The 230,262-nt window shown below is 41.5% G+C and overlaps 8 protein-coding genes across 31 annotated transcripts; 4 read left to right on the top strand and 4 right to left on the bottom strand.

Annotated features, from left to right (window-relative positions):
- Positions 1-2,880: 2,880 nt before the first annotated feature.
- On the top strand, positions 2,881-9,356 carry LOC124218685 (contactin). Its single transcript, XM_046625354.1, has 8 exons — positions 2,881-3,002; positions 3,385-4,246; positions 4,326-4,704; positions 4,789-4,891; positions 4,969-5,441; positions 5,523-5,801; positions 5,885-6,334; positions 6,684-9,356. The coding sequence occupies exons 2-8, from the start codon at positions 3,440-3,442 to the stop codon at positions 7,868-7,870; spliced, it is 3,678 nt and encodes a 1,225-aa protein (XP_046481310.1). The 5' UTR covers positions 2,881-3,002; positions 3,385-3,439; the 3' UTR covers positions 7,871-9,356.
- A 1,551-nt stretch (positions 9,357-10,907) lies between these two features.
- LOC124218686 (GABA neurotransmitter transporter-1A) lies at positions 10,908-17,941 on the bottom strand. Of its 5 annotated transcripts, none has more exons than XM_046625358.1 (10): positions 17,588-17,941; positions 16,580-16,632; positions 15,974-16,322; positions 15,599-15,899; positions 15,286-15,466; positions 14,929-15,196; positions 14,465-14,839; positions 14,059-14,361; positions 13,779-13,946; positions 10,908-12,417 (listed from the first exon to the last, which is right to left on the bottom strand). In XM_046625358.1, exons 3-10 carry the CDS (start codon positions 16,130-16,132, stop codon positions 12,328-12,330), a joined length of 1,845 nt encoding a protein of 614 aa, XP_046481314.1. In that variant the 5' UTR covers positions 16,133-16,322; positions 16,580-16,632; positions 17,588-17,941; the 3' UTR covers positions 10,908-12,327. The 5 variants fall into 5 exon arrangements, with proteins under 5 accessions (XP_046481314.1, XP_046481313.1, XP_046481312.1 ...); XM_046625357.1 differs by having other exon boundaries at positions 17,594-17,941; XM_046625356.1 differs by lacking the exon at positions 16,580-16,632.
- A 2,598-nt stretch (positions 17,942-20,539) lies between these two features.
- Positions 20,540-23,438, top strand: LOC124219310 (uncharacterized protein KIAA2013 homolog). The gene is made up of 7 exons (XM_046626683.1): positions 20,540-21,041; positions 21,125-21,587; positions 21,744-21,993; positions 22,102-22,340; positions 22,418-22,645; positions 22,793-23,067; positions 23,156-23,438. Exons 1-7 carry the CDS (start codon positions 20,861-20,863, stop codon positions 23,341-23,343), a joined length of 1,824 nt encoding a protein of 607 aa, XP_046482639.1. The 5' UTR covers positions 20,540-20,860; the 3' UTR covers positions 23,344-23,438.
- Positions 23,439-23,578: 140 nt separating this feature from the next.
- On the bottom strand, positions 23,579-107,236 carry LOC124218891 (metabotropic glutamate receptor 7). Its single transcript, XM_046625790.2, has 17 exons — positions 106,645-107,236; positions 78,958-79,186; positions 77,625-77,840; positions 67,729-67,860; positions 63,605-63,784; positions 56,773-56,942; positions 48,948-49,102; positions 43,459-43,710; positions 38,254-38,409; positions 36,257-36,383; positions 35,846-35,957; positions 34,752-34,975; positions 34,363-34,643; positions 33,316-33,620; positions 33,055-33,183; positions 32,550-32,957; positions 23,579-32,359 (listed from the first exon to the last, which is right to left on the bottom strand). The coding sequence occupies exons 2-16, from the start codon at positions 79,117-79,119 to the stop codon at positions 32,763-32,765; spliced, it is 2,796 nt and encodes a 931-aa protein (XP_046481746.1). The 5' UTR covers positions 79,120-79,186; positions 106,645-107,236; the 3' UTR covers positions 23,579-32,359; positions 32,550-32,762.
- LOC124218894 (uncharacterized) lies at positions 102,990-106,612 on the top strand. Its single transcript, XM_046625801.2, has 3 exons — positions 102,990-103,371; positions 103,508-103,654; positions 104,452-106,612. The coding sequence occupies exons 1-3, from the start codon at positions 103,240-103,242 to the stop codon at positions 106,198-106,200; spliced, it is 2,028 nt and encodes a 675-aa protein (XP_046481757.1). The 5' UTR covers positions 102,990-103,239; the 3' UTR covers positions 106,201-106,612.
- Positions 107,050-188,833, top strand: LOC124218892 (E3 ubiquitin-protein ligase Rnf220). 9 transcript variants are annotated; one of them, XM_046625793.2, is made up of 9 exons: positions 107,050-107,323; positions 108,104-108,217; positions 109,931-110,456; positions 131,091-131,228; positions 184,658-184,929; positions 185,054-185,321; positions 186,256-186,710; positions 186,819-186,893; positions 187,239-188,833. In XM_046625793.2, exons 1-9 carry the CDS (start codon positions 107,216-107,218, stop codon positions 187,308-187,310), a joined length of 2,028 nt encoding a protein of 675 aa, XP_046481749.1. In that variant the 5' UTR covers positions 107,050-107,215; the 3' UTR covers positions 187,311-188,833. The 9 variants fall into 9 exon arrangements, with proteins under 9 accessions (XP_046481749.1, XP_046481751.1, XP_046481750.1 ...); XM_046625795.2 differs by lacking the exon at positions 187,239-188,833 and adding an exon at positions 187,063-187,232 and having other exon boundaries at positions 107,052-107,323; positions 186,250-186,710; XM_046625794.2 differs by having other exon boundaries at positions 107,055-107,323; positions 109,955-110,456; positions 186,250-186,710.
- Positions 188,834-191,401: 2,568 nt separating this feature from the next.
- On the bottom strand, positions 191,402-224,346 carry cher (filamin protein cher). 12 transcript variants are annotated; one of them, XM_046629437.2, is made up of 24 exons: positions 224,116-224,346; positions 221,917-222,018; positions 221,203-221,816; positions 214,773-215,122; positions 214,560-214,687; positions 214,262-214,276; positions 213,689-213,827; positions 213,181-213,465; positions 212,778-213,094; positions 212,271-212,697; positions 211,947-212,162; positions 211,458-211,845; positions 210,332-210,898; positions 208,569-209,524; positions 208,187-208,485; positions 204,379-204,517; positions 200,910-201,129; positions 196,480-196,620; positions 196,091-196,393; positions 194,809-195,864; positions 193,754-193,947; positions 192,743-193,184; positions 192,305-192,508; positions 191,402-192,198 (listed from the first exon to the last, which is right to left on the bottom strand). In XM_046629437.2, exons 3-24 carry the CDS (start codon positions 221,546-221,548, stop codon positions 192,014-192,016), a joined length of 7,317 nt encoding a protein of 2,438 aa, XP_046485393.1. In that variant the 5' UTR covers positions 221,549-221,816; positions 221,917-222,018; positions 224,116-224,346; the 3' UTR covers positions 191,402-192,013. The 12 variants fall into 12 exon arrangements, with proteins under 12 accessions (XP_046485393.1, XP_046485394.1, XP_046485392.1 ...); XM_046629438.2 differs by having other exon boundaries at positions 221,203-221,780; XM_046629436.2 differs by having other exon boundaries at positions 221,203-222,018.
- A 1,847-nt stretch (positions 224,347-226,193) lies between these two features.
- LOC124218857 (Succinyl-coenzyme A synthetase beta subunit, GDP-forming) lies at positions 226,194-229,412 on the bottom strand. The gene is made up of 6 exons (XM_046625727.2): positions 228,499-229,412; positions 228,278-228,377; positions 227,217-227,812; positions 226,963-227,097; positions 226,738-226,866; positions 226,194-226,649 (listed from the first exon to the last, which is right to left on the bottom strand). Exons 1-6 carry the CDS (start codon positions 228,698-228,700, stop codon positions 226,537-226,539), a joined length of 1,275 nt encoding a protein of 424 aa, XP_046481683.1. The 5' UTR covers positions 228,701-229,412; the 3' UTR covers positions 226,194-226,536.
- Positions 229,413-230,262: the final 850 nt, after the last annotated feature.

The following is a 230,262-nucleotide window of genomic DNA, read 5'->3' as shown; positions in this document are numbered from 1 at the left end:
GAGAGATTACATCTGTGCAGTTTATCAACTTGCTGGAAAGTACCCCTCGTTCGGTTTCATTATGTGCAATCCGATTATACGCGACAAAAATGCTTTCCAGCGGGCTTTGAAGATGTTAATAAAAGGTCTGCATCTGCTATAAAATATAGATGATGCTAATTTTCGCCAGTTCCGTAGTACAATGATCGATTATTTTTCTTTATTCTCACATTAGTCCAGCAGATTTATTTATCGACCCACGTCCGGTATCCAGCATCTCGAGTTATGGTTTATTTAACATTTAATTATGACGAGGTGACTGAATATGTAATGAGGAGGGCCAACACTTAGTGATGGTCAAGGATATTGAGGAAACTTTTGCGTGTGGGAGGCTGCGCGGAAGAGGAGGGGAGGCTGCAGAGAAACTGCAGTTCTCGGCAACTATAACTGACCCAACTGACGCTAAGATCTCATGTATGCGAACCAGAGAGTGCTGAAAATTGGAATTATCTTATAAAGATACTGTATCTGTTGAGAAGATTTGCCGAGGGATGATGGCATTCGAGTTTTTATCGTTAACGCAATGAAATGTTGACACGACATTCAGTTCAGTGGTTGGTGAGAAACGAAGTGAATGATAAATCAGATTAAAAAAACATCATGCCCTTCTTGCCACCTTGTAAGTCCTCCATGGATGACGTGGCGAGTAAACTTTTTTTCCACTATACAATATTTGTTACATGACCGTTACCCACTTAAACTTCACCAGGGTTGGCCATTTTACATATCTTTAGTCGACGCGTGGGGGATCAAAGTTTAACGCGTGGGTATAACAGGGACTCAGAGTTATATTCCACGTTGAACTGGGATTGGAATTCTCGTGCATGCGTCTAATATGTTTTTGTATTTGATTGATTTGTTACGGGAATGGACAAAGCTTAATGATGTTGTCTCTTAGTGTGGGATAGAGAGTAAAGATGGAGGAAGCTTGGTACTCAAGATGAGGCAAAATTTGCAATTTTGATAAAATTGAGCTGTATCGCAGATTCGAAACTGAACATAAAAGTGAGACCAGGAAATTGATATTATCTTTGGAACAGAGCAGGCGAGAAGGCAAATGCGATGCATCTGCATAGGCTAAGGGCACGGGTCCCGTAGGCAGCACTTGCGATTCGCTAAGATTTTTGTATATTTGACAAAACGGTCTATAATAGATGATAAGTTGATACAAACAAGGCGACTGAGATTATTAGTTAATGAATACTGTTTACATAATTAATAAGTTTAATAAACAAATAGCCGAGGAGGGTGCATCTGTGCAGAAACTGTGTTAAAAATACGCTGGCTATATTATTATACATATGATAATTAAAACGGAAAACAATGACATAAGAAAGAAGGAGCGAAGAAGGGAAATACACCGTGATGTGTCATATTGCGTGTGATGATATAATATATTATAAATATGAATTTTATTATTGAATAGACTTACTGATGGAAATTAAATATTGCAAGTTAATTTTATAGTTACGTTATTACATGATATATAATATTACTACTATTATTGTGTTATTATTTCCATCACGAGTGATCTATCACCGTACCGTATATAATAAAATATTTACTGCAACCATCCAAGGCCTATGTATCTACATGCATTGTTTAATACCATGAAGATGTTGAAACGAATAGCAAGAGAATATAAATTAATTATTTGTATCCTCGACTGATTCTGTACATTATGCAGTTACTATCCATAGAGTTATGCATGTATGTATGTATGTATGTATGTATGTACGTATGTGATCAATTTTTTTTGTCCGACGATATCTGGAGCATGACTTATCAGATGTCAATGATTTTGGTCTCGATCGACGCGACTTTTCCAAACTTAGAACCAATTAAATTCTGGCTCTGACCGGTTTAGTACTTTTTGAGTTATTTATGTAAGAACATTCGAAAAAATAAAACAAAAATAACGACATCTTTAGAATGATCGGATTCGAATAAAAATTGGTACCGCGAGGTTTTTTAGATCGCTGATCATGGATCTCAAATCAGATTTGCCAAATTTAAATTTATCGTATTCAATATGCTTGAAAAAAAATTAAAACATCTGGATTTTGATAAAAATTTGTACAGAAGATAAGTTAGGTCGCTGATCACGAATCTGAGGTCAGATTTGCGAAGTTCCAACTAGCGAATCCAATATGGTGGGAAAAGCAATATGGAAATACTCCGATTTTCGCAGAAATCAGTATGCGGAGGTCTTGTGGGTCACCGATGACGAACCAAGGTCCGACTGCCAAAATTTGTAACGATGGATCCATTATATTGGTTTAAAATAAAAAAAAAATCATCATATTTTCATGTGATATAGTACTCGAAGCTCTTTGCTTGAAGGTTCTTGTCTCGGTAATCAGGAATTTGAATATGTAGTTTGAAATTTGAAATGGATATTAATATTTTGTTTTTTCTGTGAACTTGGAATCTGCAGCGACGAACACGGGAAGTTCGAGGGCTGGCTTACGGTCAGCCTAAAGCTGCTTGTGATATCTAGTTTTTTCGCAGAGTTAGAGGCTCCAAATGAAGTTTGTCAATTAGTTATTTATGGTGCAGTAATACTTATCGTATGTTAATATTCGCAAATTGTTCAGTTTCGATCACTACAGTGGCAGTTTGCGATGGTAAGTGAATGCTCTGCATTATCTACTGCTTTCGTCATGCCAAGTACGGCAGAGTCGGCAGAGTATTACTGGGTTACCGACGCGCACTTACCGTCCGGGTACTTTGAAAATTGGTTTCAAATACATGTTTCGTGTCAGAAACCGCTACTCACTAATCTTTAATGAGCATTCCACAAGGGGGCAGCACCATCTAACATTTTTTTCAAGGCGTGTCGTGTTAACCGTTGACTAATGTGACGAGTGCCAAGAAGTGGTCGCGTGTGACTGTCGCGCGATAATCGTGTCGATGTCTCGTGTCCCGGATATTGTGATAAGATAACATTGATAAGAACCAAGGTAAGCGGAACAGCGATATGATAATCTTTCCTGATTTCATTGACGAGTCGTATCACTGCGTTTAGCTTGAACCCCGGAGCGACGCAACGCCTCACTCACTATTGTTTACGGTGCGCCCGTCGTGCACTGTGCCACTCCCTAGGTATTAAATTTTATCACGAGAAACCACGGAAAATAAATTTTTTACACGATCAAACAATCCGATTCTCGGAAGAGCGTGCATTGATTATTTTACTTGTTATTTCAACATTTTGATTTCTGATGTAATTACTTGTAATTTTATCTTATTTGACGGTTCTTCATATGGTAATTATCCTCGATTAGCTTACAAACCGTAAACTGTGACCCGTACAGTTGCGTAATGCTATTTTTTTCTGATTAGAATATCATAATAAAAGTAGCTGCGAACTTTGGCCGTACACCAATCCTGTTCTGCCATGGTTGGCCTTTGGTTGCAAGTCGCTTTGGTCACTACTTGGGTCATCCTTGTCGCTGCACAAGATCTAGGCGACGGAGAGTTGATATATCGATGTCCCCAGTACTGGATCAGGCACCAAGAGTCATGCTATAGATTCATAAAGAGTCCCTTGAGGGCTCGGGCAGAAGCTCGCAAGAACTGTCAGGCCTATCAGAGTGACCTGGTTAGCGTTGATTCTCTTGAGGAGCATGGGTTCCTCATGTATCAGTTGCAATGGCAGGATCCGCAGCATCGACGCTGGTACACAGGAATCAGACAGCAGGGTGGCTACTGGTCTAACGAACCAGATGGAAGCCAGCTTGTGAACATGGATAATGCGTTCCTGCCCGAGCCCCTGGATAATGTGCAAGGGAAGGACTACTTGGTTTATACATTCAGTAATAGCCTGAAAAGATGGGGATTCGAGAAGGTTACCGGGAATGAGGAGCTTTTGTACATATGCGAAGCTTCTGTTGTCAGCATGCACAATTTAGTCCAGGACGACCGTACCTACCAGTACGGCATTGAGATTAACAATCCCCTGAGAGTGCCACGCGGTCCTTACTTCATTAAGCAACCGGTCGACACCGTATTTGACTTGTCCAAAAGGAAGTTAACCAACGACGTCACTCTAAGCTGCTTGGCTGGTGGATTTCCAACACCTACTTACGAGTGGTTTAAAGAGATCTATGAGAATGATAGATTGGTTGCTAATAGGATCAACCCTTTGGAAAACAGTCGATACACTGTCAGCGGAGGAACTCTTATTATTTACGAACCTGAGCAGGTAATTATCCCTAAGGTACATCGGGCGATTAAGTAGGGAATACCCATCGTTGTCCATTCTCTCTTTAACCATGTTTCAGAAAGGAGATCCTGGATCCTATCATTGCAAGGCGAGCAATGAATTTGGCACAATTGTGTCAGAAAGTGTAGTGCTTTCTTTTGGATACATATTAGTGTTCAATCTGCAACGTTCCCAAGAGAAGGGTGATCAAAATTGGGGAAAAGCAATCTATTGCGATCCTCCTCAACATTTTCCTGGTGTCAAATATTATTGGACTCGTGATTACTTCCCCAACTTTGTTGAGGAGGATAAGCGTGTATTTGTTTCCAACGACGGTGCCCTTTACTTTTCTGCCTTGGAATCGATAGATCAAGGAAATTATTCATGTAATGTACAAAGTGTCGCATCAGATACTGGGAGAAATGGCCCTTTTTTCCCGCTCCGAGTCAATCCTCACTGTAAGTCTTGTCTCTTAATAATTCTACCACCTATGGTTTCACTAAGATGTTGATTCTCCTCTAACATGGTAACATTGATTTCAGCTACATTTCAGCAGCTTACTTTCACCAACAACTTTCCCAAAGTCTTTCCTGAAGCTCCCGTAGCCGGGGAAGAAGTTCAGCTTGAATGCATCGCCTTTGGATAGTATGCATTGTTTGTCGAAAAATTTGCACCCCTGATATTTGTCACACATTTCTGGTAACATTTGATCATTTTTTCAGTCCAGTTCCATCTTACAATTGGACACGCAGAGGTGCTGATCTACCACGTGGTGCAGTTTATTCCAACTATAACCGTGTCCTAATCATTCCACGAGTCCAAGTAGAAGACCAAGGAGAGTATGTTTGCAGAGCATCAAACAACAGAGCCTCAATAGAAAATTCAGTTTTTTTAACCATACAAGCTGCTCCAAACTTTACAATTCCGCTGGTAGACAAACACATGGATAACAGGGGTGATTTAACGTGGACCTGCGAAGCATTTGGCATTCCTGATGTTGATTACAAGTGGTTTAGGAATGGTGAAATACTAGATATGTATACACTGCCACTTGAGGATAGAGATCGATACACCATACAAGACAATGTACTTTCAATAAGAAATCTCAATCCTGAGAGAGACCAGGCGATGTATCAATGTCGAGCAAGAAATCAGCTTCGAACAAAGTATTCTTCAGGTCAATTACGAGTCTTGTGTGAGTTGCTTCTTCTGAATTTTGAATACTCAAATACCATATATTGACACAAGAATTGTTCGATCTTTCGTATACTTGCAGCACTGAAGCCATCTTTCAAAAAGAGGCCCATGGAGTCAGAAACATACGCGGCAGACGGTGGGAATGTTACGATAGTGTGCAACCCTGAAGCTGCGCCACGACCAAAGTTTGTATGGAAAAAAGATGGGAATGTTATTGGTTCTGGGGGAAGGAGGCGTATGCTTGAAAATGGAAACCTGATAATAAGTCCAGTTTCACGCGATGACGAGGGTATGTACACCTGCATAGCCTCGAATGAGTATGGAACAGACGAAACCCGGGGAAGAGTTATTGTACTTCGTAAGTAGCCGATGTATTTTTCGATAAAGCTTCAAGTCAAAACTCTGCGACTTAGGAAGTAACGTGTTATGTGGAAATTGTAGGTGGCCCGAGATTTATTGAGAGTCTGTATCGCCGTACAATTACTGCAGTGATGCGGAACTTGACATTATACTGTCGCGCCGAGACTGAGGAAATCTTAGATGTTGCTTACATATGGACACACAACGGGCTACGAATAAGAGACAAAGATCTGATAAATAATCCACGGCTACAGATCGATGCTGGGCTTCTTAATTTAGTAAACGTGACTTTTGCCGATGCCGGCGACTATGAATGTATAATCAAAAGTGCAGTTGGTAGGATATCGAGTAGGGCAAGCGTTATTGTTGAAGGCCCACCAGGTCCGCCAGGAGGTGTACAGGTCATAAGTGTCGTCAAAACTTCGGTGACCCTTCAGTGGACTGACGGAGCATTTAATGGCAGACCTATCACTATGTATAGTGTTGGCGCAAGAACGAATTGGAATGAAACATGGTTTCTACTATCTGAAAGTAAGTTTCCAGTTCGTTAATTGTACTACACTATCGTGGGTTAAATGTCTGATGAAATATGCATTCAGGCGATGTCACACTTGTTTACAGAAACGGTTTTTTGACACTTCATGGTATAAAAATCTTTTTAATTACTAATTGCCATCACATCAAATTTCGCTTAGGTCAAAACTGAATCATTACAAGTGAGCAATAGTAGTCAGATTCCAGCAATACTTACCAATCTTTACAATATACTATCGGTTCCAGAGACTCAATTCTGGTAGCGCTGTAATTTACTTTGACCTTTCACAATATTGAGTATTATTGCATTGCAATTTTCACTATCTTTATCAATTTTATTTTACAGACATAACGGCTATAGAAATCGATAGGTACAACGGGCGTAAAGAAGCATATCTTGAAAATGTTCTCAACCCGCACACAACCTATGAATTTCGCGTTTCAGCGATAAATGACCTAGGTATTGGCGATCCGTCAAGTCCGTCACCTCAGTACAGCACACCGTCCGCCAAGCCGGGAATGGCGCCGATTAACATAGGTGGCGGTGGCGGTAAAATCGGGGATCTGACAATAACCTGGACGCCATTGAAATCTTCGGAGCAAAACGGACCCGGGATATATTACAAGATTTATTGGCGTCGAAAGTCCGAGGAAATAGAATTCCAGTCTCTTGCGCTCAAGGAATACGGGAACACGAATATGGCGGTTGTGCACATTCCTTCGGAATATTACTACACAGAGTATGAGGTGCAAGTTCAAGCTGCCAACGATGTTGGTTTTGGACCGCTTTCCGAAATCGTGACAATATTCAGTGCTGAAAAGATGCCGCTGGTCGCTCCGCAACAGGTTTACGCGAGAAGTTACAACAGCACAAGTCTGAACGTCACCTGGTTGCCAATCGAAGAAACGCGAGAACGAGTCCATGGTAAATTGATAGGTCACAGGCTGAAGTACTGGAAAAAAGACAATGCGGAGGAGGATGCTGTGTATTATTTGTCGCGTTCGAAGCGTCCTTGGGCCCTTGTTGTTGGCTTGCAGCCTGACACCTACTATTTCGTCAAAGTAATGGTGTATAACTCCGCTGGTGAAGGGCCAGAGAGCGAACGTTACCTAGAAAGAACTTACCGCAAAGCGCCGCAAAATCCTCCCTCATCTGTCAACGTTTATGGCATCAATCCGTCCACTGTTAAAGTAGTTTGGCGTTACGTTCAGCCAAGTTTGGCGGAAGAACCGTTAATCGGATACAAAATCCGTGTGTGGGAAGTCGACCAAGATATGAGCACGGCCAATGATACAATAGTTCCAGTTGGTTCGGCACTCGAGGGATATATAACAAATCTTAGTCCTGGGAAAGCTTACCACATGAGAGTGTTGGCGTTCAGCAATGGAGGAGATGGACGGATGTCCAGTCCTGAGCATACTTTTCAAATGGGAGACCCAGATACGTTTAGGAGCTCGGCAAGCAAAAAGATTCTTAATACTGGTCTTGGTGTGGCATTGTTGCTCTTATTAAGATTAATCAATTACATATAGTAACTTTTTTTCTAAGATCGCTCGAAACAGACTTGAACTTTGAGGCGTTACCAATTTTTTACTTTCATAAAATATAATTGATAATTTAGAGGTTTCTCTGTAACCGTCCATAGACATCGTTAATTGGCTATCAAATGTTGACGGTAGCTATTGAATGTAGACAATATCAAAATGAAAAAGGTGAACAAATGTTGAGAACGTCATTGAAGTCAGAAGCTTTAAACTATTATTAGGTATCATACGTGCATCTAAACAATAATTGTCACTTTTCAATCTGTTACAAAAGTGTGACGAGGTGATTCTCCATTGATGCTTCGACTACAACTTACAGATCTGACTCTTGATTGTTGAAAAGTATACCGTAGAGATATCTTGAATCGAGCCTTCCAAGACATCCCAAGATTGGTCTAATTTTCACGATACGTTTTACGAGTATATCGAGAAGGTCTCGTGTTAACATCCGAAGAGACTTGATGCCTTGCATTAACGTGCATGAACCGGTGTCAGTGGTCTCCGCTCGAGTGTGAGGGGTCCGTTTCACGGCCTCTTCTTGGTACACATTCACATATATAATACCCATGTACAATAAATACGTATATATATATATATGTATATATATAAGCAGTGTTGAACGCTTACAACATAGTTTTATCCAACACAATTATCTTGTATGCATTATCAATCTCATACATTTTGTAGAGATCGTGTAAGAACAGTTAGCTGTGGTCCTCCCGAAAGTTACAATTATCTCTTTTTTCAGTAAATTATACAGATATCATCATGTGTCCATTATAATTGTAGGTAATATATAGATTTTCATTTAAATTCTTATTCGTGACTTTCAGCACATTCCTCAAGTTTTATTGGGAGTTGTTCCAACACTGCTTACAAGTATATGTAGCAGCGATCACTGGCCTACCGATATTTGGCAGTGATTCGCTACTGCGAATCTCGATTAATTATAAGGATTTCAAAATATTTCAAGATATTTTAATAGTTTCATTTTGATATTATATTATGACAGCTAAATTATTTTGAGAAAGAAACAGTGATTTGTTGCTAACATCTCTCTATTTTCCAATCGATTATCTTGTAAATATATATTCAAACGACTGTACTTGGCCGCTGCTAAGCCCCTCTCCCTCCCTCTCCCTCCATCGCCCCACCCGCCCCTCCGCCCTTTACTTGTAGTTATTATTTTCATCAACAATTCAGTTTATGCTGAGCGGTAACAATTTCCGTCCATACGAGTTTATACAACTATAAATATACGTACCTAATTATACATATTGAAATATAGAATGCGACAAGATATTTTTAACTAACTTAATACATATTAATTATCTAATTATTTTGGGTTTACCCTTGAATTGAAATTTATTTAAAGTAAATTACTACAATTTATTAGCATGTAGAATTTAGTTTGTAACATTTTTGTACTGCTGGGAAAATTGATCCAGGCAAATAAATTTTTAATATCACGGCATTGTCTTCTTATATCGAATAATTTCTAGTTCGAAGAACCTTACGATGTTGAAACCTATCGCATCTTATGAAACATTTACGATTTTAAAACTTGTTCAAAATTAGTCTCCGCGCATAATAATGGAACCAGAGAATATGATGTAATATGCTTAAACCGAACTTTAGAGAGACAGACAGAGCAACATACCATTTGATTTGTCGTTATCATGTCACTAATTTCCTTAGTAAAAATTTTGGATAAATGAATCGGTCCGGTCTTTATAGGGACCTATTCGGACCCTATTCATTTCGTCCAATCTGCATCTGGACTTGTTCGTAACTTATTATGCATATAAGGGCTCTAATAGATCCCTGCATAGATCGGAAATAAATACCGTACCGAATATCTGATAGATGTGTCCGTGCTTAGCGAGATTTTCCGGTTTCGGAATTAATTCTAGCGTTTTACAAACACCCCACCAAGATTGAATTTTCACGGGCATGAATTTGACGCGGCGCGGCGGCGGCAAAAAGATGTTCATGAAAATGGGTACCGACGCAACAGCAAAATACCGCGAGTCTGAACTACGTGGTTCAGTCAGTAGTTCTCAGTTGCGTTTTTATCCAAAGAATTGAAAAATCTAGGATCGTTAATTGAAAGTGTGAACAAACGGAGAAACTGAAGAAGTAAGAATGGAATCGAATAAAACGATGGCAGTTTGTCGAGGTAAGAAGATAATCTGATTCATTCTCATTATTCCAGAGTCGAATTCCAACTTCTTCAAAAAGCGAAACCAACTTCAAACAGAAGAAAAATTAGTCCGTTCAGAATCTAATTTGTAGAGTCGTTTGCTACCGGTTTGGGGAACTGGCAGTGAGAATGACGATCAAATTATCTTTGTTTGTCGAACCGTTACTACGTGATGATGACGTTTATGTTTTCCAAAATGAATCGGGAGAAACGAACTCGTAGAATCGCCACTAGTAGAAACGGGATTGTCGAACCGCTATTATACTAATTGTAAAAGCGGACCTTTCGAAGTGAATTTGTAGAACTGTTCACTTGTAGGACTGATCCGTGTAGATCCGGTCCGCTCCCGGAAACGATCATGTATTTGCTATGTATGTAGATATATAGATGTGTGCCGTCCGGTAATCCCTCACGGACAAAAACCTCCAACTTGGGTGTCAATTCGTACCTTCAACTTTTTTCTTCATGGGAATTTAACGTTATTTGTAAATTGGGGATACGAATTTTTTAAATCGAAGGTTTTTTCCGTGAGGAATGGCATGCCAGAATCGTAGATAATCATATCAATGGCATGGGTTGTGAGATTAAGTATCATACACGATTTATTGATGCATGAAACGCCAATGGGATAATACATTCCGGTGTTGTAAACTTATATACTTATGATTATCCATTTTCATTAGTTTCTTTCCATCCCATGTCTAATACAACGTTTGTCATTTCTCACGATATCCACTACCACTTACGTCCAACCAAATGATGTTCAAATCGGTCTTTCTCTTAGGTCAATTTCAATTATGCTAATACAAGAACAACGACAACAATAATGTAACTGATATATTTTCCTTTAAAAAAACAATGGAAATGTGTGGCAATTTCAAATTCTACTTCAACGTAATCCTGAAGTGACAACTGATAATATATATATATTACATCGAAATAACTTATACGTAAGAATAAATCTATGCTGTTATAACACAGTCTCCTCTATGCTCTGTACCACGAGAGAACGACTTCGAGCTACGGGTAAGCTGTGAAAAATCGGGGTTACCTGACATGCTACGCCCTGCTTGGCATTAATAAGGGAGCATTCCGTGGGTGGAGATCTGATCAATGCGAACACGGAGCCTAGATATAATCAATACGATCGACACGGGCGCTTTGCCTTTATTTGCGGTCAGGAAATAGGAGAAAGATCATTCTCTCACAATGTCCACCATGGTAGCGCTGGTGACGTAATGTTAGGCTCATGGCTTCCGTTTGTTATTGTTTGTATCGCGTGATCACGATATTTCCCGTCTTAAATTTAAAAATCCTGACATTAGCAATGCCAGCGCCTCTAGTGTAGAAAGATCTTGCTGCAAATTTTCGGCCGTTTTTTATACATCACGATCGTTCTCCTTATACCTAGGCTCCGTGAATGCGAGGGAAATACTCGTCCATCACGATGTTGTTTTCTCGTGGGGTAGAGTACCTAGCGGTATCGAGCAATAACAATTTCTCAATGTTTCACTTATCTTGTCTACTTATAATTTCTACGACCTTGACAGTTAACTTAATGCTATTAATTATTGATTAACTGTGTATAGTCTAATTCTGAGCCCGATTATCTCGATTGTACGCTATCGCTTTTGGACTTTTATACCTTGACTAATTAATTAGGGGAAGAGGTCTGTGTATATATATATATATATATATATATATATATATATATATATATATATATATATACACATACACACATACACATATATATATATCGTACAAATTTGAGATTTTATCCAATGATATATATATATATAGACATATACATATATACTATTGGATATTATATATATTAATATAGGTGAACAGTTAATTACCGAACACTTTCACATCTAAGATATAGTATACTAGGCTACTGATGGTTATAGTAAGTATTTGCAAGCGGGCTGTTACCAAGTCATAGACGAGGGATGATACATTTATACGGATTGAAAACTTTCAACGTACTCTCAGGCAGCTTCGCTAATTGGCACGTATTAACGGCCTCGAAACTGGCGAGAAGCTGGACGAATGTTGATTTGAAGTTAGATGTGGGTGAATTGATTGAGTGCGTAGCTGAATCCAAACGAAAATCTGCGTACCGTCAATGATTTGACGTGCATCCTGCGTCTAGATTCGATGCGTGCGGCAAACGAGGTAAGGCGTGCGATTTACCTCCATCAGTTTTGTCACGAAGGGTATGTAAATTGTTACATCGTTACAATGTGCTCAGCTCCACCCCTGGCTGGCCCATTTTGACGCGCAAGCTCCCAACATCGTCTTCTATTCGAACGAGAAGCTTGAATTTCTGAAAGATACAATAAAGAACGTAGAATTGTCAGTAACGCTGACTGATTCATATCATAAAATTGAAACATTCATGGAAATCTGACAGTACAATCTAGTGAAATACAATATAATACACCAATTACAATGAGCGAGCACAAGAGTTGCACGATGTCCATTTTATTTTACAGAAGGCGGTAAAAGCTTATTCTGCGTTAAAGCTAATCTGAGACGTTGAAAGTTTTCAAGTTACATTCTCAAGCTAAAAAGTGGATCCCCTATTTCCCTTAAAGTGCCCATCTTTTTTTCTTTCACAAGCAGTCAATTTTCCTCTAAATCCCCCCTATTTTTGCCAGTCGGTTACTTTTTGTTCATAAACTAAAATAGAATGTAGAAATCTATTTGATACTTGTCAGAATCATGTTTGTACTTCCAATTTAACATACGAAAAAAAATACATTAAATCTCAAAAATCTCTTATGTTTCAGTAAACCATAATTTTTACGGATTAATTGAGTGTCGTTATCCACGGAATACGTGCGCTCATTCTGAATTATTTTGTTCTTTTGAAATATCGAAAATTTCAATTGTCCCCCGGCACGCGTCAATATTATCGGAAAATTTTTATGTTCACAGGGGATTTAATTAATGGAAAAAATTTCAAAACGACCACATTAACGGTCACTCTAGACACTGCGTATCTAATTTTCATTCATTTGGTTTGTACTATAAAAATGATGAAACCCTAATACGCCCCTATTTCCACAAAGCTTTTCTCTATTTGCCCTAAAATTGCCTGGCTTGAACGCTGGGACGCCTGCATTCATAGTCATCTAAAAATCTGAGGAATGTCCAATTCGCCTCGTTTCAATGCGCCTCAGGCCACTTTGCATATAAACATATCGCACACGATTATTTGCCTCAGCTACTATTCTACAAAGGTGTTATTTGACACAGCGTTCTTGTACTGGGACGTCCTAGTAGACGCCGTTGCACGTAAGTATATTTTCATTGCCAATATTCCGCAGTAGGATGTCCTAATGGAAGAACGCTGTTTCAAACAACGCCCGTATTATAAAAGAAGTCTGTGTCGAATAATACTGGTACACAATAAGTCCGTGTTGAATGAATTCCGTGTAAAATAATTTCCGAGGCGAATAATGTCGTGTACAATATGTTTGTGTGGAAAGTCGACTAACAATAAGTCAAATCGGGATGAAACAAAAAGACATCGTTGCTATAAAATCCGTAATATTTCAAAAAAAGTGAATATCCAAAGTCAGAAGGGTGATCGTTCGAAAGTGATGCGTGAATTAGAAGTGCGGAAAACCTGAGGATAGTATAGGTAGTGTAGGACGGATAAATCGCATTCGAGTAACTTACCGTGTTGTAATCTCCAGGTGTCGTCACCCACGCGTAAATCATGTACCCGGGTATACACAGCATTGATGACAAGGCCGTTATCCAGCCGAGGACGTGAGACCACCATGGATATTCGTATTCCAGATACTTTACCGGTGTCCATTGCACGAGATTGAAGATGAATACACCCTAGTGATGAAACGAGAAAAAGTTGCGTATACACATCCAAATTGTATCTAAACAAATTCGTTACAGCGTTGACCCGTCGAAAAGTCTTTCCCAAGTTGGTTATATTACTCACGATGCAGATCATTGGCGTTGTGACAGTCCAGCATAGCTTCCACCAGGCAAGTGGGTAGTAGCCGATCATGTCACGCAATCCATCGTAAAAGCGGTTTACACCAAATGCCCAGCTGATTGAGATGCACTCGAAGAATATCAGAAAAAGCAGACAAAAACCGGATACGGCATAAGAGTCGAGGATTTGGAAAACGTACATGCCACCTTGCGAGATGCATGACAAACCAACCAAATATGACAACCCGCATACAACAGCAATGAAGATTTCCTTGCGTCGCCTTAACAGCTGTGGCCACTCATCAACCTGCAATATTTTAACGGTGTAGCAGTTCATAAGCCCTAAAATTTTCGTTCCTGGACATAAAGACAATTGATTAACGTGAGTCGTGTAAACATGTTCGAATTACCATCGCCGTTATGAAACCTTCCATTGTACAAAACTGCGAGTCGAGGCCAATGAGAAGAAGCATGAAGAAGAAGAGGCAAGACCACAGTGGGGCTCCTGGCAGCTGAAGAACTGCCGAGGGATATGCTAAAAAGGCGAGTCCGGGTCCGGATGCTGCAACTTCGGCAACTGGTTTCTGCTGTTCGTGTGCCATGAATCCAACTACAGAGAAGATTACGAAGCCGGCAAACATGCTCGTTGAAGAATTCACCGAGCAGACTATCAAAGCATCCTTATACACATCGTTCGTAAACTTATTGTAGCTGCCCAAGGCAACCAGGGTACCCAGGCCGAGACCGTAAGAGAAGAATATTTGTGTTACAGCGTCGATCCATACCTGCGGATAGAGATATAGTATTCGTGAAGGATTAATTGAACAATCGATAGCAGTCGTGAGTAATCAACTGCATGTTTTCTTTCATTTACTTCGGATTCCCGGAGCTTGGAAAGATTTGGGCTGATGTAGAACCGGATTCCTTCCATGGCACCGGGCAGAGTGATCCCACGAATTAGTAGAATAGTTAAAAGAACATAAGGGAACAAGGAGGTGAAGTATACAACTTTTCCAGTCCACTTTACACCCTTCCAAATGCAAAAGTAACAGAGAATCCAAACCAATAGAAGAGTTCCCGCCAATTCCCAGCGTATGCTTCCCATGTGTTCTACTCCGTCACTGATCTGAAGTGCCCGTCGCCTGAAAAGAACAGTTTATATAATTGATCTCGGTGATTTTTCGCCTGCAATGACTTTTGTTTTGTGTTACGCAAAAAATCCTCTACTAACTCCCAAAATTCTTTCACGGGGTCGGTGAGATCTGTCGCGCTGACGTTGAACTGGTTCAGAGAGCAGACCTTGATAACACCTTTGCTGGTGTGTTGATTCCAGCAAAGAATCCCACTTCTATCGTAAGGGTTAACGCAGTTTTTCGTGTTCCAGTAATTGTTGCAGGTTCGCCATGGAACATCTAGAACAGATCATTTGCAGATCATCGTTAAATTTGCAAACCTTATTTACCTATATCTGTACCTATGTGTAATGCCCTGGGAGGCATTGAAAGGAGTTTGATGTTATATTCAAAGTAGTATAAGATGCTAACCGCTTCTCATTGACATGAAGAAGTAGAAGATGGCCCATGCCAGAATGACAATGTAGTAGACGTTCATCCAGCAGGACATTACCGCCGCAGCGTAGCCGATTCCCTTGAAGAGGGGAGCGATTTTAAAGACCCCAAGACCACCTATGGTCAACATCTGCCCAAGGGCCAGCTCCATAAAGAACATCGGGATACCAGCAAGAATCAGCGTCAAAAAGTACGGTATGAGGAAGGCACCACCCCCATTTTTGTAACACAAGTACGGAAATCTCCACACATTACCGAGTCCAATGGCAAGTCCGACCTTGAGGGGAAAAAAGATTTTACAGCCCGCTGGTGGCCTTCAGGGCGGTAGATTGGAAAAGCAAAAATGGATACCACGCTCAGGATGAAGTCCAGTTTCGTACTCCAGGTACCTCTCTCGGGGAGTGCTTTGTCTTTCGATTTTGATTGACAAGCCACGTTCAGTGATGCTCTGGCATCCTCGGCGCTCACCGAGTCTGCAGCCAACTCTGGATCTCTCAAGGCATCAGTCATTTTGACAACGCCGTTGAACGGCGTTTTCAATTTCCACGTTCTTGGTCGCTACACGTCCCCGTTTTCCGTCTTCTTGCGTTGCTTGAATTTTGCGACCGTCAGCCAGCCTCTTTGTTCTCCCAGGGCACCTGCAACGACTAGATGACCCCTACCCAGGAAGCGGCTGCCAGCGCATAACACGTCAATACCTCTGCAAAGTACAAAGGACGCGCTCTCGAAGTGTTATAATTTTTTGAGATCTTTTCAAATTAAGGCATATCGAGAAAGTCGATGATATGAAAAATGTGTTCGTATGTCGAAGGATATATATATATATATATATATATATATATATATATATATAAAATTATCGAATTGCCACTAATCATGCGTACCTAATACTTGATCGTAAAATCGCTAACTCTATAGATATCGCGAGGTGACTTTCATACACGTTATGGAACTCACAATTTTATCACGGTGGGTGCTTTCCTCTCAAACACGGAGTACACGATTCTGAACTGAAAGGACATGTCATTTTGTAATCGGAAATCTTTAGAGAACGATTAGTGTGAAAACAATAGGTTGCGCTTTAGTGACGAATCATTTACTGCCACCGTTCCCTTAACATCCCTGCTACAGGGTGGACTTACGAGAGAAGCAAAAGCATGGAAGAACTGAGACAGTGGAAAAAATGGACTCAAAGTTTCTGATAAAGCTAATCGAAAGTCCACAATTAAATTATTCCATCATTCATCACTGTAGTTTGTCCATCAATCAATCCTAACAGCAAATGTTACTCATCGTTGATTACCCTGCGACGGTGTCAGGATTTCATTGTAATCTGAAGACCTTGGCAACCAACACAAAATGGACTCATGTCCACAAGATGTCGAAAATATTGACCAATGTAACGAAATCGGATAACTTTTACGCCTAAGAGAACTCGAAATAATCATTTTCCAGCACAGTGTAGTTCAAATACGTTGCCTTTGTCTTTTTCTTTGGCATCCTTCTGACGTGCTTGGAATGTGGTCTTACAAAGGTTGCATACATCGGAGAATAAAAAGAAGTCGAAGATTCAGAGGACAAAGCGAAAAAGAAAAAATGATCCATGACGAGAATATCACGACTTTGCCAAGTTGTGCGAATCCGGGGCAGTGATCGTTCCTGGGGTGCCAGCAAACCTAACACTGTGAGCGTTAATTGTACGTGTCCGGTCTGGGGGAGAACCGCGTGTAATAAATATCACGATATTTTCCCCTCTCCCGATTACAATATCGCTAAAAACTTGTTCCCACTTCCCATTCATCAGTTTCACCATCCTCAGCTCCTACCACGATAACAAAAACTAGTTATATCCGAATTGGTAACAAACTGTAACACAGAGGAAAACGAGATGTAGAATACGGTACAAAACTGACACTATTATCCAACATGATCGATCAAAGTATCGGCAATGTGATGATGTTATACCTATACCTGTGTGCCTTGAAAACTCCCAAGCTCCACTGTTACATTAAGTGGACGTCACACACTCACTTGATCTTGGTACAATAGGTATATCGCTTTGCGACTTCAATGAGATTTGATTTTTAGGTTTTATTTTCAAAATTGGGCATGACTCGACACTGTAGAAGCGGTGTGCGGTATAAATGGTAAATGGAAAAAGGCAAGAACCAAGTCGACCCTCGATGTGCTGTGGAGCGGAAAGGCCGAAGTGTGACACGCACGTTGACGTGCGCTTTTCGAAAAGCGTGTAACTGACCCCCGAAGATGCAACTTAAATCCAACAAGCTGTTCGCCAGCTCACAGAAGACTGACATCTACTTCGGGTGCCTTCAAATATTCCGATGACGTTCGTTATAGCGTGGTAACCAGCAACGAGCCCCCACTCCATCATTTTCGAACCCTTTCGTTCCTTTGCAGCGCCGCGTAATCGCATGGCTGCGATTGTAGGCTGCAGAGGGAGAGACAGGAGAAGTGGCGAAATATATGATGGCCGCGAATGATTCTGGTTGGACTCCCCTCAAGATCACATCAGTATATCATCATCAACTTGACATCACTGCGAAGCCCGATACCTCCTAATTCCCAATAGCAAGCGATATCAGCGTATCACAGAGAGCTATCATGCCATCAGCATCACTGCAGACTCCATCAACAGCCATAACCGGACGTCGTACCTACTTTTTCGTGCCTCTTATGCACTATCTGGACCAGCTATTTTTACCGGTAGACACATTTCCGCAGAGCGTGCGCGGGGAAATCTATGCCACCATCGTTGTGCCTAACTGTTACGCGGCTTCCGCCAGCGGAAGGAATTGCTTCGTATTGGTATAATGTATCGATGTGTACTGAGACCTCACCCTCCTCACCCCCCTACCCCCCTTCCTTCGCCATCCTCGAATGTACATAACATGCATGTCAAGCAGATGTTGATTTGAATGTTTATATGGATAGAAATTATGCAGTTTGTACGTACAGGTACCCCTTATGATACCGTCTAATTTCTCATCCCTTTACGAACATTCCATTCCAGCAAGGTTTGGGAAAAAGCTCGTTACCATGTAATAATATGGATCGCATCCTTGTGGAAGTTTGAAAAAAAAATTTCTGATTGATAGAAGAAATAATATGTTCCGATAGTTATTGAATCGGGATTTTCTCCACAGTTTTGATATGACCGAGATCCAAACGTACGCACGAGCAAATATAAATGTAAAAATGTAGAAGAAGAAGACGGAGTAGATCTGCTGTTCAACCTATTAAGAATTGTTTCGAATTAAGAGTATAATGAGCTTGTTTATATTTTCTCATCAAATTTGCGAACATCTGTCAGAATCCGGCCACGGACGCGGCACGTAATTAGAATAGGTGAGCAAAACTAGGAAGCTGGTATTTCCGGAGGGTCCCACGTGACATCGATCTATCCCCAGCATCCGCTCTGTGGTGAGTCTCGGGCAGGGGCTGGACTAGCGGACCTGACCACACAGCGTGTACACCGATACGCGTTGAGGTACATCTATTTGTTTATGATTACACGCACAAGTCGTTACTGCTTCACGATGCACTGCGAGAGCTCTATTTTGAGCAAATTTGATTCACAATCCATCCAAGAAAAAAACAAAAATGTCGAGTATAATAGTTTATAGAAGCTGGTAGGTACCTTATAGTTACAAACGTAAACGAACTGTTCTTGGCAATATTCGAATAAAAATAATAGACAGCAATCCATTTTACGATGCGGCTGAATTCTCCGCAAAATGTTTAAATTCCAAAAAGAACTATTTTCTCTTCCATTCGATTGGCAATCTCAATTACCAATTGATTTTCGTTCACTCGGACAGCTTCTAGTGCTTCTGTCGCGGGCGTATATTATTCCATCCAGTCTCGCTGGAGTTAGCGATGTTGAATACGTCTTTTCTTTTTAATTGTTTTTTTCATTATTCAACGATTCAAGTACAATACTATCATCTCACTAGCATAGTTCAAACTACTTTGTTATATATATAATGAATCCATGGAGGCGAATTCGATTCTGTACAACCATACGTATGTACAATGTACATACATAGGACGTGCAAATATGTACATATAGATGTATGCGTATGACTGTGCTTGGCACTCACTTTGTGAGCTGATGCGACGTTCCGCGGCGAAGGGACAGAGAGGTGGCCCAAATGACAAGAGGATGTTGCTGGAATAGGCGCGGGAACCATGCGTGAACACCGCCTTGCCCCGGTCAGCCAGCTGAGGCTTAAGTCTGACAATGAATCGGTAAGAAATTATCTTCTAGTTTTATAGAATTCGGAATATAATTACCGGTATTTCCTGCGAATCTACAATTAGTAAATTAATTATATTTACCAATATCACGTCATTAATACGGTATAACAATCGAGGTGTAGGTACAATAAAACGATAGAACGAATACAAAAAGTATTAGCTATTTTTTCAATACCGCGCAGTACAACCATAAGTAAAAAAGAGCTAATGGCTTTTGGTGCTGTATGGAAACAATTAGGTCCATTCAAATAGTTGTATGCGGACTATGACGGAGCGTAGCCCTGATTAAAGACGAAGACTAATCGCACCGGCTTCAAAGGCCGTTACGGAGCGCGCAGTCCGCCTCCTTTACGTTTATGCATAATTCTAATTGTAAGTAGAATCAGGCCAGCCGTGGCTGCTATTAGTCATTCATCTGTTGAATACGACTTGCTGACTAAAGTGGGTGATGTGCAATTCCGACGATTAGAGTACAGGTATCTGTCGTCCCTCGCTACCAGACATGCATTTTTGTATTAAAAGTTGCCTGTGTTGCAGGCGTTGTGTAATTCTGATTGGTCACCAGACGTACACCTGCGTATTGCGAACTGCCTGTTGAGCAGACAGGTTGTAACTGTCTCGCTCTACCCAATTGTCCCGACGCCTTTACGTCACAATCAGCAGTCGTGGAGTCTTGTAATTGTCGCGTGGTTAACCATTGCGTATTGGAACCAAGGCTTAGCTTCGAGATCTCCGAACGAACAAGTCTGCTGATAGCTAAGCCACTAATTTTTACAGAATACAAACCAACTACCGGATAATACGTAGATAGAATCTCTGTGTCTTTATTGCGTACAAATAGGGAGGTATGTTTGGCCGTCCCGGTTATGTAGGTGACAGCTCGCGTTGAAGGTTAAGAAACGCCCATCTTGGTTAATACATCTCCAGTTCCCATTGTGGTGGTTGAGTAGATTTTCTAGAATGAGGGGTGGAGGAATGTTCGATACCCACGACTTTGCCAAACGTATAAGGCGATTCATTGATGGCAATCACTCATATCGCAAGCTCCTCATATTGTTGGTCATTTGCGGAGCGCTGCTGCTCTACCTTGGACCTTCCGTTGCTCAGTGGTTGTTTGCCAGTAGCCAAAGACCGATCGAAGGTGATTCTTTGGAGTGGAAACAAATAATTGTCCAATCAGCTGTCAATGTCCGAAAATGACTCTTGGTTTTTATTATTCCATAGCATTTGAAGATCAATGCATCAACGAAAGACTCGCTAGTGCATTTTTTGATGCCGCTGAATACAATGCTATCATCTCACCTTCTTCCGACGATCATTCTTATTTGCCTTACGTTGGAAATGGAGTTTTCGGTATTCCCGTGACTCCTGAAGCTTGGCTCTATATAAAACATGGAAGAACGCTATCTCTGAGGGTTCCTTGGCAGCCGATATTAACACATCCAAATTCCGACAACACTCCTTCTCGGGAAGCCACTGTTACGCATTTAACCACCGGGATAGTTCATAGATATCAATGTTTTCGTGAAGGGTATCACGTTGAATTTCAGTATTATGCTCACAGAAGCCTCGATAGGATTTTTGTTCAAGAAATCAAGATAGCCAATCCCCTCGCAGTTTCTCAAGAAGTTCCGCTCAAGCCTCAAACATCAATGCATTGGAGGGACTCAGGCACCGAGGCAGTACAGTAGGTACTTTGCAAGTTTTTCCTCCAAGCTTACTTTATTTCGATCAGGCTGGAAAATTGTATGGCTTTCTGTAAATTTCTTCAAAGTTTCCAATGTAAGATATGCTCCTGCGGGACGCATATTTGCTTCATTAAATTTGAAATTTTATTTAACAGAGTTCAAGTTGAAGGACTCCCCAACTACGAGTACACTTCAACCTCAGGATTCGTTTCTTTGCCAGGTTCTGACAAGATTGTGGCCGTCGCTGTGGTGTATCGTTCACCGCCAAAAACATTCCATGTTACAGCGCGGAGTTTTATGAAGCTGCAATTTCTTACTAGCGTCCATTACAGTGAACCTGTATCATCAGATTCATATATCGCAAGGAAACAATTGTTGCAAGTGTCACAAAAAAAGGCATTGGAGGTATGACTTATTGTTTTAGTAACGAAATTTTTAAGAGAAAGCTACATTAGATTGTTCGTTTTCTAATTATTTTAATCTCAATGAATGAACCTTAGCGCATTGTTGCAGGGTATGAAAAGAGCTCTTGTGCAACAACAACAAGGATTGAAGGAGGAACATGCGTTAGTTTGGCAGAGTTACTGGCATGCAGGCATCAGAATCAGCAATTCGAAAGCTAAAGGTGCGATAAACGGGCACAAAATCAACTCCACAATGTACTACGTATTGTCTCAAGTTCCCGCGGGTATACCAGATGTCGAAAAAGATGTCGCGAACAACGAGGGTTGCTACCGAGGTCATCACACTCTGTAGGGCCTACATCCCTCACTGGCTTACTGTTCAATCCTAATCATTAACCATTGTAATGTGAATATACGCATTTTAGAGACGCCCCACGACTCTGGCAAGACACATCAACAATTGAGGGTGTTAACGACATTGTTGGAGCATGGCTGGTTACCTTGGAAAAGCAGGGATGTCACCATCTGATGGTTGGTGGACCGGCAGCTGTTCAACAAGCGATTGTTCTCAGTTTAGGATCCTTGAGGTTCAGCAACCAGCACTTGGAGTTTAATATAGACCCACAGTACTTACATCGCGACTACTTCTTCAGGTCAATTAAGTTTGAAATATGTTATTATCTAATCAAAGCATCATCTAAAGCGGTTGGCTTGCCATCGTCGAATGCTATACGTAGTATCCTTTTGATGAATTTGCTGGTAAATAAAAAAAACCAACAACGTTCAACTTTCTCTTTCAGGCGCATAAGTTATGGCAACGTAACTCACTTAAACATCTCAGTAATGGTGGGCGAAGATAATCGCGCGGTTCTGGGTGTTGCGCTTGATCGCAGCGATACTGTTTATTATGGATGCGATGCTGGCTGCTTAGACTCTCCAGTACCACTGAGTCAATCCTGGACTAACTTCCCAGTGAAGCTAACGAAACCGTTGACAGCAATATTGTACATAACGTCCGATCAACAGCACATGCAAGACTTGCGTAAAGCTCTGCACGTCCACGAGGTTGATGAGGGTAAGGAACATTGTACTATAATTGCTTTTATGCATTTCATTATTCATACCTCCTACGATGTTTTTGGTAATTTTTCGTCTCGTATCAGCACCGGCGCACGATCATCACGTGATGGCGTTGCACAAGCACGGCCATCGTTTGGGGGGTCTGCCAACTTTATTTTGGATCAGTATTTGCTTCCTGATTGTCGTGTTCCACTTATTTTTGTGCAAACTTATCATCAGCGAGTACTGCGACCATCAGGACCGTCAAAGAACACGTTACGGCAAACCCTGATAGTTCTTCGAGTCATAGTTATACTCTGTATAAAATACGTGTATATACCATATGTATTTTTTTACTACCTTCGAATAAACTGCGCTTAAGCTTCATACAGTTTTGAATATTTTGGAGTCTATTTCTCTTCCACCCATATCGATAGTTCCATGGCTGAAGGGGTAATGAAGCAAACATGGAACAGTTAATTTTATTGACAACATTTATTATAGAATATATTAAACACGTAATAAATTCAACGTTGAATGAGTACGAAAATTTTCATTCCTAGATAATCGACATAGTCAATTTCAAGTGTATGTATGTAATACGTACACGGAGGCCCATTTCAAAAGTTGGTTTTTCTTTTTTTTCTCCCGAATGATAAGCTCTATCGCGCTTGTCATCGGGCCCGTTGGATACGTATCCGCAAATGTCAGTATATTCCCTGGCTATTCACAGGGTCGCTTCCCAATCAAACTGTCAAAATATTGTCAGCAAGCCACAATACGATGTACATGCTTAACGAGCCCGGCAGAGATTGTCACTTGGGAGAAAACACAGGAAAACTTTTAACCTGAACCTTGTATTTTCAATCTTAGACCATATGTATACCCCTGACTGGACAGCGCATTGCCACCTTGATCAGCACTCGAGTACAGCGACAAGAATTTTATTGGTCGCACACTAATCTGGCAAAGTTGGAACCCTTAAGGGTTCCTTATTCTACTTTACTCCAAGGCCTCGTGCCACCTGTCTTTATATGACCACACGACTTCAATCTTCACAATGTTAACAGATAGGTAGTGCGCTGGCCAGTAGTATATGGTCTAAGTTATCGATTTGCAAGAATGAGATGTAAGGTTTCAATAAAATTATTGTTAATTAAGGATGTTCACATCGCGGTTCAGGATTCGGTGTCTCAGTTTAGTGTAGCTGGCAATGGCAGAATTTTGTATGAATCCCGTTATTTCAACTGTTTCATGAAAAATTTGCATTTCAATACTAGTGGTGTATAACATTATGTATAATTTACATCTATAAGTATGCACCCGAGAACCTGACTTTGGAAAAAATATTGACATTTTAAAATTAGCTAGTGATTGAGATCTTTTTGTTCATGACGCCTTAACGTTTCATAGATTTGCATACTTTACATACTAAATTTTCAGTGTGTGTATGCGTATTTACGTCTACTATCATTTTTAGCAATAATACTATCACATATTGTTACTCCTACGTCAATTGTTATTTCAATATTATACGCACTGATCTCTATACTAGCTAGATATCAGTGATTATATGATTACGATTGTTGCAACAAAAGTCTTCTGTCAAGTGATCGTCAAAATTGATAGATAATGTTTGCGTGAGACTTCAATTGTGTTTTATCAGTTCTTTGTCACATATCAAAAAATAGAAAAATGACATGCGCTTAAGTTTGATTATGAGACGAATTATTCAGAATTCTAATCGGGTTCATAATGTCCACAATTACTGCGATATTCAAAATTGAAAAACACTCCACTGATAAATGTGGATGAGATCTTTTGGATTACGCAAAAAAAAGTATCCACCATAAATATTGTTTTTATCACTTTTTATCGACAATAATACTGTTCAGATGTATATACCTATCGCGGTAAAAATACATTGTTTCAATATTACGTACGATTAAATCTATCACTTTTGAATGTATAGAAGATAGAGAGACGTAGGACGAACTCAGCCTTCGCGCGTGGTGTTAAAATCTCGAAATATAGCAACTACCTAGAACTCCGATAAGTAGCGCATCGGATGAACTTTCCCGAAGTAGATATAATGTGTATACATTATAGCCATGGCGTGTCCTTTACACCGCAATCACAATTCGCAAAGATTGGAAAACAACTACACCTAATCGAAGTTGGTAGTTGTCAAAATCAGAACTGCGAAGCATCAAATTTCGCCCGCAGCCGTTATCATGTATCTAGAAAGAGAGTTCGCCCTCCTTCTCTTCAACCCTTCATAATTGTAGAATTGCCCCGGTGATAATTTACGATATCGATATACGACGAATTTCTAGTGAAATCGGAACCTTTCGTACATAATCGTTCATGTGCACCTAGTTTCTCATAAAGTTATGCGTATATACATTTGTGTACGAAATATACGTGGTGTTCCGATTTCGGTAACAATTTGTAGTATAAGCGGCGATTAATTTTCACCAAGGGTGGTGTACATATGTGGACAGTGATTCTGGCGCGACTAATTGGTCGGCCGAGTCGATAACGTTGGCAATGAAGAATCCGCCCGCAGCGGCACGGCCAACTTGTCGCGAAACGGCTCAATCTTCGTAAATATAACAGCAGAACCCAACAACACAAAATTTAAATGGGTTTGCGGTTGGCCGATAATGGTGTTGCGAGCTGACTCCATTTCCCAACGTAATCGACTCTACAGATAAATTAGCTGTGCCAGAATGACTGTCTACGTGTGTACAATGTCGTGTGCTATTCGTTGGTGTCTTTCCATTAGTGATTCAGAAAATTGTACCGTAAGGCGCACTAACCTATAGAACTTTGGAATTCTAATCTCAATTTTAATATCTAGTTACATCGCCTGCTAATTAAAATGCAGGCAATTTATTTTCACGAATCATCCCACCAGCACTGAGCGTCTCACCGCGGTTATCCCTCAAGACTCTGGGATGTCACGATATTCATATGGAACAGTAACGTCCATTGGATATTTTCCAGGCATTTATACATTTACAATTAGCTGGGATTTTAGGATACGCGTGGGACATTATAGGCGGTATATTGCGCTATACATACACTAAATTTTGTGTATGCATATACATACACAAGTTGTACATTAATATTTATCATTTTTCTATATTTAATTACATCCCTAGGTGATCGCATCTTTGGCTTTGTTTATCTAATTTGTTCACACTGCATTAATGGAAAGGAAGTAAAGAATTATTCTCAAAACTCTCCATGTACCACCATTTTAACCGGTTCACATCGATGCGGTGTACACATGGCCAATATATGGTATATTTACATTTGGTGTATCTATCATTTATACTTAACGTATATTCTTAGTATGCAATACTGTTTGTCTGTTCGGTTTGGGCTACATCACAGAAAGTGACATCGCACCAAAAATAATTCAGGAGCAAAACATGAACGGCCAGAATGATGGTAGCCGATTAACAGGGGCGACGAGATCAGTTTTTTATATCCATATTTCGAATAAATAATTTTTCGCACTCGTATCGTAATGTACTGTATCCGTGACATTTCGCAATTCTAACGTCCACCCCGTACATAAACAGAATAGGAAAACTGTAAAAATGAAGAGCAGTTCTGCCATTCAGAGGCGGGATTCGATAACTCAGTGGAACGGAATTAGCATACTAGTTATAGATCTGCATACAAACGGCATTTTTATAAACATGGCGCAAACTATGCCATGATTTGAGTGTATGCGCATCAAAAACCTGCTATAATTCATTTTCAAAACAAAACTCGTCAAGTATCATATACGTATATATAGTGCACCTATTAAAGATATTTATCTTTTCAATGAATGTTTTTCACTCTGAATTGTCTCTGTACAAACGGGCCATCGTGTATATACAATGTTTAAATTATTCAGGCTACGATACTATAGTATACATATCATTATAAGGATAGATATTATATTTCTTCGGCGATAGCGATCTGCGGTTCAAAAATGGCTAAAACTAAAATTATGGCTAAACGTATAACTATTAATCCCAGTTTGAAACACATCGTTGCCACTATACATGAAAGGTATGTAAGATAATGTAAGTTTGCTATAATTGTCTCGATTTGACACTTCGTATTTACTTCCACATATACCTATACCTATATATTATAACATTCTTACGGCTGTTTCCAAGACGTCAAATTAAGTATATAGTTACGTATTAATAACTAATATATATGTATATATATATAGATATATATATACATGTGTGTATGTATAATTACTTATAAATATACTATATATAAGTCAACAGTGATTAGTTCGACTCGAAGTTTCTTTTTACGTTTATCTAATAATAGATCTCTGATGCCGAACTTTATAGCTGCATGCTATAATCAACTCTTACCTAACAATTCTTATCGTGCCGCAAGTTCAATTTTTTCAGCTACTTTTCTTTTTATCTAGTGCGCAAACCTCTGAATAACGAATTTTTTTGCCATCAGTCGAACGCTACAGGTGTTGACTAAGGATATGTAAACACTGCTAACCCTGCGGGGAAACTCCGCGATGTAACTATGAGTTCATAAGTACCGCACCGATTCTGATTTATCTTACATCTATGAATATTAACCGTTTCGATAAATATTGCCATTTGTTCCTCGTCAAAAGTTGGCAACTATAGCGGATCCGATTTCGCACACTAACGGTAGTATTAGCAGTAGAGTATTAGTATTGGTATTCCCTGTACACGGAAAAAGATTGAATTGCATTGAAATAAATTTATTTTGATTCTTGATGGGAAACGAATCTGAACTAACCCGCAAAAATATTTGGATTATTTCGTCCCGCGTTGAACTAATTTCAAAACGAAAGAAACCAATGGAAAACGATGAGAGCGTTAATGTTCGAGACGTAGTAAACTTGATCCAAGGTAAATTCGAATTTGTATAACAGTATCGAATAAAAATGGACGAAAGAAAATGGTGTATTACAGATTTGATCGAGTTGAAATTGCGTTACGATTCAAACAACCAAAAGGGAATGCAACCGAATTCTTAGATACACATGCAAAGTAATAGAACGATTAATTGGGAGTGATTCTCGCATCATGCAGTACATTTCCTTGAGAAATTCGGATTTGTTGTCATCATAATTAATCTGTTTGAATGCAATTCAATATTTTTTATCCTTTACTGGATTAGTAGACGTAGTATTGTATAAATACTGATAGGGGTTGTAATACGTGTAATACGTATTAGTGGTAACAGTAGCCGTGACAGCAGTAGTTTAAATAGTAGTAGTGTTGTACGAGATATCTATTGATCAAGGAATGTGGATCGGTGTATTGGAAAACTGATTTATACGTAAGATTTGAGACTACCATATAAACCTAAATTGATGTGGATCCAAGACTAGGCATGTATGTGTGTATGTACATTTATATTACAAATCAACTGTACAAAATTTCGACAAGTATCGAACCCGCATAACTTTATACCCTAACTATTTATAGTACATACCTATAACTACAACGTGACTAGTCTGATTTCATGAAAATATTTCGTATATTATCGCGGTTCAGTATTGGCTAACGTCATTTACCGAATAAGATGAAATACTTTTCCTCATTACATCTATTAGCTAAACGTCTAGTAACAGTAACAAATAGAACGTCCAAATATAAATGATGAGCTTGAACATTCGAATCACCTAATTGAAAGAGACTCGCACATTCTAGGCCATATTTACACATTTTCTGAAATCTGCTCATACACATAATACTGGTATGTACTATTATATACATATGATTTTGTAATATTAGTTCAGTCTTAATCCTAAGTATCTACTCTAGTTCGTCTCACCGTTAAAAATATTACCGCAGATTTAGGGTCAAAATGAGATATTTTTTATAGTGACAGCCGTACTCTTACTGCTACGACGTATAACCAGTTCTTACTAACTATACATCACAGCATTTGGATACGGTTTCTACCAGGAGAAAGAAAAATCACTAATTCGGTATATCCAAGTTGTTGAAATATACAAAAGTACTTGACGCAAGAGTAGCTCATCCACTGCAGAGTTTCCCACTCGTGGTGCCGTATAAGAGAGCATGAATCTCGAGAAAAGGATGCGAGCCTCAAGCGGCCCGGAAAATTGTGAAGTCTATCTCTAGAACAGTATATGGAATCATACAAACGGGGACAGTGATTCTGAATTTTCAGGCCATGTCGGTTATGTCGGCGATGCGGATTCAGTCTGCAGTGTCACTGTCGACCGGCCGCTACTGGCTGAATTTGCAATTACCAATGTAAGCGACTTATGTCAAAAAGATTAGCCGTACCGGAATCACTGTCTCTGTCTGTACAGTATCGACGATAGTATCTGATTTTATGCATCGAAGTACGCCTGCTCTGCCGGTTATTCAGATCTATCGAGTGATGATCACTTTAAGATGACTCCGGAACGCAATCACTGAATACTACGGCGTTTACTGGAAAACACCCTGTATTATATTGATGCATGGCTGTTATCCATGGTATAAAGGTACCATGGATATACGGAATATGGTTAAATTGGCGGTGGTTAAACAGAGAATTATTCTGTCAGAGAATCTATCTTCGTTTAATCAGCTAAATGGTAGGGAGAAATTTATCAGTACGGGCGGTCAGATGCGCACGCGCACTAGGTAATACATCTAAGCCCTAACAGTTATTAAGCCCTCACCCTTTACGCTGTTCTCCTTTCCACCGTATCCTCAAAGGGCGTCGTTGAACTTCGAAACTGTGTTACTTATTGTGAAACTATTGTACGGTTGTGACGTGTTCATTGTTATCGCATCTTTTGTATATTTCATTCTCGGTTGCATGCCGGATTCAGATTCATTGCTCCAGATAAGTAAGCTACTCTTTCGTCACGACTTCTCTGCCGAGAGTTTTCCCACCACTGCATTTTAGTGTATTACCGTAAAATTCGGTATATAACTTATACGAGTTGACCCACAGGCTATTCACTCCCGAGTATACTAAAAATAAGAATGGTTTTTCAATAAAAACTATCGGCTGAACAGGGCAAAGGAGGCTTGTCGCCTTTGCGACGGGAAGCATACAAGTTGCGGAATAATCCCTCTGATACCCGAGGATTATTCAGCGATTCGTCTCGAACCTTACCTTAGCGCAGTGGAGCTGTTCTACATATTTTTATAAAGCGTTCGCACATACAGAGCCTACTGCAGTATAAAAATGAATTTAATGGTCGAAAAAACTTAAGATTCGGCCAGATTGAACGACGGTATCGAAAAGAGAGTTTGTACGATTATATACATTATCGAACCTTGCGTTCAATCGTCTGACTCACAGCTCTGATCAGAGGAATGTGCAGAAAGCAGGGCCAGCGACTTAAGGAATCTTAGGGTGTAGAGTTCTTTCAGAAGATTGTAGGGGAGGGGGGACTTGACAAACACCGAGTTTTTGTCTTGACTATAAGAGGGTGAAATAAAAAGGTATGTTTAAAATTTTTCAGATTACGTGTATCACGAAAAAAATGTAAACCTTTTGCGATGAAAATGTACGCACAAGAAACTTTTCGCAGGGACTTCAATCTTCCGCAGAAGGTCCGTTGAACGTTCACATTTTACTCAGTACATGCACTACCAGAATCTCAAAACCTGCGGAAACATTTTTTTTACTTGATTTTTTGTCAGTCATTACAAAAGTTTGATTTACTTTAAAATTTTACCGCTCTCCTGTTGAAATTTTATGCTGTAAGAGCGAAATTAGAATGACAAGTATATTATCAGTCAGTATAGGGTTATTCAACAATTGATGTAAATCTAGCTTCAAAATTCTGAATTTGAAACAAACCTTTCACGATGTGAAATTTCCACACCCTTCACGCAAAAGTCGCTAGCGCTGGTGGAAAGTATAGAGCTTATAGAAATGGAGAGAACAAGCCTATCTCCGTACAATGGACGAGCATTCAGACATGTGAGAGAAAGAGAGAGAGAGAGAGAGAGAGAGAGAGAGAGAAAGAGAGAGAGAGAGAGAGAGAGAGGAACATGGATTGTCTATCGCTCTGGAGGTAAGCATGCGCAGTCGAGACAATCTACCACCGCAGTCCGTGAGGACTGATCGTAATTTAGGCTAGTTTAAAAAGATATGGTTCGAAATGGATCATTACTTAAATAGTAAAACTAAATCGTAATGATAAATAAGTGTATTGTTTGTAAAAGGCACGAGATCAAAGGACAACAACTATCGTTTCACAGATAAGTCAAATAAAATAATTTTCTGCACAAGCACGTCATGGCAACTGATTATAAATAAATAGAATATGTACTTCTCCTTCGCACTTAGGATTCCGAAAGTTCCGGTTCTTAGAGGTAGTATATTTGCCAATGTGTAGAACGTGTAGTTCGGCAATACGATAGAAGTATCTTTCTAAAAAATCTTGAACAACTCATCCATAACAAAGTTTAAGAAATTGTCTACAACAGAGTATTTCTGAATTTACGAAATCATGATAATGATATTAACTTGCAAAAGCCTCATCGTGATCAAATGATGAATTTCACTACACATTGTTGCATTAACATACGTTTTTATCACATCGGCCGCATTGTGGTAGTTGCAGATAAAAAATTGTGAAACAAACATATTAAACTTCTTATTTTTGCCAACCAGTAGCCACGTCGCTATATGTACACGCGGTGTATGTATAATTAAACGTCACATCATCGATCGTTATAAAGATTATTTTTCATCTTCTACCTTATTATGCAAAGGATTAATATTTTTTAATACGATTACTGTATAAAGATTTACTACGATTGTCGTTTTTTCTATTTGTATAGAATTACATTCTAGCCGAAAAAATGAAGAGTTATTAATACTATGTGAAAAAAATTAAGCTATGTCACCTTGAATTTTGTGTCAGAAGTTTTGTTAAAAATTCCAAAATTACTTTGTATTCTCCAGTCAACGTTTCTGTGTTCGAATGACGTTCATAAATTGTTAATCTTAATTCCGCCGTAATGCGCGTGCGCTACCTCCAAGGAAACAGATGATTTTGCTGTCACGGTCACTTTCACGGATGAGCAGCAACGCGAAGCATGTCCTCTCCATTTCTATAAGCTTTATGTTGTTAAGAATTCGACTGGAGACGATTCCTGCAACGTCCATGTAGGATATCCCTATGCGGTTGAATTGTCGATCTCGTCCAATTTCTTGACTTCGTACTCCAGATTAGATTGCATAGAAACCATCGCGGAGATGCTCGGCACGTTTGTCGATTTTTCATTTTCCACGGAATCGTTTGACTTGCATAGAGAAAAAAAACAAACAAATTATTCAGCCACCTGTACTCGCAGCGTTTCGACAGTCACGGATTTTTGAGGCGCAACGACCTTTACAGACTGCACATATTGTTATCGTACTATGTAATATGAATTGCTTGAATTTTAAGTATCTGGCAATGGACGATGAAGGCTAATTGTATGTAATGGTCACCTGCACAGAGCCAGATGCGGATTCATCGCGACATCTGTTCGACCTGTTGTGGGTGGGTGGCGTTGGAGTATCCGTTAGCTCGGACAACTCAGCCACAGTTGATAATATGTTGTCATCTTGTTCATACACCTCCTCATTCATCTGCAACATCGCCAGATCATCTTCGCTTGATGAGCGATGTTCCCGACTCTGATGAAGGTGTATTAGAGCTACCTAGCTGACGGACGATTCTTCCACCGACGGGCTTGCCAAGGCTTGCGATTCGCCGTTCTCGTGTTTCAACTCACCGCGAGCCTGTCTGGTCGGGCTACTTCTAGAACCGGATGTTACACTTTGCATCGTTTGACTTCTCGCGCCAGAAAATCTCATGCTGTAGGCAGGCCTGTTCGCTCCTTGAGGCTGAGCAGCCTGTAAAATAATTAGAAATATTTGCTTGACTTCAAGCGACATTCAGGCATGTGAGACAAGTACATGCACTACGAAGAAGTCTGGATAACTGACTTACGTTCGTCTGCCCAGGTCTGACATTCTTGTATGGCTGGAACAGGACTATATACACCTTTGGCGTGAACAGACAGCCCAGAGCAACCGTTGCTGAGATGTTGATGCACATGCACATACTAGCGATCTGGATCTGTTGGATAAAGTTTGATTTGTCTTTTCACAGCGGGATAATTTTATACCTGAACGCGTTTGATCCGCCTATAACGTAAAATACTACTTTTCATCGAGTACAAGTGAGATATGTTTACCTTACAGGTCTTACCTTGTAATCGTTGTTGGTGCCGAAGTAAATCGGAATGAAGGCAAGCCATACTATACATGTGGAGTACATGGTGAATCCAATGTATTTGGCCTCGTTGAAGTTTTCAGGTATCTTGCGTGTTTTGAACGCGTACAACGTACACATGAGGATCAGTATCATGTTGTACACGAGAGACATCATGAGGGAGAAGGTTGAAACGCGGCAAGTTAGAACAGCGGTCAACGGGTACGGATAGATTTCCTTGGTGTCTGGAGGCTCGATGATTAACCATACTATCGCTCCGATTAGCTGGACTGCCGTAATCCCTAGGGATATACAGAGGGAGATTCATAATGTAGGTTTTCACAGAATATAATTCATTGCGACTCAACCGCATTAGGTGTCGCATCGTAATAATGCCGCCGGGATAGCGCATAGACTGCGGTTCACTGCAAAGTGGACGGTTACGGATACATTTGTATATCGCTTGGACCGAGGGGTTAATCACTCGTGTAATCTGGTGTATATTTTTTCGGAAAACTTGTGAAATCTCCTGAAATCTTTTGAAATCTTTTGAAATCACTGTAAAAATGTTTTGAAATCTTTGAAAAAATTCTGTGAAATCCCATGAAGTCTTATTTAATCTTTTGAAATCTCTGAATTCTTTTGAAGTATTCTGAAAACATCTGAAATCTTCTGAAATCTTTGTAATTTTCAAATCAGGTGTACATCAAATCGGTCAGTGATTAACCGCTCAGCCTGGACTAGCTATAGGGCCCGTTTCCGATTTCGGATAAATTACGTCGATACTGGCGGTCTGAGCTACTTGTTTCCCGGTGACTAACCACAGTTCAGGTTCGAGGATCCGGATTTTTTCTTAACATTGATAAGATGATGATAGAATGAAGAAGAAAAAATACAAAAAGGAACGTGTTACAATATTTAGTAATTATGGTAAAATCTGAAATGGAGCTAGGCAAACTTATTGTTATTCCAGGTCCACATTTCCATAAATCATTGCGTCAATCGGCATAACTTTGAAAGCCGAGTGCTTGCTTCGGAACTCACCAATAGCAATGGCAACTTGGCTTTTCGGCGATGTGTACGATGGTCGTTTAATGCTTTTAATCCCCTGATTAAAAATCCGGGAAATCCGATTGGTTTTGGTGAGTATGGCGCTGTAGCAAATACTCAGACACAGGCCTAGTCCTATCCGAAGGTAGGTGCAATTCCAAGTGGTCGGTCTGCTCAGTATGATGAAACTCATTCCGTAACAAGAGAGAATACCAACGAGAAGAACGTAGCAGAGCTCTCGCCCGGAGGCCATGATCACCGGGGTGCGATTGAATCTGTCGTTGAAAGGATTTCGCTCTTTAGATTTAGATGAAAGTAGTGCAGAACACTATAATCACAATGCCGTGGTCGTTGCTGTATTGGATAGTTTCAATGAAACCGACCTGATGAAGACAGCTGTAGTGAAGAGGGTGCTGAGAATCCCCACCGCAGCAAATGCTAGAGGAACGACTGCCCAGGGGCTCGTCCAAGGTATAACTTCAGCCGCTAACTTTATGCACCGGGTTTTCGTCTTGTCAGGAGCGTATCCCGGATCACAGCTGCGGCAAGTGTCGTTAAACACGTAGGCATCTTCCCGACAAGCAACGCAACTCCAGCAACAAGCTTCCTGAAATGATTTTACTCACTGATTCGAACGACTGTAATAACCGTGGTGGATAAACAACTCGTGCGGACGAGTTGAGTCGCCCGAAGCGACGTGCACTTTTGCTTTGGTATTTTTTGATCTACTTAAAAGAACCTCACGGTAAGAACTGCGTAGGTAGACGTGATTCACTTGAGTTCATAAAATCGAGCACCTTGGCAGGGCAACGTGTGATTATATCCGAAAATTTTTTCAATAATTTGCACCTCATTTTATTTGGAAAAGTCACAAGTACACGGAACAGGGTCAGACCGCGGAGGAATGAGATGTGAAAAAAATGTAGAAGATTCGGTTGAAATTCCGCGTTGGGCTTTTCTTATATTCCCATCTGGAAATTCCCCACGTGACGTGAAATGCCTACGCAAGAGCCCTTTAAAGTATGTCTGCATTACACATACGTAATATTTTGCTTACATAGGTAGGTATATACCTATGTATAAATACATAATGTACATTCGTTGGTATAGATTTTTGCGGCACCTCTATGCGAGAGAACATCAATTTCCTCCGTGTCAATGAAGATATATAGATGTACTCTCGATATTACTTCGATTCGCGGTGATAACTTTGTATCTCCACTCTCACATGTTGCATACGATAGCATTCAGTGGCATTTTATTCCTGGATCTTTACTAGTTACTCAAGATCTTTTTCCTTGCGACAAACCATGTTTATCTTACGTTTACCATGTTAAACTAACTGGGGAACATTTCTCTAGGTAGTAGCTATATTGCTCTTTCATCCTTCCGTATACCATTGCGATAATTGAAACGTTTCTGTAGTACAATATAATGGAAAGAGATTGACGTGCGATCTAGAAAATGACGCAATCACCTGAAAATTTCTGACGTGACCAAGAGGACAGTTTTCGCTACACGTACTCCGTGGGATGTTTTCTTCGCCGGGACCCGTCGCCCATCGTGTCATGTTGACGTCAAGCTCGAGGCTAGAATAATGCATGGCTACCTTAAAGAAGTTCACCAGTTTCATCTATTACATTGGAAATAATTGAAAATTAAACGGGATGTTTGTACAGTACATTATCATCTTACCCTTAAATTCTAAAGAATTTACCTACTTGGTTCGTGAGAACCCAAGTTCCCTGATATATGGGCTCTTGCAGGAGGCACAGGTTTATAAAGTCAATAGCAATAGTAAAAATCATTGGAATGTTCTCCTACTTTGGTCTCACACGCTTGCTATTAATGTGTCACCTATGGAACTATCCAGGGAATCGAAACTTACATTTCTTTCCAAGTGCCGATTGGAGTGTAATCGAATCGTCCTTCTTCGCTATGTTGGTACTGATAAATATTGTAGAAGCCAAAAGCATCTCCGTCAGAATTGAACTTTATCTCAGTTCCTTGGCGCCCTGAAAGTGAAAAATCTATCGAAACTAGATTCAGACAAGTAATTGTAATAACTTTGGAAAGTGGTCCAACACTTAGCCATTATACCGATAAAGGTGGTATACCTTGGTGTTACAAGTTGCCTTAAGACGAACAATAAGTGTGCTGAATTGATGTAACGTTGCAATAATAGAATAGCAGAACCATGCTAAAAGGTGACCCCAAACTCGAGAATCTGAGTGAGTGCTTGATCAAAATTGAAGATGGTCCTTAATCATTCCCTGACAATTGGTGGGAATTGCACCAATTTTAGTTGAAGGAAAACGGAAAAAGTGGAGATGTTTTCATAAAAATATGTATAATCATGTATGTACAATTTTTCGTATAATTTTTTCATCGCAGACCTGTGTTATCATCGGTGTGGATTCAAATACTTTCATACCAATAGCTAGGTGTACCTTTACCCAATCGACGCAAAGAGCAGTCCACGCCACCTCGATTTTCGTCAAGTTTTTTAGTATTGGGGCATGCAATGATTCTCTGCCGCATTCGGAAAGAGCTTGAAAATATATTTTTTTCCAAAGCTACTATAGAATCGCTATTTATAAGCATGTGTGTTTGTGTGTAAGGTGACTTATACGACGTCACCTATTCGTCCAATTGGTGTTGACGCAGGTTTGTGGATATCGATATGAGTTTCCAGCTGCCACTCTCACGTTAATCTATCGTCGATTGCATGTATCCTACCCCCGTAATGCCGAGGCATATTTCCTGCATATCATGCATGAACTGCGTTGAATATTGCGGCAAGGCTACCCATATCGATTATGGTAACTGCAGCTACTTGCCACTCATGATTTGGATGTTGAGAGAGTGCCAAATTGCTAGTGAATCCTTAGGCGAGGTCTTGCTAAACATGGACAACGACTTTGTTGTTTATTGAAAGTATCTATCTTAAAAGTCAGTTAGTTCAAAGCGTCGAATCTGAGTAGTTTCGTTACGGCGCGTATAATACAATTTAGGTATATTCGCGTTCTTCAGTAACGTCACATGAATCGGGAAAGTGGCGTGAGAGCGAGTAATATTTTTTGCACCGTTCACAAATTGAACAACCCAAGATTTTTACTTTTGCGAGATTCGAAATTACGTTCGCGTAATGATACGCTTGAGAAATGAAATATAAACTCTTTGACATGCAACGCATTTAGACAAAGAAATGAGACAGTATTATATCTTTCTGGGGAAAATTTGGAACAATAACCAGAAGAAAGAAAATAGAAAAGAAATATATAACATTACAAAAGGTAGGAGGAAGAAAAAATTCCTAAATGAGCGAATTGAGCTTGTCTGCTGTAGGTGACAAGGGTTTACAATATTGAAAAGAACTACCCTTTTCTTACAATGAAAAGTATGAATAACTGCAAAACAGATGCCCGATGTAACCGACACAACGACAGGCTGGGCCGTATATTCTTTTGCTACACCGTGGAGGGACGTGTTTACTTCTTACTTATTTTTCGGCGCTCTTCCGTTACAAGATCAGACGTTTGTTACTGTTGCATCAGAAATTCACGAGATAGCTCACGAAAAAATGGCCGAACACCATACTCATGAAAATAAACTTGACCAAATATATCGCAGCTCAGATAAACTTATTTAAGTTCGGGAAGCTTAACCGTTTGTGCTACGACTTTTGGACTGTTTTGGAGCCCGTGTTGGTTTTCTTCTATTTACTGTTTCCATGCACAAGCACCACCGCCCACATTTGTCCTAGTCACTGATCTCTGTACTATAATAGATATCAGTGGTCCTGCTCCTCGTACGCTACCGTTGTGGATTGTGAAGATCTGGAGGCGTGATGAATTCCTGCCGAAATTGTATAATTATACTCACCGACGAAAGTCACGTTGTGGATATAGTGCAGAAGGTGTTGTCCTTGCGGAGCCGGCCTAAGGACGTCGCAGAGATAGTGAGCCGTACCGCGACCGCGGACGCACTCGTCCTCGATGATGTTATGAACTGCGTAGGCCATGGCGTAGACAGCGTCAACTGTAAGCATAAAATGTATATATGAAAATTTATATTGCCGATCCAACTGATAATGGTCATACTCTTGTAGTCGTCGTTCAGGAGGAAACTACAGTTCAAGGAGTTACGTAATTGAAGTAAATTATCTTGGTGTGATTTGCATATAATCAATTAAAACCGAATGCAAAACACCCGGTTTCATAAATATCGTTATTGACCCAAATATCATATTTTTTTAAAGAATCGCTAGTTCCAAAGTTCCAGTGAGCGTGGAACTTAGTTTGCTGTAGTCATAAAAGTGATTTGTGACCGTTGTCGGATGTATGGCGTCTTTGGTCGAATAACGAGAAAAGTTTCAAATCTTTTCGTTCGACTGATTGATTGACGAACTGCTCTCGATACGAAGAGTTGGTCACCTCCGTGGTCAGTACGACATTGGTGGATTTGGACATAACGGATTCCGCAACCAAGAATCTCGGGAATCTTGATTGCTCTGCAGGAGAATGAGAAATACAACTTTCGGGAAAAGTTATTGGAAGGAGAGGTTCCGAGAATAAGGAATCGTTCCGCAGTACCAATACGGAGAACTAACCATCCAGATTCCCGTCAGCGTTGATATAACTAACCGATGATCAGCCAAATTTTGCCCACCCTGCACGAATTAGGTACTCGTCAAAAGGCTGACTAATCGAGGTTTGTCTACCAGTGGATTCATGGGACAATAGATGCGACTAAGCAATCATTATTCACGCTCATGACCATTATTATATTGAATTAGGAATAAAAAATTAAAAATGTATTTTTAATACCTAAAGTATTTATATTATATTTTAACAGGGCATTAAATTTTTGCTATAACCTGATGTTGATCATTTTTTTAGGGTGCTAGGTTCGATAAGGCACTACACGTGTACTTGAATAGTTGGAGTATTAGGTAAATGGGACTGTTGTTTTGAAGCAAGAACAATTTTTTCCAACAGATCTTTGCAAGGTTAGATTTTCGAAGTCTGTGGGGCGTGCGTAAAGTGCGCCATTTCTGAAGAGTTCAGTAAAATGACACTGGTGCATGCGTTCAATTGAAATCATCAATTTTAAACGTCATGGCTTTCTTGGCGGACGCGCCAACTAAATGTTGCGCACTGACTACGCACCGCCAGAGATATCATTGCGTTGTGCTTCACCTGAAGTTTGCGCGTTAAGGGTATGTTTCGTGTAGCCGAACCCATGCCTCTGAACCTACGACTGCCCTTGATCTACTTCTTTTGAATTATTATGTTACATTCGTTCGCTTCTCAAATCAAACTTTCCTTTAAGGTTGTTGAAAAAAATATCTATGTGAGACACACGTCTCACGTGCTATATCTGACTTCACACGTCAGGCTGCGGGCTCGTTAGAAATCATCCACGTTCCGCACTTGTAACACAATATAAGTTCCAAGCTCTACGAAGTTGCGATAATGGATATTGTAGATCGTTTTCAGACGCGAACCACATGTTGAAACAAAGCCAAAGCTACGAGTTGAAACACCATTCGTAGATCGGGCGAATCGAGGCAATTCTCTTAGCAGTAAAAAAGCAATTTACGAAACTTTCTGTGGAATTTCCGTGACTCGAACCTTGTCATATGCGTCAAATATTCAGTAGAGCCACGTTCGCTTCTGGCACGCTGGCGTTGCGTCTATTATAACTACGTGTATAAAGAAAATTCGAATCGTCCGAAACACACGTTGGTTATATTAAGTGTATCAAGTGATTCATTTTTATTTGCTAAAAGTTCACGATCTCTCGACATTTATAATTGAGGGTAACGACCTGTTGTGAGCTCATCACCAAAATGACTTCAAACAATTCGCGACGCCTCCTCTGTGATTTCGTTTTGTCGGCTTCTCTCGCTACCTCCTTGTCAGCTGAGATTTTAAATTACGTAAACCAGGATTTATTCGATGCCAGGTGGGTTGGTGGATGGGGTTCGGTCCGTCGTAATTACAGAGGGGGACGACTGTGTTTTATGATTATAATAACTAAAGTAATAACGGCAGTAGGATTTTTCTAAAACAGGTGCCGCGTTTTCTCTTTTCGTGGAATTCACCCCGTAGTAAAAGCTCTCGGCGTAATAATAATAAAACCTCGACTTCTTTGCACGAAATTGGGTTGGTAGTGATGGGAAGAGGGGGGGGGGGGGGTGGATATCACCCGGAAGGGAACTCACGGCTAAAAGAATGACAAAAAGACAGAACGTAAAGGGAGGAGAAAGAGAGAAAAAGTGACAGGAAGCATTGAAAAACCAGGAGTGAAACGGTAAGCCGAAAAAGCTTCATGTAAATATTATGTCTGGTACTTCTTACAATTAACTGAAATCAGAGTGACTTGAGGTGCGCAGCTAGCTTCATACTCCGTTTAATGCCTATTTTGTCTTATTTCTTTTCTCTTGTGTGTATAAATGTAATTGCGCCGAGATAGCTCTATTATTGGGGAATCTTGTTTACTAGTGGGTTTGTATAAATAAATAAATTGATAAGGCGATTTTTCGAGTCCAGTGATGTTCGTTCGACTCATTGTCATATAAATTTGCCGAAACAGAAAAAAACGGAGTCGGGATAATCACTTGCACAGTCGGCAAGGTCGGTATTAGTCTGATTCAATTGAAAAACATTTTATCCAGGTGAATGATTTCTTTCTTATCAAGATTAAATGGTACGTTGGATAAAACTGTTCCCTGCATATCCGGTTGTTTTTACTCGATGGAATGTGAAGGAATACCTACACTTTATTATAGCATCTTACGAAAAAAAATTTAACGGTTCAGCCGTAACTGTGAGTCTCATACATTTTCAATAGTTAGGGTGATCGACTTGAATTAAGATTAGATCAGAATGGACCATTACTTTTACCCCTGTGCAATGCAACCAATGGAAGAAAATTAACAACCAAAGAAAGAAAATAGAAAATAGAAAAAAAGATTATCTCTTAAAATTGATTACTGTGCCCTCAATTGGACTGATTCCATACCTATACTCTTAGAGTTGTTAAATCAGCCAGCGAACGCTGCTGGGCTATAATAAATATACCTAAGTATCTGAGTAAAGTACAATGAAAAAAATTATTATCATTCATAGACAAAGACGTGAAAAGAGAACAATCTTTTCCTGACCGTTCAGGTGATTATCGAGAGCATTACCGTTCCTTAATTCATTTGCTGTATTGTTCGATAAATTTGTTCTGCTCCCTAAATATTTTATTCCCATTATTCAACTCCACAGCCTATTTATTCTCATTATTTTTTCGCCTCCAGTTAGTCTTGGGGGAAATCGAATCGGGGTACACCACGGTCGTATACACAGGTCCGGAAACTCTCGTGGCGTGGGTGGGTCTCTTATTGAAGCTCAAGTTTCAAAAATTCGCCGCTAAAGTTAGAGCGCTGCAATCTCGTAGTAGTCGAACGTAAATAAACCCTGGTAACCTAAGAGCACGCTCATCTGATTGCTAGTCATTATAATTTATTGTCTTGAACATCACAGCGGTCAAAGATGCCGTGGAGTTGCTTTGTGCAAAATTGCACAGTAAATCGACCTGCCTTTGTTGAAATATGTTTCGCAATTTTGTTTGTTTTGCACGTTTCGATAGTAAAATGTGAAACTGATTTCAGAGACAAGTACTGAACCTCGATCGATAACATGTGTTTTGAATTTCAAGGTTATATTTAATTTATACTTATTCAAGGTTAGAACTTCAAGGTTAGATTTAATTTTTACTTATTTTATTCTATCCAAGTAACATATTCACTTACTGAATTTATTAATGGACAAAATTGGGGCACTGGTATACATTGAACAAATCTAAAAGAAGTAGGTTAGGTGCCACCTTCTATGAGATTGCAGCGCCTCGGCGGTAACGGTAGGCTTCCGAAATACACCCCGCCTCACTAAGAGACCCACCCCCACCACGGGAGTTTCCGGACCTGTGTATACGACTAATGCGACCGAGGGGTACACATGCGATGATTGATTTTGAAACGAAAGCGATGTCTAGGGTACTGATCTAGGTTGGTGTATTGCAGTACAAGCCAATAGTGCATCTACTTACCGGCTGTTACCGGGGCGTACGGCGATATCAATCTGAATTAGTGGCTACCCTGAAAACCACTTCAGCTTCAGATTCAACCTCCGTATGTGTACATCAACCTTTCAGTCAAATGAATTTTCCATAGAGCGCATACGAATACGATTAATTAATCCCCCGAGGACAGAAATTCTCTTGCGCGATATGGTCGCGTGCGAATACGGAAAGGAGAGCACAATCGAGCTATCAAGTGTCGTATTGTACGAATGGAGGTGTAGGTTCCAATTATTTATTCCAATTAAGTGAGAGCTAATTCAGCGAAGAGAAAATTCTCTGTACCGCTTTCACAAAAATGTTTGCCTAGAAAATTGTCCAGTACATAGGAAGCGATTCGTAAGTTAATTGTAAGAACGTCGCCGGAAATGACGCATCACTTTATGGACCAAAACTCGCAATTGCCGCCACCCGCGTTACAGTCGAGGAATCATTCTTGACTTTCATGACGGAGGTTTCACCGTATCACGTTTTATTTCGCACGACCTCGCATATGCCTACAAGGTAACATATGTATGTAGGAATCTTCCCGGCGGTGTATGACATTTTTATAACAATAACAAACTCTGTTGAAGCAAGAGTCACAAGAGGTTCGCTTCCATCTTAGCTGGGGAATGTAAACCGTGTATAATATTGTCGCGTGACTTTGCCGAATCCCAGCAGGATTCACCTCGGGAGCCTCGAGCATCGAAAAATTCATTTTAAATCCGGTCTGCAGGAGCGTTCCCAAATATTACATTATCAACCGATACAAGATTGATCGAATTCCCCTTGCAGTCTGAGATGATTGGCCCTACGATTTTCGCGAGCGACGTTGTTATCGGACCCGGCACGATACCTGAAGGGGAAGTGAGAAAAATAAATCTTAAACATTTCTTTCGACGAATTCAAAACAAGGGAGAATTGCTTCTGTACACAGATGTTGAGATAATTGTTATAGCGATGCTTCCGACTTACCGACGAAAGGTACGAGCCCTTCTTGCTCGTAGTCGATCAGCTCCTCGTCGCCTGTGCACCTCTTAGATCCGGGGGGAATCGTGGGTCCGAAGCTACACTTGTGATGCTGGGACCAGAATTCTCGGTACCAAACATTACGGCAGTTGATCACTCTCCCCGGTAAGACTGGATGTGGTAGGTTTCTCTCCGATTGCTTGGAACAATCATCCTCGCCTATTCGCGGCCTCAGGCTTCTGTAGTATCTGTCAAAACCTGTGACAAGAGACGTCAAGTAATACACTTATACTGATTCCCATCCACCCCCCAGCGATCGTTAGGCAGGGCGTATACTGGTTGGTTTGTATGGAACCGATAATGAATAGCCAGTGAATTAAGTTTTCAACCAGACCGACGCTACGTCAGGTTCGGGAACATCTTGTTTTGGTTCACCCGACGTTTCCAACTTTCAAAATTCTTGTATTCAGCGATCTTGAGCAACTGCAGTGCACGAAATATGTGTATATGCGGAGAGGTTTTCTCCAAAGAAGCCGCTTGAACTAGCTTAATTTTGATTCGCCGACGTCCATGCTCGCAGTCCGGTTGACAAGTACACTGAGAAAAATTTCATTTGTCATAGTAACTAGAAAAATTCAGTGAAACAGGTATCGTTAAAAGAACTGTTGAAATTACGAAAAACCAGTTACATGTAACCATTTTGCGCTATTGTCGATCCTTTTTTGGTAATTGCAACGAAAAATCAGTTTGTTCGGTTTACTCTACTTTTTTTTAGTTAAATAAGGCTTTAACGTTAATTTATTGTTGCACGAGCATGAAATTTTCGTATCAGTTATAAGAAAATATAGTAAGAACGATCGTAATGAGAAAGAACAGTAACGGATACTAGACTTTGTGGTAAAGGCTAAAAAACTAATTTTCATTTCGTACCTAGAACTATATTTTGCGATTGTGGTGAAAAATGACAATAGTTATGGACTGAGCGTAACCGGAACTAAAAATTTCTCTCAGTGTGACAGTTAACCATAACCTCTTGCCTATCAAAAAGGGTCGGCTCACGCTGCAGTCACGATCATCTACATACGCATTCCCCCACAAAATCCATGATATCTCCAATGAAGATCTATGTGGGTATCTAGTAGAACTCTAAATATAATAGATTTCTAATATTTGTAAGATCTCATAAGATTGAAGTGCAGATGAATAATAGATAGACAGGACGACCATTGGAGGTTCAAATTCCTTCTCCACAAAATCCATAAGACCTTTAATGGAGATGTGTGTGGATATCTAGTAGAGTTCTACTAGATGTATAACAAGTGGATATTTGAATCTCTTATGAAGCTCTAATGTACGTCATTTCGGTTGAAACGGACGTCTTACAGAAGCATTGTATATCCATTATGGATGTCCGTGGTACGTCCATAACAGGTAAATGTTCGGTGCGGGTATTACGTATATTCCGTTGACACTGCTTGACGAAATAAGTTGGATGAATAACCAGCGTGCAGACGAACAATTTTTTACCGGTCCATGAAAATGATCTACCACATAAAACTCTGACGAATTATATCGACACCAACAGCTAAATTCCACGGCTATCAACGTTGAAATTATCCCGAGCGTGATGGTCAATGTAGCGCAAAGATGTAGGAACCAGTTTGTCCCTTGGAGCTTAATATTAACAACGTTACAGCGGGCTCTGAGAGAGTGCTCTAGAAGCGTACGAAGTAAGCTGTAATTTGTGTCATATTATCAGTAAGGAGAATTTATTTTAAAACATTCGAGTGAAGAGGCGCTTTGGGTCCTGATCCCTCTCCCTGGATTCCGAGCTAAGGCAAATGAAATCGGACTAGCGGCTGGCAATTCATTGCGTAAAAGCCAAAGCACGGTTTTCCGCTCCTCTTCTGCCAGCTAAAAGGGGCATGTGGTGTGTACGGGGGTCACGTCAGGTGGCCACCTTGCTTAAGTGGTAAGCTCCCTCATTCCCTCGCATCTCTGCATCGCGAAGTAGCCAACGTCGTTTTTTCCAACTACAGTCATCCCCTGACGTAGGTAAAAAAAGACCCCCGTACCTGTTGTTGTATAAAATATTTGGCAAGCCAGGGTCTAACAAGGAAGGTATCCCAGTTCGATCTCTCCGATTTTATTTCTTTTGTGATCTGATTTCAAATATGGTCTAACAAGGCGGGTATCCCGGGTCCATCTCGCCGATTTCATTTCTTTTGGTTTAATGGCGGATGAAAAAAAAAAAAATTAAAAAAAATAAATAAACAATATACGTATCGCTTAGTTTTTAGTCTACTATAACATAATGCAAAAGAAATCAAATTGGAGAGTTCGATTTGGGATACCTTGTGAGAATTACTCCAAGTGACTGAGCTTATTATTTATACAATGCACGGATAAATCCAGTTGACGGATCGCGTCAAGTTTGCCGAAATACCGCCTCCGTGCATCTTATAACCAACCACCATAGCTCCATTTTCAACAATGAGCGAGATATTATTAGACTATTTCTCACGGCGAAGATAAAATCTGGCGCCAACTCCCACGTCCTGCACGGTTGCGTCCGAAGGCCGGATGAAATTTATTATCTCTGTATAGAGTTGCAACGGGGCTCGTAAATTTCTAACTTTTCATGCAAAAAACACCTCGAACACTTCACATCCGCGTAAACGCGTCGAGTGCAAACGAACAACTGATGCGTGTTCGTTGAATATCAAGGAATGTTCGGGTTCGTTGAGCTTCTTTTACGGTTTTACTTTTCCCCGAGGGCTGAAAGGAGCCTAGGTTTGTAGGTCGCCATCTCTCCGCGTGGTTGAATAAATCACTCGCCCTCCCTCCCTGCTATCGGCTCCGCTATTGTCGTTCCTAGATTTATGAACTTTCCAGCGTGAAAGGAAAATTGAGCTTTCACTGACACCTTATGAAATTAGCTCACCGTCCACCAGCTACTTCTCGATCTCGCACCTTCACCCTTCGGTTTACCTGCCCTAATTCCCTTCTGTTTACCCAATCAACATTTCTATTTCACGCTCGCCAAGATGTTTTCTTTTGTAATTTTTCTTTTCACGAATCACGAATGCTGAAACTCAACTTCTGCTCGTTTTGTTTCATTACTTCAATAAAGGTTATATTTAAGAGTCGTGCCATCGTATATAGTTTCATTTGATTTCTCGATAGGCGTATGTATCAGATCCGATCAACGTATTCCCGTTATGGGACCGATAATTGAGTACAACGATACTGTTGAGCGTATACATTTTTTCTTCAGCATCTTAGTCGTACTTCGAGAAACTGTACAATAAACGAATACATTTGATGTTATATGAAACCCCGAAGGCTCTCTGCGTTAATTCTGCACCCCAAGTCCTCCACGTTGTTCGGTTACGCCAATCCGTCTAGAACTCGAGGTTCGTATTTCCGTATGTGTACATCGGATTTGAGTTGGATTTACCGCGCGTGAATCTAGAACCACCGGCTTAGAATAACCGCAAATAACGCTTCCGTTCTCGGCATGAGTATCCATAATACCTACACGGCGTATCCATAATACCCGTAAAGGGCAGGCACCTACCCGGCTTTTGTGGACCGCACATCGACTCCCATCTCCGCATGAGTTCATCCTTTTTCTACCATCCCCTGATCCCGATAGTGTGTGAGGAGGATATTATCCTCTCTGTATCCGTGAGGACTTGTGCATCCAGAGGCACACGTGCGGGTTTTCGCAGACTCGCCTCGCTCCGATAAATTATACTCAGATGCTTTATATATTATACACTTATGTATATATGTATGTGGAAGGACGGCGGAGTGAAGTGAATTTTTTCAAAACATTTCCCTAATCACCGCGTGCGAGAGTAAAATTTTTCTCCCCAATTTTCCAGTTCACTTTAGCCTATAGAGCCGAGCGATAGCAGATATAAACAAAGTTTCTTCGGGTCGATGTTTTTGTAACGAACCAGTTATGCATGCATGTATCACAGTTGTAATGTCGATGAAAATAGCAACCATAATAAATAATAACAAGAGATTCGAGTTAATTGTAAAATGGATAGAATCGGTAGAGTTTAAGGTGTTATGGGACTTTTTTTCAACCAAAAGTGAGTCTTGGTGAGAATATTGAACAGTTAGCGATGAGATAAAATCTGAAAAGGAATGAATCATAACCAAGTTGATAGGATAGTTCGTTTTGAATAATAATAATGCCAAAAAGTTGTTAGTAAATTGTTTAAACAAAAATTTGTATAATAAATCTCTAGTGAAATGTTTTGTATTTCATTAAAATGGATTCAAACTGAAAGCAGATCCCAATCAGTTTGAATTATGTTTTTTGCAACTAAAGCACGGAGTTGTGGCTAATAGATGCTGGGAAACAATTGCAATTGAAAACAATAATGGCTATAATATTTTAATAATACCGAAAGATCCCAAGTGCAGCTTGATAAAACGATCGGAATATAAACATACGATACCTATGCGACAAGTTGTACCCAAGGCAGGTATTCTGGGAGCATATTATAGCAGTAAATCTATCGCGAATCAGTTGGCATCGTATCAATGCAAATGGGCTTTTGTGCGTTATCGACGAGTTTCCAATGAAGTGCACCGCAGCCACCAGGCGACGATCTTTTTTTTAACGTTTATGCACGATTCAACCATTTCTACGTTCGCCCCCTTCCGAATATTAATTTTTATCAACCGCATGATTATACACTTGGACGAAATTCTGGATTTGCTTCAAACAAAATGAAATAATTTGAATATGAACCTATTGAATAATTTACTTGATGTGAGCGAGAATATTTCAATTCATTCGATCGAAATCTGTTTCAACCCAATAAATTTTCATTTCAAGTAATCAAATTTTCTAATCGGTTCGCATCGACAGAGATTTTATTTCTGGGTGTCGAGCATAATTGAGTTCCTGAAGTTAATTATCTGAGAGACGCTCTTATAAGCAAACACATACTTGATGTAACTATTGTCGTGATGAATGCAGCGCAGCATTATTAGGGTCATGTAGTACTCCTACTCTTACCGACCGAGAAATCTCACCCTTTTCCTTCCTATATTGAATAAACAAACTAACGAAAAGGGTTTCAATTTCAACGGTGCATCGCTCTTTCTTCGGGGAGTTCGGGAAAGTTACTCATATCTCGAAAATCGTCAAAAAAAAAGTGTCGTTCTTTGACATGTGTTATTATTACCACATTTCCCGCATTTCTGCAGGGACCAAAAAGTGTATAGCTGAGATACTTTCCGCCATTCCGAAAATAATGAGGAGCAAAATGAGCGATCGTGAGAGTGTTCTCCTATTATAATATTCAGGTCGCCAGACGAGAACTAGGAATTACAATAATTTCGTAAATAAAAGATGCTCTCACGGGCGCACGGCCGAGCGTTTGAACGGTTTGCTCGGTTGGTAATGGTAGGAGTACTACATGACCTTAAGATATCGGTTCTAGCATACAGCATCGTTTATTGAATACCTTCCAGGGAGTTTCGGCGGGGTAGAATAGTGATGGCTCCTTCAGCTGCGAATTCTTGATCCCTGACGGGGTAAACCTTGGCTCCCCAGGAGTCACTGCCGATCCAGAGGAAGTGACCAGTGCGGTTGGCCCTGACCGTTGCTTGGAGAAGTTTCCTGGAATAAGTAGACCATTTGGCGTGAATGCATTGATTGTGACAGAAAAACATGACGTTGTTTCCTTTGTTGTTCGCGAATCGGTGTCCGCGGAAATTCTATGCTTCTTCCAAAGAACTAATGGACTGTATACACGTGCAGTTGGAACGTTGTAATAGCAAACGGAACGCTCAAATCTGACGCATCACGACCCAATTCCGACGATCCTGACTTTTGGAATGCTTCTTGACTTGCTTTGAATAAAATCAACGTCAACGTCTGACGCTGTATTGGAAATGGAGTGACGGTATTTCGTGGGTATAGAGGGTTACGAAAATTCACCGGGGCGTGACTAATAGCAAGAGTTCAAAAGGCCCGAAAGTGTATTTCCGAACACAAAATTGACTCCGGCGTTGCTACTTTCCTCTCACGTTTGCTCTCAAGGTATATAACTCAAAACACGAAGAATATACAAAATTACCCATAACGCTGTTGAAATCACTCAATTACGAAATTTCTTATAACAGTATAACATATCCATGGTATTTCCTTTCACCGATCGAGAATAAGTGAAAACACGATGTCAAGTTGTAACAGCCAATGTTTGCAGAGCATCGATCATTTTACCTCGTCTTTTGATCGCATCGAGTTTGAAAAGAGATTGAAAAAAGTTGAGCATCTTTCTACAAGCGCGAAGGAACGCTATCAGTTTCTCGCTGCCTGTGCTGACTTCGCAGTAAAATTTTCGGATGCGAGGGAGGCGGAAGAATTGATCCAAAGCTAGCGGGGCGAAGAAAAATTCTGGCCAAGTCTCATATTTTTCTCCTTTTTTTTCTCTTCTCTTATCCCATCCCGCGGACTCTTGCGAATAACAGCATCAAATGAAGAGCTTCGATTTCATTTGCATAACGTCCCGGATTACGGTCAGTCCGCGTATCATCATCGGAGAAAAAACTGGTAAGAGAATTTCACATAGCGTGTAATATCTGCTCCAATGAAAACATGTCAGAATACATTCCGATAGACGTCTCTTCGTTTCTGTCACGGGTTCCAGCCATCGATTATCAGTTCAATTTTATAGGGTTCAGGCTGAATTCACTAAATTATAGTTTCAAAACTGAGGTCAAAGTTTGTGTGTCAACTCCGATATCGGACGTCAAATTCCAATTTAATTTTACATCAAAAGAATTACGAGTCAGAACGTCGAGGTTCAAGCTCATCGTTTTTCACTCTATTGTGAGAACTTTCACGAGACCGAAGCACTTTACCTTGACTATCGGTGGTAATATTGTTGTTGGAGTACCTAAAGAAAAGTCCAATTACTTTATTTCGAAAGCTATATGTTCCACTAGGTTGAAAAAAATACAATGAAACACTTGTAAAATCTGCAATTTCATATCGCGAATCACGTTGTAATTATGGTATGCCCGTACCGACTGTACTGCTAACGAAATCCCCCTATCGATAAGAAAAGCGTGGTAATTTCAAGTTTCGCAAGGCCATGTCAGTTATCGATCGATACGAATCGAGAATGTGGGAGGAGGGATGCGGCTCTGGTGTAGGTAGGTACTTTACCTTTGTGTACCCTGAGAATCCTGTCGAGGCTGTACGTTGTCTGAAATTACCTGGATATAGACGCGTGGTTCCGCGTTAAACGACGGCTTTGGCAAGAAGGACAGAGACCCTTCCTTCATCGCCTCGATCCTTGCCCCATTCCTTCCGAACGATTCGGTATTATTTCGCTTGCAACCAAGTCTTCATCGAACAAAATTAGGTGATGGTGGCAAGCTGAGTTTGTCTAATAAACGAGATTGGTTAAGCTTATTGATACCGGAAGAATGGTGGCGGTCAATTTTTCTCTTCGGTCACGCAATCGATAGATTGCTTGACGATCTCTAGTTTTCGATGCAACAACAACAGTAGGTCTCCGACCAAAAAACTGCACAGGTTTTTTATACTGTTTATTACAGATTTTCACTCACTGAAACCGGGAAAAATACTCAAAAAGTTCCATCACGTCAGGTGTTTTCCTGAACTCGTGTTTTTAGTTTCGTTTAAAGTGAAGCTCCCGTTTCATTCGGAATCTGGTGTGCTATTCTTGATTCTAAAAATCCTATGGAAAACTGATGTCTTACTTTCTTTTAATATGTATTAGAGTGAGGCTCAAGAAAGCTGAAGCGTCTTCGGAGGTGTATCAAAGAGAAGAAGAAAGGGTTCCATTGGTGAAAAGAATGAACACGGAATATTAAGTAAATTTCACGAAGAAATTGGTTGTTCAATTCTAAAAGAAATATTTTTTAGTTCATTGTAATAAAATGGTGGTTTTTTCATTATTGTTACGCGTTTGTTATACAAACATCTTGTATTTTGCAAGAATACTGTATGTGATGGAGGGAAATGGAAGTCATTTTTGGATTCGGCACGATATTTACCAAAAATATCTCATGCAGTTGAAATAAAATATTTTTTTGCAGACCCGTGCGATCGGTACTACACGACTCTTCTCTGACAAGAAGACTTTACATGTATTCGATTCACCTTTTACGATATTTCAATTACTGAACGCTTATTTGCGAAGGGCAAAGTTTGTGTAGAATTAACGTCCACTAAATTGCAGTTACTGTAAATTAGTTGTCATTGCAGTTATTGGTGACGTTGTGGTTGAAATACCACTAATTTTTCATAGCTTCTGTCCTCCTTCTCTCTTCCTTACCATGCAAACATCCTTCGAACGGACGTACGTTGTACATTCTGAGCGGCGATCACAACGAGCGAGAATAACAACAAGAAAGAATCTCTTTAATGTGAAATGGGTTATCGTGTTTCGATAGCGGGTTGATAATGGAAAATTGGCTTGGTTTGCACAAGAAAGACAAAAAGTGCAGTAAGGCAGACAAGGCTAAGTCTTCTGTAATATAAAAGAAGAAATCCAATATCACTTTCGCGCTAAATTGCGTAATAGGTTTCGCCCGAGATATTTCAACGAATATTGTAGGTACATACTCACATTTATATTATAGTTGCTGTAGGTACTTGACACGTTATATAACATGGGGAAACGGGAGACGTACCCGTACATATGTACATACTCGCGTCTGATCTACTGTCGTCTACAATTTATTAACGGTATGTTTCGTCGGGCAAAAAAAAATATCTACCACGCGGCCACGATGCAGTTCGGCCCTGAGAATTTCCCTGATTAATTAACTGCCAGCTAATGACCAGCCTTGGTCATACAGCTCCGACCATCTGGAGCGCCATGGGCGTCCGACCATAGTTCACCCCTCGTACAATGCGCGGCCGTCGGCTAAGCTAAGATAGTTTATTGTTCCCCTTGACGCTAGACATCCGCAAGGTTTTGCCATAGGAAAATGAATCATTGCGATGCAATGATCCGACGTTTCAATCTTTGATGTCTGGCAGACGTGCCGTACTCTTTGACCTTTTGAGTTACAGATTATTGTGCTAACTCAACTTTTATAAAGATCACGAATCTGAAATCAGATTTCAAAAATTCAAGGTGGCAGATTCGATATGGCGGACAAAGATTTCGTATTTAATCAAATCCGATCAAAAAACTCTATGCAGGGGTTTTCAAGGCCGCTGATTAGATCTGCTGTATTGAATTTTTAAATCCGATTTCAGATTTGTAATCTGCGACCAAAAAAAACTTGTGACTCATGTAAAACATGTATACATGTGGAAAGGTAACTTTCTTGGAAATGAATTATTCCTTCAATTTTCACGACTTGTTTCAATCAATTTGTTTCTAACGATAATAATTTACATCATAACGCAGCAGTTACTTTCGAGTATTGAAAACCTATCAGTATACTATGAGAAATAGCAACAACCGCAAAGAAATACGTAGAAAAGTTCTTTAAATACACAGAAAATGGATATCAAATAGGTGGTAAGAATATTTACCACCATGACTCAAAGGATTAAATCCACCGTGTATAACGGATGGGACGGTTCGGAGTATATCAGCCACCGCTCACCCGCGAACGGTGAGCTGAAGGATGTGAGAGAAGTTTCGATCTCCGACGAATAAATTAAAGCGCCTAGACAAGGAGTTGTCGCTTTGTATGATGCTTAAACGAATGCAAAGGGAAAGACAAGTCAATCCATAAACAAGAATTTAATATTAGCAGTGCAAAAGCAACTATTACGCTGTTGCCGAGTGTCGACTGCATGGTGGTGAAATAGGTCAAGAGGATAGTCAGTCGCAAGATTGAAGTGATGCCGTAAGAAAGCGTAGGTAATGTGACTCTCTGTCAACCGGAGCGAGTCAACTATCATCCAAGCTCATCTTTCGGCCTCTTATCCTCTTAAATCTTCCGTACCCGGTTTATCAGTGTTTCGCACTTGGGTCTGTAGAGGGTCCAGGTATGCGTGATATATGGAACGTGAAACGAAAATATACTGCTTAACCCTTTCAGTCACGCAATTCGGTTTTTTTTTTGGCACGGTAGTGCAATTACATATTTCCTTGGTATTTTTCGACGCCGAATGCGAAACAGATGTCAAAAATCTATTAAACCTAAAAACAAATCCTAAGATGGGGTGAAAACGGGGTCAAATATCAACATTGATTTAGACTGTGTTCTTGAATGAAATTTATATGAGTATTTATTTTGACACGGTACGATCTTAGGCCGGGAATATGTGCAACCCCCAATTACTATCTTTATGCACCCCTAAGAAGGGTGCCCCTATGCATTGAATTTTGTAAATCTAATGGCCATTTTGAGATCTCTGTCAACCAATGAATTCCAAGTGTTTTCAGTAGACGTTTATTATCAAATTCCTCTGTTAACGCATTACATTCGCGAAAAGTCCCTTCTTTGCCATGTGTTTGTTTATAACAATTGTCAACAATTATGGATTCACAGTAAATCATAATCATTCCAATGCTTAAGTATTGTTTTTACCTGTAAATGAGAAAAAAAATCAGGATTTCGCGTGGAATATAAAAAAAAATGAGAAAAATAAGAAAAAGATAATGGGTGCCACTATAGCGGCTTCTGTGACTGAAAGGGTTAAATTCGTAATATTCCGGCACTAGCTAATTGTAAACTTAACGCTACTGCCTGTGGGGAATATCGGTGAGCGTAGGTATTCTACATGTTCCTTGTCGAGGCAATAAAATTAACCGGTTCGCTCCGCGTTTGCGAAGCCCGTTCGTGACAAGTCGAACGGGGGAGGTCCTTTGCATTATTAAGCAACACGGAAAGGGAAGGGAACTGAAATCAAGTTTCGCTGCACGCAGGCTAAATATCATTTTACCCAATTTACTGGAGCCTCTCATCCCTTGTAACTACTTGTTTATCTTCCATTTAGTTACTCTACTTTTAGTTCAAGGCTTACACGGGATATTTTCCTATTCTAAACTTGAACGTGAGTTGGCTCATTAATGCATGCTGCTGAATTGACTGGAAATAAATTTTTCATCGGAAAATGAAAAATTCAGAAACGGCCAACGATGTAACTGAAATTCCTTTGTTCTTTTTTTCGACACGAAGCCGTTTAAACGTAGTTACGGCATTATTAAAAATTCCACAGGTACAGCGATTTTAATTCAAGAGCTATTCTGCTATAAGGCTGACCTGCCTCCGAGTACAAAACAGCAGACAGTAGACACATCAAAGAAGCCATTATAAGGTGCGTTCGCGCACGTTGTATTTTTGCTAACTTCTGCCAGACCCGTGATGGTAAAAATTCGCGCTTTCAGCGAATCCTCTTTAACAACGACAAACGTATATGAAACATTGCATGGAAAGAGCAGAGAAATCCAGCCAAGCATAGCTCACCTCGCTGATGGGACTCATTACATGCAGTTCGAGCAACTTACTTTCCAGTGTGATCCGTATGTATCAGTGATGTAATGAATATAAATTTTTAAGTATTCGCGAATGCGAATGCGAATATACATTTTCAAATCTAGCGCCATTTCTCTATGGCTAAAAGTTGACAATTGATTGACTGACAGGTAGACGTTAGCGCCGTTTGCACCTTATTCCGGAAATTGCCGGGCTGATCAGAACGAAGCCGATTGTTTTATTTCATTTCTTAACGAAAAATTGATAACAAAAACAAATTAATTTCGAGGTTAGAGTATGATTTCAACGTGAAGAGAAAGTTGATTATTAAAAGTTTATTATCGAACTAATGTTTTTTATCTTAAGCGAAATATGAAATATTTGTGATAATCACATTCGCAAAATATACGCACAATTCTTGCAAATGCGGATACGAATGCGAATGTAAAAAAATATTCGAATATTCGCGAATGCGAATGCGAATTTTTGTTATAAATTACTAGTAGGTATAGAAAAATGAAGCCTTTGTCCGCATACAAGAAAACAGAGCTGACTCATTGTCAACCCATTTCCATTCGACGTGTGGCGGTGACAAGAAATAGACAGAATTACACATTCGGAGCGTAGAAATTTAAGTCGTTAGCTGGAAATGACGAAGCAGAAAGCTCGACTGATCCAATGTTCTACGAAGATTTGCGCGGCGTAAGGCCAACCACCGCTCAATACTCGACTGTAAGAGTAGAACTCGTTCTTTCGATATTAAGGTTTAAGTGGTGCGCCTAATGGATGTGGAATCCAATTTCATTCACAGACACCGAATGAAGAATGTAGGTACGCAAACGGAATGAGAACGTATCTACGTAACGGAAGCAGCAGCAGTAGCGGCAATTTTATCCCGCTGTGACGCATGAATTTTTATTCCTCCTTCTTTTGCCTTATCCATTAACGTACCCACCCGTTTTTTTCCTTTCCTCTTTTCTCGGGGAAACTTGATTTATCGACTACTGCTGAATTCGTTTAGCACAATTCAGTAATACACCTAGGCTGCTAATGAATTTGACCGTCAACGTGATTGGAATGGACCGACGAGGCCGCTTGGATTGAGAAAACGCAGAGCTCGCTAGTTCTTCACGCACGAGAGCCCGTGAACCCGGACCGAGTTTGTAGGTACCATTTATTAGGTGGGATAGGTTGATGATGTAGCCTCAGCTGTTCGAGTAAAAACGGCTCTTGCTTGTAGGGCATCTCCATCTATCGTAATGGAGGGTCCGTAAAGCGCGAACACTTCCTAAAAGCTTGACTGTGGTTTTTACGGGCGGAAAATCTGGCGTCTGGTTGCCTGCAGGATGAAGTTTCGCCGTTACCTTCTAAGCTTAAGTTTTCACCAGTCTATACACTTCTGCCGTTAAGAAGTAACTCGGAACTGCCAGCGTGCATTTTGTATACAGGAGACTGCATAATCAAGTAATAATTATTAGGTACCTTGGAGAATTTCCACTCTCTGCAGTCTTTCTTTCTCTTCTCTCCCCCCTGCATTTGTTCATTAAGGGAGGGGGGATGCAGCTTGGAGGGGCAAGATCATACCTATTTTTAGGAGTTTTTTTTTTTTTATGAAAACACATAGACCATATTGAGTTTGAGGACTTGCCGTCATTTTGTTATTAATTTCAATGAAAAATTCTAAACGTTCTTGAAACTGTAAATAATAAAGCCCTAAAACTGAAATTGCTCTATGTGTTTTCATTTAAAAAAAAAAAAAACTCGTGAAAACAGGTATGATCTTAGTCCCTCCAAGCTGTATCCCCCCCCCCCCCCCCCCCTTAATTTACGAATAAGGGACTATAGTCTTTATACTAAATTTCATCTTACCGCGTGTTGTCTTCGTCGACGAAGAGCACAACACCGCGAGCGTTGTGCTTCCCCACCAGACGCTCGATAATCCGGTCAAAATCTTCGGGTTTGGAATTTCTCAAGATTTTTTCGCTCACTGCTATGCAGATGTTGTACTCTACCGAGAGTGATATGAAGCTGGCGATACCCTGAAAAAAGTTGAAATGTATTTTGTGTTTAATAATTTAAAATTCAGCCTTCTTTTTAATGTATTCATACTTTGCGCCGGCGAAAAAATGGCTAAATGAAAAATGTATACCGACGATTCTGTCCCTTCTAGTTTTACCAGGTCAGAAGGGACAGAATCGACCGCACTCAGGTGTACAGCGAACTCAGAAATATTTAATGGTGCATGATGCTAAAATTTCAAAATGTATGGTTAAACTTATGGTTCGCTCTCGCATTAGTAGATATATAAGGCGGGTTCTGAGGTCATCTGCTTTACCGTCCGAATACGGCCTCGACAATCCTTACTTCATTGGGCCGTACTCGCTCGGTAAAGCAGATTGATTCGGAACCGCCCCCTGATATGTGTACTCGCGTTCAAGCAAACGTTTTGTTATGGTTTGTTGTTATTCTGTGATTACGTATTATGATACGAGTTCGGAGTTGCGAATAGCTCGATTTTCTGTTTCATTATCTAACAAGGATAGTGAACCTTACAAAAAAAAAAAAAACGTACAGTTTGTGTTGCTTCTTATTACTAGGTGACCGGAAATGTTTACTCTAGAAATCCTTTTCAATTCGGCATTCCCTCGGTGGGTGCGTAAAAGTAGTTATTGCCGTTTGCTAACTTCAACACACGTCCTCCTGTATTCTTCGTATCAAAGGATATCACGGGATAACCGAACGTCCCATAGGCACATGCGAGTAGGAAAATAAAGGTATACTGGATTACAGAAAACCGCTCCTATTTATTCACCTTAGATATCTCCCGGGATAAAACCGTCACAGTGGAACTCCATTTTACCCGGGGGACCACCGACGATCCCGTCGGAAGCTGGTCCCAATTTACATGCAACGAAAATTGAATCTCTCTCTTAACTTACTCCACCAGCTCGTGCCTCTCAGCTCTCGGCTCACGACTTTTCAGGCTCTGGTCTTGTGGAAATCAAACAACTTCTTCGTATCCGCAATTTCTAACGTCACTCATTTTCGCATTTCCCTGGGCATAATCGAATACTTCGATTTATCAGTGCGCATTGTAATATGATTTTTATAAATTTTTGGAATAGTGAATCTTCCATACGTTCTCGGGAAGATTTAACCTCGTGAAACTCGTACAAAGCGACATTTATCGCATGAGTCAGTAAGGGCAAAATCTCGATACAAGTTCAAGAATATAGAACGGATTACCTACTTTGTCAGAACGCAAGTAAATACCGCATCAACGTTGCTCCGGTGGACGAGCTGAGAATACGAGATGTTTTGACGGTTTGTCGAATTAGGCCTCTTCGCACGAATCGTATTTTTCCGCTGCATTTCTTTTGTCAAAGCTGCTAACGGTAGTAGTAGAGGGTGTACAGTAGGTATAGTGTTGATAATTTGACTGTGATCTCGGGCTCATCAAATCGAGAAAGTGCAGAATCGCTCAGTCTTCCTTTATAGCTAACTAGCAGCCCGTTGCGGCTTCTCCCGCATCTAAATTTAATGTGGTCAAATAAAAATTCTACTCAGATAAAAAAAATTTGTTAACAGCTCAGAATATTTCGATCAAGACTGATAATATCTGACCTTATTTAGAATCGAACCTAACCTAACTTCTATCTATAAGAGTTTATTCTGCGTTCGCATAATTGTGTGATTCCGTTCTGACTTGGCTTAGAAATACTGTTACTTTTTCCAAACTATCGATTTTGTGGTAACAAAATATAACGTAAAACCTGGTCAGACGTTGTAAATATTCACTGAAAAAAATAATATCAAAATCGGAAATACGCTCATCTGTTGCAACGACTCGCGCGCCAACTATTGTAAATAGGTTGTACTGATTCAATAGAAAAAAAAATTCCAAGAACCTTATGAGTCGGCTGCAACATCAGACTAAAGAATTATCAAAATCGAAAGGAGTGAGGTACATGAGTTGCAAATTTAACGTGGAACGCCCCATATATAGATAAGTCGAGGGAATTGATTCCAAATTCCGTCGCCTACCTTACTGCAGTGCCAGGAGGCAACGGTGGGAAAATTTTCGAGGTGGCAATATATAGGCTCATATTCGGGTGTTTTTGTCCAGGTTATTGATCGCTGTTTTCTCTAAACAGTAACGATTCAGAGCTATAACCCTCGATGAGTACTTGGATCTTATCCTAGTCTGACGGAGTAGTTACAGTAACCAACAGGTACGGATAATTTCAACGAAGTAGGGTTTTCGCAATCAAAAACGGAAATACCGACTTTGTCATACGGAGGCTTGGGATTGAGCACGCCACGCTAATTTGAACAAATCAGATAGTGAAAACTGTATCTGTATACGCATTCGTTGTTCTTTTCAAGGACGTATCTGCAATGTGCCAACAGATCTATGCGTTAGAATTAATTAGGGTTATCGTACGAAAGGAGGTGCAACTATCGAACAACGAAATGAATGAAGAGACGAGATAACTCTGATTCCTATTCGGTTTCTTGGACCGTAAACAATCGTCCAGTCATCCTTGTCCGAACCGTTTATCTTCCTAGTGGAAACTCTTAATCAGCATTTTACGACGATATAAACTTGTTGAGATTTACGATCGTTCACGCATCTAATCGCATCAAGCAGCTTCTCCGGCCTCCCTAATTACCAAATCCAAGTGCGTAAATTAACTCTGGCTGTCTGCAGGGTCAATTGGGCAGCCAGCCTGAGAAGGATGACCAACACTCGCCTGTAATTATACCTACGTGGGTGAAGACGGTAGAACCTTGACGGGCCTCGGGTGCGGCCTTTTGAATAGGTTGAAGAAGGTAGAGGGCACCGGAAAAGTGCAGTTTTATAAATTATCCGCAAGGTTCATTGAAAACCTTCGGATCCGTCGCGAAGATTTGCCCAGGACGGTCCGTTATTATCCTGCATGTATCTTCAGTCAACGTAGTAGTTAAACTCGGCCTCTATCCCAAAGTCTCCGGGGACTGCGAGGGATTCTGATTTCATTAAAGTTTCGCAATATCTTGGGGATTTGTTTCGATCGTCAGCTAGTCCTTGGGGGCTGCTTGGTCATAGTTAGAGTCACTGCAGCTACGGTGGTTATACGTAATGTATGCATATCACATATGCATACTTATTATTGGGATCGTCATTTTGCAATATGTTATCTGGTGGAGAAAAATCAAACTAATGTAACCCGGCATGACAGCTGACCGTCGACCGTATTTTTTCACACGTGGTTGGATAGAACAGGTACATTATTGATTATGTTTAATTAATTTATGTGACATGAGTAATTTGAAATCCCAATAATTACGATTTGCCTTCATCAGAATTAAAAACTTAGGTTATGTGGTGGTAAATGGCACCGACAACCAGGGTTTGACGTATGGTCTTATATATATATATTTATATATATATACATAGGTGTGGGCACATGTGGGTAAAAGACATGCCGTTACAGGGGCTAGTTAATACGAGAGTTTGCCGCATAAGCGTTAGTATCCGGCAAGCCTAGTATTACGCGTGCGTAATGTTATCACGCTATATCCCACATTTCGGCTTTTGACATAACCTCCTTCAGTTGAAAATTGCTTCTTTTCACTGTCATACCGAACATTATATAATACAAATCAAGACCAGTGGTCGTGTCCTTGTCGCACCCGGCTTTCCCGATGTCGGCGCTTGCGGACAAAAATGGCATCAACCGGCCACGCAAATGGTTATAGACTCTAAGGGAAGTGCCAAGACTTGTATATGTATAAGACCGTACACTTACGTCATGAGAACATTTTCCAATACCAATGCCACTTGCTTACGTGCATACGTATGGACCAAGTTATGAGAAAATAGGGATCGACTCGCTCCAAAATGCCGTCAAGACAAACAGCTCTATCCCTTTATCGGTACATACGTCTAGGGTGTCAGACTCTAAGCGGCCAAGTTTTCCCGACTGTTACTGTACGGCTGAAGGAGATACAACGCGTGCGACAAGTTACAAGTTCAAGTCACGTCCGCAGGTATCTGGGAAGTTACCGAATTATTTGGACTTTTTACGATTCACTCGCTGGCTAAAGAAATGCACCGGCTGCTGGAGGGATACCTAAATATTTGACTGTTGGGCCGACAGTTGACCGATATCCCAAATTAGGCATAACTTGAGGATACACGCGTTGCGTCTACATCCGGGGAATTTATTCAATCGTGGATACGTACTAGCTTAGCAATCGAATCGTATGCATACCTTATGCTGGCTACCGGGCTGTACCCACGACGACAGACGGAGGGGCGGATTTCTACGGAGAGTGAGCTACGCTTCATTGTATGCATAATGGAATTTTTCTACCACAACCGAGTGACGAGCGCTTGAAATAATACTTCCACTTCCGTATATGTGGGGCCAACACGAATACATATATGCATTATCTCTTCCTCGTGTCGGGCTCCGAAAGCGAAATTTTTCATATTTTTAAAACCCGCGCGCATTTGACAATGGTGGAAAGTGTCGATCCATTTTACGTCACTGTTGGGAATGTAGTAGATGCACATAAACATCTATCCGACACATGGATACTTACTACATAGGGAACAACAGGGATTGATGGAGTGATATCGGATTCAAGTCTATTTTCACGTACTCGTTTTACGTTTCAGAACTGAATAGTCTTGGCATGTCATCGCGAAGCAATCGTAATCTTTACGCGTTGGTGAATAGGGTAGAAAACGCGTTTATTTTTGCCGTATCTTCGCAAGCACGATTGTGCTCTATTAACCCTTTGAGTCACGCAATTTAATTTTTGAAATGCAAAAAAATGTAGGATTTTGCATGGAATTAAAAAAAATTACAAGAAAAGGGTACTATTACACCGGCTCTGTGACTGAAAGGATCGATGATTTGTAACGACACTGACTTCCGGGTGTCGCGGAATAATCCCAGAACGTCAGGGTTGATCACCGACAAGGTCAAACAGCAGCTTGCGTTGATGCTGGGCTATCTGGCGGTGTGGCCGAGGCGAACGCTAATTACGGCCACTCTTGCCAACGGAGCATATCCCTGAGTTTTCCGCCTCTTACGCCTCAAGACTACTTTCTCAGACAGAGTTCACTTTATGAATTCGGTGTAGCTGCTTTGTTACGGCATTGGGATGTGAAAAGCATGCTACGATCTGTAGATTCTCTTTGGTAAAGTTACAAATTCCAGGATCCTGGAGTGCCTGCTTTGTTACGATATAAACAGTGAAAGCAAGTTAGCGAGTGGTCGAGTGTCCAGCAGTGGCATAAAGAGGTGCAGGAGAAAAGAATTGTAAGTATCCTTCAGTAAGAAGTAGATATCTGTGCAAAGTTTCAAAATCTTATATGCAATACACGGCAATCACTGGCATAGCATAGCTATCTACAAAATACATTTCGTTTTGAATCTTCTTCCGGACGGAATAATATCTCGTATTGCCACATGCAGAAGTTGGTGATACAAGTTTTCCTCTGTACACCAAGATCAGAGGAAATAGCGGAGCTTCTATGCGACGACGGATCAATGAATCGAATCTCCTTCTCTTTGGACTAGACTTCTTCACAAAAAATAGCTCCGTGTCGGGATTAGTTGTAGATCACGGTTCAAGGTCTTTCAACTCGGATTCAATTCTATCTGCATCCACGTTATAATAAAAATTAATCTGTATACGGTTTTGAATCGGAACCAATCGAATTTGAACGTTGATCGATTGAATGCTGAAAAAAAACTACTATTGGATTCATGATATACGCGATGAAGATAAAATACTGATCTCGATGGTAAGGCTACGGTGAGCGAACGCCGTGTTAGACTTGGCGTGGAATACACTTTGTGCAGTTTTTCGGTTTCGGTATACGTAGACTGTGTAAATCATTAACCTCGATGTACACCAACACAAACCTTTCGTTATTTTTTGTCCACTTTCTTATTGAAGAACAATAGCGGCATATAACGATACCGCTTGAAACGTTTCTATAAAGAAATCGTAATAACTAGCAGACGGAGATGGGAAAAGCTTCAATGCTTGTAACGATTCTCAGCAATCGACATCAATTTCCATTGGTTTTTCTCTCGGATTGTCATATATACTGATCCTCGAACGGTACGTCATTATTTCGCGGGTGAAGACATCTAAGATTTCCCTATCCACCCTCATCGTTGGTAAAAGCCTGACAGACGACGGCATAATTCGCCAGTTTGTGTCGAGGGATTCCCATTTTTATATTATTCGTCATTGAATCGAATCTGCAATCGGTGGAACAGAAGAGGAAAATAACTGCATGGTAGCTTATTCCCAAAATTCTTGTACGATCTGCGAATTCATGGTTTTAAACTGACTTGTGGAACAGCTCAGCAAATGTGACAAGTACCTACCTACGCGGAAGGTGAAAATGTATTCTTGACTGTAGCTTCAAGGTGAAAAAATTACTGCTATAAAAATGTAGTGGACGGTAGATTGCCGTAAGGAATTCGGCAATACTCGAAGCAGAATTCATGCGTCTTTGGATGGCGCTGTTTATAGTCTGGAGAGTAAAATGAGCCAATGAAATTGTATGAGATACAAATGTAAACGTTCTTGGTGTTGGAGTGGGAAATGGCATGATCATTGCATGATCGTATCGAGACGTGGGTTCAGGATTGAGACACGTTAAAGGTAAGTGCGGTGCATATCTTACCTTTTCCCCGTAATCACCCTCAACGGCGACGGTGGATACGTATTTCCAGCCCAGTCGACGCACGACTTCGACCATCGCTTGAGCCTGGAAATTGTCGGGCGGGACGACTCGACTAAAGTATTCGAATCGACTCTTATCGGAAAGTTCGGTACTCGTAGAGGCGTAGCTCAGCTGAGGGATCTAGAAACAATTACGGATGATAAACAAGTAAAACAGAGTGCAGCGCGTCATGAGCGGTCGACAACCAATTGGGGCGGGGCTGGATTTGCGAATTTGAAAAGTTTCGAGAGCGCTAAATTTCGAATTTGTTCCTGGCGAAACTTACAGTAGAGAAATCAAATTTTGACGAAACATCAAAGTATCGAATGATCCGAAACCCGACGCTCAAAGTTCCGTAAGTGCACAGTTCTGAAAGGGGAAAATTCCAAAAGGAATAAATGCCGAAAGGGCATAATTTCGAAAAGCCAAAGTTCCGAAAGTGCGAAAATGAGAAAATTTTTACATCCGAAACATCGAAATTCCGAATGATCGAAGAATTTCAGTTCTGCTAATTTTTGGGTCGGTTAAATTTCACCGCTTTGATCTTTCTTTGTTTTGGATTTTCGATATTTTAACGTTCGGAATTCTGGTTATTGTGATTTCCGGTTTTCGAATTTCTTACATCCACTCGTCGAGTGAACTACGCTGCGTGAGTATATTTAAATTTTCGGAATTATACCCTATCGAAGCTTTATTTTTCGGAACTTTGCTCTATCGGATCTTTACTTTTCGGAACCTTGCTCTATCGCAACTTGAATTTTTGGAATCTTACATTTTGGGACTTTGAGCCGGCGGGTTTCTGACCATATGAAATTTTGTTGTTTCAATAAAAGTTTTATTTCTTTACATCAAGTTTCGCCATCAAATAATTTGAATTTAGGCGGAATTTCGGAATTTCAACCCTGGCCCAACCAATGCGAGAGCCGGTTTTTCAAAGAGCTTAAAGAAAGCAGCTTTTGATCATTAGTCATCGCACGCTCGGGTTGATCAGATAATGGTTGATTGTAGTTTTGGGGTAGCAATGATTAGCGTTGGTTTCGCACGGTCGGTTCCGAACCTATTCATATTTTGTTAACATGGTTAAGCTGCAATCTCAGAAGAGGCTTGTGCGTTTGTGAATGTCGACACACATCTGTGACCGAGGATTCAATGCGTTACCTATAACTTATCAGTGACCGATCGACCGCGCCTCGCGCTACCATTTGTGCGAGATCTCCCCGATATCCTAATTCTTTGTGAAAAGAAAAAACGAAAAACTTGCGGGATCAGCATCCTGATAGATTTATTCTTGGCTCAACCCCGTTTGATGCGTACGTGATAAGCAATCGACTTTGTGTATAATTGGGCCGAACCGTAGAGCCTCAAGTGATGGCCTCAAGGTTCTCTTAGCTCTTTCATCCAGACATTTTCCGTGCATGCGGTTCACGAGAAATTTTGCATACACGGACATTTGAGGCCGCTGATTACAATTCTGAACTCGAAATTTGAAAATTCACAATGGCGCAGCCAATATGGCAAATAAACAACAATTGCTAGGAAAAAAAAGTTCAAAAAATTCTGTAAAATTCTGAGCGTCCCAGCGTGAATTAAAGTGTTAATAGGCATATGATCTTGGTATCGAAAGTGATGAACGATTTTCTTTTATATCGATTTAGTTCCAGCGCTTCACCAATCTTATTGTAAGCACTCAGTAGCCTTGTGAATCACCTTATTTCCAGCTTTCTCGACATCACTTATACGAGGTTGTAGAAATAGCGCGCGTTTCTTGCATTGTACATTTAACGGAATTCAAGCATTGCACTATTCCGACGGAAATCCTCTGTATTCACATTTACTCGAGACTGTTGGAGATGCTCTTAGAAGCTCGAGTTCAGCTCTAATTGCGATTAAATATTAATAATTCTTTTTCATACACTCGGTGAACTGTTGCACTAGAGTCTCGACTTGAAAAGCACATTATGAGAATCTTAATGCAAATGATCTCTTGTCTCGGAATGTTGGAAGATGACCATTCCGCAGCTTGAAACATTTCGCGTACGTAATGCCGTCCTACTTCCGATTCAATAAATTTTTCATTTTTAAGTTAGCAGTGGGACAGAGCAGCTGCTCCATATTAACAAAAAACCTGTCAGTTCACCCGAAAAATCTTTGCATTATTCAGTATTTACGGGTAGGTATGTATTCATACATGATAAATAAATCTCTCAAAGGAAAATCGAAGTATTTACGGTTTCGGCAGCGGCAGCGGCTGCAACAAATCCAATTCATCCAAACTTGTTTTCCCGACAAGATCCTCACCGCTTGTAATATTTTCCTCTCCATCCCGACAACCGAGCTATGACAATAAAAAGCGCCACTCGGCCGTGGCGTCTCCGAGCTTTGTTTGACGCAGCCTTTCGTGAATGGGATGATATCATCAACGTCCAACCTCTGCTTCACCATTCTCTTGAAACCTGGTCATCGCTGCTCCTAACAATAAGTATGGGCACTACGCGCTCTCCGCCAGCGTTGCCAACTCAGAGACTTTCGCACTAGATTTAATAACTTTCAACACTCTTCCGGTGATATTTTTTCTCATTTGTGACCAGTACCCAATCAGGTGACTATATGAACCCGTTGCATTAATTTTTAGTCACGTTATTAAAATTTTTTATTTTTGTTATTTTTGTTGATTACTGGTTTTTTCGAGCGCATTCGGCATTCGGTCGTTCTAGGGATTCTAGGGATTATCGACCTATTCTTCAAATCTTCAGTCTACATTTTAAATTGCAAAAACATGTGCCGACGCCGAAATAATTGGAAAAACGTGCTCCAAAACATAATCAAACTCAGTATGTGCAATTGTCATTGCTCAATAAAAACACATAATGTAAATATGTAATAAAAATATAACAATCAAGCATGCTGAATGCCTGAAATATATTCTTATGAACTTTGTTTTTGTAGAAAATATGGTACGACTCATCGTCATGAATACTCTATATATATTTATTGCGATGAATATAAAATATATGTAAATTCAGAAGTGTGAACGTGCAAATATTAAAAACACTTGTAATACCGTTCTAATAAATAAAAAGGCACTATAAAAAAATCTGGTGACCTTTCGTCCCAAAGCATGAATCTTTCAACTCGAGCTAGTGAAACGCCTAGATTTTGAGTTGGCAACGCTGAGACTCTCCGCTTTCAGGGTGACCAAGGGTGGACCGTGGTTCAGGGGACGAGGCTTTGCCCTTCTTTCGGAATAAAAACCTCCGTTGATTTGTCTCACAACTAATTCCAGCGCCTCGAAGCCCTCATCCGGCATCAAATTTGCATCTTTTGGATCCAGCCGCTATCCTCCGCGTTGCAAAGTTGAATCCCACATCACCCTAAGCCCCTCGGAGCAACTGATTCGTGAAAGGCTGCACGGGCGGACGCGTTTTCATTCAGCCGAGGGATGATTCGGGACAAATATGCGAGCTAATACGCCTTTCAGTCGAGGCCAAGTGCTGCCGGGACACGTGAGGAAAGTTATGGGTATAACTTTTTTCACCAGAAAGAGGGGAAATTTTTGTCACCCGACGGCAGCGACGTCGTAATTAGATCTAAATAAAAATTTGCCCCCAGCGTTGTCACTCGATTTATTCTGCAAGAGCGGAATAACCCTGATCACTGTCTTAGCGTCGAGGAAAAATTACAAGTTGTAGCAATAACCGTTCAGCCGAGTCGAGGGAATTTTCTTTTTTTCTTTTATTTTTTTGTTTTTATTATTCATTAGTACTTGCGACAGTTTGGCGACAGTAATCGATTTCCAAACTTTTACGCACCGCTCCACTTTTCAAGAACTTGCCTAACTCCGCCTAGTAGTTCGGGAGGTCGGGGAGTTGGATGCTGAGAATTGACAAACTCGAGGGTGTTTTGAAAGTTTGAAGTCAGGTAGGTACGTAAAAAGCAAACAAAGGTTGGCCAAGTTTTAAATACCCCATCAACCAGCTGAAACGTGTTAAGCAAATGTCGGCGCATATTTTACAAAATTCGCCCCTATCGAGGAAGCGGATAACACTGGAACGTCCCAGAACTTATCTTAAAAACAAATTACTCACCTTGAACAGCCGGAGAATGTTGGCTACCATGATGGAAACTACGCTGAAAGAGGCTCCGATGACTCCGGTTACTGGCTTGTGCGGAACGTATACCGGTGGTTTTCCGCTCTCGCACTTGTACTCGGACATATCCTGAAACAAAAGAAGCCAGATAGTCGCTAGATGACAGTCCTCAGTCTTTTGATGCCCATATAGAGGGCGATAAAAGCAATTTTTCAAGGATTTTTCATCAAGAGTCGTTACAATTTATTAATGCATATTCATAAAGTTTGTATAAAAATTTGAGACTGATCGGTTCAGCAGTTTCCGAGAAATCTTGCTCACCGACTTTGAAAGCATAGTTTTGAGAAAAATGCGTTGAAAGTTTGAAAAGCACTTTATACGCTTCGGGGGGCGACTTTGCAAACGTGCCCGTAACTTCGAGAATATTTGTCGGGTCGACATGAGATTTGCAGTGTATATACTTCAATGTATGTACATTACGAAAATGAAATTTAAGAAAAGAATCGATTTTTGAAAAATTCTAACTAGGTATAACCTCTTAAGAAGATTCATGTACAAATCTCTTGGGTCACATAGTCACTGTTAGAAATATAACGTTTGGATTTAACCCGTTCGCTTTAAACTGAAAATATTTTCTTGAAATGTCTTTATTTGAGCGAAGAAACATTTTTTGGAAGGTTTTAAGATGTTTGGCATTTGCTTCAGAAATTAAGTTTTTTTTTTTTAAATTGCGATTTTCTTGTAATGCGAGACTAATTGTATAAAATAAATAGAAAATTTTACCCCTACTTCATATACTTGACAATTATTTTATATGCAGTATATCTCGAGAAAATCGTAAGAAATACGAAAATCAAGATTGTACGCTATAGTGTACAAAAATCGAATGGTTTAACCCCATTGATGAATGTTATTTGTTCTCTATTTTGTTCATTTTACTTTACCTATCTTACGTCCAAATTACATATTATTTTAATACTTATATAGCACTATCTTTCGTTTAAATTTACCTTGACTTGTTATAAGACCTAGTTTTACGATTATTCACATTTTATTAAAATATAATGACGTTATAATTTAATAATATACTTCCTTGTTTTATGACACCAGAATTAAAATGTGTAAAAAAAATAAAAAATTGGCAGAGCCTCACATCCTCGATACCTGGACATCGTATACGTTTTCAATTTACGTAATTTTAACTCAGAGTAAGTTAATTACGACAGGCGTATAATGAAATAAAGGATAATACTGCATTGTTGTCACAGTTCCTTTAGGTGTCAAACGAACGTTAGTCGAAGTTAATTTGTTCTGGGCATGATTTGACCTTTGGATAAAGCCATGAAAAAACGGAGACTGGACTGGAATGTATCATTTTTCGAGGCCTGTACTAGACGAAAGTTGAACAATTTTTCGAAACTAAACAAAACTGAGTCGCGATTGAAATTGTTGCGGCAACCACAATACGGGAATGAAAATGTATATTACGGATGTGAAGAGTTGGAAATGCGAGAAATGGTGCTGAGGTAACTTGACTCGTATTTTAAAAATCAGTGAAGGTATGACAGTCTACTCAAAAACAGCAACATAGAATTATTTGATACGAGGCGGAGACTCGGTTTGTACATTGTATACTTGAGAGTATTAATTTAGAGTATTCAGGATATTGAACAAAGTGTTTCGCGATGCTGCTCGTAATTGGAATGTAGACGGCAGCCATGCGAGGCCTCCAGAGTTTCGTCTAAATATGACGCGATAGCAAACATCGCCGACTACTACTCCGTGGGGCTGGTTAATGTACCTAACTCGATATTGACATTCACCAAAATGCACCACTGCAGCATAATACCGAGAAGCCGACGTGATACAGGGCGCCCCATGCCTAGAATTAATGGACTCACGACAGTCACGACGCCTACCTTCCAAACGACATGGTTTTCGTCGATGTATTCACGAGGTGTCCACGCGGTGAGTAAAGAGCTTTTGACGGGCGCGTGTCTTACTAGGAGGATATCCCAGGTCGATCTCTCCGATTGCATTTCTTTTGTAATATTTTATAGCAGCCTAAAAACTAAGTGACGCGTATTTTTTTCTTATCTGCCATTAAACACTTTAGGGGGGTGAAACCACCCTGCGAAGTAAGAAATGTCAAGGGACGATTCGACAATGTTTTATTTTTTTTTTTTCTTAATTGATAAAATTGCATTTTTCATTTCTCGTTATGAGAAATCGTTTTCAGTTGGATTGGTCAAGAAATATTACGTTCTTGTGGGTCAAACTGCCATTTCGCCGTTCACAAGCATTATTTTGGCGGGTGGTTTTACCCCCTTAAAGTATTTAGTGGCAGATAAAAAAAAAAATAAAAAATACGTGTCGCTTAGGTTTTACTCTACTATAACAAAGTAGAAAAGAAATCAAATCGGAAAGATAGACTTGGGACACCTTCTTTGTTAGCGAATAAACCGGATGTTAAGGGTCGTCTCTCCACGATAAATTTTTCATGGATCTTACACTGGAGTATAAGGGTTATCCTCGATAGGGCAAATTAGTTTTTCATCGTCGTTGTAACAAGGTTTGATCGATTAAGTGATTAGCGATTCAACAATATGCATGGAAAAATGAGAAATTTACCGTTCAATCTAAATGATCTTTTAATCGTCTCTCCTCATCTACATAGTTGTAGAGAAAAATGTAGAAACTTCTTCTAACCGCATAGTGTACATTCTGCAATTTTCACCTTGAGGAAATTCTGTGAAAAGGTTGAAACGAATTCCAACTAAATGAAGCAGGCAGTAAAAAGAATAAGCGAGTTGTTAGGTAATACTCGAGGTATTTTGGTGTGTTGATAGGTAATTGAGATTCATTATTTGCCGTCTCGTGTCTCAAGTTTTCACTTATACACGTGTAGAGCAATAGTAGACGCAAAATATTATGTCAATTGGTTGGCAGTCTGATTTGCCCAGGAAAACACAGCTTCGCTTACGGTAACGCGTATCTTCAAGTTTTTCGAAATTAGTCATTTTTGCGACAGTGCAAAAAAGCGCGTAAAATATTCTAGTCCTTTAAAGTGCTCAAATTCATACTCCGTGCACGCGCATTCGTTTTTGGAACGCAGGACTGTGAAACAAGAAACTGTAAGCCTTAGTTTTGTCAGCCAAATAGCATCGTGTGCCCGATAAAATTAAAGTTTTTTACGTCTTACGCATTTGCAATATTCGGCTCCGGCTGACATATGTTGCAAACTCTACACTGTCGACGCGAAAATACTTACCTACTTTGCATCCCTGATACGTAATCTACTACGTCTTTTAAATTATAATTGAAAGTGACAGGGTAAGGGTGAGGGTAAGGGTCAGGGCCTTTATTTTCTAATTTTCCGAGGGTGAAGAAGGTTGCGCCGTTCTACCGCGTCCACAGAAGCAGAAGGTACTCGCACCCTGGAATCCCTTAGACCTATAATGGTCGAGGGATTTCGACTCAAACCTATCGTCGTGATCCCACTTGACACGCTCCCTCCGGTGTTTATGTGTAAGTGGAAGTTGCCCCAGTCAAGAGTCAAAAGCCAATACCCGGGGTTTGTGTGCTATGTAATACATGTAAGTAGGCAGATAGGCCTATAATGTGGGTGCATGTTGTGAGATCCTTTGGCGAAGAAGCTAATTGTAAGCTGAGCCCGTTGATACAGTTCCACCGGCACGAGGCAGACGAGTCTTGATCGCTGCTTAATTTCTCTCAACGTAATTTACATTCGCGATGTTGACGTTAGTTAGCATTGGATGAGCTGCTCGTTTTACACCGTCTGCTTGAATTCCGACGCGTTTTCAGAACGACCGATACACAGACTGTGAGAACCCCGGATGAAATCTGACTCCGTTCCTGTAGCTTCGAAAATAGCCCACCTCGTTTGGTGCTAAATCCGGCGACGCTGAACGTGATGTTTATGAAAAAGAATTAATAAGAGATCCCGCGTAGTAATTGACGGTGGCTTGGTCACCCGCTTGTGTGAAATCGGACCCCGAGTGGAATCAAATTTGACACTGGATTTCCGACGATGTAGGCGTGTACGAGTTACATGTTATACACAGTCAGGGTGCTTTGTAGAAAAATTTATTAACGTATTATCAATGTGTGCGGGGAGAGAAGTGTTGTATCGAATTTCGGTCACCTTTTTAAATCTGTATGCGTAGAATATGTGAACACATACTTCGTGAGAAATTACGGTCGAACTATGCGAGTTCTAAGGCATGATCCTACGTTCAGAGAAAAAACATTACCCTAACCGCGGAATCATATATTGGAGGTATTGCGATGTTTGTACCTTTAAATGTCAAGAAAATTTCCACCGCTCGTTGGTCACTTCAACCTTCTAATATCGCGGAAAATAGCCTTTCGAAAGCTGAAATCACACAAGCTGTATGTATGCTTTTATTTCGTTTAAGAAATTAAGTGGCCATCCCAAGTTTTGCAATCACAGTTTGGAGACCTTGCCCCAATGTGGCTATGTATTTGCCACTTTCATTTCGGTTCACGTGTTTTACATTACACTACACGTTAACACATACAGAAATTAAACAGGTACGAAGCGATAGATTTTCAAGCTCGTGGAGTAAGCCTGTCATTAAGAATAGAAGAGGATTGATTAATTAGCTCAGAAAATTTCGAGGCCGGGTTGCAGGTAATTGAATTTTCCGAACTTGACTTAGGGCCGGGGTTACGCTGGGGTTTTCAAAATGAAATGATTAATTTCCTGTGTTTATTCGCTCTGCGGAACACAACGGGGTTGTGTCTCTAAATTCAAACAACCGATCTGAAACAAACAAATCGTGCCAATTGAAGGCTTATGGGGAGCCATTCCTTTCGCTTGGTTTCCGCATCAGTCAGCGAAAGCGACAGGTGAATAGGCACGTATTTCATCAAAGTCGCCGAATGAATGACAAGACCTCAAGTCCCCCGTCATTCCGTTTCTAGCTCAGCTACATTCTGCCGATGGCAAACCGAAAATTATGAAACGTGCCAGCATCAATACGCGAAATAAAGGTTTGAATCAGTGATCGAGAGGTACGAACATAACCTTCGCATTCTGTCGGATAATCAATTGATGTAAGAGAATTCATAATTCTAGAAAAAAATGCCGATGATCTAGAGCAGATTCCCCCGTCAAAAACCGTTTTCGAATCCTTACAGTCTGCGCCTTTTTACTTTTCATCATAAATACCATTTCTCATGGTATGGATGACATAATATTTGCACGTGTAACACTACCTTCCATGCAGCTTAACGCCATCCTTAGACCTCGACAGCTCTTTTTTCTTTGACAAGTAACGCGTCTGTGAGAGTAAAAATTTCTGAAGCGTGGAAATCAATTGAATTTCTATAAACTGTGGGAAGCTACAAGCAGGTGCGATGGAAAGTTTCTCCGAGGGTGAAATTTGTAGCTGCCCGACAGCTGAAGGAGAGGTATGGTACAATTAGTTGAAATCCGCAGGCAAGTTAAATATGTACCACGCAAATGCGATGTGGTAAACCGTCAAGTAGGTATAGCTGGTCAAACATCGACTGGAAAACAAAAACTAATTAACAGGTAAATAAAAAAGTTGAAGCAAAGTTGTTGCGCAAAAAATTCATATAACGTCGTGAACTTTTCATGAATCAGAACGAATTACCAAATGGATTCGTTCCGTCGAAATTTCTTCCAGCCATTGGGATATATTGAAAAATAGATTTACTCTACTTTTACTTGGCACAGCTACTCGATCGTGGCGAACCTCTTCGTCGTTAGAGCGTCGGGCCAACCGTCGATGGGTTGATAATAACTGTAATCTAATACAGCAAGCTGAGGTATAGAACGGAGGGAAAACTCGTGGATCTCGCGTGTGAAAATTTCGCTCTCCATATTTGTGAATTTTCAGTGAATAGTACAGCCATTGCTCTGAAAATTGCCTCGAGCAGTAATTATGGCTCCGGAAGAGTGTTAATTGTCCACAGTAAATTGCTTGCGCGACGCACAGCGAGTCAAGTTGCACCCAGAAGCGCATTGGTAAATAAACATTGTAAACGGCAAATTCCAATCGAGTACCGTACACGAAAAGTGAACTAATCTGAATAATACATGGTATTGGCTTTGTTTTCGATTGTTCACGTTCTTACCTGATTGGAAAAATACAAGGGCTAGCAAAATAAAAGAAAAAATAAATATAGCCTAGAAGTTCTGCCGCGAGAAGCAGCCCCGTGTTGACCGTTGCAATTTCAAAACGAACAGAATGAGTTGCCACAGTGAAACGCGATCATAAGGAAGAATTAACCTTTTGAGTCATAGTCATACATGTCTTACATAAATTATACATTTTGGCGTTCCTGACTCTGAATCTGAAAACGGATTTATAAAATTTAAGTTGGCGGATCCAATCACCACCTAATCCCTGAAAATCCCTGCATAGAGTTTTTTTGACCGTATTCGATGATAATTTGAAATTTTCGTCCGCCATATTGGATTTGTGAAATCTGATCTCATGTTTGTAATCAGTGACCCCAAAACCAAAAGAATAGTGTCTTGTTATAAAAGTCGGCTCAGTACAATAATGTGTAATTCAAAGGGTTAAATCATGAATTTCACCACCCGTAGCTTTAATTTGATAAAGTTGTCTAGTCATTACAACAGCTGACCAGAAGTTATTTTCGCGCTAATTTTAATTGGCTCGCCGCAAGCCACCAGAATCAATCAGACTGCCTTAGATTCACGTCAGACAATTCTTCCAGTTCTGATCAAATAAAGCCCGGCAATGATTTGGTGGAGTTGAGGCCACAGTCGTTTGACCGAAAATGAAACATTATACCGGAACGATTGTACGTACGAAGTTAGCCAGGTCGGAAGGAATACTATCTAATTAACGGTGTTAAAATCGTGAAAATCTTTACGATGATGGGACAAGCTTGGAGAGTCTCTGTTATTAACGCTTATTGCATTACCAGGAACTTCGTAATTATCGTCAGTCGGTATTTCTAAGATAAGATGGTAAATGCAATCAGGGCACAGATAGGTCTTGTACTTCCACCATCATCAGATAGTTATTTCAGCGATGGTTGATACCTTTATTGATATTTCACTGATAAACTATAATTTAACCCTTAACACAGTTACTGTAAGAGAACACGGTTTTCCATATAGAGTTGGTCATTAGTAAATTTCGTTAAGACTAAAACTGGCGGTTCAGTGACGGCGAGAATTGCGACATGGAAATTCCCTACTGGACAAAATATTCGAAGTCCAGCCGATTGAGGATCAGTCTGAATCTCATGTTTTCACGCTCTGGTGATTCGGATTCTATGCCCGTTTCTTTGCGGCTCTTTTGCTGGGTCGAGGGTTTGAAGGTATCCCAACGTTTTAGGGTCCGGGAACTGGTCCTGAGGGTAACATTAGGGCAATGGTGAATTGAATATCATTACTCGGACGGAAGATTTGTCAACTTCAAAACCTCTACGGAATTTCAAAGGATTTGCATTATAATCAGCGTGGGGTAGCCGCAATTATCATGTTCAAATTGTATAAAATTGTTTCACAATTTACGTAACTGAGTTAGGAAAAGGGTAGCCAACACTCGTACGTATACGTCGCAGCGAGCGGAAGTGAAAACATGATCCTATATAGTTAGTGGAAAGAGCTAGAAGCCTCGTTTCTGGTAAGCTCATTGTTTTGCCGACTCACTCTCACCCTTTCAAGGGCCATAGATTGATGCCGCACGCTTTCGTCGAGAGTAGGCACTTGTAATCGCCGGGCCCTTCTTCAACCGCCAGCAGAGTACCTAACATACGTCCGCCGTTGCAGCCACTTTTCAGATTTAATTCTGAAATATCTGCTTACAGTGTGAATACGCGCGGCGGAATCTCAGGCCAAAGCTGCAGGCGATACGTGATGCGCAGGGCGCAGGTCATTCAGGGATTATGGAGGGGGGAGCCGAGAAAGCTCGGTGCATCTGGCCCGGCGTTTTGCCTGTATTTGTGTATCCATTTTCTGGGTAGCAGGTGTGGAGGAGGATATTCAAGTGGGTAGAAGATGCCGGGTCAATAGGAAGGAGTACAGGGCGGGAAGAATGACCGCCTCACGTCCGTCGTAACGGTTCGCAGGCTAAATAAACAGCCGTAGGAGGGTGTTTGTTTGGTAATAAAATTCGTGTTCTACGAGGGTTCGGTCTGCAGCGGTATATCAGTACACGAGCGAAACAAGAGGCGTGCAAGAGAGCTAGATGATCAATGCTGTATGTCCGAACTAGAGTGTTTAACCCTTTGATTCACGCTTGGACTTTCAGCGTTCCAACTTTTTTTTTTATCGATTTTTGCTTGTCAAACTACTTTTTTGGTAACAGCTGCTGAGTTTTTGGTTTCACATGTTGATGAAATATTTCCAAACCTAAAAAAATATAAAATTAATTTATTTATTTATTGTGAAGATATCCCGTGTAAATAAATGATCGAAATTCGTATTTTTCCACGAAAAAAAAACACTATCTGCTAATCTACCATAAAAATCCGAATTCCAATTTTAACACAAACTTGATGCATACCAAAAAGTTTTATAGAATATTTTCAAAACTATTCGTCTTATTGTTTTTTGTGCGCCATATTGGATCCACCATTATGAATTTTCGAATTTCAAGTTTAGATCCGTAATCAGCTACCCCTTAAACCCATATATGGAAAATTTCAAGTGAATCGCGTGTAAAAAAAAAAGTATACAATTATGTATGAAAAGGTTAAAAGTAATCGGAGGTTAGGTTAGGTTAGGTTAGGTTAGGTTAGGACTCGCCTTTTGCAACTGGAGACACTACTTCCCTTTCTCTTCAAGCGCAGCAGGCATGAAAATATACCGATGAGTATTGGTTGGAGTCAAGAGATTCGGCAACTGTAGAACTTCTACATACATACGTCTTACCTTTCGGAAATATATAGATGAGGTTCTGTGCTCGAGGGTCGACCCGTATGCTACATGTGCCACGAGAAATGTCTGTAAAGCGTTGAATTCATGGCTACCGTTGCAAGATATACAGGGAGAATATTTTACTCTTCATCCTTAGCTAGATCTCGGCTAAAAGTGACGTTGAGTTATGGCGAGGCTCACTTTGCCGCGATGTAACCTGGCAGCCAATGTTATTTTAAAAAATGATGATGAGAAAGTTTAGCTATCGAGCCTAACTCAGTGTTGTTCAACGTTGAACCGCCGCGATCGTGCTACATTCAGATCGATTAAAAACAATTAATGGGGTACGAAGTTCGGGCGATTGTGAGTTTAAGGTTTGGTGGTGACAACTACGCATCATCCGCTTGGGATTTCTGTTTTTCATTCAGAATAATCCTCTTCAGAGGGATAAAGGAGCATAACGTCTTCCTTCAATGCTCACTTAAACACATCCCCGACTGTATGTTGTAGGGATGAGCAAAACAAAAGATAAGATCAATATTAATTTATTGCTTCAAAGGTATTTCCGCAAGGCTCCCTGTCAGCTACAAGCTCGTCTCATTTTTCTTCTTGTTTCGAGCATGTATCCCCGAGCTTTATTTTCTTGAAAATACGAGGAAATCAATCCTGCGCCTCGTCCCCCGAGAACGTGAAGAAGTTTCTGCCTAAAAGCCAATATTAAGCGAGGCATAAACATCCTATAATATTAGCTCAAAGGCCCATTACTCGTCAAGGGTTGTGCTAAATTGAGAAATCTTCATTAGCGAATCCTCAGGAATGAGACGGAAAACACGGTCTTTCACTCAAAGTTCTTCCACCCCGCGGGAATGAATTCTGTTCGTAGAATTAAGGACATGGCGTGCAGGCGGATTTGCTCCTACGAGCAAAGATGGTTAGAAAAAGCTGCCAAGGTTCGGAAGAGAAAATAAACTCGTCAACTAACCTGGTTCATGTAGGATCGGACAAACTCCATGCTCTGGTCGAGGGCATACGTGTCGCTGCTGCAGGAGTCGAGAATCAACCCGCCCAGGGTGGTATTGGGCAGAATGCTCGAGTCGGTGTTCAGCTCGTCCAAGGCGTAGAGCATCGCCTCGAGCCGTTGAACACCTTTCTCTTCCTTGACTGCTCCGCAGGGAGATTGGCCCATGGTTCCCGGCACCTGAAGTCGAATAAAGTCAACCTTGACTAGTGGCTCGGAAGGTATACTCCAAGACTTTGACGGGGAATATTCACTTCCCCGAATATGTATCCCGTTGTAAAAGGGAATGTACGAAAAAGGGCGAATACATCGGCCGCGTGGTGGAATCTCGGATCTGTTCGCTTAAAAAGTTTCCCAACCACCAGCGAAATCGCTAGAGTGAAAAGGCGGATAACAAACACGTCCATAAAATCTGACGGGGTAAAGCTTGCTCAAGTTTTCTAAAGGTAAAAAAAAGGGCTGCGTAAGAATTTCATCTGCAGAAATTAACGACCGCGTAAGACGCGGCCTATTCGCCCCCTAAATCTGCGTTCGCCCATCGATTATTTCATGAGCTTGTGCGTGAAAAACACATCCGCTCAACTCGCCAACTTTCTCTATACATGTATGTACACCAGGGTGGTCCTTGAAAAGGTCATTTTTTAATTTCAACCGGTCACCTATGGCACCAAATCAGTTCCAAATAATTCAAAAATATTGCCTTAATTTTTTCAAATTTCTATCTCAACTCTAACCCGTGTCCTTAAGAGGGTGGCTTTTCCCATTTGACCCTTTCAGGATCACGTTAAATTTACCGAACGATTTTGATGAAATTTTAGTATACGGTGGTTTCTTGGGTCGCTGATTACGAATCTGAATTCGAAATCACAAAATTCAAAGTGGTGGGTCCAATATGGCAACATCAAGTGACTTTTGGGATTTTGGTCCACCATATTGGATCCGCTATTTTTAGATCATCCTAATGTACACCTATGCGTTTCGATAGCTATTTGATTTTACAGACAAGCAATATCCTATTAGAGCAGCGTTTGACACGAACAAAGCCCGTCGCTGCTCTGTCTGCAGCTTATCTCGTGAAAGTTGAGCTTTTACGGAGTTCCTAACGAGAGGAAAGGTATACGAGCCGTGAGATTCTCTTTGAGATAAGCCTTCGGCTGGATCAGATTTGAATGGAGTTAATACCGACCCTTTCAGCGCAAGCACATGGCTATCAGCCCTGTGGGACGTGATCCACTTTCGTTTCTGAACTTGAACTGCAATGCGATCTGAATTCGATAAATAGCAAGAATCGCCTCACCTGTTCGTGCATAGGAAATATCCCCCCCAGGATTATGTCTCCGGTGATGCGAATCAACTTCGAGCTCTCGTCGTCCTCGTCGTTGTTTTTCGGCTCGTCGTAACACTCGATAAGAACGAGGAACCAGCACATCCATAGCAGCACTCGGTAGAGGCTCGTCATATTGATGAATCGCTTGGACTTTGAATCAGCCGACGTCCCAGACCAACGACGAGGCACCGCGCCACCACTGAAACACCGAACAAACATCCCGTTGTTTTTATCGGATAAGAAAGTAAACATTATTTTTCACTGGCAAAGGACAGCGGTAGATATTTAATACCGAGGGAGAGAATAGTCATACATTAACTCGTTGTACAATTGCCCGAGTTTGGGGCGGAGAAATTAAGTTTAGAGTTTTATATCCCAAGCTTGCCAACTGGTTAAAGCTTTCTCGCTCCTCGCATTTCTCAGGATATTTTTATATCTTTGGGGATAGACGTAGTATATTACCAAAGAGATTTTCGAAGGGATAAATGTCTGCGCTGGAAAAGGTACAATGGCCTAGCGGAACGTAATTCAATGTTTAGATCTGAAGTCGAGGACCAATTAAGGAGACTTTTCTTTTTTCGGCTGGGAATGGTTATGGAGTTTTCTGGGGTTAAATTTCTTGCCAATCGGTAACGTTAGTCGTACGTCGATGTACCTCGGACGTACGAATACATATCAATATTTTATTTCTGTCGGTATTATAATATCGGATTTTTCAAGTTACAGAATAGATTTATTCAATTTACCTTCCGACCTGTTTTACGTCTGTGAAGCTTTTCGTCACGTTGATTGGAAATAAATTGGTAAACGTGCGTCAAAGAATTCATCTATCTTGCCTCCCTGATGCCTTTCAATGCCGCAATTTAAATTCCCACAAAAATCAAAAGGGATCGAAGGGTAATTTTGTTGTTTTCTTTTTCTGATGTTTGAAAATGACTCTTATGCCATTGAGGTTCATTGAACAAGTTCATAAGGTTTAATAGATTTTTCGCAAGGTACCACAGCGACAGGAGGCAACAGACGGTATAAAAAGAGTTTCTGCCGCCCTAACGAAAACGTCCACAGATATATGTACAAGACTGGGCCGGTTTTTTGACTCTTGTTAAGCTTGTTTGAGTAGAGCTTGTTAAATTAGTTACACAGTCAACGGTCGAAATTGTACTGCGCAGAAAAGTGCGCCAATCTCAAGGATATTAGGCGAAAGCTGCTTACAAGTGGTATTGAAAGATAAATTTAACAATAAAGCGCACAATACGATGTGACCTCATCGCGAGACATCGTATAACATCGGGGACTCCATAAATGATACGTTACAAAAAAGGGACATTGTTCTGATACAAAAAGTTTCCTTCCCGAGAACTGAGTCGTGACTTTTAGGGTCGAGAATCGCGTCGTAACCAACCTTCCACGTCCGCGAAGGTTTAGTAATTAGTTCTTGAGGGCAGTATTGCCACTCTGGTAATTGAGAATGTAGCAGCTCTATGAAAAAATAAAAATGTACTAGATAGGTGGTAGAATGTACTGAGTGGAATTCAACTATTGTGAGGTTATGTCTTTTGCCGCCAGGTAGTGCTTTCATTGTTTTCGCACTTGTCAGTGAGGCAACACACGGAAAGGTCTCTTTCAGCGTACCAATGCGCATGCGTAGCCTACAAAAAGTGCACGAAATTTTCGAAGTTTTAAATTTTAACGCAAAAACTGTACAAAGTAACCATTTTTACGGAATTCGTCTTCGCATAAATACATTTTCAAAACTTCAATCTCTTCCATACTGGATATTCTTGATCATGGAGTAGTATTTCTGATCGTTGTTCGGGTAAAATTCGCAATCCACATTAACAAATGCTAATTCACTAGAATATCTCTAATACCCGTATTCATAGTCCTTCCTTGAGGAACAAGGGTTCCTTGTTCATGAAACGTGAAATGAGAACAAGGAATCCTTGTTCCTCAAGGAAGGACTATGAATACGGGTGTAAATGTACTAAAAAATTATAAAGTATGCCGGCCTACTAAAAATGGTGGAAAAGTACAATTGTACTAGAAACGGCAACACCGCTTGAGGGTCGAATGGTCGCTGATTCTTCTCTCTCGGTAAGATCACGATCGATTGCCGCTGATATCTATGGCTAAGTCGGTAATAATTCGTAATGACTAATAATGCGCATCGAAATAAGGTTAGCCTTGAAACTAAAGTTCGTAGTTGAATCTTTTGCAGAAGATGAAGGTGATAATATATCCAACACAACTGACATGGTGTAATTCACCGAAAATTCGAATGGTTGAAACAAAAGCTGGGCTGCAAGATCTTCAACAGTCTTTACACCCGTAATACTCACTGCCCACATGGGTACATTCAAAAAACATTTTTTTTTTTGTTCATATTCAATTGAACGAAATATATTATCGCTTGCAAGGATTTGTTATTTGAAGATAACAATTGTTTCCGTAGCGAACTTTACACACGCTACAAAGTTTCAAAACCATTAAACATTTGAATGCTCGCGTCGCTTGTTAAATAACTTATTTCTGCCACGTAAGTTCACCAGCGGGAACATTTCAACTCGAAATTGTACGTGAAGGTGAAAGTCAATGTCCATAATCCATGAATAAATTTTATGAATCAAAGGTAAGCTCGATCAGAAAGAAGAAGCAGTTTGAAATTGACTTGCCGTTAGCCAACATCGAGATTTGCTGAGCCTTGAACTGATTTTCTAGAAGTTTCTCTTTTACGACGTATTCTAGGTGTATCTATCGAACTCGAAGTTAACTTCTGACTCCCTGGTGGGCGGAATGACTTCACATACGTGTGTTGACACAGGATTGAGCCTTCACCATAGACGCTTATCCCTACGATTTATGGCGAATTTATAGTTTTCCGCATGAGTTCTAGAAACTGCAATTAACGTCACCTCCGTATTTCGCGCTTCACGATCCGAGAATTAATGATTACCAGTACGGTTATGAAACACCTTCCCCTTCTCCTCCGACAAGCTCGTGATTTCATATTTTTTCAATTCTTTCCACATGCTTTCTTTACACTACCTGAGAAAAAATCAATCCAAATCTTGTGTTTATCTAATCTTATCCAACTGTACGTATAATTATTTATAGACCGAAATAATAGATCTAGTTCAATTGTATGCATTCAAATCAAATCAAATTTATTTGCATCTCTGAGTTATAATTTACACACGATCAAAATTTTGATCTAATCAGATCTATTCATTTATTTCTGGGTACACCGGCGCTACACCCGCCGCGTATGGAGCAGGCGATAAACAGACCTTGTTATGACCTAAAGCAAGACCTAGAGGTGCGAAGTTAACTGCTTTGCGAACTAATTATCTGCTCTAGAACCACCTGCGCGGAATGAGCGCTGAGAAATTGTACTGCTTTGACTTTGACCTGACCTATTGTGACGCCAGAATTTTTTTAAACCTTCGTTATCCTTCTCCTATGATCTTCTACATCTGCAATGTACACTAGGGTGATCCATAAAAAGGTCATAATTGAATTTCGACCGTCCAGTCCCACAAATCAGCTTCAAATAATTCAAAAATAATTCCTCAGTTTTTCAGATCTTTACCTTAAATCTAACCCCTCCCGCCAGCAGGATTTATTTCCCCATTTAAAATGGACGCGTTTCGAACACATTCTCAGTATATATTTTATTGTAAGAGTAATATGGCTCACAGAAATCTGTAACCGGGAGGTTTTGGTGAGCATTAGTGCTAATATCTGCGGAAAAAATTTACATCATCATACCGGGCAATCAAGACGAATTATTTTTGAACTATTTGGAGCCGATTTGGGGGTTATGACAGTCGAAATTCAAAAATGACCTTGTCATGGACCACCCTAATGTACAAAGATAATATATCGCACACATTTTTCTACTACAATCAATTTCGATAGTTGAAGCTTGCGACTAAAGAACGATTCCCTCAAGACCAAGGCAGTCTGTTTAAGGTGCAATGGCATTTGGCAAACGCAGAAACAATGGATAAGCATATAATAACAATTCTATTATCACTCCGCAAAATTAGCCACAGGTATATGCGTGTGATCCGCTTTACACAAAAGCTATATACCGCATAGATCAACTGCTTCGGAGCTGATTCCAGCTTTCTGATCGGTCGTAAATATTAATCTTGATTCACTCAAGTTCAAGATAACCGGCAAATCGATTTTACCATTCTACTGGAGAACTTCATTATGTTTGGTTGTATGGATCTGGTGTATCACCGCTGATGATGAGTCGAGGTTCCAGTCTGGAGGATTCTCGCTTTTTTCTCCCCCCTTCTTTGCGCGGTCCATTAGTTTTAACGTTGAAACAATTGCTTTGTTTCATTTTCACGAGATACGGTTCAGTCACACCTATGAAAAAACTTATTGAAGCTTTGCCTTGATATTATCGATACTTACTCTCTGCAGTACCTCTGAATGTTGGAAGCGTGGATATTATTTTTTCTCGTTCAACTAAAAGTGAACGCATTCAACCGTGGTGGCAGAATATTTACCCCAGCTGCGTTAATTTCCTGCCTTTGGAGTGGAATAAATTGAAGCAATGTTTACCGGTGATAATAAAATTTCGAATCTCTGTATGCTCGAAGAAAATTTACAGCTGCAAACAAAAACTTTTCCATTCACGTCTCTGTCAATCAGATTGAATACATTATTTCAGCATTATATGAAATGACGTGGCGGTCTGTGGATGATGCAGAGGTTTGCTGTGACGGTTGTTATTTCCAATTTGAATCATCCGGATGCTCATTTCTATTCAGTGTAATGCATGAGAGAGAAAGTTGTCTTCCGCAAAGATCTTTAGCTTCAAGGTACCTCGCTAATCACCGAAAACTGTCAAAATCAAGAAAACTGTTCATTTTTATGAACGAAAGATATAAGAATTTGTAATTGAATTTAACTACGGTTGGAGGAATCTCTTACAATAAGAAAACTTTAAAATCGGTCCATTCTCCGTTAAGGCATTTGAACAATGCAGGTACGTCGATTACTGTACGGTACGTGCCATCGTCTCTGCGAGGAGAGGATAGGTCTTTGAAACATTTTCCTGTGCCATTGAAAGACTCCCTTGAATAACGTTACGCGATGTTGGATACTTGAACTCCATACCATCGAGGGTGTCAAATTTATTCCGTAGACAAATATACAGAATTACAGATACGGTGTATTTTTTTCCCCACAAGGAAGGTATCCCAGGTCGATCTCTTCGACTTAATTTCTTTTCTAATATGTCATAGTAGACGAAAAACTAAGTTACACGTATTTTTTTCTTATCAGCCACTAAAGACGTTAAGGAGTTGAAGCCACCCTCCAAAGTAAGGCACCTCAAGGGGCGATTTAGCGGCTTTTTTTTTTTTTTTTCAATGATAAAATAACATTTTTTATTTCTTGTTATGAGAAAACTTTTCCAGTAAGATTGGTTAAAAAATATCATGTTCTTGTGAGTGAAACTGCCAAATCGCCCCTCGACATGCCTTACTTTGGAGGGTGGTTTTACCCTCTTAAGGTGGTGATGGTAGATAAAAAAAAATACGTGTCACTTAGTTTTTCGCCTACTATGACATATTAGAAAAGAAATCAAATTGGCGAGATCGACCTGGGATACCTTTCTTGTCAGTTGCAATCGCAGGATAAGACCGACACTGAAAGCTGGAGTGCGACCACGCAAAAACGAGATCTGAAAAGTTTCGTCTCAGTTTCTTCTTACCGCGGTGTTCTGTCCCAGTCGTAGAATGTTCGCAGCAAATTGCGCTAGCCGCCGCTAGGCAGCTTACAGTGTGTATTATAGGCACGTGTGCCGCCGCGTTGAACGTATTAATCGATACAGCTCGAAGCTATCTCGCTTCGAATAATATTTGGTTAAATGTCGGACGTCCCTTGACGTAAGAGGATGCTTGTCACTTCATTCCACGAGTAAATTGATTCGAGTGTGTATTTTCATTTCTCAGAGCACTCGACAGAGCGATACTTCTCGCTTCGCACGTTCGTATAACCAGTTCCTATCCTGCCACCGTGAAACTGCCCCATTTTGTAGTCCATGCTGCTGGAGCATGCACGACAAAGGTCATACCGTCCCTGCTAGTCCGAAGTTTAATCTTTGTTAAGCTCGTCGGTGGCTAATGCTGGTTTGAAATGGGTGTGTGGAAAAGTTTGTTTATCCAAAGTTTGACTAACAATAAGTAGATGTCAGCCAGTTACCATCCGGGTTTTCACTGCCCCGTCTGCACCTTTTGAATCTCGTTAATACTCACACGATGTGTGTGACAACCCCAGTTGTCATGAACCTCCAGGAATTATCTTCTCCTCGTTAGTTATCAAGAAATCGGAACTATGCGTTGGGTATTAAGGGGCAGGGGGTGGGGGGTACAGCATGGAGGGTGTAAGATCATACCTATTTGTACGATTTTTTTTTATTTTGAAGAACGTGAAAGCACTTGGAGCAATTGTAGTTTGTGGGATTTATTACTTATAGTTTCAAGACCATGTTAGAATTTTTTCATTGAAATTAAAAACAAAATGGCGGCATGGCGCATGTAAGCAGCGGACGAGAGGTAGGTGCATATATAACAAACTTGGTTACCTCTGCAACGGTGAAGCAGCTACCGCTTTTAACTATAAAAGAGAGATAAATGAGAAATAAAGTACGTCATCCAATGCGTAAACGATGGCTGCTCGTGCGTTTCACGCTGCTTTCCTAGACTGCAACCTTGCAAGGAAGGATTGATAAAGCATCAGCGCGAACGGACAGGTGGACTATTAGGTCGCAAGGACGAGTACCTGACGTTATAAATAACAACCCTGACGAGCTGCGGGTCAGAGACTCGTATTTCTGATCGTAAGCGAGGATCGAAATACGACGAAAGCGCGATGCTCGACAAAATCGGAAGGCACATTTCGCGAACGAGTCTATGGCCCGAAATTCTTGGTAGAGCTTAAACAGACGCTACACGGCATACGTATACGTATATACGGACCGGTGAACAGCACACCTTGGGCGAATCCGCTAATTGGTTTTCGCTGTAGTACTAGAACGCTGCGTCCTCCACCGTTTGCCGTGGCACTCGACGAAGCGACGACCTTACAGGTCAACGTAGTGGTGGGCCCGTCGATAACTCAGTCAACACTTATTAGCAGACAGGTGATAGTAGGTACGTAGGTGCAAGTCTACGCCAACCCCGTACGTAGGGCCTGGGTAAATATGTATTCAAAATTCAGAGAGGCGTAAAAAATGGGCCCGCTTAAGGGATGAATAACGTTAGACCGACTTCGACAACGCCATGTTTTTCGTCTATGGCATAAAAATACATTTGAAGCGTTATTGAAATTTGTTGAAATTCCATTTCATTGTACAGGGGGCCCATTTTGACCGCTTCTTCCCTACATATGATATAGAGTTGAAAAACTAAAGCATGGAAACAAAAATAACGGAAAATAGAAACTGCATTTACTGGCTTCAAACATCATACTTTATTCAGAGAACCAAATAAGGAATGAAAATGATTTAAATAAAAAATATACATTTACAAATCAATCCGGGCTCTATAGCCCGGGCTCTATGATAGAGCAGATTCATCCATATAAATTCATCGATGGTCCATATGAGTCATTTAGTGTACAATAGATGAATTTGTTCTATCCTGCAGTTACGCAATAAACACGCACGTCGTGATAGAACACAAACGGATCCGCAAAATATTTCCCTCTGCTATTCATCGCCGGCGTAACTAACGGCAAGCGTCTAACTAGATTACAACAAAGGGCGATTCCTGCAAACGAGGGTACGAATACTCCCTCTATCTCTCTTTCTCTCCCTCACACACACACACTCTCTTTTTCTCTCTCCCTCTTTCGGTGGTTAACGTTAAAGCGGTGCAACGATTACCAGCAGGATGTCCGTGGGAAACAAACTGGTGAACGAGGGCCGTACCAAAGACGCGTTAAGATAATTCTACGAAATATTGAGTATATCGTCCTTAATCATCTTCTTCAGTTTTTCATCACATAACTTTTGTCTCATTTCTCCTACGAACTGATTAACGAATCCGGGATGCGACCTCAACGGAAACAGATTTAAGTACACGAAGTATCTCCTAGCTATCATTTCTCACGGTGAAAGATTGTTCCAACTGAAATGATATTTTTTTTTCGTGATGGAGAAAAAAAGATGTTTTCACGATGCAAGAATATTATTTATTTAACACAGTGAGGTTTACGTGTATTTTTTTGACGGGGTTCTAGACGTAAAGGTGATTGTTTTAGCGACAATACAAAAAAAAGAGCCACGGAGTACGTAAAAGTGCACTTTTACATCCTGATATTAATTGCTCTTTTTCGTACTCCGCTATAAAAAAGAAACTAGTATACCACAGTTTTGTTGCATAAAGCCGGTATCGCGTGCAACATGAAGGCAAAGTCTTTTTCACCTCGCGTACTTGCAATATCCGACGTAATAAGACCTACTCTGCCTCCTTGGTACACAATCTAATATTTTTTTCAGTCCACAAAGCGTGTGGAGTCAGTTTTAGAAAAATCAATTTCATTACAAGAACCGATAAGTTAAGATATCTTCAATGGGAACAGAGTTGGATGAATTCACCAGTTCCCATTTGTACATTACGGTAGTCCTTATATGAGGTTGAAAGAAAATTCGTGGTGGAACCTGTCAAATCAGTTCCAAATGGTAAAATTAAAAAATCCTCCAATTTTTTCAGATTTTTATTTCATTTTATAACCTTAAAACAAAACAAAGTACAAGATATAGCGAATGAGAATATTTTTGCATAATTCGTAACTTCCCGCTGAAATAGGGAGAGTGGGAATGAAATGAGAATCTGGAAAAGTAGCGAATTTTTTTTGTTCTCCATCTGGAAGCGATTTGACAGGCTTCGTCATGAAATTTTTTTCTAACTCTATGCGAGGACCATACTAGTGTACACACTTTAGTTCACAGATTACTATCGATTTTCACGAATTTGATGTAGTCTTTTTCGAATCAGCAACGGCACGGAGACGGAAGAAAGACGACAGTAGTGTGCCTGAGCAATACGCATCATCGTAAAAACGTTTTTTACCCCACAGTGCAGTGATAGAGCAGCCCCATTGCAACGACGCTCTATCTCACGTGGTGAAGGTTGAATAAAGAAAAATAGCAAAAAGAAGGAATGGAGTATATAAATTCAGACAAGTTAGCGCCGTAGTTCCCAGGACACTTCGAGGAGGAGATAGTTTGTCCTTTTTTCCGCACTAAACCATCACGGGACGTGGAGTCTCTTTCGACTGCATGCCATACTTTATCGATGTCACGGCTTGACCCGGAGAGTCAGGTCCGAACCTCAAGGAATCTTGCACAAATATTTGGAAAACTTCGGATTCAAATCCAGCCTCAAAACCATAATAAATATACGTGCTGTAACATGTATATTTCCGAGAAAACATGCCTTCGCATGGTGTCCAGTAAAAAATCCCTAACAAATTCAAGGACATTTTCATGTTATTCAAGGACATTAAAAATAGAATATTGACAGGACGCAATAAAAATTCAAGGATAGTTTCTAGGACTTTTGATGGACAAGCAAGATTCAAGGACATTTCCAGGACGACTGGACACCATGCTACAGCGACGCTGCAACAACTAAAGGACCTACCATGAGTCACGCTGTGGATTTGACCTTTGAACTTCGCGCTTGTCAATGGAAGAATGGTTCTGATTGGCTAAACGATAGAGATAATTTGAAAACTTTAGTTTTGTTGTAGACCTCCTGAGGGTTTGTAACAGGAAGTGAATACTCCTCTAGTCCCCTGAACTAGATGCAGCTGAAAATTGGAATTTCATTCAGCAGCTACCACGATTGATGTGAAAAATTACTTTTAGCTGCGATCCATTTTTTTCCAGGGTAAAAACCGATTCACTCAATTCTGTCACGGCATGGCAGCGTGTATTTCGATATTTTTCCGAGTGCTTTTCCACCTTCTATTCGAAGGATTAATTACTTGCTTGATTGACATACAATTCCAATTCATGTACAGACTTTCAGTGTAAAAGTGACGTAACACTGTTTCAATTTTGTTTACCACGTTTGAGCAATTTATGCTCACTCCCCGGCGATCTATTTTCTTTTTTTGTCCGCAAGTTATTGATTTAATCCAGTACAGCTGGTCATTGAGATATAGGAAATTGTTTTTCCGCATATTTCCCGGTTGTTTTGGTTAGGTAAAATGGATACTAAAATAGAATATTGTTTATCACAGTAGTACTATAAATTTCAGACTACTGGTCTATCTTAAGGTTACTAATTAATGTACGCCACTACTGAATAATACCAAACTAGCCAATTGATTTGACAACGCGGTGTTCCAGATCTGTTTTCAGCGAGCCTTAGCCAATCATCGTGTTTCTCAATATCGAAACGTTTTCATTGCACTCTTGGGGCTTTCGGGTACTGGATTCCATTTCGCGGCTACAGATTCGAGTCATATCAGGATCGACCAGACCGTTGGCAATCTTCGTAAAGTGACGTGAAGGAGACGGTTTCATTCGTTTCTAACATTGACTGGCTAGATTGCATCAGCTAAACACATTTCGCACTTATTGTAGAAGCACTATCGTATCGGCAGTTTGGCAGCATGTCTTGACGTTTTTTGCAATTCAGCGTATATTACAGCCTAATAGGAGAAAAAAATTTCAAAACCCACTTGAAAACAAATTCTTCTTAACCCTTAAGAGATTTTCGTGAGGAGGAATAATTAGTTGGATTTTGGCTGGAGGTATGAATTGTACGGGGTCCTTTGCACAAGTTTCTGGTGGATCGATAAACCGATTCTCTTCGTACTTGTACTAAGATAAAGAAGAATACGATTAGAATCAGACGATCTGCTCACGGGCAAACTTGCAGCAAAGATAATACAATGACGATAAGACTGGAAATGTTGGTATCGATAAACGTCCGTAAAGCTGACTATGGCATAACTTTTCACAGTTCTGTGAACACGTGAACATCCAAGAAATTCTTATAGCCACGAAGCTCATCCTTCCAGAATCATTTTCTTTCCCCATATTTTCTGTTGCTAGCTGATGTGGAAATCGAAATGGACCAATGATTAAGGGTTGATAAAAAGAGCTAACCAAAGGCATACCGTTTGTTCAATTGTACCACTATCTTGTACAACATCCAGCATCATCTCAATATATCCATTCACGTACCTTATTGTATCACAACGAAACCGTTAGTCAATGGAAACACCTATATTCTTCGAGAATAAACAGAGTATACTTTGTTTTAAAATTTTTTAAACTTCTAGTGAAATCAAATGTAGCCCTCGAGGGATCGTGGATTCAATTTTAAACGCTGACAAACGTTAAATGTATTTTACAGTGAACGATTAATGCAAGCGAAAATTTTTACAAACAAAAGTGAAACAACATGTCCAGCGAACGGATAGGCATAATGAATGATTGGCAAAAAGTGTGTGTTTGTACTTTGGTAGAAAACCAGTTGCAGTTGTAGAAGGATCAATATTGAAACACATTTGTTCGGTGCCTTTATACCCGGGTGTGTAAACTAAACTTATTTGCTACCGAATTTCACATTCAGCTCCAGCTTGACCGAACTCCAGAGCGAAATCGATAGACAACCCTTGGCTAGCCTAGCGATGTGTAAAAAGGGTTCTCTTTGGTCAACGATATAGAAAGCGGGAAAGACAATCTGTACAGAATATCCACATTCCGCCTACAGCTGGTTCCTGATTGGTTCATGCGCGATGGGTCATAAGAGTTACAGAATAAGGGCCTCAGCGTGAATTGCGATTTAAACGCACCGGAATGGACGGAACAGGGTGAAACGGTTACAGCGTTACGAAGACTTTTCACTAGGTCACACTACGTTATCATAGACGGGAGACGTTTCATGCTAGAACGGTGAGCTTTGGGACCAGTCAGTTTCTCTTTCCTCTCCTCTTCTCTCCTTTTGGCTCTCCTCACCTCGCCCTTCTCTTGAGTCTGCACTAATGAATCGATTATTGAACATCAAGCTATTGCGAACGTGTCGCCAAATTGACGAGATGGATTCAGCCCCCCAAACCCGCCACCCTCAATTTCAACCTTCTGCAAAAAGTGAATCATCCCCAAGGAGCAATTAATCCCTTCTCCGATCCTGCTGTACAGCAGAAAGCAGCTGTCTCCGGAAGATGATGGTTGCCGCAAGACAAGCGAGATGAAAAGTTTTCTCATTAAATTGACGTCTTCCGAAGCTGGCCGACAAGGAAATTGTATTACCTAAAGCATGAAATATTTCTGATTATGACAGAATCTTGATTTTATTGCCAACGGACGGACGCAGTTTCGTTCCCCGAATGTTTAAATTTATGTTGTAAATGGTCGCACATGCATATGATCGTTTTTCGATAGACAGACCAGCTGAACTTCTGTTTAGAAATTTTGACATTTTTTGGTTATAGGTACTCAAAAAATTTGAGTACACATTTTTTTTAGTAATATCTCTGGAAGAAACCTCAACTGTGCTGCCACGCCTTGTTGAAAAGCATGGCCTCTTTAGCATCGCGCAAGAAAGCAAAGATGAAAGAGGCTTGGCATTAGACAAACCGACGGAAGAGAAGCGGGGATCTCGCGAAAAAAATTCCCCTGCTCATGGAATCCAGGGAGACGTAATAAACAGCTAATGGTATTTTTCTGTACAAGAACCCCTAGTGACGATTCGCGCAGAACGAGTGTAACTGCCGCATGAGCCAAAGGGCGAGTGCAGCTCCGTCACACGAGTTACACCCATTTCAACATTTGACAGGCATGTAATTTTTTGTCACACTCGTATAATGGAGGGGCTTCTCTGGTGTGCTATCGAAAAATATCCTCGCACGGTGTTAACGAAGGGCTATATTTTCGCCTGCCTGTATGGCTTAAGGATGGAGCGCTAAAGAGGTTTTTCGTTGCGAGTGTTACGAAAAATATATTTTATACAACGCGAGCATAATTCACTCGTTTTTCCATGCGTGTTTTCCGTACACAAAGTACCCGTTTCTATGACGGTCGAGTGAGTCTGCGGATGCGTATGCGCGAAATACCGAAAAGACCACTTTTAAGTCCTAGGAGTTAAAAAGGGTCTTTTCTGCACCACGCCCATGCGCTGTTGCGAACAAATCTGATATTACGTTACACTAACCTCAATTTTGTGCTTGGTGAAAGAACGTGTAACACATTTTTGTTATGCAATGAATTGTGTGCAAAAAGAAGGTAACGGTTTTTTCGCCTCGCGTATTTGCAATACCTGTCTTCGGCTCACCTACAACTCATATTGCAAGCTTACATTCGGCCCGAAAAGACCGAGTTATACAATATACCGTTAGTACTCTCTGAAAGTGCTGATATATTTTTTCGTACGTTTCGTTCATCCATTTTAAAATGGGCTATATTCAGCAGAGTGGGACAAACAGAGATCCCGATTCCCGGGATGATGGGAATTGGGTGGAATTATGAAATCCATCAATTTTGAGGGTAATAAAGCAAATGGCTCATAACGGTTAACCCGGGATGACGTCGTAGTGGAATGTGATGGCATCGCTATATTATAGAGTTATGATCCCTTTCGAAAATGAACGGTTATTTAATTTCCCATGTCTCTGTTTTCAGAGAAAAAAGGAAGTTATTGTGATCACTCAGAAAATAAAAAGTTGAGTTTTCACTAGATTTTGAAGTTTCGAGATCTAGAAAATCACTTTCGACCATTTTCGGATAGACGTCTATGTGTACGTATGTACGTATGTATGAGAAATTGTAATACATTGAGCACGGATGAATGGATTCGAATGAAAATTGGTACTGATGTAAGATGTTTTGGGTCGTCGATCATGAATCTGAGGTTAGATTTGCAAAATCCAAAATGGCAAATCCAATATGGTGGAATTTTTTTTTTATATATACGGTTTTTAGTAGAAATCAGCATTCGGAGGTTTTTGGGTCAACAATAACGAACCCAAGATTAGAATTCCAAAATTTGTAATGGCGGGAAAATATAAATAATGGTCATATTTTCATATAATATGGTACCTGAGGGCTTTTAAATCGTTAAACACGATTCTGAATTTGCAGTTTGAAATTCGAATTGGATATTAATATTTACTTTTTCTGTGAAATTGGAACCTACAGTGTGAAAACGGGCAGTTCGAGGGCTGGCTCACGGCCAAACTAAAGCCGCTTTTTTTATTTCTATGCGGCTATAATTTGCGATTTCAGGGCCTCATGATTGTCGTTGATCAAGTGAAGTTAGGACTCTGTAGAAGATTGGGAAAAATTGATCAGAACAATGTCTGGAATGAAATCAGCTGCATCTCTTCGCTGACGACATGCCTGCAGGAATTGGGTACACTTGAGTGGATTAACGCCAAAGCTAATTTAATTTATATCGTCGAAAGTTTTGACCGCAAGATAATTCAACGTCGACCTTCGGTAAGCATTTGATCGCAATGATGACGCTGCTACGACAAACTCCAAGCCTTGAGGAGACCGACGAACCTTACGATTGGATTACGGTGCTGTACGGGAATGTGAAAATACGAGTGTATAGAGTGACCACCGAATTTTAGTCGTACCTATTTTTGGAATTTAAGGTATAACGTAGATTTATTAAGGCAGCATGGAAATATGTTCCCAGTCACCTCATAATCGTTAAACTTTTTCATTGCGTAATGTTGTAAGATTCTTCGAGCAGAAGTAACATGTTGACATTCCGTCGATGTATTACGTATCGAGGGCTAAGAGTTGCAGATATCGTGTACCTCTGAGCAAATGTGAAGGCAAGGACACCTGAATATTGCGAAAATTTTACTTATACAAGACTCCAGGAACGAGATTGTATCGGCAACTTTGGTGGGACGAGGTTAGTTCGGTTGGATATCATCAACTCCGAGTAACCAATCAAAGTTTCATCCATTCGTCCTTGTCAGGGTGGTACATCAGTGAGGATGCCCCACTTTGGTCTTTATCCAGATCTTCACAGCTGCGACAGGAACAGGGGACGGCTGGTCTAATGGAATTTTTTCATCGATTTTGGGAGGTTAGGCAATGTGCGACTCACTTCAAGGTCCCCCTGGAGAAACGGGTCTGCGAAATTAGTCAGGTGGGGGGATCTTGACAACCCAGGTGAAAAAACTGCCCAGATTTATAGCTTCGATCATGCGCAATTTAGAACTGGATTTTCGCTTCTAGTTTTTCAGAATCTTCAAACTCTGCGATCGATTTCGCGTCCACTATTCAGGGCCGGCTTCAGACAATAGGCAAGTGTGGCGATCGCCTCAGGGCGCAATATCTTCGGGGCGGCCCCTGGCCTATCGTTATTTTTTCGATTCACTAAACTGCCAACCAGTTGATTTGTACAGTCGATGAAAGAACAAAGGTGAAGGTTGATAAAAAAACTATCGGGTTCCCTGGAAAATTGTTTGAAGCCCTGCAATCCCAATCAAATAGAAATTGATTACGAGACGTCTATGGATGACATAGAATTCTCAAAGTTATTAAAAGTACACGGAACAAGTGACGTAGGTTCAGCAGAACCAGTTGAAAATAAACAAAAAACTAGGTTAAATCAAAGCCTTGAAGAGTTTGCTGCTGCCAGTGATATTGAACTGAATTATGTAGGAGAAGAAGGCGATGTTAATGAGAGTGATCAACAACAAAATGTGGATCTCAAGTTAATTAATGACGACTCTGCCGTTTGGCCTAATATTATTACGCACGACATTCGTCAGCGCATCATTGAGAAAGGTCCAGTTCAAGTCAGAGATTTCGTATTTCCGAAAAAATGAGTTTTCGTACGGGTTTCACGGTGTCAAATTACAAGCGGCCTCTACCAAACGATGAGCAACTCAATCGCAATTGGCTGGTTTAGTCTAAAAAAGATCACTCGATAATTTCTTTTTGTTGTAAATTATTTAGCAATTCGGATAGTAGTCTAGTTTTTGGATTGGAAAAATTTATCAAGGGTTCTTTTTCAGCACAATACTAGCAGGAAACATTTGATAAAGCATCAAGAATGGGTGGAACTCGGTCAACAGTTGGATAAAAACGTTACAATTGATACGACACTGGATTAAGGCTTTGGACCAACCATATCTATTTACTAATTACTTCGGCTTCCTATATGATTTTCAAAAAATGAAAGAAATTGGTAGAGAAATAGCGTTGAAGTATTGTAAAGACTTACGAATCATACTGAGTTACCAAGGCGACTGCGACATCGATGGTATCAACATGAGTGACGAGCCTAGTTTGTCTTGCTACAAAATTTAGACTTAGGATCGATCGTTTCACCATTCGACGTGCTAAATTACATACACAAAAATGGTATGGCTACCGGTTATTCAAATGTTTTCATAGCTCTGCGCATATTTCTTACTTTACCAGTCACAATAGCAGCGGCAGGAAGATCTTTTTCCAAATTAAAATTAATAAAAAACTACCTGCGGTCATCGATGGGTAATAATTGTCTCTTTGGACTTTCAGTAATGTCGAGAAGACGACGAAATAATGGGCTCACTGTCATAAAACGATTTGATCAATAATTTTGCTTCATCAAAGTGTCGATAGTGGAAGACGTAAGCCTTAGGGGTTAAGAGAAAGAAAAATCCTCTTTTATTTCACCATATTTGATGTTTTATGTTAAGTTATCAAACCCAATACATGTCGTATTGATTAAAGGATGTAAATTATTATCATTTTCCACATCCTTTGAAAAACTCAACTGTTTGACTTTCGTGTTAAGATCTTAGAGACTGATTGTGACCAGTAGGGGCGGCTACAGCGGACTTTGCGTAGGACAGCGAAATGTCTGAAGTCGGCACTGTCATTCAACGATTGATTCCATGTCGTGGGGTTATGGAAGTGAATTCACGGTGCACAATACAGTGCAGTCTCGCAATCATGTGCTACGAAATCAGATTTTCTCACATCGTGAGCATGATGAAAAAGACCAGTATTCACTATCCTGTGTCCTCGAAGTTGTTTACAGTCTAACCAACCTTATAAATACCGATGTCGGAGTAGTGTTTTGCGCTGACCTACCCACTTGAACCCCTGCGGCGCGATGATGTCTGTATTCACTCAGCGAAAGTGACACGTAAATTTGTCTTCCGTGTCTCATACTTCTGACACATCTTTAATTCACAATTTTGCATCGACTGAGCGCGGGGTGGTTCCCTTCACAGCGGCGGTATTTTGGTGGAACATGAAAAAGCCTAATATTCAAATGAACCGTAACTTGTCAAGTTGAGAAGGATGCTCTTATCACGCTGAGTTTTTTCAGTAACGTCTTGCGTTACAGGTGAATTATCAAAATAAACTTTTCTCTCCTTTTTATTACTATGTGTAATTATAATAGACTTGATGCTCTTGAATCGAAATATAGTAATAAATAATATGTACCACGTATACTTTTCATTTACTTTTTTTTTTTAATAAAACGCCACTTTTGCTTAGAAATTATAATCAAACATGATAGCAACAATATTTATAAAAAAAATAGTTATCAAGTTAAAAAGTTGAAACATTGAAATCGTTATAACATCTCTCTGCTAGTATAGTTCGTTATTCTTTAGTTTTCTTTCGTTTCACATCTTGGATTAGAGTTTCACGGCGATTCACATCTCCTTTTAATTTCTTCCTTCTAATTTCTCCTTTAAATTCTCTTCCTATGAATTCGAACTGGTTTTGTATGTACGGATACTGTTTAAATAGATTAAAGTAGTGTAAACGTAAAAATAAAACACAACAAATTCTGAAATTCGAAAAAAAAACGAAACAAATTATCTATCTATGTCTATCTATACTAATATTATAAAGAGGAAAGATTTGATTTTTTGTTTGTTTGTTTGTTTGAAATGAATAGGCTCCGAAACTACTGGACCGATTTATAAAATTCTTTCACCGTTGGCAAGCTACACTATTCCCGAGTGACATAGGCTGTGTTTCATTTTCAAAAAAATTAGGGATGCTTACTAAAACTTGAATAATCTAACCCAAGTTGTAAAAAAATAAACAAAAAACTTCCTTCAATCGCGTGCGCTGCGAAAACTATTAATGATAGAACAAAATGATATATCACAATTTTTCAGGACACATCACTATCTATAAAAATTGTCGCGACAGCATGTCTCTATCTTTTATAGTTACGTCACAATAAGCGTCCTTTTATTAAAAACTAGCAGCCCATCCCGGCTTCGCACGGGCATATAATAATATTATGTAATAATATAAATGTTATTTTTTTTGAAACTCACTGCAAACATTGTGTATTTTCTTTTATTATATTATTATATGCCCGTGCGAAGCCGGGATGGGCTGCTAGTGTAATATATACGTGATAGCAAAAAATGAAAAGCAGATATAGATTCGGCACGTTAAAAGATTCATATCTATAATATTTTATTTTTTGAAAGCGGATCTCGTTGTAGATCTGTGTTCTTTATACTTCCTTTGATCCCTAATCCAATCGACTGTCGATGTTGATCCGACAGGAAACGACAAATACATACCTACATGAGATCTAATGGCCAGCTTGCGACCGGTCGTCCGTGTTACATAAGTAAAACAAAAGAATTCATCAAAGCTTAACCAACCATTGAGATAGGTGAAATAAGAGTTTCTGCCACAGGCCGAGTCTGACCGGATTTTGGTATGTGCACGACGATTCTTCGATGTATACATATACAAGTATGCCAGTGGAGTGTGCGGGAAACCGAAGTCACGTATTTGGATGGAAGCACATGGGGGTTTCGGATCGCAGCAGAATATCTTCTGGGTGTTAAGTCGGACGTGACTGGAACAATATTTACGAGAAAGTACAACAGCTGTATTTATGGGCTTGTTTGCCACCGAAGAAATCCGCTCGAAACTCGACTGATTGTGCCTTTGCGTTGGTATTGTCGCTTCGCAGTGATGTTAAGCGGATGGTCGATAACTTCCATTCCATAAAAGTACAGAATGAGAGAGGTTCTGTACTCGCTGAAATTTTTCCGTCAAGTTTTCGCAATTGCGTTTTGACGATGTGACGGCCTATCAATGCATGCAGCTATTTTCAACGCCTCATACATGTGCGGGAATCGTTTTATCGATCAGCTGGGCTGATTTTGCGAGCTTAACTTGCCTCGTAGTTCGCGACGAGTGACGACTCATTGACAACTAATTACCTCGAATGCCCTATTTCGTCAATGGCGAGAGGCTAACGTGCGGATATTTTACAGCACGGATTCCAACAAACTGCCAAAGCAATCGAGTGTTCAAAATGAGGAGCTGCACATCACAGCCTCGGCCTTCCATTGACAGTTCAATGTTTCACCAATTTGGTTTATGCAAATGCGAAATGTTAGAAATTTGAAGCTTCGGGCCACCGGCGAACGTTGAATCTATATGTCGTCAGCCTGTGATCAAGATTGATGAGTATCCATTTTCCGAGAAAAACGGTATTGATTATTCAGATGAAACCGAGTCTCATGAGTGTAAAAAGTTGAAAAGGATCTTTCCAGGTGTTGGAGGTCGACGAGAAATGAATTTTCGATGCCTACAACGCAGGCAGGTAATCCTTCACTTATACGTGACAGGCGCGGCTTCGCATGAATCGGAATATGGTACTTTCCTAGGTACGGCTTATAGATTCATGCCGGATAGAGCTAAAGTTCCGAAGTAAGGTCATCGTAATGCCGTTATAAAACCTGTTGACAGTATCGTTACTAATTGAACTTTACGAATAGCATCCCTTATCTACTACATACTTCGAGCCCAAGACATTCGACCTTGTTCACCGTAAATAATCACCTGGCTGTCTTAAAAACCTGTCAACTTGTACAGTATCAAGCTACAACTTTAAATGTAAAATGTAGTTTCATGTAACATATATGTTTACGCTAGTTAACTTTGATGAGTAAGGAACCCTCCTTCAACAGCACAAAATTGGACAACGAAGAACTATCCAAGCCATGCAAGGTTCTCTGCTGCGTTATAGTAACTGTTTTATCATGTGAAACAATTTGTATCGGCTGAGAACTTTGGGATTGAATCAATTTTATCAAATCTACATCACATGAGCCACTAACATCTCTACTTAAGGGTATGGGGTCGGGGAAAAGATGGAAAAGATCAGGAAAGTTCGAATGAAAGTTTTTCGATCGGCGCATGAACGCAGCCGCTGCAGGGATCGGGGGTGGTAGGTATGATTTCGAAGATGTATAATTAAACTCCACGAAGAGCTTGGGGTTATGGGAAATTGTAGGAAATATCGCAAATATTGATATAAGGGTCTTAAAGCGTGCCACCTGCTGAACTGTTCCTTATATTTCAGCAATGATAATATATGCGAATAGTCAGTACAGGTATACGAACTCGTGGCGAATTAATACCGAATCAATGGGATATCACGCTTAATGCTCAAAACTCGGGCGGTGCAATCATTCAAGGCATAAATGGTAATTAATCAAATTATGAAATCCAACGTGTAACCGAAGCACCCAAAGCACTGTCGATAATAATAACCGACCAGTTGGGTGGCCAATGCCGACGCGAAATTTGTATTCAGGCAGTTGCGACGAATGACATCGGAGTTATAAACGACCACAATTTTCAATTCACTTTGTCCGAGAGTCTAATTGAAAGTGCAAATAGAATCACCTTTCTACGAAGCCCATTGCAACCAACAGGACCACTTTTACGTGTGTGGTTCTCGAGTCACGAGAATGTTCGCTTGCTCAAATTATGACATTGCAACGCCGCGTTACAATTACATGGGTCTGCTACCGTAATTCTTCACTTCTATTGTGTTGCCGGGTATCCTTTGTTTTGTGTCGCAAAAGAATTCAAATCCTCAGTTGCAGTCCATAGAATTACGCGAATATAAGCCAGCCGAAAATTTCTCTCATGAGCCACGACTGCTTTTCAACAGCTTATGAGGATGCGAGCTATTGTATTGTACAAGATCTATGTGACACAGTCACGAAACAGAATTTGAACTTTCATTAATGCATCACTCTAGATATTGCTTCACAAACAGACTGTAATCCGATCATTTTCTTTCCCGTGCGCCACTTTAAGGCTGTCGTTTTATCTTTTTTTTTTTTTCATCCACACTTCTCTTTCTTTCAAATCGTTTTATTTGCGATAATAATCCTCGTGAGATGCAAGTCAATAAGTCAAAGAGATTTGATTCAGGTCCCTTTTTTCCTGTCAACATGAGTTTCTTGTAATTGACGACGAGTGGAAACTTTTCAACCGGAGAGTAGATTACTTTTTTAATAATGCCAAAACGGAAAAGTTGCTGCAGAGCTCCTCAGCGGAAAACAATTGGACTTTGCGAGAACTCGGCATGGGGGGTGAGGACTTGTGTCGGAGTGCGGCGCGGGAGGGTAGAAAACGAAACGAACATCATGCACGAACGAGAGTATGTATCTTAAAATGCGGGGATGGCGAGACTACGTAGCGAAACTGAAATACATATAGTACACAATCTAAAAGGTTCAACGAATGAACTTGTTAATAAAAATCGACCGTGCAACGGGGAACGTACAGAAGTTTGGTGGGCCCGGGGGGCCGAGAACTAGCTGATGGCGTTCTTCAGGAGGGGCGAGCCTTTTAAATTTAGGAACCAGAAAGCATCGTTATCACGACGCGCTGGAGGAGGGATGTCCGCGTGTTGGCGATATCGCGGTACCGGTACCGCGGTTTGACTGGCGCGACCCGCGAGCCCTCCGACCTTTTATACCTCGTCAGGCGCTTGCGCTTCCTGGGTCTCTTCGCTTCCTTGCCTCATCGCCATTGCGCCTTCACCCGCCGCTTGAGTGCCAGACAGTCGCCACCCAGATTCTCCCATAGCTCATTCAGCATAGCATTTTTGAGCGAAGTGGACGAACGCTTAGCAATCAATGCCCTCGCTAGGTTCATTCAAGTTTTTGCAGTCTCGACCGTTGTGAATTACAAGCCGTCTTCCAACTTCGAATTAACCTTTCATCGACAAAGAGCCTGAAGGGCGGTACGTCTCCTTATCGTAAGAAGGCGTCTCATAGTCTCCCACTGAGTACACAGTGCGGAAACCGTGGCGGCTCGTGCGGCAAAAGACAATGACGTCACAAGAATCGGACGTCCACGGCCGTTCCAACGCGCGTGACGTCAATATGTAACGTACCCTCATTGCCACGTTCTGACTTATCGGTCTGAGCGAGGGAACTTTCCTTGACTATGTAACAACACCGTTCGCATTACGGTTCTTTTTACAAATAAACAATACTGTTTAAATCGATCGTTATTGCGGATTTTGCTCTTTAGATACGTACTACAGCATTTTTTCATTCGTTGTTTCAATCAAACTTTAGACGACGTACCCTCGTACCACAAAAACCGTAATGTTTCAGTTAGCATGTCAACACAAAAACATCAGACAATAAAGGGTTAGAAGAGGATTGGTTTCTTGTGAGACTTCTGTTCGGAGTGACAACCCCAATCTTTTTGCTACTTTCACTGTTAATTAAGGGCGCATCCACGCTGTGCATTATTTGCCTATCTTTCCCTAATTTTTAGTTTCGCATAAGTTCAATTTCTGATCTCGACGTATATATATGTAATACTACTGTTTCAAATTATCAGTTAATTTTTCGTCAAGTTCAGAAGTTTTGACACTATTCGCAGTTTTAATGCCCCTAATTCTTTCGTGAGTAATCGATGAACGACGAAAACGAGCAGTAATACTATCGGAACACGACTTTCAACGAATAGTTACCACAGGATACTGAAACTTGTACCATTTTTACGAAATCCACCCTCAATCTTTGTATATTATCAAAATCAGCTTCAAGTATTACCAGTTAGGCAACTTATGAAAATACCACCTTATATATTAGTTTTATACACAAATATTCGTGTGCCGTGCCAACTGGCTTAAATTAGGTTTAAATTCGTACCCCCAGCGCATAAATAATGATAAATTCCCATTGGAAGAAAATTGGAGGGACGAAGTGACACCCAAGTTGAAGGTTTTTTCCGTGAGGGATATACCTTATTAAAATAGATTAATTCGATCACACAAATCGATGCATTGATTTTATGCACGTATGACACATATGCATCTGAGTCGAACAACGCTGTCATATGTTTAAAAATATCCAGAAAGATTCATTGAAATATGCTGTCTCGAACTGCGTGTTCCAAATAATTATGTCCCTCTTTTCTTTCTTAGACTTCGAAGAAATATAGTAACTCAACATTACCGACTGAAACTCCACCGTCATTGCTTTTACCAGCCAACACTTGCAAATCGCCAGAGTTACAAACTACGTACGTTTCACCCACTTCGACGTTTTTCCACAGGTGGTGCTACCGCCTGTGCTCTGTATTAGAATCCGCCGCACTAGTACGTGCTCAGCTAATCACGACGTAGAGCGAGAAAAATACTAAATTTGACTCTAGTGCACGGAATCTGGTTACTTTGAGAATTTCGTTCCGTACACTATTTTACCTTATGTCTCACGTGGCGAATTTCGAACAAAATGACCGAATACAATGATCGCAAACTTGCACTATTCCACTTCATTCCTCAAATAATTTACATGTTTTCACATAGAAAATCTCTATTTTGTAATAACCTTACGTATGAAATTGTCATGAAATATTGTAGATCAACAATTTTTTTATCTTTTTTACGCTGCCGAGTTTGTGAGCAGTTGTGAGTAGCTCTGCTTCTGTCCTAGGGAGTTCTTAGCGCCGCCAACCAATATCGGAATGCACCTTCGGTGTCGATTGTTGTTAGAAAGTCGATGTAAAGCAAAGTGCCTAGTCGGTTACCCCTACTTCAACTTTCGTGAAGATTACTCGACGGGTAAATGGGGCTAGGGTCATAAGAAGCCGTGTTAGGGATCCGGTAGCTTCTTTATCGGCGGGAGTCGTACACATACAACACGCAGTCCCGTAAGCACACAAAATGGCATTAGAGTGACCGTCTTTAAAAATCTACAGTCAAGGACCGTGATAATACTGATAACAGGCTTACACTAGGCGTGCCAGCGAAATGTGCCACCATCGCTAGGTTTTGCTGGGTTCACAGGGAGGTTGGAAGCTTGACAGTGCTTGAGAGGGGCTTGCAATCGTCGTGCTTATGTAGTCGTGTTTTGTTTACATTGATCTGTACGTGAAAACTAATGGTGGATGAAAAGTTTCGAGCGTAAAACCTGGATCAGAGGAAGGAAATAATGAGTTTGGTGACGAGTCTCGATATGTGTCGCGCTTGTATGCGAGCCGATGTAGCCTTGATGCCCATGTATGACGGGCAGTTGGGGAGTAAAAATTTGCCCGTCAAACTAGCTGAGTTAGCCTCGATTCAGGTTAGGATTTGTTTCGTCAGACTGCTCCTTCTTCCTTTCAATCACTACTGCTAACTTATCATCGATTCTGTTTCTCATACCTCCCAGTCTCTTTTTCTCTCCATATACCACTTCATAATGATATGGTTGTTTTTAGGTAGACAAATCTGATGGACTTCCTGCCAAACTATGCGCCAAGTGTGCATACCGAACGGATGCTTTTTACGATTTCAAAATGCAAGTTCAAGCTACGGATAAAAAACTACGCAATATCTTTCAAGTGGAAGATTATTCTGCGAACAAGGTATCGCTCAAGTTGACTATTCATGGCTTAATATAAATATTAGGTGCCATTCACCTTGGCGATAAACAATCTCTAAAAGTCAAGTACAGTAGAGCGTTGATTATCCAAACGTCAATTATCTAAAAGATTATTTAGTTCCTGATTTTTCGAATAACAGGCTGAGCTTCCGTTGTAAAACAGAAAAATTGTGGACTTTTTTCCGAAGAAGTACACCAAATATGTATATACACCTGTCACTTATAAAATATCAATATTAGTACAGACACTTGTTTTTCAATACATATATTTTATACACTATATATTGTTAACCAAAAGTACTATGTTTTGAATAAGAAGATAGTTCATCTGTTTCAAATACATACGTATGTATGTACATTGAACGAATCAACATTTTTTTTCACACTGTTCGGTTAACGGAATTTTCGATTATGCGAATGGTTCTCGGCCCCAATTAGTTCGGATAATTGACACTCTACTGCAAAATGATAATGAAACACAATATGTTCCTTCTTTGATTTCACCTTGCAAAATTGAACATTTAAATGTTGACCTTCTGTAACATGAGATTAGTAAGTAAACAATCTGCCAGTTCATTGAAGTGTATTTTATTCCAAAAAACTAGTTGATCAAAATCTTAGAATTATCCAATAGTCATATACAACATGAACTGCAGTAATTTTGGTTGAATTCATAGATAGATGAACCAGTAATGCGTGACAATGGCTCGTATGTTGACATTGAGTCCCAATACCGGCAGCTTTGTTTTTTGTGCCTTCAAGAATATTTTCTTCGTTCAGGTTCAGGCACCTTGGACAGACGAAGTCGAATTCATCAAGGTTGAACAAGTCGATATCACACGGAATACGGCAGATGAAGCGGAATTCATTGATGTTGGTTATGTGCAGGAATTGAGAGGGCACAATGAATTAACAGAGAATGAAAAACTTTTGGTAAAGGTTGAACCACATGGGATCTTTCAACCAGAGGTACAAACAGATGGATTAATCGAAGAAGCAGCTGATTGTGAGGAGGGAATGAGGAACGATATAGAAAGTACTTCTAAATCGGAGATTTCTGAATATGCTTTAGTTCATATGTCCGATGAGGGGGTAATTCCATCACCCTCTGCGTCCCTGAGTTACATGCTGTTTAATCCTGACGACGCCGGAGAAAACACAAGCTCGTCTGATTCTTGGGGGTTTGAAAACAAGTTCAATGGCGATAAGAATTCAACAATCTATCGAACAACATCAACGCCAATGACGTTTTACACTGGAGAAATTATTGAGGGAGAAGATTCGGAGACTGATGACAGGTGCAAATCTGGCGAGGCAACGACGCATGTTGTAGTAGGAAGTGACGGTGAAGATTCCGACTACTTTATCGATCCGAAAGACCATGTTTTGGGTAGTTTGAATGATACAATAGTTAAAATCAAAGAAATTAGGAATGCAGAGAATGGGATGAATTATCAGTGTAGTCTATGCATGCAAAATTATAGCGAATTGACCGGTGCCTTAGCCCATATTGTGGATAATCACGTACCAGCGGGCGGCCCATATTTTTGTACAGTTTGTGAAAAGGACTGTGACAATCTGAGGGAACTTCGGTCTCATATCAAGTTGCACACAGGCGCGTTGCCTTATGTTTGTTTCATATGTCATAAAGCGTATGCATTGAGAAGATATCTGAAGAGGCACATGATTAGTCATGCAGAGTTTTATCGACATCGTTGCCCAAAGTGCGGACAAAGGTTTAAAATGAAGAATGAACTGGAAACTCATATCACAAGTCATATTCATGGATCTCCTTATGCCTGCAGTCAATGCTCCAGAGTTTTTAATCACAAAGGCAATTACAAACGGCATTTGATCAGTCACCTTGATCCTCAAGGTCTTCATTTACCCAAATTTCCTTGCAAGATCTGCAACAAGAGATTCTTGAATAATCGCACACTGGAAGTACATATGCGGGTCCACACAGGCGAGAAACCATTCAGATGTGAGATTTGCATGAAAACTTTCTCTCAGCAAGGGAACTTGCTCAACCATATTAGAATTCACTCCAACCCTAGAAGTTACACGTGCGAAGTGTGCGGAAAACAATTTAATCAGAGATCTACGCTAAAAGATCACAGTCTTCTTCATACGGGTGAAAAGCCATACGTTTGTACCGTGTGCGGAGTTGCATTCACATTCAGTGCAGCACTAAGGAGACACATGTGGATTCATACTGGCGGTAAACCATACGGTTGTGAAATTTGCAATGCCCGTTTTGTCGGAAAATATGACTTGAGGAGACACATGGCTATTCACAGCGATCGACCAAGGACGAGAAGAAGACGTAATCAAACTAAAGTGGAAATTCCGGATTCTCATGAACCTAGAGAAGACATTAGCGCGAGTGATGAAGCTGTGGCGAATACCGAAACTATACTAATTGAGCAAGTCCTGCTGAATCAAGATGTGACTCATGTGGTCACTCAAGAAGAATCAGAGAAAGAAAATGTGGATGCTTTGTTTACACTGATTCAATATGGAGAATAGAACAATGGAATTTTAGACTCATTCCATTCACGGTCTTAGTCAGTTTCCGAAACATATTCTGTTCAATCATTGCAGGTTCTTTTGCGCACATCCAGCAATTTGTAGATTAATCAACGAATCCCATGAATTTTGTAAGATTTTTACAAACTGCGCATCGTGTCTGTTCAAACGATTGGCCGGTAAAATCTTCGAAAAGACTTCAAAGGTTATGAGGTGATACAGTTTGACTGTATCGCGCGGCAGTAATAGTTTGAGTAAAAGCTTAGAAACACCGATCCCTGATTTAATGTAATAGCACAGTTTCGATTCTGATGTTATCAAATTAGGATAAAATATCTAACGATGCACTTTTTTCTAATAAATTCGGCTATTATTGTACATACATGTCATGACAAATAAAATTAAAATAAATAATTTAAAATAAGAAACCAAAAAATATCTTACCGATGGTAACTTGCCTAGCTCTTGGTGGAGTTCGAGGATCAGAACAGAAACCCGCAGAGATGAATAAGCTGCTGGCGCATTCCGCAAGATGGTGCCACCTATCCCCGTTCATTTACCGTTGAACTGCACTTCCTTCAAGTCGCACATATTTTGTCTTAATTTTTGTTTTCTTCAATAATAGGTGTCTAGAATTCGTACTCTGATGTTCTTTCAAGTCGTAACTTCGTAAGTCAAACTTTACAAATGTGACGCAATTCCAAAAACCATGCAGTTTCGAATTGTTCGTCCGTAACAATGATCTGACAACCAAAGGTGCGTTACAATTTACGGCTTTCGAGTATGACAGGGTTGAACGAAGCGCGTTTCTGTGACTAATTAGTCGATAACTGGCAGTTGATCGAAGATGAAGATGGCGATCATCAATCATCGAGGGATGGCGAAGATAACGCATCGTGAGGAAAGTAAAAGAGAGCACACCGCGGAGTGAGGATTTCGGGCGATTTGTGAATCGGACGTCTCCGTGCGCGAAAAGGTTGCAGGCCAATGGTTGTCGCGTGTGCGTCGGTCGCGCATGCGTGTCGAGGTCGGTGGGGGCACCCGCCATGTCGTGCCCACGCACGCAGCCCGCACGCGAAAGGCCGTAGGAGGCAGGAGGGAGCCGCCGTTTCGTTTCTCCTGGGTAAGTTCGTTTACTTGAATCAGTCTGCACTGGCATGGCCACGAGGTAGCTCATCGTAGCTGCAACCACCTCCACCACCGGCACTTTCTCACACGCACACATACACATAACCCTACATTCCCATCCCATACCTGGCTCGCAACCCGCGGAGGGCTCATGATACAGCCGATAACAACGTAGCCAAGGTAGCCGGACAGCGCGTCTCAATTTCGAGGTTATGTACGCTGAAGCGCGCGCGGTTCTAAAGCGGCGCCACTGCGACTCGACACGTTATTCGCCGGTTCCCGCGTGTGCTTTGTTTATTCACCTTGTGACAACTGTGTTATACTCTTGTGACATCTTCGATTTATTTATTGCTAAGCTATTTCAAATTGAGCGCGTCATAATTTACCATATTTTTACGATCGTTCGCTCCTGTCGGCCAGTATTTTGAACAACGTAGTTTTCCGCCCTTTCGAACGTTACATCCTTTCACTTGGTTTAATATTTAATTCTATACCATTTATACCTACGTCGTAGATTTCAATTCAATTGCTTCGATTCTTCTACTTATAGTTGGATGTCGAACGTCGTCGATCAGGTAACCGACAGTTTTGCGTCACGCGTAGGAAACGATCAGTAACGTTCGAAATTTGAATTAAATTTCACCGCGGCTCGGAGCGCGGGAATCGTTTGTACGGATTCTCCGTACATCTAGGCGTTTTATTCACGTTCGCGGTATCTACTTTCTCGAAAACTTTTCTCGGGCTGAGACAATAAGCGGGGAATCCTATTTTTTAGATGGACAACTCTGCTTACGTGCCGAATCATCTCACACCACCTTCTCTGGTCGTTTTTTCACAAGGCGGGGGCCTCCCAGAGGCTCCGAGAATGCAAAGACCCTTCAACCCACAAGTTAGTGGTTTTTTCCGTAAAGCTTACCTTGCCTAACTTAGCCTAGTGCTTAGCTTAGTCTCACAGATATACTAAAAAGAATACCAAACAATCCAACTACTCACTGGTCCTGCTATCATTATTTACTTAAATCCTGCACGATGTTTCTTACCCTAATTTCTGTGTATGATTTTATCCAAACTAAGCCCATTTTCTGGTGTTAGTTCGTTTTGGCTGAGTTTCTGATCGTGTGTTTGTATCGTTTTATACAACGTAGTCGAGATTTTTCTCTTTACAATAAGTGAAAAACGAAACTATTGACAAAGCTTACACATTTGCACGGTTCTTTCCGTACTTGTTGCGACGGTCCAGCAACACGTATTGAATATAAACGAAAGTCTTTCATTTCAATCGGATGACAACATATTTGTTCGGATTTTTTGTTAAACGCCATTGCTGATGACAAAATAGCTGGTTTTCACATCGAGAGGGCTCGATTCACGTAGTTAATAACTAACCAAATCGGTGAAATTATTTGATAAAACCGCATAGTTTTCCAAGCTGCAAAAACGCATGTGAAAAAGAGTGCCATGACTATTACGTTAGTGTTGCCTTTGGTGAAACTTAAATACGTTTATTGGTCGACGTATTGAAAAGTCATATAACAAAATTGAAAATCAAGAGTAGAATAAAATCTAATAGATAGAGACAAAGTCAAAGTCAGAGCAGAGAAGGCAAGAAATGTTCGTTGATAATATCTTACGGCTCAAATCGTCGAAGGAAAATATCAATACATAAACTATTGTATTACAGAGGAACCAGTAGAAAAGAACATTTTGCACTTGATCAAAATTTTTTTCTCTCATATGTACTTTTGATTCTTTCAAAATCATTTACAACCGTGCAGTAGGGTTGATCAACTAGTATGATGTAGAGGTTACACGCAAATGGAAAAAAGTGTTGTGAAACTCAGTGTTTGCAGAAATGCTGCAGAGTGTCGGTACATAGTCAGTGACGAAGTCTAGTGGGTTCGAAAAAAGAAATGGAAAAATTAACTTCACTCTTGTGTGATGATGAGTTTCGTTTTGGTCGTAGGAATGTTTTTTCATTCAAGTTTTCATCAATTCTCCACCAGTTGTTAAGTAACAGTTCATCAATCTGTAGGCACCACGTGGAGATTGAAAGACAAAAATGTTTGATCCTGTGCATTCACGGATTCCCGCAATATTTCAAAACCTTATAATTATTATTTAAATACGATCTTTGTCAAGTGCCTGACAGACGGCTCGAGGGCACCAGTACGGTTAAACCAGATTTTGCTACGAACACGAGACACAATCAGTGAAGTAGATCAAGGTTCGCAAGATTCAAGATGGTAATACCATGGATTGTTTTTCGGATGACTAAGTTTTCTAAACAAGAATAAACCTAACGTGACCGAAGTTTTATGCCGTTGAAGAAATAACTTCTCCAGCTCGATTGGTGGCCTCGAGTCAAACGAAATTCGAAACGATAAATTTCTTCGTTCGAATACGCGGTAGCATAAATAAAATGAAATACCATTGAAAGAAAAACGCAAGCCAATCAAATAACCTAGAGTAACGACGCGCGGACAGATAAGCAAACGAAACAAAGGAATGGTATCGTTTCGAAAATTCAAATACATAGTGTAATAATCAACGATTTCGGAGAGAAAATAATATACTGAGAGAGGTTGTGGGTGGCAATGAACAGTGGGGTTCGTTTTTCGAATCTAAGGTTTCAGATTCCAAAGATCTTCAAGTGCCGTTCAGCACCGCGGCGTCCTTGGGTTACGGTCTGCATCACATGCTTCACTTCCCGGCGCAGTTTCTCCACCCTTTGGACCCAAGGTCACCTTTCGGGGCCTTCCGGCCCCTCGGCCCGTCGGCATTCGCGCCCCCCAGCAAATGTCTGAAAGTTGAAACTGGGAACACGACCGTGTCATCGGGATTGGCGTCGATAGGCTCGCTCTCCAGTATGTCGAACATGTTCTCACCGACGCTGCCGTCGAGCGGCGTCGCCGGCGGTGCCGGCGGAGTCTCGACGGCCGGGGTCGGCGAAGTCGCCCCCCAAAGTCCAGCCGGGTCTGCGAGCCGATCCCCGCCTGGAAGCGGAATCGGAGTCGGGCAGGGTCAAAACCGGGGCGCGACGCCCGACGACGAGGACAGGGACGCCAACGCGACACCCGGCTCCGAGAACACCGAGAGGTCGACCCCGGAGGAAGGCAGACCCTACAGACGTGAGTGCAGCACACCTTTATCTTGTTTCTCCGTACGTAGTTCGCGATGTGGAAGGGTGAATGGCGCCGGATATCGGTGAGGGCTTATTTGGGAATTACCTCTGATTGTATAAGGTCGCGATGTGGAGGAACTACTGGGGAATGCGCAGAGAGCGTGGGCTTGACGCGGTCGCGCTTGCAGGAAATGGGCTTTGAACGGATTTCTCCCAAGCAAAAAGATCCCGCAAATTCATTATGGCAATTGGCTAGCGATCGAATTGGCTGGATTTTCAGTATGTGGTAGTACATATCCACCCAATCAAAAGTTGCCACGGTCACAAATCGGAAAAATCAGTAGTTTCCGAGATACAGGCTTCGGAATAGAGGTGTACAGATTGTGTGATATCTATGGATTTCCTGATTTTCATGAATTATAAAAGCCTCAAGGGGACTTGAAATCAAACAAGTCACTCCGAGAAACTGCACGGTTGATTCTCAAAGATTGGCAGGAAGCTGTGATTGATTCCATCGATGCATTGATTCCATCCATGAACTCGCTGGTTTACCGGAAGTATGTGCAACGGCACAGTTCTCACGAAGAACGAGACCCTGCGACTCTTGCAATAATCGACTTGTCCTGTGTTTCTGCGGAGTCTGTGCGAATCGGCTGTGCAGTTTTTGAGTGATATATTTGATTTCAAGTCCCTCTTGAAGCTTTGTAATTCGTAAAAATCGCTTAACTCATAGATATCAAAAAATCCGTACACCCCCTTTCGAAGCCTATATCTCGGAAACCACCTATTTGTGGGACCTGTGTCCGTGAGAACTTTTTATCGGAAGGATAGTACTTGAACATACTGAAAATCCAGCCAATTCGCCTAGGAGTCAATGTCCATAAAGATTTTGCGGGATACTTTGCGATCCAAATTTTTTTCTGTTATTTCAGGGTTCGCACGCACAAGGAAAACCTGTAACACGGGTAAAATTCAGTGAATTTCTCACAGCAAAAATAAAATTGAAATTTTTAGTTTGTTGAAGAAATAAACTCATCCTTATGCGTACAAAGTACTATCGATCTTAAGAAAAAAAAAGATTGCACCCGAAATTTTGTTGCGTCGCTCAACTTCATACATTCTATGTACATATTACCTAATACCAAACCTTCTTCCATTTTTTTCTGACGCAAAATCCCAGACTATTGTTTGTAAATTGATAGGCAGACAGTAAGACAGTTACTAGATAATATTAAAAGTATTAGTAATAACGTGTAAAAAAAATTGTCATCAATCAGGGTCATATTTCTTGAAAGATTATTGGAAAAATCCTATTTTCAGGTTGAAATACTTGGAAAAGTCAGTGAATTTTAGATTCGAAAAAGCGTACGAACCCTGTATTAGTTTCTTGTCATGTAATATAAACGAATCTCGGTACTTGTATCGGTTATATTTGATTTTTTTCACTCGATGAGAATTCAAAATTGAAGGGAAGACTTTGATTGGCCGAACCGAAAACGACCTACCAGAAATGCTCGACAAAAAATGTCTTTTTTTTCCAAATCGCAATAAAAATTTGAAGGAACATTTCTAACTTGGAGAATCGTCACAAATAAGCCCTTGAATATTGTTGTGTAATTGTTCGTTAGCAAATGGATAAACATCCGCAGGTTATATTATGTCTGAAATTCAGGAACACTTTCAGAGTAGGCAATTTATTGTAAGGCGTTGATTTAAAATCCGTAAAAAACTTATCTGCGGTACGGATCGGTACGGATTGACGAAAGAAAAGGAGACTAGGACTTTGGTCGGAAGCAAAGATGAAAAATGAAAGGTCGGTTGAGCAGCCTGCACAATTACATTTTTCCTGTTACTCAGTCAATAAGGATAGTGTCACGGGTGGTAACTCAGATGTTTGCTTGACTTTCAAACAATGTAACCACGTCGTGTGATAATAAACAATCAAACTAGACAGCGAGAGACGTAGATATGTATATATATATATATATACACAATATATACAATATCATGTACACGATATATATATATATATATATATATATATATATATATATATATATATATATATATATGCTCAGAGTGTTGTGTGCTTTTAAATCTATCCAGTCGTTTATTTGGCCGTCCCGACGACCCGCAGCTGTGTCAGTAAGTAGGGAAGTGATAGCGAATGGGATAAAACGGCCTGTTTATTTTTCGGCTCATCTTAATTACCGAAAGATCAAGCCCCATTTATCTCGGACGCGCGCGTTCCAGAATTTCCCTTTTTAATTCAACACAAAAAAGGAAGTAAAATAAATTCACACATTTGTGAAAAGAAAGCAAGAAACATTTTAGCATTAACTAGCTGCTGTGTTGGCCATTCGAAACCGTTTATTAACGTTTCTTACTAAAAAATTCGTCTGCGGTATTTTTTGTCTTTCGCTAGACTGATTTTCGTTTAATTGTCCGCGGGAAGAAAAAATAATTCGTTCAGGTCTGCATGAGCTGACGAAAAATAGGACAAAAGCGAGTAACATACAGGGAATGAAATAGAACATAGGGGGATAAGTAGTGTAAAAATGGCTTTTGCGAACATCGTAGATATTTTATGAATAAGCAGGTATTATTAAAATATTAATATCCTGAAACTGTCTGAATTGTTTTTCGAAAAAAATAAAGAAAACTAAAAAATATGATATCATTTTCACCCTAGATCTGACTTCATTGATTTTTCTAAAAATTCAATATGTTACTAAGGGAGTCAACAGCTTTTACAAATGCAATGGATTGATTTTATGCTCGATAAATTCGTGATACAAAAATTATTGTTTCTCAAATTTTTGTTTATCGCTAAGGTACTCTTCGAGCAAAATTATGAAACTATTATTTTCACATTCCTTATAGATTCCACAACATGTCGTCTTTTTTAATACTATCTGCTTATTCATAAAATATCATAAAGATGTTCGTAAAAGGCATTTTACCCTCCTTATCCCCGATGTCCTTTTTGAAAGAAATATTCACGTACGAATACCGTTGCACTGTAATAAATAGTCCCGAATGTTTCCTCACGCTATTTTCGTCCACGTCAAATTTTTGACGTGCTTGGGGCATTCGATACATGCAGGTATATCGTAGTTTGTAATTATGTGCTGTTTGTCAAACACGCGTGTATGTACGTTCGTTTGAAATCCGGCATGGTAGCAATATTTAAATGCATTCGATACCTCGACAAACCGGATACAGGGACGCTCGAATACGACATAGAGTAGTGGAAGTGTTTGCGATATTTGTGAGGAAATTGGTAACTCGAATAACCTCGTTCCAAAATATTCAAAAGAGCTCTGAAACGTTCCCTGTCATACAACAGCTGCCGCAGCAAATATTTCAATTCTAGTTTTCTTTGTTGCGATATTTGTGTCGTATCCGTTATACGATACGGATGGATGTACCATTGTATGTGCGATGCGCGGCGTATTTCGTATTTACGTTCTATTCATTTGTCCATTAAAAGAAAAGGATTTCTATCATTTTTATTTGTACGGAAAAAGTTGGTGGGGGGGAATGAAGGAAAATTTAACGCTCGGAAAAATGGTGCTTCGGGGACGCAGACAACAGGGTGGCTAAACGGTTTCTCACGCCGCTGTCGTAAAATAGAGAAATCATCGTAAAAGTGGTTGTTACTCGCTGCCCTCCTTTCCCAGCTCTGCCCGGAGGTTTGGATGGGGCGAAGAGGCGGACGAGGATGGGGGAAAAGGAGGGGGAGGATGACGATGATGGGGAGGATGGATGGGGGGAAAAAAAGAGGAAGAGAATCAAAGGGAACGGGAGAGAGAGAAAGAGGTGTCTGTAGGGGTGGAAAATTTGATTACTAAATAATTTGTACGACGTGCTAGTAAATCCAGGCCGCAGTTGGCGTGCTCTAAGAATATCAATGAGGACTAAGCGATTTTCCGCTCGCTCGGCTTCGGCCCGGTCGCCGAGGGCTGCGCGGACGGCCGTCATACGTGCTTATTGTAAACCCCGTTGTATTTACGTCGATTTTATAACGAATACTACCTTTTCTTTTTTTTTCACACCCGCATGACGTGCACTCTACGGATAGATCATCTATGTCATATTTTTTGGTCATATTATTCGGAGAAATCACGCCTCCTAATGTCGCATCCTTGTGTGGATCATTCAGGAGTCTTGCAAAACGATGCCTCCTGGAATCGTGGTAAAAAAACCTACGTGGTTGCGAATGGGTGATGAATTCGAGCATAATTGCAGAGGATTCGTGAGAAATTAACCTTTAGCCGGTATCTTGGAGTCGTTAGTGATCTAAGAATTTTTAAACTTTAGCTAGCACCTTGGGATCCATTAAAATCGTTGTTGTGGCCTTTTTTATATATTGTAAAATACACTTGAGTGAATACCCGGAAAAAAAAAGCAATTTTCGGTCGGGGTATTTAACGACCCCGAGGTGCCAGCATCGTTATACCAGGTAAAGGTGCCAGCTGAAAGTTAAAATTGGATAATATAAGATATATAGAGAAGCGAGTGTACCTACCGCTAGTCGTAGATCGAAGTGCGGATCGTTTAAACTAACTTGGGATGTCAATACGTCCGTCGTCACAATTTGTCCGGTACAATTTATTTAGAGAGTGGCAGACGTCGGACACGCGTGAATGTCGATCACCCTGTGGTTGGGTGCATCGCACACCGGCTGTATCAGGTGAAAACATACCTACATACGTATACCTCCATGGTATCTCGGCAGGACGCAGGTACAGTCGGCGTATAATGTTTGATGTTTTAACGAGTATTTTTCAACAATTCTGTTCCACTGTCATACGTCAGTGCTGCCGGCGGTTCTGCCGTTTCGCGTCAAACGGTCATCGTACCCATATACGTATGTACATAACTTCAGATCCTTTTCCGGAAGATCGCGTTGCGATGGGTATAATGACGGGCGAATAGACATCACACGATTGCGAATATATAGAAACCATGGAAGGTAGTGGTAACGAGAAGCATCTCATAATACGGATTTTCGACTAGAAAAGTGTTCACCAAAAAGCGACAAATAGTGCATGGAGACTACTCAAGGCGCAGGAACTCAAATGGGCGAATTGACAAAAGTTGTTACAGTAATCGTACACATTAGGCTTATTTTTAGTACCTACTACTAGCGTTGCTAGTGTTCGTTTTGCACCGGAGAGTCATTGGTTGCAGGAATGCCCAAGATCGACTAATCGATGACCTTGCAATGTGATTCGTAGAAAGTTTTCACTGCCACCTTATATTTCCTCCACTGTTTTCGGTGCATACGGAACACCAGTGCCATCTTATTTCAGGCAGCTATTCGTATAGGTACATGGAATTCCTGCTCCTTACGTAGTCTCCGTGAAATAGTGGTTCAATAAGTCACCAGAATGGCGTTAATAAGCAACAAGGCTTCAGTATGATTGGCGCTTTGTGGAACTTTTGCTACAGCAACCTCATCTCAATTGTACTCTATTTTATGGACACGTTCTGTACACGGAGACAGTCCTCCTTACCTCTATCCTCTATAATATACGGAAATAAAAATATTGTAGATGTTAAATCTCCTGTGGTGAACATGTGGATAGCACTTTTTTGGAGTTCAATCTACAGCAATTGTGGCAAGATTTACAAATCCGATTACGAGAGTTACAGCACGCTTAGGTAGGTCTACCACAATCGATGCAGATTTGACACCAAAAAAGTGCTGTCCATATATTCACCACAGGAGATGTAAAAGCTACATAAAATTTTTTTCGGTGTAGGAACCCAATTACAACTCCGCCGTCTCTCTTCGCGTATCCCTGCAAAGGCTGGATACTCATCCAGCATACTTATACTAATGACCGACCGAGATTCGGTTTCGGTTTCAGTTTCGGCCAGTTTCGGCCAAAAAATCTAGTTTCGGTCTTAGTTTCGGTTTCGGCCAAAATATAGCCGAAACTCGAGTGTTCGTGAATTTTCGTGCGTTGTTCGCTAAACTTCGCAGCTAACTCGTGCTTGCTCGCCACTGTCCATTTAATCGTGAGTTGAGGTTATGTTTTGCGATTGAGTGATTTGGTAAGTATTTATTTTGTTTTTATTAGTACTTCGTTTTATTTTCATCAAATTATCTAAACTTCTTGTTATTGAACATTATTTTGTTGAGTTTTATTTCTAAACGACATATGAAAGTGGTTATATTGGATTTCGTTTTACTTGGATTCGCAGGTTTATTTAATATATGTAACTGTTGGTGAATTACGTGCTATATCCTTATCTTAACAATGTTTCCCAAACAAACGATTAAGTAAATGCTATGATTAATTTATTATATTGTGTGATCTTTATTTACTTAATAATTTTGGTTGGCTATGAGGGAATAGGAGAATATAGCTCGCAAGAATTATCTAGTCAATCATCTCGACTCATTCTTTTCCTTTTACCGCTCGTTTTTTTCTTTTATATGAAAATACCGTACGATTTAATCAGACTTGGGAGAACCAATAATAGTAAAAAAAAAAAAACAATTTTCCCATTTTCATCAAATGGGAAAACTTCAATGCCGTTGAGCTACCTCTAAATATTTTTTGACAGCGCTTCCCTTGCGCGAGGATTTGTTGTTAGATGCGAACTAAAGACTTTACGGGTGATGAGCAAAAAAAAAAAAATGTCGCCCTAAAATGACACACCCTAATTTATATATATATATATAAAACACTTTTTCTTATGTGTTAATAAATGTTAAAAAAACAGTAAATTTCAGTAAATAATCGTAATTTTAAATGTTTTAATATGTTTCGTCTTCGGTTTCGGTTTCAGCCGAAACATAGAGCAAGACCGAAAGTTCGGTTTCGGTTTCGGTTTCGGTTTCGGCTGAAAAATCAGTTTCGGTCGGACATGAACTTATACATCCTCCGAGTGTGAACCGAATTGAACCGCACCAAAACGCCTGCGCAGTATAGTCATAGTATGGTAAGCAATACAACTCCACCCGTGTACGTCAACCTGCCACACGGTATACAGTAACCGAAAGACTGGGAACATTTTTATCGCAACTTGGTAAAGGTCGAGAAAAGCTGAGACCAACTCGGGCTGCAAAGGCGGAGTCTCCGTGCTGAGCAATCTCGCGGTTACGTACCTACCTCTCCGTCGAGACTTGAGAGGCGCCGCGACGCCCGAATACAACAGACTAGAAATAGATCCACCGAAGCTCCGCCTCCGACTAGACGCGTCTTCTCCTCTGAGGAACTTGGAGGAACCTCGGAGGAGGGCGTGGTGCTGTTTCCACCTCGAAGGGAGGAGTCCTTCTCGGCAATCCTCTGAACTCGTCGAACTCTCGGATATTTAGCCGAAAAAAAAGACGCGATTGCACCGCTCCTAGATTCTGTCATTACAGTTGCCAGCTATTTCTGCAATTCAAGCTGCACGAGCTATGCGGAAACTTATTTTTCTTGCCACGATCGACTGGCATACCGTTTAGCCGTGCATCGTTCAACCATATTACATTTATCGATTCATTTGGGGTTGCGTTGACGTTAGATTCAAAAGTTTCACTCACTTTGGCCAGTTGACGAAGAACACTGTAGGTATGTATGCACTTTTAACCCTACCACAGGTAGACGCGTATGGCAATAGGTATGTGAACGCGTTACCGCCATGTGAGACGGCGCTGCCAGAGCTTCTGATTCGTGACAGAAATCACTAAATGGTCGTTCGGATGACGGGCTTCGAGGGATGTAGAGGCTGCGGTGTTGTCCAGCTCGCATATTAATATCCGCCGAATCAAACGTCAGGCAAGCATTGTCCCTCGCCTGTCACTGTATCGTGCAGTCCCAGCAACGCTTCAAACCCGTTCATCAAAGTCCTTCCTTACAAAGTTGCAGTTTTTCCGAATCTTCGTCTATTCGTTCTCTCCTTTGGAACGTTGACTCGTGAGTTCAACAGCCGCTGCATGGCGTGTCTTCTCTAACGCAGGGAAGTGCTCTAAGCTCTCCCTGATTTCCTGCTACTAATGAAGAGGTGTCCACCATGGTCTGATCGTTTCGCAAGGGTTGCTCTTTGGTCGGTTTAACTCGTGAAAGGACCCCGCAGAATCCTTATGGCAATTGGGCTTCCGGTCGAATCGGATGGATCTTCAGTATGTGTAGTACATATCCTCCCGATCAAAAGTTCTCATGGACACAAGTCCCAATAATCAGTAGTTTCCGAGATTAGAGGCTTCGGAAGGGGGGTGGATGGATTTTTTTATATCTATGGATTACGCGATTTTTACGAATTACAAAACTTCAAGGGGGGCTAAAATCAAATATATCACTCAAAAACTGCGCAGCCGATTCGCAGAGACTCTGCAGACGCGTGAAAAACAAGACACATCGATTATTGCAAGAGCCGGAGGGTCTCGTTCTTCGCCCGAAATCTGACGTTGCACATACTTCCGGTATACCAGCGAGTTCATAGATGGAATCAATGCATCGATGGAATCAATCACAGCCTTCTGCCTATCTTTGAGAATCCACCGTGCAATTTTTTGGAGTGACTCGTTTGATTTCAAGTCCCCTTGAAGCTTTATAATTCATGAAAATCAGGAAATCCATAGATATCAAACAATCTGTACACCTCTATTCCGAAGCCTGTATCTCGGAAACTACTGATTTTTCCGATTTGTGACCGTGGCAACTTTTGATCGGGAGGATATGCACTGTAACATACTGAAAATCCAGCCAATTCGACCGGGAGCCTATTTCCATAAGCATTCCATCTGGTTCTTCGTAAAATCTGTCGCCGTTGTCACTTTCCGATGGCATGAAATGATCTATAAATTTCGACAACACTGAACACACGTTGCGCGAAGCTCAAATGTTCGGGGATGATGAGGGATCGCAGATGGTCAGCGAGTTTATTATATAAAATTGTCACTCGCCGATCGTAGAGCATGGGTACCGTAGCCCTGTGGTTAGGTGGCTAATATTTCTGACCGCAAAATGGCAAAGTTTGAATTGAACTGTCAACATCAGAGAGGTCCAAACCGGGATTCTCGACGGCCAAGCAGCGTTTCGCGGTCACGAATTTGTAGGTACTTCAGCTGGCTACATCAGTTCTGTATATGTATACGCTGTGGTTCGTGGTTTATTGGCGCGAAAGGAAACACGCGCTCGTCGCCCATGACACGCGTGTACGGCAAGTAGGCACCTTCAACGCACGCGGCAATTTTGTCAGACTCTTCCTGCTGTTTTCTTTCTTCCAATTTTGACGTTGAAAAAACCTTGCCAATGTCAAATCCTGAACGTATACGGATTCGCGCCCGTGGTGACCGATTCTCCGAACTTCCTCGTCCTCGGCTCCTCGACATCTCATTTCACCCTTGACCCGTTATTACGCCAAATGCATTTCTCGCCCGGGTCGTAAGCGTCGGCAGAAAGATTGTAAATCAACCCGGAGCTTAAGCTTTATCATTACCGTGAGTTACGCGATATTGTCCCGCAGGACTTAAAGGACATCTTTGACACTCAACGTGAAGTAAGTCTCTGACGTTGAAGCTAAGGAGACGTCGTTCATCTCAACCATCCCTCTTGCCCACCACACGTACCGCCGTTTATACGTTAATAATAAAAAAAACTGACCATGCAGTGCTTGAGTTCAAACATTGAGATACATCTTTCTCCTATACCAATTCTCATCCTTCGTGACAATTGGTTTCCATGAACTGCGCAAATACGATACTCCGGTATTAGGTCAAACTACGCAAGACGTAGAATATACATAACGTTGGGGGCGTGTTCGCTTTAACGACGTAGATATTTGACAATATTCCGTGAGTCGTTCCGTGGCTCCCGTTCGTTTGCCTACGTTTCTTCCCCATGGAAATGTATGTACATACGTATACCGGGACATGTAGCGCGCATATTCGTACGTCCATTCGGTGTGTAATATGTTATATACATGTATACCAAGGTATAAACATACAGAGCGATTTGCCGTAAAAACATCGCTGAGCCTATGGCCCTGCGAAGGTATTATTAGAGGCTCAAAATAAGATTGCTCGGTTGACTCCCCTCGGACCCTACGCGGTTTTATCAGACTCTCGCGCTTACGACTCTGCAGTGCGACGTTGAATGAGACTACGAGAGACGAGTAGATAGGTGGATAGGTGGATGGAGAGTAAGAGGGCGAGGAAAGACCCTCATCCTGTGCAGAGTTATGCCGGACAAACCACGACATCTTTGAAAAGATTCCTCTGCTTCAAGTATCATCCGAGGTTCACTGCAGATGCCTTTAGTGGAAGAATTTCGCCGTTTAATGCACCATCGAAAAACCATTCTACACGTGTCATTACACCGATCAACACGAATTTTGACTCTGGGTTCTCGATGTCTAATTTTGATTTCTTCTACGTAATTGATAGATGAAAAATATTTTTGTCAGATAAAGTTTGTTTTTGTAGAAACCAGAACGATATTTCGGATTTAAGGAAAACTGACTTATTTTCTCAAACGTTCATTGTAAATAGAAACAAAACAAACTTCAGTTTTGCATTCAAATGACTTTTATTCGAAAATAGTAATTAATAATAAACGACAAATGTAAAATAATTGATAAAGAAAGTTTAAAAATGAATATTTTTCGTACTTCTTCTATTTTCGTAAGGGCTTTCTTGTATCAAACCCCAAACGTAATCTCCCATCACGCTCTCATTGCACTGCCCCTGATAGCGTTAATAACTGCAAAGTCCATCACATCTTGGTGAAAACGTGTTCCTTTTCCTTACGAATAGGCATCCATATTAGCTATGAATCAAAAAACTTCAAGACTTATTCATCAACGTAAGAAAGACAAAAATAAACTTTATAACTAATAAAGAAAAGTTTTGTTTATTACTCGATGTAGGGAATCGAAATTCATTCATGTCAATCGAAACTCGGAAAAAAACACCATTTTTTTGTTCAATTGTGTTATCAAGGAATGAAATATTTTTTCCGGATTTTTAATTCCATCGGTCGAATCAGTTATTGCGTCAACGATCAATTCTGTCGCAGCAATAATTTTATTTTCGTCATTACTCGGGGTGAAATATTCCGCACCGTTGGTTAAACTACGCACCTATAATCGAGACGTGAAATGACGGACGAGCGTCGCTTTCTCCCTTCGCGTTAGGTACCCACTCCGAACGAAAAGCTAAAAACAAAATACACTCGAGTAAATTCCGTTGGCCCTATGACACGACGTCGTAACAGGCGCCCATAGAGATATTTACAACACCGCAACGTCGACTGACTACGATTCCCCAGTTCGAGGAGTGAGAAATGGCTCTGACGACAATTAACTGAAATCACAGCCAGCCGAAGGTGTTTGTCACTGTCTAACCTTTTATCTCTTTCTATCAGCCTCGGCTTCGGCTTCGCGCTTCGTGGAATACTCCGCGATTTGCGTTGTAGTCGCAACTCGACTACCGTCCCTTCTCTTCGAGATACTTTGCCAGAAGTTCAAATACGCCAAGCTTCGGTTTAATTCTAATCGGTTTAAATCAGCGCCGAATGACGCGATCCTCGTCCTCCAGGGCGATCGTGTGATGCCAGTGGCATTTTGAAATCAAAGCGAAAGAGTTCATCGGTTCTCTCAACCTTGTCGGCACGTCCCTCGGCAGCACTCCACCTTCCCGGCTATTCCCCCCTGCCGAGTTAACCCGATTAAGTAATTAGAGGATTTTTAATCTTGTCGCCCTGACCGTTTTCGCGCCGGTCACGATTCCGTTTCGGGGGTTGGGGGGGGAGAAAAAAGCATACACTTGTATTACGCTGTGTGAAATTCAATTGCTGATTAAAGAGTTTAGTGCTTTCGGTGCGAGGCCGGCTATGTTAAAGGCGGCAAAAAGAAAGAAAAAAGTTTCGCCTCCCTACCGCCGTCACCGAGCCTGCAGCCGCCTGTCTGGATCAATTAGTTGGGCGAACGTTTCTATCTAAAAATTCCTCGTGCTTCTCGCACCTTTTGACTGCCAACACCGTCGTCTCATCGTCCATTTCCTTTTCTCTTCCGCCTCTACACCTATCCTTTTCTAATTCTAAGCGGGCTTTTCAGGAATTTATCGTCGCTTATCACGGCTCATCGCTTTCTGACAAGAATCTCCCCGCGTTTCACCGTCGGATTCATTCGTTGCTCGCTTACAAAAAACTGCTACCGCTGCTAAATTAAAAGGTTAAATAGTTTCCTCGTGTCACGAGATTTTGTTGACTTTCCATACGGTTTTCCCCCATATATTGTGTGTCTCGTATCCTCTGGTCTCGATTAGTCTAGGGTTTCGAATGTAACTTGATAGCCTCGATCAGGCTCGCGTAATCTAGCCAAGCGACAAATTAAATTCAGATTTGTCACGAGCGAACAAGTTGCGTTGAGTGACTCGTGCGAATGGAAGATTTTCACAATAAGCCAGTTGACGTTGTCCGCACACCGGTGCCGCAGAGATCAACCTGTAATTGGGCTTGACAAAACTGAATATGGACTTTGCACGTAGGTAAAGTTATATCCATGAAAGAGATATATTACTGCTCAAGTATCTCGATTTGTGTAACCCAACCCACTCTCTCTGGTGAGTTCCATCTGGTTTCCCGCTTCTTAAGCGGTAACCCAACAGTCCCAGTGGCGTAAACCACTTCCAAAAGGGCTCAAAGAGCATCGGGTAACATTCGTACGATGGGAGGCTGCTCCTGTAGACTAAGCGATGCTACGCGGATGACGATGACGATGACGATGACGAGGGTTGTAAGCGCGGCGGTGATTCGAATTGTTGTGACGGCAATTAACTCCTTCCACGGACAATTTTGTACCCACCTTCGTTATACAAACGGGATCCCCTCCCTCTCGGTCTAACTGTAGTTTTCGTCACCGGGTGTTTTTGTTTCATCGTATTTGACAATTATTCGATAATTTATCAATGCGGTCCCGCACAATGGACCGGCTCGAGCCGGGACCTGCGGAGAGAGAGCAAGAAGCTGCAGGATGGCTGCAATTTCAAAGTCGTTTTGCCTTGAATCCGCGCGCCTGGTAAACGTTGTTTTAAATCTCAAGATCAGATCTCGCCGTTCCTAAACGCCCTTTGCTATCTTTGAATTCAATCACATCGGCGTACTACGTAACCTCCCTTGGGGGGGGGGTCCCAAATCATACCTATTTTTAGGACGTTTTTTTTAAAAAACACTATCACATTTGGAGCAATTTGAATTTGAGGGCTTTATTATTTGTAATTTTAAGAGTACGTTAGAATTTATTCATTGAATTCAATAACAAAATGGCGGCATAGCGTATATAAGTATCGAACGACTCCGACCTTGAGGGCTTCTGCGGTGGCGCATCTCCTGACATCAGTGTCCAACTTGTACCAGATAGAAACCTTTTTTCGAGTTGAAAATACCTTTTCGGGTTCGAGCACGTAGTTCATATGTTGAAAACATTTTTTTTCAAATATGTACGATTTCGACCAAAAAATTTTGGGATTGCAATTCAAAAATCTAGCCACGGGTTCGAATCGATAGACAAGTTTTACAGATTGTGTCAAAATTTCAAGTCAATCGGATAAAAATTGACCGAGGAATCTGCGCCACCGGATTGAAAACGTGGTCGTTTGCTATTTATACGTGCCATGAAAAATCTAAAATGTGCTTGAAACAATAGATAATAAAGCCCTCAAACTCTAATTGCTCCAAGTGTTTTTATTTTCTTTAAGAAAAAACTTCTCAAAATAGGTACGATCTTAGACCATTCAAGCTGTACCCCCCACCCCCCTTAGCTCATTATCGCGAAACTGTTGACAAGGATTCCTGTTTATTGATCATCATCGGTATCGCCAATGTTTATTAATCGGACAAGGATTAATAGTTTTCTGTGCCACAATATCAGAATTCCCCGAACACCCAGTGTCGGAGCTTCGCATAATACTGGATGTGTTTGCGGTGTGAAAGTGTGGTTATTTCGTAGCACGGAGAGTCGTCGGTGTTTGGCGGGGTAGCATAGCTTCCAGGAGTTGAAACTGATTCAGCGAATAACCAAGCGATTGTACGAACAAAACTATCTCATTGTGTGTTAATTCCTTCGACTGGTCGTCGGCTGTTGGGCCTTCTAGAACCTTGCACGATGGGACTCACTATCTGTCTCGCGAAGACTCTCGGGGGAAGAAGAAGCCTCTCATGCTATACTCTCGTTTGAAAGTCTGCACACAGCGCACCTCCTCTTATGGGAAGTTAGTCTTATACCCCCCCCCCATCCCCACACACACACACACACACACACACACACACACACACACACACGCACGCGCACACACACACACACACACACACACACATGCACACGTGCGCGCACTTTTATTCCGCCCGCAGCGGCGGCATCATAATATATTACTTACCCGAGTTACATTGTGTTCCACACTCCACAAAGACGCGAATCTGTCTTGAAATGTAAATTCAAGATCACTCGATTGTACCTGTCCTGCAATAGGCGCTCTGAAATTGTAGATGGGGTATTCTTTATTCGCTCGTTCACCGCGATTAAACGTCCTGGAGCAATTCTAGACAAAATGCATGTCAAGTAGAACACGTGTAAGCATCTGCGAATATACCTGGATTCAGCAAACTCCCGTTAATACGCCGAGCCGTAGTTGCGACGTATGGTTTACGAGGAATCGCGATGATAATGATGGGTTATGAAAATTGTTCGAAATTACAAAAAAATTTGAGACGCAATTTTCAGCAGCTTAGCGCTAGAAAAAGTATCCCGAGTTTCCCCCGTGCCAATTCCCTGGCAGGCGAGGCGAGGTGGAAGAGGGCACATATTGGATCATATCGTATCTTCTCACACCCCATGAATTATGCATCTCAGATCCCGAATACCCTCTTTACTCCCCCTTACCGCGATTTGCTCTCGCCGACAACGAGCATCGGAACGAACACCGTGCTATATAGACACTGAGTAATACTCTGGCCAGTCTCGTTCAAAATCTCTTCGTAATTAAAGGTGCCATATATTTTACTTTAAGCAAGGTTGTCGGCTGTGCAGGGTTCCTATCAAGACCTGATCGTTTATCACGTCGCTAAGGATTATAAAATACACGTTTAAATTACTTTGGCTATAACCGAAGAGCGACTTTTGAACGTATAAGCGTAAACCGAACGTCTCAGTTGATGGTATAAATAAAAGAAAACATGAATAGGATTGAATAATCTTTGCATTGCTAGCGACTGGGATTATTTTTTAAATTTCAACCGCCATTTCATCGTCAACGATGATTTTGTACTCGTGCTGCGTGCCGTGAGAAAATAAAAACAATCCGAAAATCCGATAGGGTCCGAAACGTTTGCTGCAGCGTAAGTGAGAAAAGTAAATATACGCGAGTACTTTTTCATCCCATACCTACCCAACGCTTCGGGGGACCAGGCTTCAAGCCGACGAGATAAATCTTGGATTACCCGAGCAGGGTTCGCTCCTTCTTAGCAACACGCGCTTAGCACCGTCTTACAATACCTACTATAATACTACGACACTTTCGAACTTCCCTCTGTCCGCTCTCGAATACCGACTGTGCAAACTCACCCGGATAGTCTTGTGCAGCTTGTCGCCGAAAGCTGCTCATCGGTAGAAACCCCCACCCCCCAACACAGGCGGACTAAAACTGTCAGAGATTCTTAATTTCGAAAGTCGATGGGTCAATTGATCCCGCAGGTGAGAATGACGAGAATAACGGCGTAGAATTTGAAAAAAGGAATAAACGTCGTCGCGAGACGGTTGGCAGGTAGGGGGATCCGACGTAGCGGAGCGGAACCATGGAAGGGCCCTCTTAAATTAATTACAGGGAAAATATCCTGGTATCAAGGATCCCTCCTCGCAGCGAAGGTCCTTGAGGAGGCGGCTACACCGGGCTCAGCGAAGTGTTTAACAGGCGGGATTCCTCGTTAGGTAAAAATTCGCTGAGAAAAATTCCTTCGCGTATCCAGCTGAGGGTTAGATTTAAGCAGTCTGGATCCTCGAATTCGTGGTCCACGGGTAGCAGCTAGGAGGCGTAATCTCGGCCTGTCTCGTTCCGGCATCATTCCTCCTCCGCAATATACCCCGGACCACTTCCAGTCACCCTAAATCTCCCCGACGACCTGGAATAAAAATCTGTTTCTTTATAAATGATTTCCCCGAGCGTCAAGCGGATACGGTGTTCCAACTTTGGTCCGGTTCGACAAACCGACAGGAACGATACTCGTGGCTTATCGTAGATACACCGAAGGAACCAACGTCCCTACACGTCACCTGCACCAACGAGCCGGGCTTTGAACCTAATGCCCATTGTAATCCCATAAGTAGCATAAGTCCCAATGACTCGATGGAATAATTCTGATAGCTTTTACCTTTCTCGGTTTACTCACTCTTCTCGCGTATTATAACCTAGAACTGTAAGTCCTACTACGTAGGTAGATATGGTAATAGCTAAGGTACCTTTCGTTTCGCAAGGAATGTTAATATCCTCACCGTGGTATCTACCAGGGAAACTCATTTGACTAGGGTGTATGAACAATCTATCCGACAATCCTCCTTCGATTTTCGTTGCTGCGTCTGTGTGAGATGAACATGATTTCAGGACACGCGGTTTACCCTGAACACTGATTAAATGTAGAGTACAGATGGTATCGCTTACTTAATTGCATCGAATTTACGCCAAGGCACGCGACTCTGATGTTCTCACGATGGAACAATGAAGACATTCATTCTTGAATCCACATCGAATCTGGAACGTTGTAGTCTCAGATATTTCGCCCCGTTCCCGCGACCAATGGTCAAGGAATGTACATTTTATGCAAAGAGGGAAACAGAAATTGCCTCATTTCTACTCTGGAATTGGCTTTGAGAACTCTTGAAACATTCGAATTAACTGGATCTAATATAATCGAGCAAACTTTCACCCATGCGCCCGAAATCGGTTGCAGCTTTCCAACGCGTTTTGTCATCGAACTTGTCATTCTGTGTATAGTTCACATCGAAATACCAGTCAGCAGATTGGGTTGCAGTCAAACTGCGCGCGTCGTAGTGGGAAGCCTTGTAAAATCTTTGCAAATTCAGGATGCCCGGGCCGCTAAACCACACGTGATGTTCAAGGGCACCCCGACCAATAATGCACGAACAATACCTGGAGGCGATATTTGGTGTAGATGGCTACTCTGTATGAAATATCAACCACCGTGAAACATGAACGGCCTGAGAAACTTCAACTTCTTCGTACCATCATGTTGTATCCTATATTGCTAATAGCGTCGTTTCTTCTTTTTTTTTCTTCATTGTCATTGTTTCCTTCGTATGCCATGACGATTCTGTTTTTGATAGCTGTTTCTTCATTATTCATATCCCGTGTTATATTTGTTTGTAACATTTCTGTAGCGACACTAGAGCTTCTATCAATTAAGGATGTATTGGCGGCTATGCATTCTGAATCAAGAGTGAGTCTCGTCGACGATATTGAATACATAGTTCACGATAAGATAAATATCTGAAATACATAGCCACTACATTAAGCGACGGTTACTACCAAGTTGGTGGAGATTTTACTTTGGTGTCTGCAGATTTTTTTTTTTTCACCCCGCCCAGGATTCTTCTGTTTCACAAAGCGTAACATGCAAATGATACATAAAATACAGGTAACGCGTAGACTGACTTTTATAGATTGAAAAATTAAAGTCAGTCTTCTGGCGAAATTTAACTTACGTTTCTACTTCAAATATTTGAGTGGCAGTAATGCAGCTGGTCAAATTTCACCGCAATCTTCTACACGAATTCTTCCGTACGATTATTATACCTCGTACACACAAGAAAGTTTGACCCGTAAATTCTCATGTAGGTGTAGGATGGCAGAATCTCACGCTGAGTATCGATGCGGCTAACTCGATGCAATCCAACCCAGTCGCCCGAAGATCTCCCTCCCTCCCTCCCTCCCTCGCCATCTCTTCAAGCCTTTCTTTACTTCCCTCCTGCCGCACTTCAAGTATGCCCACAAGATTCTCTCACGAGGGACACAAGTGGCCTGCCCGCCGCGCCGTGTCCTTATACCTCGGATTACTTACGAACGTTATAAGGTGTAAACAAAACCGCGGAGCGATATTGGGAATTTAATTTCGTACCGGCATCGTACAAATCCCAAAGTTTTTGTCAAAATACCGCGAAGAATATCATCGCAGACCGAAATCCAAAGGGGAAAAGATCATGCGGAAGGGCCGGGGAAGGGGAAAGGGGGGGGGGGGGGGGGGAGCTAAGAGGCTCGCCAGTAGCAGCGGAACTTCCATCATGAATTATTCAGAGTGTCGCGATCTGGTCGGCTTGGTTGACTGTGGATCGTTTCCATGGACGGATGGTCTGACGGTTTTCTCTTTCCACTCAATCGATGGAGTTGGATTTTTATATTATTTCTATTTTTTGTTACCCTTCTATACCCGCTGTTCTTATTCGCTCGCCTCGACGGAGAACTGAACTTCAGATTAAGATCACAGCGGCAACTGTCAAGCAACGCGGACGCTGCCTTTTAGGGGTGCCTACCGGTTCTTTTTTCCTTTATTTTCTTCTTCAAATTCTTATCTCGTTCATTCATGCATTGATGCGACGTATTGCGAGAATGCGATTAAATTCTTTGACGCTTGGTGAATCGGACGGGGGTTAGGAGAGAAAAGGCGAATGTTCTCAACGAGAAATTTGTCAGAATGAAAGAATATTTGCAGTTTTCTGCAGTGCCATTTTTTTTTTTCGCAACTATCGGGCAGTTTGGCCGATATCCCGATTGAATAATCTCGAAGAAGAGCGAAAGCGCGTAACGCATGTAAGAAATATGCCGGAAAATATTTTGGCGAGAGTTTTAAAATTCCACTTTGACGACGGTGGCGTATTTGCAGCTCCCTTATAACTCGGCAATGAAACGCCTTCCCATCTTCCTCAGCACCTTTTGAGGTTCTTTTCTTCTCCCCAAAGACCTAATTGTATCGGACGTCTTAATCAGCGTGTAAGCTTAAGCTAGTAAACGAAAGCGCCTTATGCTCTGCATTTCAAAGGGCACAATTTAAAAGTATGTTAAGCCTCCGTGCCTCTGGCATCCTCCGACATCCTCCGCTGCATCCACCTACCGTAATATCCGCATCCTGGAACTAGGATCTATACGAAGTTATACGTATATTTATTCGTTTCATCTCTACACGCCGCGTTTTTGAATTCGAATATTGTAGCAGCGTGGCCATTTTGTTTTTTCGTAAAGCGATATTGAAGACAAGTCGATTCCCATATTGGAATAAACCGGTGCATAAGGCACGTGCGCTTATTCGATGAAAAGTAATATTCAACAAGCGATTACAGGCCAGGAAAATCAAGGGCCACGGTAAGGGCGAACTTCTGTAGTTACCCAGCGAATATGAGTCGTGATATGTGAGCGAGATTAGAATCTAACCCGGCAGGGTGGAACGTTGGAACGCGTGTGGGGTGAGTAGCTCAGTCTAGGCCCATTAAACCGTCGATTATTCCTGGATAAAGGTTTATCTTTGTACCTACTGCTGTTCAAAATTGAGGGGTGGGGGGTACGGCTTGGACGATCTAAAATCGTACGTATTTTTACGAGTTTTTTCTTTTAAAGAAAATGAAAACACTTGGAGCAATTTGAGTTTGAGGGCTTTATTATCTATAGTTTCAAGCACATTTTAGATTTTTCTCATCGAAAGTAATAATAAAATGGCGGCATGGCGCGTATAAGTAGCGAACGACCACGTTTTCGATCCGGTGGCGCAGATTCCACGATCAATTTTTATCCGATCGACTTGAAATTTTGTCACAATCTTTGAAACTTGTTGATAGTTTCGAGCTCGTGGCCATATTTTTGAATTTAAATTCCAAAATTTTTTGTTTACAAGCGTGTATATTTGTAAACAAATTTATTTCAACATTCGAGCCACGAGCTCGAACTCGAAAAGATGTTTTTAATTCAACAAATTTTATCTATCTATTATATACAAGTTGGACAGTGATGTCGGGAGATACGCCACCGCAGAAGCCCTCGACTTCGGAGCCGTTCGTTACTTATGTGCGCCATGCCGCCATTTTGTTGTTAATTTAAATGAAAAAATTCTAAAAAGTTCTTGAAACTATAAATAACGAAGCCCTCAGACTCGAGTTGCTCCAAGTGTTTTCATTTTCTTCAAAAAAAGGTCCCAAAAATAAGTATGATTTTACACCATCCGAGCTATACCCCCCCTTAAATGAAAGAGTTTTTGAATTTCGAGTCTGAAAACGCGTCCCGTACTCGGTACGCCTACCAGTGAACACAACGCGCAACAATATCTAAGAAAACAGGACAGCTACCCGTACCTGGCCCTGTTTATATATTTGTTTTTCTTTCATTTCGGTTTGTGGACGTCGCTGCTCGTCCGATCAGTCGAGTTATTCGGCCGCTCCGGCGTGCATCGGCGTCTTCTGGCTTCCGTTGCTCAACTGACGAATGCAAAGCTAGAAAGAAAAGAATACCGTTTCCGAGCTTGGCGATCGTGGTGTGTGATCGAGTGAGGTATCAGAAATGAAGCTCGTTCCCGTTATTAGTGTTACCTACTGCTTGTTTGAAAATTAGTCAAGAATGATGTTGTGTCATGGGGTGATGTGTTTTTAGTGGGGCCCGTGTTCGGGGGTCGCTGCGGTGCGGAGGCCCTTGGATTAGGTTTTGGATTATCACTCGGCCCAACCTACAGGTTCGCTCTTCCTCCGGGACTTGCTGCCAAGACCACTAGATGCCTTGTTTTCGATCAAGGTAGGCTTTAACACGGCATATTACAACACCCAGCATAACGTGTTCCAATTACTTGTTCCCACATTTCTATTGTCAATCACCCCAAACCCGAATCTCAGTCGGTTTTAAAACTTGTCAAAATAAAAAGCCCAACGATCGTTGATTGTTCTATCCACCCTGCATCCCATTTCGCGACAATCCGGTACAATGCCAACAAAAGAGGATCACCGTCGTCTTCGGAAGCTCAAATCAGCTATAATTTCATTTTGCTGTTTTTTTTTTCTTCTCATCATTCCTTCCTCATCCTTCTGCATGCGTGCCGCGCTATTGTACAGTATGTTGAATAACGTCTAGTAGAAGAGAGGACCAGAGTCCCGGGTTAGCGGCTCGGTCTGCGTCAATGGCTGATGAAATAATTGAGGCAAAAGTGACAGAGCGTATACACGTAGGGTGGAACTTCCCAGGACGACGTGTACGTGTCCTGGTTGCGACGAGTATCCCGGGGAGCGCGACCCTCCCGGTTACACAGCTTACCAATTAATTCCTATATCACTTGGCGAGGCCCGGTTTGACGGTAAGCGAAACCGACGTCTCGGACAGCCAGTCGCGTTCTTAGCTGAAGTGCTTTCAGGAGGTGGAGGGGAAAGGCGGGAGCGAAATCGTCGAAACGCTCGCAGCAAAGGATTCTACGGCGATGTCTCGTATGCGCCACGACTTAACGTCATCGCCTTATAAGAGGCGAAGGGGGAACGAAATCGTAGGGTTGTAAGTTGTAACGCGCCGCGTGGAAACTTTTTAACGGTTAAATTAGCGTTTTAGGTTCCAATAAAAATCAGTCTCTCTCTGCCGTTACCTCGAAACCTCGAAGCCCTGAAACCGCGGTATGGCTCAATTTAACGAGGATTTTATCACTCGTCCATAAATATATTTTCACAACGCTGCAGGACTGCACTGCACTGCACTGCACTGCACTGCACTGCACTGCAGTTACTACTCTATTCCCCCATTTGTTGTCTCTTTGCGTTGTATATACCGCGTCCACACCACGAGTCCCGATGCGTGCCTCTTTCCGCCCCGACTACGTGCAGCTTATTATTGTTGCCGCTCTACCTTTTTCAGCTGCAAATTATCTGAACATTAATACGCCGGCAATAAGCCACCTTGAGTGCTTCTCATCATTTCAATATAACTCGATCTTTTCAACTATACTACGCTGCTGTAAATCCTCTACTCGGGGCTTGTTTTACTTTCTTATTTATGCTCGAGAGAAATCTTCGGCTAACAATAAGCTTGGGGATTTTTATTCGTGCCGTTTAACCACGGGACGGGTTCATAATTTACTATCTTAGAGTGCCGGGTGCAGGTTATAAGGCACACGTGAATTCGTCTCTCAAATTTTCAAACTAATCGCCGCGGAGATAACACTTGTTGTGATCAGCGTTACCAACCATTCAAAAACTTTTCTCCCAAAGCTATTTGAAAACCTTTTAAATTTCTACTAAAATCCTCTAACATGGAATGTAATAACATTTTCAATCAATTAACACAGTTGAATTTTTGCTTATTCGATGCACAGTATAATTAATGGTGATAAGCAATGTAAGCGAATAACTTCAATTATTTTCTACAATTTATTAAATTAACTTACCTGGATAAGTTGTTACTGTTTTTACGAATATAAAAGTTCTATTAACAAAATGTTTTAAAAAATAGACTGATTTGTTCTTATTTATTGAAATAAATAGACTTGTATAGGTAAAATTAAAAAAAAAAAAAAATACTGAAAAGAAAAATTTCAATCATCTCCCTAAGAATTATCCTAGAAAAAAGTTTTTTCGCCTAAGTTTGGGAGAAAAACCACCAAGTTGACGACATTGCTTGTGACTGTTGTTTTGAAACCGGTCGTTGCAGTCTTTGATTCGTATTACGTAACCTCCGATTGATTGGTTTTTCTTTAACATTTCACTGGATTAATCGGACTTTAATAATATTTCAATGATATAGACGGGTGGGTAAGGCTGGAAGCTTGGGGGAAAAACGGAAGAGAAAAAAAGACGAGCTCTCCGATATTTTAATAAAGAATATTGTTAAGCTGTGCTCACTTACTTAGCCACACTCAATGATCACGATAAATTTTATTAGCAGTTCACCAAAGGAGAATCCCTTCTTCTTGTCCTTTTTCTTCTTCTTCTTCTTCTTCTTCTTCTTCTTCTTCTTCTTCTTCTTCATTCCAAACTCCGTATGTCCCGTCGCCGTCTTCGCCTCAGTTGCCTGATCTGAGAATTGCTTAGCTGTTAAATATCAAGGAAATCCGCCACTCTCATCCCCTGATCTCCGTATTTTTAATTACTATTTTAATTAGCCAAGCGGCGCACTCACAAGCAGTAATATTGTTCCCTCGTTCCCGGTTAACGAAGATGCACCCAAGTAGTATTCGTTCGGAATCAAAGATGAAGAAAATTATTTGAAACACGATTCATGCGCAGCAGAGAGACTTGTATCAATGAAACTATTATAACCAGCGTTGCTCCTCCGTCGTTTGATAGACACACAACGTTCACCTCAAAGGAATCTTACAGTCATAATCCGTTTAAACTCGTAATCAGAAGCATAATCACCAGTGGCAATTTAGGATGATAAAAACCGGGCGCTTCGACCCTCGGATATTTCAGGAGAGAATTGCGATGCCTTGGGAATCGCTAAGGTTTCCTTACCTAGGGGCGGGAGGGAGGGAGGGATGCTCGGGTGGTCGCCTCTGGCTTTCTCTTATTACCACTTCATTTACAATTAACATTTATAGCTCGGCAGAGCACCTTGGAAAAACTAATTAAATATTCGCCCCATCCCCCGTATATAAGACGGAGGATCGTTCCTCCATCTGTTAAATGATTTTCAATTAATTTTGTCATATCTTCACGCAAGGAGCACGATATACGCTGGATTATTGGATGAAATCGCGGTACCTGAAACTATTTTTCCTGTCATTTTATTTGGCGTGAAATAACGCCTCGTGTGTCATTCGCTCTTGAGTGTAAAATGAAATTTTACTGTACCGGTTTCTCCACAGTGCAGGTGACCGTTAGGCTGTTAGTCAGCGGTTTTCTCCGTAGCCATTATAGAGCATTCCAGGTGCAAATCACCGCGGTTTTTAGGACTTAAATTTTACTCACCAGTCAATAAAACTGACGCTGATTCGAACCTAAAATTGTGCTATAAAATAACGTGGCTGAGGTTATCGCCGTTTCTTAAGAAAGAAAAAAAGAAAATAGATAGTCGTGGGAGGGGAAGGTGTGAGGGGGAGGGGGGAGACATTAGGCACACCGATAATGCTATAAAAATGACATCGCGTTACTATGGCGGTCAATTTTTATTTCGTCATTTCTTCTCTCCGGTGGTAATTACGACTAGTTACTCTCTTTTCATTTTCCAAAAATATTTTCCTTGCTTCTGCTCTTCTCCTTGTCTTCTCCGGAGGGGGGTAAAAAAGTTGTTTGATGCTTGAAGTGCATTACACTTGGATGATCGTCGTAAACGCGGCGGATAAAAATCAGGAAAGTTCCCGGCTGTTTTCCGCGAGAACCAGCAGCAAGAGGCACTTGGCCCCGGTGGTGCAACGGGGGCGAGATTCAGAGGCAGAAAGAACGGAATTTAATTAAGTAAAATTACTGTCAAGCGACGGGAAAGAACTGGCTGCCGGTGGCCGGGGCATGCGACACTGTCTCTTTTCGTGGTGGGAGTCGTATCTCTCTCGCCCCCTCGGGATGCAGGCGCCGATGAAAATCGAGAAGGGATGAACGCGAGGAGAAGAGCAAGAGTAAGAAGAAGTAAGAAGCCGGTATAACAACGCGAATTCCGCACGGCGTTGCAGCGAAAAAGTCGGCGATACCGTTTACCATGTAACGCCGTCTAACCTCGCCGGCCTTAATGATCTTGGCTCCCTGATAACGCTAAGTAATAGAACCTAAGCGGATCCGCGACTCACCCTCGCGACGACGTTTGTTTTTCATTCTTCCTTTAGTTCTTTCAATCTATTCATTTACTCCACTGATCTCCGTACCAACTGGATGGTTGACTTCCATGCTTCCGGCACACGACGGATCGGCGTTGCCAACCTATCGGACGAATGTTTGTTTAAACGGCGGTGCCAAAACGATTCTTTAGATTTCTTATTTAGATGACACCACGGTAATTCTTCAGATGTCTTAATGGTGCACCAGTGTACACATCCATTTAGTACAGAGATGTAGAGATCCGTGACTTACTTTCTCTACTCGAAGATGACGAGAGAGTGTTTTTATAACACGTGTATGAGAATTGGGGCTTTGCGTATCAGCTTAGCGGGACGAAAGTAACCAATTTCATCTCAGTATTGTAAAGGTATATTCACGCGTGCGCAGTCCGCAGTTGCCTCACTTTCATCCCTAGGGAGAAGAAAATGACCAATCGCGTCCCCAAAAACTGCCTCGCAAAGCCCCGCCACTTTTCATTCGCTTGTTATAAAAACTATCGCGTGTGTGACTCGGGCCAAAAGTTGGCGATTGCGACGAGTGTGAAGTTTGCTTCGCTTCGCTCAGGCGCAAACTTCACACTCGTCGAAATCACCAACCTTCGTCTCTTGTCACACGAAATATTGTTACAGAGGGTGAAATCACAATTTTTCAGAAAATACAACGAACTAGGCGTTACGGAATAAGTAGAACAGGTTCGTAAGCTTATATTAAGTGAACAAACAGGCAACAAAATTAAAAGATGAAGAAAAATGTTTTGATGGCAACGCGTGTTTACAGTATAAAGTCTGCAACAGGACGGTTTTTACAAGAATGTTGGTTGACGCAGTAACCTTATTCATTTTATGACATGTGAAAACTATTATACGTATTTTATCTATCACGACTACTAGATCAAAAAAGCAGACGTAACGGGTGATTTCATCCTTTGTAACAGTATTGTAAGTATATTGTATTCTTACGTTTTTCATTTTTTCCATCGATTATTGAGATTATGGTATTTGAACCCTGTTCAGACCCCTGGTGTCGAAGACGAGATCCATGCAATCGTGTGAAACCGTCGTTTCAGTAACACCTGCGCGACATGACCGCGGATAAACGATGCGTTCAGATCAGAAACATGGCCGTTGACAAAACTCACGCTCGAGAAACTTGCAGAATGATGCTGACTTTGTTTTTCACACACGCGAAGAAAAAAAAAAAAAAAAAATGAAACGTCAAGTAGTTGCAACGTATCGCGATCGTTGGGTTCGTAAATTTAGCTTTGATTCGCTGTGACCAATATCGAGTTTGGCTACGGACGCATCGGTAATTCGTATTGGAACAATAATAACCGGGCGGTTTATTCGTTATATATATATTGCCTAAAATTGGAGAACAAAGACACGTGGTCGATTGTTAAAAAACAAAAATTAAAAAAAAAAAAAAACACAATACCGAAACAACGCAGTTATTGCTATTTTCGTTGATGCGGTGACGAGATGATGAATATTTTGGCTATCTCGCTGTCGCTACTTTCAACCATGCACTCGCGGGGAGCAAAAAAAATTAGATACAGAGAGCGAAAAGGGATAGGCGGGCGGCTGAAAAGGTGGTTAGGCACGGTGCAAAAGTGTCATCGTGTTAAAGCGGCGTGTTTCGAAGTTTGCGTGAGCCGTTCGCCCGCCACAATCCACATAAGCCCCACGCCACGTACGATAAGCATACCGATAACAAGCTTTTCCCTCCCGTTTCGCGACTCTGCTCGCCATGCAGCCCGTTTCGCTCTCTGCACCCCTTCCCTACCCCCCTCCCCCCTCCTGCAGTATAGCCGGTTTAAATTTTCACTGATTTTCTTTAAAATCCCACCGCAATATAACACGAAAGATACAGATAACGTTGACAGATCGGCCCGAAGGGAAACACGCCTCTGTTTCGGAGATTTTTCGAATTGATAAGGTCTGCCTTTTAACACACGGGCAAACGCCATGACGCCTTTATGGGGATTCCCCAGTGATTTAGTTTTCTAAATCCGGCATGCTTCGCCCTATTAAGTGCTAGATCTTTTTATTTGCTTACATTATCCTCCTGCATGCTCATCTCGCTCTTCGCAGCTCGTGCAGCTTACGTGTGAACGATGCGCGGTAGAATCTCGATTATCGGGATTAATTGGGACCGAGCCTAGTTTGGATAGTCAAAAATACGGAAAACCGAAGAGCCATTTTTATCGTAAGGTATAATAATATGTACAAGACAAATTTAAATCGACAAACGGTCCGTGTTAAACATCTAAATACACACAATTGAACTTCTTTCAAACACCGCACGATTATTTTATTACTCTGGTCTTGTATGGTCGTCTATTGTCAATTAACGAACGGTTGATCCAAATTTTTTAGCGAATAACAACGTATGTTTCGTACCAAAAATGTATTTTTGAGCCGACATTGGGATAAATCAAGTCATGTTTCGGATAACCGAGAGTTCGGATAATCGAGGTTTACTCATCGATATGAAGTTTCCTTCATCGTCAAATATCACTTGGTTTTAACATGCGTGATAACCAAAATTACGGCGTAACTCGAATTTCTCGCTTCTCCACATGAATCCTTGGTCGTTGGTTTGCTTGTTGTTTTCATTCTCTTTAAGCTCGTAAATAGGTTTCGTTAATAGTTGCGAACCGGAGGGTGGTGGAGGCCTAGCGTATAGGTAGTCGAATAAAGGGGGTCAATATATCTTGGTGAATTTTTTTTATTAAACGAACATTGTCGTCGTAAGGTAACGTTTCAGTTATTTGTTGGCTGCGCGTGGTAAACCCTGAGATATTATGTAGTTATATAAATGTAGTGACAAAGGTACGGCCGCGGTGGCGGAGTTGTGTGCCTTTTTCCGCTTGTGGCTCTAGCGTGCAGGCAATATAAGAGATCATATGTCATGCAAGGGCGTCGCCCGGCCAAACCGCCGAACGTTTACGCACACGAGGAAAGACACGTTCTCCTGCCCTGCACCCACTGCCTGCGGGAGCCTCCCGCCAACTTTTTCGTCCACATTGAATCCCTCCCCCGCCCCCCCCCCCCCCTTCCTACCTCGCGATATATATGACACGCGAAACAAATATACGCGCGAAATAAAATAAATACCTTATACTCTGCTGGCTTCCCACCCGGCTAAGTGTCTAAACCTCTATTAATCACGTGAGAAAACAATGGAATTGCGCCCCCCCCCCCCCGGCCTCATTCACCAGCCATTATTTTCTCCTCAATCGTAAGATCGATACTTTTACACCCTTTTGCGTTTTTGAGATGATCGCAATCGAAAACAATGAATGATATTGGAACGATAAACTGTAGTAAATGAGACACAGGTGAAAATAATAATTTTTTTTTAGTTACTTATAAAGTTGGTTTTTGTCTTTTTTACCTTGGTAAAACAGTCTTGAAGTTTTCGGTCGATAGCTAATATGGATGCCTATTCGGTAGAAAAATGAAAACTATTTTACCAAGATGTAAGTAATAGACGAAAGATAAGTAATTTTTCCTCAAATCCGAAATATCGTTCTGGTTTCTACAAAAACAAACTTCAGCTGGTAAAAATATTTTTGCATCTATCAGTTGCGTAGAAGAAATCAAAATTCGTGTTGACCGGTGTAACAGGAATATCGTTTATTTTTCCAAAAACATTTTTTTCGCAAAACAAACAAGCGCGTAGCGAATAGCGAATTGATCTTGTTGCGAGTAATGTGGGGAGGGAGATGTTGCGCTGGATTATAACAAAACGCATGGTCAGAGTTAGCGGTTGTAGGATCTTTTGTCCGTGTGCACAATAAGCCGGGAATTGGTGGGCAAGGGATGAGGTTGATACAGGGATTTATCACGGGCGCATTCCAACCTGATAATTCTCTGAACAAACCTCGTAACAGCGTTGATTGTTGTTCCCCGTCGTCGTTTTACCGAGTACTTCAGTTTTAGTCGGTGCCGCTTTCGGCTGTAGCGTCGTGGTATAACCGTACCTACGGTGGTCTTGATGTGCGTTCAACATCGTCGCCTCGACTCGCCCTTTTACCCTTTCAGCTTCCGTCTCTTATTACAGACGCCATGAGACAGAAGTTACATGTTAATTGCCACCTCGCCGTTGCGCGTATGAAGAATTAAACTAAACTAAACTCCAAAGCCGGAAGAGATGAGTATCGAGAGTTTTTCCTTTCTTTCTTTCCGTCTCTCACTCTCTCTCTCTCTTTCCCTCTCTCTTTCTTTGTTAAACTTTTGAGTAAAATCGTGATCATCTCTTTTCCTGCAGTATACGCGGGAGATAAATGAAAGAAGTTACAAAGAGTCGTCGTAATGGGAACAAGGAGGAAAGCATTCGCAAAGGTTTGCTAATCGGATAAAGGCGAAGGAACGACCTGCCATGAAAATTGGCGGGAGGGGCACCGTTAGGTAAACAGTCGGAGAATCCTTTGCCGGGGTGAGACAAGTTCGTTGGGTGTATCTGATATTAACACCGAGGGTTAAAAATTGGATGTATGAAAATCTTTATATTCCGACTAGATGCCGCGGAAATTCCGAGTCCGAAACGAATGCTGCACGTCGGACTCGCGACCGGTTCATCGCATGACAGCCATGTTTATCTCGTGTTTTGTAATCCCTGCATCCTGCATTTTACGAACACCCCTTCGGGCCCGAATATTGGCCACGTGAAACCGATATGAATCCTTTCACCGACGCTGTTTACTTGAACGACATCTCGTCTAGCAATTAATCGCAAATTGACATGCGAACACGGAATTGATTTTAATCCCGGATATGTGTAGCATCGTGGCTGTACTACACCTACGATATAGAACCTGCAGGCACTTAAAAGTGACAGGTGCGTAAATACTTCTATTCCTTCCTCGCTACCGCGTCGGCGGAAAATTTTGCGGACATTAATACAGTTGTCAGAGTTTCTGACATCGGCCTAAGGGTGGAAAAATGAAAAATTCTGAAACGCGTAAGTGAGATTTTTTTTTAAATCTAATTTTGTAGAAATGGTGAACTCATGAAAGAATGAACTCGATTTTCGTTAAAAAAAAAATAAGCAGTAAATTGTTTATTAAAAAAGAAGTTTACATTAAATAGCAAAAACGGCTACGAACTTCCGTAGAGAACGTAACTGTGAGGCTATTGTCAAAATTTCAAACAGATTCATGCAACGGTGTTCAAGTAATCTGTCCTCCCAGTTTGAAAAAAGTGGTTTCGGGAAAAATGCATTTAAAGTTTTACGAGCACGCGGCGCGGGCTCCGAGGCGTTAAGGAAAAATCGAAAATTGAACCTTTTAAAAAAATATTTTCTCCACAGGACCAAGCGGATGTTGTTTTTATAGCCGTAAAATATTGTTCAAGCCAAACACCGAAAGAAAAAAAATCGAATTTTCCAAAATCCTAGAGCGATGTTATCACTCAAACCAACACGTCTCACCGCTTCCTGTCACAGGGGAAGAAACGGAATTTCTATGTTGTCGAGAAATATCGAAGAATAGATCGATGATTTATTCGGATATAAATACAAATTCCAATAGCCCGACTCACCGGGAGGGGGGGTCGTTCTGCAAAGATGCAATATCGGCAGTGTTATGACAGCCGCGTATTTTAGTAAGGAGAGCCGCGTTCGTGTTCCGTTCGCTATCGTTATACGCGGAAATGTGTGCGTACGGGTCTATGCAAGGTTATGATACAGGCGAGGAAACAGGGAATGTCCCCGCAACCACGACAACCACGACGGCCACACTGTTGCATGGAACTATCATCAATCATCAGCATTTTAATATCAGGCAGCTAACAATGCCACCAGCCAATTCCTCCCCCTGTGATGCTCCTCGCCTGTTTCATTTTTATGGCGAATTCTTCTAATTCATTCCATGTTCTTTCATTATATTCTCGATGTCACCGCCGTCCGCCTCGCCGAGGGGTGCTGCAAGGTTGAAATACTTCTCTCGCAGCCACGAAGCAGCCTTCTCGACAAAGTCGAGGGTGATATTCAAAATCTCTTAAAGTCTTTGGGAGCAATTTATGTTAGATTTTACAAATTGGTTTTTTTTCTCTACTCTGCGGAAATAATTTCCACCTTTTTTGCACATCGTCGTTTCGATCGTCTCGTGCATATACTAGGGTGGTTCTTAAAAAGGTCATTTTTGAATTTCGACTGTCCGACCACCCAAATCGGCTGCAAATAATTCAAATATAATTCCCAGTTTTTGCAGATTTTTATCTCAACTCTAACCCCTCCCACCAACAGGGTGGATTCCCCCGTTTAAAACACACCTGTTTCGGACACATTCTCAGTATACATTTTATTGCAAGAGTTATAATGTTGCAAAAAATCTGTAAGTGGGAGGTTTTAGCGAGCATTAGTGCTACTATCAGAGAAAAAATTCACATCATCATAGCGGCAATCGAGACGAATTGCACTTCCTCTAAATAGAAAAAAAAGTCACATGCTGTAAATTTTTCCTCAGATAGTAGCACCAATGCCCGCTAAAACTTCGCAGTTACAGATATTTTTGAACATCATCGCTCTTACAGTAAAATATGTACTGAGAATCTGTCCGAAACACGTATATTTTAAATGGGGAAATCTATCCTGTTGGTGGATGGGGTTAGAATTGAGGTAAATATCTGAAAAAATTAGGGAACTAGTTTTGAACTATTTGGCACTGATTTGGGGGGTAGTAAAGTCGAAATTAAAAAATAACCTTTTTAAGGGACACCCTGGCGTATACGTTTGTTATTCGAGAGCCTTTCGACCGTTGCGCAACAGTCGTTGAATCGAATACCTACTAGAGGATTATATCTCGTTGAAAAATTTATACCTAGTGGTCTGTACCGCATAAATTCGAGTAGGACGCAAAGCTATCGTGTTCATAATTAGTGCGTGAGTGTGCCAAAATGTACGAATATTACCTACCAGTGAACACTGGCCATAGATTATACATGTTACACTCTCTGTTTGTTATGATCCTTTGTCGCGTGAATAGAGGCAATGCAATTTTCGGAAATTGCAACTAAACACCTACAGATCTCGACGGCAATCGCGTGAAACCATCCAGGGGCTTGTTTTGACACCGTGATACGAGGGGTTTCAGAATCGGAGAGATGGATTCAAGGGGTGAATCAAGAGACAAACAAATGGGGTGGCCGCGTGTTTCCATCCCTTGGCGAATTTAAATTTACGCGTCCTTTTTCCGGGGGATAGTTGCTCGTGTCTTTGGCGCGTTACGAACGAATCCGCAAATCGTAGACCCCCACCCCTCCCGCCTTCTCGTTCTCCTTCAACCTCCTTAGACATTTTTGATTTTCCTTCGGTTAAATGCCCGCATCCCGTCTGGCAATGGGATCGAAACATACAACGTCTCCCGCAGTGCAGGCTGGATTCGAGTCACGGTTATATTTTTTCTAAATTGTAGTATAGTTGGATTGTTGCCCGTGGAGATCGGCGCCTTCCGAAAATAGAAAGAATGGGGTAAAGAGTGTGAACAACGAAGAAATAAAAATCCTCGGTTTATTGCAGGCTAGGCCCTGCGGCGAGGCGCCACACCGTGGTAGAGATCCATTAGTAACGAGTATATAGTCTCTCCATTCTACTGAGTGTCAAACGACCATCTCCCATACGCAACGAACGATCCAACTGGTACGGAAAACTCCTCGGTCTAGCCGAGCTGCAGGCCGGTGATTTACGCTTTGCGGTATACTTGGCGCCGTTGAACCGATCAACAAGCCTATTTTACTCGAGGCAATACCGAGACGAGATTCGTTTGTTTGACAACCTGTTGGGAGTATTTTAAGCAACTTGGTGGGTCCGATTCTATGCATCCTGATCATTGTTCGCACCGCGTCGTTCCGTCTGCTCCAGGTTCGTTGGAGAGAGTCTTCGTCTAGCTGGAGGAGGACCACACATGCCTTTAACCCCGTCTCCGGCCTACGTCGTGTTCTAAAAGTAAAGTCAAATTAAGACGGTGAGCAAATGTGATGACAGTTGGCTCGCGATAGGTATGCTGCAGTGCTGCTTTTCCTGACTTTCGGAAGCTTTTTATAACAGCTGAAACACTTCTTTATCATCCCCAGCCTGTCGATTTTTCATGGACGCGAATAATTTTTACAACTTTCCACGGAACAGCTCCGGTACTGTGACTGTGCAAGTCGGTACACGAGCTGGATGAAGTTAGTAACGTTACGAACGAAACATACTCATACATATTTTGAAAAGACAACTTTTTGAAGGTCATTCGGAAATTGTAGAATAATGACATTCTCCCCGTGACGTTTCGCTACGTTAACGTTAATAACTTCAGCCTCGTAAGTCAGTTGAATCTTGTTCTCGGGGCCTAGAATCGTTGCATATGTAACGAAAGCGTCATCCGATCGGGTCTTCTTCACTCGCCTTTCCCTGCGGAACGCAGAATCATGAAACTTTTTTACCGGTATATTTTTCGCAAGCTCTATACGGAAAAAAATATTGTAGATATTTTTATACCTCCTCTAGTGAATATATGGACAGCAATTTTTTGGAACTGAGGTATTATTGGACGGATATTCCCAACTAAAAGTGGGTCTTGGTAAGAATATTGACACACTTTGGGATGAGATAAAAATCTGAAAGAAATCAAGCATAACCAAGTTGATGAGATAATTTGTTTTGAATGATGATAATGCCAACAAGTGGTTATTAAATTATTTGGTGAAATTTTTTAATTTCGTTTAATGAATTCATTGACTTTCTGAATAGCTATGAATTTTTTTGGAATTTTCAGTGACTTTGAATAATTCCGTTTTCCAAAATTTTCCAACGCTCTATTTATGAAACTATTCGTTCCATGCCTTCAAAACTTCCTCGGTGTAATGTTTAACCATTTACGAAAACTTATCCAAAAATTGAGGACTGTTGATCCATTTTAAAAAAATTTTAAAAGTTCTCGAAAATGGGTATTTCAAAATCGCCGATAATTCCAAAAAATTTCAGTCCAAGAGAAGTGCTGTACATATATTCACCACACAGATGTAAAATCTACATTAAATTTTTTGCCGTGTATATCGTAGCTAAATCAATACGTAGAGAGCATAAAGGGATAAAATCGAGTTGCTTGATGCGGAAAATCGCACCGCCAAATATCATGTAATATTACAGCGGAGAGTTGAACGATGAAAATAATATTTCAATTCACACCGGTGCTTCTGGTCTCTGCATTGTACTAACATTTGGTCAAGTACACAGTTTTGATACTCACTTCGGGCTGTTGCAGTTTTGATGTTTGTACGTAGGTACATGCAGGGATTAACCGACAGAGATTTCGTTTCATTCGACGTTAAATCAATTTCAAAAACATTTGTTATTAATTGTACTAGATACTCCGCACGTCGAATAGACGTACTCATCCAACGTATACAGATTTAATTTGATTTGTGCCTCGTTACCGAGCACATGCTTTTTGCGAAATAGTCGCATATCGACCAAATATATTATAATACACTCGTCGATGTCGTCAAAAGAGAAAAAGAGAGAGAGGGAGAGAGCGAGAGGGGTGGGGAGGGGGGGGGGGGGGGGGGGGGGAGAAAACCGGAGTGGATAGCAATATTTGAATGAAATTTGAATAGTAACTGATACCGGAAACGTTGCACCTGCAAGAATGGGTTAATACGTATAAAGTGAGCTGTGAAATTCATTAGCCAACTTGTCAATGCTAATTGGGTTACCGATGCAAAGCTCAGACGAAGTCTTTCCACGGATGGTGAATTCTTTTTGTTAATCAACTAATAATATTCAGACATACCGCGCCGATGCTGCCGGTACCCAAGCTGAGGGGTGAAAAATATACACGGCTCGTATTACCATACGCAAACAGTTGGAGGAGCCGTCAGCAGCAGCAGCAGCGATGTTGGGGCATCTAGCGCGGTTGGCGTTAAGAAAAATGAATAAAATTATAAAAAGGAGGGAATTTTAAACGCGGGTGGGTGAGCAGCGGTGGGATTATATCGGAACTCCACTGTCAGTTTGTCGCTTGAAAGACGCGTATAAGGTATGCCTGACTTCGTCCCACGTCTCATCTCTCTTCCAGATGCACGAACAAATTCGTTGCTCCCCGATGATTCTGCATAATTCATATACACGTCGCACGCCGTATATCTACATGCTTTCGGAGGAGTGAAACGTCCTCCTCTCAAATTATCGCACAACAAAAATACCAAAGAATATTCATAATCTGAAAACTCAGAATCTCTTGAGACGTCGTCGCTGATTCAACGGAGGCTTGCCATCCTTATCCTTGGGGGTGGTCTCGCATCTCAATGACTTTTATAACGATATATATAAAGTAACGAGGAAAATATTTTTTTGTACGTTTCTGATGGTAAATCTCGCTGGTGTGGCTGCCTAAAGTTATCCCTATTTAAATCTGGCTGACACGATATCTCAACTTTTATGCATCTGAAAAAAAAAAAAAAGCAAAGAGATTATTGAAATGTGCACTTGTCGCTATCGCCTGAAGCACTATCAAACTTATTTATCAATATCTAATCGATTGTTTCAAGAATTTAAGTTAAACAAACGAGGTCGAAAATTTCTAAAGTCTGTCGTTTCGTTTTTTTTTTTTTTGTTACCGGACTTACATAGTTCTACTTGAGGCTATAACGACAAGTGTACTTTTTGATAATCTGTGACGTTATTCATTCGCGTATGCGGGCTTCGTTCAAAGTCCCTTTCGCAAGAGGAAAAAAAAACCGTCAGCTACCGAGTCGTGAAATGTTCGCGAAGTGCAGAGTAGTGTTTTCCTGTTTGAGAAAAGGCAATCACTGCACCTGCTGATGTTCAACCATCAAAATTTATCCGTATGTCGACCAGTGCATGGATGGTTGGTCGGGTTGGCCGTTCATGGTTCGTTAGTTGTAATTGATCGAGAAACGAACGGCGTACGGTACGAGCTACCCTAAAAGGGTCGTTAAATCCATCCGTAGCAGTAAAAAGTTGATGACACATGTGACACATGTTGAAAATAACCATTTTTGTGGGCACAAAATGTACTTTTGATTATTCCGTTCCTTCGAGACACTAAAATTCATATATTGTTAAATCCCTTTTTTTTTTTTTTGTACCACTTTACGATTGGTCTGCATTAATCAGGAACTTAAAAGGCAGACCGAGTATCAGGAGGAATTTTACAACTTGGTCGTGATCGAGTGAGCGACAGTCGTCGACGACTACGCTCGTGACGCAGGCATGGAGGGTTGTGAAACGGGGTGACCGATGCGGGGTATAAGTCAGAATGCGGACAGGCTGGTGGTTCAGGGTATGAGAAGTTTAAATGACGCGTCCGTATGGTGCCTATCCCCCGTTATTCGGCATACCTCCTCCTGCAATCATGCCGATACACCAACCGCTTGATTTCGTTGAATTCTTTCGCCGTTCCTGTGATTACAATAGTACAAAGAATAAACGCATAATTGCAATTAATCTTGGCAAGAAAGCGCGAGAATACGCCGGGAACATCCATATACTCATGATGTAGGGAAATAAGGTGTGTCAGAACTGAAGAACGATTTTCACTCGGTCTACGCATGTCCAAGATGACGTCACAGAAATCACGTGAATAGGTTACCTGAGGTTACACTTATTTATTTCCGTATATTCCGTTTGCCGAAAATGCCAGTTTGTGCGTTCAACAGTTGGAAAAAACATAATGTAAACTCTAAACGACAAAATATCAAGCCTATTATATGACATCACCTTGGATGTGTTTTCTGATTAGTTCAACTAAGGCGTATGCGCATTGTTTCACCTTATTTCCTTACATCATCCATATACCAAACCTTGCGGAATTCCTGCCTGACTTACCGTGAAGGATTGAAGGGTTTGTCGAAGGTACGTTTAGTGCCGGACACGGTGGTGAGCCAAGGTTATAATCACGGGGCGGAAGGTTGTCGGTTTACCGACGCGTGGTCAATTATTTACGAAAACTATCCACCCTTGTACAGTTCGAACCTGGAAAAGAAAAATGAACCATTGCTGAAAGGGTTGAACCACAATTATTAGCACTGAAAGAAGCAAAGCCGATTCGATCCCGTGTAGAACATGGAATATTGGCATCAGATGTGCAAGCCATTGGAGTTATATTAATCCCAGTTATACCAATTATATCCGGTTAACTCGATGCCGTAAGGTTTGGCAATGGTACGGGGGAGTTTGAAAAGGGGCTCCCCTGGTTTAAGACCACCTTTCGAATTGCACGTGCTGTTACCAAAACTTTACCGACTAATTCCGCGAGGAGAGAGATTCCAACATTGGTATTATTTCGTTACCTGGAGATAAAGTTATCGGCTTTTCAGATTTTCAACGACATTCTTCCTCGAATAAATTCTTACTTATTGTACAGAGTAGATGGATAGTTGTCCGGATACAAGAAAGTTTGACGAGACGTGAGGAGAGAAAACAGGGTTGTGAGCAGAAAGACAAATGACAGCTTCTCCGTAGCAAATGTCCTGCCCATGGCGAAACGACGCCCGTCCGCGGGAAGTTGAACTTGTGTCGATTTGCCGCATCTGTGCGTTGACGAAGTTACTATGTTACGTCGCTACTTAAATCACTCCAGAACGTGCGGTCTGGGAGGGTTCCTAGTATCGCTGGGCTAGGTAGACAACCCCGTGACGCCCTTCAACCTACCTCGCAACTCTTTATTGAACCCAAAAAGTTGTCAGCTTACTCACGTCTACGTCATCCTTTATTAAAATAGAGGAGGAAGTACTCCCGGAAATAATGCTAGTGGGTATAAGAGTAACAGTGTCACATATCATAACCATGAATTGCTCAGAGTTTACAATTTCATCCAGATAAAATGCAGCGCGCAATTTACATCGAGTATATGATAACGATCGATAATAATTTCGTCAAACCCTTACACACCATGAAGCTGCAGGTGTTCGTATATTAGGGTAGCCGCATGGTGTCCAGTGGTCCTGGAAGTCCGTGACATCCTGGAAAGGTTCTTGAATGTTGCTTGTTCTTAAAAAGTACAGTGTCCTTTGCCCTCTGCATTCGTGTATTTTTATTTGTCCTAAATGTTATTGAGTAACCTGGAAATGTCCTTCAATTTGTTACGTATTTTTTACTGGACACAATGGCAGGGTAAATAAATTCCATAACACATGACGTTCCGATTACTACTGTGCGTGTACGTCTTATATTTAAACAAGCTTGCATTTTTGGGCAGTGTCGTAGCCTGACGGAACGTGAAATCGCTTCAAAAACTCATCTGTAAACAATTTGTCATAATTTTGGGAACTGATCTCATTACTTCCATGAACACTAGTATCGTAACTTGACCGCTTATGAATGACCGTGCAAAAAATGACCCCTTCGCAGTACCTCAAGCAAAAGTTGAGTTCTGGCTTCTCAGTTGTTGGTGATCCTTCTATTACTGCACCAAAGTTCCCAGCTGCTCGCTATTTAATATTGGTTCGATTATCGTTCAACCGAATCCAACTCCTACATGCAGAAAAAAAAAAATGTATTTTCCGATCATCCGTGTTTCGAGTTACCGAATTTCTGACTTATGCTTTGTTGGGATTGATACGGATTGATTACATGAATGGAAAGACGTTTCGGATTTGTGGGAGGTAGAGGAGTCTTTCAATAAATTAGAACTGGCCATTTAGCCAATGGACTCGTGTTTCACTGTGACACCGAACCGCGAAACAAGTTAACGTAACCATGTTAACCAATTATTGATCACCCTTCGAGGAGCCATTCTCCTGATTGTCCCCCTCTCCCTGTTCCTCATTCGCTCCCCGTCGGACTGGTTGTTTCTAAAGGTGTTGCACGCGAGCTTGCATATGTATAAGCCCCAGCTTACACGTGTCGAGATTAATCTAACCCCAAGTTCTGAACGAAAGACGGAGAAGGGATTATTCAGTTTTGTCAAAGAGTATAAGGTGCCAGTTTTTCGGGGGAATATTGGTCGGCGTAACATCGTCTTACCCGACGTCGGTTGGAAGTGGTAAGCGATAAATTTTCTCCCCAGCGATGAGAGGGCGCAGGGTGAAGAGAGACGGAAGCGAAACGGAAGAAAGCCGTGAGTCTGAGGCTTGGGTGGTTGGGCTCGAGTCTCGAGCTAGGCGAAGCTTAAAAATACGCAATCTGGGCACGCCGTCAGGCTGAAGAATTGAAATACATGTCCCCTCGTCTTCTTTGATATCGTTTACCCATAATCATTTAATTTTCCCCATAGCTCTGATCCTCAGCGTCGGTTTTGGCCTCGGGCGACGTCTTCTTACGGAAGTTCTTTAAAACTTCAGGCAACACTCGAAGCTTTTCGTCAAGCGCATTATCCACTCTTACCAAATTTTTGTCCTCCCCTTTACTGCAGGATTTTTTTTCTCCGTCATTCTCAACTGAGAAATTTAGGTATGTCGTATTTTACGCCTTCATGAAAGAATGTAATACACGATTTCCTGAGATATGGGACTATAAAAAAGTAATACTCGAGTTTATTTCATTCGGTGCAGGATAGAATTTGTAGGATGTGCCTACGTCCCGGACTCGAAGTAGACCTCGCGTGGCGCGCCCTTATCCTTGCAGGATTGCGCGGGACGCAGGCAAGGAACTCTGTTTATCCTAGTAAAACTGGTAATACAATTTTAGCCTTATACGCTGCAAAGCACGACGTGGGGTCGGATTTCTCGCTCAATACTCGACCGGCTCGAACCTTTATGCTGATGAGATCTTTGGTCTAAATGAGGAAAGCGCGTTGACCCCCCCTCTCCCCCCCCCCCCCCCCCCCCCGATTCTCCAAAAGGTGAATAAGAAAAAAGAAGCCAAGTTATTGTGACGAAGCTTAGCGGTGATCTACGGGATGGTGACGGCAATCGTTGGGTACAATAATATCTCCGAGACACTTTCGATGCAAACTAGGCGACGTATTTCAAGAGCCCCGGTCTGGATCGGATCGTATCGGTTATTGAATCGTTAAGCCAGCTGCGAATAAAAAGATATGCATAAGCGACGGCTAACCTGCTATTTCCTCTGTCTCCCTATACCTACTTCTTTCGGTCCGCAGGGGTAAGTTCGGGTGGGTAAACCGGCTGACGTGGTATATGTATACCTATATCGGTGAAAAGATGGCGCGGAAAAGGACGCGGGGGGTGAGAGGCAGGAGGGTAGAGAGATTGCAAATAATATTTCGAGACGCTAAAATGTGTCAAGCTTCTGATCCTGTCTGACATTTGAATATCCTGCAGGGTGGTTGAGGCGTTGAGGGGAAAAGGATGAATCGTGAAGGTGCCGGTGGTGGAACGATGGAAAAGTTACCACTACCCTCGCAACCGGTGTACAATATTTATAAAGCTTTGGGAAACTGAGCCGTCAATATTTCTCGTGCATGAGACACCATCGTGTGATATGTCATCGTTTTGGATAAACAACACCCCTGAACTTCAACCCTGGAAGTAAGATGAAACGCGTTCACTAAATTATCAAACTGTAACCCGGACGCTTTCTCTATCTGCATAACTGATGAGGAATCTCCAAATATCTATCACGAGCGTATTTGACTTCTTCTCAAACTTTACAAAAAAAGGCACCCCGCAGAATTCTTATGGCAATTGGCTCCCGGTCAAATCGGCTGCATTTTCAGTATGTTATGGTACATGTTTTCCCCATCAAAACTTCTCACGGACACAAGTCCGAAAAATGAGTAGTTTCCGAGATATAGACATCGGCAGAAAGGTGTACAAATTTTTTCGTATCTATGGATTTCGTGATTTTCATGAATTATAAAGCTTCAAAGGGAGTTGAAATCAAAGAAATCACACGAAAAACTACACGGTTGATTCTGAAAGATAGTCAGGAAGCTGTGATTGATTCCGTCGATGCATTGATTCCATCCATGAACTCGCTGGTTTACCGCAAGGAAATGCAACGTGAGATTTCTCACGAAGAACGAGACCCTCCGACTCTTGCAATAATCGACTTGTCCTGTTTTTCACGCGTCTGCGGAGTCTCTGCGAGTCGACTGTGCAGTTTTTGAGTGATAAATATGATTTCAAGTCCCCCTTGAAGCTTTGTAATTCGCAAAAATCGCGTAATCCGTAGATATCAAAAAATCCACCCACCCCCCTTTCGAAGCCTATAATCTCGGAAACTATCGCTTTTTGGGACTTGTGCCAATGAGAACTTTTGATCGGGAGCATATGTACTACAACATACTGAAGATCCATGCAACCAATTTGACTGCGAGCCAATTTCCATAAGTATTCTGCGGGGTCCTTTCCAGACACCGCTTTATTTTACCATGGGTAACCTTTTTTTGCGTACCTATCTAACAATCGGTTAGGTAGGAGCAATAATTGCTAGGCGGTAAACAATCCGGGGTGTATGATGTAACATGTCGGTGGATTTGCGGTATGAGAATATTTCAAACGGTCTGCCGCACGGGTAGCCGCCTTCTGGACAGCTCTGCAAGTTGGTTATAAGAAAGTGGTAGTCGATAGCGATACAAGTTTACAGCACTGGTTTGACTTGTCGATTAAATGCGAGGTTTACACCTATCGGATGACGCCTCGCTCCGGACCTTTATGCCTGAACTCGGCGATTACAAAAAATCAAAAGCAAACACACTGCACAGAAATATGACTACCTCAGTTCTGTCCGCGTGGTCATCCTCGGGCGACCGAATCTGCAAAATTTTAAACCTCACAACTCGGGCGGAAAAACCGCGATTGCAAGTGTTACGAGGAAGAAGTTAGTAACGTTACAGTAACGATGCATGTTTAGGAGAAAAATCGCGTTACTTTGCACATTCAGGATTATCTAAAATTTAGTAAACCGTGATAAACAAAGCATACTCAGACATTTCGATTAGTTAACTGCTCGAAAGTCATTCAGAAATTGCACAATAATGAATTTTTCCCCTGATGTTTCGTTACGTTAACGTTACTCTGAGAATCTGGAGAACACGGTTCGCAAACTTATTAATTCCCCTTACATTGATGTGTGAATTTATCACACTTACGAAGAATTCTTATAGTATAGAATTGTATTCGCCATTCCTTCTTATTGAATTCTTATCTTTTCGCTCCGAGTCGCGTCCTGTAGGAGACACTCTACGAACAATTCGTCCGCATCGGACGTACGCGACGTGAACGAGAGAAGAACAGTTTAAAATCCATTTAACGAAAGCTAACGGACACTCCTGCATATACAAATAAGCTGCTACTCTGCCATTTAATACTTCTGCCCCGTTACGAAGCTCCGATAAATGATGTTGGCAATTATCCGGCACACCCGGTACCTTGTCATACGTTTCAAGGGGAATAGTAGACATTACCTCGCAACTTTGTAGTTCCTTCAAGATGGCGAGCATGTCATGCTGTCTGGTGAGATGTGGGCCGTGAAAAGATCGTAAAACGTGCGAGGCCACTTTAGTTGCTCCCGCATGCGACACAGGCTACGCGTACGACCCGGCGCCCTCCAACTTGCGCTTTTTTGCATCCACTCCGCACTTTGAAACCCGCTGCAGCAACAAATGTCAATTTCAAAAAATGGTCAAAATAATACCAGTGTTTATAGGTGTAGTAGCCCGAGTCGAAATTCAGCGCCTACTTCAAATCCTACGTAGGGTTCAAAAATAGTAAAGTACTTTCTATTTTAATGCAACATCAGATCACACTATGACGCTAAAAATGTTCGAAATTTCACGATTTACCAAATTTAGGATCAAAGTAGGGTCTGTGTGGAATCTCCTTTAATCGTCCAAAGGTAGTACAGTTCAATGTATCAATAAATTTTTGAATTCTGTATTGATATTAACTTGAAGCTCTTTTCGCTAAAAGGGTTTTTTTATTGGTAAGAATGTTCAATAAATACACTTGATATGCAATACTTTATTTTCAAATGTTACCGAAACTTGTGAAAATTATGTCGAAATAGCCTTTGGATTATTCATTGTGAAAACTTGAATGTCGCTGTGATAATATATCTGTAGAGGAGGAATTACCGGTCCAATGAAGGAGCTGTAAATTAAATCGTAGTAGCGTCAAAGTAGGGTTTGGTATTTTTATTTTTAGGAGTTGGAGGTTCAACGTCGGATTTTTAGGTCCAGTTTCCCTCAAAGTAGGTTTGTGTGAACTTTGTTAGGGTCAAATATCGGCGTTAAATTTCAACTCGGGAGATTATTCGTCTGAAAGACATTGTATTATAGATGTCAAGATCCGACTGCTAAAAGCGTCTATACATCTGTGAGGCAACGATTTTCCAAGTTTGCAGAACGAGATTAACTCAGGTAACCGCGACAGCCAGGGAAAACATAACTCGGTTTTTTGTCATCCATCTTTCATCCTTCCGTCCACCCGAGACTTGTCACCAGGCCTCTGGGTGTCGTATAATTTATCCCGTTATGCTAATCGCAGCGATTTGTCTAAATTAAAAGGCGCTCCGGTTGATCCATGGTCAAGTCCCTCTGGTCACCCTACTAGTCGCTGACTTGCGGAGTCTACGGGGATGCCTCCCGGATTCCGTGCGTGTGTATGCCTGTGTAGAAAGGGCGTGTTATCGCGCTAAATCCCCACAGATGATGCGACTTTATTGTACGTGTTCGCATCGTTGGACCGATGACGAGTAAAGCCACGTGTTTTCTCTACCCTGACCGCATGGTCAGCAAATCCTTCTTTTCGTGGTTGTTGTTGCTGCTGCTGCATACAAAAGAGAATTTAGACGTTCTCTATATCCTCCGGATCGTAAATCCCGAATTCTTTGTCATATCCGAAATCCCGTTTCTTTTATATTTGACTTCTGTTATAGGTATTCATAGCTGGCGTGAAATTAGAAAATTTTTCGAACCAAACGCAAGTCCGGAGTTAATGATTTCATTAGATGAAGTTTGCTCCCCGCCGACGCTCGGAACTCATCATTGGCTTTTAATTCGTCTCGCGAGAAGGTTTTGTATGTCGGTATTAATATGAAACCGCGTTGCAAATGAAAGGAACCACAATTTTCTACCAAAGCATGGGAAATTTCGTTGATTTTGAAATTGGCTTTGATTAATTTCGCGGTTTCATCATTCGGCAGTTCAATCATAAGCCCGTACCCGTGTCATGTGTTCCTTCCGTTCAGATTTCCGTCAAACTATCGCCTCTCACCGGTGATGATTTTTTGGAAAATCCAATATCGTTTTATCGCGAAATTATTGAAAATTAACCGGGGCCAGGCGTACGCCGAATCGAGCCGCGGCAGTAGGGTGGTGATGTGATTGGGTATTAACACGCCCTTGTGCTCCAACCTACATCGGTTAGCCATGCCACGGGCTCGAGTCTCATCCCAAAACCTCTCAACCAACATCGTTAAGCTGTATAAATCTGACCATCTTACCGCGGCATAAGTCCGCAGATTAGCAGGACTATACCTTCTGTCCTTTATCATCCACTTTTCAACGTACCGATGTGAAAGTAAAATAAAGTACCTATCTTTGCCCGTCTCACTCCCTCTCTCTATCTCTCTCTCTCTCTGTCTCTCTCTCTCTCTCGCAATCGCCCTCCAACTCCACTTCTCTCTTTCTTCATTCACTTTTTTCCCTCTGCACCGGTGTCGGCAAGGCAATCATGCCACTCGGAGCTGAAAGAGGCCAAGTAACCGAATGTTAATTTTTTTAAGAACCGCTTGTTATTCAAGATTTACGTAAGGATTTGAATTTTTTTTTTTTTTACACTCGATGTACTTTTTTCGTAAATATTTTACCTAGTCGTATAAGAGACGCGAAAGGCATTGCCATGCGGCGACGGCTGTAAAAGTACCGAAGAGAAATCTGCAGTTTTGGTATAATAGCTATTTTGTATTCGCGAGGAACCTTACCGCTGCAGAATGGGTGTGGTTGGGCTGTGGGGATAGGCATACGGAGGGTATGGGGTGGTATGGCGACGAGAAGCGAGGTGAGGCGAGGATGTACCAGGGGGCGAGGGAATACAGGTTTCCTGGGGGCAGTTGATGAGCTATTGATGATAGGATCGCGTCAACACCAGCTGAGCCAATTACACGGCTAAATCTCTGCTCTCTCCTCGTTTCTCGCCGGCGTTCCTCTTCTCTCCGGTACACGTTGAAGGTCTAATGCCCAGGCAATGACAGTCGACGTTCAATATCATCTTCGTCTTGACCCCGGTCACAGTCAATTACCTTTTACGTATTTCATTCTATTCTCAACGCGACGTGTTTCGTCAGCTTCGCTGCATAATCGGCCGATTCCAAGTTCATAATTTTGTGTCTTACAATTAGGTATTATTGCCCGCTTCTTTCTGACGAATATGTATTTTTCTGTTTCAGGTAAGTGTTCCCTCACTTTCCGTACTACTGCCATTGGCAATCTTCTCCAGGTAAAGTAATGTTTTTATCTATAAATGTATCACAATACCGATGCCGGTGAAGATATGTTGCGCGTCAAAGTATTGCGAGAAACAATTCGCAAGATAGGACACGACTCGTGAAGAGGGTTCGAGGTGACAGGCACCTATTTCTGGCCGCAGTATGGGTACGGCCGTGAATAACAAACCAGGAGGAAGTAACAAACGTTTGTGTACATTGAAATGGCCTGGGAGGGTCGTATCTCACGCGTGGAGAGTGAAAGAGTGAGAAGGCTCTTGAACATCCCAAATCTTGCGTGAAAATTACCCTATTGTGTCTGGCAGAGCCCTACGGTTTCTCATTCCTCTTTTCGCGCCACCTCTGGATCCATCCTCCCCAGCGTCTACCCTCGTATTTCATCCCTCGGTTACATAATCGGCTTTTTGTTTTGCGTTTTTATCCAAGGGATCTTCTCGGGAAACGATGATAAAAGGTTACGCGGCGATGGAAGTAGAGCTTCAAATCGTCGACACGCTCGATTTCTACTGCGACCTGCTAAGCTTTACCCAAACTCGAGCTTACCACTGACCACTTTTCCGCCGCTCTTCTAAAACCGCATCCTTGTCTTCGGGATAAGTGTTCATTGTCCGTGACAAATTTCGGCCAAAAAATTGGGGTGGAATAAATTCTTGACAAATGAAATATGATTACATGGATACACGGGTCGATAAAAAAAAAAAAAAAACAAATGTTCCAGCAGGTCCACTAAAATTTTGTAGTAGATTTAACCATTTTTCAGTGTACGACTGAGTAAAAAAAAAAAGAACAAATTACAAATTAAACGTTAATATGACAATGCATACGTTCAAATTAGAAAAATTTGTGTCATATTCATTAACAAAAATGTAGCGAATAACACAAATATAAAGTGGACCTGCCGGGACATTGGATTTAGTTAAATTTTTCCAACAGTGTAATGGTGAACACACCCGCGGATTCGTGTATTTATCAATTTACAATGTACCCAGTAGTGTAAAAGTGGAAAGTGTCGGATGAACATTATCGGAAGTTATCAGAGAGAGAGCTGCCGCGGGGAGAGCTGGGTCAGCCATATGGTACCAGTATGTCCAAGCACTCTCTCACGGGGACAGTAGAGTCCTCGACGACTCGAAACTGTCTCGCTCACTCTGCGCCCATTGCTATCGGTATAATCGATAAATTATTACAATGTGTATCCTGGTATCAACGATGTCTGGCGCATCCCTACTCGTCGCCCACTTAATACATACTTTGTTAAATATCAACCAACACGGATGTGTTTCGCTGTAACGCGTTTTTAAACCAACGTCAATTCGGTAGATCATGTGCCAGACATTTTATCCATAAGAATTTTTCGTTGTTATCATCACGTTCGGAGTGAGAATTTGTCAACATTATCGAATACATGCGGTCGCAAGTATACCCATTCAGAAAAACATCTTTTGATTTATTAAAGAAGTAGTGTAAATAAGACCTTAGTTTTAATTGGTAAGGTCAACGAGTTTATGTTTTACCTGTAGAATTTTCACTTTAGTCACACGAAAATCGTCAGACTGTGCGGCGATTAAGTGAGCAGGTGTTTCACGATGGGAAAGAAGATGGCTCTAACGAGCTTCACTTCCAGCCTGTAACGTGATACGAAATGATTCAAACAACTCTCTGATCAACCAGATGTCGACTATTGCTTGCAGTTTTTAACATCTTATAGTTACTGTGCATAAATTTTGGTGTTTCGCGTTACATTTTACAAGCTTTTGTCACATTCGACCCGATGAGCGGATAAGGGAAAATCCTTTTAGCGAGACATCCCCCTTCTTCTTCCGTCGAGACCGACCGTTTTCGGACGAAACTGTTGGTACGATCTCGTCCCTAAAATGTGGCAATCCTCGGTCCACGACCGTGATAACCCCACAGGATCAGAAAAGGATCACATCCGATCATAGCCGATCTCGTGTCTCGCTTTGCCTGACAGCAGGACTGAAACATTTGTCTCACTTGCCAGAAGTTTCTTTGTTGTGCAGCTATATGCCCTGACTTCCAAGTTGGAACAACTTTTTTGAGCTTTCCGTAAAGAAAGCGAGACAACCGCCCTCGCTTCGAGGATGATGAAAGAATGAGAGGTGAACTAGACGTACAGGAATGAGAAATGTCGGTATGGTGGGAAAAAATTTGGCTACTAGGACACGTTCGACATTGGTAAACTTACTACCCCGAGTTTTTCCACGGCTTTGACGTGTCACATTAATTTACAATTTGTGCGGATAACTCGAACGAGATATCTATCGACCATATGGTCTTGCGGCGATCAGTACTGCGCACTTATCTACGAAGCTAAGCAAATCTACTGGTACACAAGCCAGTATGTTGGTTCTAGCCGAATAATGGTTATATTGTAAAACAGCTGACATTAAAACACTATCTCGAATTAATTATCAAGGTGTTAACTACTATCGTGCGCCTTCCACGGGCGAATACCCTCAACGTTCCTAATGATAAAAAAAAAACCGTCAATAAAATGAGTTCAAATGCTGACTCGCAGGTCTAACAAGAACTATTTCAGGCAGACCACTTCTAATTTTATCCATCCATAGATTCTTCACGAAATCTCTCAATTTATACTCACGATTCTGTAACCGAGAAGGGGTCGCTCGTTCTACCAATAAATCAGGCGTTGTAAAATACACAGTCCAACGCTATTTCCCAATAAATTACAGCCGCGATCGAAAAATTGGTCAGCGGGCGTCTTTTCAAAACTGACAAAAGAGTTGCGCCTCGGTCACTTCCTGGGTTTTCAAAGGGTGTTCTAAACTCTTGAACGATAAAACTGCCCACACGTTTCGGAGAGGACAACGACGGAGCCTCTTCGACCGGTTGAAAAGAGTGAGTGCCAGAAGTTTTTACGTCAGTGCATACATCTTGGTTACCTTCAACAGTCTCGGTTTGATTTATATATTTGAATATTTTGTCTAGCAGAAAATTACCTGCAAATATTCAATCTTTGTTCTTTGTCAGAACGAAGGGTTGTCAAATTAGTACCGGTTACGCTGGTAATGGGATTTTAACAACAACAAAAAAATAAAAACAAAATGTCAAGAACAACGTAGCCTCTAGAGTATAGCGCTACGGTGGCGAACTAATACTGACATTTAGTGGTCACACTGGTCAGAAATGACCTGGGAGCAAGAGTAGGACGACGCTGACAGTAAATGTCATGTTGACGTTTACACTCGTCAACAGAGAACAATGCAGCACATAAATAACTCAACCACTGTTCAGAAACTTTTTCATGACAAATTTCATCCCAAGAAGCTTTTTACACTCCAGCAGCTCTCTTACATTGGCAATAAATTATCTAAGGTGCGTGGTAATTGCATTGGCGGGTAAACGTGATTATAAAGCAACTCGGACGGCCGATATTGGAAAAATTTACTTAGTATCCGAAACACCGCCGCGCAACTTAAGACCGGGTTCCGTTTCATCGTCGTCGTCGTCATAATTCTGTGGCAACTGGGTATCGAATTTGCGATTTAACGGTTTGCTTCTTTCTCACTTTCAGCAGGCTTTGGCCCAGATTTCAAAGCTGAGAGATATATAATATAGGTATATACGTACGGCGAGCCATCCCGTGTCTCACATCCGTGCGTTACCGTAGTTCTCGACAATAAGCCTCCTTAATTCCTCCACTCGACTGTGATTTGTGTTCCACTCACTCCCCATGGCCGAACAGCTACCTACCCCTCTCTACCAACCGAGCAATTAACAAGTCCCCCTCCATAGCTAATCCAGCTAATCCCTTGACTGATGCCACGATCCCGCCTCAACCCACCTCAGCCAACCTCGCTTTACCTTGTCCATGACCCCATCTGATGGTCCACCGTAACAGGGTGCAACTTGACGGCTACCAGCATCATCGTACTCTCGGTGATAGTCCTTATCGAACGTTATTTCTGCTTCTTGCCACCACCATTGGCCTAACGAAGCTTTATTCTTTCCAGCTACGCGGTAAAAATCTCCCCCGTTGTTCATATTATACGACTTTCCGAGCGTTTGCTCTGCGGTATTATTGAACAGAATCAGAGTGCGGCGAACGAAATTAGGAGAGCGGTTAGTCGGGTCTGCTGAACGACTCTGCCGGCAGGTTACGCCCGGGATTAACCGCACTGCTGCGGAAAAAATCAGTTACCGTGGTCGTGCGGCCCCAGGCTTTAGGGATCTAAAGAGCGTAGGCGCCAACTGGCTCCTATAAGCGACAAAATTGATGGGTATCGTTTGAAACGGTTGTTCGGCTGGCTGCTAAGCATTTCAAAGGTGAATCGATGCTTACCGTGTTGAATCTAATCCACCATCTGTTTAAAGATACGTGATACAGTAAAGAAGATTGCGTTTCCGTAACTCGACCCGGCCCATTGCCAATGGATCCGGATCGATGATGCGTGTCAACATTGAACTCCTTGAACATACAACCCGTGATGGTGGATCGTAAAACGTAGGGATCTTTGTTGAAGCTAACCAACTTTCGGCACAAGATGAAACCCAGAATTTCTTGCATAGGAGACTTCAACGACAGGTGAAACGCGACCGTCTTTAGGTTGCGAAATACTTTATACTGCTGGGAAATATCAACTTGATATACCTCGAGTGTAGCGCTTGGTTGTAAAATTTCCAATTAATTTTCCGCATCGTTACGACGCCTCCGCCACCTGTCCGTTAAAATGTGTGCATCTGTGTATGGTGTATGCTTTTGTGACGTGTATGTATGTATGTATAACACATTATCCCGCGTGTGACTCTAGCGTAATGCTAAAAGCCTAAGCCGTACATCACACTGGATTCGCGATCCAAAAAATATACAACGCTGACAGGTGAAGCAGTACAGTTGTTGGTATGGTGATCGCGCAGAGCGGCTTACAGTATTAAATTTAACGGTGTCAAAAACTATATTGTTTCTCGTTGGTGGAAAACAGTGCATTGCAACAAGCCCTGCAGAGGCCTGGCGGAAAAGTCATTGACAAAATAACATGTTCTGACTATAACTGCATCTAGGCATGGTCGTTCGGAAATCCTGATGGTAATGCAAAAAACACTCTTTTGTCAATACGGACCGTGAAATCCCGTTGGACAAATCTCGGTCCCCTTTGTATAATAAGCTAGCTGCCCGAGATGTGACTGTACGTGCTGGCTAACTATAAATCAACCACATTGATTCTCCCTAAATTTGTTTTCTTTCTCTTTGTGTCTGTTTTGTTTTCTATACCTCGTTTGTACCGGGGCTACGAAATACATCGTCATGATTCATGATATCACTTTGATCTTTTCCGATTATCCAATGACTTGCTTTCTCTCCTACCAGGCGGCTCCAAAGTTCAAGTATTACAGACGTTTAACGTTTGGGGCTTGCAAAATGGATCATTTCTGCGACGAAATAAAACACGAAGACTTCCTGGGTACTTGGCGGGAAATGTGGCAGTGATTTCAGGCGTCTTGGTGACAGGTCTAACGGTTTACTAAGCGGCGCAGTAATACAGGCTGAGGCCTCATTGCTGGACTCGGCTGACACGTGCAGGGAGGTTGACGTGAGAGTTTCCGACGCCCCTATCAACACCCGCCCCATCTTCGTCTCCCCCTTCATCTCATCTCACTCTGCATATCATTTCTACCCTAGCGACCCACATCCGATATCTTCTATCGCCCAAGACCTCTCTTACAACAAAATTGGCCTACGATTTTTTATAACGGAAATCCAGTAACCAGCTGCTGTCTTTTCTTGGTGACTTGGATTCTTTTCTGGTTTTTTCTCATCCTTCTTTGACTACCGGCCGCAGCTGTAACAACAAACGATTCTTTGCAATTCTCGCGATCGTTGGTTGTCTTGGAAAAACAGTGAACACGTGACACTACAAAAGTTACTCCAATACTCAGGTTGCAGATTTGCACTGCTCCATTCTCTGAATACTTAGAGTTAACTCGCAAGTTATTGCCAACTTGATAAAAGTGAGGCCACGATCAGTTCCACGTTGTTTCGAATAGTGAAACTCTCCCTATTATATCAGTAACTTCAGACCAATGGTTAAATTTCTCTGGTACGTTTGGAGAATCGGTACAAACTTGTGTTCTTGCAAAGGGCCAACTTCAGTATGAATGAGTAGTCGATTGTGCCGGCTAGGAATTTAGCGGAGAACGAGGTAAATGGTGAAATAGATATCCTTTCATACGGGAAAACCAAAGAGTCCCACACCGTGATAGGCGAAACTTTGAAATAGCCACCGGTAATTGTCAATCTAATCAATTAAGGATCAAGCTCTTAATTTCTGGTAAACGTACGCCTTAGTAAATAATTAAGATTGGGAGAAAGTCTGCAGAAAGTGTCTCAGCAAGACAGCTTTTTCATATTAACGCCTCTACTCCAGCAAAAGTCGACGGATAAGGCGGGCGGTCCTGTCTACGCTCACGGGGTCGAGTATACTGGAGTGAGAGTGACTTGGAGCTATTAAGACGTTCGCGCCGAGATAAAAGGAAGCGGGCTACGCACCGCGCGGCAACTATAAGAGAGGCGAGGCCAGGCGAGGAGGTTAGCCGAGGACGACGGTACGGGTGGAGTGGAGAGGTGAGGAGAGGAGAGGAGAAGAGAGGGAGATCCTGCAGGGGCCGCGAGAGCTCGGGCAGCGAAACAAATAAAAGAGGGTCGAACAGCAACAGCAACAGCGGTAGAACCAGAAGCAGAACCAGAAGCAGCAGCGGTAGCTGCGGAGAGAAAGAGAGAAAGCGAGAGATTGCGGGGCGGGGGGATACACAGAGGAGAGAGAAAGGGAGACGAGAGTACTGAGAGAAAGGACGGAGTGCTGAGCGGCTACCATTAAAATGAAAAATGACAAGTAGCTGGGCGAAGAAAAGGCAGCCGTGGTTAAATACGTGGTGTAGGTAACTTTGGAAAGCACTGCTACTATCTCTTGCCTCTCCGTACCAAAGCAAACTGTGCAGGAGCAGCGAGTTCCACCCCTCAGAATTATTGGTGATTTTTTAAATCTGTTAAACAGGCGTTCAGACCACAGTTGGCTGGGGAAGTTTCAACCCCTACGCTATTCGTCTCCCTCCTCTTCCATCCCATCCCAAAACCCTCAAGATCCATGACCCTTCGTCACTAGAAACCATCTCGCTTACACCCGGTTAACACCTTGTTATTTATTTTTCAAACTCTCTTCCCGTTATCCCTTCTTTTTCCCCGACCACCAGTACTATTTTCCCTCCGAGTATTTGACCATAAACCACCTTCAATCCCCTTTTCCGGCAAGACTTTTCACGTAACTTTAATCAGCCTCGCAACGATTTAGTTAAACGTATTCGTGACAGTTTCACAATACTCGATTTATCCTCGAGTAACCAAGATATAGTAAAGAGTTTCCCTTCTTCGTACCTCGTGAAGCCAACACGCGTTCATTTTTTGTTTTCTATTCTACTATTGACGTCGTAAAGATTAGCCGTTCTGCCCCTAAGTGGTCTCAAGTCCAACATCCCTCGTGCTTAGTTGCGGACGCCCAGCTATAAAATGAAACTTTACCTAGCTCTATTTCTGCAGCACCACGTTTCCTCACACACACAAACACACACGCCCCACACTCAAGTCTTTTCTTCTAAACCTCGTCAGTTGAAGCCTTCGTCCTGCTTCATTGCGTCCGACGACTGCTAGAAAAGGTAGAAAGACTTATCGGCCGGAGTGAATTTTCGCAATATCGTCGCTGTTGGCATCGCGAGACGAGAGACTAATAACGTATGTGTTTATAGTAAAACGATGAGTGAAGGAAAAAGTATCAAACGTTATGCCTTGTGGTAGTAATACTTTGAAACTTCACAGCCTTGCATGTTACATGCGCGTGTGCGTGTTAGTATACTGTATCGTTCGGTGACAAGGCGCAGGTTTTTACGGATCGAGTGGAAAGAAGACCTTACATTGACTTGTAACTGTCACCGACATTGCGCGGCGAACAACTGGCCATCTCATTCCTTTCTTGCATGTGTATACCTCGAACGCGATTCATCCTGAACTTACTCCGCATCCCGTCCACTCACTGGGATTGCTTTCAATTACTTTCATTGGTGCAAAAAAGTGTACGGAATCTTTCCGACGCCGGTGAAGCAGTTTTAATCAAGCATTGGTTCAATGAAGAATCCACCTTCGGGACTTCTTTTTCATCAGAACCGCAACTTGCTCGATCAACACTAATATTATATGTATTGCCGATAGGTCGAACCCGGTATGCGAGTTATAGACCAAGTTGTTGACCGCCGTTTAGGTTCAGGTGCGAAGAATTTAGGGCAAGCATGACATCGGCCTATGCGGGGAAGGCTCCGAAGACAATAAACGTGGGTCCACTGCAGGGGGTATATTGACCACGGATAAACTCGCAACTATTGTCACTAGCTGACCTGTTAATTAACGCTCATAGTTGAGGAACGAAACTGGTAGTGGGATTGGACATCACGCCCATATGCCCACGATCGGAAGCTGAGCGTGAAGTAAGACTCACTTGTAACCGTACCGAATGGTTGGTAGTTCTCTCTCTCTGTCTCTCTCTCTCTCTCTCTCTCTCTCTCTCTTTCTCTCTCTCTCAGGTGGAGAGTTCTTCGAGTATCTCGCGGTCTGTGTCGGAGCACTTGAGAGGCAGGGAATGAAAGAGTCGGGGGAAAGGCCCGAGCAACCCCACGGGTCGGTCCGGGCAGTATATCAACAATGATAGTTATACACGGTGCGTTATAATCGTAAATTAGCCAGAGCAACATAATATATTCGTGAGCCGGTGGTTGGTTCTTGCGCGAAGCTGTTTTATGCCGTTATTATATATATATGGGACGGGAAGAAGTCATAGGATGCATTTCGAAATCCTTTCCAGCCTCTGGTTTCGCGAATTATAATTGTCTAACGATAATAATATTCACTTACATCTTGATATCAGTCAGCGGTTAGTCTTTCGCCAAATCTTTCAATCAACTAGTTATAGTTTCTGTCAATCTTGCGCTGTACTGTATTCTTTGTTTTTTTTTTGCTTTTTTTCCGTCATTACATTTTGTGTAAAAATTATTGAATTCTTGTTGGAAATTTAACGAGATATTAGCAAACATGTAAGCTTAATGGTATCAGTTTTTATTCTTTGCTAGAAGACGGTGTGTATTTTAGGAGATGAGCAGCCAGCCCTGGTGTGTTCGTTGTGGGGATCTGCGTGTGCTACAGCATCTTCGGTAAATCATTTGAGGCTTCGTGAGTAAATATCGTAGCTTGTTTCATGTACAGCCAGTGGCTATACGTTGCCTCTTCTTGGCTTGTCCTTCTTTTTGAATTTAATTAATGAAATACTTTACTCTGCTGAAATTTTTTTTTCATCGCAGAACAGCTGCGCCCACTGCATACAGTTTTGCTGCAGCAATATACCGCATCGAGTATCAGCAATATTGTCCACGTTTTCTTCTGCCTGCCTGGTTGTCGTCGTGTGTGTGGGTGTGTCGGTGTGCGTGCTCGCGCTTATTTTTTATAGGTGTCAAAATATTGCGATTAATGATTCTCATTCAGTGCTTAATGGTTTGTTGTTCAAAATCTTACACGTTCGACATTCCGCGTACCTTGTACCGATGTAATTCGGAAGACGCGCAATCATGATTGATTGGTGAAGTAATTCGTACGGCTAATGACTCACTCTTCGTTATTAAGAACTTGGAAACTGGTACAGCTATGCACCGAAATGTATTCCTCTGTCCCCTTTTGAGTCGCAACATTGACCGCTAGCAGTGCATTTCTATTTGACCCAATAAAACTAAAGTGGAACGGAGACGCGAGCGATTCAATATTTTTGATAGTGGCAAAACATGATAAAATCAAACTGCTGAATTCTGTTAACTTGTCCACGTATTACTCCACCTACCCATCCCGATTACTTGCCAAAGCCTAGAATATCCCGAGCTGTGATCCTGACCCACCAATTACATACCCATGCTCGAATGGTAGAACATGACCTCGCTCCACCCAGCATAAGCTAGGCCAGCCTCTCCTTCTGATCAAACCCACGATATCCTAGCACAGCCATGAATACTTCAAGCATGGTGTCCAGTGGTCCCGAAATTCCTGGAAATATTCTATTTTTAAGTTTTGCTGCGAATGATATATATACATTTGTGTTCACTGAGTAACTGCTCTTAAAAAGTCGATTCCCGCATCGAATCGCGGTTTTCGATTTTCCCTACCAACAGGCTGTAGTAGAAATAACATATATCTCGTACGTCGCGTACGTACGATTAATTCTAATTGGCCCTCTGAAGAGGGATGGAATGAAAACCGACTTGCTTCCAATTGATAATTTTGCCAACCGACGATTGCACGATGGTTAGACCGAGTGGGGTGTGTTTTTCCATTTTCCTTTCTAGTAAACCGCTTTCTGATGTTTATTTATCGAGACGAAGACTTGTCGGCCAGCTCTGCGGGGATCAGATTGATTGCATAGTTCTTTGGAATCTGGTCGACAAATTGGCCCTTGGCGCGCCGGACGAATTATTAATTGTCCCGGTGACTTTTTCTTCGGGATCAACTTTCAGCCTCCTCACGGCTTCCGACGGCCCCTGGGTACAGGTAGTTCAATTTATTTATTAGTACCGCGATCCCCGGCGAATACCTGCACGTTCGACTCGGGCAACACTGCAGCGCTCCGAACAAGACGATCTCGATCATCGTGAGGATCGATGTTGGCATTTCTCAAGTACCTATATACGTACGTGTAATACTTGCCTCTGGTTGTGCAAAAAATGTCTTTTCATATTACGTACTCTCGAGTATCTTTTCAAAAACATTTTCCGAGACTTACTCCAATTCCACCGCGCAGGCATCGCTTAAGGGGTAATAACACCTTCTGTACACGAGATTAAGTGTCATTTTCTACAATTCATCTAAGAAAAATGTATTATTATTTTTTAATTCGGTTTTTCATACGTGTTAATATAAGTCTTGAAGTACCAGAAAAATTTTTTGTCAATTATTTCAACACAAAATGGCGGTGGAGAGGCTGATGAAAGGAAACTTCTGTTTTCTCACGGGTGACCACCCGCAGATCGCAATTATCAATCTAGAAGAAAAAGACGAAAAAGATTTCAGAAGAAGATGCCGAAATTTAGGAAAGTACGTACGATTTATCAGAAATATAAACTTTAAGAATAACGGCGTCAATTTCGAGAAAAAAGTGAAAAAACGTGAAAAAAACTTTCCCTTAAATTTCCTAAAATAATAATAAAACCAAAATTCTTGTACTTCAAATCTTATATTAACATGTATGAAAAAAAAAATTAAAAAATATTGATTCATTTTCCTTAGAGAAATTGGAGAAAATGACCCTCGATTTCGTAGGTATACACAAGGTGTTATTAGCCCCTTTAAGGTCGTCCGGTGGACTGGAATTTATGACGTCATCATCGAGGTAATGATTGGGAACAAACACAAGCATAGACGGATCCGAGGCTTTTGGTTCGAACAAGCGATAGGAGGAATGGCTAGGCACGGTGTGGAAACTGCAGGTGAGGTGAGGTTGTAACAGACCGCAGTACCAGCCACACATTTCGCCCGTTTCGCGCATTATTTCGTGATTGTCGCCGGACCCCCAAGGGAGAGGGAAGAATGTGTTAATTTTGTGGCGATGTGTCAATGTCCTCCCTAACCTGTGACCCTCTGGCCCCCCACCCTGAGTAACCGCAGCTCCCTGGGTTGACCGCACCGTGTTCGATAATCGATTCGGACGAAATTCTACCCCATACACGTGTCTCATAAAAACACTTGAAAATTTCATCCATCTGACGCCCCTTTCCGTGCGATTCCCTTTCGGATCAGATTGATTCGTGACATCTTTGCCAATTCTCGTTTCTGCGAATGCTTATGCCAATCAGGGAAGTGGTGATTAGGTAATTAGTTAATTGATCACACCTCGGTAGAATCGCATAACGGTCACACTGGGTGAAATTCACCCCAGTTCCAAAAAAATTATATCCTACTTCAACAATGAGTTCTAAGAATCTAAGAAAAAAAAACAAATACTATTTCGGTATTGCTTAAGGATCTCGGAAAACGCTCTCTCAGTATTCCCAACTAAAATTACCACGAATAAGGGACTCTACGAAAGATGTTTGTCGTGAAATTCACCCAGAGTGACCAATTAGGGTTAAATTACTAATTGTGAAACTAACATGTTGGGTATTTTCCACTAATTTCCACCTGTTGGTTCGCCGCGCAGAATGCATGGCGAGTGACAGGCTAGGTTTGCACGTATACCTATCCCTTTGCTGGGGAACAAAATCGTTTGACAAATATCATTGACGTTATTGTTTTTCGACATTTTCGATATTCACGCGCATTTACCAGAACAATTGATCGATTGATTGAATTATAACACGATTCAGTAATCTCGTGACAAAAGTCCGGCGAGTTTACCCAGAGTATAATAAAACAGTAATAGTGTACTATGCAACATTAAAAAATTCTCGAATAGTTATTCAAACGAAAGCAAATTTATATTTACCATACAAAACCACGATTACAAGGTAAATGTTACAAAGGGTGAAATCACCTGTTTTACCCCGTTTTTCTGATCTAGTAGTCGTCATGGATAAAAGACACAAGAACTTTCGTATGTCACACAATGAATAAGTATAAAAAAAAAGAATAGTTTCTAAAAACAGTCTTGTTTTTCACTTACACCAAGAGAAATATCACGTAGCGCTAAAAAAGCAGTTTCCCATCTTTTAATTTCTGTCTGTTTTGGTCAATTCTTTATCGCTCAACGAACCCGATTTCGTTACAGTAGTGCCAGAAGTGGGATACCGCGATAACTGATTATGAGAAGAAAGGTGATTGTGGAAAAAAATTAAAGTTTTTTAATGAAAAATAAAGTTTCGTGTCGCTTCTTTGCGTAGTTAAAAAAAAACATCAGTAAATGCTTTTCAATGTAAAACCTGTCGTGATGTGCCAATTTTATTTCTAAATTTTAATTGACTTTAAAGTGAGGAATCGTGATTACATAATGTAAACCCAATGAAAAAAGAAGTATTTAGTTTGTTGCGTAGTGTTACTGATCTCGACGTAACTTGAACCGTGCGTCAATGATCGTTCACTAAGTTCAAACAATTAGTCGTATTGATATCCTACTCTTGGTTTGTTGATGGATCAGAAAATCGCTGGTAATGGCTTGACATGACATGCGACGTTGGAAATCTTGACTCCCTCATCCCAAATTAATAATTTCTAATAACAGGATAAGTCTGAAGTGACTTTGTAGAGCCGTCTTTGAATCTTGCCGATCCAGGGACTGCTTTTAATAACCGACAATTAGTCCCGGAGTGGCTCTGCCCTTCTGATCCGTGTCTTTGTCCTTGCCTACGCCTTCGCTCTTCTTGAGTCGCGATTCGGTTCCCCGGTGGCTCGTAAACCTTGCAAGGTATACCACGTGTCTAGCAAGCTCAATGTGTTACAAAAATTCTTTGCAGTAGGCATTCCAAGAGTTGGTTTTTGGTACAAGTGTATAGTTTTACGATGTGCCAAAGTACATATCTCGGGGCAAAGACTTTTTCTCCGATATTTCTTTATTTCGTTTACATATTCTTTCACGGAGTCTAGATTTTACGATCTTGCAGGAAAAAAAAAATATCATCCAGGTCTAGGTGAATTTCTTACCCTGGCTTCGCAACGTCAAACGTTCCTGCGAAAGAATAAGAGAATAGGAATAAAAAGCGTACGTCCTTTATCTTTCTTTCTTTCTTTTTTTTTTACTTCCTCTCTCTTATACCGACTCGTCACACGTCCACGTGTGTGGGGGATTTTCTCGAACGATATTGAATCCCAATTTTATGATCCAAGGCTTCTCACTGTAGCTTGACGTCGTTTGACGTGTGGTGTAAACTTTTATATGACAACTTTCGTGGAAATCAGACATGGAAAATTCTTTCTAATGCCACGCCATATCCGCCCCCCTTTCTCTCCTCCCTCTCTATACCAGCTTCGACTCTCCGTTGTGGAGGGTAGAAGCGACGCGAGACTCGATCTTTGGAGGGTGGCAAAAGCCAACACAGTTTTTTCAGAGCGCGTGAAAAGCGATCGTAAAATACGAAGCAAATGACGACAACTTTTGTTACCGAATTTGCTTTTCGGCGAGGGCTGTTTCAATAAAATTTGGTCTAAACGCTTCTCGCTTAATACGCAAAATAATTTCGAATCAATTTAAAAAAAGTTTGAATCTTTGAAATAATACGCGCAGCGATACGTGTATTAAACAACCAAGGTTAGTCTACCAATTATTGACACGTTTAGACCCAATTATTGACCCTTTTATTTTCCAAAATTATAAATTGACGGCGAAAAATGTGAACTTCTCGATTACTAAAACTAATTGCTAGAGGTTAGACATTACAAATTTATTGTTTTGGCAATCTTAGAACTAAGGATCAAACAGATACATGCAAAAATGTTCAATAATTGGGACAGGGTCCATAACTGGTACACTTATCTTAGGGACCCCTTAATTGAGAAGCCACGTACAAATTGATACCCTCGCACCTGATTCTCGATATTATAAACGTGTACTTTAACCACTTGAATTCCGTTCCGTGACATAAGAAGATGGCAATTGGCAAGGCAAGCAAACGTGTTTAAATTCGATTACTTTGCGAGCACGTCTTTTTTTCTTCCTGTAGTAATAACAGTTCTCATCATCCGATATTATCAACACTTGTAACTATCAATTGACGATCCTGAGAAACACCCTCAGGTCCGTACGCATCAATTGTTTGTTTTTTATTTCTCGTATTCCGTTATATCGAAATTTATAACTAGTACACACAGGTATTATACCGGCAGACTTCACCCACATTCGGACCGACCAGACTGCAGGAATTAGCCTTGTATGGGGGTGCGGGGCAGGTGTAGAGGAGAGACCGGAAGTCTTTAGACAAGCGACGCCCTTTCATCTGGATGAACCAACAAATTCATACGTTGACTTTTGACTGCATAATCCCGCTTTGGTACGGCGCCTATTGTGCAGCCCGGATCGGTGGGAGGAAGTCTTTCGAAACGAGTCCTTTCACCCAGCAAGGGGTGTGCCTCCTTATACTACCTGTAGATATATAGAGGAGCAGAGGAGAAACTAGCTTTGTGAACGCCGCGCTGCACTGTTGAAATTAACTTTTTATCTCTTTTCCTTAACTGCGCCCACATCCCTTCCTAACTCCTTACCCCTTCTTAGGGGTACAATTTTTACCCACGGGGGTAAGATGGCCGTAAGTAAGAGATATATAGATCTAATATAGATTCTTGCGTACTTTGCTGTATTGGACTTTAACTGTGGCCCATCTCTTACCTTTGCCCACCTCACCCGGAATCAACCTAACTTGCTGAATCTGTCTCTGCACTTTGGTTCTCATATTTTTTTTTTCATATACACGCGCACTGTTGCGTACCGTTCTCATTTTATTCATATAAATTTGTGCTTCCCGGGTTGTTTTTCGGTTATAACGCCAAACTTATATACGTACAAGCTTCCTATATAATATATAACTCGTGCGGACCGGGGGTATCAGCAATTTCAACGATATACCATACTCGCTTTGTATAGCACGAGGCGATTTTTACATAAATATAAATATGTACCATAAAGTTGAGGATACGTGGCGCGGAAAAGAGATGGGGCGGGGGTTTTAAGGGGCTGTCACGACGCTGGAATTTTCACTCATTCTCTTTAAACGCATCGTCGAAGCTTGACAATACAGTGTACCTTTTGTGCGGTGGCCAGTTTTCGTTAACTCGTTGCATGACGCAAAATGATCCGAACTGTCGCGAGTTGTAACTGCGACTTAAGTCAAGTTTTGGGATCACGGTGTAGTACTACAACGGGGGTTCAGACCGGGACAAGAAGACGTGTGTGGTGTGAAAGCTTGCATGACTGGGGCTGGACTGTGAAGTTAAATGCGGTACAATGATTCCGAACAAAACCACCTCAGATATCTATTATTATTGTTATTATTACCATATATTACCGAGCCCCCCCTTCCTCTATTCCGCCAATCCTGCAATAAGGTGTGTAACGCGTTACCATAAAGCATCCTGTTAAGCCGTAGGGGTGCCAACCTTTCGAACAAACGGGTCGAACGAACCGCGAAAAGATCCGTCTAAAAACGCCGTGCGGGATTCTAACGATTCTTTAAGAATTCGCAATGTACCAGGTTTGGTGTTTTTTTGTTCTTTTTTCTAAACAAATGTAAGCGGCAATCGGTTGATCGGAAATGAGCCGGCAGTTGGAGGTTAGGTCCGAGATCGTGCAATTGTCAAGCTGTCGGTATAAAATGTTGACCAGATTTGAAGTGGGGTTCGGGGATGTACGTATATGTATAGAAACGCTCCGTCCCTTCTGACATCTGTATTAGCCCGCTAATAGAGGGGTTGACATTTTGTATCGTTCCGACTTTCGTACGTGACGAACACCCGGTGTAGTTGGCCCAAAGGTGCAGCGGCAGGAGCAGGATACGCACACATCTATAGATTTCCCGAATGACTTTGTACGAGTCCACTAATCCGTAGGTAACGCATAATGCCGAACGTTTGTTGGCCAGAAGCGAGAGTCAGTCAGTGGTCCTTGGTACAGATTATAAGGGGATGTTGTAGCGACGGGTCTGAATCCAGACGCGAAACAAATCACTCGCGCAAAACACCTTTATTCGAGTACTTATTAAGGTAAGTGTACCAGTTATCGACACGTTTAGATCCAATTGGTGACCATTTTATATTTTACAAAATTATAAACAATGGGTAAAAATTGTGAATTTCTCGATAACCAATCCAATTACTAGAGGGTTAGACACTAGAATTTATTCTATGGTAATTTTACCATACCAACCAAGGATTGAACAGATACCACCAAGAAAGGTCAATAATTGGGACAGGGTCAGTAACTGGTACACTTACCTTACTGGTCGGTTGTGCAACTATTGTTGCTAAATCTGTACCTGGCCAATCAGGGCACAGCCGCGGACACATTGCAACAAAATTCTCATAATCCATCTGACCAGTCGACTAGTTTTCCCAAAAGTTCCACCAAAGTAGTTCTCCGTCCATCTGGGGAGTTTGAAAGCGGTGTTACTTCGTCGACTCGTAGCCGTCGCTAACAACATCCCCTACCACCGAGTTACCCCGGGGTGTAGGCCACTATTAGTTGAGTTTTGGTGGTTCTAGTTCGTCCGTCAGTCAGTCAGTGGCTACGACCGGTCGGTACTGCGTGCAGTCTTCTTGCGTTTCGTCACTGATACTGTCGTATACGCGTGTAAAAAAGCAGTCTTGTGTGTGGGTGGCTTACGTTGCAGTTTTTGGAAGAACCAAGGCGCGTGTGCGCGTGTGTAAAAGTGTGAAAGTGTGCGTTTGTGAGACACGGGTCAAAATGTATCACAACGTCAATATATCGTTACTCTGGAATTTGTACTGTGAGCATAAAAGCATATGTACTTACACGTATCCCTGGATTACCTGTACTGTACTCTGTTTTTTTTTTTTTTTAACGACCAATCACCCCGCGGAACAGTACCTATAATAGAAGGAAATTGTTCCAAAAGTTGAAACGGATATTTATTCCAGTTTTTCGTCCCATTCCAATTATCCTATGGAATATCCTTTAGCGTTTGATAAATGTAGACACCGATCGTCGACACGTACTCTGGGTCGTTATATAACTTATATAATTGAGGCTAGTTTCTGAGATAATTGATTCTAAAGGACTTGTTGCGTGCTGTAAATAACGGCGCCCGGTGATTATAATCCGAATCTTTGAAAGGGATAGGGTTGAAAATCTACCGCATCACTTTTCGAGTCATACCGACTACGGCTGCCCATATATTATAACTCTTCAGATAACATTTGACTATAGGATCTTCTTCGGAATTAAACGCTTATATATATATATATATATAGATGTCAGACTCGAGTGTTGTAAACTGTATATGGCGGTCATAAAAGCGGATCCTTTGATGCTGTCGTAAATACCTTCATTTTTATAAATTAGTTTTGTCCTTACTTCTCATACCTACAAAACGCGTATAAGGCTACGGCCCGAAGCTGTACGTGAGTTTTCTGCAAACACATTTCAGTGCTAAAATTTGTACAGAAGACCGTTAAGAGGCAGGCGTTTAGTTCTTCGAATAGAAAATACTGCCCTGGTAAAAAACGAAATATCTCTCCGAAGGGTTTCGAAGTGTCTTTCTTGTGCTGCAAAGTATCCATAAAAAATTGTATAGCGTGCTGTGATTTTATTCAAATCGATTATGAGCGCAGTTAGTCAGGCCCCTTGTCCACTTCTTGGCAACCGTTATCACGATAATAACAATTTCAGAGGCAGGGAAGATCTTCAGGTGAGAAGGTGATAACGTTACGTTACCACCTCGTTTCCATGCCAGTAAGAGATTTCATCTTGTCACCTGCGACGGCGACATCGTTTCATTATCCCGAGTTTCGAATGGCCGCTCCTCTAGGAAGTCTTGGTAAAGATTATGATAAAAAAACTTGAATGAACTGGCTTGGACGCAGCGGAACGTTAAGTGGCGTGATCTCGAGCATGCAGGAGAAGCTCCAGAATGTTTAAACCTCCACACCTCCTACGATCCTTTGCACTCCGAAGCCATTTGATGTCTGGCACATCAGCATCCATGCGTTAAGGCAGAATTTAATAATTAATTTGTGCGCTGCTCACAGCGGTTAGTTAGCAAGGTTTGATTGGTCTTGACAACCCGAGCATCGAAGCGTTTCGCTGCTACTGTTGTTGCTGCTGCTGCTGCTGCTGCTGCCAATGTTGGGCAGCTTCGCTTCTACGCACATAGCGAACCCATGCATTCCATCGGTTGGGCAGAAGGTAATATTACAGTCATAACTGGACTCCGGGTATGGGATGATCGGTCGGTTTGTTGTCCGCGAGTGTCTGTCGGAACGTAGATTTCTATCACGGTTCAGCGATATCAAAGAACTGTTGGACCGAGCTCAGTGGTAAAGGAGCACTCGCGACCCGGTTGTTGCTCATGGGCACGGTAGTCACCTACAATTTTCACCGTTGTTAATTGGAGGTAAAAATTATTCTTGAGATGGACACATTTTCACTGACCAATTACCGCCCTTTGGAACCTCTGTAAGCAACGTTACGTTTCACCGTCGACAGTCGTGTCGGTGCACATTCCGCATTCCGTTGCGCCTTTATATCCGGTTGGGTAATTGCGACAATCGTTACAGGGCTGCACATTTATTTATCATCACCATTGTTATTGTTCGTCATAGGCACAATAACGCACGGTAGCCGTGTATACCTACATATAGGTGTATTTATTATCGAGATAGCGAAATACCCTCTGCAACTGTCGTTTTTTCTTAAACTCGCTTCCAATTACGAGGGGTTAGTTTAGTGGGCAGACCATTCTCGAATGGCAGTGCGTGTTCCTTGATAATGCAATAACGTATCCTGCAAAGTCCACTTCATAAAGCACCTCTATCCTTCTCCCTCCTCTCCTTCCAACCGGACACTTTCTCACTTGCGCTCCTTGTTTTTCAAACCTCGGTCCTTCCCCCTTATCTTTATCTTCGTTATCCGCTGCACTCGGCTGTGCTACCACACTCGGCTGTATGCTTTGCAGTTCAGCAAACGAACACCTTTACCTGCAATTTTCATAAACCAATCACCGTAACCTCCAACTTCAGTTTAATAAAGTCCCGTCCGCACTCGTTCTACAAATGGTGAAAACACGAATCATATTTCACTCACAATCGGTAATCTTCCTACATTGGGAGTAGAGGGAAATAAATACCTGTACGAACGATGCCCGATCATTAGAAGTTGTCACTCACAGGCTACTACAGGCTTGAAGGAAAACTCGGTGAGAATCGTTTCCAGTATAATCTCCGCTTGTCGAATACATACTCTGATATTTATGCAGCTGATCATCGTTGCGTTCATTTGAACAGTTTATGGGGTATCCACCCACCTGACGTTGAACGTGTTTATCGCCAGAGGACGATACGTAGAGCCGAGTTGGTGTTAATCGGATTCAATCGGCGCCACTCGGCGTTCTTTGACGTGTCGCTAATGGTAATTTGGGCCTAATATGATTAAAAATACACGGAAACGTTACGCGTGGAGGAAGAGCAGCAGATCTTCAAAGTTGGAAGCCCTGTTTTTTTTCGTCATTCGATTTACCGTGCCCGGCGACGATGTCCAAAAATTTGAAAACAAGCACATTTTTACACCGATAGTATTCAGACTTTATTGTAACCCAAGCGATCAAGTTTCGACTCGTCATTCCTATAGCTGCACTTCCCGCGCTGCCGGATAGTGTGGATAAACCTTTAACCGTGCGTTTAATCCGTACGTTTCAATTAATTCAGCTACCCTTGTCTGGCCGAGGAAAACGTATGTAGAAGGCGAGATCCGCGCGTGGACGATACTCAAGACTCCTCCTCGTTCACCGGGGCAGTACCTACGCGGCGCCCTGACTAAGTTATCACTTTGTTGGTCGGACGTGTTTATGAATATTGGCGAGTAGCCGAACACACGAACATGCGCGTATATATTACTGCAGGCACCGTGAGTGGAGAAACGGCGTTGCAGGTAGGAGGTGCGGAACCTCGTAGGTATATGTGTGAACGTGTTGGCCTGCATCGAGAGTCGAATATCGCGCGTGGAGGAGGCCCAACTTGAAGAACACAACCACGTATAGGAGGAGGTTTGGTAGCTGGCTAGCTGTCGAACGATTCTTGACCGCTATTAATTTCAATTCGGCATTCCCTTTGTGATTTTCTTTCTTTCTCACAGCATAAAACTGCCACGGAGTGGGTACTGCAATAACATACGACGCTGAAGTCGGTGTAACGTTTGTGTAACGAAACATTAGGGAAAAATTCATTATTTCTTAATTTTAGAATGACTTTCAAGGAGTTGGCTTTTCAAAACAATAGTATCTCTAAGGGTGCGAAGTAACGATTTTTCCCAAACATGCATCGTTAAGGTAACGTTGCTTACTTCGCCCTCATAATGACATATAACGCTATGCGCTCGTCGTCGTAGAATATTTCTGGAAAATTTATCGCGTAACGGGCCTTATCGTTGCCGATAACTGCGATGAAAATAACGAGTGAGTAATATTTATAATCATCCAGGGCGTCAAAGATCCCCGTTTGAACCCGAAATGGGCTTCGACCTTGTCTCCGTCTACCGTCGTTGCTGAAATAATGTGCAACAACAGGAGTCGAAGAGACGCCTGTGGTGCAAGTAGTCTCCCGCGAGGCTGACTACTCCTCCTCCTCATCCTCCTCATCCTCATCCCGCTGTGGTATACGAAGCGTTGCGATGATATATACGGGATTTGTCTTGGCGGCAAAGAGACATGCATCATCTAGCAAATATTAACCCTGATACAGCCCATTCGTTCGCTTAATTACAAACAGCAGTGATTTAAGAGCGACACTCGACGGGGGGATTTACCGACACTCTCGTGCACTTTTAGCCGTGCTTTGCTTATGGTACTTATTGTCGCTATTGGAAAATCTCCACGTGACGTCAGAGCCTGGTTGTTGGCGCCATTTTATCGCCACGTAAGCTAAGTTTTTAATTTTAATGAAGGCAAATCGTAACACAGAGGGTTTCAAATTACTCATGTCACATAAATTAATTAAACATAATCAATATATATCTGTTCTATCATTCACGCGCGAAAAAACACTGTCAACGGTCAGCTGTCAGCCTGGTTGCATTTGTTTACAAAATGAAAAATATTTATCGGCGAGAAAAAACCTTCGATCAAGGTCGGAAAAATATATTGATAAAGCTCGTGTAAAAGTTTGATACCGATCGGTTCAGCCGTTGCCGAGAAATCTTGCTCAACGACTTTGAAAACATAGCTTTGAGAAAAACGCGTTCAAAGTTTCACAAGCACTTTCCAACGCTCCGGGGGTCGTCTTTGCAAATGTGCGCGTAACTTTGAGAATATTTGTCGGATCGGCATGAAATTTTCTGCGTATATACTCGAATGTATGTACGATACGAAAAGGAAATTAAAGAAAAATCGATTTTTTACAAATTCTGACCAGGTATAACCCCTGAAAGGAGTGCGATACGTACCTACCCTGAGAAGTCTTCAAATATACGCCGACGAGTACGAAACAAATTGTCGTATAACGTACAGTGAGTTTTCCGGCTGGTGCAGGGTGCCGAGAGAGGGAGGATCCGGAGAGTAACAGAGAAAGGAATGTCTATATGAGCCTTCGGGAACCACCCCAAGCACGCCAACTGAGGGCTACCCGGGTCGACGCGGTGACGCGTGTTCTGCACATCGGCCAAAGGAAAGATCAGCAAAGTGAGGCTGATCTCTCTCTCTCGCTTTCCCTTCCGTTCCCATCCCTCGGGGTCTGAAAAATAAAACTGCATCGAGGCGGCTTTCAATAAAACTGCACGACCAACAACCCGGGGCTACTACGCCGGAAAGAAAAACCATGTCAAGATTTATGCGGTTGTAAAGAGATTTTCACCCGAATAGTTGTCAAGTATTCCGAATCTCGACTCTCTGCGATGATTTTAGTTTTTTTCTTCCGCCAGGAAGAAATTTCCGACGAAGAATATCAAGGCGAAAAGTACCCCGAAGGCGTACCGGTTGAGGACCCAGGTGACACGAGGTTCTTTTTTAATAACAAGAAAGTAGTCATCTCCTTGTTCGCCGGAGCTCAAGAATGACGCTGTAAAACTAAATTTACCTTTACCGTACGTTGCGCCGTCGACTATACAGCGACTCAACGAGGAAATTCTACGGCACACGTCTGCTTTGCGGAATTGAGTATAAGTAAGGCGTAGTCGCTGCAGTCTAGCTAGCTACGCGTTCACTGCCGAGCGGAGAGATTTCAACCAGCTAGCGGAGCAAAGAGATACTCTGGTATGCATGAAAGGAGGGATCCTTACAGCCTCCTTACTTACCCGCACCCTCAGACTTCGCTCTTGCTAACCGCCTGCGAGCCGCCTTCCTTCCTACGCTTCCATATTCTTAACTGCCAAACTTACTGCCCGCCAAGCCAACCAGCCCTGCACCCTAAGATAGCCCCCACATAACAATCTCTTCGCCAACCCTACCGATGACTTTCCTATATGTAATATCCCGGGCTGCGGTATCATTTGCAAATTACACCCGCGTAGAAAATTTGCGATCGTCAAAATTCGCGTTACTGTAGGTATGGTGTCTTTATCGTATCCAGTCGAATCTGTCGTATATTATCGTCTTATACCCAAAGCCATGTCTGAGGGGTTATACCTACCTAGTCAGGATTTTTCAAAAATCGACTTTTCCTCTCGTTTTCGTAATGTATATACATTCAAGTACATACGCAGAAAATATCATGTCGATTCGACAAATATTCGCTAAAATACGCGCGCATTTGCAAAGAGGCCTCGGAGCGTATGAGAGTGATTGTGAAAGATTAAACGCGTTTTTCTCAAAACTATGTTTTCAAAGTCAGTGAAGCAAGATTTCTCGGAAACGGCTAAACTGATCGGTATTGAATTTTTACACAAGCTTGATCGCTATATTCTTCAGTCCTTGCTCCAAAGTATCTCCTCGCCGGTAAATATTTTACATTTTGTCAACAAATCGAGGCGTAAATTTGTATGAAAGATCGATTTTCTTTTTGACAAGCCGCCGTTTTGGTAACAATTAATATTTTGCTTATTTCTTTGATTAAAGACCAGATAATACCTTACGTTAACTAATTCTTTTTTGTTTTCTCATTTCGGATGATCCAGTCCAGAGACATCTTGCTCACCGCAAGACGGCTTTTTTTAAAGGTGCTCCCGGAGATCGGCTATTGCAGCTTTAAAAATCTTTACGTTTACAAATAACAAATGTCAGAATAAAGTTCAACTTTACCCCAATATGTATATAAATTTTTACATTACCAGTCGAAAAATCACTTTTCTCCGGCCTTCTGACCAATTGTAAGTATAAACCCTTAAATTACGTGTCGATAAATGTTTCTCAACATCTCCGCACGTGCGATTACCGTTTCATACCAATTTGCCCGAGCTGTTTAATTGTTAAGAACGAGGTTGCGGATTGTTTTTGGGGTTCAAGTTATTAATAAAATGGTCAGTGGTTTGCGAGGGGTACGCCGGGATTAGCAGAATTACTGATGGACCATAAAGGGCTTCCCTGTTGTGGGGGGGAACGGAGGGGATGAAATGTACGGTGTACATGTATATATACATATATATACGTGCAACAGTCGTGATTCTGCGCTTTCGCGATCAATTATTTCACTCCGACGCCTTCCGTTTACGTGCTGCACCATACGCTGCCAGCAGGTATATATTTAAGTGGGGAAGGATTTGCATTTGACTGATCGGAAATACGTGCGTGGAAAGCTCCGAGTGTAAATCGCAATTGTTGTGTATTCCGGCAAGAGATCTGCGGGAAAATCGTCCGCTTTGGTACCGAAAGAACCGGAACAAGTATAATTGCCGCGTGACACGTTGAACGGCATCGCGTATCAATCAATCGCGGGGGAAAGATCGAGCCGGATCTGCAAAGTAGGTATAAGAGCCTAAAGTCCGGGTGAAAGCCCGCCGTAAAATCCACTCCCCCAAAACCCAGGAGACAACAGTTGTGGCTAAATGCCTGTCGCTTACCCGTTCGACCCCAGAAATTTGGCACAACTCTTTCGTTACTCAGCCTGCGAGTAGTTATTTAATTAAAACCGGATTACGGTATGTGTAAGTGTCTGCAGGGTCTGTCGCCCAGCCGAACTTAACGTTCGTGTGATGTTACATCCATTCTACTAATTACCGCGTTTTCCGATTAGATTTGCGTAAATATTGAATTGGATGCATGCTGTACCTACCTTTGCAATTCCCGTTAATTCATCAATTTTCAGTAATTCCTCGCTGTTGTAATTATACCTATCAAAGCTTGCCGATTGTATCCCTTACCGAATGAAATCGACATATTTATAGCCATTAAATTTTTATTTTTTTTTGCTCTTAAGGTGCCAGTCGAAAAATTTGACAAATGCTGATAAAAAAATTATCGTAAAAGTTGGAGGAAGTATAAAAATATTTAGAGGTCGCTAGCAATAAATTATTGTAATATTTTTTATATATTTTTATGTGTACACCTTGCGGACTTGTATATATATTAGTTGATTTATTTTTTTGTAACGTGGTCCAATTATCGTTCACCAATCAACAACAAACTTCGCCTAACAATTCCGCAGTTGGCTGTTCCCGTTTTTTATCCGAAAGATTAATAGTCTCGGAGAAATTTGGACAACAGTTTTTGCTACCGAAAAAAGAGTATCACATCACGTTAATGTCCCCACTTCGTTTTCAGTACTGATTTTTATAAACAGCGATTAATTGGACCACGATACGAGAAAAATAAACTATGTATAATACGTCCGTAAGGTGTACACATAAAAATAAATAAAAAAAATATTGCAATAATTGGTGGCGACCTCTTTTTTTCAGTATTTGTCACAAATCTTTCGAGTGGCACCTAACAAAAAAAGCAAAGTTAAAAAATGAATCACCCTAGACTATACATGATACACCGCGAGAGCATTATTTTGTTTATTTACAAATGGCGACGGGACATAATCATGTAAACTCAGCTCCACAATTCGTCGGAATAATTTATATAATATCAGACATCTCGGATTATCGACAAGTTTTTGAAAGAACAAACTTTCATCGGGTAATACACGATTGATGCCGAAGGTGATTGAGAAGAAGATTGAGAACAGATTACGGCATTCTATGAAACGGGCAGGTAACTAGGTTAACCTCGTAACCATAGCCAAGCCTTGAGCTTACCAAACACTATTTGCACAGTCATTAATTATCACAATGACCTTGTTATTTGATTCTAAAATTTAAACTCTCGTGCTAACGTATTTACTTAGATTATTTAACGAATTCTGTAAGCCGATTAGTGAGAAATCAACGGAGCTCCTGTAGACACGATGATGGGAATCGAGATTCAATTAAATGGCATAAACGGAAGTTGTCATGCCTGCATCGGGAGAGAAACTATTTAGATTTTAACATGCCGATAAAGCTAATGGGTAAAAGGATGCGTATCACTCGAAGCTGGCCGCAGATCGTGAATCCAGCAACGACGTTCGTTGTAGTCGGCAGAGGGTTCGTAATTGAGAACGATAAGACAAATATAAAATGGATCCTATATAAGCTATTGCCACCCGTTGGGGGACAAGGATTTCCAGTTAGGGTACTTCGCGTACACTTTAATATTCAGATATGACCGACTTTTAGCTCTCATTTCTCCTTGGCTCGGTCTCTTTTAATTAAAGATACTGCAGCCAAGGAGCTGGTTAGCGTATATCTAGATCCAGCATAGCTTGCTCGCCGCTGTTAGTCTTGGTGCCTGGCATAAATGATAGGACAGTTATGAAATTCAGTTGCGTGCCGAGGCAACGTGCAAAAGATAGCGGTATCCTCACTTTAGCCCGATGTATTGTTGTCGCCCTGCAATAAAAAGATAAAAGTTTCCAAAGAAAATACCTGAAGAACGCGGCGCGAGCCCTCCTTCCTTATTACGTCGCTTAATCACGTGATCTTTCTCCTACAATGGTAGCTTTAAACGTAAACAGCTGTTTCACGCTGACATCTCTCTCCTCTTGACAAACCCTCCAGGGCCGAGTCTCTTCTCAAATTCCACTTATTTCCAAATCGAAACACCTGGTCTAACCAGCTTGTCAGTATAGTGAATGTTCTGATTTGAACATGCGAAAAATAATCGTACGTGAGCTTGGGAATCGGGCTGGAACTGATCGAACTATTATTTACATTTCGTAACCTCAAAAGTCCATTCGACTTTGTCACTTCGAGACTACGGTTACCGTTTCAATGATATTATTCGATTTCTTTCCAATGTATCCTCTACTAGCAATTGACGAAAACGACTAGGCGTGAGATAGACGACAGTCTAGACTGGAGGTTGAAAATTAAACGTCTAGATCCGCAAGGCGAAGGGGTCGAGAGCTCGTGTGCATCCCTGTTTCTTTCAATAAAGGAACGAAAGAGAATATTGAATACAGTGGCGCGCACATAAATTTGCAACCGTACTTAATTGAAGGGGAAAGAGGTCTCGGGCACAAAGAAATGTTAGCCGGATAGCCGCGCAGATAGGATATGTTAAACGGTTCAAGAATGCCGCTCTTCTCTGCAAATAAACGAAATGAAACGCAAACGGAACCGAGCTAGAATCTACCTACGGCCAACCGAGCTGAAGGATATATCTATTGAACGTCGAAACGTCTTTTACACGGCGTAGAACTTGTAATACTACTGTCCGTTGATTTTTCAATGACAATTCGTTCGCATGGAAAAAATCTGCATCCAACGGAAACGACAATGGTGCGCGTAACTCGTGATGCTTGCGGCATCAAAGGCATCGGGCAGGATGTGTAAAAGTCTGATAAACAAATATATGCTGATGTATTGTCAAAACAGCTGATGCATATGCTCTCCGATTTTGGAAATGAGAAAGTGAAAATAAACGCTACGTGCTTTGCTCTGCAAGAGTTGAAATATATCTGTATAAGTGAAACATGGATGCGATATGTATCGTGAAGTGGGAGGCTTTTTTTCAATTTTTTTTTTTTTTTTTTTATTTTTCTTTCGAGTGGGCTTGTGTAAGAAGGCACGAGACTTGCTCTCGCCAACTGAAACAGGGGCGGGGGGGAGGGGGATACCAAATGTTCTTTGTCTTCTAATACGCGAGCAAACGTCAACGGATGCCGCTCGCGGCTATCTGAGTTCTTGTAAAAATAGACGGGCGGGGGTCTACGGAGTAATATGTGAATGTTTTCCGGATATGCGGTTATTTTGTTTGGAAGGTCGGTTGGACACCGTACCCAACATCTCAGTCCCACCACTCCTTCCCACTCCAGACAGCGATGCCTTAATACATGCTTGCTACCTCACTCTGCACTATACCACGCTACGCTAGTTAGGAGGTTGAGAGACTGACTGGTGGTAGGCGGCGGTAGGCGGTAGGCAAGTAGGCAGTAGGCAGTGCCGGACGGTGCAAATAAATAAACAGTTGTGTGAAACGACCCAGCTGGGTACACCCGGCTCATACGATGTGTACACCATACACCACCCACTTAGTAGACTGGTCCAGTTTCCTCCATTTCTCTCTCTTGCGCTCCAAATTAAAGTAACAACTCTTCAACAACTCGATCTCCTCTCTTGTCAAAGTGTCAACATTTTCCCTTACCCTTTAAGGGGGCGTTTACGGCCAAACAATCGATGTTTTACATTTTTGTACACTTTCAACCCTCCTCTGAATAGGCTCGTATCGATTTAGGACCTAAAAAACATTAAACGCGTTTTGCATCGCTTTTGATACTTCAAACTTGCTCGCAAGGTTTCTCCTATAGTTTCTGACCGATTCACCTGAAATTTTCACATGTTATTTTTTTTTTTTTTTTTAAGTATTTGTCGTACACTGTCATAGCATTTTGTCCGATTTCTCACCTGGGAGTGAGATACCCCAAATTTTGTGTTGAAAGACGGCTCATTTTTTGTCATGATTCTTAAAAATGATTTATTTTCATTTAAAATAAAGTTCTTGAAAAATTCCTATGACAATTTATGGGCATTTGCAAGTAGATTATGCCATGGAAATCCGTATTCTATGCCTCAAATATTAAACTAGAAACCATGCGCACAATGAAGTATCACCTTTTTACACCCTATTAAAATTGCACTCTGTGCATCACCCTGATACATTTAATTTCCTGCATGAGAAAAAAATTAACTGAAATTCCTGTAAATGCCCCCTTGAGCACGTTTCCACAAGTGGTTTAATACACGTGAAGTGCGTACCCTATTATCTCCTATTTCGAGAATGCCTCTTACACCACACGCTATATATGTTTTTTTACAGTGGAAACTATCGCTTTGAGAAATGAAGGCGCAAAAGACTATTGCAAAAGCACAGTTTTACGTACTCTGTTCAGCCAAAAATGTGTTTCTTCTTTAATTCCAGGTAAAAAGAAATTCCCTTCCGACCCCTCATGTTGTCCAGTATGCGGTGTGACTGTTCGTCCCCAGGAACTTGAGCAACATTTTGCTCAGGAACTCGACCGATTGTACAAGGTATCATCGACGACACCTCGGCCACGATCATCGCGATCTTCGGGACCCCCGGGACATCCTCAGGACCACCCTCACGCGCCGCTTCTCCACGCACCATCGGCGGCTGACGGAACGCTCCAAGGACGATGGGAAACTTACAAACGAATCAAAGCCAATAGACAAGTGAGCAGCGATCCTGATATTGAATAAATCAATCCTCGATCGAGTTCAAAGAACTCAATTCCAAGGGAACATCCGAAAGAATACGCACGGTCACAATATTCTTTGCTTTTGGTATTTCTTTTAGGCGAGAATTCGTGTCAAAAATCGAAAAAGAAAAGCTGATGAACCGTCGTGCCCTGTGTGTAGTGAAAGATTGTCTGGAAGTCCCGAGGAGTTGAATCAGCATGTTGAACGTTGCTTGAACAAACACAATGGCAACCCTGCGGGACAAAATCCTGGAATCGACGACGAAGAGGTTGACGTCGAGGGAGATCCTGAAACATTTGAGGAATACGAGTGGGCGGGACAACGGCGAGTTCGCGCAACCTCAATGCTAGTTGGCGGATTCTCGGGTGAGTCGGCTCGTTCATCAATCTTTATTTAAATCGTTTACAATTTTGCGATTCCACATGTTTTCGTAGGGTGTCTAGAGTTGCTGGAACGAGATGTCGTTACCGTCAGGTGAAATCGTTAACTCGTTAATGTAATTGTACAGCTAAACCTTGAATTTGTCATCGACTGCACTAGTGCGTCATGTGGTTTCTGAATGGAGGGGTGGATATGGGGTATACGGTGGGGTGTTGTGCGACTCGCCAGCTCACCACTAAACCACAGTTGCGTGCAGTAGGCCACTTTGTATACGTTGATCGCCGACTATCCATTAGAGGCATTCGCCACGCTGCTGATAATTTTCTATTAAGCTTCCAACTCGATATTCTATAACGTGTCTCACTAACTGCCGACGAATATTTGTGATCGGAAGCTTCAGTTCTTACCATGCAGCGTAGGTCTTCATACCTGTGCCTGTATAATGAATCATGTGATAGGATTCCATGCCTTGTAATAGTGTCGGGAATTTCAGTCTATTGAAGACTATCGTCTAAATTTATTATCATCACTGATGTCTGTACTAACCGGATGGCTGACTAGCGTCCTCGGCCTGAGTCGGTTAGGAGCAGACGAAATCGACACCAACGTTTCAATAGCCTCCATGGAACTAACGAATCATGTGGTTCACTGCATAGGTGATTGGTTAAAGTGACAGAATTATGTGAGTAAATCTGTTTCTGATAGGCTATCACCTACGTGATCCATTAGTTTAACTTCGTGTATTGGAGCGCTAGTGTTGGTTTTTGGGACTTCCAATCGGCACAAGCTGCCGTGTGCTGGAAGCATATGAGTCAGCCATCCAGTTAGCGTAGAGACCGGTGACTATTATACCTGAAGCTTGAGAATCGAATGACGATCGTCGCCTGGTCTCTGTTGTTGTTTCATGTTCAGCTGCAGGCCTGGCAACATCGTCAAGTAATCGAAGTATCGCCGGCGCGCTTGGCGGTCAGCAGGAAGACGAGGATATAGACTTAGTAGTGGACGGTGACGATGCTGCACAATTTGGTCCGGCACAATACTCGGAGGCGGATGTCGTCGCGCCTCGTGCCGAAGGCACTCCGAGGGAACAAAAAGAGCGCGACGCACTCCGAGAGGCGGTAATATCGCCGCATGCACCACACACACCCCACACTCCTCCGGAACAGCCTCATGGTGCTCAGGTTGAGGTGAAGCCGGAACCGGGATCCATCCTTCCCTCAGGGCAACATAATCGCGAGAGCGACGAAATCGACGCGGCGTCAAACGCCGTTTGCAGGGATTCCGACGCCCCGGTTGTCGAAGCGTTGCGCGGAAGGATCCGAGATCTCGAAGCTGAAATGCGAGTCCAACCGTTCAAGTGTCTCATATGCATGGTGAGTTTCGCGATCCTGGCTCTTGCCGATACTACCCCTCGACATTCCTTGGGCCTATAACAATTCTCAGCTTATATAACCTGGAGTTTATACTTATCCTGTTTCCAGGAACAATACAAGAAACCGGTAACCTCCGTTTGCTGCTGGCACGTACACTGTGAACAATGTTGGCTTCACACTCTGGTAAGTCGCTAAATATTTGCGATTTTATACATTTGAACACAACTGACGGACTTCGTCGTATAGCTTGACTGATGGAACTGGGTTATCTCAGGTCAATCCCTATGCTTAAGTGTAATGAATAATTGTGTCGAACAGTTGGTAACTTGGTCACATTTTCTGTCCCAAAAAGACCTAATTTCTTGATCAGACTTTCTTCATTCTCCCTCGAATGAAGATTTGGACGACTTACTCATCATTTTGTAATTACTGGCCATGGCAACTACCGAAGGCAATGGGCTTGAGAATGAGGTGCTACAGGGGAATACACAATCGCTGACGGTAGGATTTCCATATTTATGATTTCAGGGGGCGAAAAAATTATGCCCGCAGTGCAACATGATCACATCGCCGGCAGACTTGAGACGCATTTACATGTGAGGCTGCCAACCATCCACGTCGCGTAACTTTTCCAACCGTTCACGGTTTTCAAAAGTTCACTTGCAGACCTTGACCAATCATTTGTTGATACGGTCTGACCAACGGTCCAAACGGACGCGGCCATCCAAATCTAAATCTCTATTAACCCAGTGCACACTTGTATATTTGTATATTACCTTAAATTAAAGATTCATAATAATAAGAAGAAAATTTGAAAAATAACACGTCATGCATTTATAGTAATATAGTAGGTGAATTAATATCTGGACTGTATCTTCCAAGTATATATTACATAATTAATTAATTGAAAATCGCCATCATGAATACAGGTTTAAAACATCGATACCACAAACTGCAAACGCCTCTGTATACATATTTACAAAGTCTACTCAAACATCAACCCACAAGGTGTGTATCGAACGGACGTATGCCTACTCTTAAGCACACACAATAATTGTACCATGGTGAAAATGCGTAATCAGTTTATGCACTAATGATTTGATCTATTTATTTTTATATTTATTTATGATGTTGGCAAATATTGTTTCTAGGTTCTCGTGATTCGTAAGAGTCATTGTCGATGGAAGAGTTCAAAGAGATCAGGGACACTTGCAAGCAATGTACTTGGATGTTTTATGCTACTTCTTGCAAGCGTCTGACCCTATAGATAATTCATTTAGTACTTCAGTCCAGAGGTGCTGAAATAGTTTTGACAACTCTCATCCGAACGTAATTCGAACACGATATTCTGTTGATTCATTGCAAAGTATAGAAAGCGACCCCCGAATTTCCTAATCTACCGCTTAGTAAATATCATCCTTTACCAGACAGTTTCTAATCTTTTCTTCTATGGATGTTTAAAATTAAAAAAAAAAAAAAAGATCACTACCGCGAGTATTACGAATCATATCATCGAATGCCTGGTGCGTCTTTGATCGATCAATACTTGAGGCTTTTCGAATCTCTCTTCGCGAGGCGGTCGACGGATACGGGTAGCTGCAACTTAAGGGGGTGCCCTGGTCGATTTCGACGTTGACGTGCCTATATATCTCCGAATATCCAAGTCCACGTATCGAAAACGTGGAAAGCGGCTCCACAGTGCGATCCTCTATACAATTTTGAACTAAAACACCCCAATGCATTTCCATTTAACGCAGAAATGTATTAGTGTTTTTGTTCAGAATTTTGTATATAATCGCACTGTGAAGCCTTTTCCCCCTTTTGCGATACGTGGACTTACACGTTCCGAGATATATACGTTAACGTCGAAATCGACCAGGGTACACCCTTAAATACCGCGTGAACGGAGATGGAATGCCAAATAATTTTCTATGTGATAGGTTTGTACACGAACGAACGTATTCAGATAAAGTTGAGCAAATCGATATACGAATAACGTGGAAGAACTAAGAAAACTGAAGTATAAGTGTAAATTAAAGCGAATATAAACACGAAATAAAAAGTTTCTTGCAGAAAACGTGAACAACAATTCTGTACTCAATAAAACGATCATGGAATATGTAGACGAGATGTTATATTGTATAAAATTTATTTTCCGTTCCTCACCGATGACACCCTACAGGCCCCAAGCACCCTACGTTGTATAAGGTATGGTTCTATTTACCTCCCTCGATAATAAGAAGTAGAAAAAGAAAGGTGAAATACAGAAAGCTGAATAAAAAATGTGTGTTTGTATGCGGGAGTGTGCTCTACGTCTGCGTATATGTGGAAAAACCGACAAAATGGCGGAGTTATGCGAGACATTTGTAACAAGCCTGCTGGGTGGCTGGAAACGCGAGCCGCGGGGGAGAGGGTAAGGTTTTCTCTGTCGAAGAGTGACCGTGATAAAACGAAAGCTTTTTGCCGACCCGGTGTGTGTAGGTGTGCGGACGCCTCTCTGCTTGCCTGCGACGAGGAACGTAACTCTTAGTACTATGTATGTAGGTAGGTAGTTAGGTATCTGACACCCGGCTGTAGGTTGCGACCTTCTTGAAAGAGAGAATATGCGCGAAGAGAGGAGGCAGGAAGATGCAAGAGGACAGAACGCGAATAAAATCAAGTGGGTGGTACGCGGAAGTATAGGATCGCCACGCCTCTAGCCCGGTCGTTGTTAGTTCGTCCCTCCTTTTCCTAGGTAGAAAGGTAGGTTTTTCTTGTATCCGTGTCAGCGCCGCAGGGACGAAACTGGTTAACGAATTTTCCGAAAAGGTAAGTGAGAGACCATCCAAGTAGTCGTGTTGATTATACGTTCATTTCTCTGCTTGACCGGTATTATTCACACTTTTTTATGATATCTCTCGTGAAGAAATAGAATTCCAGACAGAACCGAGGCATTCGCTCCGGGTGGATGAGTACGTCTGTTCGCCTAACTGCCGAAGAAGAGAAAAGGGGAAGAATAAAAAAAACATCCAGCTACGTGCCGCGAGAGAAATAATTTTTGAATCGCTCTCTGTAGGTGGAGGATCCGAGGATCAGGTGGTTCCTCTGCCAACACTTTCCGTCTCTCTCTGTTCCGCGGCTTGCCCCCCCCCCCCCCCCCCCCCCCCCCCCCCACCTCTCGCCGCCTCTAATTGTTAGGGTGGGGGCGGGCTAGGAAGAGAGCAAGAAAAGTGGGGGCCGGTCTATACTTGGTCTGGGCCAACCGCCGCGAACGCGAGGCCGAACGTCGTGGCTTATACGCCTGCGAACGTGTCGAAAAAATTGACAAGCACCGCCCCCCAGCCGTAGCCAACCACGCAGTCGCCTCCTAGGAGGTGTAATACGAACCTACCACCTACCCACCTACCCACCTTTCCACCTAAACCCCGCGGTAACCTGCTACGACGTCGTCGCGACGCCCGCGCCGTCCTATAAAACGTTAACGTATACACACGCCCCCTCAGCCTTCCGGAGCGTCAGGTGTTGGCTTTAGTCAATACAACGTCGTGTTTAACCGTCCGACTACGACGCACGCCTAAATGGAACCCCACGCCTCTTCAGGTAACTTCGGGGGGCGTCGTAACACTCCAGGGCGGACGTTTTGCTTCGATATTGTTGTAAACCTACCGAGGAAAAATTTATCCTTTGCTGTAGCTGTGAGCCAACTAGCGACGCGAACAACGAGCATGAGCTTTAATTACCTGCGGCGAAACCATTTTATATGTTCACCGCGGGGAAACAGCTTTTGGAAAATTATTTCTTTTTTCCAACGGCGTCGTTCGCTCCGGTCACAGGGTTGTTGACCCAATATTAAAGGCTTGCGCGGTTCTAAACCGATTTTTACCGACAAAATGTAACGGAGTTTCATTGTTGTACAGGAGTAGATTGGTTGGAACATTTCATTCCGTCACTGAAAATAGTTTCCTTTTTATAACTCTTGAATCGTATACAGTTTTGTATCCCTCGAATAATGACCAAAAAGAATACACAAATAAGGAGCTAGAAAACAGCAGGACTTTCCTATCGTTTTTTGAACTTTTTACCACATGCAAATCGCCGTTTGAACGTGAAGATAGGTGAATAAATTATTCTTGGTATAAAGTACCTATGAAGTAAGAACCACAGTGTAAGTCTAACATCTGAATGAATTACCATTTATAAATTGAAAGCGCTTTAACTTAATGTACGAAATGCTGATCTTTCAAAATTTCTGAAAATCATCAGTGATGTAGAGATGAAACAAACTGTACCTACGCATTATTCCGCGCCACCTAAGCGAAATTTGCTTAATTGGTCCACATTCTATCCAAAAATTACCTCCCCGATAAGGTAAAATGCAGCTTCGTGAATACTGGTGAAATTGGATTAGACCAAGTTAGGTACAAACATAATCCTATTATCTTTAGACCGTTTATGAATCCGCGATTTGTATCGACTAGATTAATTCGTACCGTTCCGGTCAGCGTTAGAATTCAGAGTTTACCCAGGTTTAGTTGTTGAATTCAAAATTAGGTGGCAGTCCAGAAAGCCGCTATGTAAATTTTAAATACGACGAAGCCTCGATTACACATCGTGAACTGCGATAACCACTGTAAAATAACCACGATAGTGTACATCTGGAGTTGAGTAACCTTTACACTGACGAGGGTAGACGGATATAAAGAAAAAGTAGATTAATAAATATATTAGTTTATTTCTATATTATTGTATAATATAATTCATATGTATGTAATGTATTTTCATATATCTGTATGTGGTAAATTGATATCATATAGTTATTACGCATTTTATTGCAAATACGACTTGATTCGCATAATATGGTATGATAGACGAACAGGTTACTCTACAGTAGAATAAAATCAAATTAAGGCACGATCCGTGGCTTGATGATGAATGGTGAACGATCAGGCGAGTTAACTATGCTAACAGAATGATTCGGTCATATTTTTCTTTGTAAATAATTTCGACTTGGTCGCCTTGTAGAACACTTTAAAAATTAGGTCAATGGTCATGTGCTCGGTGGTTGAACGATGGAATATCACTACTTTTGCGTTATTACTGAGGATGAAATTCTGAAAGACGCTGTGAAAAAACATATAAAACACTTGCTACATGCTCCACGAAATAAATTTGAAAAATATTGGAGCAGTTTCGTTTGACTCAAGCACCGAGACACTGTGATCATAGGCCTGAGTATAGACATACGTAGGGAGTTGCTGTTGTATTTACAAATTGACTTGATTTCATGATATACTTAAGATGCATTACCGGCGTAGGGTTTAACTTTACACCTCAACCTTGTAGGGTGAACCAGGTATATGATCGTCGCCCCACTTAACGAGGACGATGTAGTCACCACGTTCACGGACAAGGTAACTTACGTTGTAATTGTGTCTTCCGGTATGCTTGACGTAAACCTCTTCGCAGGGTCCTTTGGGACCGTGAATCCCGACGAACAAGATGTTGTTGCCTGTGAGGGTGAAGATGAAAATTAATCAGCACGATCGATTCAGCGACAATCATATCTACGCGAGTTTTCTTCATCTTCCCGCTGACATGGGCTAAAGATTTCTTACCGGCATCACCGGCGTGAACGGTGAATTGATTCTGCTTGCCGAGGTAGGCCTTCTTCAGACCCATACCCTTGCTGGTCACCTTCGAAGCATCGGACTTGAAGAGCGGAAGAACTGGTCCAACGTTCTTTGACTTGGAGATTTTTTGTACGGTCTCAACCACGACTGAGCTAGTTTCTTGCGCCCCCCTTTCAGCCAGGTCGGCACCTATAAGGGCATTGATGGATAATTAATTCGAAGGGACTGGACTTATACGCCCTGGATTTCGGCACCCTATCCTTGTTTTCGGTAAGAAACACAAGGAGTTGTGCCAGTGTACCGGAATCTACTTGACCACCGGCAGAAAAGCCACCGACCGGTTATCTAGCCAGTAATGCTCGCATGGTAACGTGTGCTTTGCCCTCGAACGATAAGTTGGGAATGGACCAAAAGTATACCTACCAGTGCATGGAACCTTGTACGGCGATCCGACGATGTGGTAACCATTGTACTTGATGCTGATGTAGTAGTCACCCGGTACCAGCGGAGTGTATCTAACCTTGTAACCTTCTTCAACCTCTGTGCAGTCCATCGCGACTCTGCTAGGCCCATCAACCGATACTGCAAGTGCCCCGGCACCAGCGTTACAAGTGTCAATAATAAAGTCCGTCTTCTGACCAGTCTTTATTTCCGTCAAGCCATTTCCGTACGCGTGAAGTGCCGCAGGGTCTGCGTCTACCTTGCCGACCTTGATACGGAACGGGCTACCGGGTATGTGAACACCGTTGAACTTGAGGTGAATGTTGTGTATTCCATTCTCCCGTGCCATGAATCTCACTGAGTAAGTTTCCGAATCGATCGACTGGATGAAACAGTCATCTTCGATTCCGCTCGGGGAAACGATCTAAAAAAAGAAAATAAATGGATAATGAGGGAAAAACATTTGAGGAACATTCCAAAGTGCTCTTCGAATTACAAAGATCTTTATTGAAGTATTATTCTGGGCCTTCCGATATTTTCCTACTCAAGTTAAGGTTGATATGTTTCGTCCGATAAGACGCATTCATTGATCTTCATTGTACAACTGTTCGTACCGAAATTCGGGAAACTCTTGCAAACCAGTATAAAAACAGTTTTATTTCTGTTGATATATACCCCACGCTAACTGTATTCTGCTAGATGTGTAGGTGCTCTAAGCTTTTGCCTACGCGCTGTGACGTAGCTTCAGGGATTTCACAACTACAAGCTATTCCTGGCTTCGCGTTTACGCAAGTAAATTTCTGTACGTGAATTTATTAAGAATTAGTTAGGAAAAACGAAACCGATTACGCCTATGGTTGTTTTTTTATTAGTGAGGGTATTGCAGAGAAAAACTGTCTGTATGTTGACAGAAAACTATTCGGTCTTTGTATTGGAATTACAAACAGCCGAATGACAACTCATCTTTCATAATTCATTGAGTATTTAGCTTACCTTGGCGTCCAATTCACCCTTAGCATCATTTTTGCGAACTAGGAAGGTCGCTGGTTTGTCAGGTTGCACTCCACTGTCGGGAAACTGTGCCACCTCTAGTTTATGAGCGTCGCCGACCGCTGGGGAGATGTATACTTTGTGGGGCGAGTCAGGGATGTGTTGATCGTTGAACTTGATTCCAACCCGATATTCGCCTACAAACGAAGATCCATTAAGTCATTGTCATACTTAGCAGCTCGTCTTCATTTGTCAATTTGAAAATGATCGAGATTCGAGCGTTTTGGAAAGTACAAAGCTGTTTTCGTACGACTGACCATCATTCTTATCTAAGGGGATCGTGTCATTTCCCGAGAGCACGATTTGCTTAGACGCCTTGAAGGTACCCATCCTCGGACTAAAGGTAGCGTAAGATGTCTGTGAAGAAACTCAATCCGCACGGGTTATTCGTGCGGCGAAGGGCGCGGCAGGGTGGGGTTACAAGGATTCAGAGAAATGTGAATAAAAAAAATTTTAAAAACCGAAAATAAAAAAAAATCAGGGAAGAAAAAGAAAAACCGAAAACAGCCGAGATCAACGAGTGATGATGTAAACGCAGCTGTTCAACCGAAGCTCGATCGCACACCACTACTTCCTCTCACTCCTCTAACACAAAATCTGACCACGGATTCGAGATCGGTCCCCCTACCGTACCCCCCACGCTCCTATATGTACCCCACTTCTCACAGACTCAACCCAAATATAACTGCTGCCCTATCGAAGAGTCATCCGCTTCCACAACGACCAGAGGCACCTCTACTCTGCGAAAATATGAATCTCCTCAACAAATATAGCCCCTGGTATTTCTGGAACACACTAGAGCATCTGTGTTGGATCATTCCTATACGACGTCGATCGACGTGTGCGCATGTACCCGCATGCACACGTCACATATTCACCCATTAGGCGATTCCGTAGATCGGCCATCCTTTATCAAAACCTGATTACACAATTGCCTTCACCACGCTCTAACCGTTAGGTAACGTGTGCACGTGCAAACGTTTCGGAAATCCACTCACCAGGTTCCGACGCTGTGTAGCTAACGTAGCAGCTTCCGTCTTTTCGGTCTTTGAAATCGATCTGCGCTTTGCTAGGACCCTCAACCGACACGGCCAAGGTACCTGCTCCCGCCTCTCGTGTCCAGATGTTGAATTCGCAAGGTTGACCCTGCTCACCTCTCTCAAGACCCGGACCACCGGCATGGACCCGATGGGCACCACCATCCCTGAGCGGGCCGACGGTGAATTGGAAAGGTGAGCCCGGAATATGCATCTCCTTGTACTTGACGGAAACAGTGTGAACGCCGAGTTCCTTCGGAACGAAAGCAACAGCGTAAAGACCGTCCTCGACTTCCTTTATCTCCGCATCCTCCGTTACTCCGCCCGGCGATGTGACAGTTGCAGCAAGATCGAAGGAGGTGATGCCGGGCATCTTGAAAGTCAGCTTGCACTGGCTTCCAACCTCGGTGATGGGCACCGCTTCTCTCTGCCGCTGAATCTTCTCACGTTGACGGTTGCTTCCTTCCCCTGATACCTTGACCGTGAACGGAGACCCTTCCACGTGGTGATCGGCAAACTTCAGGTTCATTATGTAGTATCCTGGTTCCGTAGGTTTATACGAAATGTTCAATGTGCCGTCGTCGTTATCCTTGCATTGAATTTCCGCCTTGCTAGGCCCTTCCATAGACAGCGAGAGGCCTCCGAAACCCGCGTTCCTTGTGTCGATCGAGAAGGTGTTGTCGACGTGAGTTTGACCTTCCTTCAATGCGTTTCCGCTTATCTTGACCTTCTTCGCATCTCCGACTTCTCGGTCTTTTACGTCAATTTTGAACGGCGAATTGGGGATGTGTTTCCCCATTCTCTTAACCGCTACGGTATGAGCACCGGACTCTCGCGGCGTGAAGGAAACGCACATGTTTCCACTTGGCAACTTCTTCAAGAACGCTGGCTCCTCCAACCCACTTGGTGCTGTGATAGAAGCGTTCAGGGCGCGGATATCCTCATCGGAAACTTTGCCGGGCAGTGTCACCTCGCTCGAAGAACCGACGGATATCTGGTTCCTCTTTCGACCTTCCCCTGCAATTCAGAAGTTTCACTTATTGTTATGAAGCGCTGGCAGATTACTTTCATGCAAATCATTTTATCAGCAATCTTATCCCGGTTACCAGCAATATCATGATATTCGACTCAACAGGAAAGCAACTCACGGGCTACATCAATCTTGAAGAATTTTTCAAAATTTATTCCTGTCTTAATTTGCTTTGGTTTTCTCTGTATAAGTTATTCTGTTCACTCGCTTTACCTGTGATCTTTGCAACGTAGGGACTGCCTTTGATGTGCTTGTCCGCAAATTTGACCGAGATCTTATATTCTCCAGGAGCAGTTGGCAGATATGAGACTGACACGGTTCCATCCTTGTTATCGTGACAGGAGATCTCAGCTTTGCTGGGTCCTTCGACTGCCAGAGAAAGTCCTCCAGCACCAGCACCCTTTGTGGAAATGGTGAAGTTTCCTGGTTCACCGCACACGCCGTGGCTGAGACCCGCGCCGTAAGCGGTCACGTATCCGCTTGACAAAGAGTCGACGTGGAATTTAAAGGGAGAGCCTGAAAGATAAACGTCAACATTGCGTGATAAATCCTGTCAGTTGATCCTTTCCTCAGGAGATGTGCAACTTGGCAGATTCGCTTACCTTGGACATGTTCGCCGTTAAACTTGATGTACACTTCATGCAGGCCTTCCTCCCGGGGCGCGTACTTGACGGAAACGGTTCCGTCTCGGTTATCCTCGACTTCGGGCTTATCCACGTTTCCACTCGGCATTTTGACTTCGGCTGAAAATATAACGCGGGTTTTACATACGGTCAGGTGTGGATACTCAAGTTCTGGGGAAATTTGTTGCAGAGTTTTAAGTTTAGAGTTGGGTAGGTATTTGTTTATCACGGTGAACATGCCGTAAATCATTTAGCCAACTGCAGGGTATAACTCGATTCACGCTCTCTGCGTCGGTTTCTACCATGATTACGGAGGCTGAGAAGTGTAAGCACAACGGACGTGACTTGAACGTAGCAACATGTATTTCCGTATACAGTGAGTTAAATTTGTATGTGTGAATATCGTTGTGATAAATTGTGCATTCCTCTTAGAATCATTGAGAGTGGTGATAAATAAATAGCAGGACTGAAAAATCCTGGGCCAATTAATCAGCCGAATGAACCTTTTTTCGTTTCGACGTGAAATATACTCTGAAATATCAGAGGAAGAAAGTCCAGTCCGGGCCCCTGCGCTTCTTCTGATTCGTCTTTGATTGATATTTGAGCGTAACAAATCGGCTTCTCCGCCCGATCAAACTCGCTATAAGTCACAGTTTTCAGCCAAGCGCAGTAATAAGTCGACAACTCTTGCCATGTAGTGACCACTTCTTCGGGTTGTTCCCAAAACATTTCCAAACTTTTGACAAACTTTCGTTATCGTTTCGTCCACACCACTTGCACCAACAAAACCGATATATGGAGTTCTAAAAGAACGGATCATTAAACCGTTATTAGCAACAAACTGAGACTGGGAAAAATCAATCCACTTTTACATTTTGTCTAACTTGAACCGATTACGCTTACGTCACATTCGTTTTCGAATTTAGATCAAGGTGTCGAAATCCCGAAACAACATCTATGAACGGAACGTGACAGGAAGTTCGATTCAAGAAAGTTTTTTTCCAGTCTCAATTCGTCGTGCTTACTTTAAATTTTTACACCTCGCGGGAAATAGTGTAAGCAAGCTTTTCTGAATTCTTTGCGGTTACGTTAACGTCGATATAATTTATGAACCGGGACTGAGGTATTGTTTACTGCCGTCAGAGACCTAACTTTAGCTAATCTTGAGTTTTAATTACCGAAACAGTGCTCTAGAATAGTGCAAAAACTATTTCATCGGGCTAATATCAAGCATGAATTGATGGTGCAATATAATATACGTGAATAAAAATATTGACGTATAGAATCATGAACCGTCGTCAATCTGTCGTTAGTACCCCGTAAATCAGTTGAGATTAATTAAAAATGGATAGAGCCTACGCAAAAGTGAAAAACGTTTCGAAATCGCGGTGAAATGATACTCGACAGCGATTCTATAAGCCTGCACTGCATTTAATAATCATATTAAAAACGCACGTCCAATGGAAATCGTGTTTATTAATACTTGACACAAGTAAACAATACTGTAAAGAAGAACTGCGATTTTGTTCGAAAAAATAATGTTTCCAGTGATAAATTCAATCCGAGCGAAAATCCACCGTATCCGATTAATTTCTGAATGATAAATAGGTAATTATTCGAACGAATTTGTGAAAGTAAATTTAACGAAGAAAACAAAAAACAAAGAAACAAGCAAACAAAAGAAACACGAGCCGGTCACAAACTGTGCGGTGTTGTAAGACTGACTCCGTCTTCTCCAGCGGCAACTCTCAGAGGCGCATCTCCGACACGACTGAGGTAAAGACAGACGTGGAGCCCGGTGACTATCGAAATGGCGAGCCTGACTCCCCGAGAGGCCAACTCTGAGGCTTCTCCAGAGACCAATGGGGTTTGATATATTAAACGTGGACCGTCTGATGTACGTTAATTTACGCTGAAAAATCAAACTGCTGTGACGCAAATTGCTGCGGAAATGGTAGGGTGAATTCCCGGGGTCCCCGCGTACCTGGTCGTAGCTCGGCTTGGAATTCAACGACACGCTCTGGCGTAGACGAGACCCGTACGTAAAAATATGTTTTTGGCACAAATGTCGTCAAGAGAGTATCTAATTTTGTATTTTTGACAGTGAAAAGCACCGATCCTTTATCAATAACAGAATGCAGAATCCATGACTCATTATTAGTTATTATTATACCTGCTTTGTTCGTTTCAATCTGCATGCTGCGTCAATTTTAGCACGGTTACCCCTTTACCCGTCGATTAAGAAAGCCTCAACATTGGAAAAGTATTTTTGGACAGAGATTAAGAGGATTGGAAAAATTTCAAAGGAACTTTTCTTCAAACTTTATGACCAACAGGCTTTATGACATCAAAAAAATCTAATACAACCCCAACGTGATTAAAATAGAAGGCACGATCCGTTCGGCATTTAATAAAAAGAAAAAATTTCACATCTTCAGCCGGACAGTTGAGAAAAGTTATGTCACAAAAAATCCCACGTCAATGCATATATATATATTTATTAGATATTTATGTACAAAATTTAGAATTGCATAAATAGTAAGTTTATTACTAAATTACGTCACGAGACATTTGGAAATAGACCGATTCCAATATTTCTTGACTAAATTTCCTTAAGATTCGTCTTCAAACTTTGTTTAGCCTCCCTTGAAATATCTGGGCTGATATTCTTAAGATAGCAAAATTTGGCAGACGCTCTTGGTGGGTCGGTCACTTGATCGTCGAGGGCCTGCAACGTTCCAACCCCAACCGGAAGTTACAGAGTTACACTCAAGATCAGCAACACGGATTCAACGATTGCCTCTATTCCGTGGGTGAAGCTCAGGTCAGAAAAAAAAGACAAGACATCGTGTTCACTCGTGTAGTAGCGACAGCTACCGAATCTAACGCTAGTTGCAATTTGCGACTCCAGATTAATATCATCATGAAATCACGGCGTGATCCTTTCGCAACTCTCAAGTATTCTGAATTAAGCTGAACCGCATTAAATGGAATTGGGTTGCTGTATGAAATCTTGTACACCCCCTGCAGACCCTGGCGAGATGGAGTAATTCCTCGAATGATGTTCACCTTTCGTGAAACTGATGATAGAAGTCACTCCCAATCGAAACAGCTTTTCATTTGGGTATTACCGTGGATTATTTCCGGGATATTTATACGATGACGTTGAAGCTGCGAGGAAAAGGTGGATGACAGACCAAGAGATGAGGAGTTTGATCTTTTCCTCTGACAGTCTCTTCGTCCCCAATGAGCGTGCGAGCTTGGCTGAGGTAGCAAACGCATCCGGCAGTACTTAATCACCCAATATTAATACCACCACCAGTGGGTAGGTCATATTTTTGGCAAGGACGATTTCACACCAGCCCAGACCTGTCCTGTCCATCAGCTTACAGTTTCAAACATGCATAGACCATTAACCAGTCCATGGATCCGGCGGTACATCGTCTTTTCTTTTCACTTCAGTCTCTCTTATACATCCAACGAATGATCCTTACGACGCCACATTTCGTCTCAAAATACCTCCATCCGAGACTCGAGTCCATCGTCGAGCTTGGGTTCTGATAGTTCCTCAGCTTTCCGATCCTTAGAATTCTAGGTATTCATATTGACTCATAACTTTCATTTGTTGATCCCACGCACGGAACGGGCCACCCGTGTATTATCTATCACCATATTCTTGGCGATTGTCCACGTTTCAAATTGGTCTGAAGAATCAATTCGATCGGAAGAGTGTTTACAAATCAGAGACTTCAATATAGATTTAATTGGTGATATTTAGTGAGCAAAGATCGCAGATCATCTAACGCTGTCCGGATATACATCACTATATTATACTCGCCGAAACACCCGCGATAGACTCAAGTTATTTTCAATTCGTGTTTATATATAATCACTCGTTCCGCACAGATGTGTAAATAGAAATTTTAATGGCGATTCCGAACTCGCCGAATAATCGTTTGCCCTAGTACCAGCTTGTGTACAGCTCATGCATCCGTGGACGCGTAGTACATGTATAAAGGTTAAAAATAAACAACAAAATTCCTTTTCGCAAACCGAGCAAGTCGAACTCCAAACTCTTGAAATAAATTTCGCCACAACGGAAGGAGCTATTATCACGCACTTCGTTTCATGCAATATTCACATTACTTGACTATCAGAACACGTTCAATTTATTATTTATTTTTGTACCCATGACTTCGAGCCGCGTCATACTATCCCTTCGGCAAGGAGTAATGCCGAGAGCCACAAAGAGAAAAACACATGGAGATGCAGTCGGTGCCAAAATATTTTTACGCATTTCCAATAGGACGTAAAAACATCGCTCGAAGAATGAATAAAAATAACACGGAAGTGCATCATATAAACCCCCCCACCCAGTTTTTTGTCACATGTGTGACGGGTATACTTACAGGTTACTACGCCGCCGGTTGAAGGAAGAGGTATGTGATTGAGTTCAACGTCACGGAATTTATGCTTTGACGAATCCTTTTGGGTACTGCTGCGTTTTGTCGTTACAGAAGAACTCTCTTGTAAGCTACTCGTGCTTCTTTGCTCAACAACGTGCTGCTGCGAGCGTTTTCTCCTGTGACTTTTCTGGCTGCTGCTATGCTCCTGGTATTGCTCCGATGCCTAGAACAAGGTGAAACACTCCATCAGTCTCGATACTCCGTCGTTGTTACACTTGAGGTCAGTACAACAATACAACAGTCGGAACATTTAATGAAAGTTTTAAAGTCGTCTCTTATTTCATTTACTTCTCATTTACTTTGACCGCGTCTTTAATCACCCAATCCAACTTTATCTTAGAGAATATGTTTATAAGCTTTACTTGACGATCACTCTGCCAGTTAAAAAATACTCTTTCGCGCCACTGAGAGCAGTTCCATTATACATGTTCCGTGTTAACCCAATAAACAATCTGCGAGTATAACGCAGGTGGTATTTGATGCTTATTATGTTAAGTCTTAAATAACGTCGGCTGATGTAATCGGACAAAATTGGATGCCGAGATCAATTGCGTTTATCTTTCGGCAGCTGGTGATTGAAAAAAATATTCAACAAGTTTCTCATAAAAAAAAAAAAAAGAAATCAAACGGATATTGAAAATCAGTAATATTGCACTGAGGAAGCACAAACAACTCTCTGCAGGAATGATTATTTCCGCCAGCTGACGATGCGCGTACAATGTAACAACATTAATGTTTCATCCAAAAGGTAAAGGTAAAGGACTTTGCGCAGACTCGATTCTAGTTTTCTCGTCGAAACCGCATATATATATATATATAAATATAATTTATGTATATAATGATGTTGATCAGATTGAAATTGTTGGTATTCAAGTCTCCTAGCTGCTATTTTCGATGTTTTAACATTTGCTTCAACGATCTAGGAACGGAACGACAGTTGGCCAGCAGCTGTTGCATCATATCTCATCCACCTTCGCAACCAATTCAAAATTGTGGATAGCTAACGAATAACTTTCAAGCTTGTTACTCGCTCCAATCTTTACCTGCCATTTGAGAATTCATTTGTTTAACAAACATCTCCTTTCCCTCCTAAAAATATCGCCCAACTTTTCCGAAAATGTTTCTTTGGCGAAACATGTTATCCTCGGGTAAAAAAATATAAAAAGCAAATATATACCACCATTGGATGCACGATGTTTGGGAAAAATAGAAGTATCATCCGGCCGTTAATCATCCGTGCGGGGTAAATTTCATGCATAAAACACAGTATGACGAGAACGTGAAAGAATGCATTAAGGTAGGTGTGAAATATCAAGGAGTGCCAAAAAATGAGGAGAAAAGTTAAAAATCAGTACAGGCTCGCCGTGATGTCGCAATACCAACGGCAACCAGCACCTCAAGGTGGCCCGCGATGTTTAATTTAACGCCGGGCATTAATTCAGCCGGGTTTCACTCTCAGTCATCGTCTCCCTTCCTTCCACCCCCGCCATAACCGGTGTGGGCTTATAAATTTGGGAAAGCCTGCGAGACGCACTCAAAATAGGCCAGAAGAGACCCCAGTTTCTCGTTTCATATTGCTTGTAACTTTGAAATTGTATATTTTCTCCTCCACTTCTTGGTTCTATGAATGGTCTCTATTCTACTCAAAGTAACGGCTATGGCAATCAGAAATGGCCAACATCTTAACTTTTTTCTCAAACAATGTTTCAACCCTCAATTGCTCATGATCACTATCATCAGGACTGGTTGAATTAATGATGAAACACACAGTTTCGCAAACGAGTAAATATAGTGGAACGAAATTTTTTTTGACTAACTATGGTTATTCATGGCGGGAGTATTAAATTGGACGGAAACCAAGACATGGACTCCTTCCCTGTTACGGTACACTGGATGTCAACTATCCATAACAATGTTGCTTATTCTAGTTTCATAATGGATGACCAACTCTACGAGAAATAAGATCAGAGGAAAATTGCATAAATTCGAACGACGAGCAAAAACGAGGTAAAACGAAAAGTCTCGAATTTCCAAATAATTCCGATTTGCAGTTTTACAGGAAAAAATAACCATAGTAAATAAATTTCTGAATAAGCGCTAGTATAGCAATCACACGGTGTTATTTGATAATGACAAGTGTAAATTTTTTCGAAAGCATCAATCTGATAAACAATGATTTGGATTCTACGGAATTGATCATTAGACAGCAAAGGTTAGGTGAAATCGGTAAGTGAATTTGGATCCCAGCTTCGACTGGCTCACCACAACGATGCCTGAACGCAACCATCGTATTGTTCAAAAATGGAACGAAACGGTATTGGAAGATGGGGGGATAAAATTTGGCCGATGAAGGTGATATGACGATAGCGAAAATTGTAATACTAATGATCATATTCTTGAAGAACGTTATTCAGCACTTGTCGAACCGTAACGTATAATTGTTGAAAAATATTTCCTCGATTAATGAGGTAGACAGCAGGTGACAAGCATCGATTTTCACGTCAACTCGAGAGATGATAGGCATTGGTTTAGCGGAGTGGCGAATTGGGGTGTGGAGGAGGGGGGGAAGTGATGACTCTTATAAGATTGTTACTTGGCATATGATCCTCGGTTTGAATCGCGACAACCACCGTCAGCCTTGAGTAGACGAACCTACGTTGACAGGGATGCAGACCACGAACAAGATGGAGATTCCGAATCAACTGATGCGATCGGGTAGAGCCTTCGAGGAGAACTGTGTTGCTGAACAGTCTGCGACAATATCCTGTACGTACGTGTTAGGCTCTATAGTTAGATCAGTTTTACTCCCACCAGTAAACTCTGAAAACCACACCACTGCTACGGGGAACACAGGCATCCATGTTTTATACCCACTCTAAACGTCGGGGGTCTTAAGCCATAGTCGTTTGTCAAAAATCGAAATTATATCTACGGAAAATGCAGCGACAGATCAAGACTACGCAGTTGAATTCCAGCGGCGATGATGGATTCGACGAGAATTTTCGACGTTATTCTTAGGATCTGGTTACGTGCTGTTGCGATGGAAACGATCGAACAATGCAAGCTTTTGCGTTATAAGCATTATGCTCGTTTAAATCGTAGGTGAACTGCGAATCACCCTTCTCGGCTATATGCCGGAGTTGTTTGTTTGTACAACCGAATATTTTCCATCTTATCGTTATTTCGTTTCTCAGCTCTAAATGTATTCGAACCAGAAAGTAAACTTGACCGCATAGCCGGGAAGTTTATTTATTACTCGTGGAAAAGTTCAACAGTGTATTGGTAACCCTTCTAGGATATCCCGAAAATAAGTTGATCAATTATATTATATGTATACGCACGAAATATCTTCGATCTCTTAAATTATAAACTTGCCGTCGCGCGATACGCGGTTCGAGATTGAGAAACTTACCACGAAAGTGTAAAATCCTTCCGGAACTGGTTGACCGCCGAATTTGATGCTCAGAGTGTATTCACCAGCATCGGCAACTTTGTAGTAGACGTTGACAGTCCCGTCACCATTGTCCTCAATATCAATATCGACAGCCTCACTGCAAAAGACGCAAATTCGAACGTTAAAAATGGCCTCAAGGTTGACTGTCATTAAAATTTGACCCACACCTCAGGAGCCTAAAATTTTGATTCAAGACCTAACCGACCAGCATTTTACGCATCGTCGACTCGAAAGTAAAACATCTTAACAAACTTAAACTTTGTCCAATGACTAAAATACCATCCAAAGCAATGCTATATAAACTGAAGGACTGACAAGGAAGGTATCCCAAGTCGATCTCTCCGATTTTATTTCTTTTGTAATATGTTATAGCAGGCTAAAAACTAAGCGACACATATTTTTTTTTTATCTGCCACTAAACACTTTAAGGGGATGGAACCACCTTTCAAAGTAAGGCATCTCAAGCGGCGATTTGGCAGTTTCACCCACAAGAACATAATATTTTTGAACCAATTAAAATGGAAAAATTTTCTCATAACGAGAATTGAAAAATGTAATTTAATCAATTAAAGAAAAAAAAAAAACCTACTATAGATGCCTTACTTTGGAGAGTGGTCTCGCCCCCTTAAAGTGTTTAATGGCAATTAAAAAAAAATACTTGTCGCTTAGTTTTTAGCCTGCTATAACATATTGCAAAAGAAATTAAATCGGAAAGATCGACCTTGGATACCTTCCGTGTGAGAGCAGAATACGAATGAAACTTATTCGCATACAAAACTCGAGGATTTCATCCTCGTCGAATACCTTGGAGCTAGACAACCGATTCTTGTTACGCATCCTTGCTAACAGCGCTCCATTTAATTTCGAAGATCGTGCCAAGAAGCACAGCTTTGTTCCTTTGTAGTTGAATCTAATTTACATAATGAAACAACAGGCTGTATAGTAAAAGTGCAATTATAATCTGCGTTTGAACAGTCTCATCAATTTTGGAACAAAGCATTTGGCATTCTCACAAAAGAGCAGAATCCAAATCAGCAAGATGACACATACTGTTCGTTCACAGGTGTGTGAATTCCGTTTTACTATTGATGATGGACATTTTATACGTGCGATAGCCAATTGTGATTAGTTACAATACGTCGACAGAGGTTTAATGTCACTAGTAACACAAAGATCAACAATTCACGATCCAAGATGACAAATTGATTTACAAGTGTTCTAGCTCACGGTGTTACTCTCGGCAATCTTGTACATATGCCTTTTCACCGCTCACAAAGCGCCGTTCCTAACAAGCTCTATAATTGTCGTTTCGTCTTTCATATTCCACTTTTCATGTATAAACAATTGCTTTCCACGAATCAAGCAAGCTCCATTCTAATTGCATCCAACTATTATGCAGCAGCTAATCAGTTGTCTTGCCAAAATGCAGATTCATAAATCACACCTAACGTCGAACTGTTAAATTTCGTGACATATGGGGATGTATCCTGTAAGGAAACGGATACTGAATAGGTACAGTAGAAATAATAACAACAAAACTAATTTAATGAACTTCGGAGCAAAATTTCCATTTGGATTTCAATTTGGAGAAAAAATTGTGAAGCAATTACAGTAGAGGGATTAGTGGTCTTCCTAAAGTGTTATCATGCCTCGATTTCTTGGTATACCTACGCGTGATTTACGTTTGGTATGTTGGTTTAGATTTCTTTCCGTGATTTATGTGAACATTGGAAAAAAGATGCTGAATTATTAGTAGATCTCTTGGCGTTTGAAATATTATTTTCTACCTTTCAAACAGTTTTGTCAGTGGCAACTCGCACGATACATATTCTTAAATGGTGATCAAAAATAAATATTATGCGCGTGGCAATATATTTTTAAACATCTATGACTCCCCAAAGTGACAAATTCCCATCTTGATATCCTCAGGTGAAATTTTCAACGATTATTTTTACTCTCATCGATGTTTTTGTCTCGCACAACAATTCCAATGCTTTTAATAACATTTCGATTCGAGTATTTTTCCTGTCTGATGGAAGCTTTCCTAGGACCTATTCGGAATACTGTATATCCACACCGCAAATTCCGGTGTAAGTAAAAAACAAAGTCTCTGGATCTATCCGTACTATTACAACATTCTTAGTGCTATTCGTTCATGTTGATGCAGTTGCTTAAAAACAAAAATGTAATTGAAACTGGCATTTGGCCAAATTCCGTCTACAATTTAAACAAAAAATAATCCTCAATTCATTTCCTGTTGACTGCCTTTTTTTAACTTCAACTCTTAACTTTAATGCTGGTATTAAATATTCTCCTCCAGTTTGGGAAACCGTTGTGAATAAACGTAGACCACTAATGAGTAGAAAAGCCACGGCTCATTCAAACGTAACAAGGTGAGCACTATTCTATAAGAGACTGTCTGTATGAGATGAACAAAATTTCCATTCCCTTCGTGATTATTTGTAGTCACATAGATAGCAAAAATATTGATTACTGTCAAAATTATATCAATAAAATAAGTATTTGCGTTACAATAACCCGCATATTCTAAGATCTTGCAATTTACGCTATGTTGGGCTAATGGTCGGTATGTACCTAGAAGTAATGAATTACATAGACCATTTAGTTTTCAAAAAATTCAATATAATTTAAATTTATGTTGACACCGTGCCAAAAAGTGAACCTGTCTAAGGCATAAATCCATCAAGAAGTCATCGAGTGTTATGTCATCGCTGGAATGTGTAGGTATTTTTTCGAATGAAAATTATTTTTAACAAACAAGTGTGGTATTATGACTTCAGAATTCTCTCGGAATCTTCGGGATGATAAGTTCAGGTGTCAATGACTCATTCGGAAAAAGCAATCTCGGCTGCGAAGCATCGCGACTATTCGAGAAATATTGATATTAATTAACGGATATAACACTGGCAGTCTATTTTGTCTAACTAAGGCTGATGACATTTTTTTCTCGGAATCGTGAGACATTCAGTAGTTCCTAAAAATAGATTATTTCATCGGACGAAAGTTTTAACGAATTAGGGGATTAAAAATACACGCGATATTAGGGTCACCCGGGAAGTTTATAAATATACAGATTTTTATGTACCGCACATCGCGTATCAAAGCTTATAATAATTCGTGACTCTGAGTCCCAGACGTGGCTAATATCCGTAAATTGGGATCACTGTCGAGCAGGAATTCGCGATAAACTGGCCACTGGGCTTGACGTGAACGTGAAATACACCAGCACGTGTTTTACTTCTGAAGTGTGACAATATTTTCTAATAAGCGAAAAACATACTAGATAAGTACTTCTCCCATTCGTCAGTGCCATAATCGAATACACAATGTTGGGAGGATGAAAAATTTTAAATATCCAAAAAGAATTCCGAACTCGATAGTCTGCAAGTTCAATCTCTCACTGCATTTAGCCGTCACATAGTTGCCTACATCATGTAACTTGATTCTGTATACCACACGGTGACACTCGTCCGTGCCAAAATTGTCAACCATTTAACATAACTCTACCTTACACCGAAGGAGTTGCGCAATTTTATGTTGGCACCTACTACTTGTTACGTTTGCAATTAATTATAATTGATAGAGGCATGCTTAAGCCCACCTCTCACGAAACCATGCAGTACCCATTACGCGGATGAATAGGGTGAGCACATTTTTCTACAGTACGAACCATACGTCATGCAAGAGACCAGCTGATTGACCCCAAGATGAAAAGATCGATGTGATTTATCACAACTAAATCTACCTTCCAGATGTTGAACGAATTCGGCAAGTGACTGCTCCACGACCAGCATTCTCGGTGTCGACGGTGATGCAATACTCTTCTCCCTGAGCCAATGTACGTTGAATGCCTTCTTTGATCTTACACTGGTTTGCGGAACCGGTTGACTGACTTTGAACGGTTACCGGTGAGCCTGGCACCTCCTTACCGCCGTACTTAACGTTCACCTTGTAGGCGCCACAGTCGTCGGGAAGATAGGAAGCCCTGTACTTGCCATTACCGATATCCTGAATCTCGACCTTTCGTGGTCTTTGATCGGGCCCCTGAAGAAGTAATGTACTCGTCAACATCACAAGAGGATACCTGTAAATAGTACCTAATGATTCATCGCGTGGGCGAAGCTTACCAATACTTGAATTTCCAGGTCACCGTAGCCAGCGTTCAGGGTGTCGACGAAAAACTCGGTGGGGAATGATGCCAACAACTTCGGCGCTACTCCGGGTCCGGATAGAACGACCTTGCTCGGTTCAACCAATGGATTGATCTTCACTTTGAAGGGGCTCCCGGCGATATCTTGCCCGCCATAAGTGACTCCAACTTGAACATTGCTGCCAACCGGTGGAGGCTGGTAAGTAACCTCATAGACTCCCTCTCCAACGTCTTTGATTTCCGGTTTCTGTATCGTTCCCTTGTCCGTTTTCAACTTCACGTCCAGCGGTGCGATGCCGGCCTTGGAAGTATCGACCATGAATTTAGCCGGAATGCCTTCACGAACCTTCTCAGGGTCCAAACCAGGGCCGAAGGCAGTGACTTCCTTGGGGTCTAATGTCTTTTCAACCTGAACCTTGAACGGAGAGCCCGGAATGTGCTGATCTGCAAACTTTATTGCGATATCGTAGTCGCCTGGTTCCGTTGGCACGTACTCAACGCTGCATGACCCGTTATAATTGTCCTTGCATGTCATCCTGGCCTCGCTTGTTCCTTCAATTGCGAGCCCAAGTCCTCCAGTTCCCGCCCCTTTAGTTTCTACAGTGAACTGGTTGGGTTTGGCAACGAAACCCTTTTCCAGGCCGGGACCGTAGGCTCTGCATTTACTGGGATCGCACCCGCGCTTCACGTTCACTGAAAACGGCGAGCCGGGAATCGGCATGTTGTCGTAGAGGATATCAATCGTGTGCTGACCTTCTTCGAACGGCGTATAACTAACTCGCAGGGTTCCATCCGCTTGCGGCGTTATCACTTTCTCAGTCTTTCCACCGCTGGGATTTGTGATGGTGCACGAGACCTTACCATCGTCACCCTTGGTCTTTGCTATCGCTCGTGTATCAACAATGAAGTCGGTGGCGCTGTCGACGTAGAGACCTTAAAAGAGACAAATTTCTTCGATTGAAAATAGCCGAAGGTTGCAATTTAGATTCACATAGATGCTCAAATGAATTAATCAATCAACGAAAATACTTAAGTATCAGTGAAGCACACTATTGTTGTGGTAGTACCACCATTCTCGTTCCGCTGGCGCCATCGAATCAAACTACATTATTCATGAATAATCACACAGTCTATTGTTTCATTTGAAACGCCATACCTGTCCTTACTCAATGTGAAGGCCATTGCACTCTATTAACGTCTAACCGTAACTTGGTTTATGCCAACGTTACAGAGGAAGTCATTAAATTGTAAGTGCCATGACAATGAGGCAGCGATGATAACATTTGTTGGTGTACTTTTTAACTTACACACTTAATCACAGTTCTCCGATCGCGCACAACATACGGGATTTGTGATTCGAACATATATGTGGGAGTGCCAAAACGCAAATGAGCGTAGTAATTAGCTGCTGAATTTGCAGATTCTATATACATATATGTACATGTCTATGTGGATGCAAGTTCTTAGTGCAAAAATTTGAACGTGTTAGTAGACAGCATCAATAAAAATCCTAAAATAATTGGTTCCATCATCCCTCTGATCAAAATACTTTCAAATACACTGAAACAGTCATGAATGATTAATCAATTGAAAACAGAAAAGTGAAACAAAAGTAAAAGAAAATACATAGTAGGTACGTTGAAAAATGATAGTAATACAAAGATCATCTGTACAATCCAAACAGCAGATGAGTCATGCGTCATATTAAAAGAGCAAGCTAGTGATCACGCGACTCCTAACCGTGAGGTTGAATGCCGTTGCCAGACACCTTGATCTTGGAAAGGTCAGCTTCTTGTACGACTAACGCCTGGAATGGTGAGCCCGGTATATGCTGGTCATTGAAAGTGATGTTGATACCGTAGTCTCCAAGCTCTGTGGGAAGGTAGGCTACGGAACAAGTGCCATCGCCATTGTCGCGACAATTGATGGCAGCTTCGCAGGGCCCTTCGACTGTAACGCCTAGGCCACCTTGCCCAGCACCCCTAGTATCAATCACAAACTCTGCGGGTTTGTTAACCACGCCATGCGACAGCCCTGGGCCTTTCGCTCTGACCTTAGATGGATCGCTCCCGTGAACGCACGTCAGGCGACATGGTTGAGGAGATATTGGCTCCCCGCCGAAACTAATACCAAGCAGATATTCCCCAAGCTCAGTTGGCGTGAAGTTTACTAAGAAACCCTCGTGAGTTGGTATGATGTGAGCCTTTACACGGTTTCCTGATGGCGTTGTGATCGCTACTTGAACATCGGCCTTCCCAGCGTCTTGGGTTATTACACGAAACTGTTGAAGACTGTTCACCGGTGCGGCTACGGGTGGTTGGCATATGCAACATCATTTAGATTGGTTTTCTTCGACAACATATCAGAGTAAACTATAGGTACTGTGATTACACTTGTACGCCATGTAGCACGGTGTCTACTTGATATTCTGCGCTAATTGGTGAGTCGTATAATCCTCGAGATATATCTCACCATTGCGAAATCGTGATTTATAAGCATCCCTCGTTTGGCCTCGGAGTATCTCCCGAAATAAATTTCGATTTCCTCACAAATTCCTAGTTCACTTACGCCAAATTTTACCAATTTTCGCGGACTCATTTTTTCTGTCGACTATAGTCAGTGCTAAAAGTATTACGACCTCGTTCGGAGTTGAAATATACTAGTCCACTCTAAAATGTACTGATAATCCTAGTGACCAAGATGCCCGGATCCTTTGAATTTGCAGAAGCGGAAACTATCTAATTTAATCAGTATACGTTCTTTGGCTTTGAAAAGTATTTAAGTTGTTATTTTCATGAGGTTATGCCATTAGAGTCATCTACTCTTCGCTGAATAGAAAAGATTGAAATTACTGCGGTATACTCACTGGGCTCTAATCCGTCGACCTTGATCTTGGAAACATCTACATGAGGTTGTACGTTGACCTTGATCGGTGATTTTGGAACTTTCAAGCCTCCGTAGTTAAGATTGACTGTATAGTTTCCGGGTTGCGGGGCGACGTAATCAACGGTGTAAGTGCCATCCTCGTTGTCAGTCAAAGTGATTGGCAAGTCACGACCTTCAGGAGTCGCCATTGTGACGTCAAGCTCACCTGGACCAGCTTCTCTGCAGTCTACGTTGAAGTGTGTCGGGGTATTCGACTTTATGCCTTTATCAAGACCTGGACCAAAGGCTTGGACCATCGCTGGATTCAGCGGAGCAGCAACGCTGACTCTATAAGGTGACTTCTTGGTCCCAACTCCACCGTAATTGACCTGAAGAGGTGGAAGCTCGTTGATATTCGAAAAATGTAAGTTCCGGAAATTTGACATTTCCTAAGATCATCAGGTTAAGACGTATATTTTGTCAAACCCACCTGAATATTGTGCTGTGAACCTGAGGTGGGTGTGTAATGAGCCTGGATTGTTCCGTCCCGCTTGTCGTCTAAACGAACCGGAACTTGTCGTCCAAGAGCATCCTGAATTGCTACTTCTAGCGGTGCTTTTCCAGCCTTTTTGCAATCCACCGTGAAGTGGGTCGGCTTATCGCGGTCTACGCCATCAGGGTGGACTCCCGGACCGTGCACCTCGACCTGAATCATCGTTAACAGGTGCAGATTGTAAGTTGTTTGAGTCCATGGTAAACGTCACTAAAGTGATCTCATAACATTTTCTTCATCACAGATTGAATCGCGTCTCACCTTGTCCGGATCATAGTCGACCTTCGGGAGGATTTCTGCCATGTACGGAGACTTTGGAATATCCTCGTCGTCGCAATTGATGTGTACAGAGTATTGCCCGGGTGCGGTAGGATAATAGGTGACGTCTGCCGTTCCGTCTCCGTTATCGTGACAGTCTATCTTCGCCTTCGATGGACCCTCGATAGAAAATCCAAGACTCCCAGTCTCGCCGTTAGTATCGACTGTGAATTTCGCTGGGTATCCAACGACTCCTCCGTGTAGTCCTGGTCCGAACACTCTGATGGCGGATTCCTTGTAAGGACCAACGTTCACCTCAAATGGAGACTTGTTGATCTCCTTGCCACCGAAAGTGACCATCACCACATGCCGACCTTCCTTTACTGGACTGTAATTGCAATGATAGGTCGTGGCGTCTATCTTCATGAGCCTGAAATTCAAGTCATTTCCTTATCACAGAGCCCGATAACTTTGGCAACTTTAGACACTTCTGGCTCATGGGTTTCTTACTTTACTGGCAAGTTGGCACCACCTGGCCCGATCACCCGTGCTTCTGGGACTCCTTCTCCAGCATCCTTAGTGACAATTTTGAAGTCCGCATCATCTTTGACGCGAACACCTTTCGGTTGAAGCCCTCTGCCGTAAGCGCGGCATTTGTTTGCATCGGAAACAGGCGACACACGTACGCCAAGTGGACTCCCCGGTATTGGTTTGCCAGCAAAGAAGATGTTCACCGAATGAAGTCCAACTACCGGTGAGACGTACTCACAGCGCCAAACATCGGGAGACGTTTGACGGAGTTTTACTGGCACAGAAGTCTTTGAACCCTGCAGAAGGTCGATTAGTTTCATTGAAGAAAGAGTTACACGAATTCGCTACTTCGTTTGGTAGATCAAATCGAAATTGCTCGCACCTGAGGATCCAGAATAATCACTTCTGGCACCCCACGCCCAGCTTCTTTGGTGAAGATGTCGAAGAAGGTCGGTCGATTGATTGCCACGCCGTCGGGCTGCAGTCCAGGACCGCTAGCTGTAACCTTAGTGGAATCCCCGGCGTGACCTTCAACGCTGACGGTGTAAGGACTCTTGGGAATAGCTCTTCCGGCGAATTGAATCTTCACCTTATGAGGACCCTCCACCTTAGGAGTGTAGGATACAGCGTAGGTGAGATTTCTGTCCTTGTTGAACCTGACGTCAGCCTGTAAAGGTAAAGGTATAAGCAATTAATTTTAAAGCGGTAACCGCGGTAACTATTTTAATTGTTGATTCCATTCAATGGTGTGTCTCTCACAATCATGACTTGAATTCTTATATTTTCTCGAAGTTGTGTGTAATTACAACAGTTACACTGAAGTTTGATTATATCACCTTAGGTATGGACAATCCTTTAAATTTATAAGTAATTTCAATAAATCTATTCACCGGAATCTTAGCTCCCTTGGGGTCTTCGACGATTACTTCAACGTTTCCTTTACCGGCAGAGAATGTTTCCACGGTAAAATTTGCTGGGGCACCAACAACGGGTCCAGTCGGTTCGATACCAGGACCATAAGCACGGACTCTGGATTTATGGGAAAATCAATTGTAGTAACATACATGACAGCACGCAGAATGGTGAGCATTGGCATTCAGATACTTATCCGTCAATCGGCCAGTATTGTATTATAACCAAGTGTTACACAAGCGTTAATGCCAAAATGAATATCTAGCTTCTTTAAACAGCAGCCTATAATTATTTGCACAAAGTTATTGAATTTAAACAATTCTTTTTACCGAAATACAACTGGTAATCAATGTATAGGTATACACGTATATCATGGCAATCACGACACACGACACACAGCTGAAATATGATTGCTAAAATCAAGTATATTCCAATTAGATGTCAAAAAGTTAGAAAGTAGTTTCCAAACAATCAGTAAATGTAAATTTGCCAAGTAAAATAGATTACAAAGCCTTAGTTCTTGTAAAATGTACTTGAAGCTCGCGACTTACCGCGGGGGCGGGATGCTGCGACCGAAAAATGAAATTTATGAATCAATTAATTAATGAATTTGGACGAGGAACAAGATGTTTTTTGTTCCCTTCTTACACGTAGTTATTCCTGTATGAGCGCAATTTCGCCTATTCCTTGCCAAGAGATTCATCCACGCAGTTATAATTGATCAACTGTTAATTATAATATAAATAATCACTCTTTCCTTTTTTGATCAATTATATTCTGCAGATGGTCTCTTTGCTCAACGTCTCCTGGCAAGGAACTATTGTTTGTGAGTTATATTTCCCAGCATACCTGTTCGGGTTGGTTTTCGCCCGCAGAGGTGCGCCAGGCTTCAGCTTCGCGTTGGGATATTGCGATAAGTAGGTCATCATTGACATCTCGTCAATGTTGGGATCCACCATCTCCTCCGGTTTGATTAGCTACAATAAAATGTACGGTCACAAGTCAGTGATCGTTTCAACCCTTTACCAACTATGCCAAATAATCTCAATCAGCACAACGCACCTGAGGTATATTGAGCCAGTCGTCTGCCAGACCCATGGCTTCCGATGCATTTTGAACCGCGTCTTTGGGGTTCCAGTCTTGCCAGTCCGGGCAAAGTCCGGGTGCAACCGCATCCACGAGTGCTCCAACCGCCCTACCGTCGTTCCAGTCCGACGTGAAATTACCGATCGGTAAGTCTGGGACCTTCGCTTGGATCCAGTGCATAAGCCGTTGCTTTGGTGTGGTTCCTTTATCCGGGCTCTCGCCATCGTCGCCATCCCACATTGGCATGGAGATTGAGTAGTGCAGAATCAGGGTCCATATCAGTCCCAATATCAGCTTCAACTTGCAGTCCACAATGTCCGAGGAATCTGCACAGTACGAAAATTATTTTACCCTTCTATTTGAAATTTATTTGCTAATTTATGTTCGGATCCGAGAATATCCGACTTTCTGGAGCTAGGTATATGATGCATGATGGATTTACGTTCAAATTATTCCAAGATTCTAGTCCCATGATCCGCTAGTTTTATGCTACCACTTTTTTTTAACGGCGGAACTGGTTTCAAGTAACCATTAAGAGAACTTGGTCCGGCGATGATCGTGAGAGGACCGATTCCTTGCTCAACGACTTCATGTTTAAACACGATTTTAAGCGATTTGGATTCAGCTCTAGTGGCGGTTATAAAAAGCTTGTGTAAATTGCATAACACTTTTTCTCCATATAACGCGTGATGATAAAACTCGGACATTTTTTCATTATTATTGGTTTTTATATACTTGTCTTCAACGTTCCGGTCGCGAATGTAGAGATAATTAAGGAAATGACGTCCACGAAGACTTTAAGTGGGAATTAATGTCTTTCACCGAAGTATCTCAAGCTTATCCTGCGTATCCAATACGTCAGATCACTTAATTTCGTCACTGCGCTACTGATTAAAGTATTCAAGTAAAATAGATTATCTTATGTGATTATATTAATCTGCACCACTCCTGCAAATAATGGCACTTAATTTCAATCTTAATACAATTACTGAATGAAAACGCGATGCACGGATTACTCTTGCTCTACGATAATCACTCAGGCCGTTTACAATCTAGGATTAAATCTACATATAACGCAGGTGGTACTTTTCTAAACTGTCAAAACTCAATCGCTAAATTTCATGCGTCATTCAACCGAGCAATCATTCATTGAACCATAGAAAAATGAATAATCAGACTTAATTGATGCATAAAATGATGTGAAGTTCGCGCAGCACGATGCAAATTTTGAAAAAAATATTATTTAAGCTATATCTTCACGGCTGACTGTAAGTCGGTCTGTCGATCTGGACAGAGAGTTAAAAAATTAATATTTTCTTACATCAGGTGAAACAATGCGTACATTGTGTTTCTTGTTCTTCTTCTTCTCCTGCTTCTGATTATTTCTACTTTTTCTCGTAGATAGGAAATAATAATCAGTGATGTATTATACGCAGAAAGAGAATGTTACAACAGATCTAATTTACACTGCGTACCATCGACGTTGATCACTTAGCATTCCTATGGTAATTATTCTCAACGACTTAATGTTTTCCCGGAATCTTTTCACCTGAGTCATTTAGGTATACACATGATACGTACATTTTAACGTGTATATTTTATATGACGATTTTTTCAACGTTACAGCTCTCAATTTCTATGCAACACCTCCTCGTTCTGCCAACGGCATAAATTTATTCCACTATAGAACCATCAGTGACTATACCATATTACGATTTGTCGCCGGTTTTGAAGTTGCGTCATTTTTCGAACAATGAAACTAATTCTTGCCAGCGAATTGTTATCACAGTACATATTAAACTGTGACGTCAGGATTGTTCCATCCAACAATTCAATCCTACCCGGGTTGAAGAATGTTCGTATAATTCATAATATGAAACTGTCTGGCCGTGTGACTAAAAAAAGGCGTGGACTGCGGATTATTTTTCAATTGCATGCAGAAATTTGAATCATTTGATATATGCATGCAACTTGTACCCAACGCAGCACCTGAACCTCTGATTGAAATTGTTAAACTCGTAGTCAGAAATTTGAAACTAAATGCTTTCTGTTGTATCAGCAAATTCTGCGTTGCTAGGTTATGTCAAGTATACCTATCACTATGTACGATAATTTTTTTTAATTACCTTTCCTTTGTGAAAGGCAAATATTTTACAAATGATGCAAAGTTTTCATTATACGACTCTACCTAATTTATTTATAATTTATTTTTATACCAAAATCTATTAAAATCGTATGCGTGGCATTTTGTCGGTCAACAAAATTTCAAAGTAGCTGGCAAGTTTTCAAATGTGATTCACTACTTGTGAATTGGTTGCCAGCCAGTATCGTATCGTTGCACACTTTTTAACAAACAATTCTAGGTCGCTCTCGAGAAATCTTGTAAAAGGTTTTCAATTTTAATCTCAATCAACAGATTTGACTTAGGGAATTTTGATTTTTCCGCTATATCATGAAAACACCATGAAGGCAGCTCACAGAAGTACACCGACATTAGAGATTCTCTGAATCCCAGGGCGGTTGAATCAAGCGACAACCAAATAATGTATTAGTGAGCGAACATTATCTCAGGCATAACCGAAACTTAGAATTTTTCAAATATCCACGAGCGTCTTCGAGGCTAACACCTCTCCCTCCTAGGTGATAAACTGCTAACTGTGTACAGCGGCAAGCGTTCGTACGTCGTTATCTCCTAGCCGAGCCGAGCCAGTTTCTTCACCTATTCGTATAGGTATATAATGGCTATAACGGCCTGCTTGCTACGGCACCTTGATGGAACTTTTATATAATATATCTCCTTCTCCACACTCGGAAAATTTGACAGAACTGAAATTTGAAGGAATAATTCCATTCGGAAGAAGAATTCAGGGGTGACATCACTCTAGGATTTTGGAAAATTCGATTTTTTCTTGGTTTAAACAATATGTTAGGGTCATAAAAACCAATATCCAGTTGGTCTTATAATGAACATTTTTTTTTAAAAGGTTCAATTGTTGATTTTGTCACAGTGCCTCAGGCCCACGCTGAGTGCTCGTAAAACTTTCAACGTATTGTTCTCGTAACCATATTTTTCAAACTGGGAGGACAGACTACTTGAACACCGTTGCATGGATCGATTTGAAATTTTGACAATAGCTTCACAATTTCATTCTCTACGGAAGTAAGTAGTCGTTTTTTATTTAACGTAAACTTTTTTTTATTGACAATTTACTTCTTATATTTTGACCAAAACACGATTCACTTTTTCAAAAGTGCACTGTTTCTAAAAAATTAGATTAAAAAAACCTGCGTAGTTCTGTAGACAATAGTACATAGATTATAAAAATTTTGGTTTTGTTATTCCAGGTCTTATACCTTACAAGTAATCCGTCCTCCCGTCCTTAATCTCGACGCGGCGCTTGCCTAACTCTGTGAGAAGACAAACATGTATATACGCAGGAACATATATGTAACATTGCCGCGTTGCCATTATGGATCCTTGACGGGATCATAATTGCTCCATGCTTGAGACCGGGTAACAATGAAGTCTTGGCATTCATACTCGGTCGGCTTCGAAGAGTCGTGGATTCGTCTCAAGACTCGGTAAGCATTGCCTGTGGTCGATTCATTCTACCAGCTATTTTAAGCAATTACTACACGGTGACGTTATACAACAAGATATAGGTGATGTAGATATCGCTTGTGAGTATGCACAGGGTTTACAGTGTTGAACTGCAGCCGCACTCAGCCTCAGATCGACGTCAACACTGTGATCAGATCGATTTAAGAGAGTTGGCAGATCGGAGAAGTTTATGCCATACGAAAAAGAAAATCCTATGAACGATGTACTGTTCAGTAATGCAATCACAGCTTTGCAAGAATCGCTACACTTTTTTCTTCTGAAATACCAGAAAGATTATTCTTATTCATTGGACTGAAAAACCATCGTCTAACCCGATTCGCTGTTGATTGTTATTCCAAGTTGCTACATATGTATGTATACGGTCGATATACTCAAGAGTGAAGAGGGTCAAGTATATCACGTAGATAAAGAATAATAACCTTTTGAATCTAGACTTATCAAGATTCTTGCTCGGAACCTATATCGTTCAAATCCTCGGCCGACTTCAGATAGATTTAGAAAACATCCAACCAATGTGGGCTTATAAAAAATATGCGCATTCGTAATCTTCAAAAAATTGTATCACAATTATCATGGGAGCGAAAAAAATCTGTGCGATCGTCTTTAAGGTCATGTGGTACTCCTACCCATACCGACCGAAAAAACTCACCCATTTTCTTCCTGTATTAAATAAAAAAACGAACAGAAAGGGTTCAAATTATTTAATATATGAAGAAAAAGGGTGAGTTTGCTCGGTCCGTAAAGGTGGGAGTACTACACGACCTTAAGCCTTTCAAACCCTCCAATCGAATCAGAGTCTGCGTATTTTGGAACACGTATGGGTACCAGGACGACATGACAAACGGAAGATCGTCCGATGTACAGTTATAACTACAGCGTAGTCCACCGCGTGACGTGAAAGACCAAAAAAAAACATGTATATGCACACGTATACATAGGTGTGTATAGCTGCAGTTGAACAAACGAAAGACTTGTTTCACATGTGCCTCATCTTTGTCTTCTCGCCCAACATTAACTTGCTTCGAAAAGCTGTTCAAGAGCATGATTCTATGATTTTTCAAAAACTCTTTTTTATCATATTCGATCATGACCTCAGTATCGATCCTGAAAACTCGACAATCTCATTCCATTATGTTCTCGGAATTCATGTATACACATATATCTACGTTGGCGATGTTGTTTTGTTTATTTGACCGGGGTCTATAAAGAACAGGTAGTCTGGCCCGTCTGGTCTGGCAGAATCCCTGAGTGGAATGCCGATCGAGCAGAGTTCAGTCGTGAGGTGGGGACGAAGGATCGGGCGTCGCGGACCCGGTATACATACACCTATGTTATACGCTTTCGTACCATGACGTCATCCGTTTCTCAGAGTCAGAGATTACTTCACTACTAAACTTGCATACCGGCTCCAGAGGACGTCATTTCCTAAGTAACTTATGGCTTACACTTCTGATTAACAGAGGCTGCATTTGTCCTGTGATTCCAACAATTTTCCAAGTAGAATCGCGGATGAATTCGTACTGAACGCGCGGCGGTGACGAATCTTGTATTAATCGCTCTGGTCTGATCATGATGGGCGTTGTTTATTTCACGTTCTGCGAATCCGTCAATTATTTTTTATTCAACAGGATATGACTCAAAAGTAATTTGCAGACAGCAACAAACGGTGGTCGTCATGCCCTGTTAGTACAATGTTATAGTATCTAAAGTGAGAACAAACTTGTGTTATACGTATATGTATTGAGTTAGTACAGACTTCTTCGTTTTTACATTGCCATTGCATTTGGCATTAATACCTCATCAAATTTCAAATATCGCAATTGAAGGACCAAACGTTCACACGTATGGTTGGTAGGTCGCTTCAGGCCAGCCAAGAGAAAGTAGGCGTTACTTGTGCAGACCAGGTGAAGGCCAAACAAACGTCATCTTCTTTAAACGCGTACGAGTGCTCACAGTGTCGCTCCCCGTAAATGCTTCTAAATTTCTATGTGGGGCTACAAATTGCAAGCGGCTGCGCGTATCATCCGTTATCAACCACCAGTCAAGTTTTCAGATAAAGCAACTAACCTGCCAATGAGCAGCTAAGCCATTTCCAAGAGTTCGAAATGCCGTCAAACAACAATTAAAATCTCCACAATATTTTTCACACAAGTTATATAATGCAATATAATAAACGTCACTCCGTTTGCCAATCTAAAGTTAAGCAGTTACGGAGAATTAAACGGCCGTAAATTTTATAAGGGGTGCTCATTCCAATTATTTTGTGCTCAGTCGATACACCTCGGATAATACGAAAGTCGCGCGATTAAGAACCAACAAGTGGTTGTTGCCGGCCGGCTGATATCACGTGGTTAGGGCGCGCGCGCAAAGGCCGGTACCCCACGTGACCTTTCTTTTTCGAAACAACGACCTCATCCCAAAGCTTCGATCCATGCATCGATTTATAATGTTTGCCAGCAAAAGATTTTCACGATGCACGGGGGAAATTTGAAAAGTGTGATGAAATTCGATCCTTTAATACTTTTGTTGTCGAGGGATTGTACAGTGTTGAAAGACCATTGAATCGAAAAGACAATGACCAACGACGTGCCTCAAAGTGGCGAAGTGTCCGGGTGCCAATTCTTGTAATTATCTCCCAGGTACACCTACTTCGTTATTACGCGATTGAGTAAGAGCACAGTGTGCAAAAGCTGTATTGCGTATCTTATCAAACGCGGCAGGGTGGAGTTTCAGTGCCAATGTCAGCGTAATCGGAGTAGGTGGCATGCGCATAACTTCACTTACCAATGTTAACGATGCGTATTCCCTGATCGCTGAGGAACTGGAGGGCAACCGATACATTTTCAAGCTTCTGGGAACGAAAGTTAGGTCGTTTGTTGTGCTTGGGTAGTTTCTTCTGGGACAACACCTCGATCAGTGTAACCAGTCTCAGCCCGTCCGACAAATCGGTCTCGAGATCCCCAATCGTTTTACTGGCACATTTGAGATGCTCGTTCGCCCATCTGGTGAATGTGTTCTGTTGGATTCTCTTCCACTTAGCGTCCTCAGCTAACTCCCGCTCTGTCGCGATCATCTCGTCTTCCTCCTCGGCGGAGTTCCCGCTCTCGACTGACTTATCATTGTTATTCATTTTATGAACCACCTCTCCTTAGGCCTGGAGTATCGCAGTGCTTATAGAGGTGGTAAGGAAATATGGTAGTGGCAATACGCCGGTTGTGCGTGCGGTGAAATGTGAATGTGGTGGTAAGGTTTTCGCTGATGGTAGTGACGAGGGTAGATGCCGCTAGCGATCAGCGTAGCTTCGTGTGCTTTGGATTCCAGCTGTCCGTTTATAAGCGGGAGGAAACCACGTCAGCCTGATCCTAATTGCCGATGGTACAGAAGTGATCAGCTGGCCACTAAAACGGGCACTTCAATTCCAGCTACGATAATACAATGTAGCGAAAACTATACCCTGCAATCGGGTATCTTGGGATGATCATCAAAATGCGACCTCACCTTCTTTTTCTCAATCTCCCCACCAATCTCGAAGACAATGCGCTATTGCGTATTTGCCCTCTCCCGGTCTTTCAGCTTTTCCGTCTCAGTTCGTCTCCGTACCTGCAGGAAAAGATCATACTTATTTCAAACAGTAAACAATTTTGCTTAAATAAACAATTGTCCTTGTTCTTGCTAGCGCCGTACGGACTATTGCATCACATATCTAAATACGGAGACCGCAATCTATGCGGTCGCCGGTCAGCTTGCGGTAAGGACGGCAAGTTAATGAAGTTCTGATAAATGTACTGAAGAGTTATTCTATAAATTGCGAATACATGTTACTTTGGAATCGTTGTTACGTAGCAATTATAAAATATTTAGCATGTATAAAGGCTTCGATGAATGACAACACCGTGGACCGACCACGTTTATATGAAAAAAAAACCTGTTCTGTAGCCCAACTCTATAGATTTTGGTAGAACTGTATCATTTCTGTGCACCGATAGATGCCCACATTGTGATATGCATACCGCGTTAATCTGCAGGCTTAAGATTCTTGACGATCTGCAATGCACTGAATTTTTTTGTGGTTCACGTGGCGCAAGGTGTCCGACGTCTTCATAGAATAGAGTCTTATTGTCTAACAATGAATAGCGTTATCCTGATACCCGCGTTCTTCAGGCAACTGGAATAAGGTGGCGTGTCACTTTTCTTTACATGAATATCATACAGCAATTGTTGCGCAAGCGAACCCGCAACGAGGAACCCGAGCTCAGAAACAAACTTGGAAAATAATTTCGCAATCCTATTGAGTAACAAAAATCTACTCTAAGTCACAATTTTAGAAAACATAGGCAAAAAGTATCCCTACTTTGAATTAAAATAACTCGTAAGCTAATGCTCTATTTAATCAGTTAACGCGAATATGACAGTCTATTAGCTTGATCCGACTATGTATAGACCGTTCGCACTTACGACGCCTAAAAATATGCAACCGAACTATCATATCATCCGTTTTTGTTTCGTTAAACCTTGAAAAACCTCCAGACCACACCTGATGATGCGCAACCGAACTATGGTACAATCTGGTTTTGTTTTGTTGGTCCTTTCAGATCTGCGTCGTGCTCAAAAAGATGCCAGTTTAATGGACCTCCTGTTCTATTATAAAACGACGTCCAGCATGAAAAATTTTAATTTTCTATCAGACTTGATTAACTGAAAAAGATAGCATCTGCAATATATAACGGGAAGAATTTACGATATTCTGCTTTTCGTTTTCCGTTTTTTGTATATCGACCGGGAGAACAAAGATAAATAGCTGAGTCGGTTTTTTATTTTTTTTTAAACGTAAAATTGTCTCGAAATAGACCCCTGCTCACTACAGCCCACGTACAACTATCTATACGAATGTAGACAAGGTTTTTCGAGATACCAAAGAAGATTCATTCTGTCATCATAAAAATGAATTTTTCATTCTGTCGTATAATACTGCGCAAGAGCGTCTAGGTCAAAATAGAATTTCGCATCACCAGTACAGGTCTCAAATTTCGATATCAGCGGCTGTAGCGAAATTTCGCGATCCTCAGCCATGATACAGTTTAAAGCGTTGCAAAAAGCGTGCAAATGTCTAATGTTATTTAACAGAAATTAGCGACTGTCATGATTTGCTTTCATTCAGAAAAATGTATCACAAAAACCCTAGCCGCAGTGATTCTTGGAATTGAATTGATAATTTCAGTACACATATGTCCATGTGTGTTTACTATACGCAATACAACGAAACAGCGGCGAGTCGAGTTGAACAGGTGAACCAAAGATTACGGGCACTTGCAAAACAAACGAATAACGTCTGGCAGCTATAAACGGTCACTCACTGCATAGTCACGTACAGTCGGTGAACTTATCAATCGTGTATGTATTGGAACACTCGGGATGATTTTACTTAAGATTGAAACACTTCTTCTGCAAAATATTACGGTAAAGAAAATATGCCGAGCTTAAAATCGAAAGGAAAATACTCAAACTGGCGTAGAGCCCATCATGATCATCATCGTGATCGTCAACAATCCGCGGTTATTTCACACTCATTCTGATAAAGAAGTTTTTTCACAAAACATGGTCGAATCTATACGAGTATCTTCTGGTCCCAATCGGGGTTAAACTTATACCTGTAAGCCAGAGTGTTTCGCAAGATTCGTTCTAAGATTTTCACCTCACCTCAACTGGTACGACTGGAAGCTGATGCTGCTGTTCTGATGAGCACTTTAAATCCAATTTCTTGAGTACCCGTCGATCGCTGTGGCTAGATAAAGACTGAAAATGTGTAAAGCTCGGCAAAGCTCGACCTGGAGGAAGTGGTCTGCTGATACGTGGGCTGGTCTCCTACGGTACGGTCAAGTTTTTGGTGAGTTCTTGAGCGGATCACTCTCTGGCGTTAACTGTCGGTATTACCAGCGCGAAAGCAGATCCAACTGAAGTTTGCCAAGAATAGAACGCCGCTCCTCGTTCTTACCCTTCAGGGACTGCGGGGATGGCTATATATACATCTATATACATATACACGACGAACGCGGTATGCCACATACAAATGATCGGTCAGATTTTTCAACGAAAGTGTGAGTGTGAATACGTATGACTATGGGGACAAGCGAGTCAACCAGGCGCCAGCCGTGACGTACCTTCGTGGAAGGAGCCGATGCAAATCAGGGTAATTCCTTTTTGCCCGCCGCAGCGACTTCCTTGGCGCGTTTACGTTTACAATTTCGTTTCATGAATTTCTCCTACCGTTCAAGCAAGTGCAAATGAAAAGTTGCCAGGGAATGATTTTAGGCATCTGCATGAAAATTTGCGGATACTTTTTCCGCGGATTCATTCTAGCGTTTCTATTATTACGTGCAACTACTCTTTGCACGTTTATACTCTCGAAACTATATTTGAAAGCTTTGTACTATTTAGTGCTTATAGCCTGAAAAATAGTTCAAAGTCAGGCCAACTCGAAACAATGACCAAGTCTGTGACTCGCTTCTCACCAGATTCCGTGACGTCGCGATAACGCGATTCATCGCCTAATTTTAATTCTATGTTCGAGTTAAATTTGTGCCGCAGGAGGATCCAATGATTTATTTCGGTTCTTAGCGTAAACACATTGACCTAAAGCCAAAATCAGTCGTACATTCATACCCAATTCATTAACTCTCTACGATTCATTTTTTATAATAAATATTACTATTATTATTATTATTATAAATGAATAATGTATATTTTTTTATAAATATCTCAAAAGCGCTCTTCACCTACTAAAAAAATATAGCTTCATATGAATACTGTAATGCTGAATAGAACATGGTCACTTTTTAAAGTTTGTATCAGGAGTCCATGACCAGTATACCATTATATGCTCAACGACTGTAAGTATCCTACCACAATATGCTGTTCGCACTTATCGCGTCATGCTGTGTTACCTCTTTTGGTAATAGTCTACATTTGCACAATTTATATCAGCTTTATACTTGTATTATACGTATACATATACAGCAACTGTTGAATGTTATCTGCCTACCACGTTAAAGCTGACGCAACACGAATGTGTGCGTACATCTCGAGTCCCGTATACCTATAAGCTCATTGTCAAAGGTCCGAAGAAAGCCTAACTGCGCGAATTTAAGTGAGACAACTCATTCGTTACTCATTTGGGCGAGGATATAATCTTCTAACAAATCTCGCCAATAATATCCTTCATACACAGCGGGTATATAATTCCTTATCATGTTTCTTTCAAAAGAAAGTAATCTGTCGAAAGTGTTGGGTGGTTTTTTATTCCACTAGACATGCAGAGCATTTACTTATCATCTTCTTATGGTGGGGGCGACGGATGACGTGAGTGTCGGTCGATCCCCAGGGCATTACTTAGCTTCGAAAGTCGGTTGGAAATTACAAGCCCTATATGGGTATGAATGAAATGACTGCAAGCTAGTAGCGAGTCCGAGATCAGTCGCGCACACGTATACAGTACATGTTTCAACCTTCTCCTAACTTGGCATTCGAATATAATTATTGAACCCTGCTCGTTAGACGATGTTTATAAACGATTTCTACTCTAAGTTTGGTTTACTTCTCCTGAATCGGTTCCAGCTTATTGGTTGGACTACAAAGTCACCCAAGTCCAAAGGTTTCAAATTAAGGCCTTGACGGAAATACTGAGCTCCAAACTTATTGGACATCTGCAGCTGTGTTGAGTAGTTAGCTAAAGCTTGGAAATTGATCGGAACTTGAAATGCATTCATTAAAGAATTCAATCATTTTCAAGCAAACTTTATTTCAATAAAAATGCATTTACAGTATAAATCATTGCTTCTATATCAGCATCCAATGGAAAATTCTGAATAGATTAACCACTACTATCAGTATTCACACTCCTCTACTAATTATAAAACTTTTCCACTCTCTTCTTCGATTATTACACCACTTACAACTTCGTAAACAACGACATATATCATTCATGGTATAATTTTATTACAGCTATGTACAGCTACGGTATTGTACACCACGTGAAATGTTACTATATTTGAGCAAAGGTACAAGTTACACAGTCTTGAACAAGGAAATTTATCGATAAACGTCGATGGTGGACGGCTATGCCTATTGTCTTATCGCCGCAACGGCTTTTTTAGCAGCCTCATCCAGATCGGAAGCTGAAAGAATCGGTAACCCAGATTCCGCAAGTATTTTTCTGGCTTCCATAACATTCGTACCTAGTTGCATAACAAAATAGTTCGTTTGCATCAAAAATCGCTGTGCCTTTCTAAAATAGTCCGAAAATGAGGTGATAAACAATATTACCTTCCAATCTGACCACAAGTGGGATTTTCAAGCCAAGATTACGAGCCGCTCCCACAATTCCATTGGCTATCGTTGCGCAGTTTACTATACCGCCGAAAACGTTGACAAGAATAGCTTCCACCTTGGCATCTGAATTTAATATCGAAAGTATTACAACATTCTCGAAGTGTTTCCATTAGTCAAATGATAATCTCGCAGTCGAGAATCAACGTAGAATTTATTTACCTTCGGTGAGAATTCGGAAAGCTTGATATACTTGATCTTCCTTAACGCTACCTCCAACGTCCAAGAAATTAGCTGGCGTTCCCCCGTTTAACTTAATTATATCCATAGTTGCCATGGCTAGCCCAGCTCCGTTAACTATACGTCAATCACATATTGCGATATTATAAATGCATCGGAATACATTGTGAGCAAGAAACATTGTTCTGGTAACGATCAAAATTTTTGTAGGAATATGCGGGGAAGAACTAGATTACCGAGGCATCCAATATTTCCGTCCATTCCGATGTAATTCAAGCTGAACTTCGACGCCTCTACTTCTCTCGGATCATCTTCGCCAGCGTCGTCCAAAGAGAATATGTCTTGCTGCCTGTACTGAGCGTTGTCGTCAAACGATATTTTAGCATCAACAGCGATGATTTGCTTATCCTTGGTTTCTACCAAAGGATTTATCTCGATCTGCAGCGCATCTATGTCAACAAACAACTTCCACAAATTCCTCAATTCAGCAACAGTTTTGTCCAGCAACAACTTATCTCCAAAACCTAAGAAATTTGCTACTTCTTTGGCAATGCTCTCTGTAATTCCCTCGTAAATGTCAAGTGGTATGGTCTTTATTAAATCCGGCGTTTTTTCAGCAACCGCTTCAATGTCCATTCCACCTGCTGGAGAGGCTATCAATACCGGACCGTTATGCTGCCTATCCATTAAAATACAAACGTATGTCTCCTTCACGATGTCAACCGATTCGGCAACCATCACTTTATTCACCACAATCCCATCCTTGGGCGTCTGTTTTGTTATTAAACGATGCCCCAACATGTTCTTTACAATTTCCAGAAGCTTCTCGTGTCTACAAAGTTTTCATACGAATTTTTACGACTATAATTTAAAGCCGGGTTTCTTGCTTCAAATTCATCCTCGAAATAAATTTCAATTTGGAAGCAAAGAAACTAACCCTTAGCAATATTCAATTCTCAAACACAATCTATGAAGGTTAAAGAACCTAAATATAAGATACTATTTTGTATTACAAATTGTACACGAGCAAAGAGTCACATTAAATTACAACAAAAATCAATTGGTATTTAAATAGATATCTAATTTCTCTGTAGATGAAATTATGAATATTGTGAGGTCTTGATAAAATGGTTTATACGTTTATAAATCATAAATCGAGATTTTGAAATATCAAGAAACATAAATTCCAACAATGTAACCAACAATGCTATTTTACTATTCTTGCCGAATGTAATCTGTGGGAAGGTTTTTCCGCAAGAATATCGATTATTATCTATTCTAGCAGAATTGCTCTTACTCTTTAGTGATGTGTACACCACCCTTGAATCCATTATCAAAGTGACCTTTACCCCTCCCTCCTGCCAGAATTTGAGCCTTTACCACGTATTCAGCCGCATCTGTAACGTAAAAAAATGTACTGAACGTTTGCACGTATGATCCGATCAGTTGCAAATATGAGACATTCTGAAGCTCGCAAGTTATACTAACATGACTTAATATTTAAATAGATATACTTACTGAATTTGTTTAAGACTTCTGGGGCATATTTCAAGTCGTCGACTATAGCGAAATTTTGTACAGACACACCGCTGTCTCTTAGTAGTAATTTACTCTGATATTCAAGAAGGTTCAAATTCCTCACAGGGATAAGAAACACCCGTGATACATTTTTGAACGAATTAACCAAGAGCGAGGCTCTTTGAACAAGGAATCGCGACATGTTTAACGCTTCAGCACTTTGGCTTCTCTCAACGACCGATACTCTGCAGACAGTACTCAGATACTTTTAACACGGTTTAAGGTTAGGTTGAGAAACTGGTCGGTACAATCGGATCCAAAATTACTACTGTCTTTAGCTTGCCAGTCGTGCATACGGAAGAAAAATAAGTAAAATAATATTATGATTAAAGTACGTTAATCACTCAATACCCAATGGGCGCTCTGTGCTCTGATCGATAAGATTAATTAGGTTATGAGACTGGATAGGGCTGTACAATGAAGTGACCAAACGCTGCGTCGATCAAATAAAATATTTATTTCATCTGTATGAACATGACAATTGGGTGTTATTAGTATTAATAATTGCACACGTGTTAAAACTTTTGAAATATTAACAGTTTGTATGTCTCATCCGAACTCAATAAGCATTCAGGTTATTAACTACAGATGGGACTGGACACTATATACAGTATCGCAGTGTTTCACTGAAGATAATTATCGTCCATTATTACATAAACTACAATGTACACAAAATATCAATAAAGAGCAATGTACACGTTATGGTTGTGAAAAAAGATGGAATCAAACACAAACTGCATAATCGGCTGTATGGTGACGGAATGGGAAAATATGGACCATCCGATAAGTTGTCTGTGGGAACCGTAGACATCATGTCGTGAACTCGTAGTGTATAAAGCGAGGGTTACACATTTAGCATCTGTTTCATCACATTTCATATGCATCTCCGGTACTGAACGCGCATGCGCAATTACTTGAATCCCTCTTCCATTTTGCCGACTAAGAGAGCAAGAGAGGCAACAATAATGGACATGTTTACATCGCATCGATTCAATACGCATCAAATCAAGAATCAATTAATCAAAAAAAAGTAATCTATTTCTTCAGCATCTCCGATTATTATTTTTAAATCAATCAGTACTTTGAATGTAGTTTAAGCGCAGGTCTAAAACGGTCATTAGTTGGATATTTTGTGAAGTTCGACTCAAATTAGTGAAAGGAAATTGGGTTTACATTGGATATTAATATTTCAAATTGACAAATATTATACAAAATGTAATATTACGATAGTTTTTGTGGTTCTTTCGACTTACCTGGTATTGAACCCGAACTTTGTAATAGTTTTCACGTAAGATTTCCTTCAGTGATTATAACGTTGCAGAATCAAAGCCTAGTAAAATCAAAACTGCAGCTGATTCTTCACCTATACAATTTGTAGAATAATGAATGTACAGACACAAAGTGCTTGCAACAATCTCTTATCTCTTTTGCGCTGCCGAGTTCGTGGGTAGCTCTGCCTCTGTCCTAGGGAGTTTTGAGCGCTGGCTCAAATTTCAGAACGCTCCCTTAAATAGATTCTGAAACATTCGATAACCCTAAAAATTTTACAACCCATAGTGCACAACCAAACAAGGACGCTCGGCCGTGCACCCAGCTAATCGTAAGAGCACCTTTGATTTACAACATTATTGTAATTCCTAGTTCTCGTCTAGCGACCTCAACATTGCATGAAAATAGTCTCACAATGGCTCATTTTACTCTTCA

This window comes from Neodiprion pinetum, chromosome 5, assembly GCF_021155775.2.
Source record: "Neodiprion pinetum isolate iyNeoPine1 chromosome 5, iyNeoPine1.2, whole genome shotgun sequence".
Lineage (NCBI taxonomy): Eukaryota > Metazoa > Arthropoda > Insecta > Hymenoptera > Diprionidae > Neodiprion > Neodiprion pinetum.
Note: the sequence above shows the minus strand (reverse complement) of the source record. Positions and strands in the feature narration are given on the sequence as shown.

Coding starts and splice junctions, on each gene's coding strand:
- LOC124218891 (XM_046625790.2), bottom strand. CDS start 79,119: ATGACGAGCCTCTACCGAGTGCTGCTATGGATGTGCTGGTTCCTCGTT. Junction 36,384..38,253: donor CCACAACGTGACTTTCGTCG/GTGAGTATAATT, acceptor TTTCACTTTCAG/GGCGCCAAGGAACTGAGATA. Junction 33,184..33,315: donor GCACCAACAACGATTACAAG/GTAAGACCTGTA, acceptor TTTATCCAACAG/ATCCAGATCGCTAGTATGTG.
- LOC124219310 (XM_046626683.1), top strand. CDS start 20,861: ATGAGGGGTGGAGGAATGTTCGATACCCACGACTTTGCCAAACGTATA. Junction 21,994..22,101: donor CACAAAAAAAGGCATTGGAG/GTATGACTTATT, acceptor GCATTGTTGCAG/GGTATGAAAAGAGCTCTTGT. Junction 23,068..23,155: donor CGTCCACGAGGTTGATGAGG/GTAAGGAACATT, acceptor GTCTCGTATCAG/CACCGGCGCACGATCATCAC.
- cher (XM_046629436.2), bottom strand. CDS start 221,548: ATGAATAACAATGATAAGTCAGTCGAGAGCGGGAACTCCGCCGAGGAG. Junction 213,466..213,688: donor CCAAGGGAGCTAAGATTCCG/GTGAATAGATTT, acceptor TTACCTTTACAG/GCTGACGTCAGGTTCAACAA. Junction 212,163..212,270: donor TCGACTATGATCCGGACAAG/GTGAGACGCGAT, acceptor ACGATGATTCAG/GTCGAGGTGCACGGTCCGGG.
- LOC124218685 (XM_046625354.1), top strand. CDS start 3,440: ATGGTTGGCCTTTGGTTGCAAGTCGCTTTGGTCACTACTTGGGTCATC. Junction 4,247..4,325: donor TTATTTACGAACCTGAGCAG/GTAATTATCCCT, acceptor ACCATGTTTCAG/AAAGGAGATCCTGGATCCTA. Junction 4,892..4,968: donor GAATGCATCGCCTTTGGATA/GTATGCATTGTT, acceptor TCATTTTTTCAG/TCCAGTTCCATCTTACAATT.
- LOC124218892 (XM_046625792.2), top strand. CDS start 107,216: ATGCGTGTCGAGGTCGGTGGGGGCACCCGCCATGTCGTGCCCACGCAC. Junction 131,229..184,657: donor ATGCCTTGTTTTCGATCAAG/GTAGGCTTTAAC, acceptor CTTTAATTCCAG/GTAAAAAGAAATTCCCTTCC. Junction 184,930..185,053: donor GAATCAAAGCCAATAGACAA/GTGAGCAGCGAT, acceptor TATTTCTTTTAG/GCGAGAATTCGTGTCAAAAA.
- LOC124218894 (XM_046625801.2), top strand. CDS start 103,240: ATGAGTTTGGTGACGAGTCTCGATATGTGTCGCGCTTGTATGCGAGCC. Junction 103,372..103,507: donor CTGAGTTAGCCTCGATTCAG/GTTAGGATTTGT, acceptor GGTTGTTTTTAG/GTAGACAAATCTGATGGACT. Junction 103,655..104,451: donor AAGATTATTCTGCGAACAAG/GTATCGCTCAAG, acceptor TTCTTCGTTCAG/GTTCAGGCACCTTGGACAGA.
- LOC124218857 (XM_046625727.2), bottom strand. CDS start 228,700: ATGTCGCGATTCCTTGTTCAAAGAGCCTCGCTCTTGGTTAATTCGTTC. Junction 227,098..227,216: donor CGGAAATATTGGATGCCTCG/GTAATCTAGTTC, acceptor ATTGACGTATAG/TTAACGGAGCTGGGCTAGCC. Junction 226,867..226,962: donor TTTCCGAATTCTCACCGAAG/GTAAATAAATTC, acceptor TATTAAATTCAG/ATGCCAAGGTGGAAGCTATT.
- LOC124218686 (XM_046625358.1), bottom strand. CDS start 16,132: ATGACTGATGCCTTGAGAGATCCAGAGTTGGCTGCAGACTCGGTGAGC. Junction 15,467..15,598: donor CTTCATGTCAATGAGAAGCG/GTTAGCATCTTA, acceptor GATCTGTTCTAG/ATGTTCCATGGCGAACCTGC. Junction 15,197..15,285: donor CCCGTGAAAGAATTTTGGGA/GTTAGTAGAGGA, acceptor TGTTCTTTTCAG/GCGACGGGCACTTCAGATCA.